Source organism: Sus scrofa, chromosome 1, assembly GCF_054392235.1.
Source record: "Sus scrofa isolate SSC_HxYL_T2T_F1_AM1 chromosome 1, Sscrofa_HxYL_maternal_Yorkshire_Landrace_v2.0, whole genome shotgun sequence".
NCBI lineage: Eukaryota > Metazoa > Chordata > Mammalia > Artiodactyla > Suidae > Sus > Sus scrofa.
In genome coordinates, this window is record NC_139383.1 from 238406899 (window position 1) to 238675351 (window position 268453).

Below are 268453 nucleotides of genomic sequence, written 5' to 3' on the forward strand. Positions count from 1 at the left end.
CTCTTGGGCAATACATGCTGAAATATCATTGTGTGCATTTAAATGCTAAAAGTCTCATGTGTCCTAATATTATCTTCCTCTTAGGAAGTGAGATAGATGCTATTCTATCAAAAATAATAAAGGCTTTGATGTTTATTTTCTTGAAAGTTTAGTCTTTTATGATGTCAAATAACTACTGATATCCCTTTGGTTCCTTGAATTTTTCTTCTTCTTTAAAATGAAAAGTGTATAAAGTATGAAGGGTCTGTCACTGTTAAGAAGTACACTGCTTTCACACCAGAGAGAAAATGAAAATTGAAAGAACCTGTTTGTAACCTCCTCAATAAAATTCATTTTTTCTTATGCAAAAGGTAACTGTGTCAGTAAAGAAAACTGGAGCATAGCATGAAAAATATATCTGGAATTTTTAATGCTAAATATTTCTCATTTTTTCCCTGCTTATCTCTTTTTTAATATTTTGGTACTCTTTTTCCCCCCTAAGAAATAAAAATTCTCTGGTTTCATATATCACCTTTTTCTTTGAACAATAGTTACTGAGCATCTTCTTTGTGACTTATAAGAAATCTCTTCTATTTCTATGAGAAAAATAATCAAGAGGCAAAGACCTAAATAGATTTTTTTGTTTCTGAGAAATTTCATAAAAATAGGGACTCAAAACTGTAGCTAAACTCCATAAAGTGCAATGTCCACCCATGCTCACTTCTGATTTTATTTTATGTGCCAGATACACAGCCTAATTCATTAATAGTATTTATCTCACTTTTCTATAGGAAATAGCAAAAATGCTTGTTTCAGTCCATATTTATATTATATCTCCATATCCAGAGAAATATGTAATTGGTAATTGCATTAGAGAGTTCAGAGTGTGTCCAAGAGTTTCCAGTTCTTTTGCAACACTCCAGCTAATTTTTAACCATTTCTTTTATTAATCTACTATTAAATTTTTCTTCTTAAAGTAATGAAAAACTGACAGAAACTTACCCAGGTGGTCACCATTACATCTCATCAATATTTTTTTAAAAGATGGGGGTAGGGGAGGGTCATGTATTTATTAATTCATTCAGTTCTTGAATGCCAGCTTCCATTATGGTAAATGATACGATATTACAAACCACATCCAAACTTTGTGGTTTAAACAAAAAGCAACCTTTTATTATCTTTCACAATTCTTCAGTATTAGCTGAGCTAAGTTGAGAGGTTCTTCCGTCCTCATGTCATCAGCTGGGTGGATAGTCATTATGCTCAGTGCACGATGCTCTAGAGGCCCACTCACATGGCTGGCAGGAAGTTCCAGTTTTGGATTGGAAGGTCAGATGGGCTGTTCACTAAAGTGCTTCCATTATTCTCCACTTAGCATCTTCATACAGCTTGGGCTCATAGCATGATGGCTGGCTCCAATCTAGCCTTGGATAGTATACGAAGTCACTCTATCACATTCTATCAGTCAAAGCAAATCACAGGCATAGGCCCTATTAGAAGGAATTACAGAAACAAAAAGCATAGTATTTACTATTTTATTTATATGCTATTGTATATTTATATATATTATATATATACATATGTGTGTATATAGAAAAAGCACAATTTTCATTATCACATATATTTATATTCTTCCTAACTTCTTATATGCCGTTGTTGTGTTGAAGGTGCCAGCCAGTAAAGTGTGGTAAATAAATAAATATAAAAAGATTGGAAATGAAGATTTGTATTATTTGAAAATAGTTGTATGGTTTATGTAGAATACTTAAATGAATATACAAAAAATTATTAGAATTATTACAAGAGTTTATTACAAGAGTTTAGCAAGGCTCCAGGATGCAAAACCAATATCAAAAATTATCTTTATTCTTACATACCAAACAAAGAATTTGAAAATTAAATTCTATGAGTATAGTGTTTAATGTATCATCAAAAATATTAAATATCTGGGAATGAATAAATCTAACAAATGCATGAATACCTCTAGCAAAACTATAAAACTACATTTTAAAAGGCTAAAGAAGAACTGAGCAAATGGAGAAATATATCATGTTCATGGATTCCCAAACAATAGTGTAAAGACATCGATTCTCACCAAATTCATTTATAAATTCATTTCGATCACTGTGTTGTGTGGAAAATAACAAGTGAATCCTAAAATTTGTATGTAAGTGTGAAAAGCCAAGAATAGGTAAGGCAAAATTCAAAAAGAAGAAAGTAGAGGTAAATATTTCTGCACCAGACATTGACTTAATTTTAAAGCCACAATAATTCAGAGTGTGGGATTTATGCAAGGATAGCTAAGCCCATAGCAGAATAGAAAACAGTGTTCAAAAACAGATGCACACATACACGGACACTTGAATTATTGTAAGAGTGGCACTGGAGAGCAATGGAGAACAGGCCTTTCTGAAAATGGTTCTAGATCAATAGGCTCTACATATGGGAAAAAAAAGAAATGATCCCTACTTCATACCATACGTAAAAATCAATTTCAGATGAATTACAGAATTAGAAGTTTAAAATAAGCAGGAAAGTATCTAGAATATGATCTATTTTAATAGCTTTATCGTCTTGGCATTAGCAATGATTCTTCTAATATGATACAGTAATCACTGTCTAAAGAAATATGTTGAAAATTGGCCCATATTAAAATTGTGAACTTCTGGTTACCAAAAAAAAAAAAGTGAATAGCCAGTCCAGAGAACAGGAGAAGATATTTGCATCACCTGGAAAAAGCTTATATCCACAATGAGTTCCTGTCATGGCTCAGTGGTTAACCAACCTGGCTCGTATCCATAAGGATGGGGATTCAGTCTCTGGCCTTGCTCAGTGGGTTAAGGATCCAGCGTTGCCCTGAGCTGTTGTGTACGTCACAAACACAACTCGGATCCCACATTGCTGTGGCTGTGGTGTAGGCTGGCAGCTATGGCTCTGATATGACCCCTAGCCTAGGAACTTTCATGTACCATGGGTACGGCCCTAAAAAGACAAAAGACACACACACACACACACACACACACACACACAAAAAAAAAAAAAAAAAAAACACAAATCCCCTAGTAGAGGACAACCAAAAAGAAAAAGTGAGTAGAAGACTGGAGAATGATCTAGCCCAGGACATAGGGTAATGGGCATAGTGTCAGAGAGAAAGAACCCTGAGTGGGGAATGTGCTTTCCTATTCTGGAGTCTTGAGAAGGAAGATGAACTTTTGGATATTTGCAGACAACTGGAGAAGGAGGGAGAAGGTACCTATGGGGTGTCAACAGTTTCATTAAATGTGATTCACACTGTGAGTGACAGCTCTAAATGTTCTTTGATCCACATCTGCAGAAGTAAGATTTGTGCCCAAGTGACTCAAATACTAGTCAGCCTGTTTTAAAAAATAATTATTGAGAAGTCAGTAGTTAAGACTATATGCCTTGGTGTCAGAGTTACGTATGTTGTAATCTCAGCATTTTATCAGCTGAGCATTTTTCTAACTGTGATTTGGCTAGATTCACTAATTTTTAGGTTGTTTTATCATCTCTAAAATTAGTATAATATCTACTAGACGGAATTATAAAAATTAAAAGAGATAATATATGTAAAGAACATATCACAGTGCTTGCTAAAAAATTAACTACTGAATAATAGCAATTATGATCCAAAAGATAAATTTATTTATACACAAACACATATGCACTCTCACACATGCACACAAATACAAACTAGAGTAGCAAAGAAGAGGTTTAGCACTTGGTCCTATGCGAAATATACACACAGGTTTAGATTTGTCATCTAACCAAGGCTAGGGGCTGATCTTCAAAGAAGAAACTGTACTGAAAAGAATGGACATATTTGTGGCTCCAGTGTGCCATATATTTACAATGGAAATATATGCTATGGAATATCACAATGCTTTCCCTGAATTGTGTCAATCCACAATGCCACCATCAGTGTATAAGTACACAAGTTTTGCAAAAGGTGTTACCATTTTAACATAAGGTATTATCTTTTTTTGTTGTTGTGGCTAGTTTTCAGTCCTTTCAGGAATGTTTAGTTAATTTTCATGACTTTAGGATTTTCTGGCTAATTTTTCAAAAATTTTAGGAGATATTTAACAAGCCTTATAGAGCTGTTCAACTGAATCAGTCAGTTTTCATCATTGGCATAAATTGATGAGGCTTATTAAACAAAGAGGGTGAGACAGCATAAAATTTAGTCCTCTCAAATGATATATACTTAATCCAGAAGCTCATGTAGTTCAGAAGCTCTTTCACAAAGCATTTGCAATTATCCACAAAATGTGCTCCCCAAGAAGATTTTGAAAACTCAAAATTGGAGGTTATTTTCACTCTTCCCAGTGTTTTCAGGCTTTTACTCATTTTTAAATTAATGGAAAAAGTGTGACAAAACAAATGGAATTTTTTTCTTATGAGAACCTGTTCGAAAGCCCATTGTGCTTTTTGACGGTAAACACCAGGTAGGAAATTCAAAGGTTTTTTGATGTCAGCACACACAATTTCTTATTTACTCTTAAAGAGTAATTTGTTAGGAAGTTTCTTTATTTGTAGTAATGAAATATGTCTAATCATCTCAAAAGCAAAATAATCATTGTAAGTGACAATTAGCTGACAAAAAGGATTAGGCCTTGAGAGAGCAAAAATTGAGTTTCAATTATTTGTGACGTTGTTTTGTAAAAAGGACACTGAATATATATTGAAATATATATGTATGTGTGCATGTGTGTATGTGTACACATATTTACAAACACATATATACGTATTATTGCTACTGTCTGCCATTTTTCTGGCTACAATATCTGTGATTATGGTTTTGATATCACATACATGTATAATCATTCTATGATAGTATTTTGCCATTTTTTCCATTGTATATTAGGGGTGTAACAAGGTCCCCCCCCCCCCAGGTAGCTATAACTTCCAAGTATCTTAAGAAACCCATCACAACACTGAATTGCTCTCTCAGTTTCTATTTAAAAACGAAGGAGAAAAAAAGAAAGGGTACGTGAAGTCTATCATCATGCCCTCTACAATTTACGTGAAACAGCTCAATACCATTGTCACCTGAATAATGTATGATCCTTTCCATGACTCATAAAATAAGTCCATTTCTTGTGCAGTTATTTCTTTTTTGTGGCAACTTATCTATCATTCTTGAGAGGGTAGTACCAAGGATAATTTTTAAGGCAACTCACATTTCTTGTACTTTAAGAATAGTGTTGAAGGTATTATTTACTAGATCAAACAGAATCCTCCTTTGAAAACATCGTAAAAAATGTCTTTCAAGTCCTATACCGATAAGAAATGAGCTTCTCATCAATAACTTACATATTTCCATCTCATGAATGTTGGCTGTATTGTAAATAAATGATTGTATCTCTCTCTTTGCCTTGGCTCAACACCAAATTCATAACCAAACTCTGACAAACTGTAATAGACCACACTTCATAGCTACTGTGAACCATGAATGAATGATTCACTTTATAAATTCACTTTATTTTTTCCTTTATTCTTATTTCCTTTTTAAAATCTTATTGAAATGCCAGCTCTCAAATTCTTCATGACAATGCAGGATAAGCTTAAGTGGAACAGAACCACTGAATACATTACCAGTATATTTCATTTGTGCATCTATATTGATAGAGCATCTACCTCTCCAAAGAGCTATAAGAGATGCCAAGATGAATTAAATATGAATTATGCCTTAGTTTTATAAGAGACATTTACGTGAATGTGTAAGAAGAATATTATTGCATAGTAAGAATGTAAGAATGGTAATATCTTGTTATTAAATTAAATGAGATGGTATACTTGGCCTAGAATCTAGCATAAATGCTCAATATATTTCAGCTGAATTCAATGAAAATTATACTAGAAATGGACTCTTATGATAAGTATTATTTGGATTTTTTGATATGGGAAGAAAAAATAGCCAGTACTACAAAAAAGTACAAAGAGAAAAGGAACAGGGCCAGGAAATCATTGTAATTTACAGGGAAGAATGTGTAAGAGGAGTTTTACTAGATCTTATGCCACCAAAGTCAATTAGAAATAGATTTGGAATGTTTGGTCTTCATGAAAATGTTTGATGACTGGTACTGTCTTCAGACATTATTCAAAAACAGTGGGAAACATTTTAAAGACTTAAACAAGGACATGCTGTAACCAAATTAATTAGAAGACAAATGAATTTCAAAATGGAAGTGAACAAAAATGGTGTCAGCAGAAATTGACAGAACAATGTATATCAACTACAATAGAAAAAATAAAAACCTAAAAGTTTTTAGGCAAGTGAGATGATTAGTACAGTGTTCCAAGTAAGAGATAGATCTAAGCTATGATAGTTGCAGAAGAAGCAGAAAGGAAAGAATAGCTGCAAGATACTCAGACTATAGATAGATACCTAGACCTTAGCATCTTTTGGGGTTTTGTGTAAAAAAAAAAAATGGGAGAATTAAAAATTTTAAGAATTAAAAATCTGTGGTTTTGAGTGTAGTTGATTAGCACTCATTGTCATCAAAAAAGATAGGAATTTAAGGAAAAAGAAAAGAGAATAATTGATTAGTTCCGATGTGATTTAAGGTATTTGAGATACCAGTAGGATATGAGAGCTGAGGTGCCAATGAAGTTGGAAATGGGAGCACTTAGAGAAGGGATTAAGGTAGAGGTAAGGAATTGTCATTTGCATGTTTAAGCCATTAGATTAGATGAGATTTATCATAGAGAAAATAATGAGAGAGAAAAGAAGAAAATTAAGGATAGAACCTCTGGCTAAAATGCAGAAAAACATCATAAAGGGAGCAGAATAGCACCAAAGAAGAAGTAGATGAAGTAGGAGGAAAACCAAAGGAATTTGTTGCAGCCCAAAAAATGAGCAAGCACTCCATTCAAATGATGCAGTTTTCCTTCATCTTTGGCTAGTTTTATTTTAATCAGAGCTGAATGTAATTGGAATAAATTTTTCTTCCAGAAATAATGTCATTGGAATTTATCCTAAATATATTATTATGTTGAAGTCAGTTTTGTTTTGTTTATTGTGGGAACATCAACAGAAAGTATCTGACCCTATAAATTGTGTTTCAGTTTTGATAGTCATCAATAGTACTACAAAGATGAATTAATCATTTTTCAGGAGAAACTCAACTAAATCATGACATATATTGTGTCTTTTAAAAAACACAACACTTTCAGGTATTTTGATATTGCTCTCCCTCCACTAATTCTCTATATCACTTGTGACAAATAAGTATATTTTACATTTTATCTATTTCTGCTTTGGTTTGTACATTTCAGCTTCGGATCTTCTTTTTTTTTTTTTTTTTTTTTTTTTTTTTAGCTTTTTGCTATTTCTTTGGGCCGCTCCTGCGGCATATGGAGGTTCCCAGGCTAGGGGTCTAATCGGAGCTGTAGCCACCAGCCTACGCCAGAGCCACAGCAACGCGGGATCCGAGCCGCGTCTGCGACCTACACCACAGCTCAAGGCAACGCCAGATCCTTAACCCACTGAGCAAGGGCAGGGACCGAACCCGCAACCTCATGGTTCCTAGTCAGATTCGTTAACCACTGCGCCACGACGGGAACTCCCCGGGATCTTCTTCACTTTCAAAAATCTATTGTTATCATTTGGTATTAGGTGAATCACTTTTATAAGTATCTTTCCTCTAAAAAGTCTGTTTTTTTTTTCTTTCTTTGTATTTAACTTGTAGTATATAGTTAAAATTAAATGAGAATTGGTAGTAAAAATTATTAGAGTAACCTCAAAGCTTTAGAATAATATAAGTATTAAAGCTCTGATTTCACTATATACCCCTCCCAACTAAGTCTCCTGTAATTATTTTTGTTAATTTTTGTGTATACTTTAGTCCATAAAAGTTCCACTCAAGGAGTTCCCGTCGTGGCGCAGTGGTTAACGAATCTGACTAGGAACCATGAGGTTGCGGGTTCGGTCCCTGCCCTTGCTCAGTGGGTTAACGATCCGGCGTTGCCACGAGCTGTGGTGTAGGTCGCAGACGCGGCTCAGATCCTGCGTTGCTGAGGCTCTGGCGTAGGCTGGTGGCTACAGCTCCGATTCAACCCCTAGCCTGGGAACCTCCATATGCCGCGGGAGCGGCCCAAGAAATAGCAACAACAACAACAAAGAAAAAGACAAAAAAAGTTCCACTCAAGTTCTTTCTTTCACTCTCCTCCATCACCTGTAACTCTACTTTAGGATCACACCTTTCCCTTGCCACTCTGTCCATACCCTTCACTATATCAGAGACTCCTGGTGCCTGAACCTCAAGTTGTCAAAACAGAGACATATTCCTTTCATGCATCAAGGCACCAAAACTAAATTATGTTCCACAGAAATGAAGACAAGGCCCACTGGGCTCTCACTTAGTCCATTACACCCAGCTTGAAAATGGAAATTATGTTTTCCCCATTTTTCTCGTGCTCATTTCAAAATGTCCTCATTGCAGACTTAGGGTCCAATTAAAATTAATTATCCAAACATATGGTTATGATAACACTGTAAAGCTTTCAATTAACATATCTTAAGGTCATAGTAATCAAAACAGAAGGAACTGACACAAAGAGATCAATGAAAGAATAGAATTCAAAAACAGACCCATTAACATAAGTAAATTATAGTAAATATGGTGTATAAATTTTCTAGAGAACAAACTGGATTTGTTACTGTTTGGGGATTTTTTGTGTGTGTTTGCATGAGGGTTGAGGGTACTAGCATATATTTGAAAAGTCTTACAATATTCCAGGCATTATTCTAAGTGTTTTTCATGGAATAATTTGTTTCATCTATCTCAAGATCCCATGAAGTAGGTAAAGTGTTATCCACATTTTGTGATGATAAAACTAAAGTACAGAGAGTCTAGTGATTTAGAACAACAATCAAATAATAGAGCTGGAAAATGAACCCAAGCATTCTGACTCCATATGCCACGTAGGAAAAGATAAATCAGATTTCTATGTACAACACAGCAAATAATGGAGTTCAGGTTCTGGGCTAAGCCTAAAGTCAAACTATAAACTATGTGACTAAAATAGAGAATAGTCATACAATCATGGGACTAAAGAAAAACCTTTGCTAAAAACACAAAAACCCAGAAGCTAAAAATATTTTTAATTTTTTAAATTTTCAATATTTTTAAAATATTTTAAAACTCATTATATAATAGGATCTGCTACCAAAAACAAGACACCATAATAGATTAAAAGATAAACTGCAAAAAAAAAAATATTTACAATTTATATGTTTGTAACAAAGGGTTAGTATCCATACCATGTAAAGGGCCCCAACAAGTCAGCAAGGAAAGAATAAAGGTAAAAAATGTAACTAATACATAAAAGAAGAACTTCTGAGACCCACATGCACATGGAAAGATCCTTAACATCACTGGTAATCAAGGAAATGCAAATTAAAACAACAGTGGATTCTGAGTGCTAATAAAATCTGAAGAATGACTCTGGGCTAGTGAAGATAAGGGAAATGTAATGACTTTTATGTATCTTATTTGTAGTAATCAAAATCAGAGAAGGACATTTTTGGAGCTGGCCATATCTACCAAAATGTTAAATGTTAAACTTTACACCCAGTAGTTTTATTTGCTATGAGAAAAAAGCTGTATGTAAAATAGCATATATATTATGTGTTAATATAATATAGTATAATATAATATAATACAATACAATATAATATAATATACTATTAGTATAGTATAGTATAATATAATATACACACATCCAGACACATTTATATAAACATATGTAAAAGGAAGACTTCAACTTAGTATGATTTTTTTTATCTCCGTGGTATTGGTTGTTATTTCTTCTCTTGCATTTCTTATTTATTTGCATCTTTTCTCCTTTCTTCTTGGTGAATTTAGCTAAAGGTTTATCAATTTTGTTTGCCTTTTTAAAAAACAGGTTCTTGGGTTTTATTTCTATTTTATTTATTTACTCTCTGATCTTTATTATTTCCATCCTTCTGCTGAATTTGGATTTTTTTCTTTTTCTGATCCTTTTATGTGGTAGATTAGGTGGTTTATTTGAGATTTTTCTTGTTTCTTGAGGAAGGTCTGTATCACTATGAACTTCTCTCTTAGAACTGCTTTTGCTGTATCCCATAGGTTTCAGAAAGTTATGTTTCCATTTTCATTTACCTAAAGGAATTTTCTCACTTCCTTTTGAGTTCATCATTGACCCATTGATTTTGTTTCAGTAGCATCTTATTAGTCTCCACATGTTTGTTTTATTCCCATTTTTCTTTCCATAGATGATTTCTAGTTTTACACCATTGTGGTCAGAAAAAAAAAAAATGGTTGATAAAACTTCCATCGTCTTAAATTTGTTGAGGCTTTGTGACCTAGCACTTGTTCTATCCTGGAGAACATTTTGTGTGCACTTGAAAAAGAACGTGTACTCTGCTGGTTTTGGATGTAATGTTCTATAGATATTGCTGAAGTCCAACTGGTCTATTATGTCATTTAAAGTCACAATTGCCTTATTGATTTTCTGTCTGGATGGTATGCCCATTGATGTCAGTGGGGTGTTAAAGTTCCCTACTATTATTTTATTATTGTCAATTTCTCCCTTTATGTCTCTTAGTAGTCCCTTTATATATTTAGGTGCTACTCTATTATGTGTGCATATGTTAAAATGTATAATATCTCTTTCTTGTGTAATAGCCCTCTGTCATTATATAATGCCCTTCTTTGTCTTTTGTTATAGCTATTGTTTTAAAGTCTATTTTATTTAATACTACTGCCTCATTTTTAATCTGTGTGTGTCTTTAGCCCTGAAGTGGGTCTCTTATAGGCAGCATATTAAAGGGTCTTGTTTTTTTATCCAATCAACCACCCTGTATCTTTGGTTGGAGCATTTAGTCCATTGACATTTATGTACTCACTGCCATTTTATTACTTGTATTCCAGTTGTTTTTGTAATTCTTCCTTGTTCTTTTCTTCTTCTTGTTGTTTCTCCCACTGTGGTTTGATGATTTTCTTTTGCTTGGATTCCCTTTTTTTTTTTTTTTGAGTGTTTGTGTATCTATTGTAGGTTTTTGATTTGTGGTTAGCATGGGGTTAATCTATGTTGACCCATAATAATATCTATTTGATTTAAACTGATAGTTGTTTTCAGTTCAAATACAGTCTAAAATATCTACATTTTACTCCCCTCCCTCATATTTTCTGTTTTTGATACCATATTCCACATTTTCATGCTTATTGCTTTATTGTTTATGGTAGTTATAGATACTTTTATAATTTTTTGTCTTTTAATCTATGTACTGGCTTATCTAAGTAACCTTCAATCCTAACTATATATTTACCTTTTCTCTTGGGATTTTCCCTTTCCCTATATATTTTTACATCTTTTCCATATAGATAAGACCTTTCAATATTTCTTTTAGGGTAGGTTTAGTATTGACAAATTCTTTTAGTTTTTGCTTGTCTGGGAAGTTCTTTTATCTCATTCTATTCTAAATGATCATCTTGCTGGGTAGAGTATCTCAGATTTCAAGTCTTCCCCTTGCAGAACTTTGAATAGATCATGCCATTCTCTTTTGCCCTGCAAAGTTTCTGAAACAAATCAACTGATAACCTTATGGAGATTCACTTGTATATAACTCTTTGTTTTTCTCTTGCTGCCTTTAGAATTTTCTCTTTATCTTTAACTTTTGGCATTTTAATTATGATATGTCTTGGTGTGAGACTATTTGGGTTCATCTTATCTGGGATGCTCTGTGTTTCCTGTACCTGGATATCTATTTTCCCTTTTATTTATTTTATTCTTATTTTTATTTTTATTTATTTTAGGGACACGCCTGAGGCATATGGAAGTTCCCAGTATAGGGATCAAATCAGAGCTGCAGCTGCCAAACTACACCGCAGCCACAGCAAGCCAGATCTGAGCTGTGTCTATGACCTACACCACAGCTCACAGCAACACCATATCCTCATGGATACTAGTCAGGTTCATAATCCACAGAGCCACAATGGGAACTCCCTATTTCCTCTTTTTTTAGGAAGTTTTTAGACATAATTTCTTCAAATACATTTTCGATACCCTTCTCTCTTTTCTCCTTCCTAAACCCCCTATACTACAAATGTTGGCATGTTTGATGTTATCTCAGAGATCTCATTTGTTGCATTCTCTTTTTTTTTTTTTTTTTTGTCTTACTGTCTACAGTTCTGATTGTGTAATTTCCATTATTCTATCTTCCAGGTCACTTATGCATTCTGGTTTGTCTGCTAAATGGGAATAGGTCTCAACCTTCTGGCCAAATTACCCGTATATACAGCCTTGGTTGTACAGCAATCCTTCTGCCAGTTTCTAGTTGATTTTCCATGAAAATTGTTCCACATATAGATGTATTTTTTATTTGTTTATCGGGGGGCGGTGAGTTCCATTTCCTTTTACTCTACCATCTTGATCTTACATCTAAAATTCATGAGTATAAATGTAAGTGAAATGTTTTCTAATAAATGCACTATTATTTTTATAGTGGCTTCTGTTAGTGAAAGGAGAAGATTTGGGAGGAATTATAATTTTTACCCTATATGCTTTATATTATTTGAATTTTTCATAATGCATATGTGTTTATGTATCACTTGTTTTATTTAGATTTTTAAAGAATAAATTTTGGTTATTTAAGAAAATGTCAAAACCAGGTTCTCATGTTTGCAAATATAACTATATTTCACAGTTTTGCCATTTGCTCTCTCAGTATGCTTTTTCTGAGACTATTTACATAATCCAGGCAGAGAGTTAATTTAACTTTTTTGGCCATATTTACAGTGGTCCACTTGGGTAGTGTACTGTGGAGTAAGGTCAAATCCAGCCCAGCTTGTGAATAGTCAGAGGTTTTATTTTCAGTGCTTTTTTTCTGCAGCCCTCTCTGTAATTCTGGTATCTCTAGTGCTGTCCCTTCAGTTGCCAAGGCCTAGCTGTGAGTGCCAGGCCAGCTCCTAGCAACACCAGGGCCCATTTATAGCGCCAGGCCAGTTCCTCACTGCCAAGGGCCCTTTTTCTCTCTCTCAGGGAGGACAGTGAGCTGGCAGCACCTTTTGCCCTCTGCTTTCCACTTGTTCCTGATGAAATGCAGGAGGTAGAGAAAATATCTTGAAGTCTCCAGAGGAGAAGCATGAGGACAAAAACTATAGAGTATCTTATAATTCCTGGAAATGGAAGAAGACACCTGTGTTCCTGATGGAATCATGGAGATACCCAACTGACTGGCTTACCTCTGGCATTCTTGTAATATAAAACAAACAAAAACAAAATTATTTATTCATCTGTTATTAGTGGTCTTTCTGTGACTTACAAATACTATCCTTACTTATATAGAGCTCTAGGTGGAAATTCAGGGAAATGGAGTGGATTGGACCAGGCTGTGACAGCTCCCCCTTTCCCCCAAGGGTAATTCCCCTATATCATGTGGCAGCAGCAGTTGGTTCAGGAGTTCTTCTTCCCCTCATGGGAGAGCAAATGGAAATAGCTATGACTGCTTTACTCTCCTTCTCTCCTACACTCTTCTTTAGAAAGGGCAACAAAAGGAGTCCCTATAGAAATTTATAATATACTTGTGCCAATTTTCCTGCCAAACTCAGTTTTCATTTGGGGAAATACTCTCCCACATAATTGCATTAGAGCTGACCCCCTTCAAGGTCTCCAAGGACCTATTCCAGGTCTGCCAATCAGACCCACATTACTGGTTCAAGGATGAGAACATGATGCAAGCCAAGCTGGTTGATGTCAGATCTGGGACTTTTGCTAAACTGTTAGAAGAGATATATTTGCATTGAGTTCACGCAAGTGGTAGAATGTAGGCTAGAATGTCTGATAACTATCTTTACCATCTCCTGGGTACCTGAAAGGAAATTAATACATGGTAAGGCGGATTTGAAATATGGGAATGGTATTATGTGAGGTCCTAGACCTAACTATGCTCCCTGCTTCTGGCCATAAGCCAACAAATTCCCTGTTCTTCTCAAATTAGTGCTATTTTCTTGTGTGTTTGAATGATATTTCTATCAATTATGACCCACAGAATCTGGATCATACAGATATACCACAGAATAGATTTTCCTTGACAATTAGAATTTCAGTAAACCATGATTAAGAGGAATGGATGAGAGAAGTTGTACCAAGAAACAGATTAAGGCTCATAATAACTGAATACTGGTGCTTTCACATACAGGTGTACCTCATAGATATTGCAGGTTCAGTTCCAGACTGCCACAATAAATTGAATGTTGCAATAAAGTGAGTCATGTGAATTTTTGGTTTCCCACTGCACATAAAAGTTATGTTTACACTATTCTGTAGTCTAACTGTGCAACAGCATTATGTCTAGGGAAAATGTACATACTTTAAGAATACATTATTGCTAAAAAAAAATGCTGACCATCATATGAGCCTTGAGCATGTCATAATAATGTTTTTGCTATGGAGGGTCTTTCCTTGTTGTTGATGGTTGCTGACTGATCAGGGTGGTGGTTGCTGAAGGTTGATGGTTGCTGACTGATCAGAGTAGTGGTTGGTGTGGCAATTTCTTAAAATAAGGCAATAATGAAGTTTGCTGCATTGATCACCTTCTTTCACAAATGACTTCTCTATAGATTGAATGCTATTTGACAGCGTTTTTGCCAACAGTAGAACCTCTGTCAAAATAGGAGTCAGATCTCTCAAACTCTGTCACAGATTTATCAATTAAGTTTATATAATATTCTAAATCTTTGGTTGTCATTTCAACAATCTTCATGGCTAGGAGTAGATTCTATCTTAGGAAACAATTTTCTTTGCTCATCCATAAGAAGTAACTCTTCATTTTTTCGTTTTATAATGAGATTGCAGTAATGCAGTCACATCTTCAGGCTCCACTTCCAGTTCTCTTGCTACATCCAATACATCTGTGGTTATAACAGTAATATCAAAGATCACTGAAGAAAGATCACTATAGCAAATATAATGAAGAAGTTTGAAATAGCGTGGAAATTACCAAAATGTGACACAGAGACACAAAGTAAGCAAATGCTACTGGGACCAATAGACCAATGCTATATGGCACCAATAGATTTGCTCAACACTGGGTTGCCACTAGTCTTTAATTTGTAAAAATGCAGTTTCTGCAAAGCACAGTAAAGCAAAGTACAATAAGTGGGTTATGTCTCTTACTTAATTCTTAAAAATTCCTGTTTAATTAATACAACAGAGGAGAAACAAAACAGAGAAGTTAATGGTTGAACCTTTACTTTAAATATTTTGTCCTTCCCTGGCCTAATTCTTCCTTGATCCTGAGCTGATTCTTCTAGGACAGTAAAGTTGTTACAGATCTCCCCCAACACAGGATTCTTTATTAGTCATAAGTGTTAAGATTCTAGTTAGAAACACCAGCATAGCGTCACAGTTAATGTATTAAAAACCTACAAAGCTCAAAACCATGCCACCTCTGAGAAGTTATTCCAGAGACTGACTGGCATGGCACCCCCATGACAGGCAGAGTTGTACCCTTAGAGGCCCTTTCCTACCATCTCGCTTTTACACAACCACCACATTAATATCACAAGTTGGAGGCTTCACAAGACAGGAAAGTCTTGTCAGCGTTTTATTACCCATTAAAGTGATCTATATCTGTCTATCTATCTATAACTTCCTATTGATTGTTATCAGGAGGTTTTATGGCCCTGCTTTTATAGGCAGAAGCTCATTGGAAATATTATATATATATATATATATATATATATATATATATATATATATACGCATTTCTATGAAACAGAAAATATGAAATATTTTCTATGAAAATATTTTCTATATATATATACACATTTCTATGAAACAGTTACGCATATCAAACATAGATAATTTTATTTATTTCATTTTTTTTATTACTCAAATGAATTTATCACATCTGTAGTTGTATAATGATCATAACGATCTGATTTCACAGGATTTCCATCCCACAGCCCAAGCAGATCCCACCACCCCCCAAACTGTCTCCTCCGGAGACCATAAGTTTTTCAATGTCTGTGAGTCAGCATCTGTTCTGCAAAGAAGTTCATTGTGTCCTTTTTTCAGATTCCACATATAAGTGATAGCATTTGATGTTGGTGTCTCATTGTATGGCTGACTTCACTTAGCATGATAGTTTCTAGGTCCACCCATGTTGCTAAAAATGCTGGTATTTCGTTCTTTTTGATGGCTGAGTAATATTCCATTCTGTATATGTACCACCTCTTCTTGATCCACTCCTCTGTTGATGGACATTGAGGTTGCTTCCATGTCTTGGCTATTGTAAATAGTGCTGCAATAAACATTGGAGTACATGTGTCTTTGCGAGTCATGGTTTCCTCTGGATAGATGCCCAGGAGTGGGATTGCTGGATCAAATGGTAGTTCTATATTTAGTTCTCTGAGGCATCTCCATACAGCTTTCCACAGTGGCTGCACCAATTTTCAATCCCACCAACAGTGTAATAGGGTTCCTTTTTCCTTTTTCTCCACACCATCTCCAGCTGCTTTAGATGTAAAGTTAGCTTGTTTATTTGGGCTTTTTCTTGTTTCCTGAGGTGGGCTTGTATTGCTATAAACTTTCCTCTTAGAATAGCTTTTGCTGCATCCCATAGGTTTTGGAGTGTCGTATCTTTGTTGTCATTTGCTTCTACGTATTTTTTAATTTCCTCTTTGATTTTCTCAGTGATCCATTGGTTGTTTAGTAGCATGTTGTTGAGTCTCCACGTGTTTGTGTTTTTTGCAGGTTTTTTCCTTGTTGTTGATTTCTAGTCGTATAGCATTGTGGTCAGAAAAGATGCTTGATATGATTTCAATTTTCTTAAAGTTACTGAGATTGGATTTGTAGCCCAGGATATGGTCAATCTTAGAGAATGTTCCATGTGCACTTGAGAAGAATGTGTATTCTGTTGCTTTTGGATGGAATGTCCTATAAATATCTATTAAGTCCATCTGGTTTAAAGCATCATTCAGGGCCTGTGTTTCCTTATTGATTTTCTGTCTGGTTGATCTGTCCATTGCTGTAAGTGGGGTATTAAAGTCCCCCACTATGATTGTGTTATTGTCAATTTCTCCTTTTAAGGTTGTTAGCAGTTGCCTTATATACTGTGGTGAACCTGTGTTGGGTGCGTAGATATTTAAAATTGTTATAACATCTTCTTGGATTGATCCTTTGATCATTATGTAATGTCCTTCCTTGTCCCTGAAAATATTCTTCATTTTAAAGTCTATTTTGTCTGATATGAGTATTGCTACTCCAGCTTTCTTTTGCTCCCCGTTTGCATGAAATATTTTCTTCCATCCTCTCACTTTCCATTTGTATGTGTCCCTAGAAGTGAAGTGGGTCTCTTGAAGACAGCATATATGTGGGTCTTGTTTTTGTATCCATTCAGCCAGTCTATGTCTTTTGGTTGGGGCGTTTAGTCCATTAACATTTAAGGTAATTATTGATGTGTGTGTTCTTATTGCCATTTTATTCATTACTTTGGATTTGTTTTTGCTGCTCTTTTTCCTTTCCTTCTTCTCTTGTTCTTTTCTGCCTATAGAAGTTCCTTTAGTATTTGTTGTAAGGCTAGTTTAGTGTTGCTGAATTCTCTCAGCTTTGGCTTATCTGTGAAGGTTTTGATTTCTCCTTCAAATCTGAACGAGAGCCTTGCTGGGTAGAGTAATCTTGGTTGCAGGTTTTTTCCTTTCATCACATTAAATATATCATGCCACTCCCTTCTGGCCTGCAGAGTTTCTGTTGATAAATCTGCCAATAGCCTTATTGGGGTTCCCTTGTATGTTATTTGTTTCTTTTCCCTAGCTGCTTTCAAGATTTTCTCTTTGTCTTTAATTTTGGTCAGTTTGATTAGTATGTGTCTCGGGGTGTTCCTCCTTGGGTTTATTTTATATGGTACTCCTTGTGCTTTCTGGATTTGAGTGAGTGATTCCTTCCCCATGTTAGGGAAGTTTTCAGCTGTTATCTCTTGGAATATTTTTTCTGTGTCCTTCTCTCTCTCTTCTCCTTCTGGCGCCCCTATAATATGGATGTTGGTGCGTTTCACATTGTCCCAGAGTTCTCTGAGACTCTCTTCATTTGTTTTCAATCTTTTTTCTCTTTTCTGTTCTGCATCCGTAATTTCCACTAATCTGTCCTCCACCTCGCTTATTCATTCTTCTGCCTCCTGTATTCTGCTGTTAGCTGCTTCTAGTGAATTTTGTATTTCAGTTATTGTATTTTGCATCTCTTCTTGTTTAAGTTTTATATCTTGTATCTCTTCGGTCAGTGTTTCCTGTAAGTTATCCATCTTTGCCTCCAGTTTACTTCCAATGTCTTGCATCATCTTCAGCATCAACAGTCTAAAGTCTTTTTCCTGGAGGCTGAGAATCTCCTCATGGCTTAGCTGTTTTTCTGGGGTTTTTTCTTTCTCCCTCATCTGAGTTATAGTCCTCTGTCTTTTCATTTTTATAGGTTTTTGATGTGGTGACCTTCTTACAGATAATAGAATTGTAGCCTCTCTTCTGATGTCTGCCCCCCTGTGGCTGAAGTCAGTATGGGGGCTTACTGTAGGCTTCCTGATGGGAGGGGCTGATGCCTGCCCCCTGGTAGGAGGAGCTGATTCTAATCCCTCTGGTGGGTGGGGCTTAGTCTCTGGATGGGATTAGAGGCAGCTGTGTGCCTGAGGGGTCTTTAGGTAGCCTGTTTACTGAGGGGTGGGGCTGTGATCCCACCTGGATTGTTGTTTGCCCTGGGGCTTCTCAGTGGCTGGCTGATGGGTGGGGCCAGATCTTCCCAAAATGGCCACCTCCAGAGAAAGGCACTGCTGCTGAATATTCCTAAGAGCTTTGCTTTCAATGTCCTTCCCTCACAACAAGCCACATTCACCCCTGTTTTCCCAGGATGTCCTCCAAGAACTGCAGTCAGATTTGACCCAGATTCCCTTGGAGACTTTGCTTTGCCCTGGGATCAGTGCTCGTGAAAGTCTGTGTGTGCCTTTCAAGAATGGGGTCTCCGTTTCCCCCAGTCCCGTGGAGCTCCTTCACACAAGCCCCACTGGCCTTCAATGCCAGATGCTCTGGGGCTCTTTCTCCCTTTGCCAGATCCCCACACGTGAGAGTTTGATGTGTGGCTCAGAACTCTCACTCCTGTAGGTGAGTCTCTGTGAACCAGTTAGTTTCCAGTCTGTGGAGCTTCCCACCCAGGAGGTATGGGGTTGTTTATATTGCAGAATCTCCCCTCCTACCTCTTGATGTGGCCTCCTCTTTTTCTCTGGAGTAGGGTATCTTTTTTAAGGTTTCCGGTCCATTTTGATGAAGTGTGCTCAGTCTTCAGTTGTGAATTTTGTTGTTTTTAGGAGAGAAGTTGAGCTCCAGTCCTTTTATTCTGCCAATCCCGTCTCCTCAAACATAGATAATTTTAATCTACAAAAACCCTATAAGAATTACTTAGCAATATTTGCATTTTCATCTCAAAATTAAATCTATGTTGTTTTCTTAAAAAAACTTTTTAAAACATAGCATGACAAATGGAAATAATCTAAATATCCAACCAGTGAAGTAATTAAATTGTAATACATCTAATTATTTATAATAAATTATATAAATAACTATAAAATATGTCATATTAAACCAAACCGTGTATAAAATTGTGCATAATGATTATTATGTAAAATCCTTGTGGATATAGAGTAAAAGAAAACATTGTAAGGAAGACAATACAAAAATGACAATGTTGTATGGTTAAATATGACTATGAAAAACATTTTTCTTTTTTCCAAGCTTTCTTTTCTGATTTCTTTATGTGTTTTATAAATTATAAATTATCACTTTGTGACAAAATAGCTGAACAGACATCTCACCAATAAACATATGGCCCGGAAAGCATATGAAAAGATGCACATCATCATGTATCAGTAGAGAATTGAAGTTAAAGCAGGATACCACTATGTACCTGTTAGAATGACCAAAATCCAGGACACTGACAACACCAAATGCTGGTGAGAATATGGAGCAACAAGATATCTCATTCATTGCTGGTGGGAATGCAGAATAATAGAAACACTTTGCAATAAAGTTTGTCAGTTTCTTATGAAATGAAACATGCCTTCACAATGCAATTCAGCAATTACCCTCCTTGGTATTTATCTAAATGAAGTGAAAGCCTATTTCTGCACAGAAATATGCTCATAGATGTCCACAACAGTTTTAGTCATAACTGCCAAAACTTAGGAGCAACCAAGATCTCCTCAGCAAGTGAATGGATAAATAAACTGTGGCACATCCATACAATGAAATATTATTCAGTGCTAAAAACATATAAATAAATAAAGTATTAAGCTAGGGAAAGACAGAAGAAACTTAAATGCATATCACTAAATGTATGAAGCTGACTTGAAAAGACTACACAGTGTATAAGACACTCTGAAAAAGACAAAACTATGGAGCCAGTAAAATGGTCAGCAGTTGCCATTAATTCACAATGGGGGTTGAAGGGAGTTAGAGATGAATAGGTGTCGCACAGAATATTTTTAGGATAATGAAACTATTCTGTACTATTTTTAGGTTAATGCCACTGTTCTGTAATAATGGATATATGTAATTACACATTTGTCAAAACCCCTCTTTGTGTACAACACAAAGAGAAATCCTAATGTAAACTATGGATTTTAGTTCATAATAATGTATTAATATTGACTTGTTAATTAAAAAAAAATTACCACACAAATGCAAGATGTTGTTAAAAGGGGAACCTTTATAGGAATAGAGAGAGAGAGAGAGACAAGGGAACTCTGTAGTATCTGCTCAGTTTTGGTCTTCTCCCCAATGGTAACCATAAGACGGATTTCGAAATCTGTGAGTTTCATTTTATAAACAACATCCCTTGTATAATTTTTATTAGATTCCACATTTAAGTGATATCATATATTTGTCTTTCTCTGTCTGACTTACTTCACCCAGTATGGTAATCTCTAGGTTCATCCATGTTGCTGCAAATGGCATTATTTCATTCACTTTTTACATCTGAGTAATATTCCATTGTATATTTATACACACCTTCTTTATCCTTTCCTCTCTTGATGGACATTTAGGGTACTTCCATGTATTGGCTATTATAAATAGTGCTGTAATGAACATTGGGGTATATATCTTTTTGAATTATGGTTTTCTCCAGATATATGCCCAGAAGTGGGATTGCTGGATCATATGGTAATTCTATGTTTCGTTTTCCTGAGGAAACTCCATACTGTTTTCCATAATGGTTGTATCAGTTTACATTCCCACCAATAGTGCAGGAGGGTTCACTTTTTCCCACAACCTCTCCAGCATTTGTTATTTACAGACTTATTAATGATGGCCATTCTGACCAGTGTGAGGTGGTAGCTCATGGTAGTTTTGATTTGCATTTTTCTCATAGTTAGTGATGTTGAGCGTATTTTCATATGCCTGTTGGCCATCCATATGTATACTTTGGAGAAATGTCTATTTAGGTATTCTGCCCATTTTTCAGTTGTGTTGGGTTTTTTCTGTTGTTGAGTTGTATTAGTTGTTTGTATATTTTTGAGATTAAGCCCTTATTAGTTGCATCATTTGCAAACACTCATAAATTTTACAGCAAAATTATATAGAGCAATGATTCTTCAGGTTCATGTATATCCTAGAATATTTTATAGAAGCATTCCTAGTTAAGTACACATATGATTTTTAGCAATTTTTATTGTCTTTATAAAAGAAGTTACTGAAGGTTTGATCTTTGCTGAGATATATTGGTGAATGAAGTAGCAGATTTTACTTAAATCTATTTAATTTTTTAAAGATTAATTTCAGAAACCAGTTGCATTTCTGACATTAACAATGAAATATTAGAAAAGGAATGCAAAAATACAATACCTTTTAAAATTGCACCCCCCAAAAATCAAATACCTGGGAATAAACCTGACCAAGGATGTAAAAGACTTATATGCCAAGAACTATAAAACATTGATCAAGGAAATTAGGGAAATGTAAAGAAATGGAAAGATATCCCATGCTCCTGGGTTGGAAAAATGAATATTGTAAAAATGGCCATACTACCCAAAGCAATTTACAGATTCCATGAAATCTCTATCAAATTACCCATGACATTTTTCACAGAACTAGAACAAACAATCCAAAAATTTATATGGAACCACAAAAGACCCAGAATTGCCAAAGCAATTCTGAGGAACAAAAAACAAGAAGGAGGCATAATTCTCCCAGACTTCAGGCAATATTACAAAGCCACAATCATCAAGACAGTGTGGTACTGGTACCAAAACAGACATATAGACAAATAGAACAGAATAGAGAACTGAGAAATAAACCCAGACACCTATGGTCAATTAATTTTTGACAAGGGAGGCAAGAACATAAAATGGGAAAAAGACAGTCTTCTCAGCAAGAGTTGCTGGGAAACCTGGACAGCTCCATGCCAATTGATGAAACTAGAACATACCCTCACACTATGCACAAAAATAAACTCAAAATGGTTGAAAGACTTAAATATAAGAGAAGACACCATCAAACTCCTGGAAGAGAAAATAGGCCAAATATTCTCTGACATCAACCTTACAAATGTTTTCTCAGGTCAGTCTCCCAAAGCAACAGAAATAAGAGCAAAAATAAACCAATGGGACCTGACAAGCTTTTGCACAGCAAAGGAAACCAGAAAGAAAACAAAAAGAAAACTTACTTAATGGGAGAAAATACTTTCAAATGAGGCAACTGACAAGGATTTAATCTCTAAAATATACAAGCAACTTATACAACTCAACAGCAAAAAAGCTAACAACCCAACTGAAAAATGGACAAAAGACCTGAATAGATATTTCTCCAAGGAAGCTATACAGGTGGCCAACAAGCACATGAAAAAATGCTCAACATCAATGATTAACAGAGAAATGCAAATCAAAACTACCACAAGATACCACCCCACACCAGTCAGAATGGCCATCATCAGTAAGTCCACAAATAAAAAATGCTGGAGGGAGGATGGAGAAAAGGGAACCCTCCTGCACTGTTGGTGGGAATGTAAGCTGGTACAACCACTATGGAGAACAATATGGAGGTACCTTAGAAATCTATACATAGAACTACCATATGACCCAGCAATCCCACTCTTGGGCATATATCTGGATATAACTCTCCTTAAAAAAGACACATGCACCCACATGTTCGTTGCAGCACTATTCACAATAGCCAAGACATGGAAACAACCCAAATGTCCATCAACAGATGATTGGATTAGGAAGAAGTGGTATATATACACAATGGAATGCTACTCAGCCATAAAAAAGAACAAAATAATGCCAATTGCAGCAACATGGATGAAACTAGAGACTCTCATCCTGAATGAGGTAAGAAAGACAAAGACAAATACCATATGACATCACTTATATCTCTAATCTAATATATAGCACAAATTAACCTTTCCACAGAAAAGAAAATAATAGACTTGGAGAATAGACATGTGGTTGCCAAGTGAGATGGGGAGGGAGTGGGAGGTATTGGGAGCTTGGGGTTAATAGATACAGACTATTGCCTTTGGAATGGATTAGCAATGATATCCTTCTGTGTAGCACTGGGACCTATGTCTAGTCACTTACAATGGAACTTGATAATGTGAGAAAAAAAATGTATATTTGTATGTGTAACTGGGTCACCATGCTGTATAGTAGAAAAAAAATAATGTATTGGGAAAATATATATATATATATATATATATATATATATATATATATATATACACACACACATGCATAAATAATTAAATGAATGAAAAACATACCTTTAGATATAGTATTGGTTTCATATCTGCTTTTTAAAAATAATTCCTTTTTTCCTCCCTTGAGTATAATCTCATTCATTTGAACTACATCATCCACATTTTCCTGTCAAGTCTAGGATGTTTGCAGGCACAAAGACTGTCCACTCAACTGTGTCCACAGGATCAAAATCTATTTGCCTTTTCCTTAGGCATTTTAATGTTTCTATTTACCATCCTTTTGTTATTGCCAAGTTCTTTAGTCCTTTAGAGAAAAAAATTTTTTTTGGAAATTAGATCTTTCTGTGAGCTAATGTAAGGATCTACTACTGCCAGAAGAAATAGCCTACAAAGGTAAAAACATCAGTGTGAATGCAGTTTGCTAAAGACATAGACACTTCAACATTTAAATGGGACAAACATAGAAAGAGTCAGGGGGCTGGAGGCAGGGGATGATTCTATGAAACAGGTAACATATGAGAAACATAGGACATAATGTAAGAAACTACTCTTAATTGAAGGCAGCTATGAAAATTAATAGCTTACTGATATTTCTCTGATAGCTCCTCATTCATACATGCTCTACTTTAATAAAAAATTAAGTAACTGTTGAGGCAGATGAGTATGGTTGGGTGTGTATACTTAATTTTTAGTTTTTTATATACTTAACTTTAGTAGGCCTAAAGTTAAAATATTGGTTTGGTAATCTGCAGCTAGTTCCCTAGGTATGTTAAGGTGCTTGTCCCTTTTATTACCATCAGTTCAGTGTGGTCAGGTTCTCTGGCTCCTTCTAGCCAGTAGATTTAAGGCGGTTGCTAAACTAGGTCCAACACTTTATTTTTTTTTTTTTTTTTTAATTTATTTTATTATTGTTATTATTATTATTTTGTCTTTTTTTGCCATTTCTTGGGCCGCTCCCGTGGCATATGGAAGTTCCCAGACTAGGGGTGGAATTGGAGCTGCAGCCTCTGGCCTACACCAGAGCCACAGCAATGCGGGATCCAAACCGAATTTTCTTTTTTTTTTTTGTCTTTTTGTCTTGTTGTTGTTGTTGTTGCTATTTCTTGGGCCGCTCCCGCGGCATATGGAGGTTCCCAGGCTAAGGGTTGAATCAGAGCTGTAGCCACAGGCCTACGCCAGAGCCACAGCAACTCGGGATCCGAGCCGCGTCTGCAACCTACACCGCAGCTCACGGCAACGCCAGATCGTTAACCCACTGAGCAAGGGCAGGGACCGAACCTGCAACCTCATGGTTCCTAGTCGGATTCGTTAACCACTGCGCCACGACGGGAACTCCGGTCCAACACTTTAGACTCCAGCACTTTGACCTCTGCTGGACACTGTTATTCTGTTTCCAAGTCTGTTGGGACAGGAAATAAACACAACCCACCACCTTACAGTGGGGAAAAGAACACATGCCATGTGCTCTGAATCCCTCTACTTTCGTATTTCTTCATATCCCTCTACTTACCTATTTCTTTATATCGCCAGTATCTCTAGAAGCAAAGATTGTGGATACAAGATATCTAAGCAAATCCCTACAACTATTTAACAACTTACCTTGAGTTTAAATACAGGAAATCATAGTTGCCTCCTCTGGGGATGCACCTGCATGAGTGTTAAAATATCACACAATCATGTTCAAAGCCAAACCTTTTTTCCACTACCTTTGATTATATAATCCTTTGAGATTTGTGACTATAAAAATTCTTCTGGAGTTTCCACTGTGGTGCAACAGGATCAGCAATATCTCTGGAGCACTGAGGCACAAGTTTGATCCCTGACTGGCACAATGGCTTAAGGATCTGATGTAGGTCCCAACTATGGCTTGGATCTGACCCCTGGCCTGGGAACTCCATATTCCACAGGGCAGGCAAATAATAATAGTAATAATAATAATAATTCTAAAAAACAACTTTTGTTCCTATTTCTATTACACTTTGAGTAGTAACACGCCTATCACATGAAAAATAAAGATTCACTTGAATAACTTGAATATATCATATGTTTTATAAATTCACTGATATTTGAATTTTTGTCTTTTTTTAAGATAACTGTCTCATATTATGAATTTTATTATTAATTTTAAGGGATTCACAAATGAACAATATTAACTTTACCAAAACATTTTTAAAAGCCTCATAGAATAATTTAATTAATGGCTATTTACTATGCAGTAAAGAAAAACAAAGACCTTTGTGAAACTTTAATTTGGGGACTGTAAACTTTGCCCTGTAATATTGGTTTCATATTTACATGCTGTACATAAACTTAATCAGAAAAGCCCATCACTTCCTTTTCCCATGGTAGATGAGAGTGGTTAAAGATGGGGACTGGTACCTTAAGGAGGCCATTGCAAGGACAGTCTTGGGACTGAATTGCCAAAATACAAATAAATGAAAACCCAGGTACTACTCCTCAAGAAACCAGACAGTCAATTCCAGTCCTGAGTAATCTATTGCCCTTCCCAGAAGCCAATAAGTACATTCAAATAAACAATGAACATTTCCACTACGCTTGCCCTCTTCCGTTTCTTTTTCTTCCTTCTTATTCCTTTTCTGGTCTCCATCTTTATTTGCCAGTGCAATCTTTCCCCACTTATCATAGACTGACTAATCTGAAATATTGATCCCACTGAATATACGATATACATTAGTTATCATTCTGCTAAAGACATTTTTATACCTTCCTCGGTTCTCTCAAAATTCACTTCTTTTCTCACACTTTATTTTCACCTTCTATCTCACTCTCATATCTTTTTGTCTTTCCCTCATCTACGTTCTGGCTGTTGGTTTCAACAAAATTTACATTCAAATAAAACATAAAGCATTTTTTCCAGATTTTCATACTAGCTGACTGAGATTTTAAGTGTCCCATTAGGGAGTTCAGATATACTTCTTTGATTTTTAAAAAATCATGTTGATTTTATGCCTTTACTCCCAGGGTCCCTCTAGAGAGGAGGATAGACTTTTCAAAAATTGGTTTGGATTGATACAGTACTTTGCCCTTATTTAAAGAGCTCATCTTATGTCAACTTCTTTTTTCATTCACTAAACAGATTCTGCATCCTTCCTCATCTGAGAGAATTAGGCCTCTCTTGTCTGCTTTGATCCAGAAAATCATGCTTTCATTAACACAAACATCTCCTGATCTCTGCCAATGCACTTTAGATTTTCAAATTATGTATGTGCATCATTTATCAAAATACTGTCAGTCTCTAGGTCTGCCAAGCATCCAAACTGGGTGATCCTATGACATTTACGTGGATTCATTTGAAGGGAGGGGCATGGTGATAGTAATCTTGATCCCTAAAGTAGCTGCAGTTATATGTATATTCTTTATTTCAAAGAGAGAAATGTGGTAGTAAGTACCAAGGATGAGATCTCACATCTTAAAAAGCATAACACAGATTCCTATCTACTCCTGTGGGCCGTAGAAGAGATGAAACCAACGTTTTGTATTGAGAAATGGTATGACTTTGGTGAGTGAGTTGAAAACACAGTCATGTTTTTAATGATATTAGAGTGGGTTTTGTGGGAGTTTTTTGTTGATTTGTTTATTTGATTTTGGTTTCACTTGAGCATGCAGGAGTTCCCAGGCCAGGGACTGAACTTGTGCCACAGCAGCAACCCAAGCCCCAGAAGTGACAATACCAGATACTTAACCTACTGCACCACAAGAGAACTCCTTTAGTGACACTGTGAGCATGCAGCAGTATACCAGTAACAATTTTGATATTTTGGAAGTAGAAACACACAGGAAGTTCTTTAATCTTAATGAAAACTGTCCTGAGTAATTTCGTCTGTATACATGCCTTTCAACAAAATTTTTTTCAAACTTGTCTTAAGAATTATCTTCATCACAGTTTTCTTTGTCAATTCTAACCTTTTCTTAAACAGAGAAAGGTAAATATCACCATAAAAAGTATCATTTAGGTTATCCAAAGACTCTATAATTTCAGAATATGCCCAAAATATCAAATTAAAAATCATGGAGAATAAATAAACAATATCTAAAACTAACAGATGACCCAGACGCTGGAATTATAAGATATGAGCCTTAAAGTGACTACATATTTATATGTTAAAAAAAATAGATGACAAGATGGAGGATTTTATAAGATAACAGTGACCTGTAAAAAAAAGACCCAGGAGTTCCCATTGTGGCTCAGCAGTAATGAATATGACTAGTATCCATGAAGATGTGGGTTCAATCCCTGGCCTTGATCAGTGGGTTGAGGATCCAGAGTTGCCATGAGCTGTGGTGTAGGTCACAGACGCACCTCACATCTGGTGTTGCTGTGATTGTGGTGTAGGCCAGCAGCTGAAGCTCTGATTCAACTCCTAGCCTGGGAACTTCCATATGCCATGAGTGTGACCCCAAAAGACAAAAAAAAAAAAAAAAAAAAAAAAGGAACCAAATAGAAGCTCAAGGACTGAAAAAAATACAATAACTGTAACAAAGAACTCAATAGATAGTTCTTGAAGACCAGATATAGCTAAGGATAGAGTTGGTTAACTAGAAATAAGTTAGGTAAATATAAAATACCCTAATGAAAGCACAAAGGGCAAAAAGGATAGAAAATACAAGCAGGAGTGAAAAGGACACATGGGACATAGCAAAAAGTTCTAACATATGCACAGCCTCATCTCCATCCAGAAAAAGGCAAGAACAATATTTAAGAATAAACATCAAGAATTTTCCAGTTGATGAAAGATATCAAGCCATAGCTTCAACAGATACTCCAAATTCAAGACAGGGTAGTTGAAAAGAAAACCACACCTATATACATCACAGTAAAAGTGCCAAAAACCAAAGGCAAAGAGAAAATCACAAAATAATCCAAAAGGGAAGAGACATTATTTTCAAAGTAGCAACCATATGACTGAGAACTGACTCTTCAACAGAAAAGATGTAAGACAGAAGACAATGGAATGATATGAATGTGATGTGAAGAAATATCTATCACTTAGTGAAAATATCTTCCAAAAGTGAATCAACATAGAAACTTCTAGATTACCAAAGACTAACCACTTTCATTAGCAGCATCCAAATGAAAGGGCATGATAAAAGTAGCTCCTCTTTCATAAGGAAATGATCCCAAAGGGAAACACAACAATGCAGGAAAAAATTGTATAGGCCAAATTTGGGGCAAATCTGAAGGAATACTGACTATAAAAAATAATATTTTAAAGGGTTAAAATACATGCAGAATTAAAATACATGACAATAATCATACTAATGACACCCAGGGGTTGAAGATTAATATAGTTCAATGTCCTAAAGTCTTAGTAATGACTGTGTCATGGTAAGAGGACTGATTTATATTCATTCTAATAATCCAAGAACACATTTACTCTTTGAGGGAATTTGTAATTGAATAGTGAAAGGATGTGTAACCAGCTTGCCAATTGCTGGGGTCAGCTCAGCAGGATGGGGCTGAAGAACGGGTGCTGTGGAACTTAAGGAAAAATAGTTAACATGAAACAAGACACAGAGACATTTATCTTAAGTAGAGGTGGGAGCCGGGGGACTCAAGGTCTCAGGGACCAAGAGCGCCCTGCCTCAAGAAACCACACTGCTTTTATTGTGCTCTTTAGATGAGATCAAGTGAGGAGTGGCTATGGGTGGATGATACAGGCTTTGTTTACTATTATATAAGTTCTTTTACTATTTAAAAAGCCACTTAGGTTGTAAAGGGTTAAGCCCTTACTCTGACCTCTAGGCACATTACAGTACTTAAACTTAAGTCACTTATGCCTTTAGGTCTTTGCTCTTAAGCTTAAGTCATTTACCAGTACTGTGACTGTTTTTCCAAGAAGGAAGATGGGATAAAGTAAGACAAGAAGATGGGATAAAGTAAAGAAGGACAAGATGGAGTTTTCAAGGAAACATGTCTTGTCACAGCCAATAGAGGAAAAATAAATGGAATATTCCAAAATTCATTACTTTGGTATGAGAAAGGAGGGGAAAAAAACATATTGGAATATGCTAAAAGCATAAAGCAATTGGAAATAATCAAATTGAAAACAATAGATAATGTGGTAAATATTAAATTAGTTTATGTTTTGTATTCATTGATTGTTCAAAAGTAGCTTGTAAGTATGATGGGCAAGCAAAGTCTAAATGACGTGATTTGAAAAATTTGCTGTTGCTAGTTCATCAAACAGATTTGCTAATAAGCAAATTAAAAATTTATCAATATCAAGGGAGTTCCCATTGTGGCTCAGTGGGTTAAGAACCCAGCTACTATCCATGAGGATGTGGGTTCCATCCCTCGTCTCGCTCAGTGGGTTAAAGGATCCAACATTGCTGTGAGCTGCGGTGTAGGTCACAGACATGGCTCAGATTGTGCATTGCTGTGACTCTGGTGTAGGTCTACAGCTGCAGCTCTGATTTGACCCCTATCCTGGGAACTTCCCTATGCCACAGGTGTGACCCTAAAAAAAATAATTATCAATATTAATGTATATATATGACTGAGTCACTTTGCTGTACAGGAGAAATTGTCACAACATTGTAAATCAACTATATTTTAATAATGTTTAAACTATTAATAGTTGCTTTTTGCATAAATATGATGTGCTGAGCATTACAGTGATATATCACATTTTACTGTTTTGTGTTTATTTTATAGGCCTATTATATATTTTTATCAAGTTAGTTTCAGGCCGGTTAAGTACCAGCTCACATTGAAAACAGCAGGTCTGGGAACAGAAAATAATTTTTGTTTATTTTTGTTGTTCTTTTATTTTATTCCAGAATTAATACCCTTATTCATCACTATATATGTCAGTATTCTTGAAAAGAGAAACCTAATGTGCCATGCATTTTTTTAAAAATGCAGCCATAAGGAGACATTGAGACATTTTAGCAAATATGTGAAATAACTTTTCAAAAGTTAAAAAATAGTATAATTTATATTGCATGAATCCTAACAATTAGTCTAAGTATTGATTCATTGAACAAGGTTTTATTAAGCATGTGCTAAGTGTTAGGCATCGTACTAAGCCCTGATGATATAGTATAAAACAGCAGAATTGTGGTCCTTGCCTTATGAGGCTAATAATAATATTAAATATAAATTATAATGTATTTCTTTCATTAGATAATAATAAGAGAAGATAATAAATAATCATAAATTTGATGTGTGATATAAAGACCACAAAGAGATGCTCTGAAAAAGAGTTATCAGCGAGGGCTCTTTTAAGTGATGTGATAAGGGAAGATTTCTCTGAGAACAAAATCTTTAAGCCAGCAGAGCTTTATAATTAGGGTAGCTATATTTTATATTGCTCAGAATAGAGCACTTTTGAGGATGAAAGGGGGCATTTCTGATACTTATTCAGGGTACTAGGGCAAACCAGAGTATGTATTCACCTTCTAAACCAAAGAAAGGAGTATATAGGTTATTTTCTAAATGTATTAGGAAGACACTAAAATATTTTCATGGGGGAATATTGATTGTCTGAGTTACATTTTTAAAAGTCCTTTCTAGATGCCAACTAGAAATTGCTGGGGTAAGGGGCACAAATGAAAGTAAAGAGACAAATTCTGAGAACATGGCGTCCATCTAGGTAAGAAAGGGACAGTCGCTTGGATTGATGAAGCAGGAATATAGAGACCAGTAGCAAATCAAAGGTGAATTTTACAGAGTATCAACAGCTAAGGTGAAGTTAGAGAAAATATATTTGCATTTTATTTCATATTTTAATAAAAACACACAAGACGTAATCTTAAATATCAAGTGATCTGGAAACGGACATTCCGACCGCATTAACAGAGATAAATATATAAAACAGAAATTGTTCACTTGTAGCAAAAACCATCAAGTTAAAAATTATCCACTTAAGCAGATTCCTCTTCTTCTCGATCAACTTGGTTTTTGAGAATTTTACCTAATTCACAGCAATTTGTAAGTTTTTATACATTTGTTTATAAAGACTATTAATCCTTTGTGCAGCAATATTTTTCCAGCCTCTTGTATGTATTTTTACTTTGTTTTGGGGGTCTTTTGCCAGTTAAAATACTAACTTTTTAATTTGTGCACAGGAAAATACATCTATTTTTTTCTTCATAAAAACTGAGTTTCCTATTTTAGAAAAGTTTTCCCCATGCAAAACATTACATAAATACACACAAAATATAATTCTGTTATTTTATGTATTCACTTATATATGTCATTTAATTCTCTAAGCTGTTTGAAATGTATGTTTATATATGATCTGATAAAGATATCTAGCATTATCCATAATATTAAAATGCATTCTATTTCCCAATCTGAACTAAAGTTCCACTTTGGTTTTTATATAAAGGCTTCATAGTCTTAAATCAATTTCTGCGTGCTCTGATATGGTCTATTATTTATCTATTTCTGCGCCAATATTCTACTTTTATCGGAATGACTTAAGAGTAAGTGTGATAAGGGAACATTCCTATATTAATCTATTTTTCCCCTTCTGGTCCTCTTGAAAAAACTTCTTCATTACATACATACACACACACATACACAGTAATATCTACTTCTTATAAATAAATCAAACAGTACAAAATATGTGACACAAAATGTTATAATCCCCATTATCTCTCTAATTCCTCCAGTTAATCACTATTAAATTTTAGTGTATCAGCTTCTAGTTTTTTGGCTAAGTGTTTTTATACATCTGAATTCATTGTAAACTAATCTTTTTGTTTTCATTTTTACTGGTGCCAGTTTAATTCAGGCTCATGATATGTATGACCTGAAATATTTATTATGAAAGTATTTCATAGACTCAATAATGTACTGAATCTGGCATAAGGTAATTATTACATAAAGTTTTCACAGTATCCATTTATTTTCAAAGTCAAACTTCACTGTTCTTTATTTAATCTCATTTAGCAAATAACTAGCTTCAGTCATGGAGCTGTGTGAGCATATAGTACCGTGAAGTGGACAAGAGTTCAAATACTGATTTATTCATTCACAAGTGTATTTTAAGCATCTACTGTTTGCCAGGCAAGATTCTAGATTCTGGGGATTTGGCACGGAAAAAATAAATTCAAGAAAGTCCCTGCACTCAAGGAACTTACATTTTAGTGGTTATATCTGGGTTTGAATCCTGGATCCACAATTCTTAGATTTATTATCTCACACAAGTTACTTAACCTTCTAAACCTCTGTTCCTTTATCTGTTTAAAAAAAAAAAAAGTGTGAGGGAGGCAGGTGATAGAATATGTATCATGTAGGCTCTTTTAGTGAATAGAAATTAGATAGGCTGATAAATCATGTGATCCATCCAATAAATGTTAGCTTTTTTCCCTGACGTATATATTAATCATTTTCTTTACTTACCTCTTACCCCATGTATTGGACTTCATTTTGTTTTTGTTCTTAATGCTTTTTCCAAATTACTGCAAAAAGCACAAGGTACACATTTTTAATAGTTGGTCCTTTTTTTTTCATTCTAAAAAGTTGTTTAATTTGCATCCATACTTAAAAATGAAGCAGAACTAAAAGATATGAAGACCCTCCATCTGGGAGTAAAACTGAAAATAGTAATAAATATGAAAATAACTAGATTTTGCTTTATTTTATAATAATGTAACCAAACTCAAGCATCCTTTTATCTTCCCCAAATTAGGAAAATTTTAAATGCAAAAATAAAATTTCTTCTCTCCCCCTCTCTCCCTCTCCCTATCTTTTCATTCGCTAGAAACTAAGAAAGAAGAAATCTTATTCAAGTCTTTGCTACGTTACTGGTTCTCATCCAGTGGACAGAAGAGTAGAAAGGATTCATTTAACCAATAATTACCAAGCACTTATAAAGTACCAGGAGTTCTTCCAAACCCTAGGGAAATCCTAGCCCCTGCTTTCAAGGAGCCTGCATTCTCAGGTAGAAGTCCTGCATTCTCAGGTAGAAGTCATAACTCTGCTGCAGCTACTGGGCAGGCAGATGTTGCCGCCTACATGTGAATATACACTTAGAGTTACTGAACATACTGGAGGTAATCTGGACTTTTGTCAGCCTAGTAGAGAAATCTGTATACTTCAGCATCTTTATCAGTCTTTTATTCTATCCTTATTTGGATGCCTTCAACAACAGGGAACTCAGTATTTCACCACTTCCATTTTTAATAGGTTCAGACATTAAGAGTTCTTATATTTTTCTGGCTTTCCCAGTATATAAAGGCAGCTTTATACTTTTCAACTTTTACAGCCACATGGCTTCTGTACACTGGGCTAAAAAAACCCAATCTTTTAGTCACTCTAAATGTAATATTGTTACCAGTATTGCCAATATCTACACAAGATTCATAGTTATTTAAAATAGTCTCTATATGTTCAGACTGACCAACTCAGAATATTATGAACCATTTCTTCTTATTTTGGTTCAAGCATTTTTGGATTGAAATAATCTTAAATGGCATGATCACCCTAACTGGTTAGCTCATATTAAACCTTTGCATCTGTCAGGATATTTCTTGTCCTTTTTACCCATGGGCATAGAACTAAACCTTAGGGGTGATGACGTGGGAAAAATAAGTAAGCAGGAAAGCCTGAGTGAAATTATGTCAGTTCTTGAGTTTGAGTACAGTCTATGTGACTTACTGATTATCATTTAAATTTATCAAAATTTAGCTACCAACTTAGAACATCCTTCAGGCTCAGAGCCAAAAGCAGAGTTTCAAGCTTATGGGAAACTAGACAGTTCCATAATCATTCAAATAAAATTACTGACATTGAACTTCATTGATTGAGAACATGATATTAATATATTATTATTATCCACTGGAAATATATTTGCTGGCAGATGGGTTACTAATACATCAGTTTATACCTAAGTATTTTGTGACTCTTTGGAAAATGCTGATTTCTTTCATTTAAATCCTGAATGCTTATTTCCATAAATAGGTTCCATTCTGTTGAAATAATTTGAAAGTTATTAAAAAATACTCAATAGCCAGCTTTTTTTAATCTTTAGAAAGATCCACAATACCCCAAATTAACTAATGATCAACATTTATTCAACTCTAAAAAAAGAAAAAATACTTTTACACCACCATATATGTATAAGTTTTGAAAAATGATGTAACATAAGTATTTCTAATTAAGAGTTTTTTCATAAGTGTTCAGGAGGGATTAATAAATATGTGATATAGCTCTAAGCAAAAGTGTGTTTTGTTGAACCCACAAAGCAAAAGATATACAAAAATATGTAGGAGAAAAAAGTACTTTTAATATGTTTTAGCTATCTTTTAAAATAATTACAGATATTATAGCAGTAAAAATAAATTTCAGAATTCAATAAATATTTAGAAATTTAAGACTAGATGAAAGAGTTAAAATTCTTGAACTTTGAAATTCCTCTTTAGTGAGAAATAGAAATCTAAAATAATGACAGTAATAATACTAATAATATTTACAAAGGCTTTGAAATTTTCAATATTCCTGTGTCTCTGAAGCACATAAAAGTAAAATGAGGTAGTCACAGTTTGTTTCTTGACTATTTTATATTCAGTAATTTTTAATGAAGCAACTAAATTAGGCATAACTTAGTGCAGCTTTAATGTAGTTATGATGAATATATTTTACTTGATTAAAAATGATAAAACCAGGAAGCCTTAAATATTATCTTAAACGATTAACTACTGTGTCAATTACAAATCTAGGGGAAAGGTATTTATAGGGGAATAACTATTCTGAGGAGTAACTTCCTTTTGTTCATTTCATTTAATTAAAGACTCAATCAACTTTCATTCTAAATACTAAAATTCTCCTAAATTACATATTGGCTTGCAAATGGAAGGGCATACAGCAGAGCTAAGTCAATTTAACACTAGTGAAGATTCAGAAACTAATCCATTTTTACTTAATCGAGGGAGGTGGGGGGACTATTTGGCAGTGTAGAGTGGGTCTAATTAAATAATCACCAATTCTACATTGGATTTTGTGTTACATGACATAATATAAATAAATACCAGTAAAAATCAAGTTATTCTGTATCTAAAGGATGATGAGGCCTGCTCTGCCAACAGGTATGCCAGTGGGTAGAAGCCTCAATGCCTTAAAGCTGAGTAGATGTGGCAAATTTTTTCACCTTTTTTAGGGTGATCAATTAATCAATCAAAGTATTCCACTATGGAAAGTAGATGTGATCATCTATATAATACGTCCAATAAGAAAATAAGGGGAAACTTGAAAATGAACGGTTTTGATATATGCATTAGATTTTTACCACAGTACAAATAAAATGGTCATAGATGACGGTTTTCACCTATAGGAAATACAATAACTACCTACGTTTAATTGCCAGTTCCCTCTACATAGATAAATGTCTTCTAGGAGCAACTAGAATAAACAATTCCTCCCTCCTAAAGCCCTACACCTTCACGAGATCAGTAATACTTTGCAATCATACCTTGTAGCCTCAGCCCTTTGCCTTGCATCACTAAGTTAGCCACATCGCCAATCGGGGTTGTTACCCTTGAGTCATGTGTCCCAACCCCAGTTTATTAGCAACTCCAAATGCTAATAAAAATCCGTTTCTTCGATAAAAGGAAGCATTAAATTTTTACGAATTTTTTAAAAAAACAGACATCTCATTGTTTTGTTTATTTTGTTTTTAGAACAGGGCTAGAAAGCATCTGAAAGACGGTTTTAAAGAAAGCAAGGAAGGCTCCTTGCCTGGGACTGTATTTTAGTTGTGCTCAAAGTGATGGAAGTTGATTTGCGTTATCCTGCCACTAAGACTGAAACGTCCTGCCCAGGAAAACTCCCGCCAAACATGCGGAGTTTACCGAAAATGGACTTTACAGAGAGCTGCCATAAATTCAAAACTAACTACCCGGGCCGCAGGTTTTGCGAGACAGGGAAGCAAGCAGGGACTCAGAGAGCCTCGTTCCTCCCCTCCAGAGTTCTCCTAAGTGCCTCCTCCCTACTCCTGGAATCGGAACTATCACCCGCAGATCTGCCCGATCTCCTCCTCTGCCCAGTTCGGACAGTCTCTAATGCCAGGTTACAGCCCTGGCCGCCTCAGGCACCACTGTGCTAGCTCCCCTCCCCTTGCCTTCAAGCGGATCCCCCGTGGTCCCAGCCCCTCCAAGAGCTGCGGGGCGATGATTGGCGGCGACGCTGACAGGAGGCGGGGCCTGGAAGTCTCAGCCAAACCCGCCCTCGCGTATAAGCCCCTTCTCGGCTCTCTCTCTCCATCTCTCTCCTCTTTCTCTCTTGCTCCCTTCCTCCCTGTAACTGAACAGTGAAAATTCACATTGTGGATCCGCTAACAGGCACAGATGTCATGTGAAAACGCACATGCTCTGCCATCCACACCGCCTTTCTTCCTTTTCTTTCTGTTTCCTTTTTTTTCCTTGCTCCTTCTCCCTCTTCTTTGTAACTAACAAAACCACCACCAACTCCTCCTCCTGCTCCTGCCCTTCCTCCTCTTCAGTCCAAGTGATCACAAAAGAAATCTTCTGAGCCGGAGGCGGTGGCATTTTTAAAAAGCAAGCACATTGGAGAGAAAGAAAAAAGAAAAACAAAAGCAAAACAAAACCTAGGCACCAGCCATTCAGCACATTTTTTTCACCCTTCCTGAAAACAAACAAACAACCAAACAACCATCAAAACAGTCACCACCACCATCATCAAAACTGTTAACATAGCAGCGGCAGCAGCGACAAACGTCACCCTCCGGCCACGGCGTCCACCTAAAGGGATGGTTTTCCGGGTGGAACAGCTCTTCGCCGACCACCTACTTCACTTGTGCTGAGAGGGATTTTTGGGCTCTCCGGGGTTTGGGCTGGGAGCAGCTTCATGACTACGAGGAGCGGAAGAGCGGCCACACCATGCGAGGTAAGCAAGCCCGGGGCACGGTGCTTCGCCGGTCCGGCCAACTCCAGCCAGATGGGTGATGGGGGAGGGGAGCGCACTCAGCCGAAGAGGAAAGAGGTTGGCGGGGCGCAGTTTCTGAGTTCGCGTTCGCAGGTGGGCTGCAAATGGCCTGGGCGTATAAAGTTGTGGGAAGGTGTTGATGCCTCTCGGGAGTTCGGAGGGACACTGGAGGGCGGTTTTGGGGGAAGGGGTTGATGCTAGTTGCTTCCTCCCAGTTTCTGAGTTGCACAGAACCATTTTGGGGTTTCACTCTCTAGAGGGAGAACTAGGAAAGGGATGTCTCTCGGCAGAAGCCACTAGAAGCGCCGGGCGCACGGCCGTCGCCTGCCCGGGTTGGTCGCGTGGGGCGCACAGGCAGGCGGCAGAGAGGCGGGTACTCAAACACTCCAGGTTACGCGAGACCCACCAGCGTCCAGGTCAGCGGACATGTCCCTTCGTGGGAGTGGTAGAAGAGGAGGCAGTGTCGTATATGTAGACGCAGATTCCAGGATCGTCCCCCTGCGCGCGTCCTTCGCACCGCCGCTGCGCCCTGCCAGGTCCGCGTACCCGAGCCCGCGCGGCCCTGAGACAAGCGCCATCCAGAAAAAGTTGTGCGGAGAAAGTTCCAGAGGATAAAAGCCCGCGCTAACAGCTACAGGAAAGGCTCCTTTATCAAAGGGCAGCTCCGGGAGGCGGTTGTGGTTGAACCCTCAGGCCAGGACCCCCAGCTGCGGCGGTGACGGCAGCAGCAAGGCAGCGGCAGGTCTCTGGGGCGAACTGGAGGCCGAGGGGCGACGCTCCGGGGACCTGGAGCAAGGCACCTGCTCAGGCTGCACTTTGGGCTGCGGAGCAAATGACCAGGCCTGTTTTAGAGTCACTTTGTCAGTCTCTTCCCCTGCGGTGCCAGACCTTCAGGTTTCCTGCATGCTGCGCCCAGACTTGCTCTCCTCTACTTTCCGCTTGGCCACAACTTCACTTTTCTGGGAGAGCCAGCCGGGTGCCCGCGTGCCATGGAAATGTAATTGCAAGCCTCTGAGCACCTGCCCCCCACCCCACAGTTTTTCTTCCTGGCCATTCTGCATTTCTTGTGGCAGGGCTGGGACTCTCCTCTCCTCTTGGCTGGCCCTTCAGGGTCCTGACAACAAAGTTGGAAAAGGTCAGCTCAGACCTTCCTACTCGCCCTCACCCGGTGCGACAGGTGGGCTAGACAAGAAAAACTTGCAAGAGTTGGGCTGAGAGTAACACTGGTCTCCTTCCACCGGGCTCCTACCCATACCTGGAGAGGACAGCGGGCATGCTCCCCTGCTCCACTTGCAGTGAGCCCTGAGCCTAGACTCTATCACAGAAACTGGGTTAGCCAGCAAGGCGCTGGGACATAGCAGGAAAGGGAAGGAGGAGGAACAGAGAAGCCATCCAAGGAGGTGGGTGGGAGGGAGGTAGCTGAAGCTAAGGGACAGGGACTTCCTGGTGGGATGGTCTTGACTGACCCACATACTGGTAGTGGGGGCCCCATGAGTGGGAGCTTGTTCCAGTTTTGTGTTGGGGGTTTGGTTGGGGATTTGGTCATGTCCTTCTCCACCCAGAGTCTTTCAATAAACTAAACTTGGGTAATTGGTGAGTGTAGAATCTTCAAAATAGAAGCCCTGGTCTTTTTCTCTTTTTTTTTTTTTTTTTTGTCCAGTCTCACCACCATCCTCTTGTCTTTCAGTTTCCCCTGCTTCTGTCGAGCCAGCCAGTTTGTCCATTCCCTACTCCTCCCCTTTCAATCAGTATTCTTCCTATAGCTGAGTTCTTATGTTCTGCAAGTCTGAAACCATGTGCTTCCTAAGCTCCAACCCAGCACTAGGTGGGCTCAAAAGCTGCTCATTCTCCCCTTAAACTGTAGAAAACTGAGGAGTGTAGGTCATGAGAGGGTTATAGTTTGAATGCACTGCTCCTGATGGAGGAGTTTGCCAAGAACAGTCTGTATTTGCCAAAGCACCAACTTAGAGGACTCAAGAAGCTCGAAGCTAGAAAGGTTGAAAGCCAGGTGGTTCCTCCTGCTCACCTGGATAAAGCAGTGGAAGCCTACACCCACTACCCCCACCTAGAGGGTTCTAACTTAAGGTGGCTCTCAAGTAGCCTGAGGAAATGAACTGGAGAAAAATCAACCTAAAGAAGGTGGACAAGTCCTCTTCACCTTCTGGACTTTCCTTTCTCGACCCGCACCTTACTGTCTTCTGCCAAATCTTCACATTTCCTGCAGATTGTGTTCATCCTTGTTTAAGGATGGAGAAAAGGTCGAGGCTAATCAGACATCTTGTGGGAGTCAGTATTGAACTTGAGTGTGAACTTGAGAAGTGAGAGCAGAAAAGAATCAGCTTTCTCTTGTGTTTAGGCTACTAAGCAGCCTATACTGGGCGGGGGGGGGGGGGGGGAGTGTGTGTGTGTGCGGTTTTTGAACTAGGCTTTACAGTGTGCCCACTCCCTTTCTACCCATACACGGTGGGCACACACACGCCGCCCCCTCCCCCACCCTGCATTCCCAGGTGGTCCCAGTCTGTGCCTCAGCTTAGGCTACACATTTTGCATTCAGCATCTTATGAGTCAGGGCACTTTGTGCAACACAAACTTGGTCCAGGATTGAAAGATCACCCTGAGGAACAAGCCAGCAAACCCACCCCCGACCCAGAGCCTCCACCTCACCCCCACCAGGTCTAGGATAGTTAAAAGACTTTATCCCAAGGAAAGCTCTGTGGTAAGAAAGGGGTTAAGAGGCACTGATCTTTAGGTCATTGTCCTGCCCCATGGCTGAACTGTGTCTGGTCCCCAACACTGGCTTACGCTGGGCTGGCCTGGGGCGGACAAGGTTGTATTTGATGGCGCGCAAAGCATTTCACCCTTTGTCTGCTAGAGGGTACCTACCACGTGAGGTCTAGAGATGCCACTTTGTAGGTTGCTTTATTAAAAAGAATAACTTCCGAATGCATAGGTGAGAAATAAGGGAGCTGAGGTGCAGGTTTCTAGACTCCTTCCCGAGAAGCCTGCCAGCTGTTATTACACAGGGGCACCGAAATGGTCGGATTTTCAGCCCTGCCTCTGCTAAAAACCCTGCTTCCAAAAAACAGGGGCACAGATGTCCTTGCAATCAATAGGTGATTGTGGCTCTGGCGGATTAGAAATCTGGTTTTATGCTTGCCGTAAACAAGGATAGGGCTTGGCTTTTTTAAAGCCCAGTTTTCATCTATTATTTTCAGGTAGTTAATTTTTATGAACTGCTAACTTTAGAAAAGAAGCAGCTTGCTCTCAGAGGTATGGCAAACCTTGGAAAGTCTGGAGCCCTGAATGTCCTGCTGGCCAGGCCTTTACATTTCCTAAACAAGTCCTAGATCTTAAATTCTTCCAAAAATTCCAATTAAATATTTCTAACCAACAATCCACCTCCCACAATTATAAAGTATGGCTGGAAAGACATCCCTGCCAGTATCCATTATTAATTGTTTATTAAGTAATTATCAGTAAGCCGTCTTTATATTCCAGGGTAAGTAAACATTCAAACAGTTTAAAGAAAAATCCTAAAGCTGTATTTCAAGTATTGTTGAAAAAATATATGGCCAGAAAAAAATTTTTTTTCCTAGATTGTTCCATCTTGGGACTCTCTCCTCTCCCCACTTCTAATACCCTGAGTGAATTTGTAACAAGTATTTGGACACAGAAGGCCTAACATCCTGGACTTATGGGATACATATTAGTATCATGAAGACTCTTAACTTCTCTGTATTTTCAGATAAGCAGGAATTGGGAAACCAAGATGGAAATATAAAGGGAGAATTTTAGTTGAGCAGCATATCTCATAAACATGGGGGAATCCAAGATTAAAACTTCTTTGCAGCATTCATTAAATCTCAGAAGTCCTGGATTTTCCATCAACAGCAATTTATAATTTATAATAATTTATAATTTAATTTATAATAATTTATTATAATTTGCTATACTGCTTAGAAAACCCTTTAAAGATTTCTTAAATCATTATTAAAGGGGTTTATGTGAAGTTTTACTTTAAAACGAACATTTATTTTATACTCGATCAAAGGAAATGACCACATTTGCTTATTTTGATAACAATTTGTTAGATACTAAACTGTTAACAACCTTAAAAGCAATTATTCATGTATGCATTCAATGCAGACACATTGTATTTTAAATTTAAATGCTTCAGATTCATGAAACCTAATTTTATAGCAGCAAAGATTTTCAGCATCAAGAAAATACCAAGTTCAAGGTTGGTCTTCATGAATGACACTGGAAATGTTTTTTCTTTTTTGTAAAAGTAGCATATACAGAATTGTCACCAGGATTTTTAAGTGATTCAATACCAAAAGTTTTCCTAGATAAAAAGACACGTGAACTTTTTCAACTTTATATAATTTTTATACTTTTTGATACAATAATCCTAAGAAATAAAAGTTTGAATCATAATGCATTAACTAGATTTTATCACTGCAATGAGTAATATGCCTCTTATTTAAAGTATGTATTATAGCCTTTAATTAATACCGACTTAAAATTATCCTAGTAAATTATCATTTTAAAATTCTATATATGAGGATCTGCTGCTGTTGTGCAAATTTTTAAATAAAATGAGGTTTTAAATTGTGAGCAATAACATTTGTGACACTGCACCTTGGAGAAATCTAAACCTCACAGATAATTATTTGAAGAAATAGTAGAATTAATGCCAAAGTTAAGACCATTACATTTTGGCCCGATTGAAGCAAATCAGAGGTTATTAACACATATGTTGTTAGTATAGAAGTTATTAGTGATTGAGCTAACTTGAAATATATATATTTTTATCATTCTAGTATTATGAAAAGAATTTCTTAAGACTAAATAATTTCTGTCATTTTCATAAAGACAATAAAAAGGCTTTAAATTATACTGCAATTAATGTTACGTAGTTAACATTAACAAAACATCTTATTGTGATGTTAAAATATACAGAAAACTAAATGTTGGGAATGGACATTGTGCTTGATAATTAATAAAGGTTTTAAAAATTCTAGATGTAGTTTTTCCATCCAGTCATTCTTATCTAAAGGACAGAAATTAAGTAGACAAATGAAATAAATCTTTGATAATGTAATGAAAAATGACCTTTGATAAAATGAGCACTGTACACATAAAGTATTATTCCTGTAATTTTGTAATCATCTTCCAATTACAGCTTCTTGCAAATATTTATCTTACTTTGAATAGAATCTCTGACTTAACAGAATTTCTAACAGATAATAGCAGTCTTTGGAGGCGTCTGTTGATACACACTGATACACAATATGTATATGTATGTGCCTATAACCACCCACTCAGGCAAGAAGAATGAATATTTGAGAGAGAAAATCATTCTTATCTTTGCCTTCACAACCCAGACTTCCAAATTCAAACATATTTAGAGAAAGAGAAGAAACTTTCTAGAGCATTCAAAAAGAAATAAATATATGTGGTATTTAGTCACATAAAAAGGAAACTGTTAATAGCGTTTATCTACAAATAATCTACACAAAACTCCATTATACTACCTAATGATAATTAGAGGAAAAAGAAATCAAAGAATTTAGGACTGCCAAATAAATAAAATATTCCCTCTCAAATTAAGCAACAAACTCATACATAACAAGGCTTATGCTATGAATTAGAAGGATGTCTCCTTTGTAGCACAAGACAAAGGGAGCATAGAGGAATAAATATTGATTGAACTAATCATCTGATGAATAGAAATGAGATTTACCAGTGCACCAATATAATAGGCTATGTTAACTAGTTCTTTTATAGCGCATATGCTGCCCTTTCAACCTTTGACCCCATCCATTTCAATTCTTAATGAGGGAAACCACAGGTGTTATAACGGTATTTATAGTGAATCAAGCTAAATATAATAACCCTGTGGTTAACTAATGGCATTGGGGGGTGGGTTCTTATGAAAGGAAATATTGTGAACATAGTTTCACAAAATTATTAGGCATTGCAAGATAGAATTTTGGCTTGCTCTGTTCACCTTTAAAATATATCCATGTGGCCATCAATATTCCAAGTCCTAGATTTGTTGTCTGTATAAGTGGGAGTTAAAAATAATGTTCAACATATATTTTACCTACATTGTGTAATAGCTTGCATAATAAGCATTTAAAACATTTAAAAAGAACTCTTAGAAGTTCTAGTATTTTATACTAAATGTAACATGCATTTTTCTTGGTTAGTGATTATTTTATAACTATTAGAAATAGAATTTTCTTTATAGTAATTATTATAATGTTATGCTAAATTTCATTTTAAAATTAAATTGGGACTTTCTTGGCTTAGGCATGTTCTTACGAAGGTCAAAATAGACAAGTTACTTTTTTATTAGAGTATAATTAATTCACAGTGTTGTTCTGCACAACATTGTAAATCAATTATACTTTAATATTTTTTTTAATTTTAAATAAAAAATAAGCTACCTTTTGCCAAAACATGAGGCTAAAAACTTTTTCAAAAAAATATTTTTATAAAGAAAGTAATTTCCCTTGATTTAAGCTTCACCTCTGCGTAGTGAATATTTTAGTAACTGGCTGGGCACTAACTGTGTCAATTATTTAACTAAAAGAGTATTCATTGGTGTCATTTGTGTGCATGCGTGTGTGTGTGTGTGTGTGTGTGATTAGTTGTCATATCATGTTGTCCTGGGTTATATTTCTCAAATTCAGTGGAATTTTAGACATTAGCCAAAAAAAGACGGCAAATAATCTGGTTGATTATTGAATTATTTTTTGTTACTACCCTGCTTCTTACTTTGTACTTATGTGAACCCAATATCTTGGTGCTGTAGGGCATATGAGAGATTTGGGATGCTTAAAGAAAACTGTTACATAGATTTTTATCCCATAGTAAATCCTTTTTTTCCAATGAATATTGCAGCAAGTCAATTTTAAATTATATTTTTTAAAGTGTTTGCATGACTACCAATAAAGCATTCTCCTTTAAAGACTGTTAACACCACCACCTGTATTTCATTCAGATTATGTTGGAATCATATGACAACAACAGATATGCAATATTTTAATATTGAATTAGAAGTACAAAAGGTACTCGCTGAATTGGGCATAAAATTATCTTTTAAAAAGGAAACAACAAAAGCTTTTTTAAAATGCCTTGGCATTTACAACCACTACTTGTCGTGAAATAAATGAACATTACTAGCTGCAAAAAAAATGTATAATATTATTTTATTTTAATCTTCTGACTATTTTTTTAATATCATTTAAAGTACAAATACCTCTCCTTCTTATTTGGAAATAACTGTGTTTATTTCTCCCCTGTTCTGAAAACTTTGTCAAATTCATTCATCAACTCATTTCTAGGAGTCCAAATTAAGATCTTCTCAAGTATAAGAACAAGACCATCTTCCTAAATGTTTCACTTTTTAGTTTTACTTTAAAAGGGAGAGACTCAACCATTTCAGCTTCTGCAGCCCTGCATATACTTGTGGAAATGTATGTGACTCACATTCATATATCCATGGTTTATTGAGCATCTACTCAAAGCAAGATGCAAAACTGAGCCCTAAGGATGCCCAAGTTGGTAAAACATACACTGGTGAGGTCAAAGCTATGATCAAAGTGAGCGCAGAACAGGATACAGTAGGGATGCTATCAGAACAACAGAATAGCTCTGACATGGGAAGTGATATTTCAGATGGGCCTCAAAAGATGAATAGAAGTCTGTCTTTTGGATAATTTGTCCATCGTAAATGAGGTTTATTAAATCGTTGTTTCTTGTATTTCCAGCTTGCCTTTTATAGTTGATACTATGTGAAATTTACTTTATGGAAGTAGAACTATTCCAAAAAGAACATATCCTGATGTAGAATAAGTAAAAGTATTATTCCCGAATAAAACTTGTACTAGTGAGTAATTTACAAGTGACAATTAAACAAAGAAAACCCTGAGGTAATTCTTAAATTACAAAAAGAAAATATATGGAAGGCAATAGATATCAGTGTGAGGAAGAATATAACTTCCAACAAAAAGTATCTTGGGAAAAAATATATATGTTCTTATACATTTGTTTTTATAAGAGAAATTCTTATCTTTCCAAAAGAAGGAAATCGCTGTTATGTAGTAAGCTTCATTTTCTTCAACATTTAAGGCATTATCCGAAAATAGTGATATCTGTTCTACAAAGTAACTTAAGTTATTAGATATCAGGGAGAATAAAATTAATTGAAGTGATAGGGTATGTTGGCAGTGAGCCATACTGATATTCAAACTTTTCCCTTCCACATACTTGGATATAAGATTGAACTCGGAAAATTAAAAGATCAATAGATAAATAGTCTTGCTGATTTTTGAGTTATTCTCTCCTTTAAGCATATTGAAAGAAAGAAAATTCCTGGACTCCTAGACAGTAACAGGAATGTGAATGTGAGAAGCAACTATTTGCTGTCTCCATCTTCACACTATCTATAGGTGAAGCACTGATCAGGCTGAAAAAAAATGTATCCACTGCACTTCACAATTAGGCTCTTCATTTTGAAACGATAGTTTGGCATTTGTCTTATACATTAGCTTTTGTGAGCTTAGTTAACTTGAACCCTCATACTAAAGTCTAATCTACTCTGAAACACTGTTGAGATCAAGTTTCTGAGCCTACAAGACTGAAAACCAGACCCTGGGCTAGGGAGAACTCACCAAGTAAATGTCACCAATTAGAGACTTCAAAGCAGCCAAATCGCTGCTCTTGGTCGTAACCTTCCATGTTAGCATAAACCTCATCCTCAGATTTCTCCTCGGTGAACAAGACCATATAGTCATCCAATTTCAGTCTTAAAAAATAGATATATTTTTTAAAAATACGGAGTATTGATCAGAATTTACTAGACTAAGGAATAGTACTTTTTTTGTTGTTGAAACATATCCTCACAATATAATGGCTATTGTACCTAATCTGTGTGTTTCATGGAGCTAGAAGAATTCAAAAAGTGGCTTACTGACCCTATTTTTGAGACCTTTCTAAAAAGTTGAAAGGTTGGAAGACAGGGCACAGAAAGGCCTCTCTAACTTTTAGAAGCTTTGATTGAACAGTTTTTAAATAAGGCAGCTAGTGTTCTGGACACTCCCTTCCTCACTTACTGTAGTTTCTCTGATGCCCATCTCTGATGTCATGTGTTATGTAACAGTGGACACATATGCCCACTTCATGTTATGCCCAGGCAGTGTGCTTTTCTGGATGATAAATGTAGACTGAACCTTTGGAGAACAGTGGTTTACTTGAATGTTGTATGTAATATGAATCTAGATGTTTTACTCTGGCTTTTATTGAAATATGCCTAGTGCTTAGTAAACATTAAACCACTCTTTTGATCTTTCCACTAAAAAGGCTATTTAAAGACAATCTTGTTAAATAGGATCAGTATACAGTTTTGCCTGTAATTAATTCTGAGGATATGAAATTAAGACAGGAGTACTATTTTTATTTGCCTAAATAGTGTAATGAAAATAATTGAAACTAGTAGTTTATCAAACCACATTTTAAAAATGTTAAATTTCACCTGTACAAAGTGTTTCATAAAGATTCCATGACAATGGATTAGCATAAAAACCCATATTACAAGTTGCCCAAGTAAAATTTCATTATAGGGCTTGAACCAGAATGAACACTCAAGCCGTAGGTTACTGTCCAGCCACTGCTGGCTGCTAGATTCCAGAATCAAACAATAACGCACAAGTTTACAGAACTTAGGCATTTGAGTTTTTAATGAGTAAATGATTGTCGTTATCATTATCAGGTCAAATAATAAAATTATTACAAACAGCATTTCCTATCAACTTGTACATAAGTTGTGCCTGGCAGATAGTAAAGGAATTAGACTTTTTTTTAAAAAGAGAAGAAACCTTGTTCCAAATTTCCACAGTTGTTGAATAGGAGCAAATGCCTCACAGTCTGGTTGAATAGAGGAACATTTGTTCAGGAAAAACACATTGTATCATTAAGGTGCAGTGCTTCTTGACAATAATTTTTAAAAATATTTTGAATATATTCATGTAGAAATTTTTAGGATCCTAACCTATTCATCAGTTTGCTTTAAAATTGAATTTATAACAAATGGTCCAATATTCTGTTTTTTCCTTTTAAATGCTGACTACTTTTAAAAGACAAATTCTAAGGACTCTCACCATTGCATGTATATCTTCACCCTTGTCTTTAAAAAAAAAAAAATAAGTACCAAAGAAATAGGGTTTTTGGAGTATCTTTCCAAGGACAGCACAGAAATATCAATAAGAATGCTGCTAAGGTAGCATTAATGCCCTCCCAATTGTGTTTTTGTTTTATTTTATTTTGTTTACTAATATTACTAAAAGTTATGCCAGGCACCCATGTCAAAATTAATTAAAATTTATTTTATTCATTTTAAAAAAATTCTTTTGTAATGAAATAAATTGTGAATTTCTTTGCACTGAAATTTCATTAATGATTTTCTAAAGGTTATCTAACATGGTTGACATGAGTATTAATTTAAAGTCAAAGATAGACTTTCTTTTATTATAATACAATGACCAAAAATAAAAATAATATATGTTACAAAGTTGTAGATGACACCCCCCGATAGTGGATCAGGTTTAAATGTGATTCAACAAATCTTGATTACTGAATACTTACAATGTATAAGAAGCAGTGCCCTCTAAGATAACAGTCTCAGGCACAACAAAAGTGGCTTTCTTATAAAATTCCTAAAGAATTCCTTAGACATTGAAATCCTTTGAATTTCTCAAATGTCCAGTGTTTGTGTATATCCCTTTTTCCAAATGAGGAAATAGATGACTTGTCCATAATTACTTGTTAAAAGAAGTTGAGACCAGATTTTGACTTCATTTAAGGACTTTTGACTCTCGAGTACAGTTTTATTTTCATTACTCTATGCTTTCTCTCTTAGGCTGTACTGTTTTTTTTACCATCCCTGCACCCACACTAAGACATTACTAATCAGTTATAACATTGATACTTGTTTAGTCCAAATGCAATCTGCACTACCATTTGACCAGTATTGACCCTCAAGATAACACTTTTTTTTTTGATATAATGATTTTTTTTCCCATTATAGCTGGTTTACAGTGTTCTGTCAATTTTCTACTGTACAGCATGGTGACCCAGTTATACATACATGTATACATTCTTTTTTCTCACATTATCATGCTCCATCATAAGTGGCCAGACGTAGTTCCCAGTGCTATGCAGCAGAATCTCATTGCTAATCCATTCCAAAGGCAACGGTCTGCATCATGGACTTGGAGAATAGACTTGTGGTTGCCAAGGGGGAAGATAAAACTTTTTACCAAAACTCTCATGAATGTTTTTACCATACAAAGAATGTACAATAATATAGTAAAAACATATTTCATCCAATCACAAGATCCTCTTGGGCAAAACATAGTTCTCCACAGTTTTCATTACTAAAATAGTGATCATGACTTTTACCCCCCAAAATTAAAATAAGTATTATGGAAAATAATAGAAGCTGTCCAGTAAAAATAATAACAAAGTATATATATATATATATAATATATAGTATATATATATAATTATATATTATAATATATATAATATATAGTATATATATATAATATATATATAAAATAATAATAAAAATAATAACAAAGTATATATATATATAATATATAGTATATATATAATTATATATTATAATATATATAATATATAGTATATATATATAATATATATATATTATAAGTATATTATATATATATAATAACAAAGTATATATATAAAACATAATTACTCCATTGAAGATTCAAAAATTTAATTTTATAAAATCATACATGTCTCCTTTTACATAGATTTCAAATGTTTAGTGAAATTGCATATTTATAGATGTTTCCTCCAGAAAGATCCTGACCTATTTGCATCTACTTTAAGGAATGAAATAATTTTGTGGGAAGTAGGCTATAAAGACTATTGATGACTAAATATGAAATTCCTCTTACTTCAAAAATGAACATGCAATTGCCTAATAGTTTATAGGTTTAATCCACTCATTTGTTCCTCAACTTGTTAATTCTCTGCTCTGGTTTTTATGTTTGTTAAGAGGAGGGTTATCTATCTTTGGCCATAAGCATTTCAAGCCAAGGAATGGGTTGAATAGTTAAGCATACCACCATTTACCTGAGTTTAATTAATTTTGTCTGATGGATTGGCTGGGATTGAAAGTCTTGTCAGCACACCATTTATATCAAAGGCTTATTATCATCCTATCCAATTCTGTGTTTTGTATAAGCATAAAATATTTTCTTAAGGAAAGAACCTTGACAGTGTTAAGAGGGTGCCATGTCTAATTGTGCCCAGCAATATACAGAAAAAACCAATTAAATTTGACATTAATTCTTAATAAATGAAGAATTCTGCTCCTCCTTAACAATATTGCAATTTAATGTGTTTTGCATATTGGCTGAACATCATATTCCTTACATCAACCATTTATATGGTTAATATTTATGCTTTCACATTAAGTTCATTCACACTTTTTTAGAAGCACATTAGTCCACCGTTATTGATTTTTCAAGCCTCTTTCGTATAAGCTGTGCTGTACAAACATAACTTGAAACACCAACCCTACCCTGTCATTTATTCTCCAGGACTCAAATTGATCTTATTTTATAATGGTCCTGACTGCCACAACTCGACTAAATTTGACCACAGATACTATTAGAAAGAAAATGGACTGCATCAAAATGTGCACAAGGTTGTCTTCCTCTTATATTTAGTATCTGGCATGTTTAATAATATTACACTGGGGGGAAGTGTAGGCTTATCTCAGGTGATTCTCTTTGTTTTACCTCCTATAAAATACCTTCAAGCTTGCTTTATCTTTTAGAAATAGTGGAATATTTCTTCATACTCATTAATTCTGTCAGTCTTTGCACTGTAGCTTCTCATAAGGAAAATCCTGGAAACATTTTTAAAAGGAATTTTGTAAACCTGGGAGGAGCTGACAGATGCAGTGTCATCTCTTTATAAATATAATTGCAGGTAAAATTGAAAATATGGCCTTGCCTGAATTCAGTGTTCTATAGTTCTCAGCAAGCTTCTGTAAACACCTTCTGAGTGACCTACACAGCAGTCTTGGGAGATATGCAGGACAACTATAAATAGGAATGTGTCTTGGGTAGTGAATCCAAAAGAAATCCGGTATAAACAGAGTGCTTTTTAAAAGTTTAAAAATGCAGTTTAAGTACCTTAAAAAAAGTCCCCTGAAACATAAAACAATTTTTTTATTAAAAAGAGGAGCTATAGGGAATTCCCATTGTGGCTCAGGGGTAACAAATCTGACTAGTATCCCATGAGGGTGCAGGTTAGATCCCTGGCCTCATTCAATGGGTTAAGGATCCGGCAATGCCATGAGCTATGGCTGTGGTACCCCTAGCCTGGGAACTTCCATGTGTGCAGGTGTGGCCCTTTAAAAAAAAAAAAAAAAAAAAAAAGAGGAGCTATAAGTGGCTAATGAACAATCAGAAAGAAAGATCTCAACTTCACTTATTAAAGAATTAAAACAATATTAGTGGCATCTCCACCTGTCACATTGTAGCAGGGTGTGACAAACTGGACATCCTCATATGTTGTAGTAGATGTTTATACTGGTATAGTCATTGAGCCTAAACCCTTAAAATGGTCATACTCTTCAGGCCAGTAAATCACCTTCTGGGAATCTTTCCAAAGGAAATAAACTAAAGTGTCAAAAGAATTTATACCTAAAGTCTTCTACCTAAAGACTTGTTATAGCCTCATCATATTTCCAACAATATAGGGAAACTTTGTTGCAATACACTCTGTAGCACACTTTCATTTAGTAGGTCCTCACTGTTTTACTAGTGTGTACTCATCATTAATGTGCTTCACTAGTATTAAATGTTTATATGTACTTGACAATGTGTTTTAGGTTCTAGGGATAAAATGGTGAACAAGAAAGACATCATCCCAGTTTCCCCTAAACCTAAAGACAAACAAAAAGATAGAATGCAAAATTGTATGTATTGTATGATTGAAATTTTATAAAATGCGTAAAAAAGAAATTAAAGAATACATATAAAATGTTAAAAGTTACCTCAAGGTACTAGGATTTCAGGTAATTATTTTCTTATGCTTTTTATATATTTTCAATTTTTTCCACACATTCTCTGAAGATCAGTCTGTAAATAAGTGTCATAATGAATGCTCAATTACTCTGGCATAGCAGTAAGGCTGTCCTTTATCTATGACTCATTATATTTTAGCTTATCCATTTGCCTGAGGTCAGCTCACATGATAATAAGGTTAAGGTTGACAGCTTAATGGCTCATTGAGAAAATTAACTTACATAATATTTGCACAACTATTCACTCATTCATCACCAAACTTTTATCAAAAACCTATTATACACCAGCCATTCTTCTAAGTGTTGAAGATACAAGGGTGAATAAAATTCAGTACCATCCTCTGAAGAGCTTAGAGTCTAGTCTTCTTGAAAGCCATACGCTATAATTCACAATAAGGACTATACATAGTTGTAATAATAATGACAACAACATGCAGTTAAAAAAACCTTTCTCCATCATTGGGAAAAGAAGGGGTCTGCTTTATTAAATTCATATTAAGAGTAGGTTAACATTGCCCTTTTTGTCTCTGAAGGCTCATATTAATGTGAGAAATATATTACTTCCAATGTTGAAGGAAAGGTCAAATAGTCATGTTGAAAAATTAATCCATTTGCCTTCATTTTTCCTTCAATAAACTAGCCCATATTTATCTCTTGACAACACTGGGGGATGGGGGAGCTTTGCAACCCCTAGAGATGTTAAAGAACATCAGTGCAAACATACTCAAATCTCAAAATAGAAGAAGCTAGAGGATGAATTGATTCCTACTGCTGGGACTGTGGGAAGATTTTAAATTATCCCCATACTTTGAGATAGATGAAGAATCTCCATTGGCCCTTAAGACCTTTGAAAACTCCTTGGTACTTAGCAGGGAAGAATTCAAATATGATGTTCCCTGCTAATGTTGTCTTCATTTATGGGTACTTATCCCCCTGGAGCAGTGGTTCAAAACAGGCAGTGATTTTGCCCCCAGGAGATATTTGGCAATTCGGGAGTCATTTTTGTTTGTCACAATTGGAGAGGTGCATCTAATATGTAAAGGTCAGGAACATCTGGCTTATTGAGATGTTGTTCCTTGAAATATTTAATTTTATATGTAGTAAATATAAAATTTGTAATATAATTGTGTGATTTTGATTGACTGTGATTTAGCAGTAATGATAACAATAAATCAATACAAAAGGAATGTTAAAACTCAGAATTCATGTTCATAGGGAAAAATATTAAGTTTACATAAAGTTTTTTGTTGCAAAGAAGTATAACCAGGTAATTAATAAAAAACTTTCAAACATGAATTTTTTGACATTAAAATAAAATTCTGTGGGTGGAGAATATGGAAGTATGAATTTAGGAAAAATATATTTAGAAAATATTCTGTTTAAGAAGAGCTTATTTATGATTTTCTTTCAAATGTTTGGTATAGATATGAAAACATTTTGAGATTTAGATTCCATTAATTTATTTGAAAACCAATTCGTCAGTTTATTTTAAAGTATAAAACCTAAAATGCCTCAAATTATTTATAGTCTGCTTTTACAATAGTTCTAGATTGAAGGGGAAGCTCTAGGCCCCAAACTCTTAGTCCATGGTGGTCCTTCAGTGTTTTTTTCGGGTCCATATTAACCCGGTATCATGATTTCTTAGGAAATTCCTTAGATTTAGTACCTAGGCAACAACTAAAATTTTAAACAAGAATAACCTTTTCTTCATTAATTTTTCCTAGAAAACTAGGCATGATCATATCTGAGAGGCTTTGGACAATAACCAACTATTTATTTCACCCAAGTGTCTAAAGTGCCAGTTCTCTGTAGAAGTTCTAGATGACTACCACCCTCAGAATCAGCTACCATGAGATAGAAGCAATATCTTACCCAAAAAAGAGGTGCTTCAGTACTTTCTACTAGACCAGGGTTCTGAGAACTTTTTATTTTAACATCCCAGGTAGTAAATATTTTAGACTTTATTGCCCATACAGTCTCTGTCGTAACTACTCAACTTTGATATGGTAACACAAAAGCAACTATATTCACTATATAAATGGATAATCATGGCTGAGTTCCAAGGAAACTTCACTTACAAAAGCATGTGGCAGGCTAGATTTTGGTGGACACTTGTTTGCAGACCCCAACACTGGTCAAGTCCCTGAGGACAGGATCCATATCTTATTGAACTTAGTATTCCCATCATCCATCACAAAAATCCAACATCCAATAAATGTTGAACAAATGAGTGAAAGTGTTCAAGACTTAAGGGGATAACAGTATTTTTAAAATATGCTAAAATACAATGCAGTGCCAGGCAGCTTGGCCACATTTTCGTAGAATGAATCTGCAGTGCATTATTTATATGCATTCCCATATTGAGTAATCAGTATTTAAGCATAACTCCATATATATTTATCTTCTTTACATTTTAACCCCTTGGCATCAGAATCTTTAAGTTCTCAACTCTAAGTTCAGTTATATTATGCATGTATCAGATGTAGCTGAGACTTCAAATTAATTATGGATGAGGAAAGGTAACTCAAAAAATGACCAACTAACTAACTGATAAACAAATATTTTGCATATCTGGTATATTCTAAGCATTATGTAATTGTTGGAAGTGATCCAATGAAGAAAATGTATTTATTAAAAAATAATTGCTGTGTAACACTTAATTGCCATGCTCCTGTCTAATTCTTAGCAAGTATTAACTCAGTTAATCTTCACAGCAAACTTATGATAAAACAGTCATTATTTTGTTCTTTTGATAGGTGAGGAAACAGGTACAGAAAGGCTAAAGTACTTGACCAAAGTCACATATCTAATAAATAACAAAACTGGGATTCAGATCCAGGTGGGCTACCTCCTGAGCCTATATTCTTAACCATTGCAAAATGCTCTCTTTTCTTGAGAAGTGAACCCCTGACGTTTCAAAAGAAGAGATGTGAGTTGACTAAAAATACAACACAGTGTGGCATTGTTAACTCCTATAACAAGCAAAAGCTAGGTGAGTTTAGACGTGACAAGGCTGATGCTACAGTGAGTAGGATTAATTTTATGGGGAATAACTAAAGGAAAACCTTCAAATTGTGTGGAATTTTATTAACAAGGTGCTTTCAGGTAGAAGGACAGAATAGACAAAAGCTTAGGGGTAGAATTGTAAGGCATAAATTGTATGTGAATACCACTTTAAATGAAACGGTGTTAGAAAAAACTAACATTTACTCTACTCTTTCTATGTTTCAGATACTGCATTAGGTCCTTGATCTCATAGGGGGCAATTTACAGACCCAGGCAGTTAATCAGGTTCCAGCCTAGCCTCTATTAATTATTATGTAACCTTGGGCAAATTACTTAACTTCTCTGTGCCTCAAAATTTTCGTAAAATTAAGATAAATATCTACATCATGGGGTAACTCTAAGAGGCATATTATATAAGTTAACATAATAAAATAGTTAGCATGATGCCTTGGTATTTAGTCCTCATTGAGTGGTTATTAGTATTCTTGAATTTTTATTATCGCAAACAAGTGAAACCTCTATATTGCAAATGAGAAAGCTGAGGCTGAAAGAATATCAAGTAAACATTTATAGCATATATATAATTTTCCAAATACAGAAGACTTCCCAGAGGGTTTTCATTAGGAAGTAGAGATTTGAGTAGATAGAGGAAAGAACTGAGAGATGCTGAAATATCAAGTGAAGAGTTTTGTTGTACTAAAATGAATTGAGACTGTTGAGCACCCAGTGTTCAGACTTTTGAAAAACTGAAATCTATGACTACTCCTTGTTTCAGATTTGTCTTTTGATGATTCAGGGGTCACTGGATGAAAAGAGGAGTCAAGCAGAAAGCAGAGAGGAGGTCTAGAGACTTGGTCAGGCGTATGCCAGTGTCAGCAGGCTTAGCTGACATCTCAGTTGCCCCCTAAAGCTTGTCTCATTGTAAGTGTCCTCACTATCACCTAACAGGTCCCATTATACCTGGTAATCGTGATTTCAAAACTCAGTGTTCACTGAATACAGCACCGAATGGAATTACAGAGAGGAAACTCAAGATTGTTATTATAGTTTGATGTTTTTTCCTTATATTTTTTACATATTTATATTTACATATTTATTTACATTTGTTTAGCACGATCTAGTTGAAAAACTTATAGACACAACATTTATCTAATATAAATTGCAAAATTTTCCCACATACAATCTCGCTGAATACTATTATATCTATGGTATTTTTTTTAAAGCTGTAGAGGATTTCATCTGTTCTTTGCAGGGAGTATTTTATGAAGGCGTTCATCACTTTTTAAATGGGAGCTGTCTAATATTTTATTTTGGTATATTTTACACATGCAACTTTTAAAGATTTATCAAGTATCTAAAACTGTTGAATCTTTCTTCTTCTTCTCACTAAAAGTTATACTTCCCGCTAGAAAAAAAAATTCTCAAAAGTTTCATCTGAATATACTTTCAAATACGCACCTGCAAAATGCATGTACAATCTTTAAAAAAAAATTCAAACTCTCCACTGTTTAATCTTAAAACAAATGAATGCTTGTTCACATTTTATTTTTTTATTTTTTTTAAGACTCCCACTAGGAGAGTGTCATAATTTCAATGGTGTTCTGTCATAATGGAAAGTACTAACAGAGAGAGATCTAAACTGTAAAACTTATACAACTTGTACTGTACTCAGCCCAACATCTTACAGCCTAATTAAATACAAACTGAGTCAGTTGGCAGAAAAGTACAGTGTTATGGTGCAGATATTAGCACCTTGTTAGCAGTCCAAAACCTGATTTCTCAGGCAGAAATTATTTCTGAATGCAAACTTTTATATAGATAAAAGCTGTAATGTCTGAAAGGTATTTGATAAACTTATATTTGAATCCAGAAAAAATAATGTTTTCTCTCTGGACACTTTTAATTTAAAAAAAAAAAAAAAAAAAAAACAGAGCTAGCCCAATACTCTTAAAAATAATGGGCAGGAGTTCCCATCATGGCTCGCTGGTTAATCCATGAGGACACAGATTCAATCTCTGGCCTCACTCAGTGGGTGAAGGATGGGTTAAGGATCCAGCATTGCCATTAGCTGTGGTGTATGCCAGTGCCTACATCTCCAATTCAACCCCTAGCCTGGGAACCTCTATATGTTGTGGGTGTGGCCCTAAAAAAAAAAAAGACAAAAAAAATAGTGGGCATTTCCCAAAACTATTATTCCTTGGCATTCAGTTTCCAGAAAAAAATAAAAATTTTAATGCCACAAGATCATTGATTATGTAAAGTGTGAAGTCCTATGTTTCCCTGGTATTTATCTATACTTCATCATCATCATAGCTAATTCTTATTGATTATTTATTATGTGCCAGGCACTGTCTTAAGCACTTTATCTGATTGCCTCAGTTAATCAGCAGAATATGTCCTTGAAATTAATAGCAATTTTAATCCTCATTTCACAGATGAAGAAAATGAAGCATAGAGAGGTTAAGTAACCAAGTCACCCAGCTAGCTCTTGGAGGAGCTGGGGTTTGAATCCAGGTTTTCATAGCTATGCTATCCCTCCTTTCCATCACTCAGAGCTGCAGGATGCTGCAAGCTTTATTTCCTCCTCTTGATCTCTCTTGTCTGTCTCAGAGGCCCTTCCTAGTGTGCACAAACTTCAGAGGCCTCCTGGCCCTAGCCAACCCAAAGCTCATCTCTGTGAATGGTCTGGGGAAGTGATTGGATTCATCTTCTTCTTACACAGTATTAAAATCTCCCTCCTCAGCACCATTAGCAGAACATCAGGATTGAGAGGATGATCATTCACAGTCACTTGAAAACATGTCCTTCTACTGTAAATATGCATTTTAAAAATAGCCAACAATAACCATACACTGTGCCTGGCCCTGAGGCAAACTGTCTTAATTTGAGAACATGTAGCTCACACTCAAGTGCAAGCAGCATCCAACACAGTGACAATTTGCTGTCTCACAAAAGACAGACTATCTTCTGGGGATTCAGTGCAAAGTGTTCTAGAATTTATCCAGGAGGCATTGTGCTGCTCCTGGCTATGCATCCTTGGTAAGTCACCTCTTGGAACCTAACTCCTCATCTCTAAGATTGTCCTCAGGGTCCCTTGAGGTTTCAAAGTCCATGAGTGCATGCCTTTGAGGATAATGCCTTGCTACATTGTTACATTGTTAGTTCTCAGTTGTTTTATTTACTGAGGGATCGGGGGCTTTTATAGATTAAGTAGCCTTCCCCAAACCAAACAGGTATGAGGTGTGCACACTGGGATTCCACTTCAGGACCATGTGATTCCAAAATCCTGAACTGGAATATTCTTTGTGATTTTAAGATCCAACAGGTTTGTCACCTACCATGTGCTTAGACTCTAGCTAATTAGAATATAGTGAATTATTATCACATCCTAATTCATACACTATGCTAATGATACAATATTCATTAGAACTATAGTAAGGGTCACAGACATCAAAAGAAGCGTCTGACTGATCTTGAAGTCTATTATAAAGTATATATCACTGAGAAATTTAGCCTCAATAACGTAGCATAACCTGGTGAATGAGTTTACCATATCCTTTCCTAAGAACACATTTTCATAGGGATATAAGAAGAGATGTCAAGGATCTGAAAACTTGAAAGATCTCTTCATCTCCTCTACATGGTGTCGAGATGGGACAAGTGCAGAACAGTTGTGCTGATTTAAGATAAATACTCTACCTACTGCACGGTTTTGCTGAGGGCTAGTTGGAATGTGCGTGTGCGCACGTGTGTGTGTGTGTGTGCGCGTGCGTGCATGCACACAGGAAGTAGTTAGAGAAGTCAGGGTGGGTAGCTTGTGTGGGAGATAGGAGAATTCAGTGAAGGGAGATACTTTAGCCTTTCCTTCAAGTACATCTCCCTCCTGAGTACATTTACTTCCATCACAATGGACTAGAAGAGATCCTTGCTTAGTGGTGCAGAACCCTTGAGACCTAATTTAGCTTTTATAGGAAATTCAAAAAGAGAGAGACAGCACAAGAGCAAGAGAACAGAACAAAGATATGAGTTTGTACAGGGAATATTGATACTTCAGGACTGCCTCTGTAACTCTTTTAAAAGAAATTTTCTAAGTAAATGCTGACTTAGACTTTTCTGTGAGTGGAAGCCCTGAGCTCCTCCCGTGGAACAATGTGCTGCCCGAATCATCTTTACAATTCCCGACAGTCTGTCATCTCAGAAGCTCGGGTTCATTGTTTTTATGCCGTGAAGGTCAGCAAACATTTTGGAAAAATAAATTTTCCCTTTTAATTTTTTAAATGTGTCCTCACAAGGATGCCCAGAAATAGGGAAGTTACATAAATGCAAATTAAAAACATGCTCGACAAGCTGTGCCCGTTGGTCCCGTTGATCATTTTTTATTCACATTTCCCAGCAATTTCCAAAAGTATCACCACATCCTTTGTTAACGCCATATCAATTAAAATACCTCTGAGACACACGTACAATAACACCCTATTTATTATCCTTCTTCAGCAGTGAAAGGCCCACTTTTTATTAACTGCTACACATAGCACATGGAGACTTAGGAAGGGGGTGGCGGAGTCTACCCTTTAGGATTTCACAGAAGATGCAGAAAGACATTTTTTCTAATGCTGTAAAAAAATAAATAAATAAATAAAGTCCAGCAGCTTAACCAGGCAATCAGTGGGAGGATCAGACCAGGACCTAGATACTGTTATTCCTTCTCATCTACTGCAGCCACACAAAGTCTAATAAATTGTCATTCACAGGCAATTTTTCCACACAAACATAAAGTTGTAAGTGCAAAGAGTCCAAATTACTTTTATGATGGCTGTTAACAGTATAGTAGTGGAAGGCGGACTGATTCTAAAAAGAAAAAGGAAAAAATGAACATCACAATTTGAAGTTAAAAGTCTTTCTGCCCTACTTATTTCCCAAGTCAACTGGGATTATTTTCCTGCCCCTTTGAGTCTCAGTTTCCTCACCTGTCCAATGGGAGACTGAACTGCTTTACTGACTAGAAACAAGAATTAAATGAGGTAATATATCTCAAATCCAGCAGGTACTTACTTAGTAATATTATGATAATCCGACTTTTAAAAATTGGCCTTAAGTAGCTACATTGCATTTAATATGTCATTCATATTTCTGGGCTGGCTTGCTCTCTGCATACTGTGAACCTCTCTGTGGTCCTGTTGGCCTTGTGTCTTGTCTGATGACAGTCTAAAGCATCATCACTGACCCTAGAGTCTTTCACATCCTTTAGTCTATTTACTGTCTCTAGCTCCACATCATTTAGGCTTAATAAATGCAAAATAAATGGTGTGATACTGTGATTTAACAGCTTAAATAACCAAGTTGAAGTGTTAAATTGAAGCAGTGATCTTGATGTGACTAACCTTTATTTAGTTTATTGGGCAACTGAATGCTAACTGGCATTTCCTAACAGCTCGAAAAATACATCAACGTAACAACTTCCTAGCTTCTAATGCTGCCATTAACCAAAACTTGATTTAACCACTGCATTAATCACCGAGCTTGAGCTGAATAGTCTGTTTTTATTCTGTGAAGATGATTTATTCAAAATAGTGTTTCATTTAGGGGTCTAATCACAAACCCAAGATGATTCAGATGGTGAAGCCCAGCTGTAACAACAACAGTATCATCCAGAAAAATAACCACATGTATATTGAATCCCTTGAAAGTTTTTCCATAACAGATCTAGGGATGATAAATCATGCGAACTCATTCTATAATTAACTAAAGTGTTCCTTTTCCTTTACCTAATCCAATGGATTAGCCCAATAACCTTCTGTTGGACAAATCGGGGGAGTGGTCATAATTGACTCTGCTATGTAAAATTGAATTTAGATTTTAAATATGATCCAAAAAAAATTCCAAACACAAAATTCAGAAACTAAAAGAAATCTTCATTTCAAATAAAAATTTCAATAATGGACAATATCTCTACCAAATAATGTATTTTAGAACTTTTTCGTGGGAATCTCCTAAAACCTCATGATTGTGTCGTCTAGCTATTAAGTCAGTAACAGGGGTAAGCCAAGAGAGCCAGGTTTCTACAGTTTAACCCTAATCTTGGATTGTCACGAGGCTGATTTTTCACCATTATATCCTTATTACAAAATATAATATCTAACTCAAATGTTGAATAAATGCACCTAGGAAATGGAACCTCCTCATTTCCCTATCTGTAATAGTATTAAAGTACAGTTAACCTCCTTTGGGATGGTTTACTATGATATTATAAGGACCGGTAAAGCAATGTTGCAGCAATACTCCAATCTTTCATAAATATGCTCCTTATGTATTACCTTCTATATCTCCCAGTTTCTGTTTCCCGCTGTAACAGACCTTGGTTCTGTTCTTGTCTGGCTTTTATTTTCTATTGTCACACCAGTGATACATTCAATAAAAATCTATTGAGCGGTCACTTAAGACCATTTTGCAGCAAAACAGAAGATGGGTAGATGTATGGATGGATGGACAGATAAGTTTCTTTTCAGAGAACATTTACAGTTGTTGGATCTTAGCAGTATGCCTTTCATTTCAGTTTCACATTTTCAGCTAAAAAACAGATCATCTTTTGAGAATTGCATTGTGCTGAGCTTATTGATTTCCACTGACCATGTTGATTTCTACTGAGCCCATTACTTGATACATCATTAATATAATAATTGAGATCAGGCATTTTTAGATCTCAAGTACATTAAATCAAAATTTTGCAAGCATTAAAAAAATAGAACTTAGAATTCATATTCTCTCCAGGAAACACTAACTAAAATGATTCTGTACGGTGATTTTATTGCATTATTTTCTGAGTTATCTGTACATAGGTCAAATAATGGCTGAGAAATTTAGCTCACCTTATTAACCCCAGTTCTGATCATGAGCTGGTAATACAGCAGTGGGTGAGTGTTTGCCTCAATGAGGATGAAGCCTAATTCTTTGGTTTTGCTAAGATAAATCATTTAATGCCGTGCATTGTCTGTGACTTGCCTCCCCAGAGGATGGTGCTGATATTCAGTTCTTTAAAGTGGTTCAAAAGAGAAACAACATAAATCAGAATCTGTGTAGGTTATTCTTCACAAGGAACAACCTGTAAGCTAAAGTCATTGTTTGGTTTTCCGCTGTATCCAGATAATAAACTAAAGAATGGAAGAAAATGTTTTGATGAATAGGGGCGTCACTGAAAATCACTATTAACCTAGAAAAAGGAGAATGTAAAATTCATTTGAGTACCTCTTTTCTAGATTTCGGCTCCATCTCTAATCCTTATATTAACCTAGCTGATTTATAGGGTAGTGATGCTGCCATTTGAGGTTTAGGTTTTAACAAGATGTAAGCATTTGGGAGATATTTCTTGAGATTTGACTCAGGTTGTTTGCTTTGATTCTCTAAAATTCTCTTCTCCATAATAATCTTTTAATTTGCTAAATCCTTATGTTTTTTGCTTTACATTATGTTACAAATTTATGTCTTTTTGACCCCTGTCCCTTCTCAGTTTTTTCATCATCTCATAGCTCCCCAGAGCCTTTGGAATTTATTCTTTTTTTCTCTTCTTTTGTGATAGTCCTTTCTGTCTATTTTACCTCTATCTATGACAGAAGTTTATCAAAAGTACTTTTGAACTAAGGCAAAAATGATCCCAAGATCTCTCTCTTGTATTTTCATAAACTGGGTCAGATGCAAAGCATAAATTGGTCTTTTTAGGCCATGGATATTATTTAAAAATATGTTCGTCCTGCATCTGTGTTGTTTCATGTGTATCAACATTTCACAACTAGAAAACTCTAGCCAGAGCATTCAAAATAAGATTTTCAGCCTTATTGTTAGTCCCCCATAGTCAAAATTTAAACCAAAAAAATCACCTGTGATGTTTTCCAAACTAACTTTCCAGCTGGACTCTTTCCAGGAATCTGTAAAACTAAGCACTTTGTAAACTTAATTCTTTTAGTAACAACAAGTAATATACTGTTGAATTTTCCTTTTATAATAAGTGTTGGTGTGGCCAGACAATTTTGATGAGTTGATTATGCAGATGAAGCTGTTTGAGCTTATACTCAGTCTTTAAGTCCTGAGCTAAAAAATACTCTCGAGAATAACAGAATGGTACTATACATGTTTTAAATTTGGAGCATGAAAATCATTGTCATGACTTCATTCATTAGGTTGACCACAAATTTTTTTAGCAGATACTGTGTGCTAAATTCAGAGGGAGAAAAGAGGAATAAAGATTATATTCTAGGAGTTTCGTTGTGGCTTAGTGGTAATGAAACTGACTAGTATCCATGAGGACGTGGGTTCCATCCCTGGCCTCGCTCCGTGGGTTAAGGATACAACATTACCCTGAGCTTCTATGTAGGTCACAGATGTGGCTCTGACCTGGCGTTGCTGTGGCTGTGGTGTAGGCTGGCAGCTACAGCTTTGATTCGACCCCTAGCCTGGGAACTTCCATATGCCACACATGCGGCCCTATAAAGCAAAAACAAACAAACAAAAATCATATTCTATACAGAGAGTCAGAGATACGGCCAGCCAGTAGTTACAGCGCAATTATGTATGCCACAGTGAGGTTTCCCAGAAGGGGCTAAGAGGTCACAAGAGAAGGGACTTAATCTGCCTTGGGTTTGGAAAAGCCTGAGAAAGGGGGGATTCCTTCTGAGGGAGGAAGAGTTAAGATTTAACCCAAGCAAGAGCAATGTCCAAAAAAGGGATTCATTTTAACTAGATGTGATGGATAACAAAATTGGGAAAACAGTTGCTATAAATAATTGATAATACAACTATATCATTATCATCTCTTAGATTCTAAATCTTAAGAGATCTTGAAGGAAATGTAATGGTCTTGACTTCTGCTAAAAAACTAATTAATTTTGTTTTTCGCTGACCTTTTTATTTCCTTCCCATAAGATGAGTTCAACTAATTTATAGAAGATAATGTTTAAATATTTATTATATTGTTTGCTCAAACTACTGTGGTATTGTCTCTATTAGCATAATGTAAATACTTTTTTTAAACTGCTGTTGATTCTTCCCTTGTCTGGTAATCAGATCAACCATCATAGCTCAAATATGAAAATTCAAGTTCAAAAAATTACAATGTGTGTCTTTACCTTATATTCAACCAATGAAAAAAGAAAAAAAAAATAGTACTGTATATTTTCCTGCAAAGATGACATCTGGAAATCTAATGATCCCTCAAAAATTTTTTTTCAGAAAATATATCTTTGATTCTAATTGCATATAATAAGGAAGACTTTTGGAAAGGGAAACTATTACTTTTCACCTTGGATTTGCTGTAGCACAAAGCTAAGGGTATAGAAGATAGTCAAAATTAGTCACTAAATTATATTTAATTTTACTTGAAGCTGAGTGTACTTAGTGAGCTGCATCCCAAATGCTGGTAAATAAACATTTCAGAAAGCAACCAATATTTCATTTTGTCCAGTGAATAGAGAAAGAAGAGTGTACTTATATGCCATAATCCCTGCTGTGACTGATTAAATCCTTTGTAAGTAAAATATAGAAGTTATCAAGAGTTGGAGGTTATATTGATTTTTCATTACTAGCTAAAGGCTTGCATGCCTCATGAAAGGATTTTCAACTTCAAGGCAGGGAGAAGTCGTGTGTGTCTGAGATCTCTTTTTAGAAATCAGTAGGAAACCAAACAGTTATATAGTCTAGTTAATAAAGTCAGGCAAGAGGGTGATAGAATTTTATTTTTACTGTTCCTTAGAAAAATCCAGAGATTTATTATTATTATAATTGGTCAAATAATCTTCAGTCTCCATCTTGCATTTAACATATTTATTATTAAACTAGCCAGGATTTTCTTCCTGGGTCCCTCCTAAAAGGCAAAGAGGGTACCACACCCATACATTAGAATTTTCACTCTCAGCACAGCAAGTGAGCAGGTATGTGAAACCCTGATTTCAGTTCAGATGTACCCAGGGGGGATAGGCAAATTGAAGACTACATGTTTTCAGTTTTAATAATAAATATAGAATTCTACTGTTTTTGCTTTTCATCCCTATTCCAGCGGCACCCTGATGAATGTTCACCTTTGCCTCTTGACAATTCCAACTAAATTCAAATATCTTCCTAAAAGTATCCCAGGAGATTCCAACACAGACCCAGGGCTGAGAGACATTAAGAAAACAAATGCAAACAAACTATAGTTGATCACTAAATTTTCAAAAGTAAAGGAAAATATTTGCAGAGAACTAGTGAGAAAGTACAAGATGTGATATGGTAACTTAAGAAAAAGTAGAATTTGCCCCTAATTTACAACTTTACCCGTGCTCATTTTCCCAATAAGAAAACCAAAATGGACTATCAATGATGTGCCTAATTTGTAATTGCTCAAGTTGTGGTTAGCTCCAGGCTTGCATCAGAAATTACCAGGGAAGTTATTTAATGTACATATTACTGAATCTAACTGAATGTAATCTATCTTAACATCCACTTTAACAAAGATCCCAAATGATTCTACCTCCAGCTTGCAATTCATTACTCCAGTTAACTCACACACTTTCCCCTTAGGAAAACAAAGGCTTACATTTAATTTTGTGGTTCAAGCAACCAAAGAGAAAAAACCTAAAGACTTATTTAAACACAGTTGGACAGTCTGCCATGGTGATCCTTGCAGGGACATCCAGTTTCTTCTGCATGGAACATCTCCTTCTCACTTCTGTAGACCAAGGCTGCCACAATTCCATGGATCCGTTTTCTTCAAATGCTTGTTTCTCAGACTTTCTCATGATTTTTTTCATACAGCTGAGAATGCACATGGGTGACATCCAATACATGTTTCCTGCAGACTACCAAAAATTTAAAAGTTCATACCAGGAGTTCCCTTTTGGCACAGTGGGTTAAGGATCCAGAGTTGTCACTGTGTGGCTCACATTGCTACTGTGGCATGGGTTCAGTCCCTGGCCTGGGAACTTCCACAAACCATGAGTGCAGCTCCCCCCACAAAAAAAAATTGTACCAGGTATTTGGGGATGGTATACTTTCTTAGATGTGCAATGATGTGTCAGCCATGATCTGTCATATTGCTGCCATGATTTTTTTTTAATTTTGTAATTATAATCAATTTCAGAATACATATCTGCTATAATATAAACAAGACACCTAGGGCCAAGTTGGAAGACTCATGACTGGTCAAAAGAAAAAGTGGCCAATATATATATTTCAGAATATACATTATATGAAGTATATATGTTCGGAAATATATTCTTTAAAACCCCAAAATCAAACAGGACAACAATGACAAATACCAGTCAACCTCTACCCACAAATAAAAAACAGTAACAAAAGCAATAAAGATTAAATGTTAGAAAGGAGACATTCTGTGACACTCTGGTAGAAGCAGGGCTGATGAGTGGAAGTTACTATAAATCAAATTTCCATTCATAATGAGGAGTGATGGCCTAAGAGAGCTGTGTTGGGCTCTATCACTGACAGGCTCATGCAGAGCTTGTAACGGTTGACTTTCAGGGCAGTTTATAAAAAAACCTCACTGGATGGAAGTTTGGAATGAAATCTCTAAATTTCATTTCAGTGCTAATATTTCTATGTTTATTGTATTTATAGCTATTCAAAAAAGACAATTTGGGGAAAAAAAACCTACTCTGATAAGTTAAAGCTAGCCATAAAACTTGTGAGAATTTGGACCAAGAAAGCATATGCATAAGCAGTCAACCATTTTTTGTTACTGGTTTCAGTGTGAAAGGATTTTGATTATTATTCAAATTTTAAATTGGAAATTTACTCTCAAGCATTTTTTAGATAGAAGGCAAGGAGAAGCTTTAATTACTCTACTTTACTGTGGAAAACAGGGTGCTAAATTATGAACAATTATAAGACATTCATTCCATAAGTATTTACTAAGCACCTATTATATACCAGTGACTATTCCAAGATCTGGGAATATGGCAGTGAACAAAAGAGACCAAAAATCCCTGCCTTAATAAAACCTACATTCCAGAAGGAAGAGGCAGACAATTTCAAAAAAAAAAAAAGAAAGAAAGAAAGAAAAAGAAAATCTATAGTATTTGTGATGGTAGTAATTTCTACAAAGAAAAAATAAAGCAAGGAAGAGAGACAGAGTTGCTAGCATAAGAAATTTTAGGAAAGTACAGTTTTTCTGTCTATACATTAAACATATAACCATGTTTATTATTGTCAAGAATGGTTTTAGAATTCATAAAGTCATTTAGTTCAACCCACCTGGTTGTACAGAAAAGATAACAGAGCCCACAGTAGCTCAAGTTCTAAGATTTCTAAAATCTGAGTTCAAGTCTACTCATACAAATGCACAATGCATCATGTGCATTTCTTATGGGTTTAGAAATCATTCCTCCAATCCATTTTGTCAGTGCAAACGAGACCAGACTTGGACTAAGAATATTTTCACTCTTCCAAAATATTTCTCTGTGTGTATATCTCCGCAGCAGCATGTTTATAGGGTAGCTGGTCAACTTCATGCACTTGAGGATAGATGGCTGTTAACACCATGTTGTGAGTGATGACGTAATTTCACATGATTTCCAAATGGAGTTTCAGAGCTACTCTTCCAAGACTGAGATCTATGTAGACCATCAACAGATGACCATAAATATAGCTTACTGTATTTTTAAACTATCTGCTTTTAAAAGACACTCCAAATCTGTCACTTTCTTTTCCCTAAACTTCAGTGACACAAAACAAGAGATAATTTTTCTGTTGGGGCTAGTATCAGAGAGACCTTGAAGGAAAAGGTGAGCAAAAAATTACCCTGCTTGAGTAAAACTATACTCTACATAAAGGGGGTGTGCGCTCTGCCCCTTATTATCCAAGTGTTGAAAATACTCTTAAAATGCAGTTATTACTAGAAGTGACTGTGAAAATACTATTCTCCTACTGCAGCTGCTCCCTTCATATTTGCTTTACTGAAAAAAGAAAAATTGTTTATTATGGTTAGTAATGCAGGCCTCAGGCATTAATGTCTCAAGTGTCTCCTAATCTTGCCTTGCACAGACGTGTGTCTGGCACTGGGGGAGCCGCAGCCCTAGATGTTTCAATCCAGGATTTAGTGTGCCAGCCCAATGTCTTGTTACTCTTTCCACCTATAAACTGTGAACAAATGAGAGTGAAGCAGTGATACACCATGGATACACCTCAACCAGTTTTATAATCTGTGGATGAAATTGGACTTTCAATACCTTTTAGGGACAGAGTGAAGTTTATTTCTGAATGTAATGTGTTCTTCTTATGTCGTATTACTAAATTATTTTCTTCTTCCTAGATAATGTTGTACTAGCATTGATCTGAGAGCCACAAGGTACTAGTTCTTTGGGCTTTGCTTTAGGTTTTGTTGCACTGGTGAGAATACTAACATTTGTTGTGTACCTGCACTATCCCAGGCCCTGTGCTAAGAGATTTACATTCATCTCATTTCATCCTCACAACAATCAGATGAAATGGATACTGTTATTAGTGCCATGTTTCAGATGATGCTATGAGGCCAAGAGAGGTTAAATAACATTCCCGAATTTACCTCCCGAGTGAGTGCTAAAATGTCAGACTAGCAGGGTTCAGATTCATGAAGCTTCTTTCATCAAAGTGTTGACTGAATTCTCTTTATCTGATCACTTTTTCAAGGGGAAGTACCACGTTTTCTATACATTAAGATGGTTAAGGAATGGAGGAGGCATTTTTGCAAGTATGAAATATTTCATAATTAAGAAAAACCCTTCATGCTATCAGAGAATTTAGAAGCATGGACTTTTAGACAATAATATTTATTTTCTTCATAAAGGGAGGAGAATATGAAACCCAAGGACTTTAAAGGTTGAGTTTTTAAGTAGAAAAATGAGGAAGAAAGGAAAGAAGTTTGTAGTAGCAGGAGGATTGAACAAAAAGAACAAGGAACTAATAAGCTAAGAATTGTAAGTTCCCATTTTTGCACAGTGGAAATGAATCCAACACATATCCAGGAAGATGTGGGTTTGATCCCTGATCTCTCTCAGTGGGTCGGGGATCCAGCATTGCTGTGAGTTGTGGTATATGTCACAGATGTGGCTCGGATCTGGCGTTAATGTGGCTGTGGCGTGGGCCAACAGCTGCAGTTCTGATTTGACCCCTAGCCTGGGAACTTCCATATGGGATACATGAAGCCCTTAAAAAAAAGAAAGGAAAAAAATGCAAAAAAAATTAATAATAATAATAATAAGCTGAGAATTTTTAATATAAAGCTAGAGAAAATAGAACACTGAGATCACATTTAACGATTTAGTTGTCAACCATAAAAAAAAAAACCCACCACAGTCTCTGCTTCTTATAGAATCACTGCACATTTCTCCAATATTTAAATCCATGAAAGATGAGGCTTTCTTTGTCTCAACTTCTCATCTTTCGAATGGACAAGACAATAGTACTTGGCTCAGTGCCTTAGGGTGAGAACTAAAATAGTAAATGCATTTGAAATAGCTAATATGAAGTATTTTTTTAAAGTATTTTGAATAGTACCTAGTACCTAGCAAGCATTCAGTTAATGTTGGGTACTATTAAGTTTTACTATTACCTATCAATATGTAAAAATGCATGATACCTAGGGGAATGATAACTAATTCCTTAGTGTCTGTTTTAAATATGCAGATTTGTTATTAAACTGTTACATGATGTTTTAGTATTAAACTGGTATATTAATTTAGCAACATTTTATGTCAAATGAATGGGGGTGTATGAGACTGATGGCATGCCTAGGCAAAGGTGTATTGTGAGTACTCTGACTCTCAGCCCAAACTTATAGGCACTCCATACTTCTTCTGAAAACTGATCTCTTTTTGTTACTACAAATCTCTGAGATAAATCCAAATTTCAGCCCCAGTATGATGAAAGACCATACACATAACCAAAATACTTTCCAAATAGAAATAAACTCTTATTGCCTATTAGATTGGTGGATGGAGAAGAGAACATGGTTCTCTTCACTCCTTTTAAGAGTTGACTGTAAATTCTCCATCTTTTCTTTGGAAGCGTAATAGTTAAAATGAATACACCACCCAAGTTGTGGATGCTGCTGTGAAATCTCACAGCTTTCTGCAAGTAAAATTGGCTGTGTGCCCCCACCCCCCTCCCAAAAAAAGGAAATTTGTTCTTTCTTGTCACGTAGATCCAGTAACATTGGACCAAGCAGAGGAAAAATTGTCAAACCATGCTCTTTATGCTGGTAACGAAAAGGCACTCATCTGCCAGTCAGACAGAAACATTGATGGCTCATGGCCTGAAGTCATTTATCTTCCTTTATCTTACTCCTCCCTGTAGGAAGAAATTAAGTGCATCAGCCCTTTTACCTGGCCTCAGGATGACTTTATTTCTCATATGGACTAATTTTTTCCCAGGAATACTTGAAATATTTTTAAATGACACCTTCCTTCTTATTATTCCCATTTATTAACTATGATTCTTATCTCAGAAATCAATTTATTTATAACCTTTCCTTTTTCTTTGTTGTTTCATTAGTATTGTGTTGTTAATCTCACCACTTCTCCTGTAATATAAAAATAGTGCTCCCCTAAAGGCACTATTTATCTCAAGAAGAGACATCCAGTACATGGAAAGCCTTTGCTGGGCAGAGAGTTTACTTTGAAACAGAATTGTCAGTCATCCTAGGTGAACTCACACTTTGTTGAAGGTGTAAACTGACGATCTAAGCACTGAGATTTCACCGATTATTGTTTCAGAGTGACAATGACTGATAAGGGTTAAATGCTCATCTTAAGCTTTCTTTTTGAGATGCAGCCATAATCCCAAGGCTGTCAGCCCCAGTAGGTACAGGACTCCACCTTCAGACTAGGGTCATGTGCACAGACAAATCAAAAGTGCCCCCAGTTGTCTCCATTTTACTTCCAAATATACAGTGAGGATCTGAAGGTACAGGGGAAGCTGAATTTCTCCTCCTGAGTGAATGGATTCTCATTTCAGAAATACCAAGCTTGTAGTTTTATGCCATTTTAGCCCCCTGGAAAATGCAGTTCCATTGTGAGATCAGTTTATAGGGCACAAACAGCTTAGGGTCAGACATCTGAGCTTCAGATATGTATAACCACTACATAATTGCCTTCTTTAAATAGAAGACAATCAAATGTTATTGTTATTGCACTTGTTAAATGTATGAAAGAAAAAACAAGCCCTACATTTTTATGGTATCTTCTTTTGAGAGATAAATAAGTCAACTCAGAATAGCTTTTCTCTCTCCACTCCTTCTCACTAAAATATGAGTGTAAACATGCTAAACCTTGAATGGGAAATTTTTATAAAGACTGCTAAGTCTTCTTATAGACGGGGTGCAGTTTACATGGAAGGAGTGATGAATTCCCAGTCTTGAAATTCACAGTGTCAAAATTATTGCCATTTAAAGTCATGTCTTGAAAGTTTTTCATTGGAATTAATGCTGTGTGGTGTTTGAAGCCCATGAAAAACCTTCAGTGTTCCTTTTCATCTAAGCTGACACACTGTCACACTGAATAAAAATAAAAGAACATATAATGCTGCTGAATTGTTTGCAGTCAGAAATTTTCTTTCAAGCTTACCTATCCTTGATCAGCTCTCCATGACCTCTATAGGGTCAAAACCTGAATATTTCCGTAATTCTTTCCTGTGCTTGTCTGCATGTAAGGGAAACGACCAAATGTCATCTTATTTCAACAGGAGTCACATTAGTTAGAAATTTAAGTCTGTGAAGATCATTCAAAATCTAGCTGATTCTTTGCCCCACCTAATTTTTTCCCCTTTTTTCAGTGGTCCAGTCTAATATTCACCCCAGAACATCATCCTAAGCTTTTATTTTCTCTCTCCATTCTCATTCACTCCTCTTGGTCTTTACGCCTCAAAAAGTCTAATTCACTCATTATTACTAATTAGAAGGAAGAGTGAGATGCTACACTGTACTTTTCTAGGACTGTTGGAGAGCTGCTTCCCTTACTTGGTTCAGTTCCCCAGATACACATCATACGCTTTGAGAGTAAAATTCTTGTCTCTAACATATACAGTGTCCTTTAGAGCATCCACGTTGAACTTTATATTTGGGAGACTCTCAATAAACGCGGATAGTGTGATAACAAACTCCATAAATTACAAATGGCATCTGGTGTGATGAACCTCATCAGGATTTTGTTGTTGTTAGCTTATGATTTAGGCTCACTTTGAATAAATTGTCCTCATTTTAAAAGCAAGAAACTTAAAAATCTAGAGGTCCTGCTTCTCTTTCTAAAAAGTCAGGGGCTTTGGGCCTCCATTCCCACAGGGCCGACCACTGGAACTGAGGAGCGGCTTCCCTCCTTAGGCTTCGGTGCACTCTTTACTCCAGGGAGCACTCCCCCTGCACCCCCTTCCCCCACACCTGCTTCATTTACTGCACTACCTGCCAGGCCATTTGTGTGTGCTTGCTCTGCTCTGCACAAACGTCATTCAGAGTCTTTCTAATCCATGTTATAAAATTACCCCACAAATGCAGTTTCCCTGTGAGGCAGAATGATAGATGCTTTCCTCTAAGATCCAGTGAGTGTCAAAATGTTGTCCCTGTGGTTTTCTTCATATTTATGCAAAATTTTGCAGGAATTTTCTTGAGAGTGCTACAGGAGTCCTCATTCAGCTGCTCACACTCTGGGAATATGATGAGATCTGCATTTTTGAAATGTTCTGTAAAATGTCCTAAAAAATTACTAACAGTGGCAGTGACAACAGTGTCTCTACCTGGAATAGTACTGAGGGCAATAAGGTGGTAGCAGCATCCTTTCAATATCTTTGTTTTCATCACAATGAAGTTTTCCAAGGGTTAACGAGCTCTGATGCTGATTATTTTGTTGGTGTTTTTAAAAATCTACCCCCTAACTTTTAAAAAATTCATTTAATCTGGATGGGCCTGTCAAGCTTATTTAAATTGATTGCAGGGCTGAATGTCAGTCTGGGAAGATAATGGCACCAGTTCTTACAAGTTTGGCTTTGTTGTTATATCCATGAGCTACAGTGGTTATGATTCTTTAATTAGGGGGAACTTGGAGAAATGTTTTAAAATTTTTTTCACGTGTGCAATGTTGCCAAAATTTCGGACTTTTAAGAATACTGGTTTTTGTTGTCTTACTGAAAAAATTACAAGTTGATGGCCTTCTTGAAAAAAATTTTGCCCAATGAGTTTGGCAGAAGGCCCATTAGAAAAGGACACTTTACCCTTGACTCATTGTTTTGTCTTGTAGTGGAGAGAACAGTCCATCCAAAAAGTGGATGGCCACTGTGGCACCCGGATTACCAATCTGTTGACAAAATTATCCGTTTCTCTGCTGGGTATTATCCAGCAGACTGAATTTAAATGTGACTTTCCTAATGAAGTTCCTCCTTCTGTTTCATAAGTGCACTTTCCCTGTGTTCACTGTTTTCTTCCTGTTGTTAAAATGGTCAGGTTCATAAAAGGATAAAGAATAAACAAAATGCCTTTGAGCACTCTCTTACGGAGTGAAGAGCATTTTGAGAAAGAAGTTTCCCTCAGATTTGGAATGCTGAATAGAGGTTGATTGTCAAAGGGCACCAGTTAAATATGATTGATAATGGCTTGATATTATTTCTTTGATCTTATTTTTTTTCCTCTCTTTAATCCACATGAATAGTAATGAACACAGCTGAGTGAATGAACACAAAAGCAGATAAGCTACTGTGCACATTTTATACGCTCCAATCTAATGAGCACATTGTCTTTAACATCATTAATGAGTTTTGCAAAATCTGTAATATTTTCATAGAACACTATTGCAGCTTGTTTAAGGGTCATTTGACCATATTTCACCCCTGGCACCAGAGTGCTGGCTTAATTTTTAATTACAAATGCTAATTCTAATTAGCAGGCCTAGAAAAAGTCAGAATGAGTTCTGTGTGACCCTGTCCCCCACTTAATACTCCAGATGCTAACTTGAACCCCAAAGCCACAATGTATGAAGACTCCCTGTGGTCCCTAAAGTAGCTGCTACACCCCCTAGAGTGGATATGGAGCCAGAGAAGATTTTGATGTAATGATGACAATAATATTTTCACTCTGCGGTTACTGTACCCCAAAGTGGGTACGTCAGGACATCATTTCTTCTTTTTCTGTTTTCTCAAGCACAAAACCAGGCTCACAATTGGATTTGGCAGCTGCCGAGCTACCCTAATATAGCAGCAGACGAATCTAGGCAAAGAACAGATCTATCACTGTATCTGACTGATCTTTCTGCTTATGCACAGTGACAAATTCTCACCTCTCCATATAGATCAGCAGGCTCTGTAACCAGTCAGTCACGCATAAGTTGTGACAGCGCATCACAAGATTGGCAATCCGGAGCCCTGGAGAACAAGGTGAAACATGCAGTTATTTTACATGAAAACCTCAGTCTTTCCCAGAGCAACATAGAAGCATGTGTGTGTGTGCGCTTGCATGTGTGTACATCTTACAAAAAGAGATACACTGTTTTATTTACTTTATTAAAAATAGGTAGAGAAAGGATATAAAAATAAAACAAATATTTGCGCTACAAAAGAGGGGTTTATGTTGTCCGTTGGCTAAAGACTACCCAGACTTCTTTTCCCACCTGCTTCTAAATTACTCAGAGTGGCTAAATCAAGGGAGCCTCTGACTAATGAGGATTTGTGTTCATGTTGCTGGAATTCCACTGCTGTACTTAGGGTGACAGATGAAAAAAAAACTTGGAATAAAATTTCCAGTCTTTGCCCGCCTATTCCAGTGAAATACACTGTCAGGAGGCTTCTGTTCACCCTCATGAAATTAAAACCTCCCACTTTTATCTCTCCACTACTGAACTTTGAAAAGCAGTTCTGGTATTTACATGAATTTTAGAGAAACCCCCTTTGTTGTCTTATGGCAAGCATACTCACTAAATAAAATGCCCAGCTTCTGAAATGTTTCAAGGGACAAGGTGGAAATCATTCTCATGAGCTATCCAAATTCAGAAGAAGGCTGTAACTTGCTAATAAAAGAAATCCATTAATAATGTGTGCTGGAATTTGTAGGTTAGAGATGTACAAATTAAGTGTTTTAACATCCCCCTATTCATTGATAAGCAACTAAATCTAAAAACAAATGACTGAATAAACAATTGTTGTAGGATTTTATCATCGTTGATTATCTCAAAAGGAAGTAACAAAACCATACCTAAAAAATAAATTCATTACAGAGTTTCATAAAATATAACAAATTTCTGCGCTTAAAGTATTAAATTCTTCCATTAAATTGACTTCCACTAAGAGAAGACAAGACCTTATTCAGGTTTTTTCTGGTTTGGATGCTTAAAATAACATCTTGATTTTAGTTTTAGAAAAGGGGGGAGTTCCCGTCGTGGCGCAGTGGTTAACGAATCTGACTAGGAACCATGAGGTTGCAGGTTCTGTCCCTGCCCTTGCTCAGTGGGTTAACGATCTGGCGTTGCCGTGAGCTGTGGTGCGGGTTGCAGATGCGGCTCGGATCCTGCATTGCTGTGGCTCTGGCGTAGGCTGGTGGCTACGGCTCCGATTAGACCCCTAGCCTGGGAACCTCCATATGCCACGGGAGCGGCCCAAGAAATAGCAAAAAAAAAGACAAAAAAAAAAAAAAAAGAAAAGGGGGAAAGTCGTCTGTTGTAGTTACTGTGCTTTAAAGGAACTGAGACACGACATTAAAAGTGAGTAGGGATTCAGTATTTGACAATGACGATGACAGTGATGCTGCTGCTGCTGCTGCTGCTGCTGCTGATGATGATGATGAAGGAGGAGAAAGAGAAATGTGAGAGGAGGTAGAAGAGATTAGGGAAATTAAAATTGTATGATGTATTTCTGTAGGATGCTATATAGAGAGGATACTATGTTAGCAAACTAGTTCTTTGAGTTATCTAAGTTCTTGAAGATACATTAACTGGGAGTTCCCCTTGTGTTTCAGTGGGTTAAGGACTCAACGTTGTCTCTGTGAGGATTCTGGTTTGATCCTTGGCCTCACTCAGTGATTTGCGGATTCAGCATTGCTGCAAGCTGCAGTGTAGGTTACAGTTGTGGCTTGGATCTGGTGTTGCAGTGGTTGTAGCCTAGTCCACAGCTGCAGCTCCCATTTCAACCCCTAGCCTGGGAACTTCCATATGCTGCAGGAACTTCCATATGCTGGCTGTAAAAAGAAAAGAAGAAAATATATTAATTGAAATCCTTCGTCTTCTTGAGGATGATAAAATACCATTTGTTCAAATGTTTGGTCAATGAAGATTATAAACAACTCAAAATCTCCCTTTCCCTCACTTTCTGTAGCAAATTCAGTTGACTATATTACTTCAATCCAATTGCTTACTCTGATCATCCTACAGTAATAAAACTACATCAGTAATTTCACAATTCCAAAAATGGATTGTGTAGCTGGAGTCATTTATTAAATTGTTCCCATAGCATGAAAAAGGAAAAAAAAATTGAAATTCTTAAGATGTAAAAACTACAAAGAGGAAATATCAGCTGACTAACTAGCCCAAGGTCACCTGGTGAGACAGTGATAAAGACAGCAGTTTAATATCTGCCATTCAAAAAGCTTTTAACTTGCATAGAAAGGGAAGAATTTTTAAGCTTTCCTAAAATGTGTGAACATCCCTGTGACCCACATAAGGAAGAATTCTCTCTTATATTGATATTGAACTTCTATCCTTTGCACATACACTTCACTTATTTGAATTGATTCCCAGAAGCATTTGGAGATACATATAAGGCAGGCAAAAGACCCATTTTACAAATAAGAAAACTGTTATAGAACCAGTTAGGAGGAGGACTGGAATAGGAATGCAGACCTTTATTCTCCTAATCTATTGTTTTCTAGAACACTAGGATGCCTCCTTCACCATTGCCTCTTCTGTGTGCTTCCTGGTACATAAATGTTTTTGCTTAGGGGCTATGAAGAATAAAAGACTATACATTCTCTTACTTATATAGTAAACAGGTGAAAGAAGCATTAATGTTTTAAGCCCCTGAAAGCAAAGACCTTTTTCTGCACGTGGCTTTCTAGTTCTTAAAGGGTTTTTTTTTTTTCTTTTTCTCCCGTCTTTTTCTCTTACTCAAAAGAAAAGTCCCCGTGGAGTCTCCTGAAACTTGAAAAGGCTAATTTGTTTCCTCTACATGTAACCCTCATCTCTGGTTAAATATAAGAAATCTTAAAGTAGGTGTTTGTTTTCTTATAAACAAGAATGACATTTTAACTTTATTCATTCTTCTTCAAAAGTAAGCATTTTATTCATTAGTTCAAAATGAAACATTTTCAAAGACCTTCATTGCTGACTAGTTTAATGCCATTTGAAGTTTTAAATGTCATTTGATGAGTTTTAGCAGTACAGACACAGAAATAATAAGATTTTTGTTAACTAGTGAAACACGCAATATTCTTGTTCTCAAGAAGAACACTTAGGTAATTTTACATAGTGAAAAGAAATTTTAACACTGGAGAAATTTATCTGCATTTCCCCACTGTTCACCCTTTCAATTAAAAAATTAAAGATAGGAATTCCCATTGTGGCTCAGTGGTAACAAACCTGACTGGTATCTGTGAGGATGCAGGTTCAATCCCTGGCCTTGCTCATCAGGTTCAATCTCTGACCTTGCCCTGAGCTGTGTGTAGGTCACAGACATGGCTCGGATCCTGCGTTACTGTGGCTGTGTCGTAGGCCGGCAGCTGCAGCTATGATTCAACCTCTAGCCTGGGAAATTCCATATGCCACAGGTGCAGCCCTTGATTTGGAAAGCAGGGAAAACACTTTGAAGAAGCCATCTAGTTGACAAAATTTATTGTGAAAATGCTTCCTCTGCTAGTGTTTTACTTCAGCAATACTATTATATGGTGGACTTCAATTATTTTTTCAATTAATAATTATTAATTATTCAATTAATATACAAATAAAATAGAACTTTGGGAGCTATTTATATATGCATATATGTGTTATATATGATCTACTTAATAAAATGATTTTGAGTAACTTACAATAAAAGACAAAGGTGCAAACAACAAAGAAATAAACAGAGTTAAAAGCGAAAGTTAAATAGTAAAAGGGAAGTAATCCAGTAGTGATTAAGAGTGCAGACTTTGGAGTCAGATAAAACTGTGTTTGAATCCCAGCTTGGCTGATGACCTTGGACCCTTTACCCAACCTGATCCCCAACTCCTTAATCTGTAAAACAGAGATAATACTGACCACCTCAATGAAGATAATGGTGGCTACTATTGTTTTTATTCCTGAACTGTCTTTACTAACAGACTCTATTGCAGTTAAACACAAAACAAAATTCCAAGCTAGGCTCTTTGCCCCTATTCATGATTATATAAAATTCCTTTTCACATGAGATTAGAAAGATTAAGTCAAATTGTAGAACAAATTCTGTGGAATAGTACCCATGAATACATTTCACATATTGTCAATACTTATGAAAGTAAGCGTTCAATTTAGAGCCACAGCAGAAAAAAATTAAGCAAACATCAGAGATAACCACGTACATTTATTCTTAAAGTCCTACTTTTGCATTAGATTTCATTTAGATGTTGCTGGTTTCTCTTTGTAAAACCCCTTGAAATTCAGTGTCCTTAGAGAAACTAATTCCATAATGCCATGAAAATGATTAGCATTCCCCAGTTGGTTGCTACTCTCATGAGAATAAAAGAAACAGAAAACAATGTTAAAAAAAAAAAAAACCTGTTCACTTTGAATGTATATATTTAATAGAGATATTAAACTGGGGCTTTCTATTAAGAGCTTCAGTAAATATTTTTTGAAAGGGGGCCACTGTTTGTAAGTGTACTGAGCTACACCATCAGTAAGCCAGTCAAGCACCTTGTCCTCACAAAGTATTTTATTCATTAGTTCAGTAAGGGAGACAGACCATGAACAAATAAACATGACAACAAAAATGATACAAATGGCAGTTATTGATAATGCCATGAACTGAAAAAAAAAAAAAAATCAGGGTAAGGGAATAAATAAAGTATGGCAGGAAACCAAGGGAAGTGGGATGAACCCTCCTTTTACCATGATTTCCACTTTTCAAGCACAATTCCAGAAAAATCTTGTTTGTTGTTAATCAGATCATCTATCCACCCAACCCCTCAAAAAAAAGTTTTTAGAGAAAACAAAGTCACTTTGCTTCCTGTTTGAGCCCACAAATCATCTCCCAGACATATAAGCAATTATCATTTTCTAATTAAAATGGTACAGGAAAGAGTATTTTATTTAAATGAGGAGATTTTTTGCATCAGTATGACAGAAAGAGAATAAACAGTATTTATAAACTACCCATGGAACTTCCTCTTTCAGCAGTATGGCAAACTATCTTCCACTGAAAACAACTAAAAATGTTGGGTACTTTTAAAAATTATATCTTTTGTTTGTTTGAGTAAAAATCATCCACACAGTTTGAAAACAAAACAAAAAAAAAAAAATGAGGGTGCCTGTTGTGACCTCTATCTCTTACCTCCTCCTGCCCCATCTGCTCCCACTGTGCATTCTCTGTCTTATAGATTATCATTTGTATCTGTTTCTTCCATATTCTTCTATTTCCTGTGTAACCTTTAACCTCTCCATGCTTCAATTTCTTTATCTGTGAAAGTGAGGTTAATAGTATCTGCCTAAAAGATCTTAAATAAAGATGAATTGGCTTGATAGTAATAAAAATACCTAGAAGAATTCCTGATAAATGAGAGTGTTAGGTGCATGGTAAATAAATCAATACAGCAAATAAGAAAATATATTCATAATTTCTTCTTTTTCTATACAAAAGTTAAAATATAATATACTCTATTTTGTAATATAACCTTTTTTCACTTAATATATCTTGAAGTATTTCATGATGAGTACAGAGAACTCTCTCTATACTACCAGATCACCTATCTGTTCTTTGTTACAGTTGCATAGTATTCCACTGAATAGATATACCAAAACTGGGTTTAATTATTCCTCCACTGATGATCATTTGAAATGCTTGCAGTCTTTTGCTTTCACAAGCAATGTTTAGTGAACAACCTCACAAAATGTATCATTTTGTGGGTGTTCTTGGAAAAGGGTACTTATAATTTTGAAGTGTGTTTAAATTGTGAGTTTTGTATGGAAAAATATGATTTCCCTTCAATAAATTTATAAACATATGTAATCCAGAATGAGAAAGAGGGAGAGAAACATTTAAGTTACCTTTCTTCGCTGAGCCACTTGCTACCCTTCATGAGCTTCCATTTTAATAACGTTGTTGGATGAGAGACAGTATCATGACCTTAGGACCTTCCTAAAAATTGAGAGTCTAATGACAGACTATGACATAAAACTGGGAAAGGTGAGTGATATACCTCAGCCTTGAAATTAGAGGTAAAAATGTCTTTCTTGAGATTATAAACCACAAAATTGTCCTCTTGTGATTTGCAGGCCAAATTTATACTACTTACTAGGGTAAGTAATCCCGAATCTAATCTAAAAATATGCTTAATATTACCTTCAGATACCTAGTAGAAGCAAACAAAATCCTCTCTAGACAAATGAAACTTCAGTCCAACCTCACAGACTTCACATAAGTTCTAAGGAATATAAGTTCAAAATCAAAAATGACCAGAACACTAAAGGAAACACTATACAGAAAAACTATTTTCAGAGACCTCAGATATTGGAATTGCAAGATCCAAAATATAAAATTAGTGTCTTAACTATGTTTCAGGCAATGAAAAGTGATACATAACATATGAATAATAAGTAGGAAATAATAAATAAGACAGCATATTTGAAAAAAAAGCAAAAAACTTACAGAAATGAAAAATGTATGATTTGGAAGTCCAAGGAATTTTTGTTTTAGAATACTTGCATTGATGGAAGAGGAAGTGAAGGAGCTGGAACTGTTGAAATGATGCGTGTATGTTCAAATAAAAACAAATTGGGTCTGTGAATAATACCTCCCTAATTGCTTGTATCAAAAGCTAATATAATCCTCTATCAATAATCTTTAAAAGAGAGTTGGGAGATGTATTCCTTCATAGTAATACAAAGGAAATTAATATCACTTCATCAGAGCATGAAAGGAAATTACAGAGAAACACAGTCTCAGCTAAATGCATATAATATAAAGCCTAGGTTCCTCTATGTGTATGTATAAATAAGGCTGAAATGTGGGCTTGCAATTGAATAGAACACCTTGAAGCAAGACTCAAACTGCTAGAGGACTGTGTTTTCAGTCCCTTGACCTAAGGTTTAAATTGGATGAAATCTTTCAGGATATTGTGCTAGTGACTCTCTGGTGGAGAAGAGCTAGTGAAATGTACTGTCAGCTGACACAATACCTTTTCACTTTGTTATTTTGTCTTCATTACTCAGCCTCCACCCCCACCTCCTCCAGATACTCAGGCTTGTCATTTACCTCAATGCCACTGTTTGCTCCATTCTCTATCATTATCCTTCTGATTTGGGGAGAAGATGTTGATTGCTATGTGGTCACCCGAAGGAGTTATTGATGTTGATTGCTATCTGGTCACCTGAAGGAGGCTGCAAAGGCCCACACTGGTACAGCAAGCCCTTTTTCCTTCACTAACACACACACATACACAAACACACACACATGCATAAAGACTATTCCTTAGTTTCCGGTGACCACAGGATGTCTATGCAGAACTGCAGGATCCTGTCCTATTAATTGTTAAAACCAAAGATAAGGGGAGGAGAAGTACTCCCTTGACTGCATTATAATTTTCTAATTTGAATACTATAGGTCTAAATGAATAAATAAATAATACAGACACTACAGGAGTGATTCTCACTTGGAAGCCTAGTTCTGTGCTAAATTACTATTCATCTTCAGAGCCCAAATCTCTTCTCCCACTTCCTTCCAACTTCTGCCTAAACATGCTTTCATGCAATGCAGTAGCTCACAGAAGTCCTTCACTCCAGACCTCAGCACCATCAGCTCTCCCCTGTGTTTTCTACCATGCACGCCCTGGCAGGAATAGGGATAGAGATTCTTCTCTTCTTGATGTGCACAGAGGTCCTGAGGGAGGGAGGCTTACCTAACCAGCCAACTGGATCAGCTGAGTCCACTCCCACCTACAGAAGGACTATAGATGTCAAGCTAGGTCCCATCATTCAGAGGAATGAATATAAACTGTGAAAACAGATCTTTAGAAGCTGTATTCGGCCTGGCCACTAACAAGTTATGTGAAATGAGGGAAGCAGAGGGGAAGGGGCACAGCATTTAACTCCTCAGAAACTCATTCACTTCATCTTGAAATTGGTATTAACAATACTGGATATCGTGACACTTAAGTGTGGAAACGTACTGAAAGTTCTTTGGAAATTGTGATGTATTACAAAAACACAAATTCATTCCCTCTTCTCCTTCCACTGCCATGAGGATTTCTTGCTGAACTAATTTTGGGGATCCCTCTGCTTTACAAAGTGATAGCTAACTAGTGTTGGATTGGATGGAGCTTATGCTTTAATTTACTTAAAGCTCCTCTCTGCCTTCCAGTTTTGTGCTTTAAAAGGGGCCTCCTGGGTACCCTGTTATAACCCAAAAGGCGATTATAATCACAGGGATTTCTATTACATTGGCAGTTCTACTAGGAGTGATACTATAGTGACTTTTGTACCCATCAAATGTCTCCATTACTTTATACAAAAAAAAAAAAAAGAAAGAAATCTAGTTCAGTGAACCCTTTGAAACAACCCAAGTGTATGTTTACAGTCAATGTATCTAACATGATTGTGACTCAGTCATTCTGTGTCCCAGGAAATGGACAAATCCACTTCTCCAATTTAGGTTATCAGGAGAGCTTTCGTAAAATATATAGTGTCTAAGGAAACCCTTTGAACATCAGAGAAAGAGGTAACACACCTCTGAGAAGAGAAACAAGCCAAGGTAAGGGTAAAGAGATGACAAGGTGGATGAGAAGTTGTAGAAAAATAGTCTGGTTAAGCCAAGTCCCTCTAAAGAGAAAAAAGTCCCCGACTCAAGTGTTTGAAAATACTTCATATATTCTTTTTAGAGATTTACAGTGAACATGAGAATAAGAACCTACAATATGGAAACTGGAATTTAGTTACTCTTATTTTATCTAAAAATCTTTTTTCAGGGAATATAACTCTAGTACAATTATAAATAGATCATTAGTAGATCTTTTTAATCAGGGTGATGGCAAAGTCAAAATTTTGCTTCAGGCATAACTGCCTAACAGAATATAAAGACATAAAAGTAAAAAGAGAGGAACTAGCAACCAAAAGATATTCACAAGTTGTTTTTTTAATCCAGGAGAGTGGTAGTAATAAGAATTTTCCTACTTATAGGGAAAAAAAGGACAGACACAAAGACATGGCAGAAAGAAAACATGTGGGCTTTGGCCTATGATTATTGGGTGTGATCTAGATAAAGTAATCTAAAAGCAATTTAGAGGTTTCAAGCTAGGGTTATGGAGAAAACAATAGATTTGATTTTAGATATGTCAGATTTGATGTTATAGTGGGGAAAATGGTAGGAATTTGGGTTTACACTGAGAAAGGTGAGATACGCAAGTTTGCAGAATCATCCTCAGAGCAGTCATTGCTGAAATTGCTGAAGTAACCGCTATTTCTGATAAAGGATGTAGTAAGATAGGAGATGAGGGCTGAGGTAAGAGCCTTGGGGGATTGTCTGAATTTAGGAGCAGGCGGAAGAGGTGCTAACAAAGGATGCAGCAAGAAAGAGATGAACCAGTGTAGTACTCTGTCATAGGAGCAAGTGGGGGAAAAAGTAGGGGGTGGTTAGAAAGAGGCATAATCAGTAGTGTCGAAACCTGATGAAAGTTTCAGAGAAGAAGAGGGATGAGAAAAAGCCACTCTCTTTAGTGATTAGAAGATTAATCACTGACAATCCTGGAGGGAAGTATTCTGAGACTCAGCAGACAGACTCAGAGCTGAAACAGTGGTTCTGAACCCAGTTGTGCATTTTAGTCACCTGTGGATTTGGTGTGGTTGGTTTTGTTTAATGCATGTCGTCAGAACTCACACCTAGATATTGAGATTTGGATGGTTTGGGATGAGGCCTAAATTTCTTCTGAGTGAGTTAGCCATGATAAAAATACAGGGGAAAGCTATGTTCTGAGAATTTTGACAATGAGAGTGAGCAGAGAAGAGTATCAGGGTCAAAATTTGTGGGTGGTCTTTGTTTATCTTGTTTTAAGAGATCTAAATATGAATGGGTTGGTAGAAAGGATGAAAAAGAGAAGAAAGACAATCACTGGTGAAGCATAGCCCAGAAGAAGAAAGGAAAATATGGAATTTGAGCATGAGAATAGAGCATGGCTTTAAAAAAGAAGTTTGTATCTTCCTTCGAAGAAAAAAGAATAGAAAAAAAAAAAAAGAGTAGGTGAGGCATATTAAGATCTAGAGCTAACAGAGGCAGGAAGATAGGATAGCTAAGCTTTAATAATTACAAATGTTGAAATAAATTTCTAGACTCAAGATGGAGCCACTGATGCCTGGGGTAACAGGTCAGCAAACCAAACCTTGATAACTTTCATGACCCTGTAAATGTTCCTCTTCACTAGAGAGGCAGTGTATCTGGTCAGCTAATCCACAACCACCAAGCCAACTCCAGGTTCTATACTTATTTTTTCATTCCTTCTCACCCCAAACAAGGTTGACTCTGTGGCCTCAGCCAGATAGTTTCTATTTTTTTCTTCCTTATTCTTTATTCCTTATCCTATAAAATTCTCTTTCCTTCTGCCCCATCTTGCAGTTCTCCAAATGGAAACCATATACTTCATGAAATATTAAGTTTGTATCACCTAAATTGCCTTCTTTAATCATTTTTTAAACACGAATCCGTCCATTAACAAAGGACAAAAGATCCTCTGCTAACAATGAAGGGATAAGATCAGGATTGAAGAAAAGGATTAGAGAAGTTTTGTCACAACTGATTTGAGAAATTCTTAGAATAGACCCAAGAGGCTTGTGATTTTTAAATAGGATGGTCAGGGTGTCTCACTGAAATGGTGACATTTGTGCCAAGATCTCCAGTTGGTGAGGAATGAGGGATGTGGATATCCATCGAATAACATCCCAGGTGGAAGAAATAGCAAGTGCAAATGTCCTAAGGTGAGAGAACACCTGATATGTTAAATGAAGAGAAATGAGCAAGGAAATAAGCTCAAATAACTAGTCGGGAGGGGAGAGGTAATGATTCCTATGACCCAGGATTATATAAGACCTTGTACACCACTGCAAGGAATTTAGTTTTATCTTATGTAAAATGGAAATCCATTCCAGGGTAGAGTAGAGAGGTGATTTGATCTGACCTACATTTTAATATCATCCCTTGAGATGCTGAAAATGGGCTAAAAGGAGGCAAGTAAGGAAGCAGAGGGACCAGCTTGCATATTACTGCAATAATCCAGGTTACAGAGGAGAATGACATGGACCAAAAATGTAGCTTTGGAAATGGGTTCTGTTTTTTTTTTTTTAATTAAAGAAAGATACTTTTATTTATAGTTTGTTAACAATTTTATGGCATAAATTGATGCTAAACTTTATCAAACATTCCTCTGTATTTATACTATTACATTTTATCAAACTTTTATTCTTCATTTATTGAAATAATCACATCTTTTTTTCATTCAGTCTATTTCATGCTTTATGTTGATCTGCTTTTTTGGTTTTTTTTTGTTTTGTTTTGTTTTTTGCTGTTTAGGGCTGCACCTGGGCATGTGGAAGGTTCACAGGTTCACAGCCACTGCAATGCAGGATCTGAGCCACGTCTTCGACCTACACCACAGCTCACGGCAACGCCAGATCCTTAACCCACTGAGCAAGGCCAGGGATCAAACCCACAACCTCATTGTTCCTAGTCAGATTCATTTCTGCTGCCCCACGACGGAAACTCCATCCAATATGCTTTTTAAAGAAAGAACCAAGAGAATTGCTGATGGATTGTATGTAGGGTATGGGAAGTCAGGCAAGGATGACTCCCCATTTTTTAAGCATGAGCACCCAGGACAGTAGCATTACCAATGATGGGATGACCATGGTAGAGAGGGTGGGGAAGGGAGCCCATCAGCTCACATGTAGGAGTTAGCTGTTGTTACTGTGACTTTTCTTACAATCACCTTCTTTACTGCCAGATGTTACTTTTTGCCCTAAATGGTATTACCTTTATTGAGACAACAGGTTACATGAAGTATTTTTCACAGCTTCACTGAAAGAACAATTTGCATTGGCTGAGAAGTGTAAGAAAAATATGTAATTCTAATATAACACAAGGAAAAACCGGGAACTAGAAATGAGCTTTCTCGTTTGAAAAGATTTTTCTTTATCCCATGGAATTCAGTAATTTTTTTGTCCAGGTTAATTCTTTTTAGTGTTTCTTATTTTGCAGTTTATTTTTTTTAAATAAGTAGATTTACAACATAATCTGAGCTGCTGCTTACAGCTACACAAACAGTGCACTGCATTGCTCCAGGAGCCACCATTGACAAAGTGGCTTCCTCCTCCCAGGAATGGCACAATGCAGCTACCCCAAAAGCAGTATAAGCCTCAAAAGTAATGACCAGTCATTGTAGAGTCATGGACAATGCAGAAACATACAAAGAAAAAAAATTAACAAAAATTAGTGAACTGTTTGAAATATATCGGTGAATTTTCTTCCAGCCTTCTCTTCTATGCACATATGTAAATATATACTTTGTTTTTTAAACCTCTCATTCCCTTTCCCCTGGCCACACGAAATAATTTCACCAATTTTATTATATAACTATCAATTCGAGAATCACAGTTATCAATAATTTCCTAAGTATTTTGAAATATTTCATATCTTTCTTCCCAGTGTTAATTCATTTGATGTTTCAAAGGTAGAATTTGTTTTTAATCTTGAGTATTTTTTCCAAGTAGAAGAAAAAAGCAACTTACTCTTTTAAAATACAATGAAAAAAAGTACTTACAAATACCCATCTATATGGCAGTAAAGAACGGAACTGAGTTTTTAGTTCCCCTTTCCAGTCCTAACCACTCCAGATCAGGAGTAGGGTTTGGGTAACTATAAGTTTTGAAAGTTCCACCAGTGGCCTTCTAGCCTAGCCTTGGTTGAGAACCACTTTTCTATTAGTTTCCAATGGAAAAGAGGTAGTTTTTATTTCCAGCTCTCTGCAATTTACTCTTAATTGGACAATGCTAACTTTGGTCCCTTCCACCTCTCAATTACCACTTGACAGTACATTCGACAGAAAAGGAAGTCACTTCAAATCGTTTCCTCTTCTCTTCTTATATAGCTACTGTGGAGAAAAGCAGTTGTCGGCTCAGTCCCATATGCTAGTCGTAAACAGCAAAATCTAAAGGGCAGCCCAAAGAATAAATATCTCTTGGACATATGTTCTCTTCTATGCACATTTAAAGATACATTATCCAACGTGGCAGCCACTAACCACACGTGGCTGTTGAGCAGTTGAATATGGCTCCTGTAAATTGACATGTTCTACAAGTGTAAAACACACAATAGATTTTGAAGACTAATCAAAAAATGTAAATTATTTCATTAATAAATTTCATATTAATTACATGTTAAAATGATGATATTTGGATATATTAGGTGAGATAAAATATATTATTAACATTGCACATTTCCTTTTACTTTTTAAAAAAATGCAACTACTAGAAAATTTTGAATTACATGCGGAGCTTATATGCGGTTCTGTTGTACAGTATTTTTTTTGGGGGGTGGTTTTTTTTTTGGGTTTTTTGTTTTTTGTTTTTTGTTGTTGTTGTTGTTGTTGCTATTTCTTGGGCCGCTCCCGCAGCATATGGAGGTTCCCAGGCTAGGGGTCGAATCGGAGCTGTAGCCACCAGCCTACGCCAGAGCCACAACAACGCGGGATCCGAGCCGCGTCTGCAACCTACACCACAGCTCACGGCAACGCCGGATCATTAACCCACTGAGCAAGGGCAGGGACCGAACCCGCAACCTCATGGTTCCTAGTCGGATTCGTTAACCACTGCGCCACGACGGGAAGTCCTGTACAGTATTGATTTAGAGATAAAGCATGCCCACTCAGGCAAGTTAAATTTATTTTCATATTATTGAAAATCCAGCCATCTGAAAGTATTCGGTGTAATTAGAGACTTAAGAGTAGCTAATTTAATTCGTTTAATCTTCAGTGTGTTCATGGTGTGTATGAAAATCTCTCAGAGAAATTGTGATATAAAAAGTTTGTCCTGAAAAAACAAGTGTTAGTGGTTACCTGTTGTTTGATTTTCACAAGTTTACTGTGGAATGCTCTTCAAAACATGGGTATGTTTTAATCTATTTGACAGAGCTACCAAAGATTTTTTCATGCACAGAATTTAGTTGTCGTTCAAAATTCATCGAAAATAAAACTTTTTCTCTTTTTCTGTTTCTTTTAATGAAGAGTAGCCATGGGGTGTTCAGGTATGTCCCAGGAGGACAGAATACTCTTTAGGGCATATTAAAGTACTCTTTCCAGAATGGATTCTCTCAGAAGCCAGAGCAGGCACATAAGCCAGCCTGGATGCAGTAAATCAGTCAGGGTTGTTACAAAACATGCTTTAGATGAAGCACAAGCCTGACAGTTGGGGTTAGCGACGGACTCTGCAAGCAATGCCAGCATGGCAGTGAAGGCAGGCTGTCTGCTGGACGCTCCAGGGCACACAGCAAAAATCACCATCAGCTGGATGTTCCCAAGCCCTGATTACTGTCTCAATCCACAGGATAATCCATGGTGCAACTCTGGAAGAAAGCAGTTGTCTCTTTGAGGTATAAATATCACAACCAAAATCAGGGCTGTGCAATTTGTTTTCTTCACAGGTATCTTTATCCAATGAAAGCAATGCCTTTCCAATGTAATTTAAGAACATTAACTCTTCATTATCACTCCATGTTAGACCACAGAATTATTTAGAACATTAGAACTGGAAGGAACTTTACTAGATCACTGAGGGACATTGATTAGTGTTATGAGAAAAAAAAAAGTCCTGGGGTGGGGTAAAAAAACAGGTATAAATATTTGAAAGAAATATCTGTTCTTTGTGGGTCTTCTTAAATGCTAATATGCCTTATGAATCTTCAAGCTGAGGATATGTTATGTGGCATTTTCCAAACCTTTGTACCACCCCCAGTGGTGGAGCCATTGTTTTGAGCATCATGATCTGGTAAACTTGAGCTTATTCCACCCATTTATTTTCCTAATGACGTAACTGCGGCCTAGTGATGTGTAGCAGCTTGTACACAATTATAAAGCAAGTGAATGTCAGACTCCAGGGCTCATTCTGTCAGCCTCACCAGGAGAAAGAGAAGCATGTGTCAGAACAATGCTCAGTAAGAGATGTTGGCATATTGGTAAATAATGTTGCTACTTATCTAGAACTGCCTTTTTAAACTTTTTTGAGTAAGACCCACTCTGAAAATTTTTTTCCTCATGATCCAGTACACACAAACACACATTATGCACACAAATGAAACTAAAGTGTCATAAATAGTGTTTATCTTTGCTGTGTGTGCTGTACTCTAACATTTTATTCTCAAATAAAAAATTTTTCAAATTAAAAAATGTTGGTGGTACAGATAATTGATATATTTGTGAGAACATTGGAAGTTCGAAAGACAGACTATGTGGTGACATTGAGGGATTTATTTTTAGATTTGATAACAATTTTGTAGTTATATAAATGAAGAATGCTTATACTTTCTTATTTTTAAATAAAACTATTTGATGTGTGGAATTTGTTTCACAATAATTCAGGAGGAGAGGGAGTAGGTAAGATATGAGATGAGATGAGATTGGCCATGAGATAATTGTTGAAGTTGAGTGATGCATACATGGTGGTTAATTATATCATTTTTGTTCACTTATCTATGTTTGGCACGCTCCATAATAAAAGTTTAACCCAAGGTGACATGACATATGATCCACTAAGAAAATTTTGCAACTCACTGATAATGACCCACAGTTTGAGGTAACATTATTTTGGAAGAAGAAATTTTGGCCACAGTTGCCATTTTTCAACAATTAACTTGCTTGAGAAATTAATTTTGTTTAAAAACTGAAGTCAGTAGTGTGGTCTTTTTTAAAAAATGGCCATACCCACAGCATATGGAAGCTCTCAGGCCAGGGATTGAATCCAAGCTGCAGTTACAACCTATCCTGCAGCTGTGGCAATGCTGGATCCTTTAAACCCACTGTGCCAGACCAGGGATCAAACCCATGCCTCCATAGTGACTTGAGCTGCTGCAGTCAGATTCTTAACCCAGTGTGCCACAGCAGGAAGTATGTCTTAACACAAAGTTACACAATCAAAGAAAAGCAAATCTGTCACATTACAAAATAGAAACATCAAGTAAATTAAATTTTTCAAGTAAAATTTGCAATCACTAAGTGTTTTGGCTATCAACGAAGTTATTTTTTGTTAATTCATTTATAAATTCTATCGGTAGTATTCATTAATGGAATTATATTGTTAATAATGGTAGTGAAAATTGTTTACCCTTTTATGTTGATCAGTCCACAGGAGAAATACTGTATTCAATGCTAGGACCAAAGTTTTAGTGGGTATAAACTAGAAGAGCAACCAGCACAGTAAGAGAGCTAAAGTATCGCTATGGAGGAGGCCATAAAAAGAGCAAAGGGAGGTCAGATTTGCAAGGAAAAGATTTGGAGAGGCAATGCTAAGTAGCTTCCCAAACCTGAAGGATCACCATGTGAAAGAAAGATTAAACTTGTTCTATAGTCCTCAAGGAGTAGAACTGGGACCAAGGAATGGAGGAAACATTGGGAGAAATTAAGGATCACAGAAAAAGAAATCAGCATTTTCAGTATGAACTGCTATTGAAGTAGTGAGAAGCTCATCAGTGAAAGTGATTAAGCGTAAATGGGTCATGGATTGGGGGTGGCAGGAACGGAACTTAAGAACCTCACTTACTACCCATAACGTAATTGTTAAGAGTACATATTCTGAAAATAGACAACTTGAGTTGGAATCCTGACCATGTACTCACTGGCTTTCTGACTTTAAGCAAATCAGTTAACTTCTCTCTGTTCAGTTTCCTGATTTGTAAAATGTGAAATATGATGATGGTACTATATCTTAAGGTTGTTCTAAGTAAATGTTAATATATCAATAAATAAACACTCAGAAAAAGTGCTTAGCATGCAGTATGTTCAGTATCAGTATTTAGCAAGGTTAATGTAGGCTTATGTTTCTATATAGAGCAAAAGGATTTCTCCTATATCATGATATAGCATCATTTATTCATTCATCTATTCAACAAATGAATGTATTGTGCATCCATCAGGCAACAGGCACTCCACTAGGCTCTAAGATTTGGGTGATGAATACAGAGGGGAATTTACGTTTTCAATAAGAGATGGATACAAACATAGATAATGAAAATATAAATATCCAACAGGAAAAATAGCCAGTAGCAAGTGCTATACAGGTGATGTGAGATGAAGTGGTGGAGGTGATGGGGCAGTCATGAAGGTCTCTACAGATCTGAATCAAAGGTGGGATTCAACCCAGAGAGCATTCAGACATAAGGTGCTGTTGGTGCAAAGGCACTGAAGAAGAAACCAACTCAGCATGTTTAAGGATCAGGAAGAAGGTCACTGTAGAGTTTAGGAAGCCATGGGAAGACTCTAGAGCAGACAGGGTTGGTGAAGGGTAGGAACCTCAATACAGAACTTGGGCTTTATTCTGAAGGCAGCAATAGCTGTTGGTGTGTTTTACAGGGTGGGGAAGGGAGCAAAAGTGGAAGAGAGAGGACCCATTTGGGGTCGTTCTGGTGAGAAAAAAAATGGTTTAAACATTGCGGGTTCTTACATATTTAGAAATCCAGAATCATAAACAAATATTATCAGTTCTAGGCAAGAAAGCTCTTGACAGATAAGAATTTTGAGACATGGAGTACTGAAATGACTTTTCTATGGTCACATTATGTAAGTAACAGAACTCAAACCAGAATTAACATCATATGATTTGCCAGCAACTACACAGACCAGCACTTATTTGCTAAGAACTAGAGTCACTTTCAACAGAAAGGTGAATTTATGTAACAAACACGATGTTATTTCATTTTATTATTATTTTATCATCTTTATATTTTCCAGCTTTACCGAGATTAATCGACATACAACATTGTGCAAGTGTAAGGCATACAACATGTTGATTTGATGCACTTGTATATCTCAAAATGATTACCACTATCACATTAACTAACACCTGCATCACATCACATAATTACTATTTTTTCATGGTGAGAATATTTAAGATCTACTCTCTTGGCAACTTTTAAGTATATAATACAGTATTAATAACTATAATTACTATGCTGAAATGTATGTAACAGACATGATTTTAAATGCAATAGATACAAGAAAGAACAGATTCTATTAACATGAATTTATCAACAAATGAATTTCTGGCTATGTCTCTGAGTCAATTTGTATAGATCTGGTGGATAGATTGCCAATTTTTTAAAAATTCATCTTTCACTTCCAAGGAACACTTGTCATCACCTTCTGTTTTAATTATCAAGTGAGTGACTTCAAAGAAAACTAGAATATTGTGATTTTTTTCTACTAAAATCACAGGAGGCTGAGTTATGACCAATCCTCAGTTCTCTTGACCCAAGCACAAACACCATACAATAGCTTAGAGCTAACACAAAATGATGTGTAGCACTTCAGAACTTGCAGATCCTTTGATCATCTAGTTCAGTATTCTCTAGAGTGGTTGCCTGACCCACAGCTTGGGCATCACTGGGAAAAGTGTTAGAAATGCAAATTCCCAGGCATCCTCCAGACCTGCTGAATCAGAAACCTTGGAGACAAGGTCCAGCAATTTGTGCTTAATTTAAGACCTCTACGTGATCCATCTTGACCTTCGCTTAAGTTTAAGAACTGCTGATCTTGTTCAAACTCTTTATTGCAAAAGTGAGGCGACTAAGAACCAGGAGTAAAGTGATTTGCTCGAGAGAGTTCAGCTTGTTAGCATCTACATCAGCACTAGAACCCGGGCCTCCTGACTCCCAGTGCAGGGCATTTGCATCTTGAACTGGACTTCCTTCCTTTCTCTGCAGTTGCAACCTGAGAAGCCCAGGTTGGGCCCAGTCGTCATGGCTTTTTGTCTGTGTCCTCCTATCCTCCATCATCAGAGAAAGGTATGCTTCACTGAAACACCTGGGCTCTTTCGTTCCTTTTTGGACAGTCGCAGACATTTGTTGTTTGGAAGCTGCATAAATAATGAGCAGGTACAGCCAGCCCTGTTTAGCCTCAGCTAAACTTTAGAAGAGAGTGTAGAGCTACCCCAAGTCCAGCCTCTTCCAGATGCAATTTGAATAACTTTAAAAAAAAAAAAAAGAATAGCAGTCCACTATCTATTTTCACAAGCATTTATCTGATTATAGCTTCAATACAAGCTTTCTGTTTGTTTGTTTGTTGAGGAATGAATTAATACAAAGGTCCCAGTAGAAGTGGAAAGATAGTTGAAATACTAGCCTGAAAATTCAGGTGACCAGTGACTATTTGGTAGCACCAGACCATAGCAGTGTACCCCCTGCTTTCTTTGCTAGTAAGATGGCATTACCAATTCAGTCCCCACTAAAGAGAGATCTTGTCATCCTAGAACTTTACCTGGCATCTCCTTTCTATAGTCATTAGTATAGCCAAATACGATACAGCTACCCCAATGGTCAGGTGGTGTTTCTGGCCAGTGTGATTGCGAGTATGGCTGTGTACAAAAGAGGTGAGCAAAGGAGTTAGACATAAAAATGGGTAAAGAAGCAAATCAATGTTGGGACTTGGCTATCTGAGAAAATCAGTCATTAAAACTAGGCACATTGAAACAAGGTCCAGCCTGGCCCCCACTCATCCTCCCTCACAGCCCCTTCCCATTACAGTTCACTCTCCTAAGCACTGAGGCTGCAGCGCTGCTGGCCTCTTATGTAAGTCTGAAATCAGATCTGGCGTGCAGTTTGTTTTAGCCTGTCACAGACGCAGGGCACCGTGTTGCCCTGACAAGGCTGTTCAGCATAGCATATGACTGTAAATCTTCTTTTTTATGCACTACAGTGGGGACCTTTGTCCTAGCAGTGATTTAGCAGCTTTTATTAGCCTGAGAAGCAGCCAGTAATCAGGAAACATTTAAAGTGGGAGCTTGTTCATGGAGAAGAATACAGAAACCAAAGACTTCTAAAAAATTACTTTCGATCAAAGAGAAATAAAACCTTAAAAACCTAAGTATATGGTATATTTCCATCTTAAATATTGTTATTGCTCAAACTGAACCACACGTGATTTAGCAAAGACTTGAACTCACAACTGTTAAAGTATCTTTAAAACTCTGCATCTCTCAAGTGGTAAAGCATAGGGGTTTATTTAACCTTTGAGTTTTCAGAACTATGCATTTTGAAAGAATGTGGGTTTGGGATGGCAGCTCTGTGTATGATATTCAGATCCTGGAGTGTCCACTGCTTTTAAATTCACTGTAATTCCAATTAGAGCTCGGGCTCAGGGGTTGGCAGCAGCTGCAAATAAGAACTAATAATGTTTCATTCCACTACTTATGTATTCTGCAAATGTGTTCTTGACATGGTAGTTTGCATATGATGTCAGCGTGGGAAAATAAGAAGGTATTAGCATCTGTAAGCCCAGCAGAAATTTCTCAAGAGAAGTCACCGCACAAGCTCTTACAGCTGATTCCACAATTTAGGCAGTGTTTGCTTTTTTTTTTTTTTTTAATCAGTTGAGTCATAAAATATCAACAGCTCTCTATTTGCATGCATTTGTTAAGTTTTTAATTCACTTTCATTGACATCAACTTTTCCATTACAAATTAGTGGTCTTGTTATTTTCTACTATTGTAATCTTTATACACATATAAGCATTATTAGAAACTTAAGCATATATGTATAGTCATCAATGTAAAGGCTTTTGTTGAAATGATTTCTGTTAACTTCCTGAAACGATTTGTGAGAAGACAGAAGCATTATATGAAATCAGTTCATTTGTATTTTATACTTATTATTGATATATGCTATTGTAGAAACACAAGGGCCTCTGCTGTAGGTCTTAGGACCCTCTGGGTTAGTGAAAGAGTGTCATATGGCACTAAAAGAGTAAAATGAGCCTTTCAAAAGGAACTTTTGCTTTTAAAATGTGGCATAAATGATCTTATCTCTACAGCAAGGAGTTTGATCCTGATTCACAAAGAGCTGGAGTTATGTAGCCAAAGAAAAGTGAAGGCCTGTCCATTTATCTGAGGATTTGGGGACCATCCACAGTGACCAGTCAGGTTGTTCAGGAAACAAAGCCCACCCTTCCCTGCATTATCTGATGGCATAGATGGTCTTATATTTCCCAGATAATTGCACCACACACTGTTTTGCTTTGCTGGGTCATAGCAATTGGCTGATTTGCCATGAGATAAATGGGGAAAAAATCACCAGGAAAGTCATTCCTTTTAAAGTATTTACCTATACGCTGTGGGTGCTTTGTGTGCTAGGGAGCAGGCAGCCAGGATGGGGGGAAGGGAGGGAATCAGAATGAGTAACAATCTGATAATGGAGCTGAATGGGACCATAGAAATATTTTTGTACCAGATTGCTATTGTTACAATAGCTGAAACCCAGAAATTTTGTGAATTTCTTGCAGTCAAAGGGTTCGTGAATGTCAAAACCTGGAGTGGATTCTGGAGGGTTCTGACTCATATTCCAATTTTTTTTTTCCACCGTGACTATACTATCATGTAGCAGATACTGTTCTTTGCCTACCCAGTATTTATTGCCCCCTTTTCTTCTGTCTGCCAGAACTGCAGCCTACCCCTACTTTTTTTTTTCTGGAAATAAACTCTTGCCCCATGTAAAATAAAAGACGCAGTTGTTCCTATCCCCATCTGGAGTCTAAATCAATCAAGTAATCCCCTCCCCTGTGCCTAAGACTAGGTTTACACCAGTCATCACAGGGTACTCTCTGGCATCATTATTGGCCCAGATAAACTGATGGGAAGGACTTTTATCCCATACCTTGGGGTGAGGTTCTCTTGCCTTTCCACAGACGTGAGTAAGGAGGCAAGTAGCCCCAGTGCTGATGGCAGCTGTTTTGAAATTGTCCGGAACGTCAATGTGAGAAACAAGCCTTCCACACAGAGGAGGGTAATGCCAGGGGAATAGTGTCAATCCTCATGGTATTGTGGCTTGAATTTATCCTGCCTTTGGATGTTTTAAGTGATTTACTACATTTTTTAATTGTTTAACTCATTTGAGACATAGTTTCTGTAACTTTTTTGTATAGAAAGCATTTGAATACATCCCACCTAAAATACACTAATGTGTTCAGATACGTGAATACACCCAGTACTTGTACTCAGGAAAGGATTATAATTTGACAGAAGATCCCCCTCTCATTGTTAAGACAGAGCTTTGTCCTTAATTATGGTAATGGAAGAGAACTCTTTGTGATACTCCTCACAACTGAGTAGTCTTGGTATACACATTGCAACACACAGAAGCTTAGAGACCAGAATTCATTCATGTTCCTTATTTTTACTTTTGGTTTTGATTTCTTAACAATGAGAAAACACCATGTTTGATTTATTAAGGATTACTAAAATAGGAACATTTACTCATTCATGTTATATTTTCCTAAAAGCTCTGAGTTTTTAGAACTTAAGATGTGATAACCAACTATTAAACAAAATTTTAAAAATATTAAAACACAAATAAAATTTGAATGACGTACCACAATTTCACCCACCAGAGCAAACCACTGTTGACTGATGATCAATCACATGTGCTTCTACTCATTTATCAAGCCGTACATATTTTCCTTAATATTTACATAATTTCTATTTTTAACTATTTTATTTTTCATATCATGTGGACATCTTGATTAGTGTTAGATTCCATTTGAATTATGACATCCCGCAAAGCTACCTTTTCTTTTAGTAGCTGTTAGTCACATGGCTGCACTTATTTTGTGTGCCTACAGATTCAAAGGATATTCAGTTGAGCCTAAGCAGGACCGGGTGACTGTCAGAGCTGGGAAGTGCTATATTTATCATTGAGAATCTACTGTCCTTGGATTGGCTTCTCTTGGAGATAGACCCATCACCTCTGTCAGTTTTCCCTCTTCCTATGCAGCTTTATCTTAGCTCTCATTCCCACTTTAAGACTATATTTAAATAGATACGTAGGTTGATTTTAGAATTCTAATGAATAAGAGGCTTACTTTTGATCATAACTGTGTTCATTCACTCGCTCAGATGGAGTGAATAGATAGGAGTACCTCATCTCCAGGAGTCTACTGGAGGAGACAGACTGTAAAGTACCATGTCAATAGGAGTTCCTATAGTGGCTCAATGGTTAACAAATCTGACTAGCATTCATAAGGGACGTAGGTTCAATCCCTGGCCTTCCTCATTGGGTTAAGCATCCGGCATTGCTGTGGCTGTGGTGTAGGCCATCACAGCTGTAGTTCCAATTTGACCCCTAGCCTGGATACCTCCATATGCTGCAGGTGTGGCACGAAAAAGAAAAAAAAATTACCATGGCAATACAATGTGAGGTAGGTAAGAACATAGTGCTAAAAAGAAATAGAAGGAGAAACAACTAGAATCTGTGAGCCCTACTTCTCTTCAGAGAGGAGGTGTGCAAGTTCGTTTTGTAATATAGTTTTATGTAAGGCCCAAGACTGGTTACTTGCCAATTATCCTGAGAGTTTAGCTCTAGAAAGTTAGAGACAGAGAGATGCGTAAACCAAATGATCTCACTTCTATGTAGAGTCTAAAGACAAAACAAAACAAAAACCCAGCTCATAGATATAAAGAACAGATTGGTGGTTATCAGAGGTAGGGCATGGAGAGGGCAAGGATGAAGGGGGTCAAAAGGTACAAACTTATATTTATAAAATAAATAAGTCATGGGGAGGTCATGTGCAGCATGGTGACTCTATAGTTAATAATACTATATCACAAGCAGACCCTCATTACAAGAAAAACATTTTGTAGTTACGAATGGTGATGGATGTTAATTTGACTTATTGTGGTGATCATTTCATCAAATATACAAATATCACATCATTATGTTGTATACCAAAACTAATATAATGTTATATGTCAATTATACCCCAGTAGAAAGCAAAGACTGGTTATTTGCCAGGTAGCCTGAGACTTTAGCTCTAGAAAGGATCTGAGCACTTGTCTGCTATAATAAAATCCCCCCTTGCAGAGGGTTCATTGAAAAAAGACACATAAGTGGTCAATGTTAGAAACAATTATTACAAGAAAATTTTAGGAAGAGTGTGGCTGACCCATTTAATTAAGAATTCAGTCTCTTGAATAGGAGCATCTTGTCACTTTTAAAATATAATATTTGGTAGGAATATTTTCCAAACTTTGGGTATAAGATTTGATAACTGCTATGGGCTAGTGGGTCAGAATAAATGAAGTTACTACTATGTCAGAAAATCCAAGGTACAAGATTTCTATAAACCATATCTTTTGCATATTTTTGTGTTTTGAACAAGCCATGTTATTAACCTTTATATACCAGAATGCCAAGTAGTGTCTCCTAAGACCCTGAAAGAGTAAGTGTTCAGACATTGGTTCCCCAGCTCCAAGGTGCAGAAACTAATGGGATGAAGACACTTCAGAGCTGCTCCTGCCAGAATGTGAAAATAAGTCTGGTATTGTGTAGAGTTACTGGCTGCCAGCCCCACTACCTATGCCCATGAAACCCGTTCTCAGTGTCCTTGGCCATCATCTTTCCTTGGCTGTCTTTCTCTCTCGGAGTTATTTTTATTTTTAATATAGCCACAGTTTCACCTTTGACTTTGAACATTATTGATAGAGCTAGGAAGTTGATGAAATTTAAAAACAAAACTAGATCTTTCAGACTGGAGTTTATATACAAAGATAGGATCTTTGGGCTTTAAAGTTCACTCAGGCTAGATGGGATAATAATAGTAATATTCTGATTTTCTATGACATCTCTCTACCAAAGAGATGAATGCACCTTGATAGCAATATTGAAATATTCGTAAACATTTCCATAAGGTGTATATATATATGATGTTATCTTACCCTGTTTATGAAGAAACCAAGATCTGCTTCTTTTAAAGGCATTGTTCAAGGTCGTACAGAAAATGGCTAAGTTGAAAATTTCAGGGTCTTTAAGCAGAGACACTAAGAAAGATTTAAGAATTCCACGCAAGTGACATATAACCACACTACAAACCATTCACAGAATCTCATTTGAATATATTAATATTGGATTGTCATATTGAGTGAATGTGCTTGAAATTCATGTGTCTCAAAAAACTATAGTAAAAAGTATTTAAGAGAACTGTAGGATTTGTTTCCTCTACAGTTCACCTGTTTCTATTCACTGTTCTTCACTGACATCTGGGAACCTCATGGGTCTCATACAATGTGTCATTTAAGAGTAAGAATCTATCTCTAGATCCTTTGGCTATTTTCCATACAAACTAGTCTACCAAGTTCAAATTGGAGTTCACAGCTTCAAGTGGAATATATTTTTAATCTATTGTGTAGTCATGAGTGTGGTAATGAAAGCACTCAGAATCCAAGATAGGGTGTAAGGCACATTATGGCACAAACCCTTAAATTCTCTAGCAACATAAGAATCTTATACTATACAAAGCATGTCAAAGTCCACTGTGGCTCCAAGTATTAACAGTTTGTGCTATGCTTTGATCACCTTCAACTTCAAAATAGTTTACTGACTTGAAAATAATAGGGGAAAAATTATGATTAGGGTTGTTTACTCATAGATTACACAAACATATATATATGCTAAACTTATATATATATATATATATACAAGTTTCTAACTTTGATAAAAATATTTGAGATCTTTCCAAACAGTGACTGAAGGTTGTTGAGTTAAATCTTAAGTAGATGCAAAAGATCTTTGAAATGTATCTAATAATATATGAATTTAACCTAAACATCTTTCAGGATTATTAAGATGGTATCAGAGATTACCACACCTCATTTATAATTTTAAAATTACTTATCCCACTAAAAATCAAAAGTAAGACACATGAATGATTCTTTCCTCCAACCACACCGTCTTCAATTTCTCTTACATGATCTTCTCAGAGCCATGGAAATGTACATCGTTTGCCACCGTGTGCTATCTGAAAATACATCTGTTATCAGGATTAGTACATAAATCTGATATGAGACAGTGGTCTTAGCTTTTATTCTGTAGAGTAGATATATGAAGTTAAGTCAAATTGAAGACGATATCACCTACAATATATGAAATTTCCCTTCCATTCTTGTGTAAGAAATAAACCATGCTCTTCTATATACTTCCAATGGGTGAAACCAGAAGAAGAAACACTAGAATAAAACTGAAGTTGTGGAAATCTCCAACTCTCTGGGATGCTGTCATTGAGTCTTTTCCAGAAATGTGAGAAATAGAATATTTTTGCTCATTACCTCTCCCAGCATCGTATGTTTTTCTAGCTCTTTTGCTAAGTGACAGTCAAAAAGAGGAATGAAGTATCAGGTAAAATAGTAAAGAAAGTACCACATTTCCTTGAAATGTACTCAAAGTAAATATCTTATTTTCACTCATGTACTATGAGCCTAAAGAATCATGCTTTGACTTCTGTCTGTAAATGAGGATTAAACAAGTAGGAGTTTAAAATCTGAAACCTTTTATGTCTAGTATGAGACAATGTTTTAGAACTTAATGTGCCATATTTATACACAAAATTGGAAATACTCAAGGTAGAATTGTAGTGGTTTTATTATGAAGAATGAATTCCATGGCAATATTTTATTTTCTATTTGGAAATAATTTTAGACTTACAGAAAGGTGCAAAATGGTACAGAAATTTCACATGTACCCATAACTTCCTCTAATGTTAACAATTTATATAAGCGCAGTACTATGATTGAAACCAGGAAATTAACATTGATACAATACTATTAGCTAAATTATAAGACCTTATTCAAATTTTACCAGTTTTTCCTTTATTGTCCTTTTTCTTTTCCAGGATTCTATCCAGAATTCCACATTTCATTTAATTGATGTATCTCTCTATTCTGTGCAAGTCTCTCAGTCTTTCTTTGTTTTTTGTGACCTTAGCACTTTTGATGATTGTTGGTTGGGTATTAAGTAGATGGTTACTCAGCTTAATTATGAATAGATTGATGATATGCATTTTTGGCAAGAATATCACAAAAATGATACTGTGTCCTCTTTAGTGCGTTATATCAGAGGGCTGGTGCTTGATGTAAGTATGTATGTCATATTGCTGGTGGTATTCACCTGGATCATTTGGTAAAAGTGGTGTCTTCCAAATCTTGACTCTGCTATCCTTGAGCCAATGAAAACTACTATACCCAAGTGTGCTGCATATTCTAATCTGTTACCTTGTTGTAACCTAATATGTGACTCCATATCTTACATATAAGGATCTGCTAAAATATTACTCTGAATATGTTAAAGTCAGATCTAATAGAGCAGGAACTTAAGTGAAAGACTTCGTCATGTACTGTGACTCCTGCAAGCTTGTGCGTGTGTGTGAATAAATTTTTATATATTAGATATATGACATCATGTGATACACTTTATACCACAAATATCAAGAAATACGTAAATTTCCATTTTTTTGTGAATCACATCTGAGAGCAAAGATAAGGCCCTGAGTGCTTTGGGGAGCACCTAAACCACTCTCCTGCTGATTTACCCCTTCTTAGACCTGATGAGCTAGGTAGTCACCTTTTCTTCTCATCAGCCCTTCACCAAGATGCTCATATGGCTCTGAAGCAATGAAAGGGTTGAATGGTGGGATCATCATTTCTTAGTAGACAGCAGTCAATGTGGAGATTAGAATCCTTGTCACTGAGGGTCCTGTCAGGAATGAGACCACATGCCCAGCTAGAATTCTTGAAAACGCACTTAAAAAATTATTTTTTTATTTTGAAACAATTTCTGATTTATTACAAGTTACAAGCATCATACAAAATACTAATGTACACTTCATCCAGATTTCCTAATTGTTAACACTTCATCACAGTTGCTTTCCTGTTCTTTCTCATGTAATGTGTGTGTATATATGTGTGTGTGTGTGTGTATATGTATATATATATACATATATACGTATATGTATATAATTTTTTCTGTTCCAAACTGAAAGTTGGGTGAAGACATGATATTCCTTTACTTTCCTAAATATTTCAATATTTACTAACAATGAGGACATTATCTCATGGCCATGATAGATTCAATGATACAATACCTTTCCCTAATGCAAACTTCATTTATATTTTACTTATTTTCCCAATAATGTTCTTACTGATGAAAATTAAAAATCTTACCTGGAATCTAATCCAGGATCACACATTCCATTTATGTGTACTGTCTCTTTAGTCTCTTTTCATCTGGAATATTTCCCCAGTCTGCTTTTGTCTTTCATGGTATTGACATTTTGAAGTGTAAGGCCAGTTATTTTGTAAAAGGCCCTCAATTTGGTTTTGTCTAATATGATGTGATTGAAGGTGCTCATTTTTGACAATAATGTGTCTTAAAGAGACTCATAATGAAGAGACACCATACACAGGTAAGGGCAGGGTTAAGGAGACCAGCAAGGGATGCAGACACATTGAGAATTAGCATAAGAGGAGTTGTTATGCCCCTGGGGAAGTCTGTTATGAGCTTGAGCTAGAACCTTGAGATTGGAGAGGGGACACTTGAGAAAAATAATCATCTTAGAGGGAGGGAGACACTGACAAAACCGTGCCAACACACAGTGGGAGTGGAAGTGAGTACCTCCCAGTGGCTGAATACAATGAGAAGCCAGAAGACAAGGAAGACTATGCTCTAGTTCATATATCCAGCACCACTGTGGCTCAAACAAGGCAAAGAAAGGCAGAGAATGAATCTGGTAAACAGATAGAGAATAGCCACTGCAGAATTTAAGACTGCTATTTCTCATTCCTCTTTTAATCAACACAGACCATCAAGCTGCAATGTATAATGTTCTATATGATAAAATGTAAAGTTTCTAATCTATGAATCAGAAAACCTAGACTCAGTTGCCAGCATCACCCCTTTCTGACCATGTTATCTTGGGCCAGATCCCTAGCCCCTCTGAGTCTCTGTTAAGTTAGCATCTTAATATCTGTCCCTCTTCTTCATGATGTAGTTGCCAAGATGATTATTGTACTATAATATAATAGGTGTAGAGCTATGAAGTTAGCCACAATTTGTTAACTTAGAGCAAAAGTAAATGAAGTATGATACTTTGTGTTTATGCCTTGTGTTCAGGGAGAATGCCTGTGCCTCTTTCTTAGAATAGTTTTCCGAGGAAACCATTTTCTCATGTAGAGTGCCTTTCTTGCATCTACCGTATAGCTATTTCCCTGCAAGATGCATAAATCATAAACAGCTATCCTCGCCAGCCCACCATTTTCTCTAATTTGGGGAGACTTCTGAAAAGAATTAAACTTGTCTATACTGCTTTGTCTCTTATTTTCTCTGTTTTCCTTGTCCATTTGCATTTCTATAGTCATTACTTTGTAGAGTCCACTGCAATTCTTTCAATAGTCAGTAAATATTTGGTTAGTGAAAGGTAGATTAAATGAACATAAGCATGGTTTTTATGTATCATTTTTTTTAAATAGCATCCACCCCAGGATTCAAAAGGAGAACTCTGAAATGAAGATTTTTAAAAATTGGAAGAGAAAATGTGGCAGTTTAAAGAACCATAGTCTCAGTTGCAGTGCCCTTTTTTATTGAGAGTGTAAGGATGCCAGGAGCTTAGGCTTGGATTGGTGGCTTTTTGCTTGGCAGCAAACATTCAAAATATCTTTCTACTTACATCTTCTCAATGTGGGTTGAGTTAATAATGGTTCACTAATATCTTTAGGCAGTTGTGACTCTCATAAAGAATGTATCTTTAATGTAATGGGTACTTCTAAGATAAATGAAAGAAAATAAGGCCTCTGTTTAAAATTTCCTGTTTTATTAATAAATCTCTTTCCATAGTGGTTCCTGTTTTATCTGGTATTGAATCTAGTATTTAGGACCTGATGACATAAATACCAGAAATCAGGATAACTCTCAGCTGAAAGCACTCACAATTTGCAAAGATACACTGTGATATATACACCCAGAACAGAGCTTCCTATGCAAAATCCATTCATTCAAAAAGTTATACAAATAAAATTACTGCTTGAGAAGTGCTAGAGAGAACCAACAGATTTCTCTTAATTATTCCTTCTCTGATTTAACATTTAGCAATCTGGAGTAGGAGAAGAATGAATTGTTAGACATATCCACATCAAAATCAAAATATTGATTACATTCACATAAGTGAGGAATTTGGTCACTGGTCATTGCCAAGTTTTCAATTTAGCTGGCTAACATCAGCATTAGGCTTTATCATAAGCAATCTTATTTTGTTTATTCTTAAAGACACTGCATTTTGGGGGCATGCACATGACTTCTAAGCACTTTAAAGAATGTTTAGTAAAGTTAAGATGACAATTATCTTTACATTTCTTCAAAAAGTGGAACAAAAACCTGTCTTAATATCTTTAAACATCCATTTCCATAAAAAGCATCATCTTTTTCGTGCAATTTTTTAAAAAGCTTAAAAAAATTTTTATTACCACCATGGTTTGATGCTGCTATAAGTTTGGCAAACTTTATGGCTACAATGTATTTGTTATGAGTATCAACATACAGAACATACATTATTATCTATGATTCAAATAGGTATTTCCAACCATAACATTTATTTAGAAGTAAACATTCTAATGTGTTGCTATGTAACATCACTAGGTACTTAAGTTGTCTGACTAGTTTACATGACAATGTAAACTCTTTCCTAAAACAAATGATGCACCATTTTTGCTTCCTTTTTGGGACAATATACTTGTTTCATTTCCTCTGTGATATACAGCTTTTTTCATGCATTTTTATTTAAGCTTTTCTGCTTATATTTTGGCCAAATAAGTCTCTTTCTGGTTATAGGTGATTGAATGTTCTGTCAGTGAAATCTCCTAGTCTTATCCTTTATACTCAGGCATAAGTCACAGCCTCCTTCATGACATTCTCGTACATGAATATCAGAATTGCTTAATTCAAATGAAACTTCCCTGATTAGTGACAAGTGCTCTTTGAGTAAAATGTTCTGATGATCTCCAATCCTAAAAGTCCCCGTTAAAAAAAGTTCTGTAAAAATCATATGTCATAATCTTGCTCTTAAGAACTGACAAAGTGTTAATGATAAAGACTGTAGCCATCCATGTATTTTTCTGTTGAGGAAGGTGGAATAGTATCCAAACCAGGGGTAAATCTGCACCCCTTCTCTCCTTCCTTTATTAACCCCTATCACTTCAAACATTGAAGAGTGAGGAAATGATAAAATTCAAAACCAGGGAAATGCATTAACCAAAATATTCTCTCCATTAATATCTTTCATCGAAAGTTTTTATGGCTCTTCAACTTTTCCCAGCTTTATGACATCTAAACTTTTTTAAGTTAGAATCTCAAAATAATCAGTAATTCATCCATATTGTTGTTGTCACTTGATATGAATTCTCTCTATATATGGGAATCTAAAATAATCCAGAAGCTTCTGCTTGAAGGGGTGAGTCTGTGGGTTACTTTTGGTTTTCCAAAAGCTGTTACTTAACCTGCCTCATATGGGATAAGGAATTTCCTCAAACAGAGGAAGCTGGGTAAGTTCCAAAGGAGGTGAAGCAGAGATTAGTCTGAAATAAAACTGAATTGGACTTTCACATTATCTTCTTAGTAACTGAGCTCTCATAGTCAAAAGAGGAACAAAAGGACGAAGTCAAACAGGCAATGAACGGCAAGAAATGAAAAGTCAGTTTCCCTAGTATGTTGCTCTCAGGAACAGACACGTGATAAATGAGGGGAGATGATGATGAGGGTCTTCACAGAAAACATAGTTTTGATGTGTACCATCTTTTCCAAAGCAATGACACATATCAAATTTAATTCAGCACCATAACTTCCCCCATTTCTGAAACTTTGCTGCCAGTCTCAGGAAAACGACACCTCTCATAAAATATAAAGACTCAGCAGTCCTATTTTCAATACTCTGAAAGAACAGATCCCTTTCCTTGAGTGTGTGGGTGCTTTTATTCACATGTATTGCAAATATCTGTGCTTCCTTTGCGATGGAATGCCATGAAAGAAAATACATTTTGGCCAATTACAGAGCAAACATCAAGAACTGTCAGATGACTTGTCATAAAGCTTTTAAGCTTAGTGTCATCTTATTTTTACAACCCCGGGTTTTAACAACTCAGAAGCTTTCTATGCGTTCATTAACCGTAAATCTGAAATTTAAACGTATAAATTCTCCTGTTTAATAATCTAACACATAATTTCCATGAAGTTTTCCCTTTATTTTCCCTTTATTCCTGCTCTCAATACTCCAAATAGGTTCCAGTTATTCCAAACACTTAGAACAACTTCCCTGTGTTAAAACTGTGCAGTTTTGCTGAATAAAACAAAATAAAATAAAATTCAGCACTGGACAGCACTCCCCAAAGCTGCTTGATTCAGGTGAAATGTAATCTGTTTCCATATTAGCCTGCAGCATGTATTTATGTAAATTTTCTGAAAATAGGAACTCAACAAAATTATTGTGATTTTTTTTTTAGGTCACTGCATTGGGGCTAGAGAGAAATCACCTAATAATGATAAAAATTAGCAAAATAAATATGACTCTGAGAGTAGCAATCACTTATTTAAAAAAAAAAGAAATTGGAAAGTTGCCTCTAAATGTTAGAGTGATTTGAATTAGCATTTTCACCTAGAGTGGATGAACATTTAAAATCTACATCTAAAATTATATTTCTAAATATAAATATATATTTAATTCACAGTTTTCTCCAGATATTTGTAGTGTTGCAATTCTCCAGCTATAAAACTCCTTCATCTTTTACCAAATATTAAAAAATTTAACCTTGAAAAAGTCTCCATGACAAGAAATACTCTTCTAATAACACATACAAAATATACTCCTAGCTAGAAATGTTATCGTGGGTGTATCAGTGTTAAAGACCTTCTTAGAATATAAACTCTTGAGATGTTATTGTGTGAATAAAGCACACATAAATCTACTTCAGTCACAACACAGAAGTGGAAGAAATTATAATGGATCACAACAAAATGAAGTTATTATTTTTATTATTATTGTCTAATTTTTCTTGGCTTTATTAACAAATACAATGACATATTCATCATTACTTCAAGCATTAGCTTATAAAACATTTATCTTTCTTAGTTTTTATAAATGTATGAGATTCGTTTTTATTTTATTGTTATTGTTACAAAGACTGTATTCAAAGGCATTAGAAATTTATATACATTAAAATATAGAGTAGTAATATCAAAGTTTATTAGAAATTTTGATACTGTTTTTTACTAAAGTTTATTGTCATGACAGTTTAAAGGTGAGGCCAATTCAAGAGTGTTTACTGCAATGAAAAAAAGGTAATAACTACTTACATTATACTTTATGGTGTTTGGGGATAAGGTTACTTTATAAACTTGATGTATTGCTTTGAAGTAGAATGTAAAGACCAGTCACCACAGATACTTTACCTCAGCGGTAAAAATGCATGCTCTTTTTGTGAGTCCTTCCTCATTCTTATAACAACCTGAAGGCCTCAAAAACGATCTCTGAAATTAAGAAATTTTTACTTTTTTTTATAAACAATTTTAAATACTTCAGGCAACATATAAAAAGAAAATTATATACTACATTTTTCACAAATATGACTCTTTAACAACTCTAATGCAAATGCAAATTTCTCTTTTTTTGGCTCTATATAAATAAAGCCAAACATTCAGCATATTTCATCAAAAATTCAATTATAGGGCTTCTCTGCCAAATATTTGAAAACATTTGAAATTTTTATTCCTGTCTCAGATCTTATTAAAAGTGTTCGATTAAGATCATCCTTTTTTATTCTGCCTCTCTCTCCCACACACCTTAAAAGGAAAACAGCATATGTATTCCAATAACATAAAACTTTGGTTGATATTTTTTTAGCTAATAAAACTATGCCAGTCTTATATACTAAAATCCTTTCTTCTCTGAAATATTTTTTGGTAATGACATAGAGAATAATCAATGAAATAAATACAATTCATTAGAAATTGGAGTTATTTCTAACAACAAAAATTTCTACATAAGCTTTTGTCAAATAGCTTTGTTCCATACTTTCTCATTTTTTAATGTATCATTACATGCCATTATTTGTTAAATTAATAAATTCTTCATACAGGCATATATGTACTGAGTGTGGAAATGAATATGTATTTGTCATCTTAATGCATTTGAATTTGGCTGATGTGCCCATAAAGAAGCCTCCAGCATATTTGCATAATTAATCATAATATTATGATAAACCATTTCAAGGGGAAAAGTTGGTCTAACTATCACAATATGTTTATTTTTTTAACCTTGTATATTCAGTATACATCTGTGAAAAGAACTAGAGATAGAAAAGCCTGGCTTTGTCTTCGTGAACAGAGGTGAAATCTTATTTTAACTAACCTGGTGTTATGCCAAAAAGAGTATTCCTATAATAAACATTAAATATGACTGGTAAATTTTGAGGGGCAAGAATATTCTATCCTTTCTAACTTTCACATAAGAATAGATTTAGAGAAGTCAGTATTAATGGAGTCTACAAGGTACTATGTATAGGCCATGTGTTTGTGTGTGTGAATATGTTATAAATGTGTCTATTTCTTCAACTCACCAAAGTATTAGTAAATAGTGTTTGATATATATTCTTAAATCCTTATTCTCCCTTCCAATTATATCACCATATGTAAAGGTTAATAAGTAAATGGATCTTTTGAAAGGATATTTAAAATTTTTTTATTAATATTTAAAAAATAAACTTAGAAATATGTACATACTATAGGTATAAACAAATAATAAAAATATAGTAATTAATTAATATTAAATGTTTTTAGATTGATGGATGGAAAGAAAACTCATGAACAAAATAGAAAATAATTTAACCTCTGGGGAAATACATGCATTAAAGTTCTTCCCCAAGGATGCAAGTCAGTACTATAGTTATTGGTGACATCGTGTGGTTGATGTTGGTATCGACAGCAAAGTCAGAGAGTTTATATAAACAATTAAATTACTCTCTTGGAAAATTTCAGTTATACAGTAGTGTTACATCACCATGCTATAATTATATAATCATATCTTATTCATATTATTTTTTTGTTTTTTCTTTTTTAAGTTTTAGTGAAGTATAGTTGATTTACAGTGTTGTAATAATTTCTGCTATAAAGTGATTCATTTATACAGATACATCCATTCTCTTTCAGATTCTTTTCCAATATAGATTATTACAGAATATTGGGTAGAGTTCCCTGTGCTATACAGCAGGTCCCCATTAGCCGTGCATCCCACATACCACAGTATGGGTATGTCAATCCCAATCCCCCAATCCATCCCTCACCACTTCTGGTCCCCTTTGGTTTGGTAACCTTAGTTTGTTTTCAAAGTCTGTGAGTCTGTGTCTTTTCTGCAAATAAATTCATTTGTATCCTTTTTCTTAGATTCCACGTATAAGCGATATCGTAATTGAAATCCATCTTATAACTTAGCAACATTTCTCTATTTCCCCACCCCCCAGCCCCTGGCAACCACTTTTCTACTCCATTTCTATGATTTAACTTAAACATTGTCTCCAAAAGAAAAAAAAAAGATAAATTTGCAAGGCCATAGATCCAATGAAAAAATATTTTCATACTTCAAATATATATCAAATGTATATGTATATCAGATCACCATGTTGTACACCTAAAATATCTTACAATTTTTTGGCATTCCTATTGTGGCTCAGCAGGTTAAGACACCAACTAGTATCCATGAGGATGCAGGTTCAATCCCTGGCCCTGCCCAGTGGGTTAAAGGATCCAGCATTGCTATGAGTTGCGGTGTAGGTTGCAATGTGGCTCAGACCTGGAGTGGCCCTGGTGGTGGCTTAGGCTGGCAGCTATAGCTCCAGCTCTGATTCAACCCCTAGCCCAGGAACTTTCATATGCGACAGGTGTGGCCCTAAAAAAATAAAACTAAGTAAATAAGTTACAATTGTGTTGATCAGAAGGGCTGGAAAAAATATTTTTCAGCAAAAGACTTTAAATATATATGGTCTAAATTAAATTTGAAACAAAGTACATCACCCATATTATGACTACTAATTAGTCCCTCAGAGTATACACTTCTTTTAGAGTAATATGCTGTGCAAAAATTTGTGAGAATTCATGAGTTACAGTACAACATGCAGAGTACACTGGGGCAGTATTTTTTACTATGGCGTTTGCTCCTTTCCATCAAAAAAAAAAAAAAAAAACTGACATTTTTACTTACAAGTGTTGAGGAGTAGTCAATTCTCCTAAAAAGGGGGTAGAATTCTCTATTCACTATCTCATATTTTTACTTGAAAAATGTCACTATTCTTAAAAGCATTAGAAAACTATATTTTATCTTTTTTTGCTTAAATTACCTATAGTATTTTAATCAAATATTACCATTTCTGTGGAGCACCTAACATCACCCAAAGTTAAGAAGTGTTTTGTCATCATTCCTTTTTCGGTTCGTAATAGAAACACAAGTGACTTTTGTTTAAACTTTGAACTTGAAAATTCCTTAAGTGAGAATGCTGGTCTCCACCTTGCTGTGTCGTGCTCCTGTAGTTTGATGCAATGGGAGGTTGCAGACATTAATGTAGCCTTCTGTTCTCCTTGGAGGAAAGGCAAGGCTGGAGCACAGGGTGTCAGTACAGCTGTAGGAGATGCTCACTGACCCACTTTCCTCTAGTAGAGCCAAGAGGTGATGATTCTTTCAGTCAACATTCGAGGTTGTCCCCATCTCTGTACCTCTCCTTCCCACCTGTGGCTCTTACATGGTTCCCACCTCACATTATGTTGCACAATACAGGGTGCAGAGCCCTCTCAGGAACCTTCTGTCCCTACTTAGGGAAGGATCCCTACGTTCTACCGTATCTCCACCTGAGATATCAACTTGCCACTTTTGCCAGGGGTCAATGAAAGCAACTTCCCTAGAATCACTCTTAGTATACCATACGATCCTAAATGAAAAACTCTTTCTCTCTCTCTTTTTATAATTCAAGCTGCTAAATTCAACTGTATGGGGAAGCACAGATAACATTTATTTATATATACAACTGTCACTGGTTTTAAAGGAAAATGGGAGTAGGTACTAATATTCAAGAAAATATTGTCAGTTGTGTCTCAAGACCAAAGTCACAGAAAATACAATCTTTAAGTGTCTTAAAAGGAAGCACAGGAATGAAAAGTCTTTTTCCTGAGCTTGGATGACTGAGGAAGTCCAGGATGTGCCTGGTACTGCAGCACGGGCTATTTTTGGAGCGAGCCCAGACTTGTGAGTTGCTTCTCGTCGAGAAAGATGCCCCATGGTGATAGCCGGTTATTGAACTGGTGGCATTGGCAATTGATGAGGTGATGGTATCAGCCTTTAAGTGCAGGTCGCAGGAGGAAAAAAGGGTGATCTTGAGGGCAACGAGATACAAAACCAGTGGAATCACACTGCCATTGCCCAGAGCTAAATTAAAACCAGTAAGGAAAAACCCACTTGGAATATTTTTCCTTCTACACTTGAAGCCAGTCTTAGGACTAATTAGCTAAATTCAGCTGAAATCCTCTTTTTCCTCAGTAGGTTTCACTTAATTACCTCATATGTTTTCTCATCCAGGTGTGACATGACAATCTTAAGTTCAAACAAGTCCCAGTGTGACTTTCTCAAATATATTCCCAATGTCCCCCCATGTGTGTTGCACAAAGGATGAAAACTTCTAGACTGTGAGGAAATTGCTTCTCAAATGACTATTCAAAAATTAACAAATTATAGCTGAATTTGAAGGAGTAATTTTCACCCTCCAGAATCTTTTGATTGTAGATTTCCAAGATTTCACCTTTTTGGTGTTAAATTATTTTGTTAAATCAGTCAAGACCCCTATTCTCCCAGCTTATAAAATATATGGCTTGAGATAAAAGTAACAACAGTTTCACATGTGTTTTGGTTACAGAAAATGCTGGCAAGTTTTTAAATGTGCATTTTCCACTTCTTAACTCTATTGGCCTTACTTATTCAAAGAGAATATATGGTGCCATTTTGGACATTTAATTAACTGGTACATCTTGTAAAGAATTCAAGCGTGATCTATAACGGTTTTAAAGGGGCTGCACATCAGACTCTGATGAGGGGCCAATCAGCCACTTGTGAGTGTCATTTGTACAAGTTGATTTTCCCATTCAATTTTGGTTCCACTCCAAAGGATGACTTTCATGCTTGAACTTTTGGGAAGCCCAGGAAAGCACTGTATTCCCTGAGCTTCATGCGACAACCTTCAACCAAAGCCTGAGCTTCTGTTGTGAGAAAAACTAGGCCTAATGACTGCAGCAAACAGGGCTAGGATTTTTATTGGTGTGCTCTATGTGACTGTGACAATGTTGACATTAAATCAAATTCAATTAGCATGGGCTTGCTAATGACTTACACTACCTCAGAAAGTAGCGAGGACAAAGCACTTGGCAACAAATTTCCCGGTTACAGTCTAGTTTCCAACTCTTTTTGGTGGCTTTTCAGCACCACAGCTAACTGCCAGCTTGTCTCCACAGATGAATGTTAGGGAACTTCCCTAATGAAACTCCTGACAATATCTGTGTGTGATGAGAGGGAAGGGGTAGGGAGGGCAGGGGAACTTCTGTCCTCAGGTGCTCTCAAAGCAATTTCAAAAACCACTGTGGAGACATCGAAAGAAACAGCAACTACGTCCCTAGAGGATAACTTGGCTGGACAGGGTATCAAAGCTGTAAGGGGAAATAAGGTCTGTGGTCAGGATAGGGTTTCAGTAAAGCTAGAGGCACCCTTTCCGAATGTGTGGGAGGCCAGGCCATTATCTGAGCAGCAGTTTAAAGGAACAGAGGAGCCATTATGGTACCTGCACCACCCCAGCAAGACGAAGATGATGTCCATGCTAGATAGCCATGGCTTTGACTGACGGCATCCCCATTGTTTCTTCCCTGATCCTCTGGCACTCTCATTATCATACATCCCCCCTCCCCTAGAAGGGAGCAGGCAATATACACCTCCTGCTTTGCCATCAGCAAACACTCCTAGCACTGAGCTGGCCTCAGAAATCCTCCCTAAGCACAGTATTGAGTAAATCAAGTATGATCTTAATTTTAGATAGTGAATTTATGAAAGAAAAAGCAAATATCCTGCCATATTGTTATGTCACTTTAATACTTCTAGCTGGTTTCCTTAAATGTCTATCCTCAAATTATCTTCTCCCTTTCATCTCATAGACATTTTCTCCTAATAGCTTTTTCTCTATTAATTTACACATACTGGTTTTGTTTGCTTGTTTTGTTTTTGGTCTGCACCAGCAGCATGTGAAAATTTATGGGCCAGGGATCAAACCAGTTCACAGCAGTGAACTGAACCACAGTAGCTACAATGCTGGGTCCTTAATCTCTAGGCCACCAGGGAACTCCCACTCAAATATAACAATAAGAGTTTCATTAAGTAGCATTAAAGAGCTCCGAAAAGAAAGGAAAGCATGTTCCCTGTGAGAATGCTTACATTTGTTGTTTAGTCTTTAGGCATAAAACATCATCCACATTAAGTGCAACCAGATTATTGTAAAAGAACAAAGCCTTACAAAGTTGGATTTGGGCAAAAGCTTCAGCCTTCCTGGATATTCCATAACTGATAGATACATTTATCACATAAAACTAGAACTTGGAAACACCACCAAAAGCCCCAATGTGGCCATACAGTTGAGAACCTAAGGCTACAGTGAGGTGATTTTGACATTATCAAGAAAGGAAGAGATTGTCCAATTCTAGGGACTTTTGAGATTCTAAAAGAGGAAAAGATAGGAAGGAAAATGCTTCAGAAAGGAGTTTTCATGTTAAGGAGAGCCCCCCACACACACATACCTCATATACCACTGCCAATCACACTTAGCTCTAAGCTCATCAGGAACTGAAGTCTGGCATGATTTGGGAGCAGAGGAATCTTTGCTCAGGAGGAAAACAAAGAACTGAAACAGATTTAAGTGATTCTAAGTGTGTCCTGATCCTTATAAAATTTGGCTGAGCCGTGTAGAAAATGCTCTGGATATCTCAAATAACTGGACCTCTGCAGAAAGGCAGAGAGTGCCTCTCTCTTAATAATGATTACAAGATTACTTTCTTTATGCCTCTACTCTAAAAGAATTACCTTGTTCACTCTTTAAAACTACACTGTAGGAGTTCCTGTCGTGGCTCAGTAGAAATGAACCTGACTAGGATCCATGAGGGTTCAGGTTTGATCCCTGGCCTTGCTTGGTGGATTACGGGATCCTGCATTACCATGAGCTGTGAGCTGTGGTGTAGGTCAAAGACTCAGCTCAGATCTGGCATTGCTGTGGCTGTGGCATAGGCTGGCAGCTGCAGCTCCAATTCAACCTCTAGCCTGGGAATTTCCAAATGCTATGGATGCAGTCCTAAAAAGAAAAGGAAAAAAACAAAACAAACAAACAAACAAACAAAAACCTACCCTGTAAAACAGGTATTATTCCTCTCATTTTACAGATGAGGAAACTAAGCCTCAGTGGTAACTCTAGAATTTTTCAATGTCATGTCCTTGTAGAAGAGGGAGTTGAAGGACCTGTCGGGAAGTATTTGCTTAGCAGTCACACTTCTTTACCTTGAATGGATTGTATATTCATATGGCACTTGCTCAGCACTGCTACTCTGTTAACTAGAGAAGGCAAGAAACTTTTTCAAAGATAGTACTGGTTAGTATTGTAAGTGATAGAGCCAGGATGATTTGAATCCCTCTGCCTGACATCAGAATCTGTGCTCTTATATTTGGCTTGCAAAATGTGCTATCAATGGGAACTTTATTCGCCATTACAGGCTCCTGAAACCGTTGTACGTGTTAACCGTGTTAGCCTGGAATAGGGTAACTGTTCCAAAAGGGCCAATTTTTTAAGATCTGACAGCCCCAGCTCACAAGAGAGTTTACACAGAAAAAATGTCACATAATTTCCTCTCTACAAGTTAGGAATTGGCTGCCCAAAGTTTTGCATACATTAATAGTCAGAAGAGAGGATAAAGAGCAATCTCCTTACAGACTGGTCTAGGGAATATTATATTCCACAGAGTAGGAAGGACAGATTGGATACAGACTTTGGTGAGAATCAAATGAGTTAAAGGATGTGAAAGCACTTTGTAAATGAAAAGGCACTGTGAAATGTAAGCTTCTGTTATTAATAACATTATGATTTCTCTGCCTCCATTCTTAATGAAATCATGGTCTCCTTCAAGATCCCTGGAAGCCAAACCAAAGGAGTATGTTTCCAGAGAAACAAAATGTAAAGGTAATTGTGGATGTTCAATAAATATTAAACAGCCTTGCTATTTGTGGGAAGCTTCAAGTACATGATTAAGTTGCAGGTGATGGTAAAAGAAACCAGCGTGATCTTTAATTATAAAATACTTGTTAAGTTTGATTCCAGCAAAATGCAATTACCTTGAGACTTCTAGTTATATCTCACAAGAGGTTATGTTCTCAAGATGAAAGCTTTTGTGGACAATGTTAGACTCCATTGTTTGGGACCATCTACACCAGTCCTGGCTCCTGTCTATAGCAGCTAATCACCATTAACTTGGCGAGCCTTGCAGGAATTCCCAGTTGTATGCCAGCCATTCTGTGGCCCGCCTTGAAGTATGGAAACATCACAGACGTGGGGATAAGGGCAACAGTGGCAGACCAGAGCATTAGCTAAGCTTAAAGAGAAAGGTACTTAAAGGGAATTCAAGATTTCATAGTGGACAAAAGAAAACTCGGTGGGAGGGAGAAAATGGAATTGTCCTTGTACATATCACCATGATTATAATGCACACATATATATATTTTTTTAAGATTAGCAAGGCAACCTCTGGATTTCATTTTGGAAAACTATCCATCAGACTGTGTAGCTTCATTTTAAATTGAAATTTTTAATCAGTGTCTATTTTTTTTTTGAACCTGCCAGTGGAAGTAATTGATAGGCTGAAAAAAATGCTATTTTGAAAGCCTTTTTTTTAGTTTCATAGTAGTCGGTTTCCAAAAGCCTTTTATTATGAACATTCTTATATAATAATAATAGCTCACATTCAACTAGTGCTTACTACTTGCCAGTGCTTTTTATATATGAACTCAATACTCATAATGAACCCCTGGAGAAACTGAGGCACCTAAAACTATGTGATTAGTCTCACTATGTGACCGTCCCTGGTCACACAGCCTATCATGGGAGGAGTCAGTTTCTATGCACGGGTGGCTTGGATGCAGAATCTATGCTCTGATCCAACCACACCTTCCCACTGCCAGGCTAGTGCCACAGATGTTTCAGGTGTGTACAGGTTACCAGAGAGGCTGCATGTTTATGGGTCTGTGTGGTCTGTGTATCTTATGCACTGAAACAATTGAATTTTGCTGGTTTGCTTCTATATTCCTCACTGTCTTCCTTTACAGTTGGGTCCATCAGCTGGATTTAGTGTCTTCACTAATATCAAAATGGTTCTCTAGAAGAGTCCCATCTCCTTTTTTGAGAATGGATGTAGTATCTTTTCCTTTGCCTTCTAAATTATTGCTGCCTTCAATTAGAATCGGGAGCTTAAATGCAGAGTGACCATCATATTACTTTTAGGATTCCAACTGGTTTTACTCTCTTCATCCTACATTTGCTTTAGAGAGTAATAGCAGGCTTTAACAGGACATGAATCTTCACCTGAACATGCAAGTCAGTAGGCAGAGTAGTTTGTTTACTTCTGTTTGGAAGAAACTGTGTGCTATGGACTATGAGGAGAGTGGAAGGTCACCTTTAAAACCAAGAGCCAACACTTTCTCAGTGGAAGTTAGTAGAGGATGACACTCATTCTGGATACAAAGTGAAATTAAGCAGACTCAGAAACCAGATAAACCTGGATTTAAGCCCCGGCTCTCCTTCTTTCCAGTTATTTAGACGTACTGATTCCCGGTTTCTACCTATGTAAAAGAGGGTCATAACACTAACTGTATGTTTGCTGTGAGAACTGAATTAGAACCTACATCAAGTTCCTGTCACTTAGTAGCTGACTAATTAATTAAAGTGCCAAGCAGTAATTCGTTTCCTTTCAATTTGGTCCCTGGACTAAAAGGAACCTAATGACCCTCACTGGGGATGGCTCCACAGCTCCCCAGGCTCCAATCCAAGGAATCTTAGAAAATATTATCTGGCCTGGCCAGAGAAGGTATTAATCCATACTACCCTCCCATTATAAAGATAATGAAATTTAGGACGAGAGGATAAGTGGCTTGCTCAACATCGTACATCTAGCAAGTGATGAAGATAAATTTGGAACCAAACACTGCCTCCTGCTGGGGCATTTTAAAAATTACACCTGCCAGTAGGGGTCAGTCAGCCAAGAGCAATTCTCTTTCTAAATGTTTAGCTTTTTTCCAGGGACCACCAGGATCATTATAAAAATAGGGATTCAAGGAAGAACAGGGAAAGTGTAGATTATATTAGGCCATGGAAAGCTTACATGAGAAAGAAGTAATAGTTTACAGAGAGCATGATTAAAACCCAAATTGAACATATTCTTTGGGGACAGTCCTTTTGTGACATTATGTGGTTCAGTGAAGTGTCTTCAGATCCTGGGCATGAAAAACTCCAAGTCAGTTATAACAACCAGGGGATACAAGCATCTTACAAATGGTTTCTTAAAATTACTTGAGCTTGGGGTTCCCGCTGTAGCGCAGTGGGTCAAGGATCCAACGTTGCCTCTGCAGTGGCTCAGGTTGCTGATGAGCAGATTTGATCCCTGGCCCAGTGCAGTGGGTTAAGAATCTGTTAAGGTCCAGCATTGCTGCAGCTGTGGCTCAAATTCGATCCCTGGCCCGGGAACGTCTATATTGCACAGGTACATCCAAAAAAAAAAAAAAAATTGCGTGTGCCATTAAATACAGTAGCAATATTTTATTTGGAACAGTAAAAGTATACTTGAAGTAGTAGATTCTTTTAAAGCTAGCTTATTAATGCCATATGCCATTGACACAGCTGAAATGGGACGAGCCTTTAGCCTTTCTGCACCATTTCCATAGTCTATTATGGTAAAATCATCATTGGGGTTCTGTTGCTCCTCTGAAGCCTGCCTAAGTCACTTGCACAAGTTCTGATCACCAGTGAAGTCCTGGGCCAGTGATGTGTCTAAACAAGTCGTTCTTCCTTTCCTTCCGCCTGCCCTGTCCCACTCAGCTGTGCAATCAGCAATTGTCTGCATGTGAAAAGGGTGAAGTCACTGACCTTGATTTTATATGTTTGAGTAGATGAATATCTCTTCCCAAAAAGCCAGTTTCTACACCATTTTCATTTATTCATTTTCTATGTATAAATATATGTGTTATATAAAGTATGAGTATTTTTAGCTGATCAGGTTATCTTTTGTGTTTTCCTTTTACATTTAGTACATAATATTTTAGTTTTATAAGAAGTCTTCGGCTTTGACTTTTAGCAAATCAAGCCTATGGACATGGAACTTAAAACTGAATAGATATAAAATGCCAGGCAATAGCAAAACTACTGTTTATTTATACATTAATAATGATTTACACATTGCAGAGTATACTTTAACTTTTATCTTTTCAAGTTTATTTCTTCCTTCGGTTTGTCTGTTTTAGGTTGCTGGCTCCATCTTTTAGCATTGTTAAAGGGCGAGTTCTCAAAGGCTTTCCTTCCTAAACCACAGGGCTAACTGAACTCTGAGGTGTGGGCCATTTCTTTTCTTACTGAAAGCTACAGTGTGGCCATGCACAATAGTTGAATTTACTCAAGATTAAAATGTTGATGGTAAATAAATGGGAGATGGAAAAGTAGTTTGTTGGTTTTGGGGGTTTTTCGCCTAAGAAGTTGCCATCCTGAACTTAAGAAGCACTTTTCCTATCATGCCACATTCACTGAAGTGGAAGAGAGTATTTATAAGACACCAACTGAAAGAATTTGAAAACATTAGATTTTGATTTCCACTTGAGCCAGTCAGCCTTGTCTTGCTTCTATCGGTAGACAGTCTGTGTTCCCTTTGGGTAGACTTTTTGTCCAAGGGCCATTGGAAGGCATTTCAGAATAACCTTAAAAGGCTTTTATTTAGGAGGAGCTGAAATTTAAAATTGGCATAGATGTAGTAGGCCTCAAAAAGAATGTAACCAGAGGGCTAAAGAAATCATCAATTTAAGAGAAACTTCCCTGTAATACAGAAGAGTTTCCAAAAAATGCATGAAATACATATGAATTTTTTTCTAGGCTAATTTGCAAAGCTGGTGTTACCTGTTGCCAAGATTTGCTTGAATATTCAAAATAGTGAAATTATTATGTTGATCTTGTCCCTTTTTTCTCCCAGTTTTGAGATATGTGACATATAACATTGTGCAGGTTTAAAGTATGCACTGTGATGATTTCTTACACGTATGCATTAGAAAATGATTACAACAATAAAAGTAATTAACACATCCTTTACCTCACATAATTACTATTTTGTTGTTGTTATGTGAGAACATTTAAAATCTACTCTCTTAGCTGCTTTCACATGTACAATACAGTATTATTAATATAGCCATCATGGTGTGCATTGGATGCCCAGAACTTACTCATCTTAAAACTGGGAGTTTGTACCCTTTGAGCAATATCTCCTCCATTTCTGCAACTCCTCAGCTCCTGGCAACCACAATTCTACTCCTTTTTAGATTCCTACCTATAAGTGAGATCATACAGTATTTTCTTTCTCTGATTTATTTCACTGATCTTGCCCTTTGATTGGGATCCAGAATCATCTTTCTAAGAATTACTGCCTAGAAAATAGTGTAAGACCAACACTCAAGTCTTGTTGGTATTATAATTTGGCTATGGGAAGATTAGAAAGAAAATGTCACTTTCTTCTTACCTGTTACTGCTCCTTCTCTAAAATAATTCAATAGGTTTAAGGAATATACTGTTTTTCCAAGAAAAAAATTAAAGCCACCAACATTTACTCATCAGGGATGGTCAATCAAGCAGCTAATTGTATCTTCCTCTGGGGACCCAAGGAAACTTCTGGTCCCAAACATTTCACAGAATCAGCCCAGGAAAGTAGCAAGAACACTGTAGGTGCCAATGATTTCTAAGGATATCATATTACCTTGGATAAGTCACTGAAATAAATTATGCCTCACTTACTTTGTACAGTGGGAATTTCTTTAGTAGCAAAAGTAGTAGAGAGGAAAATTTCTCTAGTAAGTCCACAAATAAGTAAGGGAAAGTCATGGCTCTTTTCAAATCAAATACTCATTGAACCTCCAGATGTGAATGAAGTTTTGCCCTGTCAAGCTGTGGGAGGGAGCCAGATGTTCAGATGGGCATACGGTCTGGCTCCTTCCATCTACCCTAAAGGATTAAGCCCCTGACCTTGTTAGCGCAGAACCCCAGAGACCCTACATAACTCCTCTGGGTCCCTAAGTGAAAGTAAGTCTATATTACTAGCTTCTCTCTTCCCTCATGAAAATTCACCAGCATCTTAAGAACCTCAGTTCATTCCTTCTTAAAGAGCCAGAGTAAGGGCTTATGCAATCTCAGGCATTAAAAATGTTACCATGCCATATAAAACTAACCATGGTCAAAGCTGGGGTATGAAATAGGATCCAGAAGGTTGATTTTTCTTGAGCTGTAAATAATGTGCTCCACTCCTACATTAGCTGATTAATAAAACTAAGAGTAATTTTAGGACAGATATGGGAAGAGATCATTTACTAAGGAAACCAGATTTGTTTTGTTTTGTTTTTATCTCTTATCCCAGGAACTTAAGAGCAAAAGAAAACTCCTATTAGCAGGTGAGGTTTGCCAGCAATGAATTGATAGTCCTCATAACCTCACCAAAATGAAAAGACATAGCTCCATCTGCTTGAGAGGGAAGAGTTTGCAGACCCCAACCCAAAATGCAAAGGAGCAAGAGGCATTAACAACCAAATGTGAGCCAACATATTCCCCTTCAAATATCACGCTCTCCCCACAAGTGTATCTGTATCAACCTACTCAAAGGCCCCAGTCTGCGTAACTCGCAATGAAATTCTCTTTTAATGAAGTGATGCCCCTGAGAGCCAAACATCATTTGATATTGAATTCATGACTACCAGTAGATATTAGAACACAGGGCATTCCTCTGATGGATTATTTGATTATATATTTTATGCCACTATTTCTCTCAAGCTTTAGAAATGCAAAGATACCTGCTATACCCTTTATACATGTGTAGATTGTTATTTTACATTTAAAAAATAGCATCGTTACTTTAGTTCTTAAAGTCTGTACTTATGAAATGAAATAGAGAATTCTCACCCATATCCATCAGTTCAAAGGAAAACTGGATTCCTTGGATTTGTGGTGACAATATATTCTATCACCTATTCAGTGTCTATTTATACCTCTTCTTGAACTTCCCAGTGTGGACAAAATATTTCATTCTGTTAGAAAAATAACACCCAAAATAGCATTACACTTTAAGTGGAATGGGAAAAGTTTATGACTGGTTTGCTTAGTTTGTTTAGGCCATGATATTAATATGACTAGGATTTAGGATTAGAATTATGAGCCTATTAGCCATTCCAGGGCTCTTTACTCCCAATGTCTCTAAAATCAGTTTCCAGCTGGCTTTTGTTATGTGTACAAAAAAGAACTTAGCCAAGAGTGTAAATGGATCAATGGAAGTTGTCACTGATATTAGAAAAATGGCTCAGAACCCACTAATGGCAGGTGAGGAATGCCAGTGTCACTTAAAAATGTGGCCAAGGAGTTCCTGTCATGGCTCAGTGGTTAACGAATCTGACTAGGAACTATGAGGTTGTGGGTTCAATCCCTGAACTCAGTGGGTTAAGGATCCAGCATTGCTGTGAGCTGTGGTGTAGGTTACATACACACCTCGGATCCTGCATTGCTGTGGCTGTGGCATAGGCCAGCGGCTATAGCTCTGATTAGACCCCTAGCCTGGGAACCTCCATATGCCACAGGTGTGGCCCTAGAAGAGGCAAAAAAAAAAAAAAAAAATCTGAGCAAGCTATTAAATTTGTAACCTTACAGAGGTACAAATTGGCAGCTCGCTTGCCAGATCTCCCCAGTAGTATTGTTTTTTTTTTTTTTTTTTTTAGCCCTGCTAGTGTTTTTAAGACGCCTGAATCAGTTACCAGCATTCAAAATTGGAAGATATCGCACAATATCCTGGGTTGCCCCATTTATGTCTCCAGTCCTACTTAGCAACAGTCATCTGGATCTGAGCAGCAGTAAGCACCTTCTCTCCTATGCACAGAGCAGGTGCTTACTGGTTCACCACAGCCCCCACCACACATCTCCCTTTAACCATATATGCTACCTACCCAAGCCTCAAGTTGTGCTAGAGCTTGTAAACTCCTGAAGTTCTTACATGCACAATATAAAACAGTTATAGGATCTGAGTAGCTTATCTTTTGCAGACCAAAAAAAAAAAAAAAATCTACTCATTTAGTGTCGACATATGCTTTGAAATTATGGAAAAATGAGAGCTGCTGTATCTTCAAGACTCCAGCGCTTGTGTCACTGTGGTGCCCTTGCTCAGATCTCTGTGTGGAATCCTATGTCCTAAGGGCTCTATTTGTGCACAAGGCAGCTGTGTGGCACATGGACTGGGCCCTAGTGTATGCAAAGGAAGGGTGAAGAATAAACCTCTAGCTCCTTTTGTCCATCCTCTTTCCCCAAAAGTCTGCAAGGCTTGCTGCTGCATGAACAGACACAAACCTACTTAGATTCACATAGATGTGAATCTACGGCTCCTGCCAGTGTTTCTCATTAGAAATTTACTGTTGCCTCAGTAGATGGCTAATAAAGCAGCTTATGGACTAAAGAAGGACTAGTGTACACCCACACAGGCAGCTCCTAGAGCTGCGCATGCCCCAGCCATGCTCCCCAATCATCCTGATGGTGTCTGTGGATCTATTCCTCTGTTTTCTGTACATAGTCCTAAAATTGTGTCTATTTCCGAATATTTATCATCTGTTTTATATAGTTTACTAATTCTGCAGATAATTATTTATATGCCAAATGACTATTTTGTCTAGTCAAATAGACTGCAAAAACTTACCCTGAGGTTGATGATCTGTCAGTCACAGAAGACAAGCAACGCAAACCACAAACCATCTCTAGCCTTCCTGAAAGTGAGGACATTGGCTTATGGCTGAGGTACACTGTTTAAGGACCAAATATTATTTAATCCTGAACCTTTCTGCTTTTTTTTTTTTTTTTTTCTGTCTTTTTGCCATTTCTTGAGCTGCTTTCCCGCGGCATATGGGGGTTCCCAGGCTAGGGGTTGAATCGGAGCTGTAGCCGCCGGCCACAGCCACAGCCACAGCAACGTGGGATCCCAGTCATGTCTGCAACCTACACCACAGCTCACGGCAACGTGGATCCTTAACCCACTGAGCAAGGCCAGGGATCGAACCTCCAACCTCATGGTTCCTAGTCAGATTCGTTAACCACTGAGCCACGATGGGAACTCCCCCCTTTCTGCTTTTTGAGGCTCTGAAGACTGAATCAGAATATGCTCTAAGTTTGTTCTGGTGGGCAGTCTACAAGGTAAAGATGTCCCTTCCCTCTGTAATGAAGAATTCACCATTTGCCCAGCCAGAAAACAAACTCACGGGGAAACAGACTGAGAACTGTGATGCTGTTGCTCAAGTTTATGCAAATGTTGTCTTTGTGTAGAGTTGGTACAAACTGAAACTTATCTTCAAGGATGCTTACAATGGTGAGGATACAATTCAGAGGACTTAGCTGTGCTGTCGCTTTGTGTGCCAGTCTTAATGGCCATAAACACGCTCTCCAACCTTGAGACTCTAGCTGGACAGGCTGAGAGTTCAAAACCACTAATATCATTAAATGAGCTATCATGGGTAGGCTCAAGGTAGCGAATCACACAGATTTTTCTTTCCATCTTCTATGCAATATTTACCAGTTATATATGAGTTTTGTCTTATTTAAAAAAAAATACTGCTGTGTCATTTTAGCAGCACTGTAGACAGTAGAATGGAGGAGTGGAGAATTTCTTTGGAGCCAGTCTGTCTGGAGTTGTCTGGCTGCATGGTTGGGCAAGATATTTATCTTCTCTGTGCCTCAGTTTCCTGATGCAAAATGGTCATTAGGCAAATATAACCACTTAGAGGCTTGTTGTGAGGATTAAATGAGACAATAATGAAACAAGACTTATTTAGTATAATGACTGGCATGTATGAAGCACTCACTTAAGTGCTGATTTTTTATTATTTCTCCAGGAAGCAGTGTGCTAGGCTCTAAAAAGAGCAGTCTGAGACTCTCACTGTGCCTTTCATTGCATTGCAAAGGTTATCTATTGATTCAGGAGTCTCCTGTTCCTCACATCGGCTCAGTATCACAGAGAACAGAAGCCATTAAGGACACACTCAGCTAGACATTAGTTTATTCCATTTAAAGTCATTGTTCATTGGTAATGGAGACACATGCTCTGCAACGGTTCCAGTTCTCTCTTCAGTGACTATTGTCACAGACCTTCAAACTAATGGAGCTTTAGGCAAAAGGAAGGCAGAAGCGGAACAAGTCTAGGGGCTGCCTTCAAAGTGAGATCGCCAGTTAAATGCCAGAAAGCTTCTGGCACTTGGACTGGCTATAAATGGATGTGAAGTTGGGATGTTGCATATGAAACAATTATACATAAAGGGTTCACTCTTGGCATTGTACATATTACCCACTGTAGCATCACTGCCCTAAAATTTCTTATCCCTCACTGTCCCCCACATATACAGCACTCTTTATCACAGAGGATATTAGCACTGAAGGCGTCCATAATTTACCAAAGTGTCAGTGATCCATAGATGCCAATGACCTGGGAAGTTCTAAAACTAATAACTGATAAATATCTATAACGTATAACATATTTAGAGGAATGTATTTCACTTGTTTTTATTTGTGTGTGTGTGTGTGATGTGTGTGTTTTCATAGTATTTTATTTTAGGGATACTTATTCCTGCTTCTGTGTTATACCACTCCTCATGGACAAAGTCAGAATTTTTTATCTGCATCTGGCAAATGTTTTTATTTATGTTTTGTGGTGTACTTGAATTTAGAGTAGAGAAGAGATTGTGGGAGAAACTCTAATACCTCACTCAGGAGACTGGTCAGACTAAAGACAATTTTTAACTTTGGTTCAATCACAGAATTAACAGCATAGTGCGCTCCTACCTATGTCAGTGACGATTCATTGTTCAGTTTCTCTGTCTGAGGCTCCATATTGAAAGACATGTCTTGTATCTAGTGGGCTTCTTACCAATGCATCCATTTTCTTGGTGCCTGCATAAGCTGGTAATACCTTGAGAAGCAGATTATTTAACTTTAGGTTTCACTCTCCTCATTAATAAAATTAACAACAACTTCATCTAAGCTGGCAGTGGTGTGATAAATGATAGGGATATTTGTGAATTAATGAGGATCAGATAATTGAAGGAGTTCAGCCTAGGTTGATCCACGATGCTCTGGAATGGATGGTTTCAGGATTTGGGTTTTGAATAGTCAGAGCTTCAATGCCCAACTCAGATACCACTCATACCAGCTCTCTCCTGACCACTTCCCAGTGGAAGAGACCAAATTCTATATTAAAGTTTACTGTTCTGTGAGAACTTCTATCACCTCTGAAAATGAGAGTATTTGAATGGTTTTTATTTTTGAAATGATTCAAGCATTTCCAGACAACATAGATGAATTTGGAATGAGCCACTTGCCTACTTTATGTGTTACTGTTGTTTTCTGTTTTTCAGCCACATATGCTTTAACTCATTGGAATGGGCTGCCAAATATGTCAGTTAGCCTTACTGCCTAACAAACTACCCCAAAATTTAGGAGCTTACAAAAACATATGTATTATTAAGCATGATTCTGCGAGTCGGCTGGGTGGTTCTTTCTGTCTGATCTCTGAAGTGAGCTGATAGGTCAGCTGGAAATGAATGGTCCTGGATGACCTTACATGTCTGCTGTTTGGGAGGTTGGGTGGCCAAGAGGGCCTCAGCTGGCATCACTTATCCTCCAGTATGCTAGCCTGCTCTCCTTCACATGTGGTCCCACAGTTCCAGAAATCAGAATGGAGAGCAAGCCTCAAGGTGTACACATGTGTCCAGCCTTTGCTTCCATCAGAGTTGCTCTTCTCCTGAGAGCTATGAAACTTTGGGGGCCATTACTGCTAACATTAGAATTCTGTTCAATCACTGGGCCTTCTCTTTTAAAAAATTTATGCTAATATAATTCTGCATAATTTGTCCCTAGATTCTGAGCATTCCTTCCCTTTCACACAGGGCTCTTAGATTATAGGATTATTCAATGCATAAGAATCGTATTGAAAATAATGTTTCTCTGGATTTAGAAGAAAACTTTCAAAATATCTAATTAAGGGAGGAGGATACAGAGGCAAGAATTTGGGACTAGATGTAAGCAGGCATGCTTCCACCAGCATGATATGGGTGAATGGGATAATTAGGTAAGCCCCCCCCCCCCCCCAGTGAGAATCAGTTTCTTCACGTGAAAAATGAGGGATTTGGGTTGAGCCTCCTCCTGACTCCAACATTCTACAACTATAAGCTATGTTGATATGTATAACATACAAAACTGATTCTGTGCTTCAATAAACCTATGGATACATTACTCTATAAGGAAAATATTGACCTTGGCAAAATCAGATTAATAAATTTTGATATTTGCCTCAAAAGAAGTCAACACCCATTTTTAAATCTACACAGAAAATAATGCTTTTAAGAGCCAAAGCTAATGATGGAAATGAGTTTACCTATAATCCTAATGAATGCATTATATACAATGTAGTATTATTATAGGTCATTGTTCATTATGGTTAGACATTTTTTGATTTAGAACAAGGGTATTATACTCTTAATTCATCATCTTGCTAACTTTTCTTCTGAAGGAAAGAAAAAAAACACTTCTCATTCTTTTGGGTCCATTAGTACATGAAATAGTATATTCATTACATAAGAACCCTCAGAGCTTTTAAGCTATCAGTGGAATCTTGTTTAGTTAGCTAAAGTACATGTGTTACCTTGTTGTATGGGTACGAAGTGATTCAAAGCAAGATATCTTTTAATCCTCTGAGGAAAACAGTTGTATATTTTTCTGGCCTGTTTTCAGTATTAACGTTTCTTATTTCTTCTTGTTTTCCTTTGCATTTGGCACTGACCATTAGATGAGATTTTTTTTTTCTAAATAAGAAACCCAGAAAGAAGCAAAGCTTTATGTGCCTACTTGGCAAGAGAATTATTCTAACTATAATTTTTCTTCAAAATACAACACAGTGTTAAATTTCACACAGCAGTATTGGACATCCCAAGATAGAGCATCTTAAAACATGCTTTTAAAAATTGTCCACATTTGAGGTCAAAATACTCCTTGGAATCATTTGTCCACTGTTAAATTCAAAAGATTGGGTAATTTCGCAAATAGAAGGAAGGACAGAAAGCAGAGTCAAGGAAATAATATTATTATAGATCATCATTATGGTTGGACATTTTTTAATTCATCATCAAGCTAACTTTTCTTCTGAAGGAAAGATTTAAAAAATTTTCTCATTCTTTGGGGACCATTAGTACATGAAATACTAATGATTTCAGTAGTCAAATGAAAGAATTTATGATCGTAACTTTAACTGGGTTTCTGGGTCTCTCTACTGCTTCTTCCATTACTGTAACATAACCACACAGTTCACCTCTTTCCCTGTGACTTTTAATTTTCTCTTTGAAACAAGGTCCCCACACCTCAGTGATAAAAGCCCGGATGAGAACTGGATTCAAAACCTAATTTTGTCAACCACTTGCTATGGGACTTTAAACAAGTCATTTGGTGAGCCTCAATTTTTTCATTCTTTACCTGATGTCAAGACCTATCACACAGGACATTTATGAGAATTAAAAATCATATGTTGTCTGGAATGCATCTAGCAAAGTGCCTAATTCTCAGTACATATTAGTTTTCGTTTCCATGCTTTCTTTCTATATCACCACATCCATGAAACCAAACTTAAAAGGAAAAGAATAAACCACCAGATAAGAGCATCAGAGGGGCTTCTCACATGCCCTCCCTCACCCTCTTTAGGACCTGTTGAGCTGGCTCTCTCTGTAAGCATCAGGTATTCCTCAGAGAAGTATTCTCTAACCCAGACATCAGGATGGGTCTCCAGCTATGCACTCCCTGTTCTTCTTTGCTGTGATTTGCACACTTGCTACTCATTCATTCATTATAATGATTGGCTTTCTTTGATAACCAAGAACATAGACTTTGGTGTCAGACTCCCTAGATGCAAATTCTATCTCCTCCAACTACTACCAGTGTGACCGTGGGCAATTTACCTGATGTTTCTGTGCCTCAGTTTCCTCATCTGTAACATGAAGATAATAATATTAAGTGCTTCAATGAAACAAATAAAACAAAACCATTTAAAATCCTGCCTGAGACATAGGAAACTCCAAGTAGTAGTAGCAGTGACAGTAGTATAAGTAGCAGTACTAGTTCTAAGAGTACTGAGTCCTAGTACTAGAGCCCCTACCAGACTGGACTTTGCATCTTTTTTTTCTGTCACTTTATCCTCAATATTTGGTTTCTGCCCAGCACATAGTAGGCACTCAGATACATTTATTGAGAAACTGATTACTTTTGGATCATTTACAAGTTCTTGTAAAATGCAATATAAATTATTTTGTCAGTTTTGTATAACAGTATTTGCTATTAGTGTAAGCATTGTAGTGCTTGAACCGCAGCTAGATTTTAGTTCAAGTCCTGATTCCACCACTTATATGTTATGTGACTTTGGGAAATTTACTCCTTGCCTGTAAATGCCAGTACTCTGACTTAACACAGGAAGGCTCTGTCCATGGTTTGCTATCATATTGAATGAGACTTCTGGCCCATCCAGCTCTGTACTCCGTACGTACAAGACACCAAAGAGTATTCTAGAGAGTAAAGTTTTGCTCTTTAGGAGTTATTTGTAATTTCACTTTAGAAATCTTCCTATTTTGAATGATTTGGGTATTTTAAAAGAAATTCCAGAGCCACTGAAAGGCAGTGAAAGGAGAGAACAATGAAGACATCTTCTGCTAAAAACACTAAAAAGCATTAAATTTCTAGCTGGATTCAGCTCATGTAAGATGGACTTTAATGTGGACTGGATTTCTAAAATTCATCTATCCCTAGATTGCCTTAAAATGGCCCAATCTTGGAGTTCCCGTCATGGATTAGAGGAAATGAATCTGACTAATATCCATAAGGACACAGGTTCACTCCCAGGCCTCACTCAATGAGGTCTGTAGGTTGCAGACGCGGCTCTGATCCCATGTTGTTGTGGCTGTGGAGTAGGCCGGCAGCTACAGTTCCAATTCTAGCCTTAGCCTGTGAACCTCCATATGCCATGAGTACAGCCCTAAAAAGACAAAAAAAAAAAAAAAAAATAGCCTGAATTGAGACCGTAATATTCCAGGCATGTGAATGAATGGTTTCTGTTGTGTATCAATGTCAATCGAACAGGCAAAATATCATACTCTTCTCATTAATTCTGTCTTTAAGATGAAGTCCCTTAGCTTTAAAAATGTTTTAGCAGGACACAAAAATTAGACACATTCTAGTTACAAAGAAAAGGAAACATCAGACTTATGGCAAATAATGTAAAGCAAAGTCATAAATGTTCTAATTTAATGTAGATCACTGATACTACATGGACTTGGATCATAAAGTCCTGATGACTAGTCTGATTATTTATTTTAGTGGCCTAGAGTGATGTAGTTGAGATAATAAATAGGTGCTCTCATGGAATTTTTAATTGTTTTTCACATAAAGCATGTTTTTCTCAAAGCTGCATTTACCTAAATTCACTGACAGCTGGAAGCCAAATGTATTCTATTAAATTGCTTGGAATCCCAGGGATTCCATTGATAAAGTACATTTCATTTATTAATGTAGAAGAGACCGTAACTCTTATATTTAACCAAATATGTTTCTCATAATTTCTAATGCTTAGATGTTACTTAGAGGGTGGGTGAGTGTGTGTGTGCGTGTATTTGTATGTGTGTGTATGTGTTTGTATGTGTTGTGTATATGTGTATGATGTAAGATGATGGTTGATTTTTTTCTTTTGACAGTGTATATTTTTTTTTTTATTTTCCCACTGTACAGCAAGGGGGTCAGGTCATCCTTAGATGTATACATTGCAGTTACAGTTTTTTCCCCCACCCTTTCTTCTGTTGCGACATGAGTATCTAGACATAGTTCTCAATGCTATTCAGCAGGATCTCCTTATAAATCTATTCTAGGTTGTGTCTGATAAGCCCAAGCTCCCGATCCCTCCCACTCCCTCCCCCTCCCATCAGGCAGCCACAAGTCTCTTCTCCAAGTCCATGATTTTCTTTTCTGAGGAGATGTTCATTTGTGCTGGATATTAGATTCCAGTTATAAGTGATATCATATGGTATTTGTCTTTGTCTTTCTGGCTCATTTCACTCAGGATGAGATTCTCTAGTTCCATCCATGTTGCTGCAAATGGCATTATGTCATTCTTTTTGATGGCTGAGTAGTATTCCATTGTGTATATATACCACCTCTTCCGAATCCAATCATCTGTCGATGGACATTTGGATTGTTTCCATGTCCTGGCTATTGTGAATAGGGCTGCAATGAACATGCGAGTGCATGTGTCTCTTTTAAGTAGAGCTTTGTCCGGATAGATACCCAAGAGTGGGATTGCAGGGTCATATGGAACTTCTATGTATAGATTTCTAAGGTATCTCCAAACTGTTCTCCATAGTGGCTGTACCAGTTTACATTCCCACCAGCAGTGCAGGAGGGTTCCCTTTTCTCCACAGCCCCTCCAGCACTTGTTATTTGTGGATTTATTAATGATGGCCATTCTGACTGGTGTGAGGTGGTATCTCATGGTAGTTTTGATTTGCATTTCTCTTATAATCAGCGATGTTGAGCATTTTTTCATGTGTTTGTTGGCCATCTGTATATCTTCCTTGGAGAAATGTCTATTCAGGTCTTTTGCCCATTTTTCCATTGATTGATTGGCTTTTTTGCTGTTGAGTTGTATAAGTTGCTTGTATATTCGAGAGATTAAACCCTTGTCAGTTGCATCATTTGAAACTATTTTCTCCCATTCTGTAAGTTGTCTTTTTGTTTTCTTTTTGGTTTCCTTTGCTGTGCAAAAGCTTTTCAGTTTGATGAGGTCCCATGGGTTTATTTTTGCTCTAATTTCTATTGCTTTGGGAGACTGACCTGAGAAAATATTCATGATGTTGATGTCAGAGAGTGTTTTGCCTATGTTTTCTTCTAGGAGTTTGATGGTGTCCTGTCGTATATTTAAGTCTTTCAGCCATTTGGAGTTTATTTTTGTGCATGGTGTGAGGGTGTGTTCTAGTTTCATTGCTTTGCATGCAGCTATCTAGGTTTCCCAGCAATGCTTGCTGAATAGACTTTCCTTTTCCCATTTGATGTTCTTGCCTCCCTTGTCAAAGATTAATTGACCATAGGTGTCAGGGTTTATTTCCGGATTCTCTATTCTGTTCCATTGGTCTGTCTGTCTGTTTTGATACCAGTACCACACTGTTTTGATGACTGTGGCTTTGTAGTATTTCTTGAAGTCTGGGAGAGTTATGCCTCCTGCTTGGTTTTTGTTTCTCAGAATTGCTTTGGCGATTCTGGGTCTTTTGTGGTTCCATATAAATGTTTGGATTGTTTGTTCTAGTTCTGTGAACAATGTCATGGGTAATTTGATAGGGATTTCATTGAATCTGTAGATTGCTTTGGGTAGGATGGCCATTTTCACAATATTGATTTTCCCAATCCAGGAACATGGAATATCTTTCCATTTCTTTACATCTTCTTTGATTTCTTTGATTAAGGTTTTATAGTTCTCGGCATTATAGGTCCTTTACCTCTTTGGTCAGGTGTATTCCGAGGTATTTGATTTTGTGAGGTACAATTTTAAAAGGTATCATTTTTTTGTATTCCTTTTCTAATGTTTCATTGCTGGTATACAGAAATGCAACTGACTTCTGAATGTTAATCTTATATCCTGCCACTTTGCTGAATTTATTAATCAGTTCAAGGAGTTTTGGGGTTGAGTCCTTAGGGTTTTCTAGGTATAGTATCATATCATCTGCATACAGTGACAGTTTGATCTCTTCTCTTCCTATATGGATGCCTTTTATTTCTTTTGTTTGTCTAATTGCTGTGGCTAAGACTTCCAAAACGATGTTGAAGAGCAGTGGTGAGAGTGGGCATCCCTGTCTTGTTCCAGATTTGAGTGAGAAGGCTTTCAGTTTTTCCCCATTGAGGATTATATTTGCTGTGGGTTTATCATAAATGGCTTTGATGATATTCAGGAATGTTCCCTCTATACCCACTTTGGCGAGGGTCTTGATCATGAATGGATGTTGAACTTTGTCAAATGCTTTTTCTGCGTCTATTGAGATGATCATATGATTTTTGACCTTTTTTTTGTTAATGTGGTATATGATGCTGATTGATTTGCGTATGTTGAACCATCCTTGTGAACCTGGGATGAACCCAACCTAGTCATGGTGTATAATTTTTTTGATATGTTGTTGGATTCGGTTGGCTAAGATTTTGTTGAGAATTTTTGCATCTATATTCATCAATGATATTGGGCGATAGTTTTCTTTTTTGGTGGTATCTCTGTCTGGTTTTGGAATGAGGGTGATGGTGGCCTCATAGAATGTCTTTGGGAGTATTCCTTCTTCTTCAACCTTTTGAAAGAGTTTAAGGAGGATGGGCACCAATTCCTCTTTATATGTTTGATAAAATTCGCCTGTGAAGCCATCTGGTCCTGGACTTTTATTTGTAGGGAGTGATTTTATGACCTCTTCAATTTCATTTCTAGTGATCGGTCTGTTCAGTTGGTCTGTTTCTGCTTGATTCAGTTTTGGCAGGCTGTAAGATTCTAGAAAATTGTCCATTTCTTCCAGATTGTCAAACTTGTTGCCATACAGTTGTTCATAGTATTCTCTTATGGTTTTTTGTATTTCTGCTGTATCCAGACAGTGTATATTTTTTTATGCTTGTTTTCTGTTTGGTTTTGTAAAGTAGGGAGTGGATTACTATCTATAATGGCCCAGGTTTTGATAGTTCAGAAACTGACCATAGTCATCTATGTTCGCTTTCCTTGGAACCCTCCATCTCCTGCCTCAGCATTAACACATCTCTGGAAAAAATAGAGTGGGAATGCAAAACTTCAGGAATGATAAGGCAAGGGTTTTTTCCTTGCTAGAGAAAGGATAATCCCTAGGATAAAATAATTTATTAGAAATGTAGACTCTCAAGCCCCATCCCAGACCTAACTGAACCAGAATCTACATTTTTTTTAATTTTTTTATTTTAGTTGATTTACAATGTTATGCCAATTTGTGCTGTACAGCATATGTGGAATATAAAATATGGCAGAATCTGTATTTTTAAAAATGATTTGCATGAACATTAAAACTTAGGAAGCACTGTCCTGGGAGGTTCCCCCTCTGTGGCCACCTTCATCCTCCAGGGTCTTGGGAGTATTCCCACGTCATTGCAGTAGAACTTGTAGAATTGGAGGGTAAGAAGCAGCCAAGGGTGTTGAGAAAATGTTCATCTTTCACTTTTCATTGCCTGGACAAATTTTCTAGAGACAGGTGACTTCAGGGCTAGTGAGAGCATGATTGGACAACCTCAATGGAGAAAGCAGATAACACCTATTTGTAATCTGAGAAGCCAGAACAAGGCCGGAGAGTAATGGTTGGTACCATGTCGCAGAACGTACGAGGGATGACGGGAGGTACTGCAAGCCCGTCAAGAGGGTTCCAGAAACCACAGTTCAGAGGTGAAGAGATAGGAAACAGGGGTGTTGTCAGTGACAAGTCTGTGAGGATCTTGCTGAACCTTCAGAAGATTTCCTTGTGTCTATAGACTGTTTCTTGAACTGATGACAGTCATAGCAGCTTCCCGGCCCTGCTACCTTCACAGGTCCACCAAGCTTCCTACCATGACCAAGTATGGCCCTTTGTCTTCCACAGCACAGCTCTCTGGCAACATCATTTCTCCAGATACACATCGGACATTTAATTTATTTCTATTTGAAAAATATGTATTGAGGAATTCCCATCATGGCTCAGAGGTAATACACCCGAATAGTATCCTTAAGGACACAAGTTCAATTCCCGACCTTGCTCAGTGGTTTAAGGATCTGTTGTTGCTGTGAGCTGTGGCATAGGCTACAGTCAGGAACCTGTTAGAGCTGTGGCTCCAGTCTGGCGTTGCTGTGGCTGTGGTGTAGGCCAGCAGCTACAACTCCAGTTTGACCCATAGACTGGGAAATTCCATATGCTGTGAGCACAGCCCTGAAAAGACAAAAAAAAAAAAAAAAAAAAAAAATGCATCGACTGTGTATATCAGGCACCATAACTATGACTCAATATTTTTAATTTTAAAAAAGGCCAAAAGGCCAAAATAGGTGACTGAGTTCATTACTAAGGCTGATCACTCTCCCATGTAGGATCAGGATCAACCTAATTCTGAATCTATTTTTACCTATCTGCTTTAGTCTACTTTACACACCCATAGGTTTGGCTATGTGATTTCCAAGTCCTCCATAGAAGGATTAATATGGTTATGGTTGGAAAAAAAAAGGACAAGGCCGTCAATACTAATGCTATAGGAAAATACACTTATCCAGCCAAAAGAGGAATAGATTGTCTGTAAATGAAGAGACAAGAGACCTTTAAATAGAAGACACAAGAGCTCAGAAAACACAACCATCTGGAGGTGTTTTTGTGTAGCTACAACATTTCCATGTACTTCACGAGACCTGGGCCCTGAAATCTTACCCTAGTGCAACAGATCCTTAAAAGGGAGCTGAGTCTTCACAAAAAGTCAAATCATGTTTGGAATGCCATTTTAAAGAAAAATGAAATTTATGTAACATATTTTAGAAAACTCTCTATGCAAAGAGGCTCCAGTAGAAAAATCATGGTGCTTAAAAGAGCAGCCTAGCACTTGAGGGGTATTTGCAAAGGCCGAAGCTATAAAATTCTTGGTATATGAGGCTTTGGTATGTTTTTAAAAGGATAAAACTTAGTTGGCATACTATCAATAAGTCGAAATAAGGAACACTGTCTCTGATGGATCCTAATTTCCACTATCTGCCTTGTGCATGAATGAGACTTTTGCACCAGCTGTACATTTGTGAACATTGCATATTTGTCCATCACATCTGAGGACACAGAGCTGCCAGCACACCCTTTTCATAGTTCAACCCCCATTTTTAGGTTCTTGAGAGTTATTTCAATTAAGCCTCCAAGAAGCTGCAAACAAAAGAACCATGACCCTTATTTGCCTTTTCCTTAAGGAAGATTCAAAAGTAGGGATGCCTTGGTGGGGGGGGGAACTACTTTAGCTGAACAAAATATGAAACTATTAATTCTCACAGAAAAAAAAATAGGAAATATAAAGTATCATGGAAATTATATATGAAATAGTGCATAGTATATATACTGATTTGGTATATTTAATGCATATGTTTAAATTATATTATATTACCACACATATATACTAGAGAGAGAAAAAGAGAGAAACAGAGAACTGGAAATATGCCAACTGAAAGTTCACTAAAAAATGCACTCTGAACCTTTAACAATGGTTTTTCTCTGGGACGTAGAATTATTTGCATATTTACGTCTCTGCATTCTATGACATTTTTGCAAAGAACAGGAACATGCACGCACACACATAAAATACCAGTATTTATATTTGGAAGGAAAGAAAAGATGAGAACAAAGGAGGGAGGAAGGAGGAAAAGAAACAAGGAAACATAGGGGGAGGGAGGGAGGACTTGGAGAGTGAGGGTCTCTCAAATGCCACTTAGCCTATCACTTCCCTTCATCCTTCTGAGTACCAGGATATTCTGCCTTTTATTGTGTGGGGCTTCCCCACCATTGCTCCTGATTATTCTACACACCCAGTTCATGAGAAAGTCTCTTTTGATAGCTGAAAAAACCCAGGCACTAAGGATAAAAATCAGCCTAGAGCCACAAAGCTGGTCTTGAGGTTGGGGACCATTCACCAGTTGGGTAACTCCCCCAGCAACCCAAAATTCTCTGGGACTCTCTTCTGTTCCTTATGTGGTTAGGTTGTCTTCCTATTTAGAAACACATCTGTGAACCAAAAAACCATCCTTGGCTCAGAACGATGGTTACCCTGTCATCGTTGGTGCAAACTAGGACAGGCTGGTGAAAGAGAAGGCTTTGGGTACAGGCAGCCCCTTGTTTGAAAAAGCTGCCATGAAGCCCATTCATCACTCACCAAAATAAGCAGGGTATTAGTCATCTAAAGAGGTAGTTTTATTTTTTCTCTTCTAAACATACCCTTTCTTTATGTGCTGTTTAAGACTAAACAGTATAAAACGGGATTGACATTATGTAATTACTTGCCTTTTACATTGTGCTAACTTAATTTGCTTTTCATTCTCAGGTATTTAAGAGACCATTATTTTCCCATCAGACTTTACTGTCTGCCAATTAAAGCATTAGATGGATGAGGTAGAGAGAGAACATTGTTCAGGAAGATTTCAGGTAGACAGAAATATTGAAAATAACAGTTTTATATCACTTTCCTTTCATCAAAAACAGATTTTTTTTTTGCCAGTTTACCAGTTTATGTGATACCCTCTGTGCATAATATGTTGTTTTTTGTTCCACTTACAACTAAGAATGGTGTGGTTATTATATAATTTCTGGCATGTAAAACTAGGTATGACCTAAGTCTTCCTTCTATGGGAAGATCAAGTAGATGCAGGTCAGGTTTAGTGGCTGGAGTTGTTTTAAGGTCATGCCTATCCTCTTGGTTACCCCTAAATTAAAAGCATGTTCTTATGGCACTCAGTGGTCCCATGGAGCTGTGCTGTCCCTTTGTTTTGCCAGGTAAATTTCATCAGGAACTACATACCAGCTCCACAAACCCACTTCAATTATATGATCAAAGATGATTCACATCCAGAGAAACATGGGGTTTGAGTTGGTTTAAGTAAGGTGGAATGACCCAAACAAAAAAATGCAAGTAACTTTTCTTCTTATCCACTCTCATTTTACATAATAAGAGCCATGACATCGAGGTTTTTCCACCTTGTACCTTGAAACTCAATCATTTTCTTTTTCTCTGTCATTATGGAAAACACTGGTACTTTTAAAGTACAGGGAAATCATAGTAATTTGCTTAAGAACTGTGGAAGGAGAAAGGGTCCAGGACAAAAGTAGAGACATTTGTCAGTTTTGGAAAGCATTTTTCAGAAAAGTGAACTAACAAATAAAAAAGATCACCATAAGCACAGCTGGATAACCTGCACCCTTAAAAAATTAATGGACTGTCAATGATAACTCAGAGGCTAAACTAAGAGACCACTTGTGCAATTGTTAATTGCAAACTATCATGGCCTCCTCATCAGAATTCATGGTTCCACTTCTGACCTGGAAAAGTAAGTCCCTGGGTAAGTCCAGGCAGTAGACTATAGGTTGTTTCAATTACCCTAATCCTAGGATTAGAGCACACACCAGTTCAATGAATCTGTCTCCTCTCTGTTCTGAGAGAAGAACCCTGGAAGAGTCAGGGCTGTTGCCTCTCTGATTCTACCTGCAAGTTAACTCTGAACTCTCTCCAGATATGGATCAATAGTTCCTGCACAGGTTCTGAGCCCCATATCTGTTTGTTAAGAGAAGCTCATGAGATAACTGCTACCCACATGTGGCTCTCTGAGTTGAAATGGAAGGTAATTAAAATTAAATCAAACTTAAAACTTAATTCCTTATTTGTATTAGTCACATTTCAAGTCCATGTTGGACAGTGCAGATACAGAATATATCCATTGACACAGTAAGTTCTAGTGCCTCTCTTAGCATCCCCTCTCCCCCAACCTGAAGGAAAACCTGAGGAAAAACAGGACTCTTTTAGACTCTACAACATGAGTTCTCAAATTTTAGCCTGTGTCAGAAGCTTGTGGAGAGTTTGTTAAAACACAGATTGCTGGGTCCCACCTCCAGTGTGTCTGACTCAGTAGGTCTACAAATGCTCCCTCAGATTAGCATTTCTAACAAGTTCCCAGGTGATGTCAGATGCTCCAGGTATGTATGGGACCACCCTTTGAGAACCACTGCTCTATAGGGCATAGGGGTAATACCAGGAGGGTAACTGGTATACAAAGTACCCTGACTTATAAATTAGAATACTCAAATTTGTCTTAGTTCAGCCAAGACACGTTTATTGAGTACCTTCTATATGCCAGGCACCAGGTTCATTATGGAACTACAAATACCAAACCCTGATTCTACAACTAAAAATGTGTATCATCCAGAACCGTACTGGTCAATACATTAATCATTGCATGTGGCTGGTGAGCACTAGAATTATGCACCTTAAAAACTGAACCTGCTATATAGCACAGGGAACTCTACTAGTCATTTGTGATGGAACATGATGGAGGATAATGTGAGAAAAAGAATGTTATATATATGTGTGTGTGTGACTGGGTCACTTTGCCATGTAGCAGAAAATTGACAGAAGACTGTAAGCCAACTATAATAGAAAAAATAAAAATCATATATATATATATATATACACACACACGCACACATACACATACACACACACATATATGTGTGTATGACTGGGTCACTTTGCTGGATAGCAGAAGTTGACAGAACATTGTAAATCAACTATAACAGAAAAAATAAAAATCTTAAAAAAATAAATCACACATCTGATAAAAGAAACTGAATTTTGAATACTTTTTAGTTTTTATTACCTGGATTTTAAATTTGAATATGAGAAATATTAAAGCAATGTAAGACATTTTCCATTAATTACAACTATATAGTTTGGGCAGGACTATATTTCGCTTGAACCATTGGAAATTTGACATCCAGGGGTTCTCTTGTGGCACAACAGGTTAAAAACCTGGCATTGTCACTACAGTGGCTCAGGTCACTGCTATGGTACATGTTCAGTCCCTGGCCCAGGAGCTTCCATATGCCACAGATGCGGCTAAAAGAAAAGAAAATTTGACATTCAAATTGAAATGTAAGAGCAAAGAAAATGCATATCACATTTCAAAGATCAACTATGGAAAAAGAGGTAAAATATCTCATTAATGATTTTTATGTTGATTACATGCTGAAAAGCTAAAATTTGATATATATTAGGATTAAAAAAACATTTATTAAAGTCATTTTCACTTGTTTATTCTTACTTTTCCAGTTTAACTACAAGAAAAATGTTAAATCACATATGTGGTTTGCGTTGTATTATTATTGGACTGTGCTGATCTAGAACTTAAATTCAGTCACGGACTATTAATTGTCCATCAATCAAGTGGGATCCTGGGTTGGAGGTGAAGATGGTAGATTCATGATCTCTAAAGGCCCTGTAAGGCTCTAAAAGTCTGTGACTCCTACAAGACAAACTGCTCTGAGATAGTCTTTCTTCTCTGCTTTTCCTCCAGCACTGGCAAACCTGCCAAACATCTCCCTTTGTCTTTTTTTTTTCCTATTTTTTTTTGTGGGGGGGGCCACACCCGTGGCATATGGAGGTTCCCAAGCTTAGGATCTAATCGGAGCTGTAGCCACAGCCTAGACCAGAGCCAAAGCAATGCCAGATCCTACACCACAGCTCATGGCAATGCCAGATCTGTAACCCACTGAGCGAGGCCAGGAATCGAACTCGCGACCTCATGGTTCCTAGTCGGATTTGTTTCCGCTGCGCCACAATGGGATCTCCTCCCAGGCATCTCCCTTTGAATGCTATGACAGTTCACTCTCCATGTGTGGTTCAGAGAAAAATATGATGCTTGAATTTCCTTAAGCCACCAAGGACCACATGTCAGGCCCACAAACCAATACCATTCACTTTCTAACTAGGCTGCCTTTTTTCAGCATTTCCCTACAACACTAAGTGAGAATATGCTTAGTTTTGTGTTTATAGCAAAACACTGGCCTCCCATCCAACTCTAAACATCCTTTCTATCGATACAAAATTGTCATGAATTGAAATGCCTACTATTTATTAAATAGCCACCAAGGTCAAAAATATGGAACTGGCTTCTGCTATGTGCAAATGAAATTTTTAAAAATTGAAGCAATACACCCATGTTTATAGCAACATTGTTCACAATAGCCAAAATGTGGGAAAACACAAGTCTCTATCTCTGGATGAATAGATAAAGTGGTATATACAGTGATATATACATACTGGAATATTATTCCACCTTAAAAAAAGAAGGAAATTCTGACACATGGTGCAACATTGGTGGATCTTGAAAACGTGCTACGTGAAATAAACTAGTCACAACAGGACAAATGCTGTATAATTCTACTTATATAAGGTAGTCAAATTTATAGAGGCAGAAATTATGGTAGTTCCCAGAGACTGGAGGGAGGGAGGAGTGGGGAATTAGTGTTTAATGGGTAGAGTTTCACTGTGGAAAATGGAAGTTCTAAAGATGAGTGGTGGCAATGGTTCCAGAACAAGGTAAATGTACTTAATGCCGCAGAATTTTACACTTAAAAAATGTAAGTCATGTATATTTTACCTCAATTAAAAGAAAAAAGTGAAAACAACTCACCATCTAACATTATAAATCTTTTGCATCTCTTTACCTCTATTGTCTCTGAAGTTTGCAAAATCCTAGAGAAATGTTAATAATAATAGTGAAACTAAAAATAATACTCATTCTGTAGTTCTAGAGTATTTATAATACACTTTAAAAGATATGATTTCACTTAAAATAACAATTTACTGCCAATTGTAATTGTATAGTTATAAGTACTATACCTAACTACATTGAGGATTAAAATTCAATAACATGCCCAAGGTCATAAGGCTGAATTGTATTAGGGCCAGGACTCTGTCTCCATGTTTTGGCTATGCATCACTTCTGATCTTCACCTTGAGTGATGGCTGAGCCAGATCATGGGATAAACTTCAAACACCCCAGAAACCCAAGCAATTTTAGAAACAGGTAGCTATAGAATTGTTTTGAACCAATTTAAGGACAAGAACCATCCCCAGACAAATTGTAGAAGAGTTGAAATTTTCCTTTAGCAAATTTCTGACTTCTCTTCTTATCCCACCATCTCCCACCTGGATAGCTTACCCTTTGCCACTGCTTCAGAAAGACCACTTTCCAATAATGGCAGTCGAGGTAGCTCTAGGCATATTCCTCTCCCCTTCTTCACTAAAACTAAGCCATCCTGTGTCTCTTTCACTCATTACAGCTTTGCTAAATAAGCTTCTGATCTCTGAACAGTTAATTCACGTTCAGGAGAGCAGTGGCCCCCTGAAGGTAGTTTTATCCTTAAAAGTAAGCCCTTAGAGATAGCAGTGTCTTAAACAAAGGAATAAACAATCAAAGGGGAAATTTCAGACACAAGGCGGATCAGAAATAAAGTAGTTTCAGACTTAGTATCTTTAGTCAAATGATGGGAACAACCGTCTGTTCATCTATAGGTGAAGGTCATATTCAAAGTGAATTAAAGAAAACCTTAATTCACCACTGAGATGCTTTGGCCACCATTCTGAAAGTTAAGATATAGATATCTTCAAAAGTTCCTTCTGAGGGTAGTGAATATCCCTGATCTAATGGGCCAAGTGGTCTGTCATCTACAGTTAGCATTTCATGTCATCCTCTGGACCACAGCTGGTCCCAGACCTGTCATTTGGTGCAACATGAACTGAACCAAGTTGAGGGTTTCATGCTGACTTTGGTACAGTTTTCTTACTGAGACAGATATCAAGATAGTAAAAGATTTCAAAGGTGAATTTCAGAACTAGAAACATTAATAAAATGAAATCTATTGAAGTACAAATCCCATTTTATCAGTACAGTGTGTTCTGCGTTGACAGTTAGCTCTATCATCTATTCAGTAAAGAACTAAAGGCAGTAAGGATTTTACCAAAATCATGGGAAACCTAAAGACTATTTCTACCTAGGACTGAACAGATTTCCCTTCAAAATTATAATTTTCTTAACAGTAAAGCTTTTGGTATTTTCCGTTCTGCAGTTACAAAACAAGTAAGGGCTAAAAATAAATGTTAAGAGCTAGGAGAAACTAATATGGGGTATGTTATTGTATTTTATTTATTTATTGTATTTATTGATATACCAAGTGGCCATTTTTCACCTTAGCAATTATTATTTTGAAAAAATAATAATAGTGTCAGAAAGAGTATAATGAAATATGTAAGCTCATAACATGCTCAGTGTTTCAAAGAACCTTTAAAATAATTATATCCTTTTTCTTGGCTATGTATTTCGTAGGAATCTAAGAAAGGTAAACAGAAATGTGCATTTTATAATAGAAAAAATAGTCTTAGAAACAAATATCCACTTGATGAAACTGAATAAATTAAGGCAAACCATATGAAGAAATATTACCTTAAAGTATTTCTTTAAGAATATTTCAACAATTTTTATTTTTGTCTTTATTTTAAATTAAATTTTGCATAGGAAATATTTGAATAATAAATATACAATAGTTTAATGGTTCAAAAAGTATTCAATTAACTATCCTCTTCTCACCTCTAATAATTTCCTTAAAGATAAATAGTATTACCAGTTTCTTGTTTATCATGCCAGGAATATTTTACATATATACAAGTTCTAATGTGTGTGAATAAAATGTTTGTTTTCCCTTGAGGACACTTGTTAAATTTGTATCATTAAAAGAGAGTAGTACTCAACTCTAAATATCTTGGTTCTTACTATAAATCTTCTATGAGATTTCGAAATTTTTCGTGTAGAAGGACTCAATAGCATGTGACATTGTTAGGAATTTTATTTGCCCACCTGTCCATGGAAGCATTCTGATTAAAAGCAAAAGAAGAAGGAATTGCAGCCATTCAGCCACTTTCCTCCAAACCCCTAATTACCTGTTATAATTTGCTGAGTGAATGGGAATGCATGTTTTTCTCTCATTAACCCTAGACTCTAGCCCCTAGAAAACCATACTCAGTATAAATGTGCAGAACAAGCGAAGTAACCCCCAGTCTTGGCATAGTGACAAGAAAGAATCACATTCTTACCTTAATAGCAAGACTAGACCTTGAACTTAGCTTAGCTCATAGACAGCAGCAACTACCCCTCGTGTCCTGAGACCCAGGGTCCAGCTCTCCCATCACGACACACCTAACTGCTGTCCTGGTCCTCTATCAGCACCACCACCCTCTGTGTGCTTAGAGGAAGCTTCAGAAACCCTGGAGAGCAACCCATACCCACTGTTTCCCCAAGCAGAAATGAAATGTCTTCCACTACGGCTTTTTTGCTGAGATTTTGTACTTTTTCCTCATATAAAAATTTTTAAAAATGTAAAACTTTTTGTATAAACTATTTATTGAATTTCTGGATCTGGCACATGGTAAGCATTTAATAATTTTCAGAGATGCCTAAATGATCAAACTTTGTATTGTTCCAAAGATTATTTTTTAAAGATGATGCCTTTTAGAGCTGCTTATTATATTAAGTAAGAACAGTGCAGGTGAAAGTTCTTGTGGCAAGAAGAGAATTTGTGAAGTGTGCTTGAGAAAGATTTGATGCAGCGTTTGGTTCTAAAGCACTAATGATAACAGAATACAGGACATGAAAACAAGTGGTGATCTCTCCTTTGCATCTGACCTTAACTAACAGACTGCTATGTACCTAAGCCATTTGTCTGAACTGGACCAGACATTCAGAGTATAAAAAAAATTAATGATGCTTGAATTATGTAGCACTTTTTTTTCCTGAAGAACCCCAGTGTTTAGTTGGCAATTCCTTTCCTTGTATCTGTTTATTTAATACCTTTCCTTCTGTTTTATTAAGAAATTCTTCACTGTGCAAATTGGTTCCATTTATAAATGGTGAACATTTTCAAATTTTAAAATGGGCATGGTAGTATACATAAAAATGTGCCATTATAAAGTATTATTATTTACGGTAACTATTATTGCTGTTAAAATTAGTATAAAAATGACAGTGTTTATAATGTTCTCCCAAAATAACTTGTTAACTAGATAACTGTGCATATAAATAAGCCATGGCCCAGGCAGTTAGTGTGCATTTGATAAGAATTTATTACTGAATTAATTGGTAGGTGTAATTTTCCCTGTCATGGAATTATAGGGAGCAAGAACTAGCTTGGGAGATGGGTCCCTTGTGAGGCTGTAAGAATGCATGATCTGTGGGACATCTTTTCCTGACATACGATACGCCAAGTCAGAAGAGTGTCAGTACTGGACCTCAGAAGTTATGCGTGGGTTTCTAGGAGAACTTTCAACCTCTAGTAATGAGGACAATGCAGGTATACAGCATGCCTGAGTTTTTGTCTCTTTTCTGGCCCAGGGGCAGCAACTATGGGGTGGCAGTTTTCATGCTTAATAATGACTGCCATTTGCTGACCATCTTCTCTGTGCCATGTATGAGCCAATGACCTTATAACAGGATTTCATTTTATTCTTTCGACAGCCCTATGGGGAACCATCACATTCATTTGATGGATGGGAAAACTTAGGTGCAGAGAGGTGTGGCATCTTAACCAACTATGCATCTTTTAAATGGTTGAGAGCCTGAGCACAGATCTAAAGCCCAGGCCACAAACCAGTGGTTCTCAAAGTGTGGTCCTCAGTCCACTGGGAAGGCCATGAATTCCTCCAGACCAGCCTCCAAGTAAAAATACAAGCTCCTTTTTTCAGTTCTTATAACAAGCAGATGACAATTCCACAGTTTCCTTTTTACCTAAAACTAAGGACACATTCACTAGTAACTTACTCGGTGGGTTATAAGGAGTTATTGGCGTATTAATATTCAGAAACTAAAATTAACCTGGTATTATATAGTTTATAGATGGTTCAAACTTATTATTCCATATTCTTATAAGATTTCAAACTTAGATCATATTGTAAATTTGCTACTTTATGTATATGTATTAGTCAGGGTTCTCCAGAGAAGCAGGACCAATCAGATATCTAGAGAGGAGATTTGCTATGGGAATTGTCTCACACTGTTATGGAGGCTGAGATGTCCCACAGCATGCCATCTGCAAGCTGCAGAACCAGGAAAGCCAGTTGTATGATTCAGTACAAGTCCAAATGCCTGAGAACCAGGGCAGCCAATGGTATAATTCCCATTCTGAGAACCAGAAGGCCTGTGGTTTAAGTCCTGGAATCCAGAGTTTAAGAACCAAGAGCTCTGATGTCAGAGGGCAGGAGAAGATGAATGTCCCAGCTAAAAAGAGAGAGCATATTTACTTTTTCTTGCCTTTTGTCCATTCAGTTTCCCTACAGACTGGATGATTCTTGCTCACATTGGTGAGAGCAGATATTACTTACTTGGTCTACTAAATCAAACGCTAATGTTCCAGAAATACCCTCAAAAACACACACTCAGACACTGTTTTACTAGCTAACTGGGCTTGGCCCAGTCAAGGTGACACATAAAGTCACCATCACAATATGTAATCACACAGGTAATTGGAAATCCACTAGAAAGTGGGAATGGGTCAAGTGGAAGCCCTGTGAGGCCTTTGCTTTGCTAGGTGTGCTATAATCAAAAAAGTCAAGTTCTGCTACCCCAACCATTATGCTAAAATGGAAGGGGAGGAGTGTCGCCAGGCTACTACAACAAAATACCATGCCCTGAGTGGTTTTTGAATAGACATTTTTGTTTCATTGTTTTGAGGCTGGAAGCTTGAGATCAAGGTGCTGGCATGATTAGGTGAGGGTCCTCTTCTGGGCTGCAGACTGCCAACTTATTATATATTCACAAGGTAGAAAAAGAGCTAGTTAGCTCTCTTGTCTCTTCTTTTTTAAATTTATTTTATTAGCTTATAGTTGATTTACAGTGTGGTGTCGATTTCTGCTGTATAGCATAGTGACCCAGTCATACATAAATGTACACTGTTTTTCTCATACTATCTTTCATCATGTTCTACCCCAAGAGATTGGACGCATTTCCCTGTGTTATACAGTAAGACCTCATTGCTTCTTCATTCTAAATGTAATAGTTTGTATCTACCAACACCAAACTCCCTTGTAGTCTCTTCTTATAAGGTACTAATCTCAAGACCTTACTACTTCCTAAAGGTACCTCTTCCTAATACTGTCATATCGGGAGTTAGCATTTCAACATATGAATTTGGGGGAGACATAAACATCCAGTCCATAGCAAAGAATTTATCTTTTTACATGTGAACTGAACAGAACATGCTGGTATTATTTTCCTATACATGGAAGGGGGCTTAAGTGCAAACTGTAATTTTGGTTTTCTCATATCCCTATAACTTACAAAGATCCTTTAAAAACTGCCCTATTGTTATTTTCTGAACTAATGGTACAGAATCTCAAATAAGGCAGGACACGTCCAATGCTGATGATTAGCTCTGTTTTAATTCTCATATTGATTTTTTTTTTTTTTTGGTCTTTTTGTCTTTTTAGGGCCGCACCCACGGCACATGGAGGTTCCCAGGCTAGGGGTCTAATTGGAGCTATAGCTGCCGGCCTACACCAGAGCCACAGCAATGCCAGATCCAAGCTGCATCTGCGACCTATACCACAGCTCATGGCAACGCTGGATCCTTAACGCACTGAGCAAGGCCAGGGATCGAACCCGCAACCTCATGGTTCCTAGTTGGATTCGTTTCCACTGCACCACGACGGGAACTCCAATTCATTTTTTGAGTAAATATTATTTGAATCCTTCCTGTCTTAATGTCTCCTAATGATTTTGTCTTTTTCAGACCCCAAGCAATATAAACTCCTCATCGAGGTCATTTAGTCTCTCTTCAAAAATCAGAATAAGCACTTTTCTGAAACCTACCTAAGGCAGCTGCTACTCCAACACATCACCCATCAACTGCCTTTAGCAAACAAAAGATAATTTTTAGATTTCGAGCATTAACTATTCTTGGACTCATCAGCTGTAAGGGCACAAGCAAATTGGGTTATTCACTCTCTGAGCATTTCTGTCACAGAGTTGACGATACATGTTATACATATTATTGTCCTTTTTTTATTGCAGTGCTCCTGTAGCAGTCTTTCCCTACTCATCTGAAAAAGTCTTTTGCCCATGGGATACAGTTCTTAATTTTCAACCATGAGACAACAATTCAATGTTTATTCCTCCAGATCATCCAGTTATTATTTGTTAACAAGTGTGGGGGTATTAAATAGCAATTATTTCTACTTGGTGATTTTATCTCAGCCCAAGAAAAAGAGATTTTCCAAATAGGGTAAAAAAAGAAGTCTTTTAAGTCTTTGATATGACATTTATCACTGAAAATTCCCCAGGCTTTTTTGACCTCTAAAGCAGCAATATTTTGATAATGCTTTTCAAGCAGTTTGAAAATAACTTTAATTTACCACTTAATAGTGCTTAAGAAGTGATTTGAACACCTAATAAGTTGATAGAAAATAATATATATATAAATGCGTGTGTGTGTGTGTGTGTGTGTGTGTATGACTGAGTCACTTTGTTCTGTAGCAAAAATTTTGCACATTGTATATCATCTATACTTTAATAAAAAATTTTTAAAGGATAAAAAAACAAAGTATAAATAAAATGGAAAGGCAAACGCTACCACATTCACTAAATTGTACCCACATTCAGTATTTTACCCTTTGTTCTGACAAAATAGGGTAAGCCTCCAAGTTTTATACCATAACCCTTTAATCCTAGGAAGCAAAGGGAGAGATCATCATAAACATGTATTTCTCTTTGTTCCTTTTTTCTTTCTTCAGGGAGACTGGAGTTTAAATCTTTCATTCAGTCCTGAAGTAACAGTCAGCATGAAGCACAGCAAAGGTACTAATGATACTGAGTAAAAATAGTAATGATGAAATGCCAACCCAGCCTAATGTCATGGTTAAAGGTAGAAAGAGAAAATAAGTGATGAATCTTTTCTCACTCAGACACGGAGATTTACGACAGGTAATCAAATTGCACAAGAGCTATCAGGATCTGAGGTCAACTTTAGAACCAAGAACTTATGGTAGGGCACTACTGGTCAGTGATCTCCTAGGGACCAGCAGTGTCCACCAAAAAAAAAAAAAAAAAAAAAAAAAAAAGGCTATGGAAATTTATCCCCAATAACAGCGACATGCTCTATTTTCCACAGTTCGGGCAGTGTGTCCACCATGAACAGCCCCAGATTGCCCCTAGCAAGGAGATAACCTGATGTCTCACCGCTCCGTAGAAAGAGAGAGGAAAGCCTCCTGTAATATATAGTTCATCTTTGCAGGGATCACCTGCTGAAATAACTGGGGCTGGAAACAGAGGCCTGTAGGACCTTTCAAATAGATGAAACAAGCAAACTTTAATAAACTATAAAAAGTATGTCTTTCTTGAAGTGCTGCTAAATATCACTCACCACTGTGAATGAGTCTGCATGTTATGTATGTAATTTAGAGGATGGGCTTAAATGACAAAACAGACATGACTCCACCATTATTAACTGGGTGAGCTAAGCCATAGTTCTCAGATATTAGCAGTCATTAGAACAGTTATAGGGCTTCTTAAACACAGATTGCTCTAATGTTCACTCCTAGAGGTGGATCAGAGAATGTACATATCTATCAAGGACAGAGGGGCGGAAGGTGATGCTAATTATGTGGACCACAGACTGAGACCACACCTGTAAGGTGTGCCAGAGTTTTTGTCATAAATAAATGAGGTAATGCATTGAACGTGCTAATTCAGTGCCTGGCGTGTATGAAGTTTTCAATGTGTGCTAGCTGTTATTACTGTTTAATTCCATGGACCCTAGAGGATTCTGGAAATGAAAACAGAGAATGGCTTGTTATATTTGTTTTGATTGCTTCTCTGGATTTTCTGCTTTTAGCTTTAGATCAGAGTAAACTCCTGTTTTCAATTTTGAGTTAGGAATGAAAGATTTTGTTCTTCAAGGATGCTAAATCTACATTTAGTTTGGCATCATGGTCTATGTGTGATTCTACAGTCTTCATTTGTTTCTCACTCTTTTCAGTAAAATATTCATGATTTTGGTTGGCTGTAAGATGAGTAATGTGTCCCAGGATGAAAGAGAAAAAAGAACCAGGCATGGTTTACCTTGTAAGATACTTCAGGGACAAATTTCTTTCTACTAATGCAAACTTGGACTGCACCCAGAGATAATGCTACCATTTGGGGACTTTCCACATTTTAAGTAAATTTACTGTCTCTGGTAGTTAAACTGTCTCTTGATGAATACGCTCCTTAGAAGATGCAAGATGAAAAACTCAACTCTTTGCTGATTTTGAAGCAAAACTGAGTTGGATTAGCAGTAATAACTGTATGTGAATTCTTCCTGACAGAATTACTTGGTTCTTATGTAAATTAGGATGTGTTGTTGATGCCTGTGTACAGAAAGAAAAAAAAAAAGGAAGACTAGAATCTAAGCAATAGCAATAAATGAGAAGAACCTAGAGATCTGGGGTTAAAAAATCACTGATGTTTATTAGCAGAAAAATTATTCTTTTTACTTGATGACCACAATGGAAGGAGATAAGACTCTTGAGTGGTGGGAATGGTTTTGCTACATTCTGAGCAAGCATGGATGAAGCTCATTTGAGAGTGTAGACTAAAATGGGTCTCGGGTGCAGCAGCTTATAGCTCTGTGTCCTGGATTAAAACAAAGCTCATCCTGTGATGGTGCATATTCAGCAACATGCAAAATTACTGCCATCTCCCATGGCACTGGTTAATAGTAGTCTTCATCATACATGGGCTTATGAGGGAGCTTATTGGAAGACAACTTCCAAGTTAAAATACCTTGGGAAACATTTGTATGGTATAGATTTCTTTGCATATTTTTAAGACTGGTGCCTCCTCCACTCAGGAGACTGACTTTCAGAATGGAAGATAGAACAAGAGTTATTAAGACAGGAATTGAAGTTTGTCACTGAATGAGGGGACAGGTGAAGGTTGCCACTTTAAGCAATCAAGAAAGTCTCCAGATGAATGCTATATTGGGGGTTACAGATATGTTTATTCTTTGATGGTTATCTTTGATATTCCTGGTGAATGGAAACATTTGCAGAAGATTAGAAGTAAAATATCCCACATGATGTACTATGTGTATGTGTGTGTGTGTGTGTGTGTGTGTGTGTGTGTATTCTATAGACATTCAACAGCAAGACCTTAGAATAAATATAGACTAAATTCATAGGACTAGGGTCCTATCACTGGCAGTCCATCTTGTACACATCAGATAATAAGCATTGACACCACTAACCCTATAGCACTTTTTGATAATGCTTAATATGTTGACAACTGCAGTGGAATAGCACAAACACCATATTTTTATTTCAGCAAGGCTTGTGGGCATACTACATATAGGAGGAAATCATAATTGGTTGATCAGGAGGAGAATGCAGTAGTGAAATCAATTATCTTGTAAAGTGATGAACCCCCTGTCATTGAACATAACCAAACAGATGCTAAATGAGAACCAGGCATATCTCTTAAATTCTTTCTACACAGTAGTCTTACCTACTGGAAGTTCCATAAAGAAAGGTATTTAACTCAATTACTAGAATATTTTATACACTCCACAAATGTGTATTTGCTGAATAAACAAACATCAAAATTCAAGAAGGATTGAATTTCAGCCATTTCCTAATGTTCAGGTCTCAACTCTTAATAGCTTTGATTTCTACTGAGTTAGATATTGTTTGCTTAATATAAAAAATATTAAAGGCAAGACAATAGATACAATAAAAAATTAGTGGTTGCTGGAGAAAGTGAGAGTAGGATAGATGAATAGACAGAGTGCACAGGATTTTGGGGCAGTGAAAATATTATGTATGAGATTATAATGATGACTACATGTCATTATACATTTGTCTAAACCTATAGAATGTATAAGGCCAAGAGTGAACCCTAATGTAAAGTATGGACTTTGAGTGATTATGATATGTCAATATAGCTTCATCCTTGTTTTAAAAAAGTACCATTCCGGCAAGTGACGTTAATAGTGGGAGTGGCTCTGCATGTGTGTGAGCAGGAAGGATATGGAAAATCTCTATCTCCCTCTCAATTTTGTTGTAAACCTAGAACTGCTCTAAAAACATAAAGTCTTTCAAAAATATTCAGCACTTTTTTATGAAAATAATTACTTGTTCTCCATAATCTACATATTTTGTCAATCTAATTAATAACTCATGTAATGAAAGGAATCTAATTTTACCTGTTACTGGGAAGTTTTTGCTGTTAATTTGCTTTCTTTTTTTTTTTTTTTTTTTTTTTTTTGTCTTTTTGCCTTTTTGCCTTTTTTTAGGGCCGCTCCCGCGGCACATGGAGATTCCCAGGCTAGGGGTACAATCGGAGCTGTGGCCACTGGCCTACGCCAGAGCCACAGCAACGCGGGATCCAAGCCACGTCTGCAACCTACACCACAGCTCACGGCAACGCCGGATCCTTAACCCACTGATCAAGGTCAGGGATCGAACCTGCAACCTCATGGTTCCTAGTCGGATTCATTAACCACTGAGCCACAACAAGAACTCCTGCTGTTAATTTTCTTAAAGTTTAAAACCATAATGTGTTGCAAGACAGTTTAGGAATGTGTTAGTAAATGAGCATCCAGGGCTCAAGATTTCTGCTATTTGAATTGTGGGTTCTACTACTCATGTCATCCAATAAGAGTATGGCTAGTCTCTTTGTTTCCCATTCCATTGTCTATATAACCTTCACTGAATCGAAAAATAAGTAAAAGTACTTAAGGAAAAATGTTTGGAAATGTAAATGGTTTTTATAATATGGGTTTGAGTCAAAGTAAAAATGTTCGCAGGAGTTCCCGTAGTGGCTCAGTGGTTAACAAACACAGCTAGTATCAATGAGGATGCAGGTTCAATCCCTGGCCTCACTCAGTGGATAAAGGATATGGTGTTGCTATGAGCTGTGGTGTAGGTGGCAGACGCGGTTCAGATGCAGTGTTGCTGTGGCTGTGGCATAGGCCAGCAGCTGTAGCTCTCATTCGACCCCCAGCCTGGGAACCTCCATATGCCGTGGGTGTGGCCCTAAATAGACAAAAGACCAAAAAATATATATATATATGCAAGCTCCTTAGCAGAATAACTTAGCCACTGATTAAGGCAATAATGACTGCTCTACACTGCAGCAAAATAGCTAAAATTTCTGAAATGGATTATACAAGATAAGTGTCTCCCCCCACCCCAGGGTATATTTGGCAGTGTCTAGAAACCTTTTTGGTTGTCATAGCTAGGGAGTGATGGTGGCATCTAGTGGTAGAGGCCAAGGATGTTTACAACTTTGCAGTTGAGCCATAGCATAAACAATGCTGTTACAAAACCATCAATAGTTTAACCTATTCCTTCAGCCCTCTGGAGAATATGTAGTTCTGACTAAATTAAAGTATATATTTAATTTACTAAATACTCTTCAGAAACCTTTGAAAATGCAATTTTGACAGAACAAAATGTTAATGTGACTGGAAAAAACCCTTTTCACTGCTTGTCAATTTAGATAAAATGATGCCGTTCTAAGTCCACATCCATGAAGATAAGGATTATGCCCACCTTGTTTCCTACTATGCACTCATCAGCTATGATTTTTTTTTTTCCTTTTTCGGCCATACCTGCAGAAGTTCCTGTGACAGGGATCAAATCCGATCTGTGTCCTATGCCACAACCTGGGCAACATTGGATCCTTAACCCGCTGTGCCGGGCCGAGGATTGAACCGGCAATGCCACAGAGATAAGCCATTAACCCACTGCCCCACAGAAGGAATTCCAACTGTGATTTTAAGAAGATTAAATGTTTAATGAGTGCCTTCTGTATACCAGGATAGTAGCATATATGATTTCCCATATGTTATCTAATTTTTTATAACAAATCTATGAAATAGTAATTATTTTCCCTACTTTATAAATTTACTCTTTCTTTTATGACACAGCTTTTGTTTAAGAAGTTTCATCACTCATTTCCCCCCTGGATCTTAGGAGATTATTTTTAAAGAATTTTTCTGTCCCCCTAGCTGAATGACTTCTATCACCAGGACAGTCCGAGGACCACACTGGTATGACAAATGTATAATAGCCGCTGCCAACAGGGGAGGGGGGTAAAGGGAGGGCTGTCCAGGAGAAAAGGTCCAATTCCTCTCATCTCTAATGATAATTCTCCTAACCAGAGAAAAAGAAATCCAAACAGGACAAAGCAAAGACCTAAACCAATGGGACCACACTCCAAAGTGACAAATAAATGCCCAACAAAAGGAATGAAGGGGAAGGTGGAAGCTAAAGAAAAATAGGAAATCAAGACAAGTTTTTTTGTCCAACTTCCCTGTTCCTATGCAAGAACCAATTATGAATAAATAAAGAGCAAGAGGTAAGAGCTTTCTTTCTTCACCTTCTCTTATCTCCACTAAGTAGCAGCAAGCAAACAAGCCAACATGCCCAAAGTGAGCTATCAAAGTGAAACATGAGTTAAAGGAAATGGTGAGAGTGGCAGTGAGACTTATACACCATCCCTCAGTGCCACAGTCAGTCGGCAGATATACACTCACCCACTGATGGACTCCATAGGTTTCAATGGGTCTCTTTGTTAGACTTTGGGAGATGCACAAAGAGAGGGTTTTATCGCTAAGGAGCTTATGGTCGAGGTGAAAAGTAAGCATGTAAAAAGGATCAATGAAGAACACCAGGACCAAAAGAATGGCAGAGACATTGGAGCCCAGGGTAATCCCTGTGGATGGCGTGGTCACAGGACGCTTTGCAGAGGTGGTGAGAGTTGAGTTGTATGAATGAACAAGTAATAACCAGATGTGGTTAGTTGTTGCACAGTAGAGGGAGACCCTCAGCAGGGTCGAAGAGGAGAGAGAAGCGTCATGGAAAAAGCAAAGAAGTGAGGAATTTGGGGCAGACTTTGAAGGTGGATGAATGACTCACCCTGGATCAGAGCTGACCCAGGCTGTGAAAAGGACAGACTCTAGATGCCCAAGTCCCAAGGAGATGATTACATTTTGTCTTGTGGAAACTTGAGGGATGGAAAGTTTTTGATAAGGAAAGTGGTGTAATAACACTATACCTCTGGAGAAATACTAACGATGCCTTCCTTTCTTTCCTGTGTATATGCCCCCCATACAAGCTGGATTCTGCCCTCATGCACCTGCCTCTATCTCCAATCTTGCCCTTTGTTTTGGAGGGCAGACATGCCCTGTGAGAGCCACTGAGTCTATTTCAGTGTTCTTTGGTACCAACTTCCTGGTTGGCCAGAGCAAGAGCTGGGTTTTTACCAAGGCTCAGGAGGCAGGAGGATGTAAAAATTTCAAACCCTGAGGTTTGGCTTCCAACATCCTATGAATTATGCCTGTAACTTTCCACATAAGTTAGTATTTAGTGACCTTTAAGCAGTTCACAGAGAACAATTTTGCCTCCAAGTTCAAACCACATAAAACATTTTGTATTCCCCAAATATGTTTACTTTCTAACTTAAAAAAAAAAGTTTTAAATGGCTTTCTTACCTATCCTCATTACCAACAGATCTTCTAAAAGTATTATTTCTAGTGTTATGTAGAAAACTGACAATTACAATGGAAGAATCTAAATAGGATTAAATCCATAGCTTTTAAATGCACACTGAAATGTGAACACCATCTCATTTGTTTCCCAATGCCTAGTACAAATAGTATTAATTACTAATTCATTTATATGTATTGACTGAATGAACAAGTAATAACCAGAGTCAATAGTCAAAGTTCATGTCTTGGAGATATACAAAGGCAAGAAGATTCGTTCTCAAGTATATTTACTGAATTTCTAATATGTACCAGACACTGTACTACGAACTTTCACATTTCCTCCTCATACAGCTCTAGTGGGCAGGTGGTAGTGATCTTATGTTAGAGAAATGCAACCTGAGGCACAGAAAAAGTTAAGGAACTTAGCCAAAAACTCAAAACTACATGTCCTGATTCAAAATCCAAGGTTCTTTCCTCGAGTTTTTCTGCAATTTATCTAATTACAGCACATACATGAGGCTTACTATTCTAGCTTCCCAGGGTCCTCCTTAGAAGATTCTGACTCAGCTGTTGATGGGGTTCAGGAGTCTACACATTTAACATCTGTCTCTGATTCTGAGACATGTTTGCAGTGTCTTCAGTCCTGGCTGCCCATTAGAGTCATTGGAAATGGAGTTCCCGTCGTGGCACAGTGGAAATGAATTTGACTAGGAACCATGGAGTTGCAGGTTCGATCCCTGGCCTTGCTCAGTGGGTCAAGGATCCGGCGTCGCCATAAGCTGTAGTGTAGGTTGCAGATGCGGCTCAGATCTGGCATTGCTGTGGCTGTGGTGTAGGCTGACAGCTGTAGCTCCAATTGGACGCCTAGCCTGGGAACCTCCACATGCCACAGGTGCAGCCCTAAAAAGCAAAAAAAAGGGGTGGGGGGAAATCATTGCAAATGTTTAAAAACTCCAGATACCTAAGTCCCACACTAAACAAGTCAATTGAAAGTAAGAGAGACATCACTGGGCATTAATATTTTTAAATTCTCCAGGTTATTCCAGTGGGCATCCAGAGCTGAGAACCACAGGGCTCAGTGCCACTATGCTCAGCGCTCCTATGCTGACAATATCATTTCATGGCTTTACTCAGCCTCCTCTAACCACTTCTCCACCCCTTGCCTTTCTTCCCATTAAAAAGTAGTTCTTCTACCGTGTGGGCCAGGGAAAAGCAGAGATATTTAAAAGAATAGAGGAACAGAAGGAAAGGAGATCAAGAAACCGTTTGTAAGTAGTGATTAGTGAAGAGAAAATGAGAGCTGTTGAAGGTGGTAGGGGGCGGTGAGGGGTGAAGAGAAAGGTTTGAGATTCATCAGTGAAACAATTTAGTGCCTCTAAGAGAAAGTTACATAAAGCTGACACTCATGTGAGCATATTGCTCTCAAATAGAGGTCAGGCTTTTTTCTATGGAAGTCCAAGCAACTTTTACATACTTATATATTTATCCTTCCTCGTAACAAGGCTTGAGGATCAGAAATTCTGTCTGTGTCTTTATCATTCTTATTTTACAAGTGGAAGCCCTAAGGCATGCTGGGGGAATGAAGTCACGTTAAGACCTCAGGGTTGGGGCTGAATGACCCACATGGTATTAAGTCCCCAAACTGGTTCCCAGGCTTTGTTACCCCAGTGCTGTAAGGTGTGCATATTTGCTCTGCCTGTAAAATACTCATGGGCATAGACAACTGCCCCAATCCACTATTTGGGAGAACAGGAACATGGAATAACTTTATGCATTCCTGCCTGCCTGGACCACACTCAATAGAGCGTCAAAAATAATTGGAGCAAATTAATCTGACAGAAATTTATGTTATACTTTGATAATGACAGCAGTAACTTCTGTACATGGCATATACCTATTGGATCTGTTTCCAAAGGGATGAAAACAAAGGAGAATTGAAGTGCAGAAATTGTATGCATCCGTACAGTTCTGGCTGAAAAAAAAAATAATGTTTTAAACTGCTGATTGTAATTTAGCAAGTGCTGCATTCTCTCGTGCATAAATGGTATCGAAAACAACCAGTGTCCTCCCGCCTGCCTTCCTCGCCTGGGCAGCCCTTCACCCTCACTTAATGAAACGGAACAGTTGATGCCTTTAACTCCTCTTTCATTTAATCTCATTAATGCAGTCTGTTGGGATTCTAGTTGTGGGGTAACACAGGGCCAGTCGTTGGACCTCTAGTGCAAAGTGCAATATTTCTCTGTTAGATTTTAATTGCTACGTCAAAATGTGTGAGAACGAGCTCAAAACCAAAGCTGATGCCACTGGTGAGTTTTACATTTTCTTCTTTCTTCTGATGCATAGCTGTACAAACCATCCTTCAGGCAAGACAGTAAGCATTTATAACCTATTAGCAAAATAAACTGATGGCTAGGTGTGGGAACCATAAAATATTTTCTAACTTGAGAATGTATATACTAAATAAGTCTCCCAGGCTTTATATTATACTGGAGAACATAAATATTATATCCTGTAGTGAATTACCAAATGCCTAAATTTTGAGATTGAATTCATGTGGTTATCTGCCACAGTATACTAACATGAAGTTAAAAGTGTGAACATCACAATTTTGTAGCTTTGATTTTATTCGTCATTGCTGTTGTTAAGATTATTATACTTTTCTAATTTTTAAAAAATTTATAAATATGTTATAGAAGACACATTCTCATGTGTAAAAAATCTGTTTTCAAAAAAATTCTGTTTGGTTACATGATTATTAGCAGTGAGGTGAATTATGTTTGAGTTTTTCTCCTAAATTTTTTACAAGTAAGTTAGTAAATAGTTCCTTAAACACATATTAGTTATCTCATAACATAGGCAGGTTTTAAGCATTTGTTTTAAAAATATTTTGGGGCAATATAATGTGTGATTTATTGCCATTTTTTGCTAACACTAGAATAGTTGGAAATAAAACATAAATTGATAGGATTATTTGTTTCAAATAATAGGAACCTAACAATTTTTCCCCAAAAAAAGTTACGAAGCAAATCAAAACTTTTAAAATATTATATAACTCAGAAGTACATTTTTCCATAGTGCTAAAGCTCCTAGTGCCTGCATTTTTAGAAAAGGGTAGACACTGTTTCAATGAAATTATTCACTGGTTCCAAAATATATGCATTTAAAGGCTTTGTTCATGAAATAAGCCATTACCAGCAGATTGAGGTTCTGACATCAATGGAGTCTTTAAACAACTATTTATCCTTCCTACTGACAGATTTACTCAAGGATATTGTTGCTATTATTGTTTAGAAATTAATAACACTGGACGTATTAACATCTATGTACTTAATCCTCTTTGGGTCTGAATTACAATTAGCAAAGGCTGACAGGTAAACATAAATGTTTCTTTCTCCCCTGATTTGGTCTTAAAAAAAAAAAAAAAAAAAAAAAAAAAAAAAAAAAAAAAAAAAAAACGAATCTGCCCTCTGTTGTAAAATTACGTAAAAAACACAGGGTTTAATTTTAGAAGCTTATATGTGTGTCTGCACACATGCAGACACATATCCCAGTTTTTAAATGTGTATGAAAAAAATGTGTCTTTACATTTTGCAAAGAGAACCAGATATTTTACTTTCCTCTTAAATTTTAGTGTGATTTAAAGGAATATTTCAGATTAAAACTGCAGGTTTTTGTTTAAAGTTACTACAGTAGAATACTTTGTGCTGTGCTTAGCAACTGGTTTTCACCAGTCTTTTTCCTCCGTTATTCCCACCCCTAATAAATATATCCGCTGCTTTGAAATAATTCAAACCTCTGAAGAAAAGACCAATTTTCCTACCAATTAGACCACTTGGTAGCCTTAAAATGCCTTTGGCAGAAATTAATGTATAAGAAACAGTTAACAAATGGAGTAACCATAAATATCTCCATGAAAATGTTGTTATAAACTATCAAGCAATGATTATGAATTTGCTGCTTGAAGAAAAACAGTTCAAAACAGTGAAAATGGCATTTGAAAATCACGATATCTGTTCTTAGATCTGTTCTTAGGACTTGCTCATCGTTGTTCGTAGACCTCCTTCCCCAGCTTACATAAACACTGAATAAAGCTGTTAGGGATTACGTGCAGCATTCTGGATCTGATGAGCTCAAAAATAAGATAGCTTGGGTCCTATAATATTTAGGATTATGCTGGTAATCTCTTTAGGGAAAGTGTGCAGTATCAGCAGAACAGGCTCTTCAGTCTTCAGGGGAGCTAGGCACTCATAATTCTACATTTGGGGATGTGGTTAAGCCTTCGCCTACCTTGATATAGGGCCTTTGTGACTTTTGCAATAGGGTGAAATCACAACAGCTTCTGGAGTGACCTCCTAAATTATCATTTCACCCCTAAAATAATTTCTGGTGCTGCATACAGGTGAGAACACATTCCTTTAAATTCAACATGTCTCCTTTTTTTAAAAAAAGGCCATCTGTATAAGGATCTAAACCCAAATATGCCTTTCCCTGACCTCTGAACTTGTTCTTATCTCTAGAAATAAGAATTAAGACTGTCTTTTTAATTCTATAATTTCTTTTTAAAATTCAATTCAGAAGCAATGGGGACTGAATGGCAAGTTTGCTAGAACATAAATTATATAAAAATTTAATTCTTTATTAAGAAACTTACAATATATTTTTTTCTATTATAGTCTTGTCGATGTTAAAAACAAAATCATACCTTTTGCAGACCACCCAAAAATGAGTTCCTAAAATCTGAGTTCTTCTAGAATGGTCTCTGGTGCCCATGTGTTCTCCCATAAGTAAAAAAAAAAACCCTCATGTCATGTTGGAGTGCCCATTCATATGAATTTTTCCCTAAATAACCCTCTGATGGCAAAGGAATTCCTTAGTGCTACTGATAGTGATTGGTTTTTTGTTCTTTTTCCATTTCATTTTCTCTCTCTCTTTCTGACACACACAAAACTGATGTAGAATATCTCATCTATGTTCTAAAGTTTATGTAATTATTTGCTGTGTTTGTTTATGTAATTATTGGTAACGTGAAAGAGGGATAAATTATACCAGTTCAGTTTTTGACCACCCCAGCAAATTGTGGTATATTATGTGCCAATAAAGTTATTACATAGAAAAATATTAACACGGTACCAACATTCTGATCTTAAGTGGACACCATCCTGCTACTCAGAACATTAATCCAGTGAAGTAACTCATGAGAAGATGAGAGGCCACGTTTATTTCACAAGGTTTCTCTTTTCAAGAACAAAGGCATTGGTACTGGATTCTGATCACTATATTTTAGACTGTGACCTCCTCCTTTCCCCTGTAGTCCTGCCTTATCTCTTTTTTAACATACTTCAAAAGCTTTAATGATTCTTTCCCACCAAGCAGAAAGAGGCATGTTTTTCTTATTTCTGAACCCTCTGAAAAAGTGCTGAGCACTTTAGGAATGGTCCCTACCACTTCTATTAACGAAGCGAATGAGAACAGCTTTGTTTATACTTCCACCCCCATTCGTAGTTCCTTGGAGTTTTCTTGGGGGGGGAGGTGGAGAGGGTGTGTGTGTGTGTAATTGGTGTTCCTGTTCCAACCTTTGAATTGTTTACCTTGAAATATATAATTTAGTGGGTTTCTTTTTTTATTTACCAAACATGTCCCTGTTAATTCGCCTTTTCAAGTATTCTTGAAAAGAACATAGTATAGGAACAACATCTTAGAGCACAATGAACAGTAAAACTGAGTTTGAACCACGTGAAATTGCCAATATTGACAGTGCCCTTGCACAAAAGGGTGGTAGTTTCATATGGTTCAAGCTAGCATATGTGGCTACAGATAAAAGCACAATTGTTTGATAATCCTAAAAGATTTCTGTTACTATTTAGTTTTCATTTAACCCCGTTAACTACACTGATCACTTTCTAAGACCCAGCTCAAAGGCTACCTCATCCACCAAACCTTGCCAGCTTCTGCCAGTTGAAATCAGTTCTTTCAGGTCTATTTTAGCATTCATCCCAGTCTGCCCTGTATTCAGGTTATATAGACCTGTGTGGGATATACAATCATTGTCTTCACTTTGAAGATAGAAACTTGGTTTTTCATGTATTTGTGACCTAAAGTGAGCAAATGCTTGCTGAATCGATTGTTTTTAAAGGACTGCTTACTTGGTTTTGCTGGGCTGACTCAAAGGCTCCTCACTACCGCCATCAAAAAGAACACTGTTGAGTCACTCAATTATTTTAATGATTAGTGGAACTTTTATTATAGTTTAAGATTTACAGAATAATTCAACAGAGTTCCATATATCCACCCACCCTCTCACATACATCTTCCTCTTTATTAATAGCTTGTATTAGTGTGCTTTATTAATGAACCAATTAATTAGTGAACCAATATTGACACATTATTACTAACTATAGTCCATAGTTTACATTAAGGCTCACTCTTTGTGTTGTACTCTTCTGTGGGTTTCTTTGGGTTTTGACAAATGTTAGACATGTATCCATCATTACAGTATCATACAGAACAGTTTGACTACCCTAATAATTCTCTGTGTTTCACCTACTTATCCCCCAAACCTGGGACAACCACCATTTTTTTTTAATTGTCTCTACAGTTTTGCCTTTTCAAAAATGTCATATAGTTGGAATCATACATTATGTAGCCTATTCAGACTGTCTTCTTTCACTTAGCAATATGCATATAAGGTTCCTCCATGTCTTTTCATGGCTTGATAGCTCATTTCTTTTCAGGACTGAATAATGTTCCATTGTCTGTATGTATCATGGTTGGTTTGTCCACTCACCTATTGAAAGATATCTAAGAATAAAGTTGCATAAAAATCCATTTGCAGGTTTTATGTAGACATAAGTTTTCAACTCACCTGGTAAATACCTCGCAGCACAATTGCCAAATTATATCTTAACACCATGTGGCTGTGTAAGAAACTATTAAACTACTTCCAAAGTGGATCTACCATTTTGCATTCCCACCAGCAATGAATTCCCTTTGTTCTGCATCCTCACCAGCATTTAGTATTGTTAGTTTTTTATATTTTAGTCATTCTAAAAAAGTGTGTAGTGGCATCTCATTGTTGTATTGATTTGTAATTCCCTAATGACATATGACATTGAGCATCTTTCATAAGTGTATTTACTGTCCATATATCTTCTTTGGTGAGGTGTCAGTTTTGATCTTCTGCCAAGTTTTCGAAGTTTAAGAGCTCTTTGAATAGTTAGCATACAAGTTATTTATCAGATAGGTTTTTGACACTATTTTCTCTCATTCTTGGACTTGTCTCTTCATTCTCTTAATGCAATTAGATTTTTCACATAGAAAAGCTGTACTTTTTCATAATCTGAGAAGAGGCTATTTGTTCATTCTGACTTTTTCTCCAGATAATGAACTCTGCCTGTCACTGTGACTCACCTGTGTGACCTGATATGTGGAGTTTCTCCATCCCTGCCCTCCTTCAGTGAAAGTGGTGCTGCATTAACTTGAACTTCCCATTGAAATTTTCAGCCAGATGGAGACTAGAGAAAAGGGCTCAGAAACAAATTAAGAAACTAAAGAGAGACAAGTTTTTCACTAAAGCAAAATAATTGCTATTTTTTGTCTTTTTATAACTGGAAAAAAATAGCTATCAAAGAGAATACGTGTCTTTTTTTCTTAAAGTTCTCTTCACAGAGAGTTGGAGCATGGGGGCAGATTTCCTGAGAGTTAAATTGTACATTGTCCTTCCTTTCTCTCTTCCAGAACTTCTCAAATTTACCGTGCACATGCATCATGGAGATACTTTTACAGTGCAGGTTCTGATTATGTTGGTCTAGGTTAGGACTTAAGTGCCTGCATTTCTGTCAAGTGCCCAGACAATGCCAGTGCTGCTGGTCAGGGACCACACTTTTGAGTAGCAGATCTCAAGACAGCATTAAGATAGAGGAGAGGGATGTAATGAGTATCCATCACTACTATTCAATTCTGTGTTAACTAATTTGGCTCCATGAGAAGGGGCAGCTTTCCAAATGTTTCATTTCCAGAATTGCCATGGATAGCTAGATGAGTTAATTTCTATCTCAAACATTGTTTGACCTCCTTACCTTTAATCAAAGAAGCAAACTTGGTGCAGTTCCATTTTTAAAATAGAACAACTGTGTTTTTCATCTTCTCAAGAGAGGATTTTCTGCATTGAGGATCCAGAGAGTGAGTTAGCAGCCACAACCCCAAGAAGGAGTCCACAGAAGAGGGAGGACACACCACCATGAAGTGTTAGAACATGAAGAAGGTTAGCCACAGCTGACAGTCGTTAAATCTGCAAAGGAGACCGGTACACTGGGTATTAAGTATAGTAATGCAAGATGTTTCTAGGCATACACTGGCTTCTCTTTCTTCCATCTTGTCAATTAATGACCAGATTTTTTCTAGTAACTAACCCTTCAGTTGTCCCACTGCCTTTTGAACAAAAGAGAAATGCCTAAAAGACAATAGCGGAAACTGCTGTTTCAGAATCCTATAAAGTTTTCATTTCTCATGATGCCAAAGAAATTAAAAATTCTATCAGTTCTCAGAGTAGCTACAACTGTAATTACCTAGGCATCATAGAACATTTCTTCTCAAGCTAGAAAGCAAATTCTGATTCAGTTGGCCTTGCAAAAGTCTTAATGCATGTTGCAACATGTTCCCAGATCCCTCAGTACCACTGACCATGCTGTGAGTGGTCATAGAAGACATTAACCTGAATGATGTCAGGTCCTATACACATATTATCTCATTATAATTAAAACTTTGACAGGACAAGATATGTTTAATGAGCATTAATTCATAAATCATGAGTTTAAAACCACTACAACTCATAAAAGTGATCTGCTTTGCTTCCAACTGGAATATTTAACTTATAATCAGTAATGCTACTAATTTCTGTCATTGTTCTTTGTTAGTCTCATTCTGCTGTACTTTTCTGGGGAGTCAGGGTAGGCAAGCAGCTATTTATGGGTAAATGCTCATAGACTAAAGATAAAGCAACTCCCTTCGTGATAATCCTACAAATTATGCCTTTGAAAATAATCATTTTTTGCCATTATCATATAATTTTTGTCTTACTCTAGCTTCTCATGATACATAATTTAGGGGATTATAATAATATATAAATAAATGTTATCTTTAGATCATTCAGAAGCTATCGGCTGAGTGGAACCGAAGGCTCACACAGACCACCACTTAGAATATTATAGGAGTTCCCGTCGTGGCGCAGTGGTTAACGAATCCGACTAGGAACCATGAGGTTGCGGGTTCGGTCCCTGCCCTTGCTCAGTGGGTTACCGATCCGGCGTTGCCGTGAGCTGTGGTGTAGGTTGCAGACGCGGCTCGGATCCCGCGTTGCTGTGGCTCTGGCGTAGGCCGGTGGCTACAGCTCTGATTCGACCCCTAGCCTGGGAACCTCCATATGCCGCAGGGGCGGCCCAAGAAATAGCAAAAAAAAAAAAAAGAATATTATAGTGAAGAGCTTGAGAAGAAAGGGAGACCCCAAATGCTGGTAGATGCCAGGGCATTCTAGTAGGAATTAGAGTGCAATGTATTTGGTATTTAAGCAGGACTCTGGTACTAAGATGCTGTGTGCCCTGATGAGATAAACATGAACAGAAGCCTGATCCAATATCAGGAATCTTTTTGAATCACCACATAGCATGATATAAGGGCAAAAGCTCAAAGTCTTTTACTTTTTTCCTATGGGTCTTATTTTTCCACACTTTCATCCCAACCCAATCTTTTAACTATTTTCTGATAAATCAAAGTTACAGTGGAACCAGATCTCAGGAATACCTGCTTCATCTTTTGGAATAGTCGTTAGGTGATATCAGAAGGCTTTAGTAGAGGTAGATACGTAGTCTGCCAGTGAAAGAGGAAAACAGAACAAATAGGGATTTTAATTCAGATTTGCCATAAATGATAGATGAGATACAATTTGAGTAGCTGAGATACAACTTGGGCTACTGAAACCATCTGCAAAAAAAGATTTTTAACCAAAAGAGTCATCTTTATTAGAAATTCTTACATATGCAAATTGTGCTTCACTCACACATTAAGCATTTTTCCTGCACTGCCCACTTTTAGCATAACTAAAATTCTGGGAAACAGAAACTAACCGGCAAACCCAGTGTCCAGGAATGGGAGTTATCCTAGACTGAGTAGATTCTTCTTATTTCCCTTAATAAAACAAAGGGTGCTGCAAGTATAGCCTCCAACCAAAAACCAGGAAAAAGGGAGAGAACTAGTGGTCACTCCTGAGTATTTTCAGATTCTGGCCTTGTCCCAGGATTTGTTTCCTTTGTAGGTGGGTTTACATGCTATAGAGAATTCCTTATTAATAATTTGATTTGTTTAATTCTCAATAGGAGCCTTACATCAGAAATCGCCTGGCAGCCTTTTTCAACATACAATCCAACTGCAATCTTGATATTTTGATTTCTTCTCCTCACCTTAAATATGGAGAATCGGTATTCTTTAAAGCCTCTTTTATAAAAGGGAGTGTCAAATCTCTTGGTTTTACTAAAAGAAAAAAATTAGGACTACTTCTTTAAGGAGGCATTAAAAATTCTCTTCCAGGCTCCATAGAAATATTTAAAAAGTGGTATGACCCAGACTCTGTCCTCAATGGACTTAAAATGCCAAGAATATCAAACTGGACTGGCAGGGTTGAGGTACAAGAGTTGGAATGGTAAGAAGAGAGAGCCAAAGACCACAGATAGTGAAAATATTTCCTACAACCAGAAAGTACCTAAAAGATCCATTATCGCTAAGATTCCTGATGGATGCTTTTGACAGTTAAGGTATTTTGATGGATCAAAGTGACTCATTTTCTAGGTAACTCATTAGCCTGGATTAGTTTATCTTACCTTAATACCTGGTGTCACAGCAGGGGATTCTAAAGGAGTAAAACTAAAGAGGTGTACACTTTGATAAGCAGGAAGAATGAAAAGCATGGTGGCTTTGTGTGTTGTGTTAAGGGACCCTACGCAAAGAAAGCCCTTCAGAAGTACTTGAAGAAGAAGGGAGTGAGACACTACCTTCAAAGAGGGAGACAAATTTGGACCACTACTCTGTCATTGTTGAATAGGACCTGCCCACCAAATCATGGTGTACCATCAGCTGTACTTCATAAAAAATTCTAATATGAAATAAAATAATCTAATTATTTTAAATCTTCCATGACGCTCCTTGACACCATAAGAATATCATTTCCAAAGAAACTATATATGATTTATTTTATTAAACAAAAAAATTGGTAAATAAAAATTAACTGTAGTCTCCACAAAGTCTTATGATGTAAGAGATTGAAAAACAGATAAATGAGCACATCTCAAGCCATCTCTCAGGGTTTTTCAGCTCCTCTAAATTTGTCTCTCAAAGAAGGCTATTGTTGAATTAATCCAATTAATCCAGCAAAAGTGTGGAAGTTGAACACCCTTGTCAGTCTCTGAATATCACCTTCGTTGCCACAGCTGGTGAGGTCTAAGCCACCAAACCCTCCCTGCATGTTCAGTTTGAAACCATGATAAATAGCTTGTCACTAGATCTGCAGTCACAGCCAGACAATTGCACAGGAGATGATGACCAGTGTGATAGCAAGACATTTAGAAATGGCAAACATTGGCGCAATAATATGATGTGTTGTCCTAATTAGTGTCTAAAATACTCTGCCTTGAAAATGTGCTGTCTAAAATACATAGTATGAACTATGAAGTTGTAGCTCAGAAACAGTTCATTTTACAGGAGAGAGAAGGAAAGGGATTATGTTAAATTATTTAAATTTATTTTCACCTGTAATAAACCTCAGATGATTTCTTCTACCATAATAGGAAAAATGGTCATAGGTTTTCCAAACGGATAACCCCTTCCCACCACACAGCATTACACATATAACACTTTAACGTGACTTCTTTCTCTTTAAAAATACTGCTAAAATGTTTATGGCTCTTCAGGATTACATGTTGAGTGAGAATTATAAATATGTATAAATATGCAGATGCTCTGTTGAATCATCCCTTATCCCATTTGTATTTCCGAAGTTGTATAAGATAACCTTTGTGGCTTTCCAAAACATCTTCTCACACCCCGGGGGGCAAATTACCTCTATTTTCATTTCCTTTAGAGTTAGATCATTTTATAATTAAGAACTTATTGAAGCAGATTCTCCCCACGTGTAAGTTACTCCCTGGAGAGTAATTTATGCAAAGAGTGCCTCTGACTTAATATCATATAAGCCTAACAACTGTACAATGGATACTCGGGATTTTTAGTCGATTTTGCAATCATTGTAAAAAATCCACAGTTGGAAAGGTTATACTAGGAAAAAAAAATACAATTTATAATGAATGTCACTTGTTTGGGTTTTTTAATGGTAAGATTTTTAATAAAGGAATAATAATGTGGCTTGTAATATTTTTCCTCCAAAAGCATTTAGAAATACCAATTATGATATGTTTGATAATGATATGTTTGATAATGATGATGACGGCTGACATTTTTTGGCCCTTCTTATCTACAAGTTGCTTCTACATAAAATATCTCATTTAATCCTTCACAAATCTATGAAGCTTTTCAGCTAAAAAGCTTTTCAGATTTTTTTTCTTGATTATGGCCTCAATCATTAGCAGATTAGGGACTAGACTCCAGGGGAACAGAAAAGAATAGAATAAAGTGGCATCAAATCTCAGTTTTTTCATTTTCATTTTGTTGGAATAATATAGGAATTCAAATTTGTATTCATAGTTTATCTTTGCAGGAGGCAGTGAAATGGTTACTGAATGAAAAATCAGGAAAATCAGCTCATTTCTGGTTCCCATCTCCCAAGCCAACTACCTGGATCCTCAGTTTGCTCATACGAAAAGTAGGGGCATAACACTGGATTTTTTGCTTATAAAGATGATTTGCGCTTACTGAGAAACATTTAATTTTTTAAAATGTGATGTGTTCCCCTAAAATTATTATCTTTCAATGTAGAACAATAAAAAGAGAGTTATGTCTTGCACTTATTTGTTTTGTATATTCAAGGGTGAAAAACTGTAGAAAAGCATCCAAGTGGCAGATTGATGTATAAAGCACTTTGAAGCATAATTTGCATAATTTTTTTTAAATTGGGAGCGCGAATAGCAGATCTTTCTAGTGTGTTTAATTTTAACTACACTGAGAATACTATCAGAGACGTAAGAATTACTACATTCTAAATAAAGTTTATATCCTGGAATCATCTATGCCCTCGAAGCTAATAACTTAAAATAATATTTCCAAGAGGTTCTATAAACAGGTGTGTGTAAGACATCACACAAAAATGCACATGTGCAAAACGGAAATCCTATGTCCCATCACATACCACAAAAGAATTGCCTTACCAACCACACCATTTATGTCAAATCTATCATTTATTCTTACTTTCAGTACTAGAAAGCTAGAAGTCACCTTTGATGTTTCATCAGCTTCCACCTCTGTATCCTCTCCTTCATTTGTCTTCTCACCTCTCCCATTGAACTTTCTATTTGCTTCTTCCATTCATCCTGCCACCAGTGTAATTCACGTTTTCATCTCCTAACACCCAGGTTAGGAATAGCCTTTTTCATTAGTCTTCCATTTGTATCTGGTTAGCCTGCCAGACTTACCTTTATAAGGTACCTGAACCATCACTTTCATCATTTCTTCATTCACTTCTTTGATCTCTTGTGGCCGGTGATATCAGGTGAAAATTCCTCTGCCTAAATCCCGGGAGATCTAATCTGATATCACTCCCTCTATCCATCTATATGCCCAAGTTTCCATTAGAGCCAAGTTGCTTGTCTCAGTGATGACAAGCCACAATCACTCAAGACCTCCTTCATTCCATTCTGCTTGCAGAAATGCCTTTTACCTTTCATTTCCTGCACTGTCTTCAAAATCAAAATGTCTTCATCTCCAGTGAAATCATTTCAGTTCCTGTTGAATAATAGTATCTACACGTTTTCATTTTTTCCCTGATATCTCCATGTATTCATTTTTATTGATTAAATTATTGGTATCATTAGTACATCTTATGTCGACAGTTTTTATTATTTTAGTGGACATACAGATACTCAATAAATATTGGCCTGATTCATCATTGGCATTTTCACAAGTAAGTAAGTGCCTGGACGCATAATGTAGAAAGTCACTTCCACCCCTTTCAGTTTTTCTTTATTTACTTATTTAAAATATTATTGAAATAAGGCAGTGTGGTAGTTCTTGGTGACTTCCTATTTGAAGTAGAAAATAACCAAAGCCATGGGTTTAAAAGATTCATAAGTCACACTACATGAAGGTTAAGTTCAAAAAGGAGAAAACAATGAAAGCAAAGAGTTGATAAAACTTATGGTCCTGGTTGTATTTTTTTTAGTCTGAGAAAAACAAAACTGTGGTAAATGGATGACCTTTCACTTAGAAGAAACTTAGGAAAGCTATTAAAATAGCAGTGAGTGATCGCCCCCCCATCCCAGCCCCACCATAGTGTCTTGAAATACTAACTCATGGCAGGGATTGGTGGGAAGAGAGATTGAAGAGTGAAAAGAAGACAACTCTGTGGGCTCAAAATGTCTGTTTTTCCCTTTCAGCACAAATTGAAGTGATACCATGCAAAATTTGTGGCGATAAATCCTCTGGGATCCACTACGGAGTCATCACATGTGAAGGCTGCAAGGTATGGGGCTTTAACAGGGCACTGCCTATAGCATCCGTGTTTGCCTCAGGCATCTGTTTTAAGAGGTGACACTTTTGAAGCAAAGCCTGCTAAAAGATTCTTGTGCCTGCTGCTGACACTCAGGAATTCTTGCTTCATGGGTGGGTGGGTTTCTCTTCTTTGGCCCTTTACCTTTTTGTCATTGTCTAACTTAGCAGCAGCTACTTAAGAATAGATTGATATTTAAATGCTTCAATTATTCACAGTTACAGAGATATAAATATTGATATTTTAATAGTCTTGTATCCAGTAAACTCCAGCACATTTATATCAATAAGAAAGGTTAAAATAAAGTTCACAAGCTAATGGGCCAGTATTTATTTATCTGCTTGAGAAAGCAGTCAAGGTAACAGCTGCAGTATGCATGTGACCATCATTTATTCTCACATTCCAGAAAAATAAAACAGAACTAGAAGCATGGAATGGTAAAAGTGGTACAGATAATCTCTAATCAGTTAAAAATTTTCTGCCCCAACTTCATCAGTGAGGTCCTGAAATATAAACAAGATTATGTCATGTAGCCAGTATCACTGATCTAGTTAGAGAACTTGGCCAAAAATATCTTTTTTTTTTTTTTTCATTCTCAATCCACTGTTACCCCCATGACAGAGTCAACCAATCCTTCCAAAGACAAACTAATTCCTATGAACAAGTTGATTTTTAAAATATAAAGCTGGAAGAACAGCAGTTAATATAGACTTAATCTGACATAAGAGAAATTTGAAACTTAACCGCAAATTATTAAATTTAATTCTTAGAAGGAAAGTAAGAGCAAGAGAATAAACATCAAGGAGAAATGAAAATAATTTTGCAACCAATTTTAAAGGGCAGTGTGTAATCAGAACCAATGAAATGCAGCTATAATCTGGGAGGGAAAGTGATAGACTATCAAAGATAGGGACAAAAGCAATTATATTTTTGATGAAAGATGCAAGCAGAGTGGATCATTAATTTAAAATCAGTAAACTGAAGGAGATGTCACACAATTATAGATTCTAAAACCAACCTTAATCTTAAAAGACGTTCAAGTATAAATGAAACAAAACCTACTGTAACTCAAGTAATCATGCTGTGTGAAAAATTGTCAGTGTCTTCATAATGGTCTCAAAAAGTATAATTCCTGGAACTGAAACTAAAGGGAAGGAAAAAAAATGAATGAATGAGAATAAAGTGGAGGAGGGATACAGAAGGGTAAGAATAACATTAATGTAATAACCCATCAACATACCGACCCGCTTTAGAGGCTATTAGCGATAATCATGTTTGAACATATGAAATGTGCCTTGTGTTCTATTCTTCTGTAAACCTATAATTAAGAATTGCATGTTATCCACCTGAATGCAACTTTTTTCAACTTATCAGAAGAAACAGTGGAGCAAAATTACAAATCAGCAATTTTTTACACTCCTAGAATAAGTTATTACTTCCTCCAGGCAGGTAGACAAATAGTTGTCTTTGTAAACAATAATTTTGGAATCAGAACCCTCTTCAGTGAAATCACTTCCACCCCTGTGTTGGTTTATTATAGTTTTAAAAGCTCTGTTCTAGTGTACATAGTATCCATGAAAAAATGTTTTTCAGATCAATGTCAAAGAGGAGATGTTTTGTGTTCTGCTGTATAAAGCTATATTTGGAAAATGTCTGATTTTAGAATATGAGTCTATGTTCATGTTAAGGAACAGAGCCATTATAAACATTAATCTCCAAAAGACTTAGCTACCAAAAAGGGGAGGGGGAGTTCCCTCATGGCTCAGTAGGTTAAGGATCTGGCATTGTCACTGCTGTGATTCTGGTTACAGCTGCAATGCAGGTTTGATACCAGGCGTGGGAATTTCCACATACTGAAGGTAGAGACAAAACAACAACAACAACAAAAAAAACCTAACTATTGACTAAATATATTCCAACAGGTCAATATCCAAGAACAGAGTATTTGGGCTTCTGTCATCTTTTCTGTTTAAAGAAAAAATCCACAATCCAAGAAATTATGCTGTTATTTTGAGGCATATTCTGAGGCTTAAGTCAAAATGACATTGTACACCACACAGCTTTTTTTATTTCATGGAAAAACCCACATTTGTTAACATGCTACATTTTTCTCCAAATAGCAAACTCAAAAAATTCTACTCAGAATAAGATATCAATGTCAGCACATCTCGTATCAACCTCTGAATTTTCATAATACTGTTTTGCAGTCAACGTAAACATTTTAAATAACATCAGTTCAGCTTGTGCACTGAATTTTTTTTCATTCAATAAAAATTTTAAATGAAATCTCTTTTTCATGCCAAAATCCACATTTGCAATAATGAGCAACAGATAAGCAAGAAATGCCTCACAATTAATGTCAAATTGGCCTTAAATTAGGGCTGTAGCTGTGACTTCAAAAAAGTATTTTCTGTCAACTCCTTTGCTAAGTGGCACTTAGAGTATCCACAGATTAAAAACCACATAATTCTTTCATAAAATGTAAATTCCAAGTCATCTTCAATCAAGACCTATGGGCTGAGGTTATGCTTTCTGACAGTTTTCACAGTATATGAAGTACATCATTTCAGTCCCCAGGGACTTGGATGTGACCTTTATTGAAGGGCTCCATGAATTCATTCGAACTGGACAATCAGATATATTATTTAGCTATCCCGGTCCATTAAATAAATAATACACATGAATCTGTGGGGGCAAAACTAGTCCTTGTTGGTGAATGGCTTGGGGCTTACAACTACAAAACCAACTGGCATGCCTCTCAAAGGACATACTTGGCCACACATCATTTTCTGAGGTTTTTCGCAGGGTTGGCCAAGCTCTCTGTTACAGTGCCTTGTCTAGCCACATGAGAGCCTGAGACAAAAGGAAAATTGATCATTTTAATCCTGTTTTTATTTACACTTCTGTGGGGGGGGATTGTATTAATGTTGATTATTAACATTTTGTGGTACAATGTTTATCCTGAGTACCACATCTTTTGGCAACCCTTAAATCTGTGACCAAGGTCATTGCCTTACCAGCTTCACACTAGCCCCAGCCCTGCTCTGTGCTCCCAGTGACAGTTGAGGAAATACCAAAGCTATTTGACAGAAGTCGCTTGACCTCTTCCAAGCCTCTCAGAAAGGTGGGCATTGGGCCACCATCCTGAACCTTTTCTAGGCTTCCTCCTTCCAAGATATGATTCTATGGGTTATCTTTTCCTAAAATTCCCTTGGTAAATCTATTTGTAGACTATTTTTCTGTTTGCAGTACTTTGCGCTTCTGCTGTATTGCAACTCAAGAGCAAGGAATGATTAGGGAAATAATTAAATAGGTAAATGAATGGGTAAAGGACACTTTCACATCTCTGAAGAAAATGTTTATTTCCCTAGTAGGATTTTTGTTAAGAAAGCTGAGGTGAGTTGTATCCAAAGAATTTGAAAGGAGTTCCCATTGTGGCTCAGTGGTAATGAACCCAACTAGTATTCATGAGGACAGGGTTTTGATCCCTGGCCTTGCTCAGTGGGTTCAGGATCTGGCATTGCTGTGGCTATGGTGCAGGCCAGCAGCTGCAGCTCCAATTCAACCCCTAGCCTAGGAATTTCCATATGCCATAGGTGTGGCCCTAAAACAAAGAATTTTAAAAATAATAAAAATAACAAACTCAACTGCAGATTTATCTGTAAGGGTGATATATGGTTCAAGGCAGTTCATTTTGTACCTGAAAGACCTAAACTTAACTTGGATGAAGACTTCCTGTATCACTATAGCCTGAGGCCAAGCAGAGAGCATTTGTTCAGCTTTTACTTATTATTTATTTTTTATTGAGAAGGTTATATATCATATTTTCTGTATTTAAAGATGGCATTGGAAGTTCCTGTGTGGAGCAGTGGGTCAGGGATCCAGCACTGCCACAGCTGCATCACAGGTTGCCTCCCTGGCCCAAGAATTTCCAAATGCTGTGTTTGCAGCCAATAAAAAATAATAAGTAAATTTAAAAAAGGTGGGATTGACTATGAGGTACATCACTGGTTAAAAAAAACAAAACAACAACCTTCCACAATCATTCTGGCCAAATATAAAATTTTTCAAATAGGTAAAAATGCATTTTAGAAACTAGGAAGGAGTTCCTATTGTGGCTCAATGGATTCAGAACTCGACTAGGATGAATGAGGATGTAGGTTCAATCCCTGGCCTCACTCAGTGGATTAAGGATCCAGCATTTCCTCTAGCTGCAGTGTTGGTCTCATAGATGCGGCTGGGATCTGGCATTGCTGTGGCTGTGGCGTAGGCCCGCAGCTATAGCTCTGATTCCCCTAGCCTGAGAATTTCCATATGCTTTGGATGAGGCCCTAAAAAAAAAAAGACCAAAAAAAAGAAAATAAAAAGAAAGTAAGAAGATTGTGGCACATACTGAGCCTGCCCTCCTCAGTACCTAGGCATAAGCCAGTGTAATTGTCCCCATAAAGTTTTGTCATGTGTGTCTTAGCAGTGACACTCTCCATGCCACTCCTTTTCCACTGATCTTTGGGTCAGGAGCTCTGTTCTGTTTTACTTTGCCTAGAGCAGCAGAGCTCAGTGTCTTTAGTAAACACTGAATGAATGAATGAATGAATGATACCTTCACATCTCTGCACATAGTACAAATTTCCCCCAATAGAGTAATCTATAGGCTAGCCAAGGAGAGGTATCCAAAGAATTTTAAAATTTGAATTAAGTTCTTTTCAGTGTGGAAAATGTAACTAACATATATGTTAATAGTCTCTGTTTCCCTTCTTATAAATCTGTCTCCTTCCCATTCTCTTTCTCCCTCTAGGGATTCTTTAGGAGGAGCCAGCAGAACAATGCCTCTTACTCCTGCCCAAGGCAGAGAAACTGTTTAATTGACAGAACCAACAGAAACCGTTGCCAACACTGCCGACTGCAGAAGTGTCTTGCTCTAGGAATGTCAAGAGATGGTAAGGCATCGCCTTCCTATTTCTTTTTTTTATTTTATTTTATTTTTGTCTTTTTTTTTAGGGCTGCACACATGGCATATGGAGGTTCCCAGGATAGGGGTGGAATCAGCACTGTAGCTGCTGGCCTACGCCACAGCCACAGCAATGCCATATCTGAGCCACACCTACAATCTACACCACAGCTCAAGGCAACGAGGGATCCTTAACCCACTGAGCAAGGCCAGGGGTTGAACCTGTGTCCTCCTGGATACTAGTCAGATTTGTTTCCGCTGAGCCATGACAGGAACTCCCTTCCTATTTCTTTTAAATCGATGCTTTGCTGGGATTTGTTTAAGCTGCTGAAAGAATTCTAGACAAAGGGAGTTGGGGATAAGAAGAAAAGAAAACCACATTCTGGCAGTGCCTTAAGAGGAAAAGTAAGAAATATAAATACACATGATGTTGCCTATAACATAAGAAGAAAGGAAAGACTTTGGTATAGCTCATGGAGCAACCTATGCTGACTTATGTGAAAGCCACATAGAGCCTAGGTTGAAAGTTGACCACCTGTCCGGGTTTGCCTGCAAATGAGAGGTTTCCTGGGATGTGAGATTGTCAGAGCTAAAACTGGAAAGTCCCAGGCAGACCAGGACTACTTGGTCAGTAGGTAAGTCTAACTGGTGCACAGTTTCTTGGTATGTAGAGGTGCTAATGAACAGAACTTCCTTCTATAGGAAGCCCAGAAGTTCCATTAAGGGATATGGACGGATCAGAGGCATGATGGAGGTCACAAAGGCTATAGCAGAAACCCCTGTGTTAGAAAGGTTGTGTAGATGGCGTCCTCAGAAGAGACTCAAGTGTGCACTGCATCTTCGCAACCAACCCAAATAGAAGGCTTGGCACCCCAACTGAACTTCTTGGATTAATGAAAGAGGACAAATAAACTCACACAAAGAAGTTCTTCTAGCTTTGCATCTGTTTTTATGTATTCATAAAACTAATTCTTTCCCCACTGACATTGGGCAGAGCCCTTCTATGTCTGTTTGGTTCCCACTATACCCTCAGGGTCTGGTTAAAACCTCAGGGTCTAAGTGTTTGTTGAATGAACCATTGTATTCTCTTTCACCTACAGCCAGAGATACAGACAAAGCCCCTGATACTTATTTTCCTTATGTGCATCATGGTGGATTCTGTATCTCTGGTCACACTCTCTCTAATGACGTTCAAGGTAGTATGGGCCAAAAAAGAAAAAAAAAAAAAAAAGAAGAAATAAAGAAAAAGAAGTACTTCTATATTTTGAAGAAATATAAATAATTGGCATGTACTATCTCTTGATATAAAGAGATTTTACGTGTTGTTAAATGCAGACTTTTTAATCATTAGGATAAATTCAGCTCTGCATAGCTGATATCTAAACGTATACACTGTTTACTTCTTAGCTTGCATTCTCCAAATAGTGGCCTCCTGAATTTTTTCCTTTTCTCTAATTTCCAATCCACCTAAACCTATTTTGCACAAAAGTACACCTATGAGATATATTTAGCCCCCAAAAAACCTTGGTGTTGCTGAGGCTGTGGTGTAGGCCAGCCACTGCAGCTATGATGCAACCCCTAGCCCAGACACTTCCATATGCCACAGGTGCGGCCATAAAAAGAAAAATATATATATAAAATTGTCGCATGTATATGTGTGTGTGAGGTGATGGCATGTATATGCCCACAGAATCTTGTCCACCATCTTAGTTATTTCTTTTTTTTTGACAGTCCCTTTACAAATGTTAGTTGCAGGAATCTTTAGTATAAACTATTTCCAGTTGTATTAGTACTACCAAAAAAGATTTTTTTAAAAAGGAAAAAATTTTGGCATCAGTAGGACGATACCACACCCCAGATACTCACCTTGCAATAATCAAGTATGTGTCCTCCTAAATGACATGCCTCTGAAAAAACAGGAGCTTAGGACAGGGGCAGATTTCACCAATTTGGCTTCTTCTTATCCATAATGGCATTGTCCGATATGGTATCCATGTGTCACTACTTAAATTTAAATCTAGGTCTAATAAATTAAATGAAATTAAAATTCAGTTCCAGGAGTTCCCTTCATGTTGCAGTGGAAAGAAATCCAACTAGTATCTATGGGGATGCAGGTTAGATCCCTGGCCTCACTCAATGGGTTAAGGATCCAGTGTTGCCATGAGCTGTGGTGTAGGTCACATATGTGGCTTGGATCTGGCATTGCTGTGGCTGTGGCAAAGGCCGGAAGCTGCATCTCTGATTCGACCCCTAGCCTAGGAACTTCCATGTGTCTAGGGTGCAGCCCTAAAAAAAAAAAAAGCAATAAAATAAAATAAAGTAAAATGAAATAAATTCAATTCCGCGGTCACACTAGCTATATTTCAAGTCCTCAAAAGCCACATGCGGCTTATAGCTACCATGTTGGAAAGCATAGAAAACATTCACAGGAAGTTCTGTTGGAGAAGTGAGGTAGTGAGAGAATATTAACTTATGAATAGGGTTGGGTATATTGAATAAGATTTTTTTCTACTAACCTTAGCACTGGGTGGGGGGGATGGCATATTCTTGATATTTAAAAGTTAAAGTCAGACCAGTCTCCTTGATAAGTAGTGATAGTAAACACAGAGAACTTTACAAATGAAGATAGTAAGATAAAATAATTTCCAAAATGACTATGGAAAGTCATAGATAATTGTTCAACAACTGGGTTCCTCATGACACCAAAAACGTGAGTCTTGTGGTCATGTGGTAGGAAGAGGAAATCTTTGAAGAAACATGGTCTTTGTTTTACGGTTACTCCAGAAGCTTCCATTACATTTAGAATTCCACAATTCAAATAAATATGAAAAGGTTTCCAATACTTTTGCGTCAAACTATTTTTTTGCTAGTGTGGGATCAAAATGAGGACTAAGAGCATATCATGAGCAAATACTATCATCATTGAATATTTATAAAGCACTTGCAATGTATACAGAATTGTGCTAGTTTCTTTGAGAGCTGGCAGTTTAACAAGAGGCTGCCTCTATACTCAAGTGAATCTCATTAACGGAATAATTCAAATTTGAGAGGGGCAAACACTTAAAATATGTGCCTTTCTGATTAATGGGTAATGGTAAGAAGAATGTTAATACTTGAAAATATGATAGTAATATAGTCTTTGTTAAACTAGGTCTGTGAATACAACAAGTATATTTACAAATAGTGACAAGGAATTATTTATATATCAAGAAAGTTCATAATAATGGACTAGAAGTTTCCCTTGTGACTCAGTAACGAATCCGCCTAGTATCCATGAAGGCTCGGGCTCGATCCCTGGCCTTGCTCAGTGGGTCGAGGATCCGGCATTGCCATGAGCTGTGGTGTAGGTTCAAGAACTGGCTTGAATCCCGAATTGCTGTTGCTGTGGTATAGGCGGGCAGCTGTAGCTCTGATTCAGCCTCTAGCCTGGGAACTTCCATGTGCCCTAAAAAGAAAAAAAAAAAAAAAAAAAGGATGAGAATTTATTGTATATGGTAAGAGAATGAGAGAAATAACCAACTCAGTGCCTCTCAATGTATCAGACCAAGTGTCCTCTTTTATACCAGATACTTTGGAATTCCCTGTTACTACCCTGTAATGAAATGCATATGAAATATCTCTGCACATCTAATTAAAAATATGTGTACATATAATGCTCTAGATGTAACACAAATAAACAGAAGTAATTTATAATAAAAAAATAAAGTTCAGTGGGTTTATTTCCAACTATTGTAATTTTTTCCCAAATATGTCACCACATTTATTACAGGAAGGGGCATAAAATTAAACACTGGTTCATCAGTGTTTCTGAAATGAATGGAAATTTTTTTCTAAAATAATGTTGTAGTCATTGTCCGCAAAGTCCTTGATTTAAAGTGAAGCCTGATAATTCCAAAATGTAGTGGAGCTTTAAGTTTTTTCTTTGAAAATATTTACTTTGCTCAGTGACTTGATAAGTCAGTGTTTTGGAAAAGGCATAACAGTTCACCACTGAGTGAGTTTTTACATGTCTACCAGGGCAAAAATCTTGGCAGTGTACTTGTTTGACATTGTTATCTTAGACCGTGAGGCCTATGGTTAACAGCAGAATTCTAAACCTAAAATTGTTAAATGTAGGGTTTTGGTTGGGCTCATTCCCACATCTGCTGTCAGCTACTGGTGAGTTCTACAGCTCTCCTGATTGTAGGTGCCCTTGATTGGGATAACTGAGATGGTTCAGCTCTGCTCCATATATCTTACCCTCCAACAAACTAGTTAAGGCATGTCCTCTTTTTGGTGAGGCACTCAGTCACACAAGCACTTTTTAAGCCTCTGTGTCACATATGTCAATATCCCATTGGCCCAGAGTGATCACATGACCCTGAGTCAAGGGGTGGAGCAGGATGCCTACAGAGACTGAAAGGGCACTGCAGGGTAACATGGGAAGAACATGCAAATAGGCAAGAAGAATCAAGATCATCAATGCAGTCAATCCACTACAATGTATATTTCACCTAAATATAGAGTGTATAGAAACCTAAAGCAAGGACTAAGTGGAAAGGGGTTTAAAAAGAGACACTGCATTTTTGTCTCCATGTTAAAAGAGTTCCTCGTTCTTAATTTTTCTTCCTATAAATTTTAAACAAATAAATGCAAAACTATTCTACTAAAGTTATATCAGAAAGTAGGTCTACATCAAAAATCTTAATATATAGCAATAGACATATATTTTGGACTCTCCTCCTTATCTCAGTCACAGAGAACTCGTCCAAACCTACAGGAATGCAAAGGACAGAGGGTCAGCAAATAAAGAAGCATGTGCTATTTCTTGGGGGCGGGGAACGGGTTCTGAATCAAAATTTATCATGACTTTTTTTCTTATACAAAAATAGTCTTTTTCCCCTAGAGAATGGATACATAGTAAATCTTTCTCTATAAGTAACTGTAGAATTCTGTCCATGGACAAACTGGAAATACCACCACAATTAGGAAGCAAATAAATTTGTCTCTGAAAAACAGAATCTCATACAGTGTCTCTATAAAGTTAAACACAATGATTCAAGACCCCATAAAAGTGACAATTGAGGAGTTCCCTTGTGGTGCAGCAGGTTAGGTATCTGGCATTTTCACTGCAGCAGCTTGCATCGTTCCTAGTCCAGGAACTTCTGCATGTGGCAGGTGGGGCAAAAAAATAAAAAAATAAAAAAATAACAGTTGAGGTGAAAAGAGGAGTTTGGTCTGACAACCATATCCCTTGTCTTTATTCAGAAAAAAAAAAATGGATAATTACCATTTGTTTTCCTACTTAGGCAGTGTCAGAAAACCAGAAAATCGTTTTTAAAGGGTTAAAGAGAGACATGAAGTTTGGGCTGCTCTACACCCATTCTTCACATCCACAATCCAGTAGGGAGAAAGGGGGGAAATGGTGTGGCCCCAAGTGTATGCAGCGCTTCTGTTTACTTCCTATTACCCATCACTTCATCACAGAGCCACACCTGGCAGTGAGGGAGGCTGGGAAATGGGGTCTCCATTCTATACAGCCTATGCTTAGGTAAACTTTGGTCGCTCCATAGTCACTGGGAAGAGAAGATGAATATTGGAGGAATATTGGAGGGGGTAAAATGGCAACTGTTTCCCATCAGGAATCTCTTCTATGAGCCATGATGCTGGCAAGTTCTTAAGCACTTCACCATTGAGTTATTCTCGGAGATTATTCTCATCAGTTCTACTGACTGAATGCAGGAATTGGACTTATTTCTACTCTCCATTTTCTCCTTCCCAGATTCTCTGAGTTCCCAATACCAACAGGTGATGGGAACAGTGTCACGAAAGGAAAAACAAGCAGAAACTCAGAGGGGAACCTCTGAGTTTGACATAATCCCACCATTAACATGAGCCAAATGACATCAGGCTTGAAGATTCAGATAAGGCGGCCCCTTAACTCAGGTTGTTCTCTAACCTAAATGGAAGTTGAGAGCATGTGAGAGAACATGTCACTATCCATAACAGCTGGAGAGGTTAAGCTCTATAAAGTTAAGAAGATGCATTCAGACCAGAGTGTCTTCAGATTACTCTGACAGAGCTTCTTCCTCCCTCTTCCTGAGGATGTCTAAGGACTTTGCCAGAAGAGATGAGCAATCTAAAACTTGGGGGTGGTAGACTAAGAAAGTAAGGGCTACTCTTGGCTTACTTTCTGGGTATTGGATTCACAAGACTGCTATCTTCCAAAGATTGTTTTCATTTGATCCCAAAAGCCAAATGATGTGGTTTACTTAAAACTGTGTTTCTCACACTGCTCTACATCCTTGGTCTTACCCAACATGCTATTTAGAAAATAGTGATCCTGCTATATAGCACTGGGAACTATATCTAGGCACTTATGTTTGAGCATGATAATGTGAGAAAAAAAGAATGTATGCATGTCTGTGTAACTGGACCACCTTGCTATACAATAGAAAATTGACAGAACACTATAAACCAGCTATAATGGAAAAAAATAAAATTCATTATAAAAAAAAGAAAATAGAGAGTAGGATCCTATCTGACAGTCTAGAAATCATACAGGGAGGCAGGGAGCTAATCATAAGTGCTGTCGTTTGAATAGCAGGTACTATTTGGTAGTTTTAGGGTTTTGTGACCTTTTTTCCCATAGGTAAGAGTAGGAAATGTGCCTTCTAACTTCATGGTAATAAGAAATACATCTGTAAGCTTTTACATTTCTTCCTAGCTTAGATTTAGTTCTCACTATGCACATAAACTAGTACAGACACCTCTGAATATAACCTTTCCCCAAAAGTGAAGTATAAATGAATGGACTCTCAGGCTATGATACCGGCACTTTGTGCATTTTATGTTGAAGGGGCAACCATCCGCGAGCCCTTGGATGTGAGGTGTTAACATGAGAACGATAATCACAGGTGCTGTTTTCTGCTTTTTTTCTCCCACCCAGCTGTGAAGTTTGGGAGGATGTCCAAGAAGCAAAGGGACAGCCTCTATGCCGAGGTGCAGAAGCACCAGCAGAGGCTGCAGGAGCAACGGCAGCAGCAGAGCGGGGAGGCAGAAGCCCTCGCCAGAGTGTATAGCAGCAGCATCAGTAATGGCCTCAGCAACCTGAACAACGAGGCCAGTGGCACTTATGCCAATGGACACGTCATCGACCTGCCCAAGTCTGAGGGTTATTACAGCGTGGATTCCGGTCAGCCGTCCCCTGATCAGTCAGGACTTGACATGACTGGAATCAAACAGATAAAGCAAGAACCTATCTATGACCTCACCTCCGTACCCAACTTGTTTACCTATAGCTCTTTCAACAACGGGCAGTTAGCACCAGGGATAACAATGACTGAAATCGGTAAGTGGAAGTCTCCTTCAGCTCATTTTTGGATATTCTTCTTTGAAGTTTCCTCAGTCCTATTTAGTAAGGTTATTTTCTCAGGTCTAAGTTGAATTATTTGCACTCATGGCTTCTAGTGAGAAAATTAATTGGTTTTAAAATATAGTCTAATAACTGTCATTGTTCCCACGGCTCATAAAAGTTTATTTCAAGCAAAGGAAGAAAAAAGAAATTATAAATAGAAAGATGCTATCTGTAAAGAACAGATGCTATCTGTTGAATTTGAGTTCATCACTGAAGGAAAAATGTTATTGGTATAAACAAGAAAATTTCAGCGAGTATTCAAAGTGATGCTATTTAAAGTAAAATGGGTAAGGGATAAAGCAACAGTATGTGGTAACTGAATGAACATGGGGGCACCAACTCCCCATCTGAGATAAGTGGGGATAAACCTCAGTTTCCTTCTTTGTAAAGCTGAGGGGATAGATCAGAAGACCTCAAAGGCTCTTGTTAAGTCTGAATTCAAAAATCTACAGGGAAATGGAGTCTGAATTACTGACAATAAAAAAAGTATAGTCTGGAATGTTACAGAAGAGCAACAAATAAAACCTGCTGAATAAGGCAAGTCACAGGCACAACTGCATCAGCCACCAGACTCTCTGGCTTTTACAATATCCTTCCTTAAGAGTGGTCTTATCCTAGGCCCTCTCTATTCTGGCCTGTCACAACTTTGTTTTACCCTGTTAAGTTCGGGAGTCTATTAAATGTCTAATCAGTTGATTTCATTAACTAATTGCCATAAAAATATTGATGTAGGTTTAACATCCCCCTCCTGGGTAATAGAGCTGCAAGTTAAAAATAGCCTGGAGGATTTAATAGGCAGTGGCTACAGCAGTCTTTGTTGCAGTATTTAGTGTAGATGGGAGAGCAGTGTGTTGCTCAGGAGGCCTCCTCATGTTTCACCCTGAGACATGGCAGAAAAGAGTAGTTGAGTAGCAGGCCACCTGAATTCAAATCCTGGATCTTTGGCCTATTATTTGAGTTGGAACAAGTTTCTCAACCCAGTTTGGTCATCCTATTTTTTTCTCACAAAAATCTTGTCTCATAGATCACACAGTTGTGTAAGAGTTAAATGAGTTAATACTTGTAAAACAGAGTCATGTTTGGTACCCAGCAAGCGCTCAGGAACTCTGAGCTGTTATCACTTGTCCACCACGTGTTCAGTCACCTTTTCTGTCTAAACTGTGAGTAAGAGCTTAAAGCCTACGAGTGTTTTAAATAAAGTTGATGTGAACACATAATGAAGTATATGCCATATGTATCTTGGCTACTTCTACCATCTGGCTGAAGAAGAAGCACTGTTTTTTTTTTTTTTAATTTATTTACACAGTTACAAAACCTGAAATGTTTTCTCTCTCTCTCTCTCTCTCTCTCTCTCTCTCTCTCTCTCTCTCTCTCTCTCTCTCTCAGAAATTCAGCCTGTGGCATTGAGTAAAGAATTTATCGAAAATGCACAACTGAGAGACAGAGAAAACAAAACTTCAGCTCTAATAACAAAAATATTCATTATACTGCTCTCCTTAACCTGAAATTATGTCACAGGCACTTCATATACATTTAGTTTTCATAGGCATCTTATAAGTAAAAATATTATTCCCATTTTCCAGATGAGGAAACAGGCTTAGAGGTGTTCCATGACCTTCCCAGAGTCCTTTGGTTACTAAAGAATAGGGCCAACTTCCTCCTCAGGCTGTCTGATTCCGGAGTCCTTGTGCATACTCCTTATCCTACACCTTGCTATGGGTTTAATATCCACAAACCGCACTGTCAACCAATAGGGACAATTTTTTTTTTCTTTTTGTCTTTTTAGGGCCGCACCTGCAGCATATGGAGGTTCCCAGGCTAGAAGTCGAATCAGAGCTGTAGCTGCCAGCCTGCACCACAGCCACAGCAACTCCTGATCCAAGCTGCATCTGAGACCTACACCACAGCTCATGGCAATGCTGAATGCTTAACTTACTGAGTGAGGCCAGGGATCCAACCTGCATGCTCATGGATACTAGTCAGATTCATTTCCGCTGAGCCACGACAGAAACTCCAATAGGGACAATCTTTTAAAGTGGAGTCACTCAACCTTTCCAAGAGGACATGTTAAAAAGAAAAATAGACACCATTTTTTGCTTTTATCCTACTTAATGTCTCAGTGCCCGTTTGCTATTGATTGGGAACATGTGTTTAAAACATACTAGAACAAAAACAATTGTTGGGCAATCTTCTACTCTATACCCAAAAGGAAAGACTTACAAGAATGCAGAAAACACAGTTCCTTCATGATTTATAATCAATAGGAAGTATTATGGAAAGAGAACTACGGCCAAAACCATGAGGTCCAGGTGACCCTACCCAGGTCATTTTCCTCTCCAGCCTTCAATCTATTCATCTATGAACTAGAGAATCTCAAAATTTACCCAAATTTTCTATACAGACATTGACCCCAAAATGCACTAGCATTTGTTTTTCTTAATTATTTTAAGATACTACTAGTCTTTAGAGATCCCAAGATATGCTATCAATTTTGAAGGTTTCTTCCAGAAGACTTTTAGGGATACCATTAAATCATCCTGCTCCTGCTCTCAAATTAGCAGGCTCCAAAACCCAGATATTGCCTTGGTTCGCATTTCGTTAAAACGGCAATGCCACCTAGTGGCCACAAGTTTCGAATGGAAGTACTTGTAAGTGCCAAAACAATGAAATGTGTACAACCAGGTCATTATTCTTACAGGATCATAGTAAAAAAAAAAAAAAAAGGTTTTTGTAGAGTCCCCTGGTGGTGTAGTGGTTAGGACTTGGCACTTCCACAGCTGCGGCCCAGATTCAATCCCTAGTCTGGGAACTAAGATCCCACATCAAGTCACTGAACACTGAAGCCAAAAAAGAAATGTTAGGATGGTTAAAAAAAGAAAAAAAAAAAAAAAAAAAGTTTCTGGATTAGCCTATGTAGAATACAGTCTCACAATTTTTGAAATGTTAATAAAAATGCATATTTGGGATCCATAAGACAATATTAGCAATAGCATGGAGATCTTCAAAAGTCAATTAGGTGAATGTTATCAGAGTCAGGAATATTTCCCCTGAAAAACCAAAGTCATCTTCCTAAAAGTGCTTCAAAGGAACTACAAACACCTTGGGTTCAGTAACCCTAATAATAATATCCCATGGATGGAGATAAATATAGAAAGTCCTTTCATGCATATTAGCCAATTTAAGCCTCCCACCAGTGCCTTTAGGTGAGCAGTGAAGAAATAACCCCATTGTTCAGATGAGGAAATTGAGTCGGAAAGAGTGAGTGATTTTCCCAGGGCGCAGAGTTGATTATGTGGTAAAGTTTAAATTCTAACATTGGTTATACCACCCTAGACTACTTCCCTAGACCTCCAGGCTTTTTTTTTTTTTTTTTTTTTTTTTGTCTTTTTGCCATTTCTTTGGGCCGCTCCCACGGCATATGGAGGTTCCCAGGCTAGGGGTCTGATCGGAGCTGTAGCTGCCAGCCTATGCCAGAGCCACAGCAATGTGGGATCCGAGCCGCATCTGCAACCTACACCACAGCTCACGGCAACGCCGGATCGTTAACCCACTGAGCAAGGGCAGGGATCGAACCCGCAACCTCATGGTTCCTAGTCGGATTCATTAACCACTGCGCCACGACGGGAACTCCCAGGCATATTTTTGAAATGTGCCAGGCACTCAAGGTAGGTAGAGCACAGTTCCTGTCCTCACCATCTAGAGGGCAGGCATTAAATAAATAATTGGAATTCATGTATTCTAAATCCCAAGCATGGCAGTACCACAAACTCTCCTGCAGGTGAGGAAGTTGGGAGTGTTGCTTACTTTGAGCCACTGCTCTTTTTCAGGAACATTTTATTCCCATAGTTTTGGGAATCAAAAACAAAATGTGGGTAAGCAAAGGGAAAAACATGAATCATTTCAGGAATTGTATACTTGGATTTCTCAGAATCCCATGGGGGGAAAAAAAACATTCATGAAATAAGAGAAGGGCAAAAGTGATCTGCAAATTAATACTTAGGCATCAGATTTAACTGGGTTTAGCAGGAATTTTACTTCAAGCTGGCACAGTGAAGGTGTTATATCTTTGCAAATAAAATATTGCAGTGGTTGGTGGCAGGGAGAGGAAGGTGGCTAAAGGATAACTGGCGAACAAGCCGAGAAAGGAAGTGGAAGGTCGAGACTTTGCTCCCTGGCTATAGTCGAGGCTTTGCTCCCTGGCTATAGCCCTCAGATGGGTTGGGGGATTTTACAGGAGTAATGCTCTTAATGAGAGCTCATTTAAGCTCAAGGATGAGTGACAGTGTATCTGTTAGGTACCAGACTACAAGACAAACAGCCAAACAACATGCTTTTAAAAACAAGGGGGAAAGAAATCCATCAAATTAGCTTTGATGCTAAAGGGATAAATTGCCTTTTTCAGACATCATCCGAGTTTGCCATTCCATTCAGTATTTTTCTCTCCAGATAAAGATAATGCAATATGAATTAATTGATCCCTCCTATAACACCTTAAATGTAGATTTACTTTCCTACTCCTTTTGTGTTCTATGTATGGAGACTAGAATTTTAAACATCAAAAATAGAAATAAACCTTTTTCTTAGAAAATTCACCCATTAAAGAAGCTGAGTATTAATAGAGGAGATTACAGAAAAGGATTGGCCTAAGGGTGATCTAATCCTTATAATGTACTACTTTTTTCCATCAAAACTAGGTAGACACATAGACAATATTTCTAGGGCTGTTTTGTTCGGAATTCTATAAAAGTTGATGACGTTTCAGTTGTTACTTATTAAGAGCCCCAAACATGTGGCTGTGGTCATAAGGCAGCAGCTTCAATTGCATAGGCTTTTACAGGTAAATATTTTATTATAAATGTTAAAATCTATTATACATATTCAACTACTCATTTAGAAATGGTACAGAAAATAGAATTTAGCTCCAGGTACATATTTCCTATGTCTTCTGGTGGCACGTGTATCAGACTCAGGTAAGGCATTCAGTTCAGGAGTAAATGCCTACTACTAAGTCATTAGAATGAATAAAAATAGGCTAAACTAGTGAGAAAAACCATTGAAACAGTAGGGGGAGATGAAAATCCAATGTCTTTAGTTCTTCCTTTCTTGCCTTGAGGGAAGACATTTTGTGAATTTCCATTGTCATTGGACACCCCTCATCACTCTCACCTAAACACAGTTCCTATGCATGCAATGGAGGGAAACCTCCATTTCGATACTTTGAAACCAGGAATCTGACTCCACATACTAGCTGTGTGAACTTGTTCAAAATTAGTTCAACTTTCTGATGCTCAGTCTCTTCATCTAAAAATTAATGCAGATAGATTAAAGGACTTTGAAGGATTTGGGTTCTCTTACCTCCTGGTGGGAGCTTTGGCCATATGTACAAATATTCCCTTTGTGGCAGCTACTTCCCAAGGAGAAGGGTAAGGTAGTGGACAGGAGGAACTTACAGGGAACTAGGCAATCCTGAATGATGCTGAAACAATTCTGTGTGGCAGGAGCCAGCAACACCTCCCTCCCTAGAAGCACAGAACTTCCATAGGGTAGAATGACCCTGCCAACTCTCCAGTTAATAACCACAATCAGATCAGAAATGTGTACCAGCCTCTTCTCTTCCTCCACCCTCCTGGGAAAAAAGAATATCAAAGACAACCAGGGACAACTCAAGGGGAGGCTGGTGGCCAATCCCAAACCATTCAAAGTTCATGCACAATCAAAGTAAAGAGTGAACAGCTGTATAGATACAGCTTCAGGGCAAATCCACCTGTCCTCCCAGGCCCATTTCAACTTGATCACCTGATGGAACCCTTCTTAGAAGACAAAAAAAATAAAAATATGTTCTTGACTTAGCCCCAGGACTACCCAGGTCACCTTGGTCACTTGAGAGGGATTTATCTGACTCCTCTGAAATTTTCACTCCAGCTTGTTCTCTGCTAACCGTAGATTACATCCCAAGAGGCTGCTTTGTTCCAGAATCCTGTCTTCTATCTTAAAAAAATGAATTGCCCAAGTGTGGGGATGAAGCTAATCAACTCAGCTTGTCACATTTCTGGGATCTTTACTATGGTTGTAACTATAGCATTAACTAGTCCATGGCCATGGCATTATTCCAGAGCATCATAGGACAAAGGACACTGCAGTTCTTCCCTAGGGCCATTCAAATCCATATCTTTCTGGATATCCTTTAATAACCCAACAAAGATGTCTAAAGTCACCTAGTAATATGTTGTAGTTACTCCACTGTCACGCTCAGTGCAGTGATTGCTCACAACTGGAATAAATGACATAATTCATACAAAAGCACTTTGTGATTAGCAAGGCTATAAACAAATATAAAGATGATTTCTATTATAAGCAGTACACACATATATGCTCAGTTCAAGGACTTACAAATCTGCATATCTATTTATAGCACATGTATGCAGACTAATCCTACATGTTTTTATATCTGTCAGTACAACTTGCCTAACATGTGTTAGCATTCACTAGATTAGGTAAATCTTCCCAATCACCTTTTCTGTTTTGAGTTGAAATTGTGCAAAATTGATCTTCCTCAGCAGACTCCTCCTGGAGATACTAGTTTGGGATTAATTTTTGACTCAGAATTCAGAACTTCCTAAGAAGATTCTAAAATCCACCAACCCACCCCACCTCCCCTCCACACACACAGAATGCTATTGAGAAGCTACTGGAAAACCAATTTCATTTTATGCACTCAATTTTAAAAACCATAGTAGATATGAAATATTCTGCAGTAGGGAAGAGGAAAGGAGATTTCATGAGGCTCTGCCTATGACATAAGACAACCTCTGAAACAGCCCCACTGTTGAAAAGCATTTCCTGGCATCGCATGCTTGACCCTGGCTCTCAGAAAGAGCTCTGTATCTGAATCGTTTTTTTCACTGATTGGAGTGAATAGGTGCTGCTTTAGCCACATTTTCAAACTCCTATTTGGGGAAGAGCTGGCTAGGGTTAAAATACCACATAAGTTAGTGAACACAGAAATGTCAATTGACGGCCGGATAGATGGAGCTCAGGGCACTTACAACTAACTTAACAGGGTCTCTGCCAACCAGTACAGGATTTATTTCTGTGATGTTTACAAATGTGGGGAAACCTGTTGGAAATATTCCTAGCTGGGAAGACTTTTTTGTTTATTTTATTTTAATTTTATTTTAGGATGTAAGCAGTAAATAAGGATATATGACAATATACTCTCAATACTGAGAAGTTTACTATTTCACTCTGAGCCCCATTTATGAGGACTATTGTAGAACTGCTATTTGGTTTTCAAATAGGTTTATTCTAGAAATATTTGGTGCTATACTATTTAGAAAACACTTATTTTAAAGCATTAGTTAAATACATTATTTAACCAATCAAGTTACTTTAAAAATTAGCACTGGGAACTATGTCTAGTCACTTATGATGGAGCATGATAATGTGAGAAAATAGAATGTATACATGTATGTGTAACTGGGTCATCATCCTGTACAGTATAAAAAAAAATTGTATTGGGGAAATAACAGTTAAAAAAAAAATCAACTGAACATAAAAATTTTAGATTAAATGTTTAAAATGTAAAAATTGGCTCCAAAGATTGCTTCTGAATTAGTTCTTCCTAAAGGTCAGAAATATATTGACTGCACTTCCAAAAGGGGGGCGGGGTAAGGCTGGGGAGGAACTGCCTCTGTTTAAATTAACGGTCAATCCATATGTCAATAAAATCCAAATAGTAAAAGTCAGTCTTAATGATGGCCCTGAGCAATTTTCGTAATTAGGTTTTCATCATCTGTGACCCACTAAGTGTCCTTTGGGTACTGTGTGGAGATGCACTTTTTTAAAGAGAGTAGAGAAAGATTTCAATGTGCTCTAGATTAGGTTGTTTTTGTTTGTTCTATCTAAGACTCTTCAAGTACTTTTAAAACTATGAGCTATACTCTCACCTTCTGTAACTCTGCAAGAATTCTCCCTCATAAGTCAAAACAAGGAGAAACTCCTGTGTAGACCCTCAGTCTCAAGTCATCATGCCTTTTACACAGCCCTTAGAAATATCACCCTTGCCAAATATTTCTGTGTATGGAAAAATCAAACCCAAAGAAAATAAGACTAAGATGTTAAGTAACTTCCCAAAGGGCAGGGCAGTAAAAGTCTAAAGGGGTCCATATTGGCTTCCTCCATCTTAAAAGATGGCTTTCTTAGAACTAGTACGTTGATTTTTTTCAATTGTTCTGTGAAGGAGGTCCTTTAGTATGAAAGTTAACTTTGAAATGTAATGTTTTCATAATATACTCTTTCTCAATTTTCTTAGCTAGTTGGAAGAAAGGGAACTGTAATTTCCCAAAAATTAAACATGCCTATTGCAATAAAGAAAAACACTTGTGATCCAAAACAGCTTTCCATTATTAAATTATGAAGGAACCCTCTTAGAGAGTTCATTTGTTTTGCTACTTATAGTGTTTTTTCCTTTAAATAAACTCTGCTTAAATACAAATGCTGTAAGGATTCTTTCTGCCTAAGTTTCTGTTTTCTTACTCTCTATTAAACTGTTCTTACCTGGAATTCCCATGTGGCTCAGTGAGTTAAGGGCCCAATATCTCCATGAGGTTGTGGGTTCAATCCCTGGCCTCGCTCAGTGGGTTAAGAATCCAGTGTTGGGAGTTTCTGTCGTGGCGCAATGGTTAACGAATCTGACTAGGAACCATGAGGTTGCGGGTTCGATCCCTGCCCTTGCTCAGTGGGTTAAGGATCCGGTGTTGCCGTGAGCTGTGATGTAGGTTGCAGATGCGGCTCAGATCCCAGTTGCTGTGGCTCTGGCATAGGCTGGCGGCTACAGCTCTGATTAGACCCCTAGCCTGGGAGCCTCCATATGCTGCAGGAGCAGCCCTAAAAAGACAAAAAGACAAAAAAAAAAAGAAAAAAGAATCCAGTGTTGCCACAAGCTGTGGTGTAGGTCACAGATGTGGCTCAGATCTGGCATTGTTGTGGCTGTGGTGTAGACTGGCAGCTGCAGCTCTGATTCAACCACTAGCCTGGGAACTTCATATGCCACAGGTGTGACCTTAAAAAAAAAAAAACAAAAAAACAAAAAAACAAAAAAACAAAAACTCTTACCTGAACCTCCTGAAATTTGATAAAATTTTAATCATTTTATTTGTTAATCTGTTCATTCAGTCTTTGCCCAGATATTATTATTTATACTATTATTCTGTTTTTTCCACTGGTTTCTCTATGTTCACATTTTATCACATTTTAATCATTTTTATAGTTAATAACATAATCTTATATTTTGTTACTATATTTTTATGAAGAACTTTAAGAACATTTTGGTTCAGATCTACATGAGGTAAAACAGTTATGCCATTCTCTGATATAATAATTGGCAATAGAATTTGTATGAAGAGACCAGAAGCTTTTCTAACTCATTGGTGAGAGAGTAAGAGTGATTAGACCTTGAAACTGAGCCAATAAATGAGTTATAGATTATTTATGCCTCCAAATCCTTCTTAAAAAACTTGAAGAATATAAATGCTGAAAATATTACCCTTCTTGTTAAGGCTATGTATGGCTAATAGATGGCTTAACCATTTTATGCTTAAATGTTATTGATATTTTTATGCTGGTAGCACAATTCTATTTATGCCAAAAATAAATTATCTCTAAATAGAGATTAGAAAAATCACAAAGGTATTGAAAGTGACACTGTCCTCTCTGACATTGTCATCTATTACACCCTAACCAGTAGACTTATTCTATTTAATGCCAGAAAACTCATAAAACTAGGAGTCTATTGTTAAAAAGACAAGATGCACACTTGGTTAAATGTTTCACCTTTCAACCAGTTGTTCTAATGTATTAGAATTACTGCCTCAGAGTGTGGGTTCTGAAGAGTCCTGATAGTCTGAAAACCTAATGGAGGCACTTAAAACTTGCCTTGAGCAGGTCCCTAGAGATATCCTGGCATTAATTCAAAGTGAACCCCCTAAGAATTCTACTTTCATGCTGGTAGTATAAACTAAACAGAGAGTTGAGCAGTTCTCTAGATCCTTAAGGCAAGTGATAAATTAAAAATTCATTAATCGTTTCGATTGAGTGTGCGATATAGTATTTTTAAAAGAATACTTCCAAGTTAAAAAAAAAAAAATCCCTTATGGAGGAAAATGAATAGGGGGTATAGTTCACCAAGAAGAAACCATTATTTCTCATGAAAAGAAAAAGAAAAGATGGGGAGGAGAAAGAATTAGGAAGTTCAGATGCAACCCCCCTAGTGCTATATATAGCTTTGAGTCTCTGCTTTCTCGCCTTGATACAGTTGGGCCACTGGTGCTCTTGGTAATAACACTGAAAGCAGCAGTTTTTAAAGATATACTCAACTTTCCCTGCTCCCGGGATGTGAGATTCTAATGAAACCACCCTGTCTGAGACACTGTAGCCTTTGGAGAGCGCCATTTGCTGAAATGTCTAGTGAGAGCTAAAATAAGCCCCTTTGGTGGAAAAAAAAACCCGCTGAGTGGTTGAAATCAGAGCTGCAGAAGGTCACTTGCTATTTTAGTAGCAGCAGGCTGGTCCTCATTTTATAACATTACAGTCATAAACAAGAAATTTTCACCTTACTTGTCAGTTTACTCATTTTTCCCCAAAATAAGCAGATGTAGCCTTTTTGCTACATAGTACTAGGTAATTTGGATGACTTGTTTCCAGACTTTGCTTTACTAAATGGATTAATATGTAAGAAAAGTTATTTTTCATGTATTGATTTAAACGTGACTTCAAAGTACTATTTTTACACCACCTGGTATGATTGACCTTTAAAACTCCCTTTACCTGTTTGTGTCATGCACATCTCAACTATGTGTAAAAACCTCAAGGAGGGACTTCCTTCCTGCTTCTTTGATTTATTCCACAGATCACAATGAAGACTGATGAAGACTGGGGGGGGCATCTTTACAGTTTCAGGGAGAGACAGGAGAATCATTTGGAATTATGTAGATACATACAGTCCATTTGGAAATGGAGGAAGGAGGGTCATTCCAACCCCAGGATGCTACAGTTTTCGCCCACACTACTGATAATTGCCATCAGTTTTATTACAGTTTTCCCTTCAAAAATTAGATTTTTCTCCAATGGAAAAAAAAATAGATTTTGCTATTCTTATTGCCCATGTTTTAAGTGGAATTAAGATAACCTCTGAAGCTTTTAGGGAAGTGTGACAATTTGAACAAGATTTTTCAATATTTTTTTCATTGAAAAGGATAAAGCATATTTGCCTATATCAGCTATTTTTTAAACTCTTTACTGAGGTGTAATCAACATCCAAAAGTCTGTTCGTATTTAATGTATACAACTTAATGAGTTTGGAGATTACACACTCATGAAACCACCACCACAACCTGTCCATAAACATATCTCTGTATCTGTTATTTTAAAGATTTCTAGGATTATGCTTTCATTTGAAGCAGATATTGTCATTTCTATCTCATAACGTTAAGACATGAAGTTACAAATTCTGTTAATTGATTATAAGTTTGGGGATTCAGTAAGTCTTCCTTTGAGAAAAGTGTAAGGGTCAAAGCCTAAAAACAAAATAGCAATTTTATGGGGGAAAAAAGAGATGAGAGAGGAAGTAAGTACAAGATATTTTTCATGAAATTAACAATTAGAAAAGAAGGATTGTGAACTTATTCTTAACTTGTAACAACACATGTAATTTTCCCTGCCAGCTTCAGTGCTTCCATTTCCCCTGATCATGACTGAACAGGAATGCCTGGACTGAGCATATAATTTTTTTTTCTCATCCCTTGATATGTTTTTATTAACTATCAAAGCAGCCCACATACTCTTTCTGAATTGGACAAACACCTCCGTCTCTGAAGACATAGAGAATCTTAACTACTGAGAATATATAGCTACATTGTCAGATCCACTTGAGAAATCTCTAGCCTCATCCATGGTCTCAGGAAGAACAGTGTGTGGAGTCCATGGGCAAACCCTCTGAAGGTGATAGAATTTCCCATTAGTAAGTCATCAGGTCCCTCTTTCTTTTGGACCCATTATCCCAGTGCGGTACCTTCCAGCTCCTTCCTTAGCCTGTGCTGTCTGCAGCCCAGGCTAGTTAAAGGATCTGACCAAAACCCAGCTCTGAGAAGCAACTGCAATCCAAGTCAGGGAAACGGATGAAGGGTGTGTGATTGCCCAGAAAGATTCCATATCCCCTGCTCTTTTACCTTAGTCGCTTTGTCTGAACTTTCTCATGTGGTTGGTCCCTAGAGATGATAGTGTTTACTATTACCTTTTCTATTTTTCCAGGCAAGGACTCTTGAAAGTTCTTTTGGCTCCAAGTGGGAACTTTGCATACTGTATTCATTGTCTCTCCCTTTGACCCTTCTTTTAAAATCCTTCTCCCCTTTTCACAATTGCAGACTCAGTCCAAGCAAACCATCTCCTCTTATGTTCACGTATTTTTCTAATCTACAGAAGGAGGCTTTAGACTTTTCTCCCCGAGGGATCAAGTCTAACTTTACCATGTGGCTTATCGACCCCCCAGCCTGGAGAGGGGTCAAGTCAGTTTTTCCACGTGGCTCAGCTTTGCCCTACAGACCCCTGGAAGGAGGTGGAGAGGGACCACCCCTGCAATTGCTGCTAATGCGTCTTAGCGGCCAATAATATATGTCCTATGTCAAAAAGTAATTTGTCTTTTATTTCTCACCACAGGGGTATAGGAAATAATTACCCATGTGTAATGTTCGACTTCAAAGCCATTGTGAGTGCTTAGGCTTTAAGATTATCACACAAAAGGGCAGTTTTAGCTTTCTAAAAATCCTTTGTCAAATAAAACAGAAAATGAGGGGTTAGATGGATATTTTCAACATTATCTTTACCAACTCAATGTTAGTTGAGTACTTACTGTATTTAATGTTCTCTCTCTCTTTCACACACAAACACCCCTATGCTGGTCCACTGCCTCCTCAAGAATTGTCTTGAATCCAGCAGCTCTATGCCATCTCTGTCCTTCTCACCTAGTCCGGAAACTCCTCCTCTCTTGCCTAAATTTTCACAACAGCCTAATTAATCTCACTTATACCCTAAAGCCATCTCATCGTCTTTGTCATGGTCAGGATCACCCTTTTATTTATTTATTTATTTTTCGGGTCTTTTTGCCTTTTCTTGGGCTGCTCCCGAGGCATATGGAGGTTCTCAGGCTAGGGGTGCTCTACGCCAGAGCCACAGCAACGCGGGATCCAAGCTGCGTCTGCGACCCACACCACAGCTCACGGCAATGCCAGATCCTTAACCCACTGAGCAAGGAGGGCAGGGATCGAACCCACAACCTCATGGTTCCCAGTCGGATTCGTTAACCACTGCGCCACGACGGGAACTCCAGGATCACCCTTTTAAAATGAGAAAATGACCATGTCACTCTCCTGCTTCCCACCTTCCACTATCTCCCAGTCACCTACAAGATAGAATCCAAACTTCTTGACCTGGTTTACTCAGCAGTTTCATCTCTAGTCACAGTTTCCATCCTTTGTCTCACCCCCCTCCCCCATCTCTTCCATGCAGGTTGCAAACATTGTAGACTTCTTGCCGGGAAAGAGAGATCGAATTTCAAAACACTATTTGTTAGCTCTGTAAAAATGGGTCTTAAGTCACTCACTCTCTCTGAACCTCACTTTTTTCCTCAGTAAAAGGGAAATTGGTTGTAAAAGGTAAGGATGATAAAGATGTGAAGTATAACATCAGCAGTTATCTAGCTCAGCTACTTTCCTCTCTGTGCCTTTACATCATTCCTTCTACTTGAAGTTAGTCTTTCTCTTCCTGTGACAAAGTCCAGCTCAGACCCAAGTCAGCAGGCATCTTCTCTATGGTTATTTTTCTGCCTTCCCCAAACTGAGTTAGATACTTTCTTCTGTGGGCTCCCACAGTAACACCTTCAGGGCGTTTGTTACATCATGATGCAATATGATATTATTGTGAGAGCCTTTAAAAATAAAGTATCTTTTTTTAAATCTGTACCTTAACTTGTTATATAATAGCTTCACAAAAAAATATTTGTGAACATGTGAATGAATATATGAAGGAACTATACTGGGCTCTGAAATCCAGCTCTTGAAGAGCTCACAATCCTAAAGGGTGTGGCAGCAGATCCACTCAAATAAGCACCATATAAGTCTGACTGAAATAGGGGTCAGTTTGGGATAGAATTAAAGTGTAATGGCAACTGGCCCTTTAACCTGAGGTCACAGGGAAGCAGGGAAACCTTCTCTGGGAATGACCATCCGAGCTGAGCCCTAAAACAGGCATATCAATTGAATTTCCAATTTCGCTTCTCCTGCCCACATCTTTACTATGCCTACTCCTTCTCATACCCCATAGAACTCCTTCTCATACCCTATAGAACCTTAAGTTTCAGTGGCAGAAGTCCATAGAATTCTTCAACCTTGGCCAGAACTTCCCAGGAGATGTCGTAAAGGAACAGATAAAAAGTTTTTCAAAATGTAATTTCAAGTGCAGTTGTAACTTGGCTTATAAACTCTGTAGCCTGTAAAGTACTGACAAATCAGTATATCTTTGAAGATGAAAACAAACTACACCAAGAAGATAAAGGTTTGAAAACTGTAGAGCCATAAAAATCTTAGGTTTTCATTATGTACCTACTGAGGAATAGATATGCTTTTTTAAGATTCTAAGTAATTAGACTGCCCAAGTGAAATTGAAAAATGATGAGCCATGACATACCAATCTATTTTAGTATGATGCATAGAGTAATCCCTGCCTCTTTTTTTACAACACAGGAGGATATTCAATAAAATTTTGAATATAGGATTTTTAAAGAAAGGATTTTTATAATGTCATAATCAATGAAGTTCTTGAAATGCTCACTGCTAAATCCAATAGAGCATAACTATAATCATAAGTTAGCATTTTGTAGCATCTTCTACATCCATCAGTTTATAGTTCTGATTGAACAACTCTTAATAAATACTGAAATATCTTCTTTTAATAGCACTGATTCCAGGATATCTGGTTTGTCTCTCCACTGGGGTCACATTTCTTCCCTGATGAAAAACTGTAAAATGTCCTAAAATGACAATTGTGGCTTCCATTTATTCAGTGTTTATAATGTGCCATGCAATGGGCTATATGCGTTTTTTTTTCACTTGGAAGGTTCATTAGAAACTCAAGCTGACTTTTTTTTTAATTCTTACATTACTAAAACTCAACTTATTTCACACCATATATATGAAAAGCTTAGCAAGGTGAAAAAAAAAAAGGTACCTAGGTACTTTTGAGAATTATCCTGGAGAAATGAAATATGAATAGAAATTGCATTTAAAATAGCAAAACCTGAAACAAGAAAAACTCCATCTCTGTATGGGCCAAGAAGTTATGGGGTAGAAAATTTGGTCATTTTCATTCTACTCAAACCCCATTTAGAGAATTCCAAAGTATTTTGGTTTGCCAAGATGTCATCTTCATGTGTTCAAATGGCAGAGGGGATTATGAAGCACCTTCTACGAGCTCTGTCCAACCTCAGGGGACTCATTACAGGTTGTTAAGGAGAGCTCTTATGTCTGGTTCTGTTACTCAACTTTCAAACCACCAAACCCCAAATAATCGATATTTCAGATACAATACCAAATACAATTCTTTTGGAATAAATGGCCCCAAAAGACTGATTCTGTTTATTATTACTTTTTAAAATTTTTTCTAGGAAAAATCTCATAAAAATTTTGAAAGAAGCATGTGAGACCCCCCCATGACTCAGTTTCAAAATTATCACCTCAGAAGTCAATATTATTTCATTTCCGTCTCCTGTTATTATGTAAGATATCTGCATGATTCCAAAATCAAATCTGCAAAAATAACAGAGAAGTCTAACTTATTTCCCTGTCACCCCATTCTCTTTCCTCTATAAAAAACTAATTTTTTAGGCTATGGTTTAATCCCCCCTTTTATTTTTTTTATAATAATTTTTATTTTTTCCATTACAGCTGATTTACAGTGTTCTGTCAGTTTTCTGCTGCACAGCAAGGTGACCCAGTGACATATACATGTATACATTCTTTTTACTCACATTATCATGCTCCATAATCCTCCCTTTTAAAAATATAAGCAAATGAATTTCTATTTCAATTTCTGCTTTCTGGGATAAGCACTGGGAGTCTAGTGATTTTCAAAATATTTTAAAGTTTTTGGCGTTTACTCTGACTCTTAGAGTGTAGCAAGTGTTATAAGGCTAACAGTGGGCTTTTAATCCAAAACGCAAGAAACACAGTAATTTGTATTTATTTTTAAAATAAATATTTGTTTGAGAACTTTACAACTTGTAAGATCCAAGTTCTATAACCAAAAAAAGGACAAAAAGACCATTAATTTTGATTAAAAAACTGAAAATTGGAAAAAAAAGCAATAAAGAATTAATCTGGAGAGTTTTAAATAGTAGTATCAAAGACACACTCATACAGTTGGAGTTTCTCCAAAAGTCATTCCAACAGGAAACATGTGAAGAGCAGGTTTCTTTGAGCAAAGTGGAATTTTATTCACAAACCCTTAAATTGATATTCTTTCTCATAGATCGAATTGCACAGAACATCATTAAGTCCCATTTGGAGACTTGTCAATACACGATGGAGGAGCTTCACCAGCTGGCTTGGCAGACCCACACCTATGAAGAAATTAAAGCGTATCAAAGCAAGGTACTGTGGGAAACGACAGGAAAGTTTTCCTGTGATTTCACTCTTTCTGGCTTTTTCAGCCTTAAGCACTGTTGATATCTTGGCCTGGACAGTTCTTTGCTGTAAGGGTTGTTCTACACGTTGTAGGATGTTTAGCATCGTCTCTGGTCTCTACCCATTAGATACCAGTAGCACCCCCTCACACATAGATGTGACAACCAGAATGTCTCCACATAGTGCCAAATGTTCCCTGGGAGGCAAAACCACCCCAATTGAAAACCGTTGCCCTTTCTAAGTGGCCAGGAAGACTGTGCCTACATCTGACAATTTTAGGACATGTCATGGTGGTTTCTTGGGTAAGGAATGAAAGCAATTGATAACTCATACCAGTAAGAATAATTACAAACTCATACTATACATATAAGTAACAAAGCATTCTAAATGTTTTGTCTTGCCCTACATGTTGAAAAAGTACCAAAGTAAAAAAAGGACAATTCATCCCACATTATCATTACTGCTGTTGTTGTTGTTATTTTGTGTCCATTAGAGAAGGTTTTAAGAAAAGGAATTTTTGTTGTTTTGATTCACATTATTTTTCTACAGGATTGAGATCCACAATCACAAAACCTAACAGTAAATTAAATTTTAATAAAGTATATAAATGTGTCTATATTTAAATATACAACTATAGCACACTGACTTTTCTCCAGTAGAACAGTTAAATCTTACCACTTTTATGTGAATAAGGAAACAAAAGCATAGGTATTGTTACATTTAATAAAAAACAGAATTAACACAATTGGATTTATGTTTCCCATTCCAAAGAAAATACCCTAAGGATCAAAATACATTTCTGGGATTCTATCTTACTTAAGAGAGTGATTTGATTTGATGTCTTTTCCCTTGAAATTTTTTCTGTACCAAAAGCAATCTCCATAAGTTCTGGGGAAAGAACACAACATAAAAATATTACTAATTTAGTCTCTGTCAGGTACAAGTGGAAATAACTTTATGGAAGCCTGTGAATGAAATTGCTATTCCTCAGTGCAAGAGTTTGTTTTACAAAATAGACTAAGAGCTTGAGTTTGGTTAGGTGAGGAGAAGAAGGAAGAAAGACTAAAGAACCTCTATCTATACCTATAAATTCTATTATTTTAGCCTCAGCACTTTGATAATTGTGCTGTATCAAGGTTCAAGTAGGTCAAAACAATATCTTAGAAAATATCACCTCTCTTCTAAAAGAGGGCAAATTCCCACTGTGGACCCCAGGTGACAGGTAAGTTCCAGTTGGGGAAACCTTGAGTCTCCAAGTTGTTCTTTGCCCCATGTGCATTCTGTGTTTTCTCTCTTAAAGTCCCGGGAAGCACTGTGGCAGCAGTGTGCCATCCAGATCACTCACGCCATCCAATATGTGGTAGAGTTTGCAAAGCGAATAACAGGCTTCATGGAGCTCTGTCAAAATGATCAAATCCTCCTTCTGAAGTCAGGTAAGCAAGAAGATTCAGGGGGGCTATTTTAGGCCAGAATTTGGTGAATCCCTAACTCAGTGTTGGTTCTAGAAAATCTTCTATCCAACATGTAGCTCATTTTTACCACCCACGCTGTCAGCCAACTCCCAAAGGAAACTCTCAGTAATAAAAATGCCCTGATACTCATTCAGTTCCCCTTTGAAGTCAAATACAATTTTGCTTATTGAAAGTAGAGCTATTAATTGCGGAGGTTGAGATACCCAGCTTGACAGGCAGTGCAAGTAATTAGCGTGTCAAGGTGGCTGAATTGCTGAGCTGGCTCTAAAATGTACTACTTCTCTTCTGTTGGGAGGGTGGAAATCCAGGCTAACTGAGTTCTGCCTCTGTGGTCATTTCCAATCATTTTAATGAGGATTGCCTGCAGCCAGAATACACCAGGAGACACTCACTCTGCTCTAATCTTTCCTCCCCCTTCTCTCATACATACTCTCTGACACATGCACAGCCACTTAGAAAGTAGTTCAAGAAACTCTGCACATGATCGACTTTGCAAATGCCACTACCCAAATAGGAAAAAAAAAATGTCTTTCTTGGTTCCCTTTGAAAATATAAAATAACCACCATGGTATTTATGTGACCCTTCGTGGTCCTGGGCTATAGCAAATAACATAATTTCATATATATTATTATATTTATGTTTATGTTTACCTGTGATATCTCTTTTAGTCTTGTGTACTTAGTGTTATTTCCATCTTATGGGGGAGGAGGCAAAGATCAAGGGAAGTGAAGGGCTGTGTTCAATACCACAGAGCCAGTATCTGGCAAAGCTGCTTTTTGAATGTAATCCAAATAAAATAGTTATTTTAAGCTGCTGTTTCTTTAACAAATGATTAAAGTTAGTACAAATCTTGATTCAAACATTAACTTGATGTATTAGTTTCATATTGCTGGAAAAAAAAAACAAAACTTAGTTCGAACAATAGTAATCATTAATAATCATTTATTTTGCTCCCAAAGCTACAGTTTGAGCAGGGCTCAACAAGAGATGGCTTGTCTCTGCTCCATGTGGTGTTCACCACAGCAACTTGACTGAGGGTGGGAGAACCCACTTTCATATTGGCCCATGCATGTGGCTGGCAGTTTGCACTGGTTGACAGCCCAGAGTTCAGCCAAGGCTCTGGGTCGGAGGCCTCAGTTTCTGTTCATGTGAGAGCTCCTCCACAGACTGCTTGGATTTTCTCACAGCATGGTTTCTGGGCTTTGAAAGTTAGCATTCCAAGAGAACAAGGCAGAAGTACGTAGCATTTTTCCAAAGTTCCATAGTGTTATTTCCACTACATCTTTATTTAGTCAAGGCAGTCATGAAGGCCCACCTGGGTTCAAGGGTAGGAGACATACATAGAATGTAGAGAATGTAAGTGCCTTCTACATTGTAGATACTGAATAAACGGTACTATTATTGGATTTGTCAGAAAAGCATTATTTCAATTAATACATCCTCTCATGTGTAAGCTCTGTGCTAAGATGACATAGGAGAGGAAGTAGAGAAATCAGCAGAACAAAAGAAATAAAACGAAGACATAATAGAGATGGCAGCATAAGAAAGGCACCAGGGGTACATTTGGGTGCAACATGGGTGTAGCCAAATCATCTGCAGGATGTTCTCATGCTAATTTAAGACTTCTGAGTCTGGATGTCACCTTCCAACACACTGTGAGGCAAAAGCCCATTTCTCCAAAATGGAAAGAAACTGTACAACAGTAATTCCTTAGGATGTCAATAAATGTTCAGAGGGAAAAAACAAAGGAGTGAACTAATTCGGTTAATAAATATGTATTAAGCACCTACTCTGCACCAGGGACTTTTCTAGATCCTGGAGATATACACTGAAAAATAACCACAGTTGCCTGTGACTGCAGACAAAGGTCCTACCACCTTTGGGCTAAGAGTGAACTCAGAAATGTTAGGTCCATTGTGGTTGAGCAAACTCCTTCATGTTAGGACTTCAACAAGCCTTCGATCTGGAAATGTTGGCTTTAACTCCCTGGCATGGATAATGTTTAGCACGTTGCCAGAACTTGTTTTACCAAGAAACCCTCATTTCTAAGACATCAAGGCATAAATGGTGCCCTCAAGAAACATCCTGAAGGAGTCCCTATTTAAAGTTGTCAAATGCAGAAATACACATAGAGTAGGTTAAAGACTGAAGTAGAGAGTAAGTTCTCCTAACAGCAAAATTTCCACAAAAGTTCATAGATTGGATTTTCCTGCTGCAAAACTCCTTTCTGGGACAGTTACCATAACCTGTGAATTCAAGTGTTGAAACTAACTTTAATATTAGTCAAATAATAGTGGGATAAAATGTATGCTTCCCCCCAAAAAAATTTCCCTCCATTTTAATCACCTTTAAAGTATATTTTATCTTTAATTCCTCACATTAGCATCAAGAGAGCTTTATTTCTAACATAGGTATGTTTTACTTGGGAAGGAATCTTGAGGAATCTTTTTCTTTTTTTTTTTTTTTTTTTTTTTGCTATTTTGGGCCACACCCACAGCATATGGAAGTTTCTTCTAGGCTACGGCTCGAATTGAAGCTGCAACTGCCTGCCTACGCCACAGCCACAGCAACACTAGATTCAAGCCACGTCTGTGCCCTACTCCATGGCTCACGGCAATGCCAGTTCTTTAATCCACTGAGCGAGGCCAGTGATAGAACCCGTGTACTCATGGATGCTAGCTGGATTCGTTATCACTGAGACACAAAGGGAACTCCCTTGAGGAGTTTCTAAACATGTGTGTCTGTGTGTATTTTAAAGGTTTTAAAAATCTCCTGCCCTGTAGGCAATAGTAACCTCTTTATTATTTGCATATATATATATTTAAATTATTTTTTTCTCATAGGTTGCTTGGAAGTGGTTTTAGTGAGAATGTGCCGTGCCTTCAACCCATTAAACAACACTGTTCTGTTTGAAGGAAAATATGGAGGAATGCAAATGTTCAAGGCCTTAGGTGAGTTTACATTTCATGACATAAATTCTATTAGATACTATCAGCTTCTCCACTCAGGTTGAAATTGGTAAGTGAAGTGATTCTCTAATGTGAACTAGTATCTCATTATTCAATAAGGGTAGGGCTAGGTGAGCCTCCAGTTTTTCATCTAATTCCTCTGATTTTACAATAGTGCCTCCAAATATGAAAGGAAGGAGAGAACCACAGACCCTTTGAGACCAACCATGCCTCTTTCAGAAATCAATGAAAACTGATTCTAAGATGGCTGAGATGGAGTTCCCTTGTGGTGCATTGGGTGAAAGATCTGGCATTGTCACAGCTCAGGTCACTACTGTGGATCAAGTTCGGTCCCTGGCTCAGGAACTTCTCCATGCTGGGGGAATGGCCAATAAATAAACAAATAAATAAAATTACTGAGATGGATTATAGGTCATTCTTCTAGCTCACCCCTTCGCAAAATATATTATACAGGCTGCTGGTGGTCCATGGGTGACCTTTTAAAAAGTTTTTTTTTTTGCAAATGTATAATTATTAGTGAAGATTCTTAAAAGAGGAGATTTCACTTGTTTCTCACCCACAGTAGTGATTTTTTTCTCTGTTAATTCATGAAGTTCTGGGGGCCACAGATAGTGTGGATGCCACCCAGCCCAAAATGATCCCCAGGCCATTCTGTTGGGAGGAAACAGCAGAGTCAGTCTCTGGAAGAGTATCACTCACATCACAGTCATCAGTGCACAGAGTGGATAAGTATGTTAGCAAAGATGGGCTGATGCCAGGAAAGGTTTTAATGATGCACAGTGCCATTTGTTCCATATCCTGCCCAGGGACATCAAAGAAGGCCACTGCCCTTTCACCTTTTGTGCTGTTAGTTGATATGGTAGCCAGCAGCAAGTCCATTGGGGCTGGCAGTGTTTCCCTACTGCAGCTGATACACATCCATGTCATCTCCAAGGCTAGATTTTCAAGAAAGAAGGAAAAACCTTGGCTAGCAACTTGGGTATATTTCCAGCTTCATAAAATAAATATTTACCAAGGATCACTGTAGGGGTGAGCCATTATTTTGCCAGAATTCACAATGGCAAAGAAACTGACCTGCAAGTCATTCATTAGAAGGTAAAAATAAATAAATGTTTGCTCCTTAATCAGATTTCCAGAGAAATTACCAAATTGAAAATCATCTCATCTCCAGTCTCATAAGAAAGTTTTTGTGTGTGTGTTTTTTTTGTTTGTTTGTTTGTTTGGGTTTTTTTTTTTTTTTGGCCACACCCATGCCGTGGGGAAGTTCTTGGGCCAGGAATCCCACCTGTGCCACAGCAGCAAACCCAAGCCACTGTGACAACTCCGGATCCTTATCTGGCTGCACCACAAGAGAACTCCATCATAGGAAGTTTTTTAACATCTTAGTTTGAGGCCCCTGGACATCCTACATTCCCAGTGACATCCTATAAGTGCCACTAAGACTAACAACCCTTGAGCCATTATACGTAATGTTTTAGATTTTCTCTGGATGCTGCTGTCTCTGTACTAAAGGATCTCCAAATACTATTTTTTTTAAAAATGCAGATTTTTTATTAGAGTATGTTTGATTTACAATGTTGTGCCAATTTCTGCCGTACAGCGTAGTGACACATACATATATATGTGTATGTATACACACACACACACACACACACACACTCTTTTTCTCATACTCTCTCCCATCACATTCTATCTCAAAATCCTGGATATAGTTCCCTGTACTATACAGTAGGACCTCATTGCTTATCTATTCTAAATGTAATAGTTTGTATCTACAACCCCAAACTCCCAAATCCCACTCCCTCCTCTATCCCCCTTGGCAACCACAAGTCTGTTCTCTATGATTGTGAGTCTATTTCTGTTTTGTAAATAGGTTCACTTGTATCATCTTTTTAGATTCTATGTATGAGATATCATATGATGTTTGTCTTTCTCTTCCTGACTTACTTCACTTAGTATGAGAATCTCTAGTTGCATTAATGTTGCTGCAAATGACATTATTTCATTTTTTATGGCCGACTAGTATTGTGTATATGTACATCTTCTTAATCCATTCATTTGTTGATGGACATTTAGGTTGTTTTCATGTCTTGGAGATTGTTAATAGCGCTGCTGTGAACATAGGGGCACATGTCCCCTTACTGTATACCTTGCTGCACAGTAGAAAATTGACAAAACACTGTAAACCAGCTATATTGGAAAAAAAATTAAAATCATTACTTTAAAAAAAGAACATAGGGGTGCATGTATCTTTTTGAATTGTAGTTTTGTCCAGATATATGCCCAGGAGTGGGATCGCTGGATCATAGGGTAGTTCAATAAGAAACCTCCATGCAGTTTTCCATAGTGATTGTACCAATTTACATTCCCAGCAGCAGTATAAGAGGGTTCCCTTTTTCCCACACCCTCTCCAGCATTTGTCATTTATAGACTTATTAGAGATAGCTGCTCTAAGCAGGAGGTAGTACCTCAATGTATTTTTTATTTGCGTTTCTCTAATAATTAGTGATGTGGAGCATTTTTTCAGGTGCCTGTTGACCATCCATATGTACTCTTTGGAGAAATGTTTATTTAGGTCTTCTGCCTATTTTTCATTGAGTAGTTTGTTTTTGTTGTTATTGAGTTGAATGAGTTGTTTATATTTTTGGAGATTAAGCCTTTGTCAGCTGCATAATTGCCAGCTATTTTCTCCCATTCCATAGGTTGTCTTTGCTGTGCAAAAGCCTCTAAGTTTGATTAGGTTCCATTTGTTTATTTTTGTTTTTCTTTGTAATGCCATGAGAGACTGACCTAAGAAAACATTGGTACAGTTAATGTCAGAGAATGTTTTGCCTTTGTTCTCTTCTGGAAATTTTATTGTGTCTTATGTTTAAGTCTTTAAGCATTTTGAGTTTATTTTTGTGCATGGTGTCGGGGGGGTGTATTAGTTTCATTGATTTACATGCACCTGTCCAGTTTTTCCAGCACCACTTGATGAAGAGACTGTTTTTTTCCCATTTTATATTCTTGCCTCCTTTGTCAAAGATTCATTGATCATAGGTGTCTGGATTTATTTCTGTGCTCTCTATTCTGTTCCACTGGTCAGTATATCTTTTTTTGTGCCAGTACCACACTGTCTTGACTACTGTGGTTTTGTAATATTGTGTGAAGTCTGGGGGACTTATGCCTCCTGCTTTCCACCCCACCCTCCTCAGGATTGCTTTGGCAATTCTGGGTCTTTTAAGGTTCCATATACATTTTTGTATTGTTCTAGTTCTATGAAAATGTCATGAGTAATTTTTTAGGGATCATATTAAAGCTGTAGATTGCTTGGGTAGTATGGCTATTTTAACAATATTAATTCTTCCAATCCAGGTGCATGGAATATCGTTCCATTTCTTTAAACCCTCTTTAACTTCTTTTATTAATGTTTTATAGTTCTCAGTGTATAAGTCTTTCACCTCTTTGGTCAGGTTTATTCCTAAATATTTTTTGGTGCAATTTTAAAAGACACTGGGTTTTTATGTGTTGTTGGATTTGGTTGGCTAAAATTCTATTCCTTTTCTAATATTTAATTGTTACAATACCGAAATACAACCAATTTCTGAATATTAATCTTGTATCCTATTAGTTTGCTGAATTCATTGATCAGTTACAGTAGGTTTTGTGTGGAGTCCTTAGGGTTTTCTATATAAAATATCATGTCATCTGCATAGAATGACAATTTTACCTCTTTTCCAATTTGGATACCTTTTATTTCTTTTCTTTTTTTTTTTTTTTTTTTTAATCTCATTGCTGTGGCTAGGACTTCCACTACCATGTTGAATAAAAGTGGTGAGAGGGGTATCCTTGTCTTGTTCCAGATTTTAGCAGGAAGGCTTTCAGCTTTTCTCCATTGAGTATTATATTTGCTGTCAGTTTGTCATAAATGGCTTTTACTATGTAAAGGTATGTTCCCTCTATACCCACTTTGGTAAGAGTTTTTAATATGAATGTATAGTGAATTTTGCGGAATGCTTTTTCTGCATCTATTGAGATGATCATGTGGTTACTGACTTTTTTTTTGTTAATGTGGTGTATGGTGTTGATTGATTTGCGTAAGTTGAACCACCCTTGTGAACTTGGAATTAATCCCTCTTGGTCATGGTGAATGATCATTTTTATGTGTTGTTGGATTTGGTTGGCTAAAATTCTATTGAGAATTTTTGTGTCTTTATTCATCAAAAGTACTGGCCTATAATTTTCCTTTTTGGTAGTATCTTTATCTGGTTTTGGTATTAGGGTGATGGTGGCTTCATAGAATGTCTTCAGGAGTGTTCTTTCTTCTTCAATCTTTTGAAAAGTTTAAAGATGGGTATAAGTTCATTTTATGTTTAGTAGAATTCACCTGTGAAGCCATCTGGTTCTGGACTTCTGTTTGTAGGGAGTGTTTTTAATTATATATTCAATTTCATTTTCTAGTGATTGATCTGTTCAAATTATCTACTTCTTCTTGATTCAGTTTTGGTAGGCTGTGTGTTCCAGAAAATTGTCCATTTCTTCTAGGTTTTAAAATGTGCTGGCATATAACTGTTCATAGTGTTCTCTTATGGCTTTTCTTTTTTTTATTTCTACAATATAAGTTGAGATTTCTCTTTTTCATTTCTTATTTTGTTTATTTGGGTCCTCTCTCTCTTCTTGGTGAGTCTGGACAGAGGTTTGTCAAATTTTGTTTACCCTTTCAAGAACCATTTCTTGTTTCTATCATTTTTGTGAGAACTTACTTTTTTTGGGGGGGGGGGTGTTGCTGCTTTTGATTTGGATACTTGCTGTCTCTTTCCTCAGCATGTGCAGGCTGTTATCCCCTTGATAAGGGGTGTGCTGGTATAAGGCCTGTGCGTGCTTCTATGAGGCAGGGTAAATAGGAAGCACCTGTAGGTGGTGTTTGGTTTCCAGGCACTTGGCAGTGGCAAGGACCCATGAGGAGGTGGAGTCATCAGGCTGCCCCAGCAGTGTGATCCTCAGAAAGGTAGGTCCTTTGGCAGTAGCAATAGGGTGTGTGCATTCCCAGAGAGGTGAGGGCAACAGGTGGCACTCAGTTGCAGGGCCCTCCATGACCTCAACCCGTGAGGTAACTGGAGCCACAGGCGGTGCCTATTCAAAGGACATTTAGTGGTGGGGGGCCATGCCCACCTCAAGAGTCTGAAACAGCTACAGTGATTTAAACAAGAGGTGCCTGCCATCAAGAGCCTGCGCACACACAGAGAAAGATGTTCCTATGGCAGTCCTGATCCTCCTCCTCTCACCCTCCCCAACAATGGTGCCTTGTTTCTCCTGCAGGCCAGGCCTTCTCCCAAACTGGCTCAGCTGTGGCACTCTGTTCCCCAGCCCATGGTGTTCCACTCCCTACCCCCCTCAGGCTGTCTCCACACAGCCAATCCTAGTACTGTCTCTGGAACTAACCTCTGAAGAGCTTGAGTCTCAGCACCTGGCCTCAGCCTGAGTATCTCAGGCTGTCGTGTCTGAAGGCAGTGATACCAGAGGTCTATGTGGCTCACTCTTCTTTGCCCTCCTCAGTCTGGTTGCTGTGTTTTTCTTTGAGGCTTTGAGGTCCCTCCTTCCCAGCTGATCTCCCCATCATTAGGTGACCTCCCAGGGTTAGGATTCCTTTCTCTTTCACAGCTCCCTCTCAAGAGTTCTGGTCCCATCCTAGTTCCTTTTTTTCTCTTCTCTCTCTTTTTTCCTTTTGTTCTTCCCAGTTATGGTGGAGGGCTTCTTGCCCTTTTAGGGGCATCCAAAATCTTCTGCCAGCATTCAGTAGATGTTCTGTGTGAATTGTTCTACATGTAGATGGGTTTTTTTGATGTGTTTGTGGGAGAAGATGAGGGCCATGTATTACTGCTCTGCCATCTTGATCCTGCCCCTAATTTAAAATTTTTTAGTTGGAGCTAATTACAAATTCACAACATTAGATTGGGGTTATATATTCCTAGTTGGATATTACAGTGAGAACTCACCATTTCTGTCTGCCCTTCATTGATGATGTTGACTCTTACTATCTGGTCAGTTTTTTCATTCTGTAATTACCACTAAATATCTTTTTATGGTCATGAACTTGGAAATATTTTTTTCTATGTACCTAATATGTAAATCCTTGCATAGCTTTTTTTTTTTTTTTTTTTTTTTTGCTTTTTAGGGCCACACCCGAGTCATATGGAGGTTCCTAGGCTAGGGGTCGAATTGGAGCTGCAGCTGCAAGCCTGCGCCAGAGCCACAGCAACTCCAGATCCAAGCCACATCTGTGACCTACACCACAACTCACCTCAACGTCAGATCCTTAACCCACTGGGTGAGGCCAGGGATCGAACCTGCAAACTCATGGTTCCTAGTCAGATTTGTTTCCACTGAGCCATAATGGGAACTCCTGAGTAACTTTTTAATTATGTGGCCCTTTTTTATTTTAATATTGCCCTTTTCTGTTCAAGTATTTTCATTTAATTTTTGCCTTTTTTTATAGGTTCTGATGACCTAGTGAATGAAGCATTTGACTTTGCAAAGAATCTGTGTTCCTTGCAGCTGACTGAGGAAGAGATTGCTTTGTTCTCCTCTGCTGTTCTGATATCTCCAGGTACGGAAGTCTGAAATCCTATTCTTTAAAAAAAAAAAAAAAAACCTGTTTTGCCATCTTTAATATGAATTGCACCTACCTGAGACAAGGTGCTCTGAAAAAACTTTAAAAGAACTATATTTTCTTCAGCAAGTGTGTACTATTTTTGGACAATTCAAAGACAAGTACCCTTAGGTTAATTTAAACAATCAGTTTTGTCCCCAATGCAAGAGTGACTCCAGATTCAGAAAAGCAAAATGATTCTTTAACAGGTAAATTAAGCCAAATAGTGGCCTGAGTTATGACTAAGTTCTAGTTAAGAAACAAAAGGGACTTAGTAGAAATATATCTGAATGTAAAGAGCCAGCATAGGGACTAAAGAAAAAAAAAAGTAAAACGTATATGTTCTCTTCTTTAAATATCTTTTTTATTGGCTCTTCTTTCCAAATTAATGTTGGCATTCTCCCTTCAGGCAAATGCTGGTGCCTTTTTTACAATATTAAGAGCTTTAAAAGGAGATAAAAACAGCAAAGGAAAAAATGGCTCCTACTAAACACTGGAAAAAGAAGAATCTCTGATGTGGCTAAATATTCTAGGACAGGCTCTGTCACCATTTACCCATATGGCCTTAAACCCTTGACCCCTCAGAGCCTCAATTTCCACACCTACAATAATAAATACCTCATCTAGCTATAAAACACAATAGCAAAAAGCTTTCAAAGAAGGTAAGGTGTGACATTTATAGATCAAATAGCACTATAGCCATAGAAATCCTTTTTAAGAGTACAAGCCAGCTTGAAAATGTGCAAAATCCTAATAAATGCATGGTTCATTCCTCAACTAGGAGGAGAAGTCAGAGTCACTCACCCAGCCATCTATTTGGTTAGATTTGGGGTCAAGGAATAGCAATGTCATTGACAGTTCTTTATGTGAAGAAAGACATATTCCTGGTCATTTTTACGGTCAAGAGACTCATTCCATCTATAACACATTTGTCTCTAGAGATTTGATCTCTTCTTCTACCTAACATATTTTCCAGTGAGGCTGGAAGAAATTAATCTTCCCTGAGATGGGACACGTTGACATATCCCTCTAGCTATACCTGCCAATAGTATGGCTTCCACACTTTGTATCTGTTAGCCTTTGTTTATTTTTTTCCAGTTTTTTTTAAATTGTTATTTCCCCAATACAATTTTTTTCTACCGTGCAGCATGATGATCCAGTTAAACATACATGTATACATTCTTTTTTCTCACATTATCATGCTCCATCATAAGTGACTAGACATAGTTCCCAGTGCTACACAGCAGGATCTCATTGCTAATCCATTCCAAAAGCAATAGTTTGCATAGTCTTTATTTTTAAATTTTATAAGGATTTTTTTCGTTTGCTTCTGCTTTTCATTTAACTATTTTTATCAAAAATGGAGATTAGTTATCACTTTGCATGTTATTACTTACAATTTCTTTTGTGGCTCTGCCTAAAATCAAGCCACTCCTCCAAGACTTCTTTTTTTTCTTTCTCTCTCTCTCTTTTTTTAACCCTAGAATGTTTTCCAATCTTAACAGCACAAAAATGATGGATGAAGTGACAAGAAATACTGATTTTTAGTAGCAACCACTTGCCAAATACTTTTCCTCCCACAATTTTTTCATTGCTCCCAGTTGACTTTAGTTCAGTAGAATACCAGTTCTCAGCCTGTGAGTCTATAATGAGGGAAGTGGTTTCACTTTTGCTCCTGCTTAATCAAAGGAAGCATTACAAAATTCACAACCCTCTTACATATGTTTGTGGTAAGTCAGTAAATTCCTAGCGGCAAATATGTAAGGTACGGTATATCAGACCTAAACAATCCATGAAGAACACCACCCCAGTTGGAAGATAAGCCTGTTTCTTATGGATGAGAAATCAGCCTTTTACCAGGAAGAACGTGCCAGAGCCATCAAATTCTGCTGAACTTAGAAGCATGATATTTAGCCTATTCTACACAGTGGGGAATCTTCCATTCCTGGTTACAGACCCGCACTCAGAGGCTTCTGCAACTCCAGGATGCCTTGTTTTGTACCCTGGCCTACTGCCATATTCAAAAAGAGAAGACAGATTTCCAGCCTGTATAGGCTCCAGTTCATGCCAGACCCCACCCTTCCGCCCAGGTTTTTACAGTAATAGGCAGTGTCTATTCAACTCCAGATAGTTTAGGGAAGGGAGACACGGGAAACTTAATTTATTCTGATTGACAATTGTTACTAAAGGCTATTGTGCTCTCTTACGTAAGGGTTTACTTAACTGTTGGCTAGACTTGTCCTTGCCCTGTCTAGAGTTACAGAATCAAGTTTCTCACCTGATCTGAACTGTGTTCAGAAGGATCATGTCCAAGTTCTTTTCCATGAGTATTTGTTCAGCATTTGGAGACTCTAGATGTCTTTTCACTGAAGTTTCAACCTAAGCCATTGATGCTAGGCTGAGTTTTGTCACTACAGCACAAAGCTTCTAGGAAGAAAGGAAGGAAGGAGGGACAGAAGGAGGGAACAAAGAGAGGGAGGGAGGAAAGAAAAAAGGAAGAAGGAAAAGCTAAATAAAAGGGAAGATCATTCTCTCCATCACTTAAGCATTCAATATAGAAAAAGAGGTCTCAGGATTAATTTTTTAATCAATTGATATTTATGCTATATAAATTATAATGTGGCTTATAAAAGGAAAGGGAGATCCTGAATATCAAAAGTATTCCTTTATAATAGATCTTCCTCACTTCTAAATCATTAACTTAAAATTTGGGGAAAAAAATCTAAGCATGTATCCAGAGAAAAAGAGATGGAAATTGTCACAAACAGTAAGAAACACCAAATTTCCTTGAACCAATGAGTCCCTACTTCTGTCCTGATTTCCTATGTCAATATATTGTGCATTTCTGTCATTGCAGCAATGCTTATAAAATATTTGTTTTATAAAAATAATTACATGTCTTTAGAAGTACTTGTTATTTATTTATTTATTTTTGCCTTTTTAGGACTGCACCTGTGGCATATGGAAGTTCACAGGCTAAGGGTCAAATCGGAGCCATAGCTGCCATAGCAATGCCAGACCCAAGCCACATCTGTGACTTACACCACAGCTCATGGCAATGCCAGATCCTTAACCCATTGAGTGAAGCCTGGGATCAAACCCACACTCTCGTGGTTACTGGTTGGGTTCGTTAACCACTGAGCCACGATGGGAACTCCAGAAGCACTTTAGAACTAATTTGAAATGAGTCTTAAACTCAGCACTTATACATGTAGGTGAAATGCAACAAAGCTGTTATTTTTCCCCCTTCTCACCCATTATTTTCCTTCATCAGATCGAGCCTGGCTGATAGAACCAAGGAAGGTCCAGAAGCTTCAGGAAAAAATTTATTTTGCACTTCAACATGTGATTCAGAAGAATCACCTGGATGATGAGACCTTGGCAAAGGTAGGTCCGCAGGTCACAGACCTACTGTCACTGAAAACACAGGGAGCAAAAGTGGTTTAGTTGCATAAAGCAAGGGTTGTTTCTCAGTAGCAACAATTTCTCAAGGTTAGCAAAGACGGCATAAATTTAGAGGTCCACACTTTAAAAGAGACTGGTAATTTTTTTTACAATAGATTGAGAAGACAACGACTTTCATAGGGAAGGATAATACTGATGGATCTGAACCCCAGTTAGAGGAAGACAAATCAAAGGAACTGAGGGTGTTTCAGCTAAAGAAAAAACAGCTTAAAGCAAGAAAACAATGAAACAAGTCATGGAAAATCATATTTGAAGAAAGAGACTTTATGGTACTTGGGAGTCAAGTATGGGCACAAGTTAATAATGAGATTTTTTTTTTTTTTTCAAAATAAGGAAGAACTGAAAAATGATAAGAATTGCTGAACAGAGGATGGACCTCTGGGTTAAGGAGTGTGCTTCCCATCTTTGGTCACATTCTTACAGATACTGCCTGGGTTCTTTTCTGGGATGATGTAAATGACAGTCCTAGCCAGAGTAGATTAGACTGATTCCTTATAAATTTCCCTTAAACTCTAACCCAGGATTCTTTCAAAAATAACTTATCTCAGGGTCAAGATGCATGCACTGTGCCATCCATTTCATGATTCAACTTAATTGAAAATATTGGTCTTTATGAAGAATACTAAAAGTCATTTACCAAAATAAAATGATTTTAAGAGGAAGAAAGAATTTTCTAATGATATTCAGCATTATTTTAGATCTAAAGTATCTTAAATTTCTTAAGAATTGGACTGTCTTAGAGAGCCAGAATTATTTTAGATTTTTCAGGTATCTTTGATTTCTTAAGAACTGGAATTATTTTTCAAGGCTAAGCAACCAAGACATGGAGCTTATCCTTGGTTAAAGATGATACGAATCCTACTCTTTATATTTTTATCATTAAAACCCTCCCACTCTGCTCTTGAAGTTCTTTATTTTAAAAACAGGGGGAAGACTCAGTTGGAGATACTATCAGATTTTACTTTGCACATACAGAGTACTGCTAAAAAAAAACCTCCATGAGTTAAATATGCTGCTTCATTATGGTAACATTTTGTTAAAATTAACACATCCCTAGGAAGAACATTTCTACACTGTAGAGTGATAGTTCTCTTGGGTGTAACTTTTCACTTATTATGTTAGCAAGGACAAATCTCCTGCTCTCTGCATCCCAGTTTGCTACCAGGTAAGAGCAGAAATTCAACATGCTTTCACATACCATCAGAAAGGATGGTAATGCAGATATATGCATCTGTCTCTATAATTGCCCTGTAGCATTGTAGGCATAAATACATCTGGTTAGTTAATGCTGACAAGGAGTATGTTTCCTGCATTTGGGATCTCCCAAAGACTTTGGTCCCCATAATTACCACCCTAAAATTAACAACTTGGTAAAATCCAGAGTTAGACAAAAGTTGTTGCTATTCTGCTTAAAGGAATCATCTTCTTGTCAGAAAACTGTGGTTTCATCATCTGTAAAATAAAGATTATAATTTCTTACTCTTGTAGAGATGTGTCTTTAGGTTCAAATGAGATATATACACTACATAAATTCTAACACACTGTAACATTGTGATTATTTTTCCCTAAAAGAAAAACCCTTGTGCTTATACTGTTTTCTACCTCATGGTGTCTTGGTGGCGTTCTGAGATATTTGCAATAGAAAGGGGACAGAGATTGAAGATGAAAGATATTTAATAGCAAGAAAAAAATTGAAACACCAAGTTAAGTCAGCTTAACTCACCTTTCTCAATCTCCGGTGGGGAAGGTACACAATTCAATTCTTTAAGTTTTTTTTTTTTTCAGGTATAATTTGCATATAACATTATACTAGTCGATATTCATATATATTGTGAAATAAGCATCCATTTTTCTTCTGCAAAGAGAACATTGCAAAGCTAGGGAGGTCAGAGAAAGCATTAGAAGAAGATTAATTCTTATATAAAATTCAGTGGAGCCAGATAACATAGCATTGTTTCCACTAGTCATTTGTAAATACTGAGTTTTTTGTTTGGGGTTTTTTTTTTTTTTAGTTTTGGCCCTTTTTCTTATGTTTTTTTATATAATAATTTTTATTTTTTTCCATTATAGCTGGTTCACAGTGTTCTGTCAATTTTCCACTGTACAGCATGGTGACCCAGTTACACATACATGTATACATTCTTTTTTCTCACATTATTATGCTCCCTCATAAGTGACCAGACATAGTTCCCAATGCTACACAGCAGGGTCTCATTGCTGATCCATTTCAAAGGCAATAGTCTGCATCTATTAACCCCAAGCTCCCAGTCCATCCCACTCCCTCCCCCTCCCACTTGGCAACCACAAGTCTATTCTCCAAGTCCATGATTTTCTTTTCTATGGAAAGGTTCATTTGTGCTCTATATTAGATTCCAGATATAAGTGAGATCATATGGTATTTGTCTTTCTCTTTCTTACTTCACTTAGGATGAGAGTCTCTAGTTCCATCCCTATTGCTGCAAATGGCATTATTTTGTGCTTTTTTTATGGCTGAGTAGTATTCCATTGTGTATATATACACCACTTCTTCCTAATCCAATCATCTGTCAATGGACATTTGGGTTGTTTCCATGTCTTGGCTATTGTGAATAGTGCTGCAATGAACATGTGGGTGCATGTGTCTTTTTCAAGGAAAGTTTGTCTGGATATATGCCCAAGAGTGGGGCCACTGGGTCATACGGTAGCTCTATGTATAGATTTCTAAGATACCTCCATACTGTTCTCCATAGTGGTTGTACCAGCTTACATTCCCACAATCATTGCAGGAGGGTTCCCTTTCCTCCACACCCCCTCCAGCATTTGTTATTTGTGGACTTATTAATGATGGCCATTCTGACTGGTGTGAGGTGGTATCTTGTGGTAGTTTTGATTTGCATTTCTCTAATAATCATTGATGTTGAACATTTTTTCATGTGCTTGTTGGCCTTGGAGAAATGTCTATTCAGGTCTTTTGCCCATTTTTTAATTGGGTTGTTGGCTTTTTTGATGTTGAGTTGTATAAGTTGTTTGTATATTTTAGAGATTAAGCTCTTGTCAGTTGCATCATTTGAAACTATTTTCTCCCATTCTGTAAGTTGTTTTTTTGTTTTCTTTTTGGTTTCTTTTTTCCTGTACAAAAGCTTGTCAGTTTGATTAGGTCACATTGGTTTATTTTTGCTTTTATTTCTGTTGCTTTGGGAGACTGACCTGAGAAAACATTTGTAAGGTTGATGTCAGAGAATCTTTTGCCTCTCTTCCAGGAGTTTGATGGCGTCTTCTCTTATATTTGTGTCTCTAAGCTATTTTGAGTTTATTTTTGTACCTGGTGTGAGGATGTGTTCTAGTTTCATTGCTTTGCATGCAGCTCTCCAGGTTTCCCAGCATTACTTGCTGAAAAGACTGTCTTTTTCCCATTTTATATTCTTGCCTCCTTTGAAAAGATTAATTGACCGTAGTCGTCTGGGTTTATTTCTTTGTTCTCTATTCTGTTCCGTTGGTCTGCATGTTGGTTTTGGTACCAGTACCACACTGTATTGATTACTGCAGCTTTGTAATGTTGCCTAAAATCTGGGAGAGTTATGCCTCCTGCTTGCTTTTTGTTCCTCAGAATTCTTTTGGCAATTCTGGGTCTTTTATGGTTCCATATAAATTTTTGGATTGTTTGTTCTGGTTCTGTCAAAAATGTCATGGGTAATTTGATAGAGATTGCATTGAATCTGTAGATTGCTTTTGGTAATACGGCCATTTTTACAATATTAATTTTTCCAACCCAGGAACATGGAATATCTCTGCATTTCTTTACATCTTCTTTAATTTCCTTGATTAATGTTTTATAGTTCTTGGCATATAAGTCTTTTACATCCTTGGTCAGGTTTATTCCCAGGTATTTGATTTTGGGGGGGGTGCAATTTTAAAAGGTATTGTATTTTTGCATTCCTTTTCTAATATGTCATTGTTAGTATACAGAAATGTGATTTCTGAATGTTAATCTTGTATCCTGCTACTTTGCTGAATTTGTTGATCAGTTCAAGTAGTTTTTGGTTTGAGTCCTTAGGGTTTCCTATGTATAGTTTCATGTCATCTGCACACAGTGACAGTTTTACCTCTTCTCTTGCTATTTGGATGCCTTTTATTTCTTTTATTTGTCTGATTGCTGTGGCTAAGACTTCCAATACTAGGTTGAATAAAAGTGGTGAGAGTGGGCATCCTTGTCTTGTTCCAGATTTTAGTGGGAAGGCTTTCAGCTTTCCTATATTGAGTATTATATTGGCTGTGTGTTTGTCATAAATGGCTTTTATTATGTTAAGATATGTTCCCTCTATACCCACTTTGGTAAGAGTTTTTATCATGACTGGATGTTGGACTTTGTCAGATGCTTTTTCTGAATCTATTGAGGTGATCATGTGGTTTTTTACTTTTCTCGTGTTAATGTGGTATATGACTTGATTGATTTGCATATGTTGAACCACCCTTATGCACCTGGGATGAATCCCATCTCATCGTGGTGTATGATCTTTTTTATATGTTGTTGGATTTGGTTGGCTAAAATTTTGTTGAGAATTTTTGCATCTATATCCATCAAAGATATTGACCTATAGTTTTCTTTTTTTGTGGTATCTTTGTCTGGTTTTGGAATTAGGGTGATGGTGGCATCATAGAATGTCTTTGGGAGTGTTCCTTCTTTAACCATTTGAAAAAGTTTAAGGAGGATGGGTATAAGTTCCTCTTTATATGTTTGGTAGAATTCACCTGTGAAGCCATCTGGTCCTGGACTTTTATTTGTAGGGAGTTTTTTTTTATGACATATTCAATTTCATTTCTAGTGATTGGTCTGTTCAGGTGATCTATTTCTTCTTGATTCAGTATTGGCATGCTGTTAGTCTCTAGAAATTTGTCCATTTCTTCTAGGTTTTCAAATTTGTTAGCATACGATTGTTCATAGTATTCTCTCATGGTTTTTTGTATTTCCGTAGTATCCATTGTAACTTCTTTTTCATTTCTGATTTTGTTTATTTGGGTTTTTTCTCTCCTCTTCTTGGTGCATCTGGACAGAGGTTTGTAAATTTTGTTTACCTTGGTTTTATTGAATTTTTCTATTGTTTTTTAAATATCTATTGTATTGATTTCCTCTCTGATCTTTATGATTTCCTTCCTTCTCCTGACTTTAGGTTTTGTTTGTTCTTCTTTTTCTAATTCACTTAGGTGGTGGGTTAAGTTGTCGATTTGAGATTTTTCTTCTTTTTTGAGGAAGGCCTGTATTGCTATGAATTTCCCTCTGAGCACTGCTTTTGTGGCATCCCATAAATTTTGAGTGGTTTTGTCTTCATTATCATTTGTCTCAAGGTATTTTTTAATTTCCTTTTTGATTTCCTCATTGACTCATTGTTTTTTTAGTAGCATGTTGTTTAGTATCCATGTTGTCAGTTTTTTCTCATTTCTTTTCCTATGGTTGATTTCCAGTTTCATGACATTGTGGTCAGAGAAGATACTTGAAATAATTTCTATACTTTTAAGTTTGCTGAGTTCTCATCGTGGCGTAGTGGTTAACAAATCTGACTAGGAACCATGAGGTTGCAGGTTCGATCCCTGGCCTTCTTGCTCAGTGGGTAAGGATCTGGCATTGCCGTGAGGGGTGGTGTAGGTCTCAGACGTGGCTTGGATCCTGCATTGCTTTGGCTCTATAGCTCTGATCAGACCCCTAGCCTGAGAACCTCCATATGCCATGGGAGTGGCTCTAGGAAAGGCAAAAAGACAATAAATAAATAAATAAATAAATAAATAAATAAATAAATAAATAAATTTGTTGAGGTTAGCTTTGTGCCCCAGTATGTTGTCAGTTCTTAACAATGTTCTATGTGCACTTGAGAATAATGTGTATTCTGAATTTTTTGGATGTAATGTCCTGAAAATGTCAATTAAGTATAACTTTTCTATTGCGCCATTTAGGATCTCTGTTGCCTTATTGATTTTCTGTCTAGAGGATCTATCCATTGATGTGACTGGGAATATTGAGTTTTTGTGTGGACCCTTCTTTGGAATAGTTCTCATTTTGATAGGATGTTCTCTGAACTAATGTGGAAGGACCATGAAACAGAATGAGAACTGGATTCTGGACCATGTGGCTCTGCATAATACACTCCATTTGTCTAAGTCTCAGATTCAGCTCTTGTGTGCTGGGGAAGGGGAGAGGAAGGAGCAAGTCTCCTGAGTTCCTGGTGGCTTTAATACTTCAAGGACCCTTCACATATAGGGGCCTCCTCCTATCAAACCCATACTCCCCAAAAGGGCTAAATAACTTTGTTTAAATCCAGTAAAAAGACTATTCTGTCCTATCACAGAGTCTTCTCATCTTTTCAGAAATGTCTTCTTTTGCTTTCATGGTCATGGAGCTTTTCTGCCTCTGTAATGCCTCCAAAACAGTGATGACCATTCTTAATATTTGTTACTTACAGATGCTCTGGGGAATCTGGCAAACACTGTGAAACTTGTCTCCATAAAAATGCTGACATACCCAAATGTTGTATTCAAGTCCAGGGGTTCAGGTTATACTCCCAATAAGTGGGATGGACCTGCTTTCTCTGTGATATGCAAAGACAATTTATACTGCTGACCAATTTGACCCTAAAAAGACGTAGCAGACTTCAGGTGAGGGTAAGGTGCTGGGTTCAGACATAGTCATTAAATTTCATCCTGAAAAAAAAAAGTCTCCAACATACTTTCTGCAGGCCCACTTCCTGAAATTAAAGTTCAGGTAGCACTTCCTTATACTTTTAACCAAACTTGAGCCTAGGAAAGGTTTGAAATTTAGGAATTCTTATCCATTAACCAGAAGGTCTTAACCCCTATATATTAATCAGTCTGTTATTTTATTTGGGATAAAAGATCCTATTAAAACCTAGTTTCCTCTCATAACCATAATGATAGTATAATATACCATTAGAACAACTCTCTAGCTTAGTCACCTGAACAATTAACCTCTCTGTGCCTCAGTTTTCTCATTTATAACATGTGACTAAAGGCAGTATCAATGTCATATGGTTATTAGGAAGACTAAATGAGATCAAATATAAGCAAGCTGCATGGTTCTTAACAAACAGTATATAAATGCTGTATTTGGTATTGTGGGCAGAGGAAATTTTGTTTTGGCAGGGATATATTTGAGCTAACCACTGATGAATGAATATTATTTTCAAAAGATGGAAGGTGGGATTTTAGGGAGGCGGGATATAGCATTCCAAGTGATGGGGACAATGATATAGAGGTAAGAAAGTGTAAGGTATATTCAGGCTATGAGTAATAGTTGGATTTGGCAGGATTCAGGATTTGAGAAGCCAGAAAACAAGATAAGACTGGTCACTTTCACTAAAGCTCATGGAAAAAAATACATATATATGTATATACGTATATATAATTTTAAGCCCCATATGACTATAGGAGAGAGCCCATCTGTTCTCTGGGCTTCACTTTTTTTGTCTTTGAAATGAGGTTGGACTGGAAAGTAGTTAAGGTCCCTTCAGTGTAATATTCTTTGACTCTAAAAGAAAAATGAAATCTGCTCCTCACATCTTCTTTTGACTTGCAATGCTCAGTCCCATGCAATAGCTTTAAGGACTCTTTAGATGCTCTGCCATTGCAATAGTGAATAAATAGAGGGGTTTCTGCAAGTCTTGCAGATTCCAATAAGTATTCTTTTCACTATAGTAACCAAATTGAGAGTGATATTTAGTCCCAAAGCTGCACTGTTTATAAAGCCTGCATTCAGGGGTCAGCATGTCCAGCCAGCTTTCCACCTCTGGCATAACAGTAACAAAACTGTATCATCACAGAGAGGGATTTGTCTTCCTATTATAACAGTACCAAGTTATTAAATAAAAGCTTAAAAGATGGGAGGCTTACATAGCCCTATTTTACATGTTAATCATTGAAATTTTGCCTGAAAGAAATCAGTCCCAGTCACTCTCACTTTAGTAGTGCTATTATAGTACAGATTGGGGTTGGGGGAGAGCTATGTTGACTCATAGATGCAGAGATCAGTGAAAACTGCAAAGGGTCATTTACATAAGTTTTCATTGCTTTCTCAGTGAGATCAAAGTAGACTACATCATGCTAACATGATTAACAATGGGATGTTTATGCCTAAAGCCTGCTTATTGTTTTTTAAAATATTTTTTTTAAAAAAAAGGTTTATTGAGGAGTTCCCTTTGTAGCTCAGCCATTAATGAACCCAACTAGGATCCATGAGGATGCAGGTTTGATCCCCAACCTTGCTCAGTGGGTTAAGGATCTGGCATTGCTGTGGCTGTGGCATAGGCCAGTGTCTGCAGCTCTGATTTTACCCTAGCCTGGGAACCTCCATATGTTGTGGGTATGGCCCTAAAAAGCCAAAAAAAAAAAAGAAAGAAAAAAAGGTTTATTGATATATAATTAACATATAAAATATCCATTTTTTAAAAGTTTGCTATGGCTGTTCTAGATCATTTGCATTTCCATACGCATTTAATCATCAAATTGTCAATTTATGCAAAGAAGTAGATTAGAATTCTAGTAGGAAATGTATTTAATGAGGAGATCAAATTAAGGAGAATTCCATCTTGATAATATTAAGTCTTCTGATCTATAAACATAGAATGCCTTTCTATTTATTTATCTATTTTTATTATAGTTGATTTTCAATGTTCTGCCAGTTTATGCTATATAGCAAATTGACCCACTTATACATATATATATACATTCTTTTTCTCACATTATCCTCCATCCTGATCTATTACAAGTAATTGGATATAGTTCCCTGTGCTATACAGCAGAATCCCACTAGCCATCCACTCCAAATGCAAAAGTTTACATCTACCAACCCCCAACTCCCAATCCATCCCACTCCCTCTGCATCTCCCCTGGTAAACACAAGTCTGTTCTCCATGTCCATGAGTTTGTTTCTTTTCTATACATAGGTTCATTTGTGCTGTAAGTTAGATTACAGATATAAGTGATGTCATGTGGTATTTGTCTTTTTCTTTCCAACTTCACTCAGTATGAGAGTCTCTAGTTGTATAGATGCTGCTGCAAATGGCATTATTTTGATCTTTTTATGGCTGAGTAGTATTCTGTTGAATATATGTATAACATTTTCTGAATCCATTACTCTTTCAGTATTCATTTAGGTTGTTTCCATGTCTTGGCTATTGTGAATAGTGCTGCAATGAACATTTGGGTGTGTGTGTCTTTTTCAATGAAAGTTTTGTCCGGATATATGCCCTGGAGTGGGATGGCTGGGTCATATTATAGTCCTATATTTAGTTTTCTGTGGTACTTCCATACTGTTTTCCACAGTGGCTGGACCAATTTACATTCCCACCAACAGTGTAGGAGGGTTCCCTTTTTTCCACATCCTCTCCAGCATTTGTTGTTTGTTGACTTGTTAATGATGGCCACTCTAACTGGTTGTTGTTGTTAATTTGCATTGTTGTTTTGATTTGCATTTCTCCAATAATTAGCAATGTTGAACATTTTCTCATGTGCCTGCTGGCCATCCATAGTCCTCTTTGAAGAAATGTCTATTTAGGTCTCTTGCCCATTTTTCTATTGGGTTATTTTTGTTCTTGAGTTGCATGAGTTGTTTGTATATTTTAGAGATTAAGCTTTTGTCAGTTGAATCATTTGCAAAAATGTTCTCCCATTCTGTGGATTGTCTTTTCATTTTTTAATGGTTTCCTTTGCTGTACAGAAGCTTTTGAGTTTGAGTAGGTCCCATTGGTTTATTTGTGTCTTCATTGTCTTTACTCTAGGAGATGGGTCGAACAAGATGTTGCTGTGATTTATGTCAAAGAGCATTCTGTTTATGTTTTCCTCTAGGAGTTTTATAGTATCTGGCCTTTCATTTAGGTCTTTAATCCATGTTGAGTTTATTTTTGTGTATGGTGTTAGGAAATATTCTAATTTCATTCTGTTACATGCGGTTGTCCATTTTTCCCAGCACCATTTATTGAAGAGACTGTCATTTCTCCACTGTATGTTCCTGCCTCATTTGTTATAGATTAGTTTATTCTTCATGCAAGACACTAGGTATCATATGAGAATCCCTAGTAGGTGGGCCTAGGGATTCATCAGTTTAATCTTGAACAACTTAATCTGTCCACTTAAGGAGCCTCCACCCACATAATGTGGCCTTGTGGTCTGAGCCTCCCCTTTCCCCTTTCTGTTTAGTTAGGAATTTCTTTTATACTTTAAATTTTCTACAGTTTCTTAAATTACAATATACATGCTAAAAGTTCTTAAATCCTAAGTGTTTAGCTCAATCACCATCACAAAGTTAACATACCTGTGTAACCACTGCCTAAGTAGAACTGGATACCCCAGAAGCCCTGCTCAGTCTTCTTCACATGTATATACACTGTAAAATAATGCAGGAAGAGGCAGAATTACAAAAAATAGTTCAACAGATCATCTACATTTTTAATTCCACATCCATACTCAAGAAACATAGCTTTATAATGTAATAGTTGTTTACTTCAAGCTACATTTATAGCAAGTATGTACTGTGTACCAGATGCAAAGGAGAGAAAGGCAAATAACACATGTTTTTGACCCTTGAGAAATTTCTGTGAGGCTGTATTTTTGCTGGTGTGCAATATAAGTTCAACACCCAGAAATTCTAGGGGCTGTCCATTGGACTAGTGGTCTATAATAAGAAGAGAGGTTTGGCGGATATTTTTTATGGTATTTTTTTCTTAAGTGTAGTTGATTTACAAGGTTGTGCCAATTTCTGCTGTACAGCGACAGCGACCCAGTCATACATACATATACATTCTTTCTCTCAAATACCTTCCATCATGTTCTATCCCAAGAGATTGGACACATGCTATACCCAAGGTCCTATACAGTAGGACCTCATTGATCATCTATTCTAACTATTATAAAATGTAATAGTTTGTATCCACTAACTCCAAACTCTTAGTTAATCCCAATCACTCGCTGTTCCTTCCCTGTTGGCAACCACAAGTCTCTTCTCTATGGCTGAGTCTGTTTCTGTTTCGTAGGTAGATTCATTTGTGCCATATTTTAGATTCTACACATAAATGATATCATATGGTATTTATCTTTCTCTTTATTACTTACTTCACTGAGCATGGTTAGTAGTTGCATCCATGTTGCTGCAAATGACATTATTTTGTTCTTTTATATGGCTGAATAGTATTCCATTGTGTATATGAACCATATCTTCTTAATCTGTTCCTCTGTCAATGGGCATTTAGGTTGATTCCATGTCTTGGCTACTGTGAATAGTGCTGCAAGGAACATTTGTGTGTGTGTATCTTTTTGAATTGTAGTTGTATCCAGATATATGCCCAGGAATGGGATTGCTGGATCATATGGTATTAGTTTTCTGAGGAAGCTCCATACTGTTTTCCATAGTGATTGTACCCCCAATTTACATTCCCACCAACAGTGAAGGAGGGTTCCCTTTTCTCCACACCCTTTCCTGCATTTGCTCTTTGTAGACTTATTAATGATAGCCATTCTGACCATTATGAAGTGGTACCTCATTATAGTTTTGATTTACGTTTCTCTAATAACCAGTAATGTTGAGCATTTTTTTCATGTGCCTTTTGGCCATCCATAGAGAAATATCTATTTAGGTCTTCAGGTCTTCTGCCCATATTTCCACTTTTTTTTTTTTTTTTTTTTGATGTTGAGATGTAGAAGTTGTTTGTATATTTTAGAGATTAAGCCCTTATCAGTTGCATCATCTGGAACTATTTTCCCCATTCTGTACACTCTTTTTTTCTTTCATGGTTTCCTTTGCTGTGCAAAACTTTGTAAATTTGATTAGCTCCCATTGCTTTATTTTTGTTTTTATTTCTATTGCTTTGGGAGACTGACCTAAGAAAACATTTGTACAGTTGATGTCAGAGAATGTTTTGCCTATGTTCTTTTCTAGGAGTTTGATGGTGTCTTATGTTTAAGTCTGTAAGCCATTTTGAATTTATTTTCGTGCATGGTGTGAGGGTATGTTCTAGTCTCATGCAGCTGTCCAATTTTCCAGAACCACTTGCTGAAAATACTATCTTTTTCCCATTTTATAGTCTTGCCTCCTTTGTCAAAGATAAATTGACCATAGGTGTCTGTGTTTATTTCTGGGTTCTCTATTCTGTTCCATTGGTCTGTATGTCTGTTTTGGTACCAGTACCACACTGTCTTGATTACTGTAGCTTTATAATATTGTCTCAAGTCTGTAGGAGTTATGCCTCTTGCTTGGTTTTTATTTCTCAGGATTGTTTTGGCAATTCTGGTCTTTTATGGTTCCATATAAATTTATGGATTATTTGTCCTATTTTTCTGTGAAAAATAATCATGGGTAATTTGATAGGGATTGCATTGAAATCTGTAGATTGCTTTGGGTAGTATGGCCATTTTAACAATATTAATTCTTCCAATCCAGAAACATGGAATATCTCTCCATTTCTTTTAACCCTCTTTAATTTCCTTGATTAATGTTTTATAGTTCTTGGCATATAAGTCTTTCACATCCTTGCTCAGGTTTATTCCTAGGTATTTAATTTTTGGGGATGTGATTTCAAAAGGAATTGTATTTTTATATTCCTTTTCTAATATTTCACTTTAGTATACAGAAATGCAACAGATTTCTGAATGTTAATCTTTTATCCTCCTTAGTTTGATGAATTCATTGATCAGTTCCAGTAGTTCTAGTGGAAACTATATATAGTGTCATGTCACCTGCATAGAGTGACAATTTTACCTCTTCTCTTCCAATTTAGATACATTTTATTTCTTTTGTTTGTCTGATTACTGTGGCTAGGATTTCCAATACTATATTGAATAAAAGGGTGTGAGGGGGCATACTTGTCTTGTTCCAGATTTTAACGGGAAGGCTTTCAGCTTTCCTCTGTTGAGTGTTATACTGACTGTGGGTTTGTCATAAATGGCTTTTATTATATTATGGTATGTTCCCTCTATACCCACTTTGGTAACAGTTTTTAACATGAATGGATGTTGGATTTTGTCAAATGCTTTTTCTGCATCTATAGAGACAATTATATGGTTTTTGACTTTTCTTTTGTTAATGTGGTGTATGACACTGATAGATTTGCATATGTTGAACCATCCTTGTAAACTTGGGATGAATCCCACTTGGTCGTGGTGTGTGATCTTTTTTACATATTGCTGGATTTAGTTGGCTAAAATTTTGCTGAGAATTTTTTTTGTCTATATTCATCAAAGATACTGGCCTATAATTTTTTTGGATAGTATCCTTTTCTGGTTTGGGTACTAGGGTGGCTTCATAGGATGTCTTTAGGAGTGTTCCTTCTTCAACCTTTTAGAAAGCTTTAAGAAGAATCAGTACAAGTTCTTCTTTGTATATTTGATAGAATTTTCCTGTGAAGCCATCTGGTCCTGGACTTTTGTTTGTAGGGAGTGTTTTTATTACATATTCAGTTTCATTTCTAGTGATCCGTCTGTTCATTTGATCCATCTATTACTTCTTGATTCAGTTTGGCAGGCTGTATGTATTTAGAAAGTTGTCCATTTCTTTTAGGTTGTCAAATTTGTTGGCGTATAATTGTTCATGGCATTCTCTTACGGTTTTTGTATTTCTGCAGTATCTTTTGAGATTTCTCCGTTTTCATTTCTTATTTGTTTATTTGAGTTCTTTCTCTCCTCTTCTTGGTGAGTCTGCCCAGAGGTTTGTCAATTTTGTTTACCTTTTCAAGGAACCAGCTCTTGATTTTACTGATTTTTTTGTTGTTTTTTGAGTCTCTATTTTATTGATCTTTATGATTTCCTTCCTTCTGCTAACTTAAGGTTTTTTGTGTTCTTTTTCTAATTTTTTTAGGTGGTAGGTTAAGTTGTTGATTTGAGATTTTTCTTCTTTTCTGAGGAAAGCCAGTATTGCTCTGAACTTTCCTCTAAGCACTGCTTTTGTGCATCCCATAGATTTTGAATGGTTGTATTTTCATTATCATTTGTTGCATGGTAATTTTTAATTTCCCTTTTGATTTCCTCATTGACCCATTGATTTTTTAGCAGCATGTTGTTTAGTCTCCATGTAGTCAGTTTTTTTCTCATTTCTTTTCCTTGGATTGATTTCTAACATCATGCCACTGTGGTCAGAGAAGACACTTGAAATAATTTCTGTATTCTTAAATGTGTTAAGTTTAGTTTTGAGTCCCAGTATGTAGTCAGTCCTTAAGAATGTCTCATGTGCACTTGAAAAGAAGGTATATTCTGATTTTTTGGATGTAATTTCCTGAAAAATATCAATTAAGTCTAACTTTACTATTGTGTCATTTAGAATCACTTTTGCCTTATTAATTTTCCACTTAGAAGATCTGTCTATTGATGTGAGTGGGTTGTTAAAGCCTCCTACTATTATTGTTTTCCATCAATTTCTTCTCTTATGTCTGTTAATATTTGTTGTATGTCTTGGGTGCTCCTATATTAGGGGCATATATCTTGACAAGTGTAATATCCTCTTCTTGAACCGATCCTTTTATCATTAAAAAGTGTCCTTCTTTGTCTTTTATTTATGGCCTTCATTTTAAAGTCTATTTTGTGTGATGTGAGTATTGCAACTCCTGCTTCCTCTCTATTTTTTTTTTTTTTAAGTTACACCCATGGCCTAGGGAAGTTCCCAGGCTAAGGGTCAAATCAGAGCTGTAGCTGCTGGCCTACGCCACAGCCACAGCAATCCTAATGTGGTGTGGTACATCTCCAACCTACACCACACCTCATGGCAACACCAGATCCTTAACCCATTGAGCAGGGCCAGGAATCAAACCCGCATCTTAATGGATCCTAGTTGGGTTCATTTCCACTGAGCCACAATGCGAACTCCTTCCTATCTTTTCCATTCACATGAAATATCTTTTTCTATCCCCTCACTTTCAATTTATATGTGTCCTTTGCTCTAAGGTGAGTCTCTTGTTGGCAGCATATTGTAGGCTCCTGTTCTTTTTATCCAGTCTGCTACTCTATAGCTTTTGACTGGAGCATTCATCCCATTGGCATTTAAAGTAATTATTGATAAATATGTATTTATTGCCATTTTAAAACTTGTTTTTCAGTTGATTCTACATTACTCCTTTGTTTTTTTTCTTTTTTTTTCTTTTTGTTGTTGTTATTGGATGATTTCCTTTTATTTTATGCTTGTGTCCTCTTCTTTTTAGTTCCTTTGAATGTATTTTTTGGTTTTTATTTGTGGTTGCCCTGTTTTTCAAGTATGTAAATCCCTTCCTATATATGCTTGCTATTTAGCCTTATAGTCATACAGGCTCAAATACATTCCAAAAAAAAGTCTAGATTTTTCTTATTTTCCTTCCCCACATTTTATTATTTTGATGTCCTTTTTTTATATCTTCATGTTTATCTTTTTGCTGTTCCTTGTGTTTATCACTGCTTTTGCAATAGGCTTTTTTTTTTTCCTTTTAGATCTGTATACTGGCTTATTTAAGTGATTGCTTTCCAATTGTGACTTCTTCCATCTATTTCTTCTTTACTTTTTTATTTAGAGGAGCCCTTTTGGTATTTCTTAGAGTGGGTTCAGTATTTCAATTCTCTTTTAGTTTTTGTTTGTTGGAGAAATTCTTTATTTCTCCTTCTACTTTAAATGATATTCTTGGAGTTCCCGTCATGGCTAAGCAGTAACAAATACAACTAGTATCCATGAGGACATGGGTTCAATCCCTGGTCTCACACAGTGGGTTAAGGATCATCCAGTGGTTGCCATGAGCTGTGGTGTGGGTTGCAGACATGGCTCAGATGCCATGTTGCTGCAGCTGTGCTGTAGGTCAGCAACAGCAGCTACAATTCAACCCCTAGCCTGAGAACTTAGATACGCTGTGGGTGCGGCCCTAAAAAGCCAAAAAATAATCTGCATTACTGTTCATATCCACTCTTAATTCCTTCATATTCTCTCTTAATAATTCCTTCAGTATTTTCACTCTCTCCTTTTTGAACTTGGTGTCTTAGATTGCAGAGGTCTGTTTGATTGTTTGTTCCTTCAGGTGAATTCTCCCATTCTTTTAACTAGGAATGGTTTCTGAGTTTCTTCATTTTGTTTATATTTTTCTTATTCTGTGATTTTAGAGAAAAACAACTATTTTATTCTTAGAGGACTATTTATATGCATGAGGGCCCCTGGGTATTGTGTGCAGGTTTACTACTTATTTTTAGGATGCTGCGCATGCTTCCAGGGAGATGGAGGCAATGGACAGGGCTAGTAGCCAGTGCCTGGTTGCTGGGCCCTTGACGGTGGCAAGAATCCATGGAAGGTGGTGCAGGCTGATCCTAGTTGCAAGGACATGGGAAGTGGCAGTGACTGCCAGCCAGGTATATGCAGTACACAGAGCATTTGGCAGTGGCAGCAGCAGGACGTGTGAGTTCCTGGGGTAGTGAGAGCAATAATGAGTTGTGCTTAGGTGCAGTGCCCTCTTCTGTGCTGACCTCTGAGATGACTGAAGCCATACGTGGTTCCTGTTCCCAGTCCCTTAGTGGTGGTGAGCCATGACTACCTCTGGAGTTTGAGATGACTGAGTTTGCTCCTACCACCTGCAGACCATGCAAGAGGTGCGCTGTAGTGTTTAGCCCACATAGGAGGTGCCACCACTTGTAGGCCATGCAAGAGGGGCCTGTTGCCCGTAGCCTGCACAAGACGCATCTTGCCACCCGTGGCCCTACCCTCCAAGAGTCCATGAGTATGCTGAGAAAGACATTCCTAAGGCAGTCTATCTTTCCTTCTCTTGCCCTCCCCAACAATGGAGCCTTTCATCTCCTGAGGGTCCAGACCTCCTCCCGGTTTCCCTTGGCTGAGGTGCTCCACTCTGCAGCCCTTGGTGCACAACTCCCTATCCCCTCAGGCTGTCTCCACACAGCAGCCCTAGTCCTCTCCCTGGAACTGACCTCCAGAGTGTGAGTCTCAGTGTCCAGCCCCCACCTCAGTGTCTCAGGCTGCGATGTCCTAGGAGGTGGTACCAATGGTTTGTGCGGCTCTGTCTCTGCCTTGCCCTCCTCAGACCATCTGCTGCATTTTTCTCTGAAGCTTTGAGGTCCCATTGTCTCAGCTGATCTCCCCATCCGTTAGGTGGCTTCCCAAGGTGTGGGTTCCTTTCCTCTTTCATGGCTTCCTCTCAGGAGGGCTAGTCCTGTCCTGATTCCTTTCTCTTTTTTTTCTTTTGTTCTGCCCAGTTATGTTGAGGGTTTCTTGCGCTGTTTGGTGGTTTAAGGTCTTCTGCCAGCGTTTAGTAGATGTTCTATGCACATTGTTCTACACGTAGATTTCTTTTTTTGATATGTTTGTAGGAGAAGGTGAACACATCTTGATCCCTCCGCCATCTTGAGGGGGAACATATTATATGCCCCAGCCCCAGCACCTGGTTAGCTCTCCCTCTTTCTTCAGAGCCCAGCTTCAATGGCACTTTCTCAGAAGTGCCTAGCTTGAAGAAGTCAGCAGCCTATTGTCTACCACTTCCCCTCGCACCATTCCGGCATGGCACTCACCAGTTCTTCAGTCTGCTTTTGACTGGGTGGTAACATTATTCATCTGCCTTCCCACAAAGATTATAGGCAACAACAGCTCTGTTTTATGAGTTCTGGTATCTAATAGGATTGTCTGCTGCCACTTTAAATAACTCATAGTGTTGGAAAGTCTTGATTCTCTGTCTGAAATTTAACATCCATTTTATAGACAAAGATTTTTTTTTTCATTTTTATCCCTATCATTAAATAGTAGTGGGAATGGAAAATTTACACCCCAAACTTCTTTATGTGTTCTAGATCCCTTTAGTGAATATGTCAACAGCTCTAATCTCAATGCTATTTTTAAATGGCTCATACTATGGTTATATAGTCATTAGTTGTTAAAAGGAAAGTTAATGAGAGAGTGGAAATTTCTGATTTTGTAAAGCCACAAAGTAACTAATTATCTATTTCCTCCTTTACTTCAAAGGCTGAAATGGTTTCTTATTATTGAATAGAATAGGGAGCACAGTGAGCCTAATTGGTGATTGGATGGGTTTTATTTAATTTTATTATCACTTTCAAGCGTACCTTTGGTCAGTCATATGAATTATCAAGCTTATCTTTTGTAAAATAATTATCTATATGAGAATATTTCTTATTCCCACAGTAATTTGATCATAATAACACTGGGTTTTAAGCAATTTTGACACAAAATGTTGGATTCTAAGTGTTGCAAAATCACTAGTACATTAAAAGCTAGAATTGTTCATCTCCTAAGACCTGTGTATGTAGCATTTAGCAAACTGTGGACATTTTAAAATATTATAAAACAATGCCTGGGTATTTAAAATAAAAAAAATACATCCTATGTGATACTTATGTATCAAAACCTAACAATTAAAAATTGATATTCTCCCAAGAGTTTTTAAAACACCTCCCTAAGGAAGATGAGTTCCAGTGACCTCCCAAATTCTCCCCTGATTAAACCTAGGTTTAATTTTATGCATTTCAGTGGGAAAGGATTAGAGAGATAGCTGCAGGCTAGTGACTTTGACAGCAAAGTGGCCCAGATCATTGTGAATTACACCTCACTGATTCAGGTTACATCTTCCTAAAACTTTCACCTTCCAAAACTAAAAATCTAGCATTCACATCATAAAAATCTATGAGAAATAATAGATAATAACATTAACTAACAATTGTGTTTCATGCCTATAGTATTCTTAATACTTTCATACAAATTGTTTATTCAGTTTGTACAACTCAATGAGGCAGGTGTGACAACTGAGCCCATTTTACAAATGAGAAAACAGAGACAAAGCATTTGTCACAGCCACATGGCCATTTAGCTATTTTGGAACCAGGGTTCCAACTCAGTCAGCCTGCAGAGAGAGCACTCTCGCCTAATGATTAAATTTAACTCCCTCCCATCCATACTTTAAGTAAGAACAATGAGCTAGGAAGCTTGCTCCTGCTTTCTTTATTTTTCTCTTTAGAGAGTGGGGGAGGGAGGTGTTTTGTTTTGTTTTGTTCTGGTCTAAAGGAGAAGCTGAAAGTGAGCTTGCTTTCTTTTTGAACATCTTTTTCCAAAGCCAGTTCCCTTTATTTGAGGCCAGGAAGGACACTGATTCAGAAGACAGAGCACTAATGAGCTTACCCCTTTGTCTCCTTCCCTGTCTCTCCACTCTGCAGTTAATAGCCAAGATTCCAACCATCACGGCAGTTTGCAACTTGCACGGGGAGAAGCTGCAGGTATTTAAGCAATCGCATCCAGACATAGTGAATACACTCTTTCCTCCATTATACAAGGAGCTCTTTAATCCTGACTGTGCCACCGTCTGCAAATGAAGGCGACGCGAGAACTGTCTCATAGTCATGGAATGCATCACCATTAAGACAAAAGCAATGTGTTCATGAAGACTTAAGGAAAATGTCACTACTGCAACATTAGGAATGTCCTGCACTTAATAGAATTATTTTTCACCGCTACAGTTTGAAGAATGTAAATATGCACCTGAGTGGGGCTCTTTTATTTGTTTGTTTTTGAAATGACCATAAATATACAAATATAGGACACTGGGTGTTATCTTTTTTTTTAATTTTATTCAGGTATGTTTTGGGAGACAACTGTTTATAGAATTTTATTGTAGATATATATGAGAACAGAGCAGTACTTTACATGATTACTTTTCCTGTTGATTGTTCAAATATAATTTAAGAAAATTCCACTTAATAGGCTTACCTATTTCTATGTTTTTAGATAGTTGATGCATGTGTAAATTTGTAGCTGTCTTGGAAAGCGCCGTGCGTGTATGTAATAAGTATATAATATCTGAGAATATTATATATATTACTTATACATGCACATGCACTGCAGCTTAAAATAACATACCTACTAGCAAAGGAGGTTCAGTCAGGCTCTCTTATGTTATTTAACCTTCTGTCTTGTATGTTACCTTTATGTTAGACAATCAGGATTTTGTTTTCCCAGCCAGAGTTTTCATCTACAGTCAATAGCAGAATGGTACCGATTCAGAAATAAGTCTACAAAGGAATAAAACATCATGCATGGCATCTGTATAAAAACTCTTATTTTGATCAATGACATCAAAGCCTTGTCAAGATGGTACATTTTGGAGAAAAAGTAAGTTTTTGGAGCCATTTTCCTGTTTTAAGAATTAGGCCACAGATAACATTGTGGAGTCCAGGGCTTTTTTGACCAAACAACAGATATTTCCTATTTTTCACCAGGACACATAAAATACTTTTTTCTTTGGATTTCAAGTTGTGAAAGAAACTTGATTTTGGTGCTTATTGTGTCTTCAACAGAGGAATACAGTCTGTAGATTATGACCACCAGCAATTTTTTCTAATTAGAGTAAGAGTGTCAGGGTCCTAATGCCATTTTTATGTAAAAATTTTCTCTCTAACCATTTATTTTTTGCAAAGAAAAGACAGAAAAAGAATATACGAAGTAAAGAAGTAGCTCTTTGTATTCCTTCTTCTTAATAAGTCTGTTAGAAAAAGCAGCAATAAAAGGGGAGGCAGTACTTTTTAATGTCCTTCTAGTCTGAGGCCTCAATTTTTTCAACTCCAAAATACTGTATTATAAAAATATGGCAAAAGCTTGATAGATTAACATAAAAGATCTAGGTTATTCTACAGAATTAAGAACCCCAAAGCCAAAACTATTTCCTGTGCAGTTTGAAATTGCATCATCCATCTTTCCTGGGCTTCTTTAGTAACTTTCAACAGTCGAGAGAATGCAAGAGGTGAGGTGAGGATTGGACAGTTGTGACTTCCTAGTACAAGTCCTGCTCTCCAATCTGAGTGATCACCAGAGGAGCATGAATCGCAAGGAGTTTGTTCTGCCTGTGGTCTAGAGGCCTGATGCCTTTGGTCTTAGCTAATCCAAAATAAGATTTCTTTAAAGGGAGCTAGAGAAGAGCTTTGTGTATAACAATGAAAACTATGACCTCCTCTAAGCATAGCCTGGCCATCAACTCAAGAGGACTTGCCCTTTTCTCCTTGTCTAATATACATGCACGCACAAATGCATACCTGATTTATTAAGTTGCCAGTAGTGGACAGTTTGATCTTTTTTAATCTCTTACACTGTCCTGAAGTTAGATGGTTAGATTGCCATGATGCTACAGAACTGCACATTGATGATCAAACAGTAATGTTTGCCTTTTCTTTTAGAAAACAGTCTTCGCATCTCATGATTGATGAATTCCAAACCATTGGGGATAAACAAAAAAGGCTTTAAAATAATGAATCTCTTTCTCAACTACTGTTATATTCAATTAATTTAACTACATTGAACCAAATTACCTTCAGTGTCTAGGAAGACAGCTGTAGACTGCTTATTATGCTGCTACAGGGACTCAATTCTTTTTGGTGTAAATGTCACTCCTGTTAGCTCTTTGTATAAAGAATTAATTCCAAGAGTCATATTTCCTTCTAATGGAAAGATTACTTTACTGATTGCTAGGAAAACAGGGTAATGGAAGGCACTCAATTAAACGAAGCCATTTCCAAATGCAATGTATGTTTTATGATTGGCTTGTGATAGGCGATGCTTAATGTGTCTACTTGGTGTTTCCCTTTGAGCTTTGAACTTATGTCAAACTTTGTTTTCATTGTTCTGTTGGCCTAGTGTTTCCCATTGTCAGCCTGTAATTCCAGCTCAGTTGCAAAGGGAACCATTTGTTTCCTCCAATTTACCTTAGAGGATTTAAATTGGCTCAATTGATGAAGTGGCTGAGAATTTTTCCTTCCTTGTCCCATGGGTGATGTAGGAAAAAGATTGTCCTCACATCTGCCTCAAGAGGTAATGAATTTGAATTTGTGTTGTTTCCACTAGTGCAGGCATTTCACTGAGATGGCATGAACCTTTTGAAGCGAGGGGACAGGAAACAGCTAGCACCTAAACCCAGAACAAAACAGTGGAAACCAGTACACACTCAGCCCCCTTCAGTTGAGAAGAGAGATTTCCATTTTTTCACCACAGTTGCCAAATCTGTCCCATGAAAGAAAGCCAAGCCATGTTTTCAGTAGTAACAAAATCACCTTTAAGAGCTGCCCTTTGAACATCTCCTATGACTACATCTCGAGATAAGAACAACTTTCTTTACCACATAGAATTTTTGCTCCTTCCCCAGGAAGACTCCCCAGTGTTCACAACACATTCATGACAACATGTGCACTGCAAGAAAGGACCCATGATCTGTAGTTTTCATTCATGCTTCGTAAATGACAATCACTGCTTGATGCAGATGTTGCACTCTATCCACTCAGGGATGTTTAGTTTAAAAAAAAAGAAGAAGAAGAAGTACATCAAGAAGGAGGGAAAAAAAAAAAACAGGAAAATGACAACAAACTATAAATGGCATAAATTAAATATGCCAGTGAGAACCGCTCTGACAAGGCTTTCAGACCAACAGCAGTAACTTTATGTTGAAAGCTGAATTCTCTTTTAAACTTTGGACTTGCTGAAAAGTGGCTCACAAGTAAAAAACAACTTAGTCTCACTTTCTAAAATCTGCTAAGAGCCAAATGATCCAGCTGCCCCATTTATAAGAATGTGTACCTCCCAAAGAACCCAAGCTTCCTAAAAAAGCCCTGAGCAAGAGGCCTCAGTGGCATTAGATGAAGCTGACAAGGGAGTTGGGGGGGGGTCTATAAAAGGACAGGCAAATTTTGGAGGTAATATAGGATAATAAGGGGTTCCACATCTGGCTTAGTATCTCACATCTACCCCTCTTGTCCAGGTCTGGGGTCCTCTCTTTTCTGCAGCTCCTTTATCCCCAAAGACTGAAAGCTGAAGGTGGGAGACACACTTGGCAAACTAACCATTTCTGGATTTCCCATTTTTTAATTCTGTCTCCAGGGCTCTGGACTAAAGGACCACTGAGTAGATAAAAACTGAGAATATAGTGGTCTCTTGGATAATGAGATGGCCTTGATAGAATCTAAGAGATCTAAATCACAGTGAATTCTGGATATTAACAGTAGGTGCCAGGGGGACATCCATACCAATTCCTATCATAGGTGCCTGTTCAACACACAGCTTCACAGTAGTCGAGCTAAACTGCAGACAACCTTGCACTGAGATAGTCAACTCACACCCACCTCTGAGGTCCCCTGTGTACCAGATCTGACTGCAAAAGCAATTCTTGTGTCCAAAAGGTACAACTTACCAGCTTTTTTCAAAAACATCAGTCAGATGCAAATGATGTCAGTTTTGTTCCATGTCCTTTGTTTCCATTTATTATAGAAGCAAGGAAAAATTCTGCTGCTGTTGGAAATGAGAAGAAATCACTTTTTCCAGGCTCTTTTTCTTTTTCTCCATAAACTTTTGTCTCCAATGAAGTTATTACATTGGCAGTAAATTCAGGCAAGAATGTCTATTCCCTGACAGAACCACCATTCAGTAGAACAGCAATAAGTTTAAAGTGTACATCTGCAGTGTAACTTTGCACAAATCCCCCTAGATTAAAAAGAGGGAAAGTCCACCATCTGCTTTAGATGAAGTGGCATTTGATTTTGTTTCCAACCACTAGTACAAGCAGCAACCTGATATGGGAAACCATGTGGGTCTTTAGACAAGAGATGACAGCCATTTGGCACTGATAGTAAGGGACTGTCTCAGGACCAGAGACACATATTCGTTTAAAGCTAAGGTGAAAAATTCAGAAGTCTGAAAAATCCAGAGGGTTGATGCAGATGAGTGAACCAGTCCAGTGGCAAACTAGCAAAGAAATGCCTAACTGAAAAGGAACGTTCAATACTCAAAACTGAAGCTGAGGGATTGCTAAGATTTCTAAATCTTATGTAATCTCTTGAGTTTTAAATGTCAGTTGATTCAGAGTCTAGTGCAGACCAATCTCTGGGCAGAAGGTGGTCACTTGCAGTCCCTGGTTTAAAGCAGAATACAATCAAGGGGCCTGTTTGGCTGGAAGATGCTGGCCAGATACAACTCTGGATGGATGATATTAGCATCTGAGGGGCTAGGGGTAGGTGATCCTGCCCTTCTGATACTCAACTTGGTTTTGATATTTGAGTATCACTACTAGAGGATATGGTAAGAGGTCAGTTGAAAAAAATGGCAGTCTAAAAATGAAAATGATTTAATTTTATAATGAATTCTGTGACACTTCTGTTTTGACCAAACTTCCAGCTTCATAGAGCCAGATGATTAGATTTCTTGCTGCTTTTTTCTGAAAGTCCAATGCACGATTTTTATGCTTTTGAGTCTCAGTGTGTTTTTTCAAATGTGTGGCTTCAATACCCCCAAGTTTTAATTTCCCCTCAGTTTGTATCTACAGAATTTATTCGATAGTCACAATATTGTAGTCTGAAGTGTGGGACCACGGATTCCTATGCAGCAGATGGGGGTTGGCTGTTCGTGCACTTTTTTCCTAAGCTGCTGAAATTCCTCCGAACTGAATTGGCCATAGTAATCTTAGCCTCCTGCATGACTGTAAGCACGACCTCCAGTGGATCAGAAAAAGCAGCTCAGTGATTGTTCTTATGGCCAAAAATAAAGCACAAGGTTACTAGAATTGAATAAACCCCGTTGAGGAAAGCCCAGGGAATGTGCATCCCTGCTGGGCAGCATGATCCTTATAATAAACAATACTCTCCGGATGGTGGCTGATGAAGGGCATTCGCCTGCCTCGGTCATGGCCAGATGCAGATACACATTAGGTATGTCTGAGACACACCAGTTCCCACTTCCAAGCACAGTACCGTCTGCTTCATCTGATTAACACACACACAGGAATGAAAACTCCACCTACAGAAAACTGAGTATGTATTGTAGAAATGTAGAGGAAAAAAAAATATTTTTTCAAATGTAATTACTTTTAATATATGCTTGTGGAAGGTCTAATACGATGTATGCTGTCTCTGTAATTTTTGCTGTAAATAACTAGAGACAGTGAATACACTGATTTTTCTATGTCTCTGTTTAAGCATAAGACTTTGTAACAATTTTTTTAGAGGGGAAAAAAAAACCAACAAAAAGCAAATATGTACTTGCTTCCTTTCTGCGTGTTACGTACTCCTCAGAAACTGGTTGTAAACGTTTAAGCATCTTGACGGGTCATTGGTGTTAAGTGTACGTTACTTTTTGTAAGACAGCTGAGAAAGGGACAGGGCTGTCATTTAAAATCTGCTCCAAAGAATTTGTATTGAAGATTGGCCTAAGACCTGCAAACTCTATCTGAACTAGACAATATGAAAAAGTTAAAAAAAAAAAAAAAAGTTGCCTGAGTAAGTCATCTTTCCTTGTAGCAAATGGCTTTGTCCATATCCTTTCTGCATGGAATAGCTTAAGGAAAACAAACTCTGCTTTCTGATGAACAAAATATTTTTGTACACGTTTATTTCATATTAATAACCTGAGGTCAGACCACTCATCCGCTGAAGCCATACCTGACCTTTACCAAATAAATGTTGTCAAGAACCTGGGGGAGGGATGGGGAGAGACTGAGAGGGAGGAAAATTGAAAGTGTCATGAGCTGTAACAACACAGGCAGGAGCAAGTCCGATGAACCTGATGCTTTTCCTGCATCCCAAATACAACTTTAAAAGGCTAGTATTTTATGATGATCAATTTATAATAAAAAAAAAGATATTTAGATTTAAATGAGACTTTCCAATATTTTTGAAATCCCTGACAATACTTCCTTGCTTTTAGGATTGAGAGAAATGATTTTCATATACTTCCAGTATTCAGAGATCTAATGTTTTTACCTTAGCTCCAGCCCACACGTGTAAAGCGAAGAGCAGTGCTGAGTCCCCCAGCAGTTGAAACCATGTGCTGCTTGGGGCTTGGCTGTGCACACCTACCAAACACCACTGAACCTAGAATGTGCAGCTTGCGTCTCTTACTAGCATGCACGTCACTGTTGGCAATGCACACAGGTTGCATTGCCAGACATATGTAAAATAAAAGTATTCACTCTGAAAAGCATAATAATTATTCTTTTTTTAAGGAATAATGCCTCCTATAGCCATTGATTTTTCTGGAGCTTAATTACATTATTACATGCATTATTACTGGCCTGTAGAGGCAAAAGGCAAACTACAAATAAACCCGGTGACATATATAGTTTTAAAATCTACAATTTTCTGATCTCTCTCTCCTTCTTTAATATGTAAGCCCTAATTTCTGTGTATGTGAGTAAAACTGCAGCCTGAGTCATTTAGGAAGTAAGCATTGAGTTTTTTTTTTTATTATAAATATACTAGAATAAAACAGCACTCCCTAACAATTAAAAAAAAGTTTTATATTACTTTAGAATGTAATAGGTTTTTGTCCTTATTTTATGTCCTGTAAATTATTAGTTGAATACTGTTAGCATTCCCTGATAATGCACACATGATTTCTGAATGTTTTCTGTAAATGACAATCAATGTTTATGAAGTTCCCTCCTTTAATGCTGAACAAAATTAAAAGAAGAAAAAAAAAGTCTTGCCTCATCATTTTCTTTCTCCCACACAGGAAACGAGGCTGAGAAGAAGATAGATTTGGCTTTGAAAATATTACCCCATGGGTTCTTCCCTATAGAGTTGCCCTTTTTCCAGTAAATACTGGGTAATATTTTTATGGAAATTCTTGTGTCTTCATGGACCTGGACTGGGTTAGAAATGCTACTGAGAAAAGACCCAAGCTTCATTCTAGCCAAATAGCTTACCAATTTGCAATTAAAATGAGAGTAATATCTCTCAAAGATAATAAGTAAAATAAAGCTATCAGCTCTCTTTTTCCAGAATTTTCCTAAAATGAAGCCTCGGCTAGTAAAGCCATAAGCAACTCCTCTGCTGTTGAAATAAGTTACAGCAGACTTGAAATAGCAGAATGCTTTTAGACAATAATTAATGATTAAATTCTCTAGGTCTGATTTGATTTTTAACAAAGCATCATCAAGCTGCTCCAACACCAAAATCAAAGCTCACCAACAAATGAATGCTCTAAGTCTTATTTGAATCTATACTAAGAAGCAATTGAGGATAATCACATACTCACAGGGATTTTTTTTTTTTAAAGCAGTTCTAAAGAGGCAACGGTGATTTTTCAGGTCCTCTGAAGTTGTTGCAGGTTGGGGTCCCTAGAGGTGAAATGCTTTAAGCAAGGTTTTAAAGATTTTCAAACTGGAACCACTGGCCTGTATGACCGGATGAGCCTCAGAAAGCCCTGTATAAACTCTCTTCCAACTTCAGTCTCTGAAACTCGTAGAAACCCGTGCAGTATGTATGTTTCAAGCAACTTCTCAAGACATCCAAATTCCCTGTGGTCCTGAACCAAAGAACTGCACTGATATTGCTGTTAGAGCACCACTTACGTCCCTTGTTTATCAGGTCTTCAAATGGCCAGTCAGAAACAACAAATATATTAATGTAACCTATCCCAGGTTCATGCACTGTCACTAAGAACGGATCATAGAACTCTTTACTATAAAATCATTTAAAGGTTTTTCAGAAACCTGTATTTAAGCAGCACTGAAACACAAGATGAAATTTACCATTTTTTAAAATTCAGACTGGATCATATGAGAGTTACTAACTGTTAGCATTACCGAGATTATGAATTAAGCCCTTTTCTTTTTTTTTTGGCCGGGGGCAGGGAGGGCCACAGCCAAGACATATGAAAGTTCCTGCGCCAGGGATGGAATCTGCACTGCAGCTGTGGCCCACACCAGATCCTTAACCTGCTGCATCACATGGGAACTTCCAAATTAAGCCCTTTTTATGCACAGGCTCTATTTCATTGAAAGACCTTCTTTATTTAAGACTAAGAACTGGCAAAATGTTCCTATAACCACACCAGACTCATGTGCACGAGGCATATCAGATATCAAAGGAATAGCCAGGGTTTAGCCTCATACTCCAAGTGGCAGAAGCTCCTTTACCCAAAAGGAGAGGATGAAGAAGTGAAGCAAACCTAATGCCATCTTGGTTGGGAGAGGTCTCAGATTAACAAGCAACCATGCTGTAAAAGTTTTCTGTTTTCCAAACTTGAACTTGATGAGTTTAACTGCTCCTAAATAAATATTATTCTAAAAGACTACAGAATTCCCAACAACCGTGTCATACAGATCTTAAATCTCCTGAGTTCATGAAGTAAGGCATGCCATACTATAAGCATTCAATAAATGAAGTAACTATGTATTAGGGTCCATCTCCTTTTCTAATTTTAGCTTCCAAACTATCTATTCCCTTTCGTTTCACTGGTTTTGTCCTTCAGCACCAGATACAGACGTGCTTTTTACCATAAGCAATGAGAAGGGAATCATAGCCCACTGGCAAAGGGCATTGGAAGAAAGCTCTTTCCCTTCCTTTCTCCAAAGATTTAACCAAACACAATAACAGAAAGAGCCTGAGTGGCTATTAAAGGTTAGACTTAACTTCCTAGATTTTCACAGAAGATTCAGCTGGTCAGGAAACAAACAGAGACCACGGAGGCTAATTTGTATAACAAATTGGACATAAAAGCCTGGACTTGGCATGTCTCTCTCAAGTCCTCCAGTCTGTTTTCATTAAATCACAAAGTCTCAGGCAAAAAGAGAATCTGGAGAACTGATTAATTCTTGAGCTGTATCACTGCACAAGTAAGAATTTTTAGAGAAGTCAGTACTTTTTAAGAGATGGAAACTGGTGGGAGTTCCCACTGCGGCTCAGCAGTAACTGACCCAACTAGTACCCATGAGGACATGGGTTCAATCCCTGACCAAGTTCTGTGGATTAAAGACCTGGCTTTGCTGTGAGGTGTGGTGAAGTTCACAGTATGCGGCTCAGAGCCCGTGTTGCTGTGGCTGTGGTGTAGGTTGGCAGCTGTAGCTCCAATTCGACCCCTAGCCTGGGAACTTCCATATGCTGTGGGTGCAGCCTTAAAAGACCAAAAAGGGAAAAAAAAGAGCGAGAGTGAGAGATGGAAACTGTTATAACTGTGATCATGTGTTCCTGTTGAAGCAATCAAAACAGTGAGCCAAATGTCATCTTAGTCACTGGATACTCTGCATGTGGCCAGAGATGAAGGAAGCAAGAAAGAGCTTGTAGGATTACACAGGAGGTTTCTACAGGCCAGGCCTACCCACATTCCATGAACTGGAATTAACTCCATGCCACCACATGAAGTTTAATGTTATGGGAATTGCAATCTACTTGTGTGCCCACAGGGAAAGGGAAACTGAGTTTGGGAAACACTTAGCAATCCTGACACAAATGTGAAAGGAATCCAAGAAAGTCTCTAACCTGATTTCCTATCAGATACTACAACAAACATTTATTCAACAAATGTTTATTTCCACTACTACATGCCAGGCACTATGCACTGGGAATATAGTTGTCAAGTGTGACAGGAATAGACTCTGCCCTTATGGAATCTATGGTCAAGGCCCAAGAAATGTGGATATACCAAAGGGCCAAAGCATAACACAACTAAAAATATAAAAGATAAACTTCATTACAAATGTTACACTAGCTACCAAAAAAAATTACATGATGTTCCTACAGGTGGTCCCTTATTCTCTATATCTACTCTTGAACTCACTGTCACTCCTCAGAGCCCATTTTGGTTTGTTTTTTTTTAACAATGTTAATTATTTTATTAATTTCTTAACAGTAATACAAAATCTTCCTTCTCTTCTTATCTTTTACCCCCAGTTACAGCTAGATCTGCCCATTGAGACTAAGCAGAGCAAGTGTATGTCCAAATCTAGCTTTGTCATATCAACACCTTAAATAAAATAGATACATCTTTCATTCCTCAATCCCAGGCTTCGTTTTTGCACATTAAAAATGGTTATCCCAAATATTACTCACAGTGTTATCTGCTCATACAGACAGGTGCTGTTCACTTGAAGAACCTCATCAGAATAACCAGTAACACAGATCAGAGACATGAGGATCAATCGAGGACAGATCAGCGATGTCAGTCGTATGGGCACTTAGAACATGGCTTTTATAGACACATTTTTACGTTTGTTTGTTTTTTATGGCTTCACCCATAGCATATGCAAGGTTCCAGGCTAGGGGTCAAATTGAAGCTGTAGCCGCCGGCCTACACCACAGCCACAGCAATGCGGAATCTGAGCCATGTCTGCGACCTACACCACAGCTCACAGCAATGCCGGATCCTTAACCCACTGACCAAGGGCAGGGATTGAACCCACAACCTCATGGTTCCTAGTCAGATTTGTTAACCACTGAGCCACGACGGGAACTCCTATAGACGTATTCTTATGTTGTTGTTGTTGTTGTTGTTGTTGTTTTTGGCTGCACCCATAGCACATGGAAGGTCCCAGGCTAGGGGTCAAATTGGAGCTGGAGCTGCCAGGCTCCACCACAGCCACAGAAACACCAGATCCAAGCCACATCTGTGATCTACACCACAGCTTGTGGCAACATGGATCCTTTAACCCACTGAACGAGGCCAGGGATCAAACCACATCCTCATGGATACTAGTAAGGTTCTTAACCTACTGAGCCACAGTAGGAACTCGAGGACACATGTTTTTAAATGCAGTGTTTTTAACTATTACTATAATTACTATCACTACTATTATTGTTATTGTTACTAAACAGGTATGGTGAGAGTTTTCTTAATGACAGTTTCCAATTAGTGAAAAAATTATGAACACAGACATGCTTCCTCCTCTCATATAACATGCATTCCAGTGATATTTCATAATTTCCTACCCATTCAATGAGATCATGATATTCTAAACTGATTTCACAAAAAGAACGGTATTCCTTGAACTACTGTATTTATGAACTGATAGCCCACAAATCATACAATTTGTTCCTAATGTAAAGGAAGGGGTCAAAGCAGCATTAGAAAATAACAGGTCACAGGGAAGAGAAAAATGGCATTTGAAAGGTCAATGGAATAGGTAAGGATTCTGGGATTCGAATATGGCTAGCCATGATTTTCTTTTCTGTGGAAAGGTTCATTTGTGCCGTATATTAAATTCCAGATATAAGTGTTATCATATGGTATTTGTACAATAGAAAAAAAATGTATTGGGGAAATAACAATTAAAAATAAAATAGAATAAAATACAAATATGGCTAGCCAATCCCAAACACACCTTCATCCTTCCATGTACTTTTCCCAGGGGCCAATGTCCCACTTATGTATTAAACATGAAGAATCTATAACACTTTCTCAAAGCCAGCTAAAGACATTTAGCCAAGAGAATGGAGAAGAGAATTAATAATCACTTTTGAGCCCCAAGTGGCAGCAGAAGGGATTTGCCAAATGGCAGGAAAGTTTTCCTGGAGCTATGATCCATACTGAGCTGCCAAGTAGCATCATCTAGAATTTAACAACTTCCTCCTCTGTACTTTCCATCCTTACCACACTTTACAAGCCCAATGGCCTGAAGTTTCTAACATGCTCAGGTAAAATGCCACCTGACCTTTCCCCTTTGGGAAGATAAAACATGTTTAAGGTGGGGTGGAGTTGACTGAGGGTTGGGAGTAAGTGAGGGGAGGAAAGCAAAGTCAGGAAAAGACTTTTCCTAAAATAAATATTAACTCTCATGACCCTCAGTCTTCAGAAACTTCCCCTCCTCCTACCCCACATCCACATCACTGATCAGGGAATTCTTGTTCATTACACAGTGAAATTCCCTGTGCACATACTAGTTAGGAGATTATAGGAAAACATAACATGCGTAGAAGCTATTGATTTTTATTTTTTTATAGGAAAATGGTCTTGGCTTAAAGGCATTGAGCCCTAAATGTTTCTAGTTTGGGAAGAAAAAGTCGTTACATATTAGCTATTAAAATAACCTCCCCAAATAATCTTTGGGTACATATCTTAATTCTACATCATCCAACTGAAAGAGAAACTTCATCTTTTTTTAATTACTTCAGTATCATAAAAAAAGGGAAGGTAGGTCTCTATGAATTCTCTGTCTAAATTCTCCTTTCCAATACACTGTCACTCACTGAAATTACGAATTAAATCCCTAAAAGTAATTTTTATATGAACTTGTGGAGACTCAACTCTCAGGTGGCTAAGTGATACCATTCTTTGGGAAATATTCTTATATTTCTTTTCTTTTTTTTTTTTTTTTTGCCATTTCTTGGGCCGCTCTCTCAGCATATGGAGGTTCCCAGGCTAGGGGTTGAATCAGAGCCATAGCTGCCAGCCTACACCAGAGCCACAGCAACGCTGGATCCGAGCCGTGTCTGCAACCTACACCACAGCTCACGGCAACACCAGATCCTTAACCCACTGAGCAAGGCCAGGGATCCAACCCGAAACCTCATGGTTCCTAGTTGGATTCGTTAACCACTGAGCCATGACGGGAACTCCTATTCTTATATTTCTTAACAGAATTCAAATATCTAATCTGCACAGTTTCAAAGTAGCAGTAGGATTTCCCCTTCGGGAGTTCCCGTCGTGGCGCAGTGGTTAACGAATCTGATTAGGAACCATGAGGTTGAGGGTTCGGCCCCTGCCCTTGCTCAGTGGGTTAACGATCCGGCGTTGCCTTGAGCTGTGGTGTAGGTTGCAGACGCGGCTCAGATCCCGTGTTGCTGTGGCTCTGGCGTAGGCTGGTGGCTGCAGCTCCGATTCAACCCCTAGCCTGGGAACCTCCATATGCGCGGGAGCGGCCCAAGAAATAGCAAAAAAAGACAAAAAGATTTCTCCTTCTAATTCCCATTCCAAAGAGGACCCCCAGATCCTATCTAGACAGTTTCATCCAACTTCCAGCTTTTACCACACACACACACCCATTCCCCTTTACCCCAGAAGGAATAAATGCCCACCCAATTCCCCCCAATGGACTGTGCAGTGAAACACTCTTTAAATATAGACTCTTCAAAGAAAGAGCCCAAACATTTGCTCAAAACAACCAGGAAAATGTTTTCAGTTTTTCACACAATTTGTATTAGCTATTTTTCTGCTTGTCCCCAAAGGTCAGGGATAACAATTTCTAAAGGCAAGACATTGTGATCAAGTATAAAAGGAAAATCTAAGAGGTAAAACAGAAAGAAGAGCTGAGCTCAGGCACCACACCCCAGAATCATGTCTTTCCTCCTCATCTGTTCAACAAACATTGAGTGCTTACTACATGCTACATATTATACCAGGTCCTAAGGATAAAAAGATAGTTAACATGGTCCATTTCTTTGAGGTTTTCCTAGTGTAGCAAGGCTGGCAGACCAGCAGACAAGTGCAGTGATACATTTCAAAAGAGGTATTTAGAAAGAAGATTCTGGTAACAGTGAAGGAGAAGCAATTAAATCTATTTAGAAATAACTGTAGGGGCAAAATGAGGAAACCTGGAGAAACAGTGCCATTTGAACGGAGCCCGAAAGAATGACAAGATGTTCTACAGAAGAAAGAGTATTTCTAGTAATGTTAGAAGCATATACAAAAAGAAAGTGAGAGTGAGAGAAATCTAGAATATGGAGCAACTGGCAACCACACTCCAAATATGACCCTCAGACATGTTCTGTTTGGCTTACACTTAATTAGGAAATTCCATATAAAACTGCACTCTCCAGATTCTTTTATAAAAAGGAGACGATCTGGCAATAATGTTCCTACATTCTCACATGCAAAAATTGTTCCTTTTAGGACATCATTTCTCTGGTTTTGCTCTTCACTCATTTTCTACCAGCCTGGCTCCTTAGATGACTGAGTACATGGTGAACAATAATGGACGATCGATGGAGAAAGGGTAAAAGTAGGCTAGTTATGAAGGCTCTGGAATCCAGCCTAAAAGCACTTTTTTCTGAAAAGCTTATTTTTAACTCAGTGTTTCTATGACTATATCTTCACAGAACTGGTCATCCACAGGCTGGGTTGAGTAACCAATCTGTTTTTCCTTACAAATCTTTTTTTAAACATTGCAAATGGTTGCCACTCATCGATATTGATGCACTAGGAAAAAATAACTGTTATTTTTAAATATTTGTTCTACCTGCTCTGGAAGACAGTTTCTGTTAAGTAGAAAACTCTCAACTCTGTTGAGACTTAATAGTTTTGGATTTACAAGTTTTGGAGAATTCAAAGTTCTCCAAAAGGAAGCAAGTATATTAAAAAATAGGAAGAGAAGGCACCAGAAAAGGAGCCAACAAGATCATGAAACTTAGGCATGGATGGGCCATAGTGTGGATGAGAAATTCTTAGGATCTTTAGCCAGGGATGGTAAATGTATGGTTTTAGACTGTTTGGTGCTTAATGAAAGTATTGTACCACTACCGACCCCCAACCACATGACTCATGATTTTCAGTAAAGTCAGCCTCAAAATTGTTTATGTGACCTTTAGGATTTAAAGACCCAGAAACTCACAGAAATCATTAGAAGAGTCTCAGATTTCTTTAGTTAGATGGGACATGGAATTACATGCTTAAGCTACATCTCATAGGACAAGAAAGCCCTATCCCATCCAAGTTTATACTGGAACTTAATCACTGATGAAATAATATTTTTAAGGTTTTTACTTTTTCCATTATAGTTGATTCACAGTGTTCTCTCAATTTCTACTGTACATCAAAGTGACCCAGTCATACATATATATATATACATGTTCTTTTTCTCACATTATCCTCCATCATGGTCCATCACAAGTGACTAGATATGGTTACCTGTGCTATAAAGCAGAATCTCAATGCTTATCAATCCAAATGCAATAGTTTGCATCTATTAACACCAAAATCCCAGTTGAAATAATATTTAAAACAAAATTACTTAAATTCTTTTAGGACTAATCTTAATATTTTGTAATAATGTATTATTTTCTATAAGGAGCAACATGACTCCTAGGAGTTCTGACACCTGAACAAAGCTCATGAGCTTGAAGCAAGAGACTTTCTGAGACTTTCTAGTTCTCTACTTGGGAAGTGGTTCATGAAACTCAACCTAGGAGAAACCAAAGGGTACTCCTCCAAGCCTCCCCTTTCTTTGTGAAGAAATGGTGCCCTTGTAGGCCAAGACTCTGGCAAGGTCTATGCCAGCTTGCCTGATTGCCCTTTGTTAATGAGCACAGTGCTACCTGCATTGGAACTGAATTGCAATGTCTCACCAGCTGGTGAAACAGCTTTGGTCTATAATTCACCTCCTGGCTCCTGGTTCTTATGGCTGATGAATGCAAATCCCCAAGCTTCTCATTCTGAATGGTGCCTATAGTAAAGCTTGGGTCTCACAGTAAATCATCAACTCATAATCCTGCCTTCAGCTGGAATTAAATGTGCCCCTCAGATTTCCCAGTCTGAAGACTCTTGCCAAGACAACAAAGGCCCGCCAGGTGGTTGGGGCTCAAGCAAGCATCTGCTCAGCTTCGTGTTTGACCAAAATGACCACTGGGACACATGTATTCTACAGATGTGTTGTCAGAATCAGCAGCAGCAAGAAAAAAGACAAAGACCCTGACGTCTGCCTTCAAGAGGAACCTGTATGTTGTAATCCATTTCTAAATAAATAATTCCCACATAGATACTCTATCCCTGGGCACAAGATTTCATATTCCTTTTGAAGAGGGCATAGATAATTGAAAAGGAAATATGTGTGAAGGTGGCCAGGTTAGGTATCAAATCAAATTATCAAATTAACATACTGATTGGGCACCCATTCTAATATAATGACTAACTGTTGTAGAGTTCTTTATCTCTTACAATGCTTTTCACATATAGTCTTCATCTGCACATCACAACAGCCCATTAAGGGTAAAACATGTATTACAGATCAGTATTTGTAAGCAGTACTTCCAAAATTCAGCTGTGGGATATACTTTTCCACCAAAAAATGAAGTAAACTATAACTGAGAAATATAAGGAAGCCTTTCAGATCTTAATATTACTAGGAGATTCAAGATTGAGGCCATTCATCAAGTCATTAAAATGACCTATACCACTAAAATAAATTATATGTCACATTACATTATCAGTGTGATATTACCCCTTTTTACCTAAATCTGCAGTGCTAACAAAAACACTTCTTAAAAGTTATAAACTGAGGTTCATACCTAACAAGTCTGGGTTCAAATAAATGTTCAAATTTTAAAAATAGATTAAAGGAGAAGAGTTTACAGTTTTTACTAATAGCTGCAAAAAAAGATTAAAATTCTAAGCAATATAGTAATAGAAGGAAACTATGTATACCTGACAAAGAGAAGTAGATTATTGATGAAGATATTAGAAAAAAAGGAAACAAAATTATCTTTATTTAAACAATATGATTATATCTCTAGAACATCCAAAAGGCTCCTTTCAAAAATCTATTCATAAAGATAATTTTATTAGATGACATGGATAAGTAAGCAAAACTCTACATTTTGAAATCCTCTATCAGTGAGAAATTAAATGGAAAAAATCCCATTCACTAAGGTAATAATACTACAAAATTCCAGGGGACAAATTTAACAGTAAAGGTACAGAAACTATGTGAAAAAAACTATAAACTCTTACTATATAACAGAAAAAAAAAAAAAGACTCAACACACTGCATTCCTAGAGGAAAAAGAAACAAAAGAAACAAGAGAGTATAATATTTGTAAAGCATATAATAAATGCATCAAAAATAAGTTTATGCATATTAATAATTTATAGCCAATGTTATTTCTCCATTTCAAAGGTAGAAGCACAGATCAGTTTTTTATAAAAATTTAAATATACAATATTTTTAAAGTGAGCCCCAAAACAAATTGAGACAGGAAAATTGAAAATAAATGAAAGCGGTCTCCTAGATAAATGCTAACAAAAAGATATTTAGAGATGTATAGATGGTGATCAGGAAGAAATAGAATTCAAGAAAATTATAGTATGGACTACGTAGTATTTTTAAAGATAAAGTCCACCTAGAAGATTCAATAGTCGTCTACTTTTTATGCATGTAACAAATGGTTTGGAAATATATGAAGAAAAACTTGTTAAAGAGTTCCAAGGAGAAATTGGAAAAGCATGGTGAACAAAAAAATCATAGAGATCTCAGATCCTAGAAGATCAAATGGATTTTTTTCAAGAAAATTTAGAGAAGATTTTAATAACACAGTTAACAAGTTTGATCTCAGATAAATTTAACTATGTACCCCATAAACAAAGAATTCACAATATTTTCAAACATATAGAACATTCATAAAAACTGACGGTATGTTGAGTCACACAAAAACTTTCAGTAAATTCCAAAAAAAGAGAAATATTCATCACAATAGAAAAATTAGAAGTAAAACAGTAACATAAAACCCTCTTCCATCACCAAAAAAAAAAAAAAAGGCATCTGGAAAATTAAAAATGAACTTTAATTTTTGAATTAAAGAGGAAATCAAAACTTAAATTATGAATGAGATAGAAAGAAAAATGTGAACTCTAAATACCAATGTTTATGGATTGCAACCATTCCACATATTTGTGAAATATATATATATAATGTATATATACATGTTTAGAAAACTAAACTTTCAGCTCAAGAAGTTAAAATAAACATAAATAAAATTGAAACAAAGAAATGTAGATAAAAGCAGAAATTAATCAAAATTAAGTAGCGTTGGTGAATAAGACAAAAAGTTTACTCTTTGAAAAAACTGTAAAACAAACTTCTTACAAGTCAGATTCTGGGAAGTGGAGGAGTGGGGAGAACTGCAAATAGACATCAGTAACTGGTAGGAGAATTTAAATTGTTTAAGTATATTTTTAGTTTATATATATTTCTGTCTTAGAGATCTTGCTCCCAAGAGCAAGGCTGTTTGAACCGTGTTTCCTGACTCAAAGAGGAGCATCTATAAGGCTGTATTACCTTTGACAAGTGATCCTCAACATCTCTAGCTGCTAGGCCAGCCCTGATCCTCTATTCCCTTCTGCCACAGTCCCTAAGCCTGAATGTCCATCCACTGAAAAGAGGGGGCCCTGTGTTACTCTTGTCTATCTCCCAGTCTGCCCAGGACCATTAACACTGTGGTCAGCCCTGTCTCACAAGTGACCACCCACCTTAATGCCTAGCCCTGAGAGCCACTCTTGAGACTGCAAAAATGGAACCCCCTGATTAACGAAACAGACAAACCTAAGAAGCACCTAGAAAATGCAAGGAAAAGAGTGTAGAGAATTTTTTAAAAATCATTTGAGACAAAAATAACTAGACACAAAGAATAAATCAGAAAAATCTGGTCAATGAAGACAGAAAGGAGAACAATGGAATAAGGAATAATCAAGGATAAATGAAAAGAAAAAAAAAAAAAAAAAACTTTAGACTGAGAGAGGTGACTCTGCTCCAGGCAAATAACTAAGAGGGTATCCATGCCTATTTAAATGCAGTAAATATTTACATTTTAAAGTAAAGAATCTTTAGACATCCAACCTATCAGTAAATCCTGATTGTTTTTCTTTTAAAATATAGTGTATCCAGGATTCACCTGCTTTTCTCTGTTGCTACCACCCCAGCCCAGAAAATAGTGCCCTTCAATATTGCTTTAGTCTTATAACTGAGCTCTTTGCTTCTGCTCTTTTTCCCTACAGACTATTCTCCAGCCAAGACCCAGAGAAAAACTTTTACAACTCAAATCATAACATGTATTTGCTCTGCTCAAACCCTTCTGGTGGCTTCCCATTATATTCCAGAGAGTAAAATATAAAACATAACAATATTCCACAGGATCTGACTTTCCCACCCCAAATCTCTCTTGACCTTCTTTCCTGCCACTCACCACCACCCCCAATGCCTATACCAGGGCTCACCCCTCATTACCTAAAATGACCTCTTTGCTGTTCCTTCCCAGTTATGTGCCACCTCAGTGCTTTTGATCCTGCAGCTCCCTCTGCATGCAATGCTCTTCCCCAAATGTCCACATGGCTGACTCCTTCCCTTCCTTCAAAAGAGGTCTGGATTTTGCCCTTGGCTGCTACAGGATGATAACCAGGCCCCAGGAATGTCTTGCCTAGTAGGAATGCCTTTGTTTGTCTGGAGGCTTTGGTCACTGGACAATCTAACAATGTGATTTATGATGGGGCTTTGGGCCATATCAGTTCTGACTTCCAGAAGGACTGGAGTCTAAAGGTGTTAGCTCAGCTTCAAGGAAAATAGATATCAAAGACAGGCAGGCAGTATGTAATTCAACCCAAGAAAAATACCAGTCACCAAAGGTTCAGGTGAGCATCTCCAGCTGGCAATACTCCATGTGTACCATAACACACTGTGGTCGTGAGGAGACAATGTCATGGGGACTCCATGGAGAGTGGACAACAGGAAACGTCCCATTTAGATCCTTCTAATACTCTACCCTATGTATCTCTTCCTTTGTCTGGTTCTAATTTGTATCTTTTCCCTGCAATAAAAACTAAAGGGTATTATCCCCAAATCCATGAGCATAATACCCTTTACTGAGTCCTGTGAGTCCTTTTAGAGAATTATCAAATCTGAGGGTAGTTAGAAGAATGCCCTCAACCTGCAATTTTTGTCATATGTGAAGGTAGTCTTGTGGGAACTTTACCCTTAGACTTTGCAGCTTAGCTAACTCTGGGTAACTGGGTTATTGTCTTCTCCCCACGCCTAACTCAATTAGGTTGTCAGCTTCACAGGTTTTGGTTCACTGCTGTATTCTTAGAGCATAGAACTGTATGTTATACGGAGAGAGAATGAGCACAATAAATATTTATTAAATTGATTAATTAATCCAAGAAGATAAAACAATTCACCTTTGAGGGAAAAAAATGCATTGACTTTTGTAACAATCAATGCTGGAAGACAATAAAATGCTATTTACTAGATTTCAGGGGAAAAAAATAAAATTTATTATCCAAGAATCCCATACCCCACCAATTTCTTGTTCCTATGTGAAGATGCAAAAAAAAGTCATATGCGAATATGTGTGATTACGAAAGAAGGGCAACAATATAGCTTTCCTTGATAAAGAAGAAGAGGCTTTTCAAAGACTTTTACGAAAACACTGAAAGATGAGCCAAATCCCAAGAAAAGAGAAAACAGTAATAGTTAATATTACTATTAACTTACTATGTCATTACAATGTGCTACACACTCTCCTGGGTGCTTCATTTACATTTCTTTGTGAAAACCAATGAGATAGCTACTATTATTATTCCCTATTTCTAGGAAAGAAGATGAGACAGAGAGAGGTTCACTTTCCTGCTCAAAACCATACAGCCAAAAAGAGGTAGCACCAGAATTTGAACACTAGCACTCTGCCTCCAAATTTCATACTCCTAGCCCTTGCACTATACTGCCTTTAATAAACCTTTAAACATAATTACAAAAGTTAATTGATGAGTCTAAATAATTCACTTATTATTACAAACTAAACACTAGAGTTTTTACTTCAAATACAGTACAGAACTCAAGAAAAGATAAATGAAGATTAAAACATAGAGAACACATTTTTTAAAGCAAAAATACCAAACACATTGCCTATAAAGCAGAATCAAAATTGTTTTCATTTTGATGTTGATTAGATAAATATAGACTTAAGAATGTTCTTTTAAAAGAGCTTTAATGTAATGACAAATAAAATATTTAAAAGGATATCTAACTTTGATTCAAATCAAACTTCCAGAGAAGGCATCTAAAAATGCTAGAGAGTTGTCAGGGCAGAAGCTTCAGGGCAGCAGAAGCAGCTCCTTGGCCCAAGATGCCTAGAATACCAGCCTGTCCTTCCTGTCCCCTTCCTTGGCCTTTCATGAAATAGAAAAGATTTATAAAAATAAATCACTTGGAGTGCTTATCCAAGATGTGACATAAGAGACTACTGAACTCCCTTCTTCCCATGGACACATCAAATGTACAGGTGTGCATGGAGCAATTCTCTCTGAAATAAATCCATAAACTAGCTGAGCAACACCTACACAGCAGGCAAATGTGAAAATACCTACATCAAAATAGAGCCTTACTGTCTTCCTCCCTGGAGACCAGGTAATCCAGAGGGTGCCTCCATCACTTACTCACTGCAAATCACTAATACCTTCCTGGAAGGAGATTGGACACACATTTATGCTCCAGTTTTTGCTGCCACCGAAAGGTAGCTGCCACCAAAAGGATGGGCCCCTGGATCTTCTGGCTCTGATAGCTAACAGGGCTTGCATTCATAAGTCCTACAGGATCATAGAAAACAAGCAGTTTTTGACAGACACAGAATCACCACACACACACACACACACACACACAGCTACATACCCAAGAAAAGTGCAGAAGGTGCAGGCAAAAAATGCCCATCTCCCAGGTTCTCTCTGGAAAGTGCTTAACAACATACTTCCCAGCTGCTATCTGAGGGCCCAGCTACCAAACAATCTGCATGTAGGTGCTGACTGCCTCCCGCTTAGGATACTGACAGGTCTTGGTACTCCCTTACCTACTGGGAAGCACCAAAAACAGAGAAGGTGGCTTGGAATTCACAAAACTTTGAGAAATACCTAAGAGCTCAGGCCAGGCTAACTGATGAAGTTTATCTCCCACATGAGATCATGCTGTCAAGACTGGGAGAGGTAGTTTTTTTATCTAATGCATAGAAACAAACACAGAGGAAAATGAAGAAACAGAGGAACATGCTCCAAACAAAATAACAATACAAAATTCCAGAATAGACCCTAATCAAGTAGATGAGTGACAGCTTGAGAGTTCAAAATAACAATCATGAAGATGCTCACTGAGATCAAGAGAACAAAACAAAAACAAAGTGAGAATTTCAACAAAGAGAAAATATTTTTAAAGTACCAAACAGAAATCAAAGAGTTGAAAAATAAAATAATAATTGAACTGAAAATTCAATAGAGGAGTTCAACAACAGGTCTAGCAGAAGAAAGGATCAGCAAACTCAGAAATGAGACATTGAAATTCATCTATTCAGAAGAGCAAAAAAGGGGAAAAAAGAAATAGTAAAGATAGCTTAAAAGACTTATGGGACCATAAATGCAGTCAATATACACATTATAGGAATCCAGAAAGAAAAGAGAAGTAAAAAAAGGAGTAGAAAGCTTATTTAGAAAAACAATGACAGAAAACTTTCCTAACCTAGGGAAAGAAACAGACATCCAGGAATTCTAGAGAGATCCAAATAATATAAATCCAAAGAGACCACCCTGAGATACATTATAATTCCACTGTTAAAAATTAAAGACAAGGAGGAGTTCCCATCATTGCTCAGTGGTTAATGAACCTGACTATCATCCATGAGGTCGTGGGTTCGATACTTAGCCTTGCTCAATGGGTTAAGGATCCAGTGTTGCCGTGAGCTGTGGTGTAGGTTGAGATGCAACTCAGATCCAGCATTGCTGTGGCTGTGGTATATGCCAGCAGCTGGAGCTCCAATTCCACCCCTAGCCTGGGAACTTCCATATGCTGTAGGTACAGCCCTAAAAAGAAAAAGACAAAAAATAATTAAAGACAGGAAGAGAATCTTAAAAGTAATGAGATAAGTAACTTATACACAAAGGAACCCCTCATTAGATTATCAGCATATTTTTCAGCAGAAATTTTGCAAGCCAGAAGGGAGTGGCATGATATATTCAACGTGCTAGAAGGAAAAAAAAATGCCAACCAAAGACCTTCTGGCTGACAAACTTGTCCTCCAGAATTGTAAAAGAGATAATTTTCCAGACAGGTGAAAATACTAGATACAAGATGTAAGATGAAATACAAGAATATCTAGCTAACAAATTCTGGCTAAAGATAAGTAGTACCAAAAGACAGCTATATAGAATGAAATAGAAAATATAAAATTATGGAAATAAGTCAATGTAACAATTGTTTATGGCAATAAATATAACGAGTTTAAACTCCCACAATAAGAGACACCACAGGGAGTTCCCTTGTGTGTAGTGGTTAGGACTTGGCACTTCCATCACTACAGCCCAGGTTTAATCTCTGGTCTGGGAACTGAGATCCCACATTAGGCCACTGCACATTATGGAGAGAGAAAAAAAAAGTCACCGCAGATTGGGTTTTTTTAACCCTTTCACCAAAAATAGGTTTAAAAATAGAAGAAGAATGTGAGCAGATTTTTAGGGGAAACACAAATAAAAAGAAGCTCATTCCTTATAAATCAAAAATTCAATAACAACAAAACATTACCAAAACAAAATGAGATTAAGTATCTAATTCAATCTTATTTGGGGAAGCGGGTCAATTTTCCTAAAGTTATGATGCTTATTTTGTTTGCTTACCCACTACCTCATTCATTCTCTTCATTGTGCTCAGTGAGTGCCTCCATTAATTGAAATTTAAAGCAATTGCTTTCAAACACTTTTTAAAAAAAAAATTTTTTAGGGCCACACCTGCAACATATGTAGGTTCCCCAGCTACAGGTCAAATCAGAGCTGCAGCTGCCAGCCACAGCCACACCAATGCCAGATCTGAGCGGCATCTGTGATCTATACCACAGCTCACAGCAACTTAGATTCTTAACCCACTGAGCAAGGCCAGGGATTGAACCCACATCCTCATGGATATTAGTCAGGTTCCTTACCACTGAGCCACAATTGGAATTCCTCAAATACTTTTTAAAGTCTTTTCAAATATGATATTGCTACCCCCCCCACACACACACTCATACAAATAACTGAAAAAAAAGTTTCACAAGACAATGCTTATCTTTACCATGTGTGAGTCTCTGTTACTTTCTAATGTAATTTTTTCTTTTTCTTTTTTTTTTCTTTTTAAATGTGAGTTACAACCAAATAAATAGATTTCATGACTCACCACTGGACTAAACCTGCACTTTGAAAAAGACTGGTTTAAAGGAGAAATAAGCCAATGCGTATAGAAAATATATTTAACATTATTGGGCAGCAGGTAAATGCAAATTAAAATTATGAGATATCACTACAAACACTATTCACAATGAGCAATAAAAAGAATGAACTCCTTATACACATAATCACATGAATAAATCTCAAAGATACATTGAGCAAAACAAGTCAGACACAAAAGGCGATTCCATTTACAAAAAATTCAAGAACAGGAAAAAGATCATCTACAGTTACAGAAATCAGTATCATGGTAGGGGCTAGAGACAGACTGGGAAGAGGCATGAAAAAACTTTCTGGGGTGATGTAAATGATCTCTATCATGATCTAGATGACGGTTGTGTGAGTATATGCATTTGTCAAAATTCATCAGTCTATAGGCTTAAGATTTGTGCCTTTGACTATATAAATTATACATCAATAGAGGCATATTAGCATTTTTTAAAAGGCTGGATAAGATTTAGCCATCAAAGAGAAAGTGGGGAAGGAAGACTCCAAGCACAAGTGGCAACACAGCAAAGGCAAGGGGAAGCATAAGGCAATAAATACCATGACCTGCATCTGGAGAGGTAGGGGGCACTTGTATGCTATATTTGGAAGTTTGGACATTATTATGTGTGCAGTAGAAACCCTCTTGTGGAAGAATGATAACATTATTGTCAAAGTTGCATATGTGATGTCAGTCTTCCCTCAATGAGGAAGATGGAGATAGGCATCAGGGAGGCCAAGTGGATGTCTCAAACGTGTGTTTGTGGAATAGGTAGGGAAGGTGGGTTTGCGGAAAGACTGTCTACCTATTTACTGCAGCTGAAGCATTGGATACATAGTGAAGAGGTAAAGGTGTCTAGCCTAAAGAAGATGGGTCACAAATGTGGAGGCCTTCTATGCCATGGGAAGGAGTTTGATATTATCCCACTTGAATGAATGAGAGGGAACATGAGAAACCTGATTAGTATCCATGAGAACATGGGTTCAATCCCTGGCCCTGTTCAGTGGGTTAAGGATGCGGCAATGCCTTGACCTGTGGTATAGGTCATAGACGAGGCTTGGATCCTGCATCTGCTGTGGTTGCTGTGTAGGCCAGCAGCTGCAGCTCCAATCTGACCCCTAGCCAGGGAACTTCCATATGCCACAGGTGTGACCCGAAGAAAAAAAAAAAAAGAAAGTACAGTACATTTTCTAAGGCTGCACAGCTAGCAACCATCACAACCAGGATACAAACCCAGGTCTATCTAGATTTAAATATCTTCTCTTTCCAAAATATCTCACTGTTACCATATTTCTGAAAAACATAAGAGAACATGACAATCCTAAAAGGTATAGTTTTATCCAAATTGCATTCAGGAGTCAGGAGGACCAGTCTGAAGGTTATTGCAACAATCCAGGAATGGTGATACGTGATCCTATTCTGAATATACTTCGTAGGTCAAGTTGAGAGGATTTGTAATTCAACTGGATATGGATGAAACAAGAAGAATCAAAGATGAGTCCAAAATTTGGGGCCTTAGCAACCAAACAGTTACATTGCATTAACTGAGATGTGAAAGATTGTGGGAGAAGCAGATACGGAAGGATATCAGGTACTTAGGTATCAAATCAACTGAGAGTCTGCTAGACTCCAAGTCTACCAGTCAATGTCAAGCAAGCCTGTGGACATAAGGAATTGATATTCCATGGTTTTTGCTTAAGTGTGTTTGCGTGTTCATTTTATATAAACAGGATCACATCTTCCATACCAATTTTTTGTCTGTTTTGGTCTTTTTAGGGTTACATATGGAAGATCCCAGGCTAGAGGTCGAAATGGAGCTGCAGCCGCTGGCTTACACCACAGCTCACAGCAACTTGGATCCTTAACCTACTGAGTAAGGCCAGGGGTTGAACCCACATCCTCATGGATGCTAGTCAGTGTTGTTTCCACTGAACCACAACAGGAACTCCTTCCATACTGATTTAACATTTAGATTTGCTTATAGATGATGCAAACTGAATGAATAAAGCAATCAATCAATCAGTGCGCATTTACAAAGAGAGATGTCTGGATAAAGTTTTTGTTTTGTTTTGTCTTTTCTAGGGCCAAACCCACGGCATATGGAGGTTCCCTGGCTAGGAGTCTAATCGAAGCTGTAGTCACCAGCCTACACCAGAGCCACAACAACGCAGAATCTGAGCCATGTCTACAACCTATACTATAGCTCACGGCAACGCCAAATCCTTAACCCACTGAGCGAGGCCAGGGATCAAACCGGCATCCCCATGGATGCTAGTTGGGTTCATTAACCACTGAGCCACGATGGGAACTCCTGGATAAAGCTTTAATAATAGGGATCTCTAAGTGGTAAGATTGTGGGTTACTTGTACATTCTTTTGGGTTCTTCACTGCATTTAAAAAAAATTTTTTATCGTGAGCATTGGATTGTCCTTCCAGTCAGAGAAACACTATTTTCAAAAGATGTTAGGGGAAATTCGTTTTACATATAATAAATCCCGAAAGTGAATATGTTCTCTGACAGAAACTATACTATAAGTAAACCTTAGCACTTGTCATCTGTTTCACACAAAGAGCTAAAATGAGTATATACTGACATGAGTTTTAAACATTGAGTGAACGATTTCAGGTCATTTTGACTGGACCAGATGCCCTCTTGTATAGTGATGATGCTAGTTGAGCTTGAGCCTGTCTGTGGAGTAGGAGTAGGTGTGTGTTGTGTATGTAAGCTTATATGAGTGTGTGTGTCTGCAGTCTGTATTAGGACTTGGCAGGTGCCTTCCACACCAGTGCTGTAAGATTTCTTGGGAAAAAAAAAAAAACTGTCTTTTAATGAGTTTACCATTAAAAAAAAAAAAAAAATTGGGACACTGCCTGGTTCCACAGTGTTAAGTGAAAATAACATTCAGAATTGAGTTAATCTGATTGCATGGGATCTATTTTCCCCCTTGCTGCAAATCAGAGCAGTTTTCAGCTAACAAGAATGGGTGCCCTACTTGAACGGGCAGCGGGTACTGCTGCTAGTCAGAGCGGCACTTAGCATGGCATTGCCATCATTACATCCCCAGGTTCGAGGCAATGAAACTCCAGGAGTGGCAGAGTCAAATCAGTTCAATTGTCTGATTGTTCATACTCATAAAGTGGGGAAGCTGGCAGGGGTCCGGCATAAAACTTGGAGTTCTGCACTGGAGCTCCTTTAAGGTAATTCATTGCCCTCTGCAGTAGCTTAAATCAGAAGGGCCAGCATGGTCACAGTAAATGCTGCTCCCTACACTGCTTGAGAGCAATATCGCAGATAGCCGGCTGCTATGCCAGATGTCAAAGGTGCACTAAAAGCACTTGTTTTTGATCTACCCCATTCCCGAGAAGTACAATGGATGGGCCTTTAAGCACTGCCATAAAAAAAGATTGTGATTAATGAAGCAGTGCAACTTAATAAACCAAGTTGACTCCCGCTTCCTTCTCCTAGGCATTTTCACTGTCCACAAAGCAGTTCTTTTAGTTAGCAGCAGGGACATGTAAAATGTTAATCATCAATCTGTGGGCCATTAAAGAAGTTGCTTTCCCTTTCTCAACTTGCAAACCAAGGGGGAAAGATAATAGGTTTGGTTAACAGAGCCGTTCACATAATGGAGATGTGCGGAGGAAAGCTTTGATAGAGTCAGCGTGGGAGCCCAGAGCACTAATCCATCCTGCTCCCGGGACCAGGAGTTCAGATCCTAGCTGAGGCTGGGAGGCTCAGGATGTAGGCTGGCATGAATGTCTTGATCTGGCTGGACCAGTGGGAGGTTACTGTACCTAAGCGAGGCCCAAAATAAGATGAGAAGGCACAGAAGTTTTCTGTGTCAGAATCGCTGGACAGGGGCAGCTGGTTCTGCCTGACTTTATTTGGCCTTCTTCCTCCCAGAACAAAAGACCACAGCAGCTTTCCTAGGTAGGCAAGAGGCCATGAGGGGAGCCCCGGGTCATAGAAAACTCTCTTGGCTCAGAGAGCAAGAGGGTTTTCAGATAATTCCCCAAAACCCAGTGAAATACTTTCTCTGCTGGAGTCAAAGGTATATCCGTCAGAGATAGAGAACTTAAAATTACTCATGATCTAGGAATTGCTTTTGGCAGGGGCAGGAGTCAGAGACACGAGGATCAGGCACATGGTGCACAAACGTTGGATACAGTCAATCGGTTAATATAGCCTAGAAAAGAGAATCTACTGGAAGACAGCATCAGGACAACTTGAAATGTCCATGGTTAGGAGGGTTGATGCTAAATTAAGAACAGTTCACTGCATCTCTTTTCACTCCTTCAGGTAAATGCTTAGGCTTGTCTTGCTTAGAGAAAGCTTAGACTGCAAGCAAGAGGCGATGTTTCCTCTCCTGGAGAGAGCATGTGCCGGACGAACCCAATAAGGGGAGGGCCAAGAGTCCAGGGCATTTTGGCAAACTCTGTCTGGTCAACAAAACACTGCTAGAGCCTTTAACCTTCGGACTGAAGAAACTTCATCAGCCACATCAAAGAGAAGGATGATATTAATGGTGATACGAAGTGAATTGGAAGGTGTTCATGGTATGAACATGAACCTTCCCAAAAAACCCTTAAAGCCATCTCTACTGGCTGTAATCCACTCATCAAACTGTAGGCCCCTCTGGGCAGTGTCTCCCCTATATTAGCATTATACTTCCAAGGTCAAACAGTTTATATTCAGTGGATGGTTAATAAATTTGTTTGCTGAATTAATTAACCCAGAATTGAATATGCTTAAAGTATTTCCTAACTTCCCTAGCATGCATAATAAAACTTATTCCTTTAAATTGCATGGAAGCTTTTAACAAATTTGCCGACTCTTCTCAGCTTTATCTCATGCTACCCTCCTACCTTATACCAATACCTGCCCTAGGAACTAGGTATGCAACTATTCAGCATTCCCCAAACATCTCTCCCCACTGCTATTGCCTCCACCAGGTAAACTCCATGTTATATTCCGTAAAGCCCTCCCTTCTCTCTTGAGAGAGGGAGTCCCTCTTTCACTGGAATTCAAAAGCATTTAGCAAATGCAGCTTCTGGTACAATGAGGTGGTTTTATATGGCCACCTCACACAGACCTCTGAGTACCCACTTTCCTAATCTTGCATAGGGCCTCGCAAACGCTAAGCACTTAATGAATCTTAGTTAAGTCAATAAATCAATGACTGAATCAATAAAGTTATAGAGTAGCCACTGGGGAGTTACCAAAAAATCACATGTTCTATCTCGTCTACCTATTCTCTGTCTGCCATGGTTCTTAAGGGGCTTCAAAATGAACAGATCATAAATTTTCACAATAGTACTCAAGAAATGTCTTCAATCTTAAAATTTGATGAAGTGAAATATTTCATGAAAATGTTTCAATTCCCCACCCACTGCCCTTGGGAAATGGTCTAAGATGACTCTTAACAATCATTTTCAAGCTTATGAATCCGAGCTTTAAAGTCAGAGCACCATTTAAGGTCTTCTACTTTGTGAGGAAAAGTACATGATAATTAACTCTGCTCATAAAATGTAGTCAATTCCCATCTCTTATGTATATCCCAGTTTTCCACCTCCATCTTAGCTCTTGTCATGGTGAAAATTTATAGTGATCATGGCCATTCAGTGTAGGAAATAAATTAATATTCTCCACAGGACCCTCGTTTGCATAGTATATCAATAGGTTCCTTACATAAATTCTACTCTTACCTCACTGAGTATATGCCTACTAGCTGGTTATATGCAATTCAGAAAGGAGGGCAAAAAATGTTTGATCTCACATGATATTGCTTAGAAGGATGGTGAGGAGGGAAATGGGCAGAGGTCAAGCAGTGAGGGAAAAGTCACAATGGACATACTTTAGAGCTGTCACTAAATTAAGAGTGCTCAATAAAGCCAAGTCTCATTCCAAATAGATTTTACTTTTTTTTTTTCTTTTTGGTCTTTTAAGGGCTGCACCCACGGCATTTGGAGGTTCCCAGGTTAGGAGTCAAGTCAAGAGCTATAGCCGCCAGCCTATGCCACAGCCACAGCCATGTGGGATCCAAGCCTTGTCTGTGACCTACACCACAGTGCACGGCAACGCCAGATCCTTAACCCACTGAGCAAGGCCAGGGATTGAACCTGCATGCTCATGGATGCTAGTCAGATTCGTTTCTGCTGAGCCACAATGGGAACTCTAGGGTTTATTTTTGTGTCCATTAGATTATGCCATTATCAGTAAATTATGGAGAAACAAAAGTGAATATATCTGATGATATTTTGAAGATGTCTGGTGCAAGAAGATTTGGCATGTGAGTCAAAAGTATTCCATGTCCTAAAAAAGAATAACTCTGTATTAAACATTTCTATAAAAGAAAAGCCCCTCTCCAAACTCATACCAAAGAATGTCCCACTTTCCAGAGCCACACTTGATCAATTGAAAAATTGGAACAGAATAAATAATCCATAATTTTACAGATAGTGTTAGTTGTCCATCAAACTTTTTCTCTTTTTCTTTGATGCAGGGCTAGGCTGCAGCTCCTAACCACCTTTACAGGCAGGCATGGCCTCATGATTGACTGCTAGCTAACAGTATGTGAAAAAAAGGTTTGTGCCATTTCTAGGGCTGGCCCATAAAACCTCCCATGAGTTCTCCTCCCTTTCATGTTACATTCCCTTGGTATCCATCTGTTAAAGATGGTAGAATCACTGTCAGCCTAGGTCACAGAAAGACTGTGTGAAGCATAGAACTCAACCACTAAACAGTGTGCCCTGGAATGTTAAGTGAGAAATAAATGTCTATTATGTCAATACAGATGGCCAAAATGCACATGAAAAAAATGCTCAAAAAAAAGAGTTCCCATCATGGTGCAGCAGAAACTAATCCAACTAGGAACCATGAGGTTGCAGGTTCGATCCCTGGCCTTGTTCAGTGGGTTAAGGATCTGGCGTTGCCGTGCACTGTGGTGTAGGTCACAGACATGACATGGCTCGGATCTGACATTGCTGTGGCAGTGGTGTAGGCCAGCAGCTATAGGCCAGCAGCTGTAGCTCCAATTATACCCCTAGCCTGGGAACCCCCATATGCCACAGATGTGACTCTAAAAAGACAAAAAGCCAAAAAAATATGCTCAATGTCATTAATTATTAGATAAATGCAAATCAAAACTACCATGAGATACCACTTCAAACCAGTCAGAATGGCCATCATTGGTAAGTCTACAAATAACAAATGCTGGAGAGGGTATGGAGAAAACAGTACCCTCCTACACTATTGGTGGGAATGTAAATTGGTACAACCACCATGGAAAACAGTATGGAGGTACCTTAGAATTCTATACATAGGACTACCATATGACCCAGCAATCCCACTCTTGAGCATATATCCGGATATAACTCTCCTTAAAAAAGACACATGCACCCCACATGTTCGTTGCAGCACTATTCACAATAGCCAAGACATGGAATCAACCCAAATGTCCACTGACAGATGATTGGATTAGGAAGATGTGGTATATATACACAATGGAATACTACTCAGCCATAAAAAAGAACAAAATAATGCCATTCGCAGCAACATGGATGCAACTAGAGATTCTCATCCTGAGTGAAGTCAGAAAGACAAATACCCTATGATATCACTCATATCTGTAATCTAATATATGACACAAATGAACCTATCTACAGAAAAGAAACAAACTCATGGACATGGAGAACAGACTTGTGGCTGCCAAGGGGGAGAGGGAGGCAGTGGGATAGACTGGGACTTTAGGGTTAGGAAATGCAAATTATTGCAGTTGGAGTAGATAAGAAATGAGGTATTGCTGTATACCACAGGAAACTATATCTAACCACTTGTGATAGAACTTGAAGCTGGGTAATGTGAGAAAAAAGAATGTATATATGTATAACTGGGTTACTTTCATACAACTGGGTCACTTTGCTATACAGCAGAAATTGACAGAACACTGTAAATCAACTACAATAAAAATATTTTAAAAGAAATGTCTATTGTGTCAAGTCATCACATTTTGTGCCTATTTACTCTTGTGACCCAGTCTCCCCTAATAGAGAACCATTTCAATGCTGGCATTCTAGGGTCAATGTCATGAACTATTAGTCTTTTGTTTGAAAAGAGATGCAGATGGGGGAGGCTATGCATGTGTGGGGGCAGAGAATATGTGGGAAATCTCTGTACCTTTTGTTCATATCTTTTCAGCAAACCTAAAATTGTTCTTTTTAAAAAAATCTATTTTTTAACTTAAAAAGAAACAGAAGCATCTCCAGCTTCACCAATCTTGGGTGGGAGATCATTTTGGTGATGAAATAAGAGTATCCTAAATAACAATTATTAACGATTTCCCAGCATGCCTACTGTGTGCCAGATACTGTACTAAGTGTTCTATGTACCTTAGCTCTCATTCTCAGACTAATCCTGCTTAGTAGATATTAGGTTACAGAGATGAATTTTCTCTACAACACTTAGGTGCAAGACATAGCATACTACCTTATTTTCTAAATGTAGATAGAAGTCCACCCTCTCTAAAAAGATAAAAGAGGTAGTCTCAGTCATATTTTGGGATTCTAAAATGTGTGAAAACAGGAGTTACTATTGTGACTCAGCAGTTAACAAACCTGACTAGGATCCAAGAGGATGCAGGTTCAATCCCTGGCCTCGCTCAGCAGGTTAAGGATCCGGTATTGCCATAAGCTGTGGTGTAGGTCACAGACATGGCTCAGATCTGTAGGCCGGCAGCTATAGCTCCAATTGGACCCCTAGCGTGGGAACTTCCATATGCCACGGGTGTAGCCCTAAAAATCAAAAATAAAATAAAATGTCTGAAAACAAATGTAATTTACTCAGTGCTTGGGAAAAAGGGGAAGGGCTTCTAAGCCTGGCCAAACAGGCAGAAGGCTCATTTGATCCATGACTACATGTTTATTCCCTGTGACTTTTCAGGCCAAAGCTCTTAGTCCTCCTGATATCCATGAACTAGCCTTACCCCAAACATCATTATCTTCCCTGCCTCTAGGAATGAATCTCTCATATTTCTCAGGGTAGGCTTTCTCTGCCTCATCAACTCCAAGTTCCAGCCTCCATTACTTTTCCAGATGTCTAGGTGAGAAGTTGTCATGTGGGGACCTTGTAGCTTCCACAGTAAGCCATTAACATCCAGAGGTACAGGCATCCACCTACCTTCTTGGGATGGAGAACAGCCAGAAGAAAGACAAGTCAGCATTTTAACAGATGACCCTTCCATATTCAGATGACAAGCTGGGTTCAGAGAGGTTAATAAAGTTGCCCAAGAAAACAAAACTATTCAGTGGAGGAGCTTCAGTTCAAAACCAAATCCATCTGCCTTCAGGGTTTAGAGAATTTTCTACCATTCCATGTAGGCCCTTCTGGGAAAATTCAAGGCATGCCACAGACCTAAGAGGATTTTTATGACAATAGGAAATAATCATAAGTCATTCTCAATAAAATGAAATATTTGGAAGACTCATTGAAATCCAATTCTTACGGTCTTTTTACTTGAAATCTTCGATGGTCACCCAAGCCTGGTATTATAATTTTTTTATTATTTTCCAAGGCTGGTATTCAAATAACTACTTTCTACTTATACACACACACACACATATATATATACACATACAAATAAGTACTGTGAAATACTAAAACCATTCACTTGCAATATAATTTTCCAACCAGAATTCTGAAATCACATATCTAATGAATTATCCTCTTTGAAAAGCATAAAGTAAATCTTACTCATCTTAACAACAGCCTTATAAAGATTTCCAAGTTAACAACTTAGCCACGGAAATATCTGAATATTTTTCAAGAAAAGAGAGATGAATTTTATTACAGCAAAAAAACATTTGCCTTAACCCAAATTTAGTCATTATTAAGACCAATGATGGTGAATTAGAAGGCCTGAGTTCTATCTAGGTCCTCCTTTGACAATAGTTATGTTAACTTTGGGTGAAACACAATCTCTTTGGATCTCATTAATTTTACCCATCCTTTTAGTTCTTTTATTTTCCTTACCTCTACATTCCTGGAAAAATTGGTACCTCACTTGTTAAATCAATGATAAGTCTTGGTCTATATTTGCAGCCAGTATAGCATAAAAAGATGTAAAATAAATAGTCAGAGAAGAGAAAATGAAAAAGGAAGGAAGGGGGGAGGGAAAGACAAAATGGATGAGGAAAAAAAATTGTCATTATTGTCTACATTTCTCAAGGAAGATCTAAGAGTCACTTTAAGTTCTATGGAATCAGTCTAGAATATTGCAGACTTTGGGTACTCCACTCGCACTGGCAAGCCCATTCCTCTGGAGAAGATGGGATGAAAGAGGATGTCTGAACCTGACACCATTAAATATGCAATTTATCTAAGTCTCTTTGTTCTGATTCCATGCAACCCTTTGATTATAATCCAGCTTCCAAAGCCTCCAGGGACACGGTGTGATGGTCAGGCTGATAAAGGTTTTGTAGTTTGCATAGATTCTATTTTTCACTATAAATTGATAAACTGGAATGCCATTAGATGCTATCATATACTTATCCTGCTGTGTCGATTAACAATATCTGATCATCTAGGAAAATATAGAAAGAGGACAGAAATGCAAATGGAAACAGAAAAATGCACTGTCCGACACAGTGCCAGGCTCAAAAGAACCCACTCATCATCTGGCACTTACCTTGTGATGATGTCAGGAATGAAGTGGCTTTACCATGGACTCACAGTCTATAAATGGCTATTAACTGTGCAGGAAAGAGTTCCTTGACGATGACAGACACAGAGAACAGAGAGGACATAAGGTAACATTTCACAGATGCCAGTTTGGATATTCTCCTCCAGTGGCTGACATTAGCTCCCGATTTTCAAATCTGTTTCACACCATCGGAGGGATTCATGCTCTAGTAATTCTAAGTGTGCTGGTTAGTATTGCCTTGCCTTCTACAGCATTGGCTTGATATAGATTTAAATTCTGGCTCCCCCTTGGGTAGCTGACCTGATCAAGCTGCTTAAGTTGCACGTTAGGCAGCCTTTTCAAATCTGTGTAACAGGCATGTAGCATAATGCCTAGAACATAATGAGTGTTCAACACACATTTCCTATAATAATAATATTTAAAAGTTATTATAATCATCATTATTGCTGGGCAACAATGAATCAGTATAATGTAAACTCCTTATTTGTCTTGGTGACCCTCGAAGATAGATACGAATCTCATCTAATAAGTCTAACCTTAGGGTCAGGACCTAACACATGGTAAGGCTCAATAAATATTTCTTAAACAGGATATATACTGAACAGTTGTACAAAACTAAGGACTTCACTGTACATCATCACCACACCTCTCTTCCTATTCCCTAAGAAATCCCCCAAAGCCCTTTAGTAGTAGGCAAATTTCCCATGTCACGAAGCCCAGCCTGTATTTGTTTTCATCTGTTAACACTCAGGCGATCTCCAGAACACAATGCTCTACTCTCTCAATAAAATAATTCCCTAGTCCTGCCAGTCCCTGATTCTCTCTCCTCCTCCTCCACAGCTAATGCATGCACCCAATGATCATTCTCCTCCTCCTCAACATTGCTGTTGCCAGCATCTCTGCTCCCCAAGTCCCCGTCTAAAAAAATTTCTGGGGCAAGGAGGGAATTGCACTGTAACAGTTTTCTAGGGCTGCTGTAACAAAGCAGCAGAGACTGGGAGACTTTAAGAGAAATCTATTTCCTGCAGTTCTGGAAACTGGGAATCTAAGGTGTCAGCATGTCTGGTTTCTTCCAGGGCCTCTCTCCTTCGCTTGCAGGTGGCTGCATTCTCAGTCTTCACATGATCTTCACCTTGAGTGTGTCTGTGTCCTAATCTCTTCTTATAAGGACATCAGTAATATTGAATCAAGGCCCACCTCAGCGACTTCATTTTAAATTTAGTTACCTCTGGAAAGACTTTATTTCCAAACACAATCACATCCCAAGTACTGGGGGTTAGGATTT

At 37.3% G+C, this 268453-nt stretch overlaps 1 protein-coding gene across 3 annotated transcripts; it reads left to right on the forward strand.

Moving 5' to 3' along the window:
• Positions 1–36947: 36947 nt before the first annotated feature.
• Positions 36948–234838, forward strand: RORB (RAR related orphan receptor B). 3 transcript variants are annotated; one of them, XM_021064932.2, is made up of 11 exons: positions 36948–37591; positions 147773–147836; positions 169098–169183; positions 174006–174147; positions 181087–181488; positions 198130–198251; positions 199585–199717; positions 202601–202708; positions 209202–209312; positions 212629–212741; positions 231963–234838. In XM_021064932.2, exons 1-11 carry the CDS (start codon positions 37553–37555, stop codon positions 232116–232118), a joined length of 1476 nt encoding a protein of 491 aa, XP_020920591.1. In that variant the 5' UTR covers positions 36948–37552; the 3' UTR covers positions 232119–234838. The 3 variants fall into 3 exon arrangements, with proteins under 3 accessions (XP_020920591.1, XP_020920608.1, XP_020920601.1); XM_021064949.2 differs by lacking the exon at positions 147773–147836; XM_021064942.2 differs by lacking the exons at positions 36948–37591; positions 147773–147836 and adding an exon at positions 156659–156815.
• Positions 234839–268453: the final 33615 nt, after the last annotated feature.

What these genes read in the sequence shown, in the direction of transcription:
- RORB (XM_021064932.2), top strand. Translation starts at nt 37,553, where the DNA reads ATGACTACGAGGAGCGGAAGAGCGGCCACACCATGCGAG. An exon ending in GATAACAATGACTGAAATCG is followed by an intron (nt 181,489 to 198,129) that starts GTAAGTGGAAGT and finishes TCTTTCTCATAG; the next exon opens with ATCGAATTGCACAGAACATC. An exon ending in AATCCTCCTTCTGAAGTCAG is followed by an intron (nt 199,718 to 202,600) that starts GTAAGCAAGAAG and finishes TTTTTCTCATAG; the next exon opens with GTTGCTTGGAAGTGGTTTTA.